General features: G+C 39.3%; 1 protein-coding gene across 2 annotated transcripts; it reads right to left on the reverse strand.

The window, feature by feature from the left end:
- Positions 1-16,802: 16,802 nt before the first annotated feature.
- On the reverse strand, positions 16,803-213,420 carry CA10 (carbonic anhydrase 10). 2 transcript variants are annotated; one of them, XM_030506182.1, is made up of 10 exons: positions 213,185-213,420; positions 212,057-212,554; positions 176,900-176,974; positions 137,067-137,209; positions 60,717-60,902; positions 31,337-31,432; positions 28,890-28,962; positions 21,670-21,824; positions 18,854-19,028; positions 16,803-18,014 (listed from the first exon to the last, which is right to left on the reverse strand). In XM_030506182.1, exons 2-10 carry the CDS (start codon positions 212,115-212,117, stop codon positions 17,992-17,994), a joined length of 987 nt encoding a protein of 328 aa, XP_030362042.1. In that variant the 5' UTR covers positions 212,118-212,554; positions 213,185-213,420; the 3' UTR covers positions 16,803-17,991. The 2 variants fall into 2 exon arrangements, with proteins under 2 accessions (XP_030362042.1, XP_030362041.1); XM_030506181.1 differs by having other exon boundaries at positions 212,057-212,557.
- Between the last annotated feature and the right edge of the window lie 74,938 nt (positions 213,421-288,358).

Raw genomic sequence — 288,358 nt, forward strand, 5'->3', positions numbered from 1 at the left:
GCTCATGAAAGAGATCTGATGTTTTACACTGGGAAAAGTGAAGGTGCTCAGCTCTAACCTGAGTGAGCAAGCACTAGGGAAGCTCTGGGTGGCACTGTGTGTGCAGTAGGATGCCTGATGTTTTACCGTCACATAGGTGCATGCCTGAGTGTGTGCAGAGGGGCATAAAGTAGCTGCTGGGGGTTGCTTGGTACTTCCAGCTTGACTGGGGGTTTCTGGCTGATATAAATGAAGGGATAAACCATGTTGAGCAAGTGATTTATAGCAGGCTGGAGTCCAGCAGGGTGATTATATCTAGCACTTGAGGAAAGCAGAGGGTATGGAAATCAACGTGTCAGAAATATAATTAAATGTTTTGTGCTGCTGCTGCTTGCTGTATAATTACAAACACCAACATCAGGTGCCTGCAGGGAGGGAACAATGAACAAAGCTGCATTTGTGAACTTACTTCTTGCTCTATAGGAATTCCCCAGCTCTTCTCTTACCTTACAATCCTGCTGGCTTTCTTTTTAATTGAAAGGGAATAATAAAAGGTTTTCTCTAGCACAAAGCAGATTTATTCAAATCTATACGGTTTTTTTCTTCCTAAAAGAGAAAACAACAAATGAAAACTCCAATGTGAAAACAAACTGTCAGCTGCGGTGAAGATGTAACTTCACATCTGTTATTTGTTTTGGGATTATTTGCCCTGGCTTTAACCTGAGAGGTGAATTTGGGTACCAAACTTGAAAAGCCATTCTTGCTGAATGCAAATAAGAAGTGATGCTGCCCTTGTGAATACTGAATGAGATGACAAGCTGAACAGTGACTTGAAAGTAACATACCTGGAAGTCCAGTCCTTCAGCTTGCAAATACCTGAATGATCTTATTCCAAGCTCTTTGCTATATTATGGATAAAAACTTGTTTGGTAGTTTAGTGGTTCAGGCAGACACAGACATAGTCAATAAGTGAAGACAAGATTTAGGATTTTAAGGAATGTCTTTTTTTAATGCCTTTCTCTTCACTGTCCATCATCTGTGCTTGTAATTCAGCAGCCACCCAATTCTCCTATATGCACACTTTTTCTGTTCCTGTTCTGAGTTTCCAAACATGCTGGAATGAATGATAGTCCTCTGGAATTCTGGCAAAGGAAAATGCAGCCTTCGTGTAACCTAAGCCTGTCCATACCCAGGATCCATCAGGTTTTAAAAGTCTTTTTGTGACAGTGGACAAGCACAAACACCAGGGTTTGGGAGCAGCCTTTTGATTAATCAAAGTTGAGATCTTGGGTAAATTAGCCATAGCCACCACTCCTCCAGTATTCCATATAACTGGCTGAATCTTCTGTGAATATGCCTTTGCTATTGTCCTTGCAATAAAGATCTGTGATTATATACTGTAAATGTTTGACCAAAATGTATGTTTTACACTCTTTACATCGAGCTGAATGAGGGCTTCAGTAAAACTGGGAGCTGGTCAATGCATATGAAGATTTAGAAAGAAGTAGTATTTTTACTGTTCATAATTGCTGAAGCAGCTACTTTAGGGAAAGCCGGAAAAATCTTTCAATTTAGCTCTGAAATTAAGCAGAAATTCAGTGCACATACCACTGATATTTGAATGGCAACTTAAGCTTCCCAGTGGCATGCCATCTTGAGTTCTGCATGAACAATGATTGACTGTAGTTTAGATTATAATTACTCTAAAGTTAAGGAGATGTGTATGTATAGATTGTATATGTTAAATGTTTAAATGCTATAGAGAGCAGGATTTAAACTGGAGATTGAAGGGTGAGCAGGTCATGAGATCCTGTGCTTAAATTTCTCAGTGTATGAGACATAATAAGCAGGTTTGTATTTCTCTAGCATAGGCATTTTTTTCTGCAAAGTGTTTGCCACGTTGTTCTGTTTTGAAGGAGAGGATTGGGGGATGAATCCAGTGTTTTAGCCAGCAGTACATTGGTCATGATTTTTATGGTTCGTCTACCAGCTTACTCTTAGGACACGTCATTATTTTACTTCTTAAAGAGTGATGCTAAAAAGGTGCCTGGACACCTTAAACTCTTCTCTTTCATCATCTTCCCTATGAAGAGAACAACTAGGTCCTTTCAAACTGTGTTTTATTTTCTCCAGTAATCATCTGTAGCAATACTTAGTGCTTTCAAATATGCTTTTAAGGTGTCAGTTTTGCTACAATACCTTTTGATTCACTTTGCAGCTATACTTACTGAATCCTTCAGCAACAAAAAAACGCTGACTTCAGTATTAATCGTGTTGTTATTACCCTGTATGCTTACTGGTATCTCAAGCATAACTTCAGTATATCACACAGTCAGATAGACTTATTGTACTTATAAAAAAATACATTGAAGTTACGGCCCGCTTCAGATCCTTTAGTCACAAGGAACGTTGCATTCAGAATGTGAAAATTAATATCCAGTCCTCATATCTTACATATAACTGATGTTGTTCAGGTATTACTACTTAATCATTATTATTTACTAGTAGCTAACCATTAGAATTGGTTTATTAGGACATGATATTCCCATTACCTTTCCTATAATAAAAATATTTCTACAATGTGTAAAATACCCTACAGGTTAAATGGGCAAATGGGCCATTGCTACACAGCTTATCTGCCTGATGAGTAGGAATGTAGGATCTGAAATGTTTGGTTTTCTTCCTAACTTCCTGAAATATTAAAACTAGCTGGATTAAATCACTCATTTTTAGCATTCATTAAGTCTGACAGGAATTGTGTAGCTGCTGAATTAAGGCAACACAATTAGCTGCTGCTTAGTGCCCGAGAACTTAACCCTCCTTTAGAAAAGCAAGTTGAAAAACATGTCCCACAGCATGTTTGTGTTTTTAAAAGAGGTAATAGAAATAATCTTCTTTAGTGATTCCCTCCATTTACTCCCTAAGTGTCTTTATGCTTTTGTGGTGCTGGTATTTGTTCCTGTAATGAAAGAGTGATTGTAATTCAGCAATATGAAATTAATGGATAGACTGCTTCTCTGAGAAACTACATGACCCACTCTTTGAGAACAAACAAAACTGAGTAAATGTTTGCCTTGAAACCAACTGAGGAATGCTATTCTTAAGCCTCCAGATTTTTGGCCAGAAAATCAAGGTTTCATCCAATGAGGCTCAAACCGTAACAGTGAAAAGGTCACGGGCATCAAATCTGTGGGGGGAAATTGAGGACATCAACCATTCTGGAAAGGAATATATACAGAATTACAAGGAGAAAAAAGAGATAAGTGCAGAAAGCAAAGAAGATTGAAGGTCAGACTGATCGTGCTTTCAATGTAAAGAAAAAGATATTAGTGCCAGATATTGGAACTTTCTGGAGACATAAGATTTAGAAGCCTTAATTGAAACATCAGTTCTTTACACTGAGAGCATGGAAATCCTCCTCATAGATATCGTAGTGTCATCAAGAAAGGAGAGATTTAGACATCAACAGCTGTAACTTTAAAGGAACCTTTAACTTAGTTTTTAAAGACACATTGGGGTTAGCTTAGAATACAGGGAGTTTTAATCAAAAAGAAGAGATTCAGGCAGATGTTGATCTTAGCAAACTGCCTGGCTTGGACCCTCTTCCCTTCCACAATGGGATCAACTGCTGCTACTTTACCTTAATGTGGTGCACAACATGTGCCAGCTGTGACATACATGGTACGAGATGGGTTTGGGGTTTTGTTGTTGCTTGAGGAAACAATTTTTGTTTTTAAACAATGTGTTCAACAACTTTTGATCAAATGTATGTTTGTTATATTCGGGGCGGGGCGGGGCGCTTTAGCCGTTTTAGCTCTTATTACATCCTGTTAACTGTCTACGTTATTTATGTTAATACACCCAACCTGAAGTCCTTTTCCAGGTAATGCCAGCAAACCCCACATTTTTCAAGCTGAAAAATAAGGCCTTTAAGGGTGTTTCAGAGATGATATTTCAATGTTGGGCTGGGACAGTATGTGAACAGAATAATTCCCTGGAATTTAATGCATTTATTCTAAATGAACTCACAAGAAAGTGTCCACTGTCTTTTCTTCTGAAAAGATGACAAACCCTTGTCACCACGGGGGTATAATGGATTGGAGATTTCTTCATAAATATCAGCAGCTGTTTGTCACAAACACAGCCATCTGTGGTAGGATCTGCCTTGCATATGTGTGCAAGGCTACTGTGGTTGGTTGTTAAATGGTCAGAAATGATCCACAGTATCTCTACAGATTTTCCTTTTAATGGAGAATGATGGTGAGTGCCGCAGTGACCAGGGAATGGTAAATGTTCTTTAGAGCTGTCGTTTCTTCTTGTGGCCACTGAAAATGAAAATTAAGTTCCAAGAAACATTTCTTTTTAGTAGGTTTATTCTCGGCTTGAGAAAAGGTCATTCCAGGGAAATTGCTGCATTTCTGAACAAACTCTACCCCACCCCTTGGTGAATAAATGAGAGGGAAATAAGATTTGATTACTTGTGAAGGCTCATCCCAAGTGAGATTTTGAATATTGCTAAATAATCACTTTGATTAGACATCAAGATTATTAACAAATTATGAGTGGTTTGTGGTTGTCATGATCAGTTTGGTTTCAACTAAAAAGCTGTTTTCTTACTGAATTATTGTTGTTTTTCTTGAGGACTAGTCCACCTTTCCAACTGATCATGTAACACTAGCACCTGCTTCTGCTACACAAACATGACGTGTTTTTCAGCTCTGGTAAATCTGCTATTTAGACTGGTTATTTGTTACAGTGATTCTGAGTCTAAAGAGTTGTTTTGGGGAAGATTGGATAGATTTCTGCTTATTCACAGTTGAAAGGAAAGAGGAATGTATATTTCTTTCTCTAGAAATTCACCCATAATATTTGTCATTATAGTGATATCTGCGATGGGGAATAGTAAACCAAGAGTGCTAAGACAGGGTATTTATAATACACAATTATATTTTTGCTATAGCATGGAACTGAATTGAAAGTTATCTAATAAAGTCATCCATTGCATTCTCATCTTCCAAAGTCCTGGACCAAAAAGTTGAATGGCAATGGGCCATGTAAAAATACAGCTTTGTCAGAAAGGAACAATTAATTGTACTACAACAGAAATAAATGTAAATGCATTTTCTCAATTGAATTTATTTACACCTTCAAGAATAAATTATCTTCCTCCTAATTTGAAAAGCTTTGAATTAACTGAAGGAGAGAAAATAAATGCACAAAAGGCACCTTCTTGACAGTCTTGTCAATACGCGTTTGGAACTGACAACATGAGAAATTATGGTATCAACCTAAAAAATGAAAATCCTCAGGGCTCTGAAAACACGAGATGAAGACAATAACATCTGTATGCCAGAGCTGTGATATATGACTCGCCCAACCGTTATAGAATAATCGCTGACTGCTACACACATGGCACTGTGTGTGTGTGTGGTTAAAACGATATATACATTAAAGTTATAATGTTTTCAGCAGTAGGAGAGAAGAATTGGTATCTGTTTATTAAACTGGTTCCTTAGCAAATGAGCACACAGGTGGGTACAAAAAATGTCAGATTGAAGAGAAATCTGTAGTCAATTTTAACTTGCATAACACTGTGGAGCACAAGATAATGTAACTTGCTTTTTAGACATATTCATCTTGTAGTTTAGAATGGTGCAAATGCAAAATTGTGCAAAGGAAGTTAGTTTAGTTTGATGGAATTAAGAAAGAAATTTGAATATAACAGGAGAAGAAACTTTGGTCTTAAAGAAATGAATAAATATAACTCTGCTGACAGTGTCCAGTTGAACTTTAAGTGTGCTGGCTTGAGGGATTTTAAGCGAAAACACAACATGGATCTGACTCTTTTCTTTAAAAACAGGACTGTCTTTGGGTTTATGTACAATAGTATAGGCATACTCTGTGGGTTTATGCGGGAATGTTCTGTTTCACCAGGTCTCTCTGTGTTCACACAGATTCTGCAAAGTTTGTAGGTGAGAAACTCCTACAAAAGGAGAGTTTCTTGAAATGAGTTTTGGCTGACTCAATGAAGGTGGAGAAAAAAGGTTCTTCTCAAGTGTGGGTGATACATCTTCAACTCAGACTGTATTTCTATCTGATCTCTATTCATTTTTTGTTTCTGACTCTAGGACTTCTGCTCCTCTGCTTCTCATGACCAAGTTTCAGAAAGCTGAAGTGATCCTGCTTCATGTCCAGGCTATAGAAAGTAGAGGATACAAGCCTGATTCAACAGGTTTCAACTCCCTGCAGGTAATGTTGCTTCTCTCAGCAGTTTTGAAATTGGGATTCATGATGCTCTGTGGTCAAATCAGGATCACTGCTGTAACCTTTTGGTGGGAATTGGAGAATTCTCTGTGAAGGGTAATGATTAGGTTATGATGCCTTTGTTCTTGGCCTCTTCTAAAAGAAATCCTTTGCCAGGATTTGACTGTCTTACGGGGATAGACGACAGATATCCCATGAAAATCTGAGGGAAGAAAATGGTATCAGGTTTGAGGCATTTTGGTCTGTAACTCTGCCACCACGTGCATTGGGTAGTCCTACCTCAACATGCTTTCTATATTTTCCTCCCAGTCTCAGCAAGCTCCTTCAGGAACCTGCCCATCCATGATACTTTATAAATGAATATAAGCAATGTGTTGGCTTTGTTTGCTGTCGTTTCAAGAATCAAACAAATGAACTTGAATGAAGGTCTTTCCTGAGTTCTCTCTTGCATTTGATATTACAAGTGAAGATGAGTGCAGTGCTTGTGTGTCCTTTTCCGGGTCTATAAATGTATCGGGTATGTGAATGAAGGCATGGGCAGTGCGATGCCCCATTATCAGCTGGCAAGGTTTCAGTGATACAGGGCATGTCAGTGCCAGTGATAAGGTCCTGGGTTATTTTTCCTTAGTCAACAAGAGTGGCAACAGTGGATGTGATGCACTGATTTTAGCTTGTTGTTTCTTATGCATTTGTAGGTTCACAGTATGTTTGTGTGTGGTGTTTGGGTCCTTGGTGCCAGTTTTTCTCATTACCATACCCAGGTGGGGTGTGAGTGTTCTCCGATAAGCCCCTACATCTTGCGTTTCTGTATCACCTTCTGTTCTTATGATGCACAAAATGGTTTGCCAATTAGAAAGGATTTTTCCCAGTGGAATCAAATGCAGATGCAGTGCCGAAATGCATCTGGGAGAAAGGACTTCATGTATTGTAATGGGAAGAGAAAGCAAAATGCTGTGGCACAGATTTCAGCCTTGAACTGCAACAGTCATTGTGCAGCTGCTGACAGAAAATAGGAACAAAAGCAATTATGACAGTTCATGAGATGAAACCTTCGCAGCCTTGTCTAGGTAAAGGATGCAATAAATAATAAAGAAAATAAAAATAATGCTTAGGGATTAGAGCATTAATGAAGTGATTGTTCACAGTGAGGCATTCTAATGAGTACGGTACTTCATATATTGAATTCTTTAAGTATTGTTCTGTAATTTGTATGTTATTGCACATGCACATTGTGTGGTCCCTGTAAAGTCGCCATTAAAAATCGATCACTTCTGAACTTGGGCCTTTCAATACATAAAAATAAAATTGGCAACGTTTGTCTCATGGCAACAGCTCTTGAGCACAGTGATAGATGATCCAGAGGTCTGAAGAGACTCCTCTGTGTCACAAAACATAGAACATCCCTGTGTACAAGCTTTTGTGTTTCAGTTCGCTCAGGAAAGTGTCCCTCCCTTCCAAAAATTGTGTAGGCATGAATGTTTCTTAAAAGGTATTGCTATTGAACCTGAACCACATCCCTAACACTGGGCTTGTCATTAAGCACTGAATTTGCATGCTGCTTCTATTTGCTGTCAGACATTGTCAGTGTTTTTATTCTCCCCGTATTTTGCCAGAATCAAATAGCCTCGTGAAAGGACAGGATTGAGCTTTAATAGAGGCATTTGTTACCATCTTACTGTAGTTATCCTGAACAACATGACACAAGAATAGTTACTACTGTTTTTGTTTTACATTTGTTGCATTTTGCTATCCTCTTTTTATTCTTAACCTTACATTTTTGCTTTTAAAGTAACATTTCCATTTTCTCCTAATGCTTTGTTTATCTTGCTGTTTGTGGATGTTATGAAAGCCTGTTCTGAGCTTTGAAGAGCAGACTTTGGTATGCTTTGATTTTTATTTTTTTTATATTTTTTTTTACGCTATCTGATCTTGCTCAGCAAGCTTTTCAGTGTGCTTATCTTCATGCTCACTGTGGGGAGTGAGAAGATGCAGAGAAAAATATGCAAGCAGTGAAATGGACTGGAAATGGAAAACAACTATTTGGAGGTGCAGCCTGGGCACAGAACTTGGCGTTTGGGTGGAATTACTTCTTCGAGTAGCCCTGTACTCACCTCTGAAGTCTACGTCTGTTTCCTCATCTAGAAAGGGTGATATGACATTTTCAAGGCATCTGGAAAATTAGCATAATTATCTAAATGCTGAATATTGTTATCTAAACTTTGCTGGCAGTGGTTCGAGAGCTCAATTCCTGCTGGTCAGGCAGACCTAACAATTCCTATGGCACTGGATAGGGACTAGGCTTCTCTCTCTGTATCCCTGGAGGTAGTGATGGGCAATAGTGCACTGTTCTGGCTGTGTCTGCTGTGAATCTATCCAAAACTTTCTAAGGGCTTCTGTTACTGCAGTGTTGGAATTGTTGATGTTGTTGTTCTTATATGAACCCTCCCCTATTGTGCTAAGGTTTTATCCCAGTTTTTTAGGTGTGAACAGGGACATAAGAGAGGGCAGTGATTTGTCACTGGTTGCCACTACAGTCTCTGGTGGAACAACCATCTCACAAGCTCCAGGCTGTGGGGAAGTTCCAGGAAGCTGATTACTTCTTCTCTTGAATGACCATATTTCCTATTGCTGTGCTGTCAGCTTCTCATTCTGCTCAGTTCACATTATAAATAACACTGCAAATGTGGAATATGTTAAAAGAGAGCTTCTCGTGTTGAGCTCTGTTCCCATGAATAATACTGATGGCTACTGAGGCAAGTCAGCCCTTTCAGTTCATTTGTTTGCATGGTATATACCCTGAGTTCTTTTTCCCCCCCTAGATTTTTCTTTCATCAAGATTTCTTTTTCTAAAATATTAATCATATTTGATCTTTCTATAGCTTGTAGGTTACTTTAAAGTTAAAAGGAAAATTATGAATATTTTCATGAGTGAATGTCTTGAATTAATGTTCTCCTCACCATTAAAAAGGGTAACAGAGGCTTATGTTAGTGTATTTATCTGTGACAACCCAGCTCCAGCACTTATTTTGTCTGCTGTGTTTCTAAATATCAATTAGAAAATATATTCAAAGACAACTTGATTTCCAGTGGCTGTGCATAATAAATGGACATATGCTAAACATAATTACATATTTTATGCATTAAAATGCAAGAATGATTTGGGCTATTTCAGCAAAGCTCAGTGAAGAACTATGGTAAATATCTATGCTAATTGCTCCAGATTTAATTGCACCATTAAAGACATGGGTGCTTATATTGTAACAGTGTAATCTGGTTTTGGAAGAACTTGCACAAAGACAGCAAGTAATTGTAAGCTTTCTATAACCAGTGTTATTTCTATATGTATTTGTGTAGCAGCACTGTGATATCCCTGTTCTTGTGCCAAGTGGTGGAGTTCCAGTAAGATATCATTTACGTCTATAAAGATATCATTTATATTTATAACGAACTTATTTTTCTGGAGGTATAACATGTTTGGCATAGAATGGGTTAGACTTTTAGATCTTCACATAAGCAAAATACCTTTGGAGCTTTCGTTAAAATCATATGGGGAATCTGTTCACAGAAGAAAAGCTCTATCTGACAAACAAGTATTGCCAAGTAATCCTTATGTAAAGTTAGTGCTTTCAAAAGGTAAATATAGAGGAAAGGGTTTCTTTTGTTCCCTGAATTAGCCATGTGTAGGGCCTAAATAACAGCGTGAAAAACAGTGTTCTAAATTCTTCAGTCCTTTTTTGCATGGATTGAACTGGGAACGTTCAGAACTGATACAGTGAGGAGAACCTGGTCAGTGTGAGCCTCTGGGTGTGGGGTTATCACAGTGTAGAGAGGAATTTGAGCTTGAGGCTATGTGGGATACGGAGAACTTCAGTGTTAGCCTTCTGAAGAGAGATACTTTCAACCAAAATCCAACCAATGGCTGGTAAAAATATTCCAAAATGTCCTTTTCTATGTACATGGCACACTTAAAGCAGGAATAAACTCTGGAAGTAGATGTTGCCACCACTACTTTTATTAAAATAAGCTTCCATAACGTTTTTAAATGTGGAAAGAACCAGAAAGCAGAACAAACAAAAAGCTGTTTTGATATAATTTTGCATTTCAGTAGCATGCCACTACACCATAAAGTAAGCAAAAGGGGCTTCGTTTCTGTGTTCTTTCTTCTTTTAAAAACCCATTCAAGGTCATGGTTTGAATAGAAAAGTAATTGGATTTGAGACACCATATGTTGTGGGATGCTTCTGACATCCCTAAGGAATGTTACAGGGTGCTATTTTTGCACAAAAGTGTTGATATTAGCATCGGAATGACTGTTGACATGAAAACTTTCATTAAGAGAAACATCTTGAAGTCAATCTTGTCTGACTTCTTTTCTTACTTTCTTTTCATCATGATAAGATGCCCACTCTTGAAATGCAAAGGGGTTGCTTCCCCTGCTAAGCTCCAGCCTGTCACAATCACTCACTAAACTTTACTACCTTTTCACAATACCTTCTGATTCACGGTGACAAATCCTAGCCTAAAAAAGCAATGAACTTCGGTTGCTGGGCGTCTCTTGTTAGTCATTGCACAATATTTATGGAGCTGCTTGCAGAGAATGCTATTCCTGTGCTCTGTTTTGTAAATCAAATAAAGGTAAATTCTCTTAAAAGAAAGTATATCTTTAAGGCTGTAAAGTTTGGGGAAGTTTCTTTGGTTTGTGTTTGTATCTTTCCATTTTTTTTGGCTTTGAGAAGCATGAAGATGATATCAAATATGTTATCTTCTTCCTGTACAGTCGAACTTTGAAGAATCCTTTATGTAAGGAACCTTAATATAATTTTTCATAGGACATATTCTTTTCTTGGATGCCCCAAGCAACTGTCATTAACTTGTGAAAATTTATTATAAAACTGCCAGTAAATAACAAATATGAGGAAATAGGAACTTGATACCATTATTCTGAGGTGTTAAAATTGAAGAAGTAATGAAACTATATAAAAAAAAATCACAGTAGCCATGCAAACAAATATAATAAAGCAAGCTGCTACAGTTTAAACAATATAACCTCATTCTTGTCTCCAAGATAGTTGTTGCCTTTCTCATCCATTTTACATGGGTGGCAAGATCAGTTCTTTCCAAATCTCAGTGCAGCATCAAGTAGATGTAAATAGAGCACAAACAGGTTTGTTGTTGCTGAGTACAGGTTCTCTAAACTTGAACCAGATCCTGGATTTCCCATGTCTTTTGCTTACAGGGTTGTGTGCACTGCTTGTGAATGAAAATCATATATCAAAATTGAATATACAGTCTATACTATTGCAGAAACACTTCTGTGTTGGAAAACAAACTTCATATGTGTATATAAGCACTGACAGAGGTAAGTAAGGCCAAGCTGCTTTGCTTGTCTCTAATACCTGTTTTAGGTGTGTACAGTAGGACAGGCTACTAGTAACTAGCTCATGTATTTTCCTTTCTGATCTAGCTGATATTGAGACTTGTGATGAAAACTAGCATGGATGTATTGAGGCAGGGAAGCAAAAGGCATGCCATGTATTCCTAGTGTTGTGCCCTCATAATAGCAGTGGGTGTGATCTCTGTTTTGCTTGAGCTGTAGAGTAGCAATGTGATGAATCACAGCAGCACATCCATATATCAGCTTCTGGATGTGTTTCTGTGGGCCATGCAGTCAGGCTGCTGGAGACTTGCTCACTTTCAGGCTTGCAGCCTCGGGCACTGCCCTGTGCAGATGAGCCTCCTGTGAAACGTAACTCATACGAAAGCATAACAACCAGCCAGTTGCAAGGGCGGGCTGGTAGCTTGCCATGGAATGATTATCAATCCTTGCTCAGTGAACTGAGCTTGCAATTTGCCTTTAGTGTGAAGGTGGCCACTGTTTGCATGTGCAGTGGAAATCCAGACAGTGCTGTAACTGCTTTATGAGCCAGCCTCTAAAGGCTAAGTACTCTTTAAACAGAGGATGAGAAAACAGGGCTCTAAATGGCTGGTGAGAAAAAATATCCCTGCCCTGGGAATAATTATCTTGCTGTGCATGGAAAGTACATGGGAATAGGAGAATCTGAAAGGCACACTAATAAACTAAAGAGCTGGCTGAGCTGCCAGAGCAAGAGTGACACAAGAGGGGGATGGAGGCAGATGGGCTCTGAGCTGAAAGCCAACACCAGGGTTGTACATCCCCAAATGCCATTGCATTTCATGCATTGCCTGCATGGCACCGTGTGATGAAAAAACAGAGGCAGAGTTGAATGATGCATCTTTAATAGAAAGAACCTGATTATTAGAAGACTGAGTGATTTTCACCTGCTTTATTTAATTCTTTCTCAGCTGTATCAGCCCACCAAAGGGCAGAGCTGCACCGATGTCTCAGTCCAGATCATTTAGAGTCCCTACAGAAATCTTACTTTAGGGTAATAACTACATCCTCTGGTGTTTCCCATGCTTACAGGAAAGTACATCCCCTATGAAGAAGTTCTCTCTATTTGTAAGACAAGCGACATGTCAGGAGGTGGGGGAAAAGTAAATCCCAAAAGTTGGAGGCTGGAATTATTTTGCACCTATTTCATCATCTTTGTTCTGAATTATGCTGGCAGTCAAGACATTTCAGAGCCAAAGTCCTGTTGATCTGTAACTTGGACTAGGTGATTTAAGATCCCCAAAACAGATACTTGCTTTGGTATCTTCTTTAAGGAAGAAGATACATGCTTTAAGGAGAGGCCACGTAGAACAATGTCTTGTCACTGCTTACGGTGTGGCAGAGTTTTGGTGAGTTTAGTTTTTAACACAAGCATTTCAGTTGGACATCTGTGGTGGAGGAATGTGGACAGCATTTGGCTGAAATGTTTGTCAATGAACTTCCATTTCTGTAAGTTTTCTGCAGCTCATAGAACACAGATAAAAATAAATGCTTAATGAATGAGGCCTCCATGGCAAAACTTTGGCATGAATGTCTGAAAATGTCACTATTATTCATATTGCTGTCAAATTTTAAATTATGCCTGAGAGAAGGCAGGAAGCTGAAATAATCATCAGAAAAACAACACTAAGGTGGAACAAAAATAGCAGGAATAAACCTTAAACTATCTAAAATCTGAAGTGTTCTGAATCCTGGCACTTGGGAGAAGTTTGGAGGTGAGGCACTGTCAGCAACCCGTTCTATGTGCCCTTGTAAGACACAACCCTAATGCAGATGAGTCAGGGTGCAACAGTCATATTTACAGTGGATCATAATTAAGCCCTTCATGATTTGTGCTTTGATTGTTCTCTTCTTCCTCAGCTAATCCTACCATCACTGTAATAAAAGTGAGGTCTGCTTTGCCCTTGGGATACTAGCTTTGCATAGATGAAGTTCCAAGTAGCCTCAACTAAAGCATAGGTGTGCAGCAGGACAGTAAGTGATGCAGAACATGAGGTATTTCTGGCACACTGTGATTTCTTTGCAGAGCCCTGGAGTCAGGTTCACAAAATCACCCAGCACAGCATTGAGGAGGCACATCCAGAGTGGTAGCCAAGGAATTGGGAAGGACATTATGAGTGTGACTCAGCACTGATTTCCCTTGATCAAGCAGAACCACTACCCGTGTGCATCTGAATATATGCCCTGGATGCAAATCCCTGGATATCTCAGAAAAGATCTCTTTGCTGGGTGTTGACTGTCCCTTTGTACTGGGAACAGCCACTCAAGGCTGAAGTTCACAGCCTTAACCTTCATTCTGGGGCAACTATTGTATTTAGCAGCTGTAACTTTGCTCCCCTTGGATTTACTTTTGACTCTTTCTTCCCTTCCAGGGTGGGAGCATCTACCTAAATTTATAAACCGTGTCTATTTTTCTGTCTATTTTTCTAATACTTCTAAGGATTTTTTTCTCTATTTAAATACTAAGGGTTATTTTCCTGTCCTTGGAAGATTTATTATCCTGTCCTTCATTTTCTCTTCTGAGTATGTGTTTGACACATCTTTAGTTATTAGAATAGAAGGCTGACACTGTAGGAAACAGAAAATGTTTGCCTGCATTAGTTTCACATTATGAATGGTTCTTGTTCTCTACCATGCAAACAGGCTCCTTGAATAATTTTACGGTATGCTATTGAGAGCTGCAGTCAGCCATTGGCTAATAAATCAGCATTTCTTACAGCAAATTCTCTGGTTTGTCAGCTGCTAGAGCTAGGGAATAAAATCTAATAAAAAAAATCAAAATGTGGAGCAGTTATGGCTGAGCTCCCTGAAAAATGTGTCTTGTTTTGAGTATAGGAACCAAACAGCTGGGAATTTTTGGGTAGCGTCCAGTACTAAAGCTTTGAGATGTACAGCAGAACATGCAAAATGTCTTCCTGCTGCATTTCTGCTATTTGCAATAGAGTATACTGACCTAGAGTCACACTTTTCCATTCAGTTCCTTCTGATTAACTTAAAGGTAAAAATAAGCATATAAAATCCAGCTACTGCACTTTGACTGCTACTTGAAACAGACGTTTTTGCAGTACTTCCAATTTTGATTTTCTCTTGCTTTTTGTCATCAAATGAGCTCGATAAGTTTGGTACCTAATTTGATATCATAGTCTTAACTGTGATAGCAGAAGATCAAATCTGAGCATTTCCTCCCAGTTTTAGGTTCCTATGTCTGTTATCATCATGGCATTGGCAACCTGGACCTGCCTGTGTTGGTGATTGTTCATTGAGGAGCACTGCCAGGTTTATATTCTCTGCTGGGCAGCTCATGCCTGTGCTGAGCCTTATCACAAGCAAAGAATCTCACTCGTGATCTGAATGGCTCAGGCAGGGGGGTGGTATTGAGGCCACAAATTCAGCTCTTACTACAAAGTACTGAGCTCCATGTGCAGCCAGGCTTGTGGTGAGCACTGTAGACACAAAGCACTCAGGTTGGAGGGATTACTCTGTGCACATGTTGCTGTGCTGTGTAGACCCAGAACACAGGAAGATTGTCTGTGCCAGCTGCTTGATACTGAGGCTTTATCTTTTTGCTTCACGGCTTTGCGATAAGGTGTGGCTTGCTTCGGGTGCTCACTGTCTCTTGACACAGATACCTGTGCCTGATCTGAAAAACTGGAGCTAGATGTCTAGATTTGAGCACTACTGACGTGAGGAATCTGCAAGATATTTAATTCTAAGCTTTAGTTTGGTCTATTTCTCCTGCAATCTGTTATTTAAACAACTCCCTAAACAAATCATGGTGAGATGGTGTTTATTACTTCACAAAAAGGAGTCGGAAATATATTTGCAGTGTCTCATGATTGCTCCATTTCTCTGTTTGCAGGGCTTCTCTATTGCAGCCTCACCTAATCCAAAGCTCAGCATGATTCCTTCCTTGGACTAGTCCCTCCTATCATATCTCTCCCTCCTCTTAAACCCCTTCAACCAGTTTTCAGTAAAATAGAAAATAGATTTTATTACTTATTTAAAAGTTTTATAATGGAGGCCTGGCTTATCTTCCCTACCTTCTGTCACTGGCAAACTTGGATCAACAACTGCCAGGTATTTGTCCAAAAATATAGATTGAAACGTTGTGGATTTTACACTCTCAGTAACTTTACATACTTAATCCTAGGAGAAGCTTCAAAAAACCTAAACCACCCAAACAAGCAACGGAAAGAATCCCAACACCATCAGCTTAAAAGTTATAGATTGCTATGGCAACTCAAAAATACTAAACATGTGACTTGTGGTGTTTTTCATTTTTTATCAGTTTGGTAAATCTGTGGTGATGATTCTGCTTTATTTCAGCTGCAGGATTTGACAATATTAATCCATGGTGTAATACTCAGTGTGACATTTCTGTGGTCGTGTGGTGGATTTGTCAGCTCACTGCCCAGCGTTAAGCTGGTATGTGGAAGTCATTTGAAATGCTCAAAGTGAAATAACTCAAGGATCGGGTATTATATGTGCTAACAGGTCCAGGGCCAGGGTCATCAGCCCAGAACCCTGCTACAAATAGTGCAATTGCTGTGTCACAGTCCATCCCGGCCAGCCTCTGCTCTTTCACTAGTGGTTTCTGTGCAGCTTTCACTGAGCAATTGAACTGTTAACGACAACTTCAGGTTCCTGCCAGGTTTCCATCCACATCCATGTACATATTTTGAGATGCCAACCCCTCGATGCCAGCCTGCACATGTTTTCACTGTCCTGATCTCTTTTCCTTTCACGTCACAAATGAGGTCACACAAGTTGCAATCTTCCCAAACTGCTGTCGGCAACATGGACTCAAGAGTTTGCTGTCTGATATCACCTGCACTGCCCTCTTCAGCCAGGCATTAAATGATGTGTGTGTCATGTTGAGGCTGGTTGACCTGCAATCTCTATCACTTCCTTACAGCAGTTCAGTTGCCTTACACTTCTTTTAATGCCTGTTTTTCCATTTGGTATAAACAATTCATTGGTCAGGCATGGTGCTCTGTAGCTTTATCTTATTTTCTGTGAACTCCAACATGTTATGGGTTATAAAGTGAGCATTAGGAATGGAATAGCATGAGGTCTGCCCCTTCTCCAGATTAAAAAAGAAGAAAAGAAATCCCTTAATATGCAAGAAGATCAAACATGCGCAATGTGAACTTGTTAAACACATTTATTGAGTTCTTGACAGTAACCAAACACAGTGAATGACCATTATAAACAAGAAAAAAGGCATTCGCTTTTACTTGGTCAGCTCCTGCTTTATCTGTAAAGAAAAGATATCCCTTTCCACCACCAATTTCCAGGATTGAATTGGTTTGTTCCCGATAATGGATTCAGCAGGGGAAATGGCAATTTTAAACTGAGATAGGTTTCAACTGCTTTCTGCTTCTGAGCCCAGCTCCTGTTAATGAGGGACCATAAAGCGGAGTTAAAGTTATAGTGGCATTGAGTGCATTTCCAATTGCCATTAACTCACTTAAATTGGCTGCAAACAAATAAATCCAGTAAAAAAAATAAAAGCGGGGGGGGGGGGGGAAGAAAAAAATAATACCACAAATAATGCAGCCACAAATAGTAGAGGCTTATTATTTCAGAAAGGAAAAAATAAATCATAGCAAGTTTACTAAATGAATTTGTTAAACACATTTATTGAGTTGTTAATAGTAACCAACACAACGTATGACCTGTTGTAAAACGAGAAACAGAAAATGGATCAATTCTGATTTTGGCAAATCCTACTACAGATATGTGACAGAGGGAAATAGTTCCATTTCCTTTATATTCTGCAGTGATATATTTACAATACTTATCTATGCCCCTTTTGAAATGAAATTAACAGAAAGTTCATAACCCAGAAATAAGTTTCCTCTACAGTCGTCTTGTTCTGTCTTGTCAGTATCCATTAATGATAGTGAAATGAGAGCTTCCAAGGATTACTTGGCACACAGAACACAACTCCACTTTGATGCTGTACCGAGCCACCTTTTTTCTTTCTTTTTTTTTTTTTAATCATTTTTAATTTTTTTTTAATTTGAGGGAGGGGGGGAAAGAGGAAGAATTTCCTATGTACAAAGGCTGAAAAGTCTTTCTTTGTGAAGCTAAATTAGTTCAGGAAAATTGTAATCACATTTACTGTAATACTGTCTTTTTTACTTTTTTATTTGCCACCGATCATATGAATGAATTTTGAGTTGAGTTCCCAGCATGGCAGCTCTTTTCCTACAGCACGTTAGCAGTGCTGTCCAAACCCAAAGAGAGTGAGGTTGGGTGCATTCTAGATTATGTCAATTCACAGTAGTAGCATTCCACTGAGGTTATGGGTTCTGCCTGCTCTGTCTTACTTACTTGAGGAGCCATTCATTTACTGAAAGGAAAGAGAAACAAAACAAAAAATAATTATGCTTTACCAAATAGGAAACTGGTGATTTAACACTGTATTAGGCACTTAAAATGTCTTGAAAAAGCCAGGAGGTTCAGTTTCCCCCTCTTTCTGGTAAAGAATTAACTCTGAGCAATTGTTTCTTTGAAGTATTACAAGTCAGTCATCAACCTTGTTGCTGAAAATGTGCTTTCTTTTCCACCTTTCAGTAGTACTCCTTCATACCTGTAACATTACTGATAAGAAAGCACATTTACACCATTATTGCAGGTAATAGAACTGGGTGGGCATAGGCTAAAAGATGCATAAGCCACATTACAGCTCAGCTGCAAGCCCTGGCTGTGGAGTTTAAGACTCACCAGCAAGTGACTGGGTTTTGGTTTGTTTGCTTAATACCCATTGCATAATACACCACTTTCCAATTTGGGTGTTTGTTATGGTGGTGCATCCCCAAAGTGAAATTTATTCTTTGTTTGAGACCTTCAAGATTAGCTCATCTCCCTTTTTCTTTCCAAGGTAAAACAGTTAAATGCACTTTACAAGGTGAGAAGATTTTAAAATGAGGCTAGAAAACTGAAGGCCTGTCCTATCTCCTTTTAAAAAAACATTAGATATTCCAGACTGTGTTTTGTCATGCTTTTCCTGCACATTTCTGGCCAAGTTTCCTCATCCACTTCAAATATGTAATGTTTGATTCCTACCATTAGTCCCCAGATCTGGAGTTTCATCTGTTTTTATTTGTATGCATTATTATGCACTTGGGTTTCTCAAAGAAAGGAGCTCAGTGTAAGCATAGAAAGGATCATTCTGGAGGCAGAACATACCTCTATACTGTAGTTTCTGTGCTCTATTGTTTGGGCAATCTTTTCCCTGTAAACTAAAGTTGATATTAGTTCGGATACATCGATTGTTGAGAGGCTGGACTGGTCTGAAATTGTCGCTCATGCTCAGAAATATCTGTGATGGCTGATTCTGGCTTAGCAGTCGTAAAGAATGCATCTATACAAAACACAAAACAAGGATTTTTAGTGCTGGGCTTTCCTGCAAGTAAACAACATACAACAATATTAAACAGACTTCATAAATGAAAGTAAAACAGAATTTCAGTGGCTTGTAATCAGAGGTGGGTTGAAAGAGTTAACTTGATGTAAAACCATTCCTTCTGTGGTCCTCTGTTTCTGAGCCCCATTTTAAGCCAAAGTAACTACTTTTGTGTGAAGCAAATGAAAATGGTATGAGGTGTCCTTGGCTGATCAGGAAACAAATGCAATCCCCAGTACTGGATGGCAGCAGCTGGTGCAGAGAAAATGAACTTGATGAATAACAAGAGCTAATTTCCTAAGTTTTGCAGCTATTAGTGCAGCTTTCAGTTGAGAAGACGCAGGTTTGGATGCTGGTACTCAAGAAGCAGGTACGGCCAGTCAGGCTGGAAAGGATGACTGACAGCCATGCTGCTGGAGTCATGAAATTAATGATGTAAAAAGTGAAGTCCTCTCTCCATTGACAGGTCTGTCTTGTATTGTCTGTGCTGTGTCTATAGTGTTCTGATGGTAGGCTCTGGCCTTCTGGTGAGATGGTTTTACAGATCAGCAGAGAGGGAATTGCTGAATCACCCAGGATGTTCAGCGCACCCAGCAGTGGTTGGATGCAAACTACAAGCAGACAGCACTGGTTCTTAAGATGACTATGCAACTGTGCTGAAAGCATGTTAATTGGTTCGAGTCAACCAAAACCTTTCAAACTTTGTATAGGAAACTGGAGAGAGGAAAATAAAAAGCTGCAGTTTGTAAATCAGAAACCTTCAAAATATTTTGGTTAAAAAAGATAAAAAGAACATATTTTCCATATCAATGTACAATTAAAGAGGTTTGGTTGTGGCATTTAATGCTTAAATGGGGAATTCCAGTAGCTGGGATTTACATACTGAAAGTCTTTAACAGCTTCCATGGACAACCTGAGCTGTGCATTACTTTTTCAGTCTGAGCACACAATGTAATTAGTAAGTAATCCACAAAATCAATTTGCAGCAGTAATAATGGAGGATGTACCTAACCCGTAAAGCGTGACAAGGAGTAAGTATCATGAAATTAGAACTCGTAGGTACTAGCACAGACACTGGAAATATTCTAATTTTTGCTTTGTACATTAATGTTGTAACTAAAAATGTAGCTTGTAGGAAAATGTTTGGGTCCCCTGCTTGATAAGTTCAGAATGTACAGCGTGTCTGTGCTCAGCTGTGTCATTCTCCCAAATTACCCATTTAGAAAAGAAAGAAAGTGCTTTTTCTGTGTCAAGACAAAATTGGACAGAAGGAATATCACAAAGATAAAACATCTCTCAGGCTTTTTAAAGTCATCTTATTTACAATGTCAACATGATTTTAAAACCCAAAGTCATATTTAGGGGGGTTTTATCATTCCTTGTTTGATTTCTCAGGCCAGATTGCTTCTGCTGCATGGTTGGGACAGGCAGATGGTGGTTCAAGTATTCCTTTGGGATTCTAGTTCAGCTCACAGCTCTGTAAGCAACTCACTGATGGAAGCTCTGGAGAAGACTGAAGTTGGTGTTAAATCTGTTGTTTTCTGATGTTAGGCCTTGGATCGCAAGGAAGTCACACCGAACTGCAGTCCTTATCACTTTTCCACTGGTGTGTGAAGGACACTGGTGTGTCCTCAACAGCATTAATTTTGACTATGAAATGGATAGTGGTTTCTTTTGCATAATTTATCCTGTTCTTTTCTAATAGAGGCTTCAATCCGTCAAGCTGATTTTTCTGAAGATATCTGCAGTATCTATCCTGTCATCATCTTCTATTCCAGAAAGCACTAGCTGATTTTTTTTTTTTCAAGAAGGCCCCATATGTTGGATCCAACAAATGGGACAGGAATGTCCCATTCCTGTGCTATCCACAGGTATTAAGATGGTTACAAATGTCACTCACAATTTGCCTGTTTCTTTCTGACCTAAAAATGGCCTCTGTCATACTTAATAACCCCAGTTACTTTTGTACAGCACTGCTGTACTTGTTTTAGAATCCCCATATATCTATTCACAGAATCACAGAATCGTTTAGTTTGGAAGAGACTGCTGGTAACCATTTGGTTCAAACCCTCACTGAAAGTAGGGCCCACCTCAAAGTGTGTGTGTGTATACAGATACTTAGGGAGCTCTAAATATTTAATATTTTTATTTCAGCAAAGAGCTCTTCAATGCTTTTGCAAACTATACAAATTGCAGGCAGAGATTTAATAAAAGGTTGAATCTGGTTTTGTATGTAAAGCTATCAATATATATCTTTATTCTTTTGTAGCTGTATGTCGTGGGGGACCAGTTTCTATCCTGGGCATGACGTGCTGTGGGATGGAATACCCCTTTGGCTAGTTTGGGTCAGGTCTCCTGTCTCTGCTTCTTCCCAGCTTCCCGTGCCCCTTCTCACTGGCAGAGCATGAGACTGAAAAAGTTCTTGATCGGGGTAAGCATCACTTAGCAACAACTAAAACCATCGGTGTGTTATCAGCGCTGTTCTCAGACTAAAGTCGAAAACACAGCACTGCACCAGCTACTAAGAAGGAGAAAAATGACTGCCGCAGCTGAATCCAGGGCAATGTACTAGATTGAGTAACTTCGAGATTATTCTTACCTGCATCCTTGTTATGTAGACAGGTTTGTTCATTATTATCCAGCTTGCTGTTTCATAGCAGGGTGGAATTGTCATTGACCCATCATACGTAATGAAACTAGAAGTCTCTGGATAAAGTTCCTCAATATTAAGCCCCTGTAGTAAGTATGCATCATCTGGAGAATGAGTAAGGAAAACAATTGAGATAAAACAGTAGCTTCACAAAAAATATCCCACCCTTATAATGCATGGTCCTTATTCCTGAACACCATTATCAATTTAACTGAAACGTGAGGTGTAATGAATACACATTTCTGAATGCTCCAGCAGTTTGGACAAGAACCACTAACATGAACTCACTAATCCTTGGGTTGAGTTCTACTCTTAGGTGCCTGTACACACCTTCTGTGAGTTTAGCACAAGCATTTGCAGTGAAACTCTGCATCATGTTTAAGAACTGGAGTTAAAAGCTGCTTGAAGTTGCTGTTATTTAGATGCAGCAGTCTTTGGAAAATGTGGACTTACCATATTTTGGAATGATTAACAATTTTTGCTCAACAAAGCCTTGGGAAGGCCAAAAGTGTTAAAACTTAATTGCCCTTCTACCACAGGAGGAACTTAAGGTTAATGCATGATAATAAAGCTGCTCAGTGAAGCTTGCTGGCTTTCACGTGCACAGTGGGGGTGGATGCAGTGCAAGCTCACTCAGAATGCTAAAATCCGGGGGGAAGAGTATGCTGGAAAGCAGCTTACTAGGGTCTCACTTTTGGAATTAATGAGGTATCCCTTTGCACCAGCATTCACTCTGTGGGCATGTGCCAAAATATAATGAGATATAACTATATCTTTCAAATTTCATCAAAGTTCCTCAGCCTCTTCTACTCTTCGTGCACTATTTCCCTAGTGTAATGCTGGCCCTACAATATTTCTGGCAGTGCTTTCAAAACTGGAGCTCAGATTTTCCTGCCAAATCTTAGGCTGTAGGAGTTCCTTAATAGGAAATACTCTGGAATACACACCCTTTACTTCTTACATGCTCCTGCTGTCATGTATCTGAGAGAAAGCTGGGCTATTTGTGAGCTGTAATGTGAAAACTCTTTGCATGCTTTCACTTGCATGTAGTGTGTTCAGTATGGATCATCTGCAGAGTGATTGCTAAAATGTGGGCCAGGAAAAATGTATATTTAGGTGTGTTTCCCCTTTCAATACACAAGACAAACTGGCATTGACTGTAATGGAAGGCAAGGAAGATAGCATGACTAAGCCAGAAGATGTTGCTTGGACTAAAGTAAAATGTTGAAAGTGCATCTTTTATGTCAGTGTCAAGAATTTAGGCATTTCGGTTGGATTCTGTTTTTCATGTACCATTCACTGTAAGTTTAAACAGTTGTGGTTTTTTAATTTCTTTTTTATTCTTTTAAAAGAACACTGGCAAAGCAAATGTGACCTTTTATTTTGACGTAGTGCAGACAGAATGATCTAGGTGTCTCGAGTAGCAATATGAGTGGCTACAGCATCAGTTCAAGTGTCAAGGTGAGAGTGTAACATTCATACCCAGCTGACCAGTGCCTTACAGTTATTTCATATTTTAAATGTTTGTTATTTTACAAAATATAACATAGGCATGTCCTTTCATGTTTGTCAGAAATGCGGCCTTCTGCTATGTTCCTGCACTTTGAGCCAGGGTAACTGCCATGCATATAGCTGGTTCCTCACATAGAGGGGAAAGTACTACTAGTATCTTGTAGGTGGCTGAGTGTGACCTGTTTTAGCATTCTCAGCCTTCACTGGTCCTGGGATACAGAGTCTTTCTAAAGCCAAAATTTTCCAGACAAAGTGCAAAACCATTGCCCTAATATTAGGGTCCAAATGCTGTTAAATTTGAACAGCTAGAGCTCACTGAATACACCTGTGTCCTATTCATTAAAAACATTATTCATAGTGCAGCAGTAATTTTGCTAGGATTACATGAGAAGAGAATGAATGCATTTTTTTTTCAAGCCAGTGCCTGTTTTCAATGACTCATCACACATTTTTTCCCTTTCCCACATGAACATCCTGTTCATTATTTATGAACCATGGAGAGTGGTGTGTTAGCTCCAAATGGCATGGAGTCAGTCAGAATAGACACTTTCAAACTCTAAGGACTGAATCTGCTTTCTCTCATCCATACTGAGTTTGGTTGGCCTAAAATGATTTAAATCAGGTAGAATTTACCCTGAAATGTTTACTAGGAGATGGAAAGCTAACTAAGGATATAGTTAGTTATATATACAGATGAGGGATATTGATGAGATATATATCATATTTTGTGTGTACCACATTTTAGTTGATTAATTTGTATTCAGAACAGTGCACGGATTATTACAATAGGACTGCTTATCAAATGGAAGATAGAGAAACAGATTTACTGCTGGCATGAGTGGAGAAAATCATGGGGGTTTTGGAGTTGCCTCAATTGCTTTAATAGAGAATGTAATTCATTATTCTGACATAGGCTTCTAACTTTTGCCTGTGCATTTATGGTCTTTAGTTATTCCCAGAACATAATAATGCTCCAGGGGTGGAATATGGCATGTAACAGTGCGGGAGCAGTGTGGGGCACAGACATACTCATTCAGGCAAGCCTGATGTATGTCAGTGCTCTTGAGATGCTCTCCTCAGCCTTATTGAGCTTCAGATCAACTGCTTAAGTTACCTTGTTTGCATACTGAAGACCTACAAAATGGGTGATCATCTCCCCCACCAGCACTCATCAGTGAAGTGTTTCCAAACCTGGTTCATTGCCTCTGTCTTCACTTGGAATATGTTTAAGGAGACACAGTGAATTAACTTCTCAGTTGTGATGGGAAACTGGAGGAAAATATCACTTCAAGGAAAGGGGAAGATGGGAGCGAATGAAGTAATGAAATAAAAGAGTTTGGTCAAGCAAAAGCAGTATTTTTTCATGTCTTTATATGGGCTATATTCCCATGGGAAGTCAGATGACTCCATGAGAATGGCCTGAGAAAAGACTACAGAATAAGCATTCAGTTATCAACATTTTTCCCATGAACAGCTCTGCTGTTTCCCTTTCCCCACATCTTGATAAAGGTTTCCCATTCTGGAACTGAAACAGCACTGGTGGGTTTGCACTAATATTAGACTGCAGCACTTTAATGTCTTGTCTTACATTTATTGCAAGTATGTAGTTCAAAATGGTCAAAATCCCCATGTGTGATCTCTTGCCAGTAATAAACTTCCTTTAATAAACCCATTCAGCCTTTACTATATTCTCATCCTCATTCCCTTCTACAGTCCAGATTCTGTTTATCTTGATCCACTGGTGCCTTAGGGTGATTTCTGAACTCATAAACTCTATAAAAATTAGATTTCACATTCATTTAAATAAAGGCTTTGACTCCGAAAATTTTCTTAACAAATGATGGAAATCCTTTTCTTTTATCCCTAGATTTTTAATAGGCGTGTGGGGTCTGCGCTCACAGCAAATTCTATGTATGTTCTCTTTATACCAGAAGTATTTATAGGGAATACATTATTTACTGAATGAAGGAAGGTCTGTTTGATTTTGGAGTTCATATTCTGATAATCCAAAATGGGAAAGCACAGCTCTAACCAGGTTAGATGTGCAGGGTAAGGAATGTAGGATCCTCAGCTTTTTAATCCTGAAACAGAGTTTCTCCATTTTCCAGCCTTCATGAGTTGCTTAGGCTCAGGCTGACAGAGACTCAGTTTGAATACCCGAGGTCAGTCCCTTAGGGCCTGATTTGAGACTGCTGAGCTCTCACTGCTTGTGACAGGAGCAGCAGGAGCTCAGCCCTTCTGAGAGCCCTTCTCACTGAAACATGAACCTTGAGAAATTAATAGTCTCTTATTTCCAGAAATCTGAATCTTAAGCTTTTTCAGGATAATATCCTAAAGTCAGAGTACTTTATTCACTTGTACATTATCTATAAAACAGCTAACGATTGAGGAAATTCAGAATTTTATAGCTCTTCTGCCTAGCTGAACATGTGGCTGTGGAGAACAGCAGGGCCAAATTTTCATATGGAATTTTGGGAATCTAAAATGTTACTTCTTTCCATTGTTAAGCAAACACTGGATGAAAGCTAACATAGCATAACTCTTCTGAAAGAAAGCTAACTTATCCCCTCAAATGTATTACTTAAAGAGGAATATTAAAGCAGTTCTTCTTTAGAGATATTCACATAGCTTCTGACTCAAGCCTGTTTGAAAGAACGCTTGTTTCAACTAGTTCACAGTAGATTCTTTGGGCTGTGATAACAGAATAAAATAAGCATTTAAAATCGGCTTAAAAATTCCTTGGGGTCCACTTTACTTCACTGTAGCCATTAATATCCAAGAGTAAAAATTCCCCTTTTAATGCATTTTGCTCATGGAAATTTCATGCAACAGCATAGATAGCTCTTGGTTTTGTTGCTGTTCTTTAAAGTAAGTACTTTAGTTATGTTACTAACTGTCCTGACTCTAAACCTATGCTCCACTTACGATTTGCTCCATGCTCCTATTGAGCACACTGGGACTGGTTATTTTGTCAGCAGCTTGCTGAGTATTGACTTTGGAGGGGACCCCTAAAGCACAAGCTGAAAGCATCCAGCTGCTAAAGGTAGACTAGAAATCCTCGCAACCTAAGAGGTAGGATTAGTTTTCAGCAATGATGCTATAATCCATCATGTGAGACAACTGCAAAATTACTTTCAATAGCACTTTCACGTTCCCAATTTACACTAACACTTCTCAGTCAATACTTGTTACTACAGTAAGTAACCCAATGCCCTGCGGAATATGATGTGCATTGTATCTACCAAGGATTTCATTTTAACAGATAAACTTGTTGGTGATAATTGTGGTTAAAAATGAAAACAGATCCGTTGATCATTGATTTTTGCAGCCTATGTTATGAATTCGTCTTCATACAAAACTTCATTTAGTAAACCTAAACGTAGGCATGACTGGAATTGCATTTTCCTTCAAGAAGGCAAAACATCCAAGGAAGGGTTGTAGGATGCTGTCAACTCTGGAAGAGGAGTGCCCACTCCTAAGTGCAGTGTACACATAGAATATCCTGTATAGGCAAGGTGTTCTTGTCTGCTGGGGTGGGTGAGGGTTGCATGCGCACTCATACAACAAGGGAAAGATGCTGCCGGTGCCTTTCTGCCCTTTGGAGCTGTGTATCCCTAATCATGGCATCTCCTCTGCTCTTAGCCACCCCAAGTTGTCCTGTCTTTGCTCTGCTGGCCACCAGCCACTGTGGCATGTAGGGCCAAGGAGTACAAAAAAAGGCTGCAACATTCCTGTAAATGCATGAGATAGAGCTGATGTGATGGGAAAATGAGGCAGGACTCCTCTTATTCAGCATGTGAGACCTGACAGGTCTGTGTGTGTGTACGTGGGGAAAAGCAGCTTCCTCAGTGGTACAGTCAGACATCTGGCTGGTCCCTAGACAGAAGCCAGGAATATGCAGTTTGGGAGTGAAAGAGCCTGTAAAAGCACATAGAGCCTTAATGACAGTTTCCTGACCCCAGGATGCCGCAGCAGCACTGGTAGGCAGGAAGCTTATCCAAAACAGTATTACCATGTTTTTGCAAGGAATTGAGTCAGGCAGCTTAAAAACTGGGCTAATCCCTGCTTTTTCCATGCAGAGAACAAGACGTTTCATACAGGTAGAACAATCTGGAGAAAATGTTCTGAGGGGAACCCTCTGCCGCCATCCTTTCTATAGCTATCATGGAGAATAGAGTTTTATCATAATAGAGGCCTCTTATTTGGACCAAAGATGTAACAAGATTTGTTAGCTGTAAGGTAAAATTAGAGAAAAATCAGTGGGAAGAAAGGTGTGTGTTATAAGAGAGCACAAAGAAATATCTGCTTCAGAATGGGGTTGGGTTGGCTCCGTTCAAACTCTGGATTGGAGAAAGACTCAAAATCTTTCTTTCTAGTGCTCTCTTGTTGAAGAATTAGTGCTAAAATTGCCTGCATTCACTTTACATTGGTCTCAAATCTACACTTTCTAGAATCCTGGCTTTGCAGGGACAGGGGAAAAGATGGAGTCCATGGAAAGAAATCAGAGCGTGTACTTTAGGGATGTGTATAGAAATCTCTCCAAACTGTTCTATCCTAAACCTGAAGTTCAGTGACTTCTGTTAAAGTTAACCGGGCATTTGAGATCTCTGGGGTTTCAGATGCAAAGTCTTCCCAATAACACTATGTGGTTGCAGAGTAAGTAGTACAATGTATTTAATTTCCAGAGAGGTAAACTGAGGCAAACCCTAGCAGACTTGTGAACCAAACCCTGGAGTCCTGACAACCGGTCTCATTCCAGTGAGCATGAACAACTCTCTCCCAGCCTTCGTAAGCAAAAGCAAACTCAATGAAGCTTATGAAGAATGTTAAGACATTCGTAACAAGAACAGAGGAAGGCTGAGATTTATGACACTTTCCTTATTTTTCCAGTTTGCTGTGGACTTTCTGAAAGTTAAATTCTGGGGTATCATTTAACTTATTTTATTAACTTAATGGCTGCTTGGAATTCAAATGAATATTTGACAAAGGGAATAAGGTTTTCAGGAGAAGAGGTTTAATTTGTTCCACTGAGAGATATGTATTTTTCATTACTTTCTCTAAACTAGCCTAATTTTCACTGACATTTAAGTTCCCGATTTCCACAAGTTCAATATGCTAACATGGTATTATTGAGCATTATCAGTTAAAGGCTTTCCAAGTGTGAATACAACAAATATACATGCTATGTTAATGACCTCTTTATATATGCATTAAATACAGCAGTAGTTGAATAGAAATGTCATCACTTTTCAGCACAAAAAGCATTAATGAATACTAAATCCACAGTTAACGATGCAGCATCTTGACATAACTTGATTTGATTTAATCCAGGCTGCTCTGCATGTTTTATTGCTAGCAGTAGGCAGTTTCTCTTGAGTATTCTGTGTGAACACAGTATATGTATTTGTTAAGTATAATTTCATTAATTTATTGCTTGTTCAAACAAAATAGACTTTGAAGCTCAAAATTCATTTGCTGAACTGATGACCTTACTAGATTTTTCAGGTTCCCAAGTTTGTCATGCAGAGCTGCTGGCAATGCAAACTTTGTCATTTTTGCCTGTAATAAAGTGCCTCTTGTTTCTGTGGACCACTAAATGTGTTATTTGATACTAAAAGCATACAGCTGTCAGCCCCAGTACATTTAAACCAACTTACTTTTATACGTTATTCTCGTTATGGTGTCTCTGTTAAGCATACGATTTAGAAATGGATTTGATGATTCGGATACCTACAGAAGAGAAAATGTACAATGTCAAAGCCTGCTCACAACCATTTCCCTTCTGGAAGTGTAGCTGTTCCATGTGTGTGCACACACTCATTCTCTTTCTCCTGCCATTCCTCCAAATTGTTTCTGCCTTGTTTTTTCACTGCTGTGGGAAGAGGAAATAATTACTTGGATATTTTTGTAACAAAACTTGTTAGGAAATTGGTACCTAAAAATAAATAAAAAACCCCCTCAGGGATGGGAGAACAGGATGACTATAACTCAATGCCTGAATACAAGTGTGAGTACTTGTACACAGGATGAACGTAACTCAACGCCTGAATACAAGTGCAAGTACTTGTATACAGAATGAATATAACTCAATGCCTGAGTACAAACCTGCGTACAGGTTTCTTCCCCAACAGCTTTGGGATTTGCAGGTGGTTTAATATTATTAGGCAGGATTTTCATAGAGTGTTCTATTATTTTTCTGTTTATTGAAAGAAACTTTTCCTTGCAGCAGACTATTTAAATTGCAAATAAAAGCTGTCTTCCCTTTGTTTTCTATACAGGTATGAAATCCCTAATTTTCACCCACATGCACTTACAAATATGCGTACATACATATATACAGACACAGAAAATGTCCAGTCTACATTAAACATAACATACCTGGAAAGGATTTAGAGGAAAAATGATAGAGGGCTTAGAGGCACTCTTGTTGTATTGTGGCTTTGGGGTTTTTTTGGGAGGCTTGTGGGGTGTATGTACTTTATCAACAATATCATTGTTAATTATTAACAACTTAAGAGATTTTACTGCACTGCAAATGGCAAAATTACTATTGGGTAGAAACAAATCAGTGTCACATGTTGCTATGGAGGCATTTTAGTTACTGTGTACCTTGTACCATCCTACTTATCTTTCAATTATTCTGTTATGTGGTTTTTTTATCAGACACCAGATGCTGCTGTTACACATCCAGCACTTATCTAGAAAGAAATCAGTTTATTTTGAAAATAGAAAACTTCGCAAAAAGTTTAGTTAAGGGGTAGGAAAATCACTGGACTATTGGACAAGCTGTGATCCAGCTCTGTTTGACCGGGAGCCTTCAGGAAAATCGTGTTCAGGTTGCATTTTGTGGAAATTCAGATAGTTACTTCTCCCCTTAGAGGTTTTTTGAACTACTTTGGACACTTAAAATAGAACACATCTTTTCATGCTTAGATGAGAAGGCCTAGAGAAAAATATGGTGAAGCAGATACTAAATTTTGCGGCTTGTTGCAAGAGGTGTGTAACTCAGCAAGCACATGAGCAATGTGTCATTTAGACAGAATTGGCCTGCTGGGCATTTTGAAGCCTTGCTACAATTTTATCCTTTTGTGCAAATTCAAGTGAGATCATTGGGATGGAATACAATACATTTTGGATGAGAAAAGGTATCCTAAATATCTATCTTAAATATTAGATCTGCATGAAAATTGCCCTTTTATATCTAATTATTCAGTATGCTCTGTGAAATGCATATTTTAATTCTGAGGTTAATGCTTTGTCAGGAACTTTATGAAATGGGATTAGGAAGTCCTAAAGGGAACTGAGAGATATCCACTGCATAAGGTCTGATGAAAGCTATTTATTTCAGCATAAAGCACGTATTGAGAAATATGTGCTTTTTTAGACTGATGAAAGATACATAATGGCAGAATATGAGCAACATTTTGGGGGGAAATGCACTCTTCATACAAGAGAAAAAAGATTTCTCCAATGTAATTAAGGAGGTTTGAGCAAACTATGAAGTCGAGTTCAGTGCTAGATCACTGTAATATATAGACCTAACTATGCATCTTGAATGCAACTGGATGGAGACTAAAATACGACAAACTATTCACATGTATTTCTAGCTCTGTGAAATGGAAGATAGTACTTTTAATGTTCTCTCAGTTTTGATAGTTCAAGATGTTTTAAATAACACTGTGAGAAAAAAACTTATTTTGCTCACTTGAAACATCAGCATGTGTCCAAACATGCCCTTTCCCAGGGCCTCAACCTACTAGGAGATATTTACTTTTAATTGAATGAATAACATTTCATGAAGAAATACCAAATCCACAAAAATAGCAGCTTTTATCATAGCCATTAAAGTGTTATAAGTGATGTTTATGATGTAAGGGATTCTCCCCACTCTTTTTCTTATCCCTTTCCATTTTCCTTATATACATTGTAAATGCTTTGGAGTAGAGACTGTGTGTTCAGTTCCTAGGATGATGGTATCTCTGGATTCCAGATCAGAGCCTCTGGGTATTGCTATAGTATATCGAGGAGTTCAAATCCTAGATTTACAGTTCATGGAAAAAGTCCCTTGTCTATATATTAGCTATTGATAATACTGAACACTTACTTTCATAAATATGGAAACTACCACCAACCCATTAGGACTCTTTGCAGCTTCTGTGACATTTGTGTACAGCTCATGGTTATAGTGGATTAGTTGAACCTAGAAAACAGGGAAAGGAAAGATTACAATTAAACAGTAGCAAATCATAGCATACGCTGTTTGCAAATACTCTCTATACACCAATTGGTTTGTATTAGGATCCCATCTACGCTTGGGATATTTTGCAATTTTTCAGAGGTTTGCAGCACGCATGATTTGAATAATTTCAGTCACCATCTGGCTCCAACTGGCACAGCACCAGTGTGTTTTCTTCTAAATTGCCAGTAAGTGAATTTACCCACATCGAGTTATGAATTGCACTGCAGGGGTTGACATCATTTCCCTGTTGCAACAGCACTTGCCACGGGCATCAAGTAATCTGTACTTTTCAGCCTCAAGCCAAACACAGAGGAGTCAGGGGTTGAAATATTTGAAGAAACATATGGGATATGGGTTTGGAACTGTTCAAACCAGCATTCTCAGAATTCAAAATACTAATATTCACCGGCCCCACGTTTTACAAATTCACTTACAAAAGCTCCTACAGTTAGGCACTTACTGTATTATTGTTAACCAGGTTCTCCTTAGCTCCTGCAGCTTTCCTTCTGCTTTTTAGTTTTATGATTTGCTGGAACACTTGAATTATGAAGGCACAGTTCATCTCTCTCCCTGCATGTGTAAATGTCTTGCCCAGAACAGCGGTTACTTGATTTGTCTGGGATCACTGGACACTGTTATCATTTATATGGCAATTCATAGCTCTCTTTTTCGAAGATGAACAACTTTAACAAACTTGTGAGGCAGTTAAACACTTCTAAGCATTTGAAAGGCTAGTAGCTTGCTTTAGCCTGAAGATATCTTAGTTTTCAGATGTCAGTTAGAAAAGTAAGCTCGAAAAGTAAGCTCATTGTTCCGTCATTTTTCACAATTACAGCAGCCTGATGTTTGTATTTAAAAACCAGGAGCGTTTTCCACGTGCTGGCATAAATCTAAAGGCTGTCCACTGAAATTTCTGGACTTGCATACTGTGAAGAAGTTCAGTATTAAGTTGATCTATAGCTGGTAGTCTTTTTAGCTGTACAAATAGCTGAAGACTAACACTGCCAGTAAAGAATTTTCATCACAGCGTGTTTTCCATGTTTATAATCAGGAAAAACCAAACCCACCCCAAAACCCACTGACATAGGGTTCAGTGCCTGCACTGGTGACTTTGTCATTTGGATGAATGCAAAGTCTGGTGCTTTAGTAGCGAAATACAATTGCAAGGATTTCTCTGCAAGCATGACCTCCCTCTATGACCTCCAGCACATGAACAAGTTACAAAGACAAAGCCTTGCTTTGCCATCCAAATATATATATGACCACCAACATGTGCACTAGTAGTGCTCTGAATTATAACAGCATCCCAGTTTGTGTAAGATACATCATTGCTATCTCAGTCTATGAGAAGTTGAGAAATAAATGATGCATCCAAACTCTGGGAGAGTTCAGAGTTCTCTTTCCTACCCTCTGCCCTGACTGTAAAATGGATTCTTCTTGCAAGTACATTACTCGGAATCAGATCTTACGAGCTTTCCTAATACAATAATCCACCAAATATTGGCCTCCCACCACCACCCAAATACCCGAGCAATGCTATTTTACTGCTTGGACATTGATGTAAACAAGGAGTAGTGGAAATTCTGAAAGGAAAGAGACTATTTGCATTAGTAAGATTAGAAGATCTTTGGCACACAGCTTTATTTATAGCTAATGTTCACAGACCAAAATAAATGACTTAAGGGTCAAAATTATTGCTATAATGTGTTAATTTCAGTTACTTTTGGCCTGTCTGGATTGGGAACTACTGGTTGTCCCTTTTACAATTCACACTGTAGGCATTTTTTAAGGCAAGCAAACAAACCAAACTGGAAGGGAAAAGTAAAAATGTCAAAGCAGCCAGTGAAGTCATCTACTAAATTCTGACAGCGAGGAGGCAGGATGAATGCAGCATGTTTTCTAAAGGTCTTGTACAGAATTAATGAGAGCATTTATTTTACAGCACAGAGAGGTTATAGGCTCATTAGTCATTGCTTTGTGGTATTACTGAACTTTGATAACATCGTGGTTCTGGGGACTGTGCACTCGCTGCAATTTTTAGGCTTAGTAACATATTTTTCTTTTTATGTACAACTATTCTCTCTGCAGTCAAACAAACTTGTGAATTATCCAGGAAATAAGAGATGAAATCTGCTTTAGACCAGAATTCCTGTTGTGCAAAGTCCCAGACTAGCAATGAATTCGGTTAATTTAGATTATCTAACAAACCAAAATGTCTAGTGCAGGAATGGGTAAAGATCCCAGTGCTGAATGAAGACAGACATTTTTCCTTCTGAAACCTGTCACTTTCTCTGTGTTGTATCCTTCCTCCCTGCACCCAAATTAATTTTAAAGCTGTTTCCATGGCACCATGGTTAAATTTTTTAGGTTTTTATATTTTTTTTAAAGATTGATCATGTAGGGAGGCATCATATTCAAAGTTTCTCATATGGAACAGACTGATTTAGAAAGGTACAAATGAATAAAGATGTCTTAGATACAGAATATTACATGCAGGATAAAAAATATAAATCCCTATGAAATTCCTTCTTTTGAGAATAATTTCTTTAAAGTTGCCTGAAATACCTGCCATCTTATGGTCTGTATTAAATATTACTAGAGTCTTCATGAAGGTGAAGCCACACACAACTAAAATGGCTCATATCTCACTTTTTCAAACGACGACACTGTATCAAAACCAAAGCAGAACAAGAGCCAACTTGCAATGTTGAAAGTACCCTTTGATTCTAGTTTCAGGGCTCAAACGCAACACAGAATCTTGTTATAAACTATTGATTTTCTTCGGAAGATTCCCCCTTTAAGATTAATTTGCCACAGAACAACTGATAGCTCTTTGTTTTCCTCAAGCTATAGAAGTTCTGTTTTTCAGGGAGAAGAAGAGAATTAAGATTAATTACTCTCTTTTAGCTGATGAAAAACCAGACTGTGCCCTTGTGCCATCACCCAAGAACACGTATTGGACCAGGAGCAGATGCAGCACTTTTTAGACATGTGAGGTTGGTGGTGTTGGGAGTGTCAGCAGGAGCTGATGACAGGACATTGGGGTGGTCTGCTGAGCACAACTCCTCTCAGCTTGGCTGGCTCTGTCTTTGGGGCAACGTAATAGAGATTGGCTGATATTATGGCTCATATTCTGGCCACTGTGTGGAAAGCATCCAATTCCCTTTCCCAGCATATGTGTGTGTGTGTTTATAATGGTAATAACCTGTTCTTTGCCTGTACTTTGGTAATGTTCAGCCCTGTACTCATCTCATTTGTCCTATTTTTCCTCTGCAATGCATTTTGCTGTTTTGCTTGATCCTTCATGCAGGTGAAATGTGCACCTTTGAGCTGAACTAATAGCAGGATGTTTTCTGTGTGGCATTTGACCGAGGCTCTTTGGCTAAGCAAAAAGAGGCAGTTCGCTGTGTTGATATGTTGATAGCTGTGGGTGCCAAACATTCCAGCAATCTTCTAGCAATCTTTTAACTTGGAGAAAGACCCTCTGTGAATTACAGAGTACTGATCTGGTGGGTGGCATAACCCTTCTATGAAAGTTAGATCACTGTGAGATGTTCTGCTGCAGTGAGACACGGAGCAATGTGAAACTGAGGGAATACAGAACACCACAGTACTTTACACACAACTGTTTCCATAGTTCTCTTGGGGGTAATGGAATACCCTTTATTCTCACTTGCAAGTGTTATAATTGAGTGCATAAACATTTTGATTTGTAAATGACAAGGGATCTAAACTACGAAGTGAATGGCAGCAAAGAACAGCTAATCCGTAACTATAATATTTGTATTATGCTGTGCTGCTTGATAAACTGTTGGGATACCTGATTGAGAGCAAGCACAACGCATGTTTCCAGCACAGCAGGGAACAAAAGCAAATGAAATTGCTCAAGACGACAGGTTAGATGTTTGTTTTGATTCACAGTCCTGGTAAAATGCAGCTGAGATCTCATTAAGGGAAAAAATTATACATTTTTGTTTATCCATAGTTTAATAAAAACAGCAAAAGAAATGTAATTTCTGCATGGCAGGTGTCCAGTGAGGAACATAATTTGAATGAGTTAAAACCTATTAACGGCAGTAGTTGATATTCCAGTGTTAAATATAGTTGCTCTTACAGGTCTTGTAAAACCCTCTGTAAAGACAATAATGTCATGTCATCAAAGAGTTATTTATGGTATTAATTTTGTGGACGTGAACAGGAATGAGATCTGAGTCCCTCGCTTTGGGAAAGAAAGGATTTTTTTTAAAGTGTCTCCTGGTTCCAGGATGTGTAATTTGTGTGGCTGACAGAAATGTTTTTGGGCTTGTCTTAAATGAAGTTCAATGTACCTCCTGCTTCATGGGGAGGTATGGCAGCACCTGTGAGAACATGCACCAGGCTCCTCAGGACCTGTGGTCCTGAGTTGTCTTGTTTCGTTAGACCAACACCCACAAGTGATGCAGTGGTAACTTTCCAATCTTTGGCAAATAATAAAGCATTTTTATGGTGTGTTGATTAAAAATAGGCCTAAATATTACATGGTCTTCAAGAAAGAAAAAAGTTAATTGCTGCTTTTTCATAACTGTGAGGATTTGGAGCTGGATCTTAATGTTCTCTTCCCTGAATTCTTATAATGATCAAACTTTCTTTGTCCACACACACACTCACCCATGTGCAAGGATACTCCTGGCCTGCTCAAGGCACAAGTCATTCATTACAAGTCAGGCATGGTAATGACTTTAACTCTCTGGTCCAGTTCTCAGTCCCTTTTTTGCTTTCAGTGAGCCTACTCAAAGTAACAGCTGGAGAACTGGGCTGGTAGTGGGCTCAGAAGATGTTGTTTAAGAAGGTAGATATTAGGATTCACAGTAACTGTCTTTGAAAAATAAACCCACCATTTTCTTATGCACAGGGTCCTCTGCCATGGAATGCTGGGCTCTGCAAGGTGGTATTACCCACATACTTATTAATTAACCCATAGATGTACCTGTCTGTAATTTTCTATGCATAAGCCCACAGCACCGAGGTACCCTCATGTCGTTGGCAAATTGGTAAAATAAATTTTACATGACAATCTACACTTCCAGCAGTTTACTTGGCATTTCAGCAAACTACTATGGTTTCCAGATTAAAATCAGTTCAAAAGATTAACTTAGTTTAATATAACACAGGAGAAATGAAAACCCCATTTGTTTGAAATAATTTTAAATCTTTCTCTTTTTGTTCTCTCTATTAAATCTGATGTTCTTTAGGCTGTTGCTGACAAATGTGGTTTGTTGTTTTTTGGGGTTTTTTTACTGCTGTTGACAGTTATTTTGTGATCAAAGAAATGCCTATAAAATAGTGGTTTAATAGAAAGGCCTATCATCCACATTTATAGCAATATGCCAACAATTGTATCCTAGGTAAATAAAAAAGGTTGCAATTCTTTGTTACTTAAACAAATAAGACTAAGAATGCAAGGAAGGAGCTCAGTTTTCTCCTACTTCTGAGCAGACAGCTGTATAAAAAAACATGCAGAGAAATGCAGTACTGCATCATGCAGTGAAGTGGAAATACAGTCAAGGGTTAACTATGCTTGGCTGCAAAAGCTACTAGAAAGAATGTTAAGCTAGGAATTAGCACTTAAACTGCAAATGGTGTCTAACACATCACTAAATGAGTTGGTGCTAAGAACTAACTTGCAATACCTCTGTTCAACAACTGATGTTCAATAGTCAGCTCTAGACAGGGTTCCCTGGCACATAGTTAACACTCTCTGGTCCTTTTAGCATGTGTTATTGACCCTTTAGGTTTAAAGTAGTTATCTCTAGATGCAGACATATAAACAAAAAAAGGTGAGTAAGAGTCTTAAGCTTTCTAGGGCATCTGTTCTAAGATACTCTGAGTTTTTAATAGTACTTTGAAGAGAGATGGGTGAGGACATCACTGGAAGCAGGACAGAAACAGACATTTTGGCTTCTGACCTGGTATCTTACACTGGTGAGGCTACTAACAGAGGAAAATAGACTCCTTTTTTATATGCAACTGTTACAGCTAGAAAGTATGAAAAATATGATCTGAATGAAGTGCAGATTTTAAAGTATTTCTCCTTAGTATTTTTATATGTTCTCACTTCTTTTGTCTTTAATTCATTTGCAAGTTGGAAAAGGGGTTATTTCAGACAATATTTAAAACTTGATGTTTCTTTCAAGAATCCACAGGACTACAGGAAGACGTACAAATTACGTCAGAGGTCAGATGGACTATGCATGGCTCAGAATTTGCTATTAGGACTTTCCACCTCTGTGCTAACACCAAAAAATAAAGTAAATGATAGGCTGAAGAAATAAATGCGAAGGGTGATGGATTCCTGCCATCCAAATGCTGCGGGAACTGTTGCAAATGTCACAATCATTTGTACTTTCTTGCAGATAGTAGGAAACACAATGAAGGAAAAACCCAAATTGAGCCCCAGAGGTACACAGATGTGCCTGATGCTGGTTGCTGTGTGACTTGAGGAGAATTTTTGATAGGGCAGTCATTGTGGAAGCCTTCCACTGCCAATTACTCTAAACATGGGGTATTTTTGGCTTACCTGCCAGTCAACCACTCTTGTCATTCATTGTTAGCAGATGAGCAAGAGCTGGGTAAACATAAATAAATGGCACTGTTCTGCAATTCACTTTGTGTGAGGATCAAAATGAAGTCTTACACTTAAATGTTTAATGGTGATTATGTCTTGGCTGATGCAAAATTTCATTGAGAGCTGTAATTTGGCACTGACCCAATCCATCATCTACAGAAGTTACCTCTTAAGAGAAAATAGGGCAATGTAGGAAAAAAGGCTATTAGATGAGCCTATCATCATCTCTGGATTCGTGCAGGATTTTCTGACTAAACACTACATTTAAATTGTTTTCTCATTTTAAATACAACAGATGCTCAGACACCACGATGATGAATTCAGTATAAATGCTCCATTTGGGAGATTCAGTTATATAATGGTGCTGTGAATTTCTGGGAGAATTCTGTATTTCTTTAGCAATCAGTCCAGAAAGCAGCAGAAAATGGTTCCTACATGTCAAAAAGTGTGGTGAAGTAGCGATTGATGCTAGTTTTGTTGTTCACTGTCTTACCCCGAGACATTGAGTCAAAAGGACACACGTGCAAGGTCACTGAACAGTGTGACAGGGATGCATTAACAGTTCAAGCCTTCTCTAACAATACGCGATGCCACTACAGCTCTCGGTCTACCTTGCCAAAGTGCCATCTGTAGCTACATTTCTGTTCAAAGGGTGGGCATGTTGGGCAAGAGCAGAGAGACAAATATCACAGACTGATGAATAAAAGAATGGGGGGGAAAAAGCTAATAGAATTTGGGCTAGTGGAAATGTAGTCGTTGATTTAGGCCTCACCCCTTTTGTCCTCATTTTATAATATAGTAGGAAAAAAATGGTCATTGAGAGGAAAGAAGGCGCAGATCTACCCTGCACAAAGAAAATAAGGGGGTGGTTGGTTTGGGAGGTTTTTTTGGTTCAAGAATACCCTGGAAGCTTTTAAAGTGATGGGAAATACAACTGCCTTTTTGTTTATGTAAATTGGGTAAGAGAGAGTCTCACATTTGTAGTTTAAAAGGTAAATTTGAAGTTGAGAAATAATGAGCAGAGACAAAACAAGAGGACTGGAATTATCTAAGAATATGTGATATTACAGCTTAAGGCAGACAACTATAAAATGATCTTGTTTCTAAATGAATTGAATGGCATTATACTCAGTAGGAAAGATAACTGACACTCAGAAGTCATAACTAAGCCAGTTATCTTTTATAAAGGAAGCGTTTCAGCTCTGTCTGCAGATTTGGTGAAATAAAGTTGGATATTGGCAAATGCTGCTCAACAAATGAGTATGGCATAAATTAAAAGGGCATGAAATTACACAGAGAGCATTTGTTTTTATCATAAGGACACATTCTTATGGGTACCTTGTAAAGAGCCCTGAAAAGTGCCACGTGATAAAATCAGTTTACAGCCACACAACTGCTGATTGGAGCCACTTGCAAACAGAGGAAGATTATCACAGAAGCCTTTCCAGTAGCCATAATTACACCACAGTTTGTTGAAGTTCAAGGATTAACAGTGGTTTTCTTTGCTAAAGGTATTTTCTGCAATTTCCTGTTTTGTATCATCCCCCAATTCTGCTTCCCGACACCCACAACAAATAAGTGTCTTGGCTTCATATAGACAAGAAAAGAACTCCTCCTATTCCATTTGCTTCAGAAACTTTCTAATTATATGTTTCAGCACAGTATCATCCTTTTCCTAAGTTACTCGTAATTGTTACACAGACTAGCTAAACACCACTGACCTCTGCTTTACGGTTTGTCCTGTCTGTATAATATGAATGCTTAGAAACAAGAAACCATCTGAAAATCCCATCTAAACATTAGGAAGTAGACCTGAGTTACCTTTGTGAATACACTTTTATTCACAAATTTATGTCAATAAGAGAAGGGCAGTGAAAAATAATGAAAACCAATTGCAACTCCATCAGAAATATAGTACCTGCCATGTCTCTTGTGGGCTGTTTGAATAGTAAGATGTGAAAATTAAACTGACAAAAGGATGAAGAAAATCATCTATGCAGCCTCATTGTAAAAATCAAATAGTGCTTCCATTAGGAATTAGAGAGAGGGATGAAATGACCAGAAGGTGAAGCCATGTTGCATCACCTGTAACATTAGAAGCAGATCTGCCTCATGGGATTTGAGGTTTGTGGAAAGGAGGTTCCTGAGCACAGAGTGCTTTGGAGATCCTCTGTGGGAATGTTCATGTTCATTTGGCTTGATGTGAATCTGGAATCTTTTAACTGGTAATTCAGCTTTTCACTGGAAAGGCTGTTGAGTGAAGCAACAGCAGCTCGGATTGGCAAAACCAGTGTTTTACATGTCTGTCTGTAAAACGCAGATGAGTCCAGAACCCCTTTAGTACTCAAAATATGCCTCTTGGACGTGATGGTGGTGAAAGGGGCAGCAGTGAAGTGACGCAATTTTCATCAGCAGACTTTCTACATCAGGCAATGGAAGTCAAGGCCTTTTTTCCCGTTAGAAAACAAAGTCATCTGCAGGTTAATTTACGTAGTTGGAATGCTGAAAATACTGGCATGGAAATACCTGAAATGCCAAACATATTTTCACATAAAGAAAGAAAACCAGGGAATGTGCCATGTTCTAAAATGCTGAACTCCTGAAGAAATCTTTAGTTTGGACTTTCCACAATTAGAAAAGGTGAATTTGCATGATGATCCAACTACAAGTATTTGAAATCTGTTTTGTCTATGTAGTGAACTCTTTTCTGCTGGCAGAAAGCCTGGCCTCAGCCAGGCTGTGAAAGCAGCTCCTTATTCTCACTAGCAAAGGGTCTGGCCTTCAGAATATTTCTGGCTGCCATGCAAATACCACACACTATTTATTTCTTGCTGCTTCCAGTTCCCACTGGAACTATAGATCCCTGAAACACTAACTGAACGGGGATCTGCAGCATCACTTCCATAGGGATTAACATCTGAATGAAGTGAGGGATTGTGAAAGGTGCAGCTGCAGCTCTGCAACCACTCTTTCAACTTTCTCATCACAGCACCATTTCCTTCAGTGGCATTAGTGACTATAGGTGAGGAGGGGAGGCAGGGAGCCCGTAGTGCCTGCTCCTCTCCTGTCCCCAACAGCAGCCACTCCACCTGCCCAGGCACCCTTGGGAGGATGGTGGTTTTAAGGAACTGTGGGTCCTGCTTTCCCTGTGCGGTTGGGGAGCTGCATGCTCCCAGTGTGACTGCAATGCCGGGCTGTGGTAAATACTGTGGTTACCTTTGAATTCATGCCAGTCTCACAAAATCATGCAAATATTTATGAATGTTGGTGCACAGTGACTGGAATGGTATTGCCCTCTCTTAGAAGTGCAAGAAAAGACCATTTAATACAAGCAAATCCTGTGGGTTTTGTCTTATTTTCCCCCCATGAAATTACTATTTATGAATTTGACCAGCTGTAGTTTCTGCAGTTATCTGTCTTCCTTTATTTAATTTCTATGTACATTATCCTGTGGAATGGCTCTTGCACAGAGAAAGGGAACCTTTCTCTTAGTGCACAGATGAAATGGAGCTGAAAATTACAGCAGATAAAAATCCAGCTCTTTGAACCGTAATGTTAAGCACACTTCAACCAAAGTAGGCACCTAATTGAAGATAATGTTGACTGTGTATATTACTTTATTACTCTGTCAAGCTTACATCATTAAGCATGTATTTGATATCATTATACTGCAGCAAACAATTTGTTGTTGTGGTAAGATCTGCTGGTTTGTGATGTCTGTAGGCAAAGTTGCATTACACTTTAGACGCAGACAGCGCTGTCTGTAGATGTTGAGTTATGGAGCAACACTGTAATTATCCTATTACCTTGCTAGAACATCTAATTATTTGTCAATGATGCGAAAACCTGAGAGCTTAAATGTGAGAAATTATAATACAAATGTAGCTATTATTTGTTTTCATTGACACTTTAACAATACCAATGCGCGAGGCTGTTGTGAGGAAAGGACCCCATATAAAACTATAGCAATGGGGACTGCATATCACTAAAATGACATGTAATAAATGATCGATTCCTGATTTTACCAAGTGTAGTATATATGCAAAGTGTGTGTTTAGCTTTATAGTTCATTTAAATATAGATATGATTAAGTTTTACTGCATAACAAATTACGTGCTACTATTACTCTAGCTTTTGCAACAACAGGTTTGCAAAAGCTGGAGTAATAGCATGTAATTTGCAAACCCATGATTGCAAGTTTAAAAGGAGATACACAGACAAAAGGTAAAGGAAAAAACTAATTCTTCCTACTTTTAAAAAACATGTCATTGAACTGTGAGCCCAGTTCAAAGTCAGAATTCTGTCTCCAGTGTTTCCTGATCTCCTCAAGAAAAGAAGTTCCTGAATTCTATTAAAATTTGCTGGTTTCTCAGAAACAGCATGAAAAGTTTTTCCTGGGAGAAAGGTTTTAATAATTAAAATTAGTCAGTACTAAAGCACAGGATGTTATTTGATCTTATTCAGAAACTGACACTTTCCAGAAGGGGGGAAAAAATGCAATCTCTCTAATAAATCACTTTGTGCAGAACTGGGAGTCAAGTAGAAGAAATCTGCTGCAGAAGAAAAGAGGGCAACTCACCGGGGAAATAGGTTTGCTCAAAATAATTGTGAGTTTGAACATCAAGGTTAAGATTTTTAGGACATTTTCAGGAATACAAAAAATCTGTAGGACCCTCAGGATGAGATGTAAAAATACCTTCATTAGTACTTCAGGGCATTACGTGTCTCAATCACACTATAAAGTTGCTGTTGGCTCTTATGCTCCAGTCCAAATTTCAATTTATCTACTTTCCCCCCTGTAATTTCAACTGAACTCAGCTGGTTTATCAAGCCAGCCTATATTTCTGTGCAGAACTGAGGATACCCACCTTCATTTAATAGACTTAAAGTTTTCTCCAGTAGCCCCTGTCAACTTTGGTTTGCTGCCAGGAGGTGAAAAGATGAAATAAAAGCCATGCTAGTGGATGAATGTGCCCAGCACGGCTCAGATTCCTTTGGAGCCATGCTCCTTTCAGACTGTCCTATGTTGATGCTTGCACTACATAAGTCCATGACATTTTCCTTGCCCATATTCAGACCTATATATTCTCCTGCTTTTATGGACACCAAACCTCTCCCCTGTCCTTTTCTGTGCTGTTTCTTCCTGTCACTTAGAATCTGTCATTCCTCTCATGTTAGCACTGCTATCCAGCTGTGACATTCCTCACTGCACATTTCATGGAGAAGCAAAATGGTCCTTAAATAGACCCTAGCTTCCTTTCGCAGTGGTGTTCAGAGGTTAGTGAATATGTCTGCTGCTTTTTCAGGGGCCATCACAGTGGGAAAGGGCAGCACTGCTGCTCTGCTGTCTACATCATTCTGAGGATGTCACAGGTTGCTCTTGCAAGTGTTTCTGAAGGCACAGAAAAATCAGTTCAGGTGCTCTGGCCTTTTCTTTGTGCTGCCAAACTGTATCTTTGCATTGCTTTTTTTTAACTTTGATGTTCCATAATTAGAATCACTAAATCTTAGAGATGCAAAAGATCCCAAATGTTGCGTTAACTTCAATGTGTTTTGAAAGTATTATTCTATAGCTTTTTATCATACAAAGAGGACAACATTAATGTACAACCTAAATGTACAGAGTGATGCTGCAATTCAGCTGAATTGATGTTGTGGCTGAAAAATACCTTCACATCCTTCTGAATTATTTTCACTTGTTTGATTCACCCTGTTTGATCTCTCCTTGTGGCAGATCAGATGAGAAAGTAGAGAGGGAGGCAAAAAAAGACTGTATGGGCAAGCAAACTCACGGATGCACACCCTGCTTTTCTGTTCCCATTTCTGACCTTTGGAGCACGTTCTGTCATTTTTTAGCAAAGTTTATTCTGTATCATCTGAAGCACTACAAAGGACATACACTGTACGAAAAAGGGCAACACAAGAACTCCTTTAACATAGAACACAGCTGGGAGAACAGACACAGACTAAATCTGCTCATACTCTGAGCAGTGATATGAAAGTAATGTATTTGTACTTCTGTTTCATGAATTGATGTCCTTATTATCTTGGCTACAAGTTCTAAGTTATTAGCAAGGAACAATAGAACAGAACTTATTTTTTAGCATCTTTCATGCTCCTGCTGTATTTTACAAGTGAAATATTCTGTACTCAGCAGTAGAGCAACACCTTGGAGATGAGCCTGGCATCTGGCAACCATCACAAATTCTCCTGATATCAGGGGGAGTTTCGTGGCCACAAATTATGATGCAGGCCTAGAAGATCAGCAGTAGCTTGGTCACAGCTCTCTGCAGTTTTATTTCCTCATCACACTTATACTCTTCTCAGCCAGCTGAAAGTCTGGTGAAAAAACAATTTCACAATGGATAAAAATAGATCTACTTTGACAATGTAATTCCTACTACTTAAAAAGACCCATATAAAATACTGTTGTCACTTTGATTCAATTACAGGTCACTGTTGTAGGGTAGATGAGACAATGTTATGGAGTAATGCTATTGAATTGCTCAATTGATGAAGATTCTGCAGTATCAGCTTGTATTTTCTAGGAATTCTGTTTCAACACAGTACTTTTCACCATACAGGCCCATCTATATTATAAAACCAAGCTCTAATCTCAGTACAGACAAAACTTTAGAGCAAAGGTAAGAATGAGGATGCTGCTGCCATGACACACTCATCTACAGTCAATGAGCCAAAGAGATCAAAGACAGGGGCAACCAGCAGCTCCTCAGACACCCGTTTCCTTCTGCTTCCTCCACTGTTAATAGCAAATGGGGAGAAGGGTAAAACTACTAGGAGCAATAAAAGCCTTTAGCAATTCCACAGTACAATCTACCAAGGCAGGAGCTGCTCACATTGCTTCAGAATAGGAGGAGGAAAATTTCCCATGAATCAAAATGCTGAAGACAGCCTCTTAAGCAAGAAAGTGTTTTTACCTAGCCAACTATTAATAGTTGATCATTCATTCAAAACAGCTCAGCATTCAGTTGCTGCTGCTTTTATCTCATATATCTACACATACAGATACATGTACCTCTAGTGTAGCTCTTGCTGGGCTGACCACTCCAGAATAGCTGGCCCAGAAACTTGAAAGCTGATGCATCGCAGCCGGTCAGACTTCAGCTTCCAAAGGCCCTGCTGTTCTTTCTCAGGTTATTGGCAGCAGTTTTACTGTCTGCAGCTGAAGGTGTTCACACAACCAGAGATGGCTTTCTTATTTTTACACAGTGCCACTGCTGTAAATTAGATTTCCATTACAAATTAAAATGACAAAGGAAGCCTATGGTTGTTTTGCTGTTGTTACCATAGTGCAGTTGTTGAAATTGGTAAGGCTCCGCTTTATACACAGATGAATGGTGTACGTAATGTATACAAATGAAATGTGTGCGCGTTAAGGATAAATTGCTTTATTTGCTTCATTAACAGCAATTTGATAAACAGTTATTCAGCTACAAATCTACTGATTAGAATCAATCAACATCTCAAAGTTTGAGGACTGTCAAAATAATTAAATGGCTCAATAAATCTGAGACTGTAGATCCCAAGAAAAATTGCTTTGTATTTAGAGACATTTAAAGATATTTACCATATCGACATTCCATGAACTTTGAGGATACATCTTGTAAATTATTTTCACTGCTTCATTGACTTTTAATCTTGTCAATGCTTACAGCCCTACTGCAATTTAGAAGAAAGTACTTCCAGATTTATTTAGCTTGGCGTATTTATTATACTACAGTCCTCTCTATTTGGTATTGTTTTTATCTGCCTCTCTGGATATATTTACATTGCAAGTTTGGAACTTTACAAGGCTGCTGGTGAGAGACAGGTTCAAGTATAGATGATAAAAGATTTTCTGGGTGGCAGAATATTGTGTGTGTATGATGGGAAATTCGTGATTGCCCTTTAACACAGTTGGATGTTGCAGCCTGCACAGTGCGGTGTGTATTGGGGTGATTAAATTTCACTTTAGAAAGAACATTGACAAGCCCAGCCTATTTAAGATACCCGTCTGCCCCCATCTGAGAAACTGGGCAGCCAAAATTTCCATGACTTTGAAATCACTACGAAATCTCATGTTCTGGCCTTCACTGGGCCGTGGCCTGTTGTCCTGGTTGACTCAGCCTTTCTCTGTCTCAGTCTACCCATTTGTAAAACCAGCAACATAATTATACTTTGAGGTAATTGATAGTTAATGGGGAACGTGTTAATGACTGTAAAGCATTTGACAAAAAGCATTCCAAGGGCTGTCATTAGTGTCTGTTGTGAGCAGCTATCAGCAGTTTTGAATATCCGAGGGGACCACGATGTGACCGCTTCCAAACACTGGACATGTCTGAATTAGGCTTTTGGTTCAGGCCCAACTCTAAACAAAACAATGATTTAAAAGGAGACAGATGGTCTCTTCCAGCTCTTTATTACACTTTTATTTTCCTTTTCACAACCACTAAAGGGCAGATTTTCAGCTGATGCAGGACAATACAGCTCAGTAATTCTGTTGGGTTTCTAGAATTCCCCATTTTTTTAGTTTTTATTTTAAACGATGTACATCTTTAGATTTAATAATGTCATTCACTTTGAGTTATAAGCTGCCACTTTCGGAGCACAAAATAAGGCATACCATCTAGCAGTACACAGGTAAAATCGATCTACTTCAAGCTGCCCAAAGATTGTCTGATGATCCCAACCAAATATTGATGAGTTTACAAGATCATTGGAAAGATGGATGGCATTACAAACTGATGTGGTGTTAGGTGCTAGTAAAGCAGACTGGGGCTTTTAAAAGGTTCTGTTTTCACTCTAATCACTTAATTCCTACAGTATTAGCAATTTCAAGATACTTTATTATTTGGTAATACCTTATGTACATCAAATAAAAATGAATGTGAAATTCATATGTAAGATCACAGTGGAGCTAAAACATTTTAAATTCAGATGGATTTAAATATTTGAAATCCTAAGGATTGCATCCTCCTTTCCTTGTACTGTGACCCACAGTATTGTGCTCCCAACAGTAACAACTGCACTGTAAACACACATCTGACCTTATTTTACATTTGCAGGCATGCCCATGGTCTCACTTATATCAATGGGGCTGTTAATGTATATGAAGATTTGTGGGGATAGACCCCAAACGTGCTGCCTGAAAGCTCCGAATGCTAACAAAAGATTTCCAACTTTCTTTGAAATATTTATCTCCAGTGTTGAGCATATCGAAAAAGTAGGTTTGTATCTTCAAATAGGCCACAGGAAAAAGGCTTCTGGAACTTCAGATACTGAACCTTTTATTAATTTCTTTTTACCCTGCCATTTTTCCTTTCATCATTTTCCTGGATTTCTAAAAGAAAATCCTATGAGAATGAAACAGACATTCATTAGAATCTGGAATAATAAGGGTGTTTCCCCCCCTCCTGCTAATTAACTGCCCCAGGGACTAGCTCTACCAGTTAGGAGGAGGAACAGTTCCTCTAGTGTGCCTTTTGTGACTTAGGAACAGTAGATAGGGAGGCTCTAAGCTACAAATCAAACAATGAAAATCCTCTTAACTGAATGCACCCTTGGGCTTTACGCAGAACAGGGCCTTACGCTAATCATAAGCAGAACTAGTAGGGATGGGTTTTTTGCTGAACCAGGGTTTTGCTAGGAAAATGCTTACGTATCAAAACCAAAGTACCTCGTGGCAGGAACCTGATTGCAAAGAAATGTTGCTGAAACACAAGCAGAAGTTATCAGAAACCTCCCTGGTTTCCTGCCAGTTTGTCCTGTGATTTAGCCAAGAGTCTGGAGATGTCTCCATCGCTCTAGCTTACCTTACAGTAATCTGTTGGTTTTCCTGTGTGTGTATTTTGTTTGTGGGTACAGGCAGATTGTAAAAGGGACAAAGTGGATACCTAGAGCCCAGGAGCTTTAAGATTCCTACAGAGAGCCTTAAACCACAGCTCCTAGGGTTAGGCTGTGATTTGCAGCCTTGGATGTGCATTGAAATATTCCTGTCTGATGCTTCTTCTGTGGCACTAATGCCTAAACCAGGGATGGTCAGGGATGGATTGTACCGTTTACAACCACAGTAGCATCATTCTCCCAAGCTTGTCTGTTAACCACCTCACTGGAAATATCTCACTGCGACCTCTGATCTGAAGGTAAAGATGGAACAAAATGTGCCAAAATCTAGCTTAACTGGAGCAATGTTGGTGTAGTAATTTGTATTTCAGGTAAAACTGGCTCCATGATACTCTTTAGAAACAATCCACAAACCCCAAAGCCACAAAGTAATGTCACAATACGCAGAATTGGAACCAGAGCTCTAACTATCTCTTTGATTATTAGTTTGTTTTTGAAGTGTAGGCATGTCCTACTAAAGAAATGTGTGGCAAAGAAGGCTTTAGGTTTCACCCATGATGGATTGTTCTGCAAATACTTTTCGTATTTTAAATTATGCTTTTATTGCTAGCAAATTTTAATGATATTTTATTGACCCATCCCTGATTTTTATATGGAGAGAGCAAGTAATGAACACGAACTTATCTTCTCTCAAAACACTTTTCAGTAGCACACTTAGTACTTAAGAAGTCTTTTATCCTTTTCTGAATCAGAATTCCTTATTTCAGACAACTATGCTAATTCTGCCAAAAAAGAAAAAAATAGGATAAAGATTTGTTTCTTGCTGCTTCTGAAGAATCTCAGCAGAACCACAATTTGAAAGCCATACTCCTTCACTGCTTTATATAATGAATTTTAGTGCAGCAAATGTACTTCATTAATAGTTTGATGGATTGGAGCAGGAGCAAGAAACTTCTGTCTATGAAACCTCACCATGGTATTTCACACTTGCATGGTGTGAAGCAAAAAGAAAAAGCAGGAGGTAATGAGAATTGGGTGGCTGAGCTCCAGTAGCCATGGAGGCTGTAAGACTGAGTCCTGTATAAGCACAAAAACTGATGGGCCCCTTGGGATCACACCTGCATGCTGTGTGTTGGACATAGACTTCAAAGTATTGGGCTGGGTTGGAGATACTTCAAAGGATTGATAGCTCAGTTCTTGATCAGTTTGTGCTTAGATTGTCAGAGGAAACAGGGAAGAAATTGCTAAAGGTAAAAGGAGCAAAAATTCACAGAACAAATACGCCAAAGTATACTGTTCACATCGAATATGCCTTGAAAAATAGAAAAATATCTATTTTTTATTCATAGGAATTACACATTTGAGAGAATGTGACAGCTGTTTCTGATCAGTCCTCACTGAAGGTTAAGCAGATAAAGACTGTGTTGCCAAATGGTTCTGTCATAAGCAGAATTTCCAGGGACTAGATGGCAGTAGCATGTTCATATTTTGATAAGAAAGAGTAAATAAAATTTGAGATGATGGAAAGAGATGGACAGTAATGGAATTGGCCTTTCTAGCTCAAATCAGAACTCTCTTTGCCTTTGATAGTGCTTTCAGAGTACTAACTTGTATATGGTGCTTTTCTAATGTGCCGATGGCAAATTGTCAGTTAGGAAATGTTTTCATGGCAGTTAGATTAAAAACCACCATCAAAACTGCTGCAAAATAACTGAATAGAATGAATGAATTTCTACTGAGTTTTAAACCAACCAATCAAGGCAGGTGTGTGCAGTAATGTCCACCTAGTTTATATAGAGATAAGAGTGTAGACAGATGAAGGTGAGATATTACAAAATAAATGGAAATAAAATGGACTTCAAGAAATGTAGTTTAACCTTGTCAATTGTAATTTTCCACAGGTTAACACTGATGCTATTGTGCCTACTGTCAATCACTTGCTCTTTTAAAGGTAGTTATGCTTGAGAAACTGCTCTAATTGTGGTAATTTTAGAAAGACATTCTTATGAAATGATACTGAAACCCTACGTTTGCTTCCCCTTATTGTTTGCGGAATATCCTAATCCATTACCTATCACAATTTTGTCTAAAGAAAACAAGATTTAGAAGTATTCCCTTCTGTGTCTTTACCTAGAGGGTGAAAATAAAATAGCTCAAACTTGAAGTATTTTGCCTTTCTGGAAGGCAATGTATGCCTGCGTCCTTCTAATTAAGGAAAGGTCTGCAGCAGTGGTGGAAGGTCAAACCTGTATGATAAATGAAAACTGTAACTGTGACCTCCCTGAAAATGTGGTAACAAGGCAGCTACAACTGACAATTTAGTTGGCTTTTACTAAGATACTAAAATGTCTCATAAGAAACTATTAAACAGAAGGTAAGGGACAAAGACCTAACAAAGGAGTACCTGAAGCTACAGAAATAACCTTAAGGTCAGAGAGCTACTGGTAAGGGTTTGCAGCTGCCACTGTGTATTAGGAAACAGGGAGGAGGGAGACTTCTGTGCCAGAGCTCCTCCTGGGCTAATTCAGACCTAAGAGGATGTGGTCCCATGCACTGCTCAGGTTCCAAGTCACAGCAACCAGAGTATCCACATAGGATGTGGAAGGACTTTCCTGCTATCCTGGCTGCCTCCTTTGCCCAATTTGGATGTGGGTTTGAGCCAGGAACTCCTGCCTCCCACAGAAGGGCTGTACCAACAAGTTTAGACTGTTCAAAATCAGGGTCACATATGCTGTCTAAAGCTCTTCTATTTGTACAGAGTAACATAAAAATTACTGAAGAAGACAGCTTCCAAAGTGAATCCCCATGCTCTGGGGAGGGCCACGCTTGCTCTCAGGGCTACTTGGGTTTGACTCCACTTAGGCACTAAACAAGTAATGAAGCATGCAAGTGCCCAAGGAACTTCACTGTGTGTGCAGGTGCTGGATCAGTATCTTGAAGGTGCTGTGTCTCATCTGTTATTAAGTCTGGATGCTCCTTTTTATGGTCTGATTGCCAGCGTTCATCCTCCAGCTCACAGGCAGCAACCCAGAGCCCAGAGAGACTGGGCTGAAAGGGTGTTCTGCCTTTTTGCAGTCTGATGTCCCTGGTTAGGATATAAATAACAAATCATCTGGTTTTACCTCAGACAAAAGGCCATTGCCTTCATGAGAGTTTTATCCAGGGTGATGTTTACAGTAATTGCTCATTATTGTTTTGGTACATTGCAAAATAATGAATATTCACATAAGCTGTTTTTTTATTTCCTTTTTTATTTCCATGGTAGCTGCAAGAGCTTTTGTATAAGTAGTTAGTCTGATTCCTCCTTTCCCTGGAATGGTACATTAAATAGATTTGGGAAAAAAGTTAAAATTTACAAGAAGTGTAATGGAGAAATCATTACCAAGTAACACAAAACCCATTCCAAAATGAGCAAGGTTTTTTGGCTGCAGAGGTAAATTACTCTTTAATTAAAGAAGAATCATCCTGTAGCAAGTAAAGTCACCCCACACAAATTATAATAATATGGAATGAGGCAAAGTGAATGCTTCGTAAGTGACACCGGAGGTTTAGTGCTGAATGTTTCAGTGTCCCAGTGGTTTAAAAGAGCAAATCCTACAGCTGCTACTCTAAGCAGAAAAATTCCACCTTATTGCTTTATGATGCTGGATTTTAAAATGGAGGCACCGAAGGGATTTAGATTATAGTCAGTGACAGACTGTGCTCTCAGTACACTGACACTCTTCCATTTCTCCATCCCCCCCCCCCCCAAAACAGAACAGTTGGTAACTGAAAAGTAAACATGTGCAAAAATATATTATTACTAAAGGGATCTGTTTCACTAAGAAATTCAGTATTTATTATTCCTTGCAGCAGCTATTTTGCTGTGTCACATGCTACATTAATATAAGCTGACTTTGGCACAGAGCTTGCCATTTGGTTGGGCAGATCCTACAGTTCTGCTAATGGATGGATAGTTCAGAAGATTCAGGAAAGTAGTTTACCAAGGAGGAAAGTTTTCTGGCGAGGAGCACCCACATATGTGTAGATAATGATAAAGAAGGCAAAAAAACCCAAGCCCCCTAAAAATCTGCCTGTAGTTTCTTAAATTGCAGTCTATAGCGGCCAGTATCTATGGAGCTTGTATCAGTCTCCAGAAGGCAATAAGCAGAAGTATGCTGGGCCCCAGAAATGGAGCTCCTTGTACCAAGCACCTAGAATTTCCTATGCAGAATCTGGGAAGAATAATGTGCTTCAGTAAAGCATTGAGAAATCTAAGGAATTTGGATTCTTTCAGACTTGGGTGATAAATAATGTGCTTATCATTTGTGATTCCTGCTATAACTCACTTGAGAGTAGAAGCCCTATTGCATGTCAGTGGCAGTAATGGAGGAGAACTTCAATGTCATGTAGCAGCTGGTACTCCAACAGCTTTTCATTCACACCCTTAAACATTATATGCAAGATTTTCATTCTTGATAGAACTCAATTAATAATCTACAGAAATCAGGTGATTTCTACATTGTTTGTTGTCTGAAATGTTAATGCATTCAGTTATTCCAGAAAGACTTAATGCTTTTTGTTTCGGGCAATTTTACCAGATCTAAATAATCAGAAGAATTTTATAGTAAATACTTCTGTAAAGGTCCTTCATTTATTTGATGTGACAGGGAACTGTATTTTTTTCACCTGCAATGACTTTACAAATACCTCAGTAACCAGATACAATGAAGAAGTGCAAGCCTGAAACAAAGATCAAAATCCTGCTCTTGGGTACCTGGAATTTAGTCTCAAATTTTAGAAGTGGTTCAACACTTGTTCTAAAGCATCATTCAAATTCCAGATGGTATCTAATGATTGTTTAGGATTATAAAATTAAACGATTGTTCCTTTCAATTATATGTTATTGTTAGGATTTCTGGTAAAAGAAGTAAAGCCGTAATTCTCCTCCCCACAGATCTTTTTCTTAGTTGGAATTCTACAAAGAGACATAGCTCTTTGTATCCAAGTCCAATCCTGATTCCCTGTTGGTGCATTAACTAAACTTCTGTGGCTTGTACACATCCTATTACAATCTGCTTTAAATAAAACCATTAATTTTTTCCCAGTTTTACCTGTGCTATCATAAAATGCACACTCAGACCTACAGTACGGACTTTAAATTCTTCCCCTTGCAAAAAAACAAGTCAAACCCCTCCTTTGTATTTCCACTCCTAATCAAGCTTTAGAAAGGTGGAAAAAATAACGTGAATGGTATTTATGATACGAGAAGCTGATTATACATGAAATAAAATTCTTTATTGCTGCTATAAAGTCTGGACATTATATAACTTGATTTGTGTAATTAAAGTTTTTTCCTAAGGGAAGGATAAAATAGGCTATTTCTAGAATATAATTTTCCTTTAAAAATGGCTGTATGACTACAACAGCACTAAAAGTAAGACTGCGACTGCAAGAGTATGCTGGTGCCACTTAGCGATGCAGCCATTCCCATAAAAATGGTTTTTAGTTGCTGTGTATTTTTTCTATTTATGTATTTATGATCAGTGATTTATAGTTGCTACACCTTCACTTGAATTTATAACTTCTCCTGGCTACCGAGTTTTGGGATTTGTTATTTAACAAGCGTATATTACCCGTGACTTGGAGATGACTGCCTAGCCCAAAAAATACAGGCAGGAACATAAGTTAAAAGTCAACTATTTCCACTTCGAAAGTGTTGAAGATGAAACTGCTTTTGAAGGTCACTAAGGATTAAGATGCATTTTTAGCACGTAGCCCGTGTAGTAAGTTTACTGCATTTTGATGTAAAATATAGCACAAAAATTTCTGTTCCATATTCCTGGAAAGTTAATCTTTCTCGTGGTTTCCAATAGAGCAGTTCAAAAGGAGAGGCTTCCTTGATAAGAAACATGGACTGCATTTTAAATATTGCCCATTTGCTGCTTACAAAATATCTGGATGTCAGCACATTATTCTGACTGGTACTTTAAAACAGTTATTGCTGCCACGTAGCCATGGATGTTAAGACGGTTCAGTTACTGCCTGGCTTTCCCATTTTCAGCTGTTGGTTTCGAGGAATCACTCTGTCATCTCCTCTCTCCATAATTCTGTCCATAATACATATAAGTGCATATAATGCTGAAAATCTTCAGCCCAACCCAACAACCCTACAAAAAGCTGATGGAACATGAAATCAGATAAATGGAATTGGGTACAGCAATTAGTTTGCATTTTTATCTGCAGACCTGTTTCTTACCCATCAATGAAGTAACAGTTAAATATGTCTAACTCAGATGCTTTGAATTGTTTAAGAATTACAAGTACACAAGGGGCAAAACCAAATAATACGAGAAATCTGGGAAATAAACCCTAGCATTCCGATTTTCAGTATTAGATTTTTGGAAATTACTTGCAGTATCTCATGAAACCTGAAGATATTTTATATTTTGCAGCTTGTTCCTTTATATTTTCCTTTGTAGCCACTGGGGGATTATTTGTTCAGTCACTACATGCCCCAAACTTTTCTGTCCCTCATTTCCATTCCAACTACTCAGGCTGAAACAGAAGGCTTGTGCTGAGCTAACCTGCAGGCTGCAGGAGCGTGGCTGCACTGAAGCAACTGCAGTGGTTCTGGAACCATCTGATCCATGTATGACAGAAAAATACACAGTAAATTAAAGCATTACTTTTTCTCTTCCTATGCCATTTATACTGTCCTGTTGTCACCTACTATTTGATTGCTGGTTTTAGGTACAGTAAGTGTATTAGCCTTAGCACCTTCATGACCCTTTAGACAACAAAACTTTGCTTATAATCTTGATTAATCATCTTATTTTTCTCTGGGAAGTATTTTGGGAACATTTAAACATTTTTTAAGTAAGTTTGACTTTATAAAATAACATAACACAGGTTTCCACGTATTCCTCCCTGCAAGCTTTGCTGCTGGATTATTTTAGCAGAGTTCTTCCTTGGACCATGCTTTTAAATCCAAAGATCTCTGCTGCCCAGAGGGAGAGGCAGCCATTTCATCTCCATGTTGTTTTAGAGAGGAGACAGAGCAGGCAGCTGGCTACTAAAACATAGTGCCATTAAAGAGCCTCATTTCCTTATAAAACCAACATCGAGTGGAAAGGAATTTCCCCTGGATGATTCAGAGCTCTTAAATTACCAGATGAGAGTCAGGTGTGAATATCCCTCAGCCTGTGCTAATAAACTGTTCAATCCTATTTTCTGTTATATTAACCAGCAATAAAACCCCATTTAACTTAAAATATAAAATTGATTTTGGTTTAGAAAAACACAATAAGCATGTGCGGATGAGTAAGTGTCTTTTGGACTTTAGCTCTGCTTTCTATGGATATAGATATAAAATTTTGGGTGAAGCCACCTGTAAACTTTCGGGTGGACAGAGGTGCATTCGTGCAACTAATGCACATGTTCATCTCCCACTGATATGGAATTACTTGTGTGAATCGTCTCCTTATGATGACAATACCATTACCTCTTCCTGATTTATATTCTGTTCCTGTAGCAATTTAATTCATTATCCTATTGACTTTCTCCTCTGAAGCTGAACATTAATCTGAAGGTTATAGAGATTTTACTAAACTACCCTTTCATTAGACATGTGTTCCCTCATCTGGTACTTTCCTCAGAGGCTTATTTTTCAGCATTAGTAAGCACCGGAGTACAGTAAACTTATCTTCTGGCTGAAATACTTAAAAACGACCTGCATCATTTCCAACAAAGTCTCCACAATATAATACAGATGGCCTGTGGCAACTGACAGATCTGCATTTCAAACTTCCTTTGGGAAGTTGTTGCAGGAGTGCCAGCATTACAAGGCATAGTATGGGCTGGCTATCAGCTAGCTCCATTGTAACCACCTGTAGGAATGTGGTTATAAAAGAAGCAGGAGGTTCCTGTCCTCTGCTCAGTGGCAGCGCTAGCTGATGTAATGCTCCTTTCCTGAGGAAGAGGAAGGACTATGTGCTAGCGCAATTTGATGAAAAGCCATGTTAGACTCACACATCCTTGTATCTGTAGAGGAAAGAACAAGAAAACCAAACCTGGAAGAGGAATCTAAAGATTTGGTATGTGTAGGGAACTGTGAAGAGAAACCAGGGGGGTTTGTGCAGAACTAGCCCACAGGTTAGCAAAGCAGGTGGAGTGCTGAGCCAAATGTCACCTGCGAGTGGAACTGAAGGTTGTCTTGTTGCTGTGGTTTCTGACATGCTAATTTGCCATGATGTGTTCTGTTTTGCCAACATAACTAAAGTCATAGCACATGCACAGTGCTTCATCCCAGTAAAGGTGGGTTTTGTTTGCTGGTTTGTTTTGGGTTTTTGTACAAATAATACCAACATTAGGATCTGGGGGGAGGCTATGTGGAACCGCACAGGCCAGTCAAAGGCGTACAGAAGGTCTCAGTGACAGAGCCGCTGTTCCTGATTTAACAACTCAGACTAATTCTGCAGCAGGCTGGATTAAATTATTCCAGCTGGCTGAATGCTTCTCATAGGCTGTCTATCTGACAGTCCTGCTTCTAAAAATATCACAAGTTGGATTTGCAACACTGATCCCTCTGATCAGTAATCCTCTACTATCACTAGAAGTTCCCCACTCACAGAGAATATGCCTGCAGTCAAAGAAATTGCAATAATAAAAGAAGGATGGTGTTTCAGACTTTCCAGCTTCCCCCTTTGATTCTCACTTTCTTGTACTTTATTCGGTTTTCTTAGTGGCTTTAAGTAAATCTCAGTTCCAAAATGTGTAGTATAGCTTGTAATATGTATTCATTTATCTAGATATTGTTCTGGTTTTCATTTTACTTCTTCTGTAGCAGATGAAATGATTGTGTGTTTATAATCTCTGTTTTCAAAGATTGAATTGGTGGGCAGAGAAGAAGAAATCTATTTTTTTTCTCGTGCATTGTGGACTATGGTCTCTTGTTTCAAAGTCTTTAACCACTGAGTCTGTGAAAAGTAACCTCAAATAATTAAGCTCCTTGGCTTCCTGCCTTTGCACTGATAAGGCTGCTACAGTGCACAGCTGTAAAGTGGTTGGAGGTCTCCTGCAGCACATTTCTCATTTTTTCTGCTAAGGAAAAGAAGATGGTATGGATTTTTATGGCTTTGCCATGTGGTAAAGTTAAAGGATCCCATTTTCATCATGAACCTTTTGGAGGTTGTTACCCTTTTCTTTTAACAAGGTAGACAGTGCCTGAACAGCAGAACTCTGGTAATTTCTGCTGTATTTTGTAGTGCTGCGTCTGAAAGGAAAGAGAGTCTTTCTCATTAAATGATACGAACTCTGAAGCATTGAAAGCTGTTTTCCATAGAGACATTAGGCAGCAGACATAAATGATTGGTCTTAGTTGGGGACTTTGCTTGAGCAGAGATTTTCCTTTAATCATTATAATACAGTAGGATGCTTATAAACAGGGGAGGGAATTAAACATACTCAAGTATGTATCAGAGGGGCAAAGAAATGCTCAATTTATTTATTTAAGCATTCCAAAGCCTGCCTTTCTTTTAGCAGTGCCAAACATACTGATGATAATCTGATACACAGTTTTAAAGCCTGAACACAAACTATCGAAGCATTAGTTCAGTTATTCTGCCTACCAAAGTGATAATTAGGGGCTGAAAGGTAACCAGATTATTGTGGAGATCTCTCTTGACAGTCTTTAACACCTAGTTAAATGTTAAAACCTGGTGATTAGAAGCCTCTCAGTACCGTTCAGACCACAGTATATTTTGAAACAATTTACTGTTTCTAGATTGTTTTTCATGCCATGATCCCGCTCCAGCACGCTCTCCTGTGCTCCGAGTTCTGCCCTCGCGCAGAGCACCTTCACTAGGCAAAAAAAGTCCCTAAGAACAAACTTCTTGCTTGGTATGGACGTTAGGTGGGATTCCCAGATGTGTAAAGAACATTGCAACAGATTCAAAATATACCAGGGCTGTTTAAAAGCTTCTGCCTTATCTGCGCTTGGATTTAATTTAGGTCTGTTTGAACCGATCTCATAGTTTGCCAGTGTTGTGAAGGACAGGTACTGCTCTCTCCCCTGCCCTCTCCCCAGGTTCCCCTTGTCTCTCTGCAATGTGTTCACTTTAACACGCATTGGAGAGCTCAGTGAAAATGAGGGGACAGAAGTGGAGGGAAGAAGGAGATAGGGATAATCCGATTGTGATCTACTGGAATAGATCACGCTACTTGGGTAACTTCATCCTTGGGAACTGGTTCCACAGCAAAACAGTGAAACCCATAGTGGGTTCGAGCAACACAAAGAGCAGCAGTAACAAGGCAGTGTCATGGGAGTTAGCGTGCCATTAGCAGTCAGACAGTGTAATCCTGCAATGATTTTTCTCTGGCTGCCTACGCTTGCTAAAACCCAAGGCAACATTGCTATTGCTATTCTTACCTGCACTAGCTAAATTAAACTAATGCACTTACGCAGTTATTTTTCTTTATCCCATCTCCTCTGACAGTGTTATCCAATGCAGAAGTGAACAGAAATTAGCAGCAAGAGTCTTGAAAACATACGTGACGTTAGAAAGACATGTATTCTATCATAAAGTCAGCGAGCTTGTTACAGTTTTCTTTCTTACTTACTTTTCTTCTTTTCTTTGTTATAGTAGCTGGAACCTGCAGACATTACATCTTCCAGTGCTGAAAGCTTATTGAAAATCACCTATTTATACAGGCAACATTTGTATAGGCGGGTGAATTAAGAATACACCAGCTGCAGTCCTCCTATTCAGCAGCCATCTATTCAGCATGATTAATTTGAATCTCTGCTTGTATTTTGAAAACAACATGCGTTTTATAAGTAAGACGTACCTGTGCAGATGCAGGTTCAAATTAGTAATTAGTACTTGACCTTACTGGAACTTACCTGTCCAGCTGCCCAAAACAGCTGTCTGAAACTTGGGAAACACATCCTCAAAGGACAGAATCCATCTTGCCACCTGAAAGGCAGGCATCAGTCTAAGCTGCTCGGCCTGTTTGTCTCTGTTGTCAAGGGAGATGCATCTCCACAGAGTGATTTGTCCTGTGCTAAGAGATGCGTCTTTGGCTATCAGGAATGCTCATCCTCTGAAGATGCTAATCTCTTCCTATTCACTGCAGGAGGAATTTGGGTAACTGGATGAACCCTGCGTATACTGCAGATCCAGCTGTGCATGACTGACTGACTGACAGCGGTTCCACTTAGCCAGGTTTTCTGCTTTTATTAAGAAAAATGTGAGGTCTCTGTTAGCAAATACCAAATATTAACAGTACTTCAAAACTCCTTTCAAAACCAGAAGAGCCTAGTTAAGTTTTAATATTAAATATTGCAAACAAGTGCTTTACATTTGTACCTTTTGTTAGTCTATGACTGATGAATCTATCACTTAAAAACTCTTTCAAAAAGATCTGAGACGATGCTGATCCATCATACCAAGTGCAATGGTATGTTTCAGCCAAATTTTTGCTTTTTTGTTCAGTCATCTTTTGTTTGAACATTGCTCTTCTGTAAATCTGAATAGGAAAGCAAACACCCTATTTACTACAGCATCCTTAACTTCCAGCTCTTAAAGGAGTTATACACTGTATGTTCACTTATCATAGAATTTAACAAAGGCAACCAGAAGTCAGTTGTGTAACATGAGTAATTTCATGGAAAACCTGCCATTATTATATATTATATATACATATGTTATATAGCTACGTAGCTTAGAAAACAAAGCAAATGATTACCATCATTTGACAGCTCTGCAATTAATTTCCTACTTTTAAATAACTGTTGCACAGTGCCAAAGAAAATACCATGCATTAACTGACTCATCACCAGAGTCTGTGACAGATAGTACAGATGGTAATTTGATTATTCATCTCCAAGAAAAGAAGTGCTTTATTATGAAAAAGTATTCATTTTGGTCTTCTGAAAGAACGGTAACAGGGATACCTAGAGTGTCTTTAAAAATAATCCCCACAGTAATATACAGCTGTTGTGAAGCATTATTTGATTTGTTAAGATTTGTGGAGTACAGTTGCATGCTAGGTAGTTCACAGATGAGGCACAAGGATGGGTACCACAAACCTCATGCATCTCTTCTATGTAAAAATGCTCCTACATAAGAAGAATGGAAAGGGTCTGCTTTGTTTACCATAAAGTTTGCAAACTTTACTACACATCTTGAAAAAATAATCCATAAATGAGACTAAAATATGTATCCAGCAAGAGTAATGGGCCATCCTGCAATAGCTTTCAGGATCATGAAATTATTTCTCTTTCCTGGAACAGCTGCAGACCTGTATTTAAAATACAAATCAAGTATCAGTTCTACCAGGGTTTACTCGTGAAGTTGACTTTATTTCTTGAGCAGACCAATAAACTTCTGTGGAACCATCTCTAAAATTAAGTATCATCTTATTTTCACATGAATCAAAGGCAGCATGATGCTCAATGTGAAGTGTAACACACCGGTCAGTACCAAAACCAGCTCTTTTATAAGAACTATCAGTATTACTTCCTGGTTAACCTTTTGTGTTTACTATGGATAGAAAGAACCCACCAAAAGATACTTGATTACTTTGTAAGTAGCATATATGAGAATATAGGGTGTCTATGCATACAATAAATACAACAGTTTCATTTTTAGATACGAGTCACACAATTTGCAGTGCATGAGCTAAAAGAAAAAGAGTAATTCCTTAATTTTTCAGAATGGAAAAAGGGAATTATGAATACAAATTAGTTTGCAAATACCTTCAGGCAGAAATGGAAAGCGAGTAATTCATTTGTAACTCCCAAGCAGGTTGACATACCTCCCCAGAGAAAGCCTGTCCATTGAGTAGATGCTCTGATCCTTGGCTGTCTTCACTTCCAAAGTGTAACCGGATTTCCTCTAAGCGGTGGCTGTATGTCATCGGTCCTCCAGAGATGTTGACCAGATGCTCTTTGTCTAATCGTAGAGATACGTGTCTCCCTGTGTTATACATCGTCCCACTGACCTAAACAAAAGCATTTAAAAGAAGTAATTTGTAAATCCTAGAAACTCATCTGATGTGCTTGAAGATTTTGCTCTTTACACCCCTTCATTCAAGTGTAGCAACACGTCTTATTGTTGTGAGATGAAATATACAACCTGAGGTTATACTTCAACTTCTGCTTTGACTCTTATACTGTATATTCAAATATTTAGCTAAATCTGTATGTACATATTTTAGCCAGGGGCACACGGCTACCGCAGTGAATAGGATTATTACACTTCCAAATAAGTAGGCTTTTAGAGTATTTTTTTATGCAAGGTCTGAATAACGGCTTCATTACAGAATTCCTGCACTGAAAATGGGAACATTTCAGCTGACATAAATTATTTAAGTGAGCTTGAACAAATCTGAAATTTAACTTTTTTTTTCCCTCCTTTTAATATTTATAACATTATCCAAAATTGAAGGTGCTGCAAAGAGCACAGATACAATCAATTATTCATAAATAGGGAGCCCTGCTCCTGCTGGAGCTGCAGGTGAAAACTGTCGCTGTCTTCCTCGCCAAGTCTCATCATTTTGTTCTGAATATTTTACGTTTATAATTGCCAGATATTTTAGCTATAGCAGTGCAGGATTAATTCCAATCTGATCATGTATCCCTAGTTCCTACTACACCTCAAATAGCTGTAATGCTCTTCGAGATTCATCTTCTTTTTAAAAAGACTGAATGTTGTGCTTCATTGGCAAACTGATTTACAGCTGCTGGAATGACAAAGAAAATGATGGTGGAGATTTTTCACGTGGAATATAATTCTGTCATGATTTCCACTGTCATAGGAAAAGTTCCTATTGCAAAAGATTCCTTAACTTATGCCGCTGGGAAGTGAAATATGCCACTGAAAGTAGAATTGTGATTTATTTAAAAACATTCTGCAAGGATACAAATGGCACACTTGAATAACATTCATTTACTTTAGGAAGACGACGTGTAGCAATAATATGCTTTGTTGCATTTCAATTTAAAATTAAAGACATGACTATTATGTATTATATCCTATGCTACATCAGTACTATAGTAATTAACATTGCTGCAGTGCCATTTTATCTGTAATACTAATTACTGAGTTGAAATGACCTGTTTTCTTGCACAGTAGGTTGTAAAAAGTTATACTGAGCAGACTGTGCAATAGAACTAAATGGATGAGATTCAACGACTTTTGTGATTGTTGTGCTTTTTAAACTTTGATGCAAATGTTCTATTTTGGTGTTTATTCCCCACTCAAAATAAGCAGTAGTAATTTTCTTATGAAAAGTAATAAACACAAATATTCCTATTCAGTGCACATAAACAACCAGGATCTCATTTATAAATGCTCCTTAGTTTTTCTGCCTGATTTTGCATGTATAATAATTAAATACCAAGTTCAGTTTAACAGGTGGAAGAAGGTCAGTTTATTGAATTCAGTTTCAGCACACTCCATATGAATGCTACAAAATTGCTAATCATAAGCAACAAATGCAGTTTAAAAGCAAATAGGGAAAAATGGTTTAAAGCCTCTTACTCATTCACTTTTGGAAGCTCATGCTTCACTGAACACTCAGTTAAATTTAGCAACCATGCAAAATATTCAGAATTCATTTTCTTACTTAAATTGGTACAAATCTCAAATTAGGTTACCATTATTTTCTCTCTCAAGGTAAAACTGACCCAAATAACACCTAATATGAATCAAGTAACTGTAGAGCAAAGAGGGGAAATGAGAAGAGGCAAATTCATGAACAGGAGTACATTCGTCTTCCTTATTTCCCCCTTCATAAAAATGCAGTGCTTGTAATGAGATTGTCTTGGCTGTTTTGAAACAGAATTTCCCTGCGTAGCTGCAGATGAAGAACACCAGTAACGCAATGAAGTAGCTGACACGCTTCATTTCTGAGCTGCGGGGAGGGATGAACACTTCAAGGGAGACTATAAAAACCTCCTGCTTGGGCACTCAGACTTGTCACCAGGAAGGACAAAATCTAGGATCTTCAATACTAAAAATGCAAGGTCTTGCCCTTTTATCTGCTGCCTTACATTTAAGTGAAGCACTAGTTTTCTTGTAGTGAATGTGTGCCCAAAGGAAGAGCAGACACATATACCAGTCGAGATTCAGGACGTGCCCATGGCCATTTCTTTTCTTGAGAGTGTCAACATATACCACCATTACCAGCAACTTTTATTGGGCATGTCTCTTATGCTTATTTGCTAACTACAAGAGAAATAGAAGCATCTTAAGTTTTCCATCTATTCAGATTAGGCCAGGTTGGAGCAACCTGGTCTAGCGGAAGGTATCCCTGCCTGTGGCAGGGTTTGGAACTAGATGATCCTTAAGGTCCTTTCCAACCCAAACCATTCTATGATTACATCTGAATGAAAGACTTCCTGACTTGCCAAGATTGTGTAGCAGGCTGTGCTTGATTATGGCAATTACCACCATAATGCTATGCAGTTCAGGATATTGTCTGTTTTATGCACAAACCCAGTATATTATCACTTGTAAAAGTGTACCTTTCAGGTATAACCATTTTCACTTGTTAGGACATGTTACCACATAAGTGCAAATGCCTTCTGTTTGCAAACTCGAAGTCCACAGAGGCATTATACTCAGCAGGAAACTGCCATGCAAAAAACACCACAAGAAAAAAAGGTTTGCCTTCCATTGTTTTTGGCAGAAAATGATGTATTGTCTTCTTGCTATGTGCAGTTTGAATTGTTACTGGAGAAAAAGAAGGTTCTTATGCAAACATACTGATATAGGAAGTATTTTCCACATTTTGAGTCTTTAATGTGATGGTGCACTCTCATTTTAGAACATCAAACTGAGTTGGTTTTGTGGAAATTGAATTGCATGTGGTCTTGTAAAAGGTCACAAGCACAGGAGTTAGTGAGGGGGTATTTTGTCCATTTTCCTACAAGATAAACAGTGTGGAGACTGGGGCACCTTGTCGGGAAGATGTTGACTTTGCCTGCTACAGCCACCAATATCTGCTCCTCCATGAAGCATAGTATTTATTTTTTATACCATTCTGTGGACTGGATAAAATGTTATAGGGTAGTTTGAAAGGATAATGTGAAAGATCTGTTAAGATCTATACACCTATTTCTTTAATGTGTCAGACTAATCTTTGGTGCTAAGTCCTTCATAGTGATGGCCTTTGTGTTGCTTCTTGCTCTGCTATTAAGGAACCCTTTTGTTCTTTGTTTCTGTTTGACTTGAAAGTTATATAAAGATGAAAACACAGCAAACAAACTTGGGGAAAAAAGAGCACTAAATCTTGTCCTCCTGTTTTTCAAAAGGATCAATATTCACATTTATCTTATGCACTAGAAATTAGACTCAGTAAACATATATTAAAATGTCAGTAAAAGCCTGTGTGAGCAAAACAGACAAGTCCAACATGGTCAATCATTCCACATTCTTAGTTGATCCCATTCACTTCATACATTGAGAAACTTTTTCCAACAGGTAATTTTACCTGTGGCAAAATCCCCAAGTAGAACAGAGCATGTTGATGGGCTTCAACCTTAATTGTGAAATACTTCAACTTTGGTAGACTTTAATTAAATTATTAACATGTTCCTGATGTAGTTATTTCTATTTAATCTCATTACTTTTAATTCTTGCTTCACAGAGCTTTGTGCATATAATTCCCCAGCAGCATTATTCTTTCCCTTTATCTTGATGCAAGACAGCCACACAGGCACACGCTACTAATATATTCTATGCTACGTTTCTAAGTCAGATCTGAATACTCATGTGGTATCTGTGTGGTCCTGTAATCACAAAGAAGTCCCAATTCTGCTCTTTGAAAGGTGGAACACAAGCAAAGTCGGTAAAAAATGCATACCTAATAACCCCACACTCTTCGATGCAGGTTTATCCTGAAACTCTACAGACCTTTATGACCATTAGTAAAGAAAAAAAACCCAAATCCAAACCCGATCCCAAAACATTTTTTTCTAATGAGGTTCTTAACCCTGCATTTGTGGAAGCATTTATGCTGTGTCCTAGTTAACTCTGTATCTTGTTCTCTTGGTCTTTTCTTCCACAACTAGTACTGAACTAAGTATTTTTCAGAACTTCCTTTGTGGCCTACATCTCTACCTTACAGTCTGTGTTAAAATAGCCTTCAAAACCCTGAGCATTCAAAGTGATAGAAAAGGAAGTCTGTTTCAGGGCAAAGCTGTGCTAGAAATGGAAGCAGGGACTGCAAGAGGAAAGCAGAAGGCGCTGAGATAAATTCTTTGCCTTTCGATCCCATGCTATGTTAGCAGTTCACTGTCGACTTTCTTCAAGGGGTAACGCAGGTTCTTTGCTTCCTAGGGGCCTTTACAAACAGTGAAATAGTGCATTTTGGATTTATTCAACTAAGAGTGATCTGAAGATTAGTTTCAAGAATATTTTTAGGCTTGCATCAGTACCTGCCAGTGGAGCAGCACTGTATGTAAGGAAGCAAGAAAATCAGTTGTGTGTGGCTGCCTGCCTGCGGTGTCCTTGGATCTTATCTGCAACATTAGGTGTTCTTTTCTTTAGGATGAAAATAGATACAGTCCAAAGAAGGCCTAGTGCTGGCAGGGAAGCAAAGATTGAAGAGTGTTTTGAAGGTGTTTTGAAGGTGCCATAGTGCCCCAGTTTTGCGTCCTGCAATAACCAGGTTTCGATCATCCTCCACCTGGCTTCCATGTTTTCCTCCTGGAGTCCCATATTCCAGCAGAACAGGAACACAGGGCAGCTATGTTCCTACTGCTGTAGGCTCAGGGAGGGGGGCTTCCTCACCTGAACTCCTAATGCCACATACTTTGTCACTACCTTTGGTTTCTGCTGCTCAGTATCCATGTGGCAATAGCAGAGGGTGGCCTAGTGAGTCCCTTGGGCAAGTTTCTATCACTTAATGTTTTTTTTGATGGTGGTTCATAGTATCTCAACCAGACCATATTCTGCGATATAAAATGCCGTCCTCATTGGTTTAAGTGGATCATACTATAGTAAGTACCTTATATCTCTCTTGTGCAAAGCAGAGACTGCTTCAGGGTTTGAAAACCAAGTTTGCACAGACTTCAGGGCAAGTTTGCAATTTGAAATCTGACTTTAGGGACTGTGACGGAGCATTGCAGCCAACTAGAATTTCAAATGTAACCTACTACGGCACGCTGCTTGGCTCTCTGCAGCAGAATTACATTCCCTTATTTCAAAGCAGTGGCTATACAAGAACATTTCTTTTCTTAATATTCTGCTTATGGCACCTAGCTAGTTTTAGAAGTAGTTTTATGCTGCTGTCTTAATTTTCTAGCTCTTGTTAGAGGGGACCCAAGCTGGAAATGAAATTATTTTACAGAGTTGTTGTTCTAAGTTATTTAATAGTTGTTTAAAACATATTCTTGGGATTTAAAGTCTTGTTTTGAAGAGGAGACTGATATAATCAAATAGGAGACAGTTGTTCTATAGCTTTTCCAGGCTTCTGAGGGCTCTATCCTCATCCTGAAGTAGTCTCTCTGTGTGTACATATGTAGATAAGAATTCTTAAATGGCTTTTAAACAATTGTTTTCTACAGAGCATTCAGTTTTATCTAAGTGCTTTTGATGACTATTTGTACATTTGAATAGTTATTTTTCATAATACTTTTTCCCTGCTTTTATTTTTATGCTTAATTTTTTATCTTTATGCTTAATCATTGTATGCAACAGCATGTAAAGAATTTGTGGAAGCGCTGCTAGCACATCTTTATCTTGCAAATCACATCTGCAATGCACAGTATGCTTCTTGTCCTTGTAAATCGTGGCCATCTATAGATTTGCCTATAAATGTCTTGAGGCCTTTAACACAGACACATATTCAAAGTATTTCTTGCTTTATTTTGGAAGGTAATCGTAAAGCAAATTTCAGCTATATTCCTGCAAGCTTTTCTTCCTGCCAGCAGAGAGCACTGTTGACCCATCCCATCTGGCTATTACCTCTAGATCACAAGGACTTCCATGGCCAGGAAGAAAATTAATCATTTTCTGTGTGACACAACTGTAATCCATGGCTTTAGCTTCAGAAGTGGTGGTTTCAGCTGTGGGACAGAATTGTGGGGTCTGTTGCATCAGTCAAGCAGGTTTCTAGCCTACAACCAAGCATTTGAGGGATGCAGGCTCAGCAGGTTGCTTGAAAGCCATCAGATAAGGAAAATATCCAAGAGCCTTTTCTGGCAAGAATCCAATAGATCTTATGTTGTGTTTCTAAAACAAAAAAGTGGAGGCCAGGGAAATGAAGATAAGGAAATACCAGAGGTTTGATACAGTGCCACTCACTGGGAGGGAGCCGCAATATAATTGCTGGGCTTTGAAGAACAACAGGCATTATCATCAATATTTGATTAAAAAAGGTCTGTGTGAAGAATGTAAAATGTTAGAGAAGTGTAAAGATTCACATCATCTTTTCATCTTCTTAGTTGAAAAGTTTTAAGAAGGAAATGATGTTAATGAGTCCAATTAACCCATTTACGTGCCTGATGTAATGTGTTATGTACCAGCATATGGCATGATGTGGGGTTTTTTCTTCTTAAAGCACCACTTTCAGTAAGAATGTTTCCCATCCACTACTCTGCAGCTTTGCCTGTTTACTTCCCTTAAGTGACTGACCTGTAAAAAAACTCAGAGCAAAGCTCATAAATGAAATATTCAGGCTTCCTGGCTAATAAGCACAATATGTCAATTTTCAGTGATCAAAATCATGTGCTTCAAAATGTATACACTGTTCTGTACCAAAAATAGACTTTTAATAGAGGACCCGCAAGGTCATGCTTAGTCTGAGATAATTATATGCCACAGGATGTGAACGAATGAAACTGCTCCTAGGACTGGTAATGCCCCCCGCCCCTGAGTCTATGCTACATGTTGCACAATAAAGTGCTTTATTATAGTTCCACTACTCCATGAATGCCATGATTTTTGGTTGTTAGTAACTAGGAAGCCTAATGTAGATGCAGCCGAATTTATTGTGTCTGGCATTAATAACTGCAGTGCATGTTGATGCTAGCTTCACAGAGAAATCATGCTCTCCTTAATCTAGAACATTCCAACTATATTTAGTAGTTGGAATACATTTAGTAGTAGTACATTTAATAGTAGTACATATTGTAGCAGGTGAATTTAATCCTGGAGCTTTCATTGAATTTTTATATTGAGATAGACAAGCAGAAAAACTGGCTTCTGTGACTTGAAAAAGGATCTGCTTCCACCGGTGCTGGCTGAAGGCCTGAAGGACCAGTAAGGAATTTTAAGAGGGGGATATATCCTGATGCTGAGAGCTTTTGCATGGAGGGACCCATTACATGCTGTCTAGGGTAAAATAAAGAATTGAAAATGTTTAGTTGTAGGAAAGCAGAGCGGATCTCAATGTTCACCACTTCTGCTGCATAGTATCTTGAAACCTACAGCCTGAGTATTTGCAGGCAAACTGAAGCGTGCAAAAGGAACGCGTGAGAACCAGTTATGTTGCAGTGTGACCCTAAGGGACTTTATGTACAGCAAGAACTGTGCAGTGTGCAGTTACCCAGCACATAAGGCAGCAACAACCACAGGTATCTTCAGCCAGGTAAAATGGTGAAGAGATTATGTCAGGTTCCAAGTACGCAGAATGGGGCATGGTCTCCGTGCTGAGACCGCTGCCACTTGGTTTCTTTTAATAAATATTATTACTTCTTCAAGCGCAGACATGGCTCAATGAAGACCATAGTCTTCACCATGGTAGGTTCTGGAGTAACTGTGGTTTATCAGCAGAGAACTGAAATTCCTTGTGAAGTGTTACGTGCCTGTGTCATGCTCTGGTGTTTAAAAAGGATGTTCCAGGGCATTCTTGTGCTGCAGGATTGCAGAACTAGACTCAGCAATTCACAATCCTATGTGTCTGTAGCCACCTTTTTACCACTGATGACAAGTCTCATCCTGTGCTGTGACACAGTTATTAGCGTTACATGAAAGACGGAAAAATTGTACTTGCGTGCTTCTTTTAGTTTATTAACCTTAGTTTAGAATTAGGCTAAGCCAATAAGTAATTGAGAGAATAACTGGGACCTGGAGAACTCATTACCCTAATTTAGTCTAGCAGTCTGTAACGAGATTTTAGTTTGAAGAATCTGCATTAGAAACTGTGTTGAGGATAATTTTTGTCTCTGGTAAAGGGATGTCAAAAGAGCTGCCTTTTTAAAATCAGGAGGCTTACATAAATTTTCAAAAGGTTCTAAATGGTACAGAAGGCTACAAACTTGTGAGAAAACCAGACAAATGAAAAATGACTCTTTCTATTTTTGATATGGGGTTAAAATGTAAAATGGAATATGTTAAAATCCCGAGGGTGTAATTGAGTCCTTTTTTAGTGAGTGATATCAAAGTGCACTGACCTTTGGTAGCTGCCTGGATTTCAGAGCTCTTCTTTCAGAGCTCTCTGGTTGAAATGCCAGAGGATTGCCCATGGAGTCCAGATCAGATGGAAATTTATAGGACGTACATTGAAATTAGTGTATTTCACTTTACCTACATCTATGTATCTTTATATGTATATATTTATATATATACAGAAATAAAGTCTTTTTTTACTAACTTTTGTGATAGTATGAAGAAGACAAATGTCTGTCCTCACGCACAGGCCTAAATTAATAAATCAGCACAACCTCTTCCTGTTGTGCATCCAGAGCATCAGGCTGCTGTCTGAATGAGTGAGAAGCATTCAGCTTTCTGAGCAGGGTAAAGGATGTGCAAAGTTCATCTCTCTTATACCGCAACCAAAACATACCATGACTAAGCTAATGATACAAGAGCCAGAAAACCTCATTCGTTGTAGTTCTTTATTGCTCTAACTCCTTTGCTGCCAGGAATTTCTATGCCTACTAAGCTTTCATAAACCTTCCAAAATAATGAAGTGACCACTGCTGCTTTTTGAAATTCCCTGGCCACTCTAGCCATGAAATTCCAAGGCGGCACAATGTACTGAGCCCTGCTCAAGGGAAATCACAGTGCCTGAGTCGTCATGTAACCAGAGAAGCATGGTAATGCTTTACTGAAAGTATATGTCATTGGAAATGAAAAGATGAATCTCTATATCTCAGCTTTTTAGCCTGAAAGGGACAAAAGTTTTATCAGGTTATTTAGCAGAAGTGTAACAAGTTTTTACAGCAGTATGTTGCACAATATCATACTGCTTCCCAAATCACTGCCAAGGAAAAAATGCAGAGTTATTGCAAAATAATTTCCCGAGCCCCGTCTCTCTGGAGGTAAACCAGTATTTAGAGAACTTAAAATTTGACTTCAACAAAATTCATTAGGTGTCACAGCAAATCCTTAGTGGCATGCAAAAATCATGAGCTATTCTGCCTGGTAGCATATTTCACTGTTTTTTTCTGAGCAGCAGCAAAGAGCTGTTCTGTCCTGGCCTCCTTCTTCTAGTTCTTTAAAGGCAGCGAATAAATTAGCCTTTCTTGTTACAGAATATTACTGTTCCTGTTACAGAGGACTGTTTTACTTGTCTCATTTTATCTGCCTCAGAAGCATTTGTGTACTTTTTTATGTTGAGAACACAGTGGAACTGCAGTAGTGGTAGAAATAAAAGAAAAACAAACCATCCCTGTCCTGAACTTCTCTTTGCTTTTCCTGACATTTCACTCTATTTCAAAACTCTTTTCTTTTTTTCCCTGACAATACACTTTAAAATCCCACAAACCTGCATTTCTTTAGAAACAGAGCTCCTTAAAGAATTATCAGTTCTAGCTTAACTAGAAGAATCTTCTTTGTGTTCCGGTATGCCTCTAATTCCAACGTGTCTGAGAACCAGTGTGCAAGTCGGATGGAACACTGGCAACTCTGGGCTATAGCATGAACCTGAGCTCCAGGCTACATGAGAGCCCAAGAGCAGAGCTCACCTCCTCTGATGCTTCCAGATGTGGTGTTCTGTGTGTGCATCGTCAGTCCACTGATGTACACACAAACCCCCTTCAGTCAGATTCCTAAAACCTCACTTCATGAGCACTCTTCTGCTAAAAGCAAGAGATGCTACATTTATTCCCTTGTTGGTTCGCTTCCCATTCCCCTTACCTGCTGTGTTTATGGCTGGGGGGAAAGAGCTGCTTCTTTGTTCACTATTCTAACCTGTTCACTATTCTAACCTTCTGTACAGTTCCATGGATTCTGGACTATATCTTTTGGTTACACTGGACTTGTGTAAATTGGTATTTTTAAAAGCAATCAAAATGACGCAAGGCTCTGAATACCAAGAAGCATTTTTTTCCTTTTACATCATTCCCAAGAGTGTTTTATTCTCTGCAGAGTGAAAGCCACTTTTCCACTAGCTCAAATCATAGAGAAATGGTGAGAAACTCTTCTGGAAAACGTTACTAGAAAACCAATTCTTGTATCATGCCAATTTACCATCAGTTCCCCTTTGTTCTTCTTGTCACTGTGCTTACCAAAACACAGATTTATCTGTATTTGCAGAAGGGTCCAGAAAGAAAAGTGAAAAGGGTTATGGGATAAGCTAGCTAGGAGTTGGCATGTGATGGAATGCTTTTCCAATAGGGATGCAATTAAGACTAGGTAGGATCTTCACTTTCCATGTATATAAGACAAGTTATTTTTTAAGAAGTGTTTTCTCATACATAGTGTAAAGAGTTTCAAGAAAGTGTAATCTGTTGAAACAATAATGTTGACAAATTAATCTTTACTATCTTCCCAGGAAAAATCTTTTAAATTAGTAGTTCATATTCAGTTATGGATCAGCATTCCCATTTAGTAGCAATTGTTTTTCCTCCTGTTTTTTATACCTTTTCCTTCTCTGTAGGATGCAAACGAGAAGCTGGATGCTCCCAAATGCCTGTGAAATGGTATTTTTCCCTACTCTGGGTGTCTGCACATGCATTTCAGTGTTCATGTTCATATTTGTGATAAATTATAGCTGAGAAGTTGAACGGTACCGAGCATCTTATTTACAGGGTAGAGGCAGCCTCGCTCTTGCTTTACCCTAGAGGAAGGTGAGTTTTGGAGTTTGTTCTCATGCTTAGATTTGTTGTTCTCACTTGCAGTATAGGAAAACACTTTAAATGTGCTTATGTTCTTAATAACTAGGTAAGATTTAGGCAGAAATTGAACTGGAGCTTTCAAAAATTAACTCTTGCAGACCAGAATCAGTATTTCTTCCAAGACAGTAACGAAAATTACAGCACACTTGGTATTTTGAACTATTTTAAATGCAGAGAGTGAGTAGCAGGTCTTCCCCTGAGCTACTGAAACCTGTGAGCAGTATCAGTTTTTAATATAGAATTGGTGACTGATGTAGTTTAAAGTAAAGATAGGAAATGCTTCCAGGGCTTCACTTAGAGAAAAATATCCACTCCCTGATGTAATTGAAAGATATGTAAGTCTATTGTGGCTTATGTCTTATTATTTTCATATCAACTATTTCTAAAGTCTAGATGATGCCTAATAAACAAGCCCTTTAATCATCTTTAAAACGACAAACCTGTTGATAAATTGAATTTTCTCCGACAAGATATTGCTGTATTGATTTTAGTACTCCATTTTTAATAAGCAGAGACTGCTCAGAATTGCTTGCTATGACAGTCTTGAAAGTAGGGCATCAACTGACTTGGCAAATGGCTTAATTTATACAGGAAGTTTTTGCTAGAACTCTAATCCATTATTCTTCTACTGTTGACATTCACTTGCAATAAGGACACTGGGCCAAATCTGCTGCATATAAAAACCAGGCAGGCATGGCTACCTAGAAGTTTCTGCAATCGTTTTTCTCTTTTCAGAGGTGGTGTCAGTCACCAAACTGAATCATGCATACGGCTTTAATGACAATGTCCATCCCTACGTATGGGCATGTCCCTGAGCAAAGGGCTGGAGCTGTTTAACTGGGGCTTTGGTTAGAGGTGCTGTGATTGTGCAGGAGGCAACATAAGATAGCAAGTGTGGAGAAATGTAATGCTTTATTTCTTATGTCAGAGATGACCCACCATGGCAAGGGAAGAAGGATTTATGCTGGTTTTCTCAATTGCAAGGAGTTTCCAACAACTGATTTGTTCACATACAGAAGAATAACTTGAGCAACTTCATCATTTAGCAGGCAGATGCATTCTTACCTCTGGTCTAGATCATTTTGCTAGAGAGATACAGCTCACACAACACTTCCAGATAACATGATGGCTAATCCATTATTCAAAGAGGAAGGCGATGGAACCCAGTGGCTAGGTCAACGTGCAGTACTTACAAAGTTGCCTGTAATTGCCAAAATATTTTCATCACTGTTGAAATTTATTTTCCTTTTGTCTGAATGCATGAAAGCTTTGCACGTGTTAAGGAATATCCTGGTGTCTTCAAACACTCAGTCTACCCACTGAAAGAAGCTTTACATGCCTCACTGACTATTGACATTAGTCTTTGGTTAAATGGGCAGAAGGTTTATATGATAATAACATATCTGTTACTAAAGCAAGCAAATAAAATGGAAACACTACAAAATTCTTGCACACATTAGACGATAATGAAATACATGTAGGGTCAAACACCCTCAAATGAGTCAGCTTGAAATAGAAAAACATTTTTGATATTCTAACATCCACCTCAAGAGTGAATGTAGCTCATGTATTAAAACTGTGGTTTTGTATATATACAAATCCATTCTGGGACTAAAAACAGATTCAGAACTACCCAAATACATAGGTATTTGCATGTCTTGTAATGGGGTACATATTCAGGGTGTAATGCAGCTCTTTTACAAAAGCATTCCTTTTCAACCCCCCCTTTTAATTTTTTCCTATCAGCTTATGCTTTCCTAGCACACACACAAAAAAAGACTTGCAACATAAACTTATAGACAATAAAGCACAACAAAACCACCAAGGCATTACTGAACAAAATGTCATATATTCAAGCTGAGAATTGACAACCTAGTAATAGGCATTGAGCAAAAAACTGAATAGAAATGTTATGGCCAAATCACCTTTAAGAGATTCCAGGTTTCCAGTTTAAATACTGTTGCTTGTTGTCTTTTGCATTTGTATATAAAGATAATGCTCCTAAATCCCTGCCTTTCATTCCTCGTACGTCCTGTCACACAAAAGCAAAACAATATCAAACCAACAGCTTCTAAGATAAAAACGTTATACTCTAGGCCAAACAGTGTTCCTCAAATGATGCCGTCACACTGAAATGAGGAGGCACAGGGTGACAAATGTCAGTAATTTAAATCTCTCTAGACTGGCGGGTGCTGCCAGCGACCTTCACCAGCTGGCAGCAGCTGAGTCCCTGCAAGGCAGAGGAGAACACTGCAGGGACGTGCAGACACATGAAGACTGAACCAGGAGTGATCCACACATGCTGGAAGTCTGGAAATGGTCATCTAGGTCAACTTTATCCACATCTAGGCACCTTAGCAAGCATGGCCTCATTCTCACAAGTACTGCATAAATAGAATCTGTAACTCATACCATTTCAATAGACAAGGCTGCTTTTAATAATCCTAGGAAACTCCTAAATATATCCCTTAGGCTATTAGGAAAATGTTAATCCTAATGTTTTCATCTGCGAATTGTTTAAAGTGTGTTTTTTTCCCCTTCATCTTTCAGTGATTTTCTTAGTTTGGTCTCTTTTTTACTGTCCTATCTATATATATGGGTAGTCAGCACAGTTATAATTCTAAGTGCTTTTCTTGTAGTACCCATTCCTGGGTACCTCTGCAGCAAGTTAAACACAAGTGGAAAGGTCCCTAAGGTCTCCTGCTCTTCTGGGTAAAACCTTCATCTGTTCTGCGTCTCTATTCCCTGTGATGTTTGCAGAAGAATTGCTGAATGCTCTCTGTAATTTGCTGTCTGAAAGAAACCTGAATCCTGACAGAAGCGTGTAGCACGGGAATGCGTGTGTTCTACCCAGCTGAAAATGCTCAGTAAATGTTCAGCCTTTCATTTCCACAGCGCAGGGCTTCATCCAAGGAAGTGAACACATTTTTCTCCTGATCAAGGCTGAGGGACAGATTATAAATTCTTATCTAAATGTGGATCTGGCAGTGCAGTAGGAGCACACAGGAACAATTCCAAACACGTTGTCAGCACTGACCTACCTTCGTTTCTGAGTTTGAAAGGATGAATATTCTGTATCTCTGCTGTAGTTACAGCCTCATCTGCTCCTATTGGAAGCAGCAGAAGCAGGATCAGGGGATAGTTGTCCAGATAGCTCTAGATTTGACTAACTCTGTATTAAAAAACCTCCCTATCTCCATGCAAAATTCTTATTTAACTGTAGGGAAATCTAGAAGCTTCTCTAGAAAGGACTGAAAAAACACCATTATGATTCTTGTATAGGATCCTGAAACTATTTTGCCACAGATTTTTATAGGGACAGAATTCTCTAACATACATATTTCATATTCTTTCAATTCTGCTGCAGGAGACAGTTCTTGCATCGATATTTGTTATGTTAGTAGAACAAGCCTATCCATTTAGTTTTTGTACTGACATAAATTAGAAGACGCTATACCATTAACTACTATGGAAAAAAAACACCTTTTGATTATAAAATATCTATCTGCAGTATTTCTGTTCCTATTCCTGAAATGTGCCCCTTGCCCCAACCAGAAGGCACTGGGAAGTCCTCCTGTCACCCACCCAGCACCGCTAAATGCAAAGGCTAATTCTGGGATAAATGCACAAATAAAACAGTGCCAGTAATGGCAAAGTGGTTGAACAAACCCTCGCAAAGCACAGGAAAAGCAGACTAAAATCCTGGATGACTGGACCAACTTCACATACTTTTAATGAATATTTCAGTTGAATATATCAGCCCAGGCAGAATAATCCTGCGCTATTCCAGTAGAAGGCTGCAGTAACAGCTAACCTACCAACATGCTGTTTCTAGCAAATCAGAGACCTAAGACTTAATCTACATCATCTAGAAAGCATGTGTGCAGAAAATGTGTAATGCCAGATCTTACTATGAAAAAGAAGATTAAGGCTGAAAAAGGATTAGAAATTAATTAAGGAGCTTCTTCATGTTTCCTGATATCCTTCTGATCTGTGACCAGCCTATCTTCAGGGTCTTTGCTACTGATGCAGTTGTTAGTGATAGTTCAAATCACAAACACTACAAAGGATTATCATTATGATTTAGGGAGAGCTGTAGCTTGGTGGCTTGGGGTTTATTTTCCAGTTCCACACTTTCAGATCTATTGCAGGGATCAGTGCGAGAGCTGCAGACTAAAAGCTCAACTTTCAGGGCTCACACTACTACGAGCAAGCATTGCTTTGGTGGTGGGCAGGCGTGGGATGCTGCTTTGCTGCAGGACTGCAACATGGAGTCGATAAAGCACCTTTCAGAGCTAGCTGTAGAGCTGTGAAATAGCCCCAGCTAAGGGACAGGGTCAAAACCAGGCACTGACTAATGAAACCATGTGGAGATATGAGCTCTACTCTGATCAATCTGTTCCATTTCCTAAAAGTAAGCAAAATTAATCCTGGGCTCAGTTTTGTGAGCATGACATCTATGGGATGGGATATACAGTACAGGCAGTTAGACACTGACATGAAAAACATTACATCCTAAGAAGTTTCACTCAAGCTTTGCAGCGTGCTCATTCAGTTTGAAACCATCTGTGCTCTACTTTTAGGTTAAGAGTATGCCACAGAGAAGAATTAATTTTGATTGATATGAATTAATTCTAGTTATATTAATGATTTTTAATTACGGTATTTACTATGCAAACAGTTTCTCATTTATGACATGGGGTGTTTCCTTTTCCTAGAACTTGATTATACTCTGAAATTCAACCTTCACCCCAGTGAGGCAGAAGGATTATTATTTTGTTTGGAATTCGCAGCTTAACTTCCACACAAATGGAATTAATACTGCATGACTGCGCGAGATACTCTATAAACAGGGCCCTCAAGCTTGTTTCAGTGAAAATCAAATGTATTTTATCACCTTGGTGAATATACAGCTATAAGCAGGTTCTGAAGTAGAGAGGGTATCATATGCACTGACAGCATTTATGAAAGCAAGTGGTGATAAAAGAGCCATAAACAATTTTTAGAGAAAGATTAGACAGTTTGGTTTCAAATGGAAACTCCAGAAATGAGCAGGGAAGGGCTGACTTGTCAAGCAGAAAGATTTTTACTGATTGTGTATATTCTAGCACAAACAAACAACACTCCCTGTAGCCCCCCTATACTGATGACACTGATAAATCAGACAAAAAAGAAGCCCTGAATATTAAATAGTTGCTTCTAAAAATGTTAATGGTATCTGGAAATGATTATCATTATAATGAGATGCAACATGATTTAACATGAACTGAGGCAAAAATCAAAGCATTCATTTCGCCTTACAAAATGTTAATAGATAAGTAATTCCACAGAGCTGCCATGCTCAGCGGTATTTAGTACATTCCCTTTTCCAGGACAAATTCACTTGAGGAGCCTGTCCTCTCTTGCATACATCTCGGGAGTTGCTTACATTTCCATTTTCAGCTGCAGGTTACCACATTTCCATATTGCTACAGCCTGGTTTAGCAGAGCTTAGAATTTCTTCTATTCTGCCTTCTCTGTTGCAGTGTTTGGGGGATAAAGACGACACTTCTTTGCATCCACAGGACATGTTCCCCAGATCCCACAAGGCCTTCATTCTCTCTTCCCTCTGTTTAACTCACTGTCGCTAAGACAGGCAGATCACTGTCTGCAACTCTGAACCTCAGCACTGAAGCCTTCAGGCTGGGTTTCCATGCGGTGCTGGTACCAGATTCACTCTGCTTCCATTTAAACAGTGGTGTTTCAGTGAAACAAAATAAGATCAAGAGTGAGCACATCCCCACTGCCTGATGTTCCCAACCAGGGAACTTGGAGCTGCTGCTAAAGAGGCAGCCCCAGAGCCAGGAACACCACGAGCCCACTGGCAGCTAATTAGCCCTAGTGAGCTCAGACTAGAAAGCGGTTTAAAAACTGTCTTTGCTGAAACCTGTGCAGCCACGATTCACACTCTCTGACACGCAAGAGGTCTGTTTTCAAACTGCTGCCAAATTGTGTTGCTTTTGCTGAGAGCCCCGACATATAAGGTACCCGCAGTCTGTGCAATATGCTGGATTGAGAACTAGAGAATTCCCTCTTTGCTGTTTTAAAGCAAAATCCTATTTACAGCAAACTCTGTCATTTCACAGAATCCAAATCCTTTTAAAAGGAAATCTTTTTGCTTATTCCTAAAGATATATGGGAAAGGATGGCTTCGGGGAATATTTAACAATACCTGCAAAATACAGGAAGGGATTCAAATCTAGTGTCAGTACCACATTCAAATTCCTATGAACTTTTTTATTATGGAAACTAGAGCTAGCAGCTGTTCCTCTCTGTCTTCTGACATTAAATTAGTAATTATTGTGTGGCATGTGTGTGCAAATATTTATTTATCATTAGTGTTATGATTCTCTTTCTTTTTTTACCACTCCAGCTATTCATCCGCTAAGTCTTGTAACAATTCTGTAAAGATGCCATTTGGGAACCCTAAATTGTACATTTTCTCCATATGTAGCACACCCGACCTCCTGTTCTCACATATACATATAACGACTGCATCAAAGCATCTTGTATTTCATGCAGTAAACCAGTTTCTAAGAATTACCATACAAACATCAGGTGAAATACAACACAGCTTAAAAGAGCCTCATTACAATGCATTTATCAAATATCTTTTGCCAACTGGAAGGAATTCAAGGAAGCTTCTGGCCATTTATTTACATGAAGCCTGATATTCTTTTTATCAATGTCAATGGGAAACTGAGTGATTCTTTGATCACGTTGGATTTACTGTAGTACAAATCCACTGGCTTCAGTGTAGCTTCTGATTTACACTGTTGTAGGAGGAGAACCAGATCTAGAGTTTATAGCTGAGAATTTGTAAGTGACCACTGAGAAGATGAAGCATTCAGTATGCACAGGGAAGGATGCCTTGCAAAGATAAGTAGTCATTCTGTATGTGAATTATACATGATCATTTATAGCAGAGAACATACAAATCAGGCTTATGAGATTGGAAATCAGTTTTAGGGTAAATTTTCAACTAGCTCACATGGCTGAAGAATGATGGTTATATTAACTCCTACAAGTGGCTACTCACCCCATGCCAGTAGACACACACACAAGATAGGAATTTAAGCAAATGCATTCACCTAAAAACTATGGAGGTCACCTGCAATTTGCTCCACTTACCTAGAGTATTATTTGAAATAAAGTACTCCATTGCATCCAAATATTTTGTTTTTCTTTAAGACTCCAAAGTCCTTGGTGATTTTTAGATGAAATGACAAACTGTCTCCTGGCAGTACAGCAGAGCTGAGGATTACTGGCAAAAGGAGAGTTTTGCAGATCGAGGAAATGTTTAAGAATTCACAACAAGCTAATTAATATGTAGGTTATCCTGTGAAAATATCCAGGGTTTGGACTTAAACCCATAGCAAGATCATGGAATTAGGCTGGAATTAGGCTATTTCTACTGCAGAAAGTGGTGCCACCCTATCCCAACTTCTTGTGAAAGTTTTGGCTCTAAGCAAAGCTTAAGTTCTTATTTGCTTTTGACAGAAAGACCTTTTCAGTTAGATTGAAATGACATCATGTTCTCTCAGTAACAAAAGGCCTTAAACAGCAACTAGCCATGATTCTTCTTGTGCCATCCTATTAGTTAGTAATATGAATATCAGCAAAGGTTCTGATAAAGTGCTTGCTATAGGACATCACAAAGCGCACAACTTTGAGAGAGTCAAGGAGGATGACAGGCCTTGAGCTGTTGCCTGGCTGATGGGGTCTTGATGTGAATTATGTTCAAATACTAGAGCTTTATGCTTAGAGTTTCAGAAAGTACTACACATACAAATAAATTTCTGTTCGAGTTAAGATGTAACGCAGCTATTGTTCTTAGCTTGAGATGTGTAATTTTAGGTATGAACAGCACTATACGGTTAAGTTAGCTTCATGTTGGGAGAAATCTGTACCAGGTGGGAAGGGCGCACCAGGTGGGGTAAGGTATTCACAGGACACAGTCAGGCATCATTTAATCACAACTTGTGGCACAGCAATCTTACTCACAGCTTGATTTCCCGTTGCCTAATACTCCTCTGCCTTCTGCGGCCTGCCAAATTAGAGCTCTTAAAAACACTTCTGTTTTGTTTCTTGTGGACTCCCACCATTTTTGTATTCCTAATATATAACATACAAATATATATGTGTGTGTGTGTGTATAAAAGGCTTGGGTTACATTTAGATCAACTTAATTAAATTGATTCAAGTCTTTATCTGGAAACTCTGTAACAGTTTACACAGATTTATTTTTAATTGATAGGGAAACTAAATACAAGGCTGATAGATCGTAGTTTAAGAGGGGCTGTATCTGTGTAACAAAATTGATTTGCTGTTAAATAGACTGGTACAAACTGCAGTGCAGACACGGACCCACAGATTTGGAGTTCTGTTAGCATCAGTGGGAGCTGGGGAAGTTTCAAGCCAGGCCTTTTTCACTCAAATGATGACAGCGGAGTCACATATCATTTATTTTATTTATCAAGGGAGATTTTAAAAGGCTGATCACTTAGAAAATGCAGGCCCTTGTCCTCAGCTGTATGGAATAAAATGAGCCTTCACTGAGCTGGAGTGTCATACTATAGATGGCTGGAGATTCCCCCCAAATGACCACAAACCTTTCAAAAGCTGGCAGCTAACAGCACGCTGCTCTCTAAGGCAGACCATTTGTGTTTGGATTCCCACATGGTCCTTTCCTACCCGTTCTCTTATTCAGAGTATATTTTGAACTGCCAGCAATATTCACAAGACAGCTATCTCTACATCAATAGAGAGAGTGCTACTGGGCTATCTTTTCAAGTCCTGGGAGACATCATAACAGCATCTGTGTCTTGCTTTGTTCTGGGCAGATGAATAGAGGAATGCAGCTAAAAAAACCAGTCAGAGAATCAGAATTTTACCAGCAAAGTGAATGGCATTAGTCATCCAGTGTAGCATAGTGTGTGTTCCCAGAGACCTCAAGGACACTGCTTCTGTTCCTAAACACTCATATGATGTCAGTAACCAGAATATGTAACAAGCTATTGTACCTTCAAACATATTACTAAGCTAAGGTGACATACTTGAAATCTCCCCTCCAGCTAATGTGAGGGCAGAATCCACTAATGATCTGAGCACTTGCAACCCCATGATTTTAATAACGCTAAAAAGGTAAATAAATATATGCTTAGAATAGCCAAGAAGGAATGCATGTATTCCTTCTTGGTGTGGGGCAGAACTGAAGGATTTTAAGGAATCACTGGTTTACCACACGGTGCAGAGGTGAAGCCTGTAAGATCCCCCTGTGCACCAAACAGAGCCCCCTGGGGCACAAGTCCACTGGAGCTTCAGCTGCTGAAGTCCAGCCCCAGTCCCCTGCAGGGAGAAGAAGGGAAGGTGGCTCCTCTTCTGTTTCTGGAGGAATACTTCCCTTCCTGCCCATCTCCAGTCCTTGTGGAACATCCTGCTGGACTGACAGTCACAGACAAGACCATTAATCCTAACAATTATTTGGATCACTTTCTTCCCCCATTGTAAAATGATACTGTATAAGAAAAGACATTTGGCAGCTTACTTAAAATTGTAGCATCCTTGTATGCTACAGAACTTGTACAGAACAGTCAGGTACATCTGACAATTTATAAAGATACCATTTTTTGCTTATGCACTCCCTAGGCAACAAATTACAATAATCTAGAAAATACTCTGGAAGTGTCTAAGCAACAGAAGAGAACTTGCAAACATTTACTATATGACTAACTGCATTAGAATAATTGAATTTCCCTAAATCAAGAGGAAGAATTAAATTAATGGAGCAATAGTTTGACAAGTTTGGCTTTGGTTAGTAGACATAAGCAAAATCATTACTTAAGCATACTGTTAACTATGTTTAAATCAAGAATAAATGGAGTGATAGCTGTTAATTAGGCTTGTGTGCGCAAGAAAATAAGCAGTAATGTTACAGGAGGCTATAAATATGTGTGCGTGCACAATCCTGTTACACGTGAGATGTGGGTGAGGGAATGGGAGCGCACATGGGTGTTTGTGCATGGAGGCTGGGAAGCGGGCACCTCGCCTGCTTTGTTTCAGGTTGAAGTTGTTTTATTGTTTAATACAGATGAATGATCAGAGGTTCTAATTCTGCTGCCAGTTCGCTCTGGGCCACTGATGCCCCCATTTTTCAATTAGGCAGTGAGCATACACAGAAAAGATTCACGATCTTTATGGAGTGCAGTCTTCATGCATGCTGCTACAGCCAGAGCCAAGGGGCTTGGTCCCACTGGAGCTGATGGCCCAGTAACTGGACGGGGGGTGGGTCAAGAGAGGGTGCAATCTGCTAAATGTGTTGGACCTTTAAATATGTTGCAGACTATAGTAAAAGGCCCATGTAGGTGTTCAGATGGCATCGAGGTTCTTGATAAAGGAAACATATTTGAGTCTGAAGAAATCTAGATCAACTCATATGAAGTATCTTTGTATCCCTGGCTGTTGTTCTAACCTATAACTCACTTATGTCCACATACATATATGTTCATAACCAGTCTAGGAGATGAAAGACAAATTTATGTTAACTGATTGATTCTGTGAACCAAGTTGAATCACACTGCTATTTGTGTTTACAGACTTCTTGATTCAGCAGTTTAGCTAAAAGGACAGAACTGTTCATGTGAGGTTGGCGTGCTGTGACATCAGCCTGATCAGGTAGACATGGGCTGACCTAAATCTGCATGTCGGCATTGCTGTACTCACAGCAATGAGAACAGGACAGCTCCGTAGCTAACATCATCTACAAAAAAGGTCTTCAGAATTTTGCATTTCAATTGTTACACTTTCAGCCTGGGCTGACCTGCAGCCTGTGTAACAGGAAATCAGGAAGTTCTATACTTTTGTGCCACCTTATGTCCTTTTACCAAATCTTGCTCAGTGGAATCTCACTCACTGTAAGGGATCACAGTCTTTCCATTGCCAGTTAGAAAAATGCCTTCTGATGCTTCCTGAACAGTATTTCTCCTATTTGGAGAACCCAATTTGACTGCCCAAAATAAAACAGGCTTAAATACACAAATAGGTTGGTATTAGCCTTGGCAATGCACACATGGTAAGAATTACCTCCTTTGATAGAGAGTTCATTCAGCCAGACCACAGCATCAGACCTAAAAATCAAACCCTTCACCACTGTGAACCTCCCTCCTTGTGCAGGGTAGCACAGAAGTGAAAGCTAACTCCTGACCCACTTCTTAGAATTGCACCTTGACTGCCAGCTCCTTCCTATCTGCAAGTTCTCCATGAGACATAACTTAGAATGGGAGACGGGACCAGCAGCACCATTTGGAAAGCATCAATATTTAGTTGATGTAAGCCAATGCTTGAATTTATTTCCAAAGTCACAGGTTCCGGAGACTCTCCAAGCTCAGGCTGTCACATTCAAACAACACATGAAAATTGGACCCAGGGGGAAAAATGAAAGAGTTGCAAGTACTGGGTCCACATTAAAGAATGATTTATTTTTCAAACATGCAAACAGTTTAAGAAAACTAGACTCTAAAGCACTTATTTATACTTGTATTTCAAGTTGATATTTAATCAATTCTGCAGAATATTTTCTGCACTATACTATTAAACAAAGGGACCCAAAAGCCTCTGGTCATCAAACATACTGATTGAAGTGATCCAGGCTGCTTTTCTGTGGACTTAAGAAATCACCACATGCAGATCCTTTTTCTTGTGTGTGGACAGACAAAAGGGGCAAAGGGGCTACTCATGAACAGTTTAGTCTTCTAAAAGGCGGCTCAGAATCTTCAGTTCCCACTGGTCAGTAGGACATTAAAATTCATAATGTTTCTAACACGAAGGTCATCAATCTGGGCTAGAGGAGAACTTACTCTGTACAATAACAAAAATACTAATCATGCACAAAGTAGTGCCAAAGAGCTGTTATTGTAGGCAAACAATGTTGAAAGCCATCACGCATTAAAATTCTCCCATGTTATAGTACATGAATGTGCTTTTTTTACATTCTTCTGATAAAAAGTATTTCTAATGTCTGCAATTTAGTTCTCATTATTTTTGTGGCTTCCCATCACATTATAAGGGTAGAACAAAATTAAAGGTTATCATGAAATTGCACAAGTTACAACTTAAAGAAAATGTCACTCAGTAGTAAAGTAGTTTAAAAACTGAATGGATGTTGATAGCTAAAATATTGTATGGAAACAGTGTATCTGTGGAGAAAAGCCAGTTTCCTCCTCCCTGGTGTCACTAGGCACATGCTCTGCGTTACTGGTGACTTCTCACAGTCTCATTTCTGCCCTTTCTTTGTCATGAGCTCACTGAAGGTGAGGTTTGCATTTATCTACCTACTGAGCTCCCATCTGCTCCTGAAGAAGCTCAGACATACACATCCTCCAGCCACAAAGCTGACAGACGTTGTCAGGTTTTGCGTGCACTCTGTTATTTACTGTAACCAGTGGCAGCCTGGTCAGGAAAAGCGAGCAGATTTGTGCTGCACTGCTCAAACTTTCATGTGATAAGATTTCAGATGCTGGAAGTGTATCTTTGCCTCATCACTCCCATCTCTGTTCAGCTGACAGCACAGCAGGTTCCACTTACTGTTCATGTCTTTTCCAGTGTGTGAACATTACCTGTACTCTGATGAGTTTTGAGAGATACCCAAGAGGGCTGTATTTTCAGGAGTGTTTTAAACCCAAGAACTCAAACTGAACACAACAGAAGGTACTGGCGGTTCAAGAAGAGTGACTGTTCTCATACTTTGTTAAGTGGGAACTGAGCTACTTTGAAAACCTGATCATAACCCAAATGCATCCCAAATATCTGTTATTACCTGTTAAAGTATGACTGCTGAAGATACTAAACACTCAAAAATGTAAAGGGCTCATCTTCACATTAACTTTAGGGAAAACAAGACACATTTAAACAACTATCACTGATTGTATTCGTTATTTTGGCCACTCTAAAGTGTCCAAAACTCCCAAGCAGCACACTGAAATAATGAGAGTGGCTTAAGAAATATATGGAGTGATTAATTTTCTATCATACAACTTTTACAGTTTTCAGATCATACCATCATAGAATGGTTAGGGCTGGAAAGGACCCATATTTTCTTTTTTTTTTTCCCTCACATATCCATTGGGAAGAAGCACTTTTAAAATAGCAAAGGCTTCACTTTGTATTTATTCATTGCTTAGACCAACCTGCAGGACTTGTAGCAATTACATGGAACTAGGAAGCCCTGTCATCAGCATGCATTGAAAATCAGGCTTGTACACTGAGGCAGGGATAAAACCCCAAAATTCCAATTATTACTCCAGATATTACTGGGAAAGTTTCTCCATAAAATAGGAGATAACTTTAAAACAAAAATCTGATGACGAATGTGAACAGTAACCCCTTGTCTTCGAAGCACAACTTCAGTAATTATAACCAGTAAAGCGAGGCAAAAGCATTTAAACCCAAGCATAGCTCTTTTTCTGTGTAAAGAACCAAGCTCAGCGAAACTAAATTAACTACACATGAGAAAAGAAAGTAATATAAAGATTGAAGGAAAAGTGGTAATGAACTATAACACCCATTAAAATTCAATGTGAGGAAACAAAACTTTGGTTTGAAAGTATTCAGTGTAAATGTGAATATCTCAATAAAATCAGAAAGAAAGTAGAATCTTGATTAACTAATGCCAATGGGTAGCTCTCTTCAGGAGGAAAACAACCTACAGTTAAACAGTGAAGTTCAGTGAATAATTGTTAGTCAAGGTTTATAAATATTATGCTGTCTTGGAAATGCAGATTCGTGGATTCTGATCCATGTTACCCTAAGGTAAACACGCAGTAACCGCAGCAAAATGATGTGGACTCAGACAGCCATAACAAAAGTAGAACTTGGCTGTAATCTATTACTGGTAATTCCCGCTGAGTTGATTATGCTATTTCAAGCTCAATCAATGATGTGCTAAAAGGAGAGCCCCTATAAAAATGTCAGTGCAAACAAAAGGGAAGATTGGGATGATTTCCCTGATGCTGATGGAGTTCGTGATGCTCCAGATGCTACTCTGCTAAGCAGCTAAAGACTTTTCTCTGCTACCTATAAAGGGATTTCTGAGGCACAAATATTTTGCTACAGTCTTCACTAAATGGCACAAGATCGAAGGTATTTGGAAGGCACTTCCCAGGGTGGTCTCTCACCCTGGAGAGACATTGCACAACACCTAATAACAGTGTTTGGAGGAATGTTTCCAACAGATGTGCTAAATGCATGCCACTTCTCTGTGCTGCTGAATGCTGCCCACTGGAAGAGCTTACCCCAAGCTCAAAAGGAAAAGTGCTTGAAACAACAGGAGGCGGAAACTGAGGACACATCTCTGCTACAAACCGTAGCATTGTGCTGGGACCTCACAGAAGATGGCAATGAAAACTGTCCATCCACAGGAACAAGTACCTCCACATGAGGGTTAGGTTTTAATTTTGTTTCACTTTGTATTTTATCCATGGGATAAAGTTCAAATCCAAGGAAAGGCACCAACCGAAGCACCCCAGATAAAATGTCAGCAATAAATTTATGATGGATAAAACCGAGAAAACAGGATACTTTCAGAATTATTCTGCTTGCTTTCTCAGTATGCCTCTGAAATTTATCTTTAGCTTTTCCTTAACGGCAAGACCTTGGGTGAGAAGATGCACTGTCCCGAATATCCTAAGTTTTGGACTGCTGGAGAGAGGATCTTACTGTGACAAGTGTTTTCAGATGTCTGAAATCCCTGCATACCCTCGACATCCTCATCCATGCTGCTGCCCCTCCATAGTGATTACAACATTTTTGTATTTGTGCCATCTTCTTGGGTGGTTCCTCATTTCAAAATCTCCAGATGATTTTTATAGGACTGGGCTGTGAAAACACATACATATTTTGGCTGAAACCACTGGCCTGCTGCTTATAGCTATTAGAAAGTCTAGCCAATGCTATCGTGGCAGCTACAGGTGGATATACAGTTTCCAATGGGTTATTAAATCTCCTCGAAATCAATGCTGCATCTCCCAGAAATGGATTGAAAAGGCTGGGAGGTACAGAAACACCCAAGGGAATTAGGCAGAAGCCATCCTATATTTTTTAAAAATCTAATTAACTGTAAAGTAATTTTACTCCACTGAGACCATAATAGCAGAGACATAAGAGAAGAAGCAGTAATTTGCTTTCCTGCCTATTGATTTCTGGAAGGTAACTGGAAGAGGCAGGTATTTTTAGTCCATCTTTAAAAAATAGTTTGTAAGTAAAGCTTTTTTGGTGCTCGGGGAGAAAATCTAAACAACAATTAAATGTCTTGTTTTGCTGCATGCTCTATTCGCTTTCTGGAGTTTCAACAGGTAGTAGGACTAGATAGTAGCTGTAAAAATGGGCTGGTCTGTGCTTTGGAATTTTCTTTCCGATCCATCAGGAATATTGTCTTTACATCTTTCCCAGTATCACACTGCTAGCAGGTGGCTCTGCAGGCCTCCCAGGTCACCTACAGGGGTGTGCAGAATGTGTTTCGCTGTTCATCGCGCTGTCTTTTCTCTTCAGTTAACCTGTCACTGCTTTGCGAGGAACACTGAGAACATCTGCCAGCGTTAGCACCGGTGGGAAGGCCCTTCCACCCTGACCAGCTGCCTGTCTGTTTGACAAGGATGTTACAGCACCCACGCCGCAGCCTGTTAGAGAGGGAATTCCAGGAGCGCTGAGGCACGTCTTGCGCTGGCCACCAGTGCTGCTGATGAGGGTTGACACATCCATTCTTGCAGAGAATGGCTGCCAAGGGGTAGTGGGCTGTACTGAATTTTACATGAACCTGTCAATATAGCACAGAGCGTTACAACTTCGGTGTTCCTCAGAGACTTAAATCAGACAGACCTCACCTCATCATTTACTGCAAGGCTTTGTATTTTGTCTAATATTAACTAAATTCTACTCTTACTTACGCTCTGCTGGTTTTGTTTCAGAATGTTCCATACGCATACAACAGGAACGTTGTTGCTGTACCCCGTTCTGCTCTCAGAGAGCAGCAGCATTGATTTAAACAGTGATGTTCTGGCTTTCTCCATGTCTGGGGACATGTACAAAGGCAGGAAGTTCAAAGAATGGAATCCTAGTCTCAAAATAAATATAAAATCTCTATTGATTTTATTCTGGGATTTTAAAGCTAAAAACAACATGTGATGATTTTTATGATTTAGGGGTTGGAACCAGATGATCTTTAGGACCCCTTCTAACCCAAACCATTCTACGATAAAATGTAACATGAAAAAGGGCTTAATTTTGGCCAGTGCATCTTTTTCAAGCCTTGAACCAGAAACATGTTGTAATTTAGGCTTCTTTGTGAAGACAGTGAAAGAACGGGACAAGGTGCTGAACTATTTAGAAGCTAGGGATGGCTTGACTGGGTTGGCAGGTCAGTTTTCAGATGAAGCCCCTGACATTGTGAGGACTGTGGTGTTTCTGAAACCCCATGTAATGATGCTTCTAAGCAAGTACTTAATTGAAAATGTATTTTGCAGACTAGGAAAGTTCTGATCTTATCTGAATGGGGATTACAAACAATTAAATGTAGGCCCTCTCCAGAAGCTATCAGGAGAACTGGCTACCATGGATTTGGAGAAGGCTGAGGTTCTTAATGACTTCTTTGCCTCAGTCTTCACCAGCAAATGCTCTGACCACACAACCCAAGTCTTGGAAAGCAAATGCAGGGACTGTGAGAACGAAGACCTTAGGCCCACTGTAGGAGAGGATCAGGTTCGAGACCATCTTAAGAACCTGAACGTGCACAAGTCCATGGGACCTGATGAAATCCATCCACGGGTCCTGAAGGAGCTGGCGAATGAAGTTGCTAAGCCACTGTCCATCATATTCGAAAAATCCTGGCAGTCAGGTGAAGTTCCCAATGACTGGAAGAAGGGTAATATAACCCCCATTTTCAAGAAGGGGAAGGTGGAAGACCCGGGGAACTACAGACCAGTCAGTCTCACCTCTGTGCCTGGCAAAATCTTGGAACATTTTCTCCTGGAAAACATGCTAAGGCACATGAAAAACAATGAGGTGGTTGGTGACAGCCAACATGGCTTCACTAAGGGGAAATCCTGCCTGACCAATTTGGTGGCCTTCTATGATGGAGCCACGGAACTGATGGACAGCGGCAGAGCAGTTGATGTCATCTACCTGGACTTGTGCAAAGCATTCGACACTGTCCCACATGACATCCTTGTCTCTAAATTGGAGAGACATCAATTTGATAGATGGACCACTCGGTGGATAAAAAACTGGCTCGATGGCCGCACGCAAAGAGTTGTGGTAAATGGCTCGATGTCCAGTTGGAAACCTGTGACGAGTGGTGTCCCTCAGGGATCGGTGTTGGGACCGGTCCTGTTCAACATCTTTGTCGGTGACATGGACAGTGGGATTGAGTGTGCCCTCAGCAAGTTTGCCGACGACACCAAGCTGTGTGGTTCGGTTGATACACTGGAGGGAAGGGATGCCATCCAGAGGGGCCTTGACACTCTTGTGAGGTGGGCCGATGCCAACCTTATGAAGTTTAACCAAGCCAAGTGCAAGGTCCTACACCTGGGTCGGGGCAACCCCAGGCACTGCTACAGGCTGGGCAGAGAAGAGATTCAGAGCAGCCCTGCAGAAAAGGACTTGGGGGTGTTGGTTGACGAGAAGCTTAACATGAGCTGGCAGTGTGCGCTTGCAGCCCAGAAAGCCAACCGTATCCTGGGCTGCATCAAAAGAAGCGTGACCAGCAGGTCGAAGGAGGTGATCCTGCCCCTCTACTCTGCTCTTGTGAGACCCCACTTGGAGTACTGTGTACAGTTCTGGTGTCCTCAACATAAAAAGGACATGGAGCTGTTGGAGCGAGTCCAGAGGAGGGCCAGGAGGATGATAAGACGGCTGGAGCACCTCCCATATGAAGACAGGCTGAGAAAGTTGGGGCTGTTCAGCCTGGAGAAGAGAAGGCTGCGTGGTGACCTCATAGCAGCCTTCCAGTATCTGAAGGGGGTCTACAAGGATGCTGGGGAGGGACTCTTCCTTAGGGACTGTAGTGGTAGGACAAGGGGTAATGGGTTCAAACTTAAACAGAGGAAGTTTAGATTAGATATAAGGAAGAAGTTCTTTACAGTGAGGGTGGTGAAGCACTGGAATGGGTTGCCCAGGGAGGTTGTGGATGCTCCATCCCTGGCGGTGTTCAAGGCCAGGTTGGACAGAGCCTTGAGCCACATGGTTTAGGGCAAGGTGTCCCTGCCCATGGCAGGGGGGTTGGAACTAGATGATCTTAAGGTCCTTTCCAACCCTTACGATTCTATGATTCTATGATTCTATGATTCTACTATTTCACTGAGGTTTAACCATCTTTCTTTTGGTTGGGCCACATCTAGTAAGGTATCAGGTGAGCATTTTGTCTTTAAATTAAATGAGCTTTCCAACTTGGAGTCACAGTATCCTTGGTTGTGCTGTATCATAACTCCAGAAGAAAAATTCTGGTTTGGTATTTTAAAAGTCACCTTCCCCCTGTTACATTAATCTGCCACAAAGTCCAACTGCTGCAGTTAAACTCACTCCCACAATTTATCACACACAGAAACACAGAGCGAGTGTGTGTGTCTCACTACTCCAGCTGGTTCATTTCTGGCAAGTAATAGGTTTTCCTTCACACTTAAATCTGTGTTTTAATTTTAGTTCACTCTCACATCCAGAAGCCTACAGTCTCCCTAACCCTAATTTTTGTTCCATCCGCATCTAAACCACAGGGAAGATATTTAGTATTATGATAAAGTGAAGCACTTAAGGAAAAATTCATATCAAAAGTCTTGTTTTTAAGAAGTAAAAGCTAATATGCAGTCTTGGGAGAAACATTACAGTTGCAATCCTATGCACATAATGCAACTGTTTATCATTCTTGGGCACTTTTGACTGGATGATTCAAGATTTACTTCATAGTTTCAAGACATTTGCAAGAAGATAAAGGAGAAAACATTCGGTAAAAGATGATCCCATATGTTATAAATAATGACTTCTGTGGTGTCACCATAAAATACCTTATCATAATGAACCAAGGTGAATAATTCACACAATTTTCCATTGGCTTGAAAAATTAGAGCATTTTTTAGGAGCTAAGTGAGCAATAAATTTCAGTTCCAAATGAGCAGCACTGCAGATAGTCTGCAAACCCTTATGCAAATATCCACGAGTAAAGGAAATAACACCGACCAACATGAACATTGCTCTACGCTGCTCATGTGTAGTATGTCAAAGCAATATGACCACATAAGTCACTGGTAGGGTATGCTCCACCAGATTAATGATTTTTAAAGGCTTTTAAAATAATTTTCCCATACCCCTGAAGTGATGTGTCAGTTCTGTCAGAATGATAATTACTATTCTAATGACAACTGAAATATTAGAGCACTGCAATCAACTGCTCATGTGTTCTAAACTCGTGCTTGATTTTTCCATAGAGGGTTATTTCCCTCAGAGAGCTGCTGCTGCCCTAAGTTGTTCAATAAATCTGGAGATTTGTTACTGCATTCAGTAGCAAATACATTCCTGTAAAATACACTGTGGGTGCAACTAAGCAAAGGTGTAAGGGCTAAAACTCTCCTTTTTTATTGTCAGCACAAATGACATGGTATATGGAAAGCTCAGAGGTTAATACACTAATAAAAGTAGAGTCAATCCCAGTGATTTGGTCTGATACATGGTCTACTAGGTCTGTGTAACTCTATCCAGAAATAAATATCCTATTTGTTGGAATAATGAGTGTTCATATCAGTGTTCTTCTGGTGAATTGCTACATAGAGACATGAAACTGCATATGAAAGAGAGACCAAGAACATACAGAAGGAAAATTCCTGTCTATTTAAATAGCCTTTATATTTGCAGGATTAAGACCCAAATATGGAAAAGTAGCCTATTTACAGTATAATGTCAGTCTACAAAATTAAAAGAGTTTTTTTTTTTAAGCAATATCTGTTCATTGTTCAGGAAACTCTTCATTTCAGCCTTGCTACATTCTAGAATTATGAGTTTCAGTCTTTAATACTGGAGAAATCCTAATATTTACTAAGGCTGCATAAAGTATATATTCACTGTGGTTCCCTGTTGTGTACCTTCCACCTCTCGGAGTACCCAGAAGTTTCCAGTGCAGAGGGATGAATGCTTAGTCACTAGAGGGTATTAAACACTACTCATGAGTTAAGCAGATGAAATGCTTTCAAATAGTGAATAGTTGTTTCAGTCACCAAATGCTGAGACACGAGGACTAAATCAATACAGAAAAGCTGATCTGGGAAGATGAGATCTTCTGGTGCCTCCAAAGATCTGGTGTTTTGGTTACTTTTCAGATCTAATGTGCATCTTCCAGTCTGTATTTTAGATATAAATGGTGAAATGATGTCATTTACTACTGAGTGATATGTTTAATACTTTTAATGCAGGCATGCAAAGTGAGGCTGCTTTGGGCATTCTGGGATGGGAAATCCGCGCAATTCTGCTTTATATATGTTGAGCTTTCATCTCTCTTTCAACTGTAGCAGTGATTAGAGCTTGCAAATATCCTCCAGGTAAAGAATCGTACTTCCAGCTTCAGCACTTAACTTCATAGATTATACCCAGCTGCACTGATAGAAACAAAACAACTGTAATTGTAGTGTTTTTCTAAATACAGAACATGTTTCCAAAACACATTAGTGCAAACATGTGCCCTGTTCTATAGGTTTTACATTAAAACTCCTTTGTCTGTGATGTTACTGTCCATCAGGTGCTACTTTGATGGAGTCCATTTATACCACATCACTGTGAAGAATTCAAAAATAGGTATCAAACTATTTATTGTTCTTTTAACCTCTTCAAATTGCAGAGGGATTAATCTGTGCCCAATTGAAATAATTAAAAAATGGAATTATGGAAGGTCACTCAGAGTTTAAACCTGTATGACAGAAAACCCCTTAACATCACTGAGCAAGAGACATGAAAGGTGTTTTTGGCTAAATTACCAGCTCTGGTAGTTTACATGGGTGATACAAAAGCAGGTTGTGGTCACCAAGTCTTCTGTCACTTCCACTTTGACATGTAAAAGGGGCTTTTCCAGCAGGGAGAAAGGGTATTCAATGCCATATTATTTCAAAGGGTCCTTAGGAATGCGATTTTGCCTTGTGGTTTTGGAACATCTCTGCTCTAATGTGGTCGGAGCTGCAGCTGCTCCCAGTGCCAAGGGAGCCAGATGTAAGACTGTCAGCTGCTGCTGGGGGCCAACAGGCTCCTCTGCCTTCTTACCAGCACAGAAAACAGGATTTTATTCTTAATACTTAGCTGTTTTCTATGTTGCTGCAAAATATACCTACCTGCCTCTTCATGTGTGAGGTCTGCTTATCTCTGCATTGCAGATTGGCTGGTAGAAGGATAGAAACAATCAGCATTTCACTTGTGCAACCAAGATGCTCCTTTCAGTGCATGTAAATACAGGGCAGCAGCTGAGCTGAGCACAGCCCAGGAGGTGTAATACCACATGCATGATTGCCTCCAGCAACAGCAAAGCTCTTTAATGACCAGCATGTGAAGCTGCACACTATGAGCTCTCAAATTCTAACGCTGCATCAATAACTCAGTCAGGAAGGAGTTTTTGGGTTAATAATGAGCTTACTGACCCCTGACTTCTCTGAGGTTTCGATGCAAACCCTCCCCGTAGGGCCTGTCTACAGCTCAGCATATACAGCTTTATAAATTGTCCTGCTTCTGAAGCCCTCATGGCTAACATCTTATTTTGACTTATAAAACTGTGTACGTGTTTAGGTTTTCTGCTAAAATAGAAGTCTCATTTCCTTGGCACGAAGCACGAAAAGTTTGCAAGTTTTCTTTGAAAATTCAAAGTAGAAGTGGTTTGCTTGAGATAAATTCTTCAGATCTTGGCTCAGCCACAGAAACAACTCTAGGAGAAACAGCCTCCTCTCCCCCAAATCTAACAACACTTGACAGTAGGAAAACAATTCAGTATAAACAGAAGCTTTGCAACTGCCAGGAATGAAATCCTGGCTTCACTGAAGAAAAAGAGACTTCTGCCATCGATTTCAGTGAAGCCAAATTTTCTTTCCAGGTCATTTGAATCCATGTCTCACAGCTGGTTGCCCAAGTCTAGAAGCATCACAGAATGGTTTTTGGCAGTCAGATGCTACTAGAATACCCAGCGTCCGCCTGCTGCTTTGGCCAGTGAATTTCATCAACTCAGAGCTGGTATCAAGCAGGACCAGGCTGCAGTCTGCCAGTGCAGAGATTCTCTGTTCTGAAGGGGACATAAACCTTTTTCAGGTTTATGTGCATTACCCGTCTGGAGTTGTGGCTGTGTGTGTCTGGAGCCCCAGCACAGGGGCAGCTCATTCTGTCGATGAACACAGCAGCATGTGTGTGATGCACAGCTTCTCTACAGAACTGCCAGCTCCTGTTATTTAAGTAATAGCAAAGGCAAACATTACTCACAACTCCTATTATTTACTGACCCTTGGCATAAAAGAATGTCCTCTGAGAACATGGTAGGAGGTTATAGGAGGCTTTATATTGAATATTTCTATAATTGGGAAGTGATTTTTCATTATTTTTTGGGGGAAGGCAGGTGGTTAGTGACAACCCAATGAAGTCTGTGAGTCTTCTATTGCTTTTAGCTCTTTATCATATTAGAACTACTAACCAGTTTTAGATAGTAAAGCTGAACGTATCAAAGGAGCCTGAGGAAGTCAGATATCATTGAACTTCAGGAGGGATTTGGCACCTAATTTTTTTAAATATCTTGCTAAAACATACGAATTCCTGTGACTTAGATGTCTGGAGAGAGGCATCTGTTTTATCCTAAAAATAGACTTTTACAATAACCTAGAAGCATGAAGTTATGAAGCTTCAGGACAGACATGGTAACTTCAGTGGATATTCTGCAAACTATAAAGAACATTTCCAATATCACTGTTTCTCCTGCAGCGTATTCTCCTTTTGCACTTCTTTACATCTAATTCACAAACCTTTTTTTCATACTGACACATTAACCTTGTTTGCATGAAAAATGATTCTAAACCCCTGCCACGACCTCTGTGCAGTGACCAACACTGGACCTTTCCAATGACTTAGGGATGTTTACTAGTTTTCTTCCCCTTGTCATCTTGCTTGATATTAAAAACACTGTCCTATTGTTCTGCAACAAAAAGCACATTCAGGATACTTATACCCATACAGACACTATATATGAGAACATTCACTCCTGATTTTCCTATATAGAATAGTATGAGGAATAAAAGTAGTTTCAATAGTCTGGAGCCTAAATTTGTAAGAGAGATTTTAGGAGATGTGTGTGGGTGATCAAGCTCCTATCACAAGAGTCTGGAATGACTGTTGTGTTTTGAAATTGTATGGATGTTTTTGTTGCTACCTCTCAAGTTCCGAAGTTGTTTCGCGCTGTAAAGTGTTCTCAATTAAGTTAGGACAGGTTTTGTATTTTTGGAAACCTCTCAGAAAACAAGTGTTTGGAAAGATCTCTTGAGTTTTCATGTTGGGAAGTTTATCACAAGTAATTTTTTCTTTATATTCCATTTTGTTTGGTAAGTTGTTGTGGATGACCTTGCCAAGTCACCTGTTTTCTGCTCCATAGTTCGCAACAGAAATAGCCATTTGTTGTAGAAAGAACGTCATGTTTAACGCAGTTGGATTCAGCGCTGCTCTGGTTGCTTCCCTTCTCATTCACTCTTATGCCTACAGTTTCTCATTAGACCTGAATTAACAAACATAAGGAAAAGAAAATAGAAAAGCACCTTGTCCAAATCTGAAGTTACTGCTCACAGCCTGGCTTTGGCTGCCAGAAACACGAGGTGCTGCTGGAGAGCCCTTGAAATCCATCAGGATTTCTGCTACCATTACGGAGTTTAGATGGTTTAGATGAGTTCAGACACAAGAGTGATAGGTGGCTGCAGAGCTACAAATAGAGTACTGTGCCATGAGAATAGTTTCTGTTCCTTTAGCCATCATTGACTCAAGATTTGCACATCAAGGGAGCAAGTTACTCAGCTGCCATTGAATTTCAATTAGAAAACGGTACCCAGTTCCACCAGGGACTTTTGACCCTAACTCAGCCTAAATTGTTAGGACTAAAGCTAACGAGTGGTCAACTGCATATCAGCCACTCTGGAAGCTCCAAGCACCTCTCTGAATCCTCAAGTACATTTTAATGTGCTCCTTCACATGGGCCTGCAGAGAAGCAGAATCAGCTGCCTTTATTTACTGAGCTCCCTGGAGGAATTTGTGAATGAACTGCATTAAGAAGCTGCTGATGCCTTGTGGGAAATCTCTGAAACACATTTTGTTTGGAATTGATTCTTTATGTGCCCTGTAGCATATTTTCTCTGTCTCTTTTCTTTTGCACTGGAATCCTTATGAGAAAAGTTGTTGCCTTTTTTTGGGGCAAGATTTCCATTATGTCTTATCTCAGACTGAATTTCCATGTTTAAGTATATGCTGTTTGAAGCAACAATTAATGCAAGCTCTATTCCCCAGAAAGAAGAGGAGGTTGGGATTTTTTCTCAGGGAGGATGAACAGAAGATAAGGGAGAGACTTGGGTGTGCTCAAAAAATTCTGATAGCTTGCCTGATGAGGGTGCAAGAGAGACATAAGAGAATGAGGAGAAATCTATTCCATTCCTTGGTGATCCTAGCTAGGAATTCTCTGAACTGGTCTTCCGGTACTTCTCAAGATGATCTGAGAGGGTATGAAAGTAAGGCTGCATACTGCAGTATCGAAGTATGACACTAAAAGTGACATTATTCAATTTATTTTAGCTTTTACAACACTGATAGCATTAGACATTTTGGGATTCTATCATCTTGCATTTCACTGCTGTCATCCGTTTGTCAGCAAAAGAGTATTTTAATTAGAACGAGCCAAGCATGTTGGACACGACCCAGCATCTAACTGAATTTTTGCTCTTCCATGTGACTACAAATGCTACAGATACAGCCAGACAAGCCGTGCCTTCAACTACACATAAGTAAGCGCATTTTCCTTAGATTATATGTTGAATTACTGCCAGAAAATATTAGTCCTCCTCAGTGTTAGGTGGCAGAGGAATCAAGACCACACACCCCATGGCAGTGTTTGTGTTGTCACAACAGAGGAGAAGCTGGGGTGCTGGTTTGGCAGTGGCCTGCCAGCTCTCCAGAAAATACCCAGCTCAGGAGAACTAAATCACTGATGCTGTAATTAAAGCTGGTACAGAATCAGTAAGATACACTTAAATCTGGACTAAACCCTTACCACTTCACATGCATTTCAGAGGTGAAAATTCATAATGAGTGGAGAGTGACACAGGACTATGATTTTATTTTTGTTTTTAAGGGTAATAATGACAACTGAATAAAATGATAGCAATTGCGTTGTTAGACATGTGCATGTATTCCTGAAAATGACAGTTTAAAGCTGAAGAAAAATCTTCCCTTGCATGAAATGCACAAAAGTGTAATGATATCTTTTTAATGATGGAAATAATATTTTAGGATTAAATTCCAGTCTTAAACACAGCTAGATAATGCCAGTGATTTGGGACTGTGTGTAATTAAAAGGAAAAAGATCTTCTTTGCCTTCACTGGTGGTTATTGGAGCAAGTCCCAGGTGGTAGCATGAGTAACAGCATTTGGCTCTTTGTATCTGAGAAGTCTAATAAAGAACTGCTTTACTCTGTATTTACTACAGTTTCATAAAGCTGAACTGAAATCTCTAGTAGCTTTATGTTTGTTCAAAAATACCACATGATATTTAAAGGTGTGCTACCAGGACTAAGCTGTTCCTGTTGCTTAATCCTGCACAACAGCTCCCGTTGGAGCGACTACTGAAATAAGATAATTTTCTAAAATAAATGAAGAAAAAATGCATAAAAACCATTAAAGCATATGAAGCTAAACAGTTCCTGTTGTTGGAGTATTACCTGGGTAGGTGATTGCCCAAGGAGTTAAAAGATTTATGCCTTCGTTTTGAAGTTGCTCAGTACTGTAAGTGTTACTTTGTGTTTCATAATGAAAGCCTAAAGCCACTGGGGGACCTATTTGCAAAGCTACTGCCGCGAGTTTGACCCCATCCTGGTTTCATAAGGAACATCAGTGCTGGATGCACATGCTGTTCAGAGAGACTGAAGACGGCAGTGCTAAGTGCAGAAGCATCTTATTTTCCAAAAGCTACACATGATCCCTTTTTAGGCAGTGATTTCAGTTTCCACTGAGGGCTTATGCTGAAAATATCTACCATTTTCAAACCATTACATCGCAAGAGTGTAAATGATGATTCTGAATCATTACTTTGCAATTAATTGAAGATTTTAATTCTTTTAAAAGGTTAATAGGCTCCAGTGACCATAAACAATATTTATACATATATGTCAGAGCCTTTCCAGAACATGGCAAATGCAAGGACCTCATCACCTATAATCAACACTCAAGAATAACACCAAGCACCCCATGGGTACTGAGAATGCACTAATAATTCAATCTTTTAAAGTTGGGGTTTTTTTTTTCCATTAACGGAGGGGCAGATTGTAGAAGCAAAAATAGGGATGCAAAATTAGTGTAACATTAAAAAAGACTGTAGAAAGGGCAGAGGAAAATTCACCTTTGGTTTAAGTGTGCCAAAAGCACTGCCTAGTTCAGTGGTTCACTGAACGAACTTCGTAATTCTGGACAAGCCCAGTGCAAATTCTGGTGCAAATCTAAACACTATATTACTTTTGATACCTTCCTCCTCTCTCTGGAAGTAGCAGCTAACAAGACAGACCGGTGAAGACCCTTTGCATGAATAGTAGTTGCTTCTTTATATTGCATTTATACATACTCTTTATATTGCACCAGTATCAAGACTTTTGCAGTGCTCTCCTACCATGTGGGCATTTCCTTTTCTCCATTGCCATTACTGCACATTTTCACACAAAACTGAAATTTTAATGACTTTGAAACAAAGCTTCTTTATGAAAATACTTGAGAGGTGCATGCAGCTGGGGCTGGTGGGCTTACCAAAACAGCCAAGTACCTGTTGAGGTTTTTTACTGCTTAGGTATTGCTTCGATAAGCACATCAGACTGTTGTGAAGCTCCAGTATCCTCACTTTCTGGTAGCTCCAAACTGCATGTACAGTGGAACATCTTCAAGAGCAGTAAAAGTGCACTAAACTGAGAAAAATTACACCAGCAATTATCTCTGTCCCTTCAGTCTGTTTTTTACTACCTTCTGATGTGATTCATGCTTTTATTTTGTTTTTGCATCTTCAGGTATATTGTTTTTCATGGCTGATTTAATCTTCTATTTTAGAACAACATATTGGCAACGTGATTTTTAAGGTTATACAAAACTATGCACGTGAGAAGCCAGAAACATGTGGCCAGAAAGAAAACATCTTAAATTACTATCTCACTTCTAGGTCCTGAATATTACCTTCAGTCAGGAGCACTAAGGCAAGAAACTAGTGGCTTGTGTTTTTATAGATAGGCTTCTTGGAGAAGGTCTTCACAGAAGACGAGTTTACAAATGTTTTGCTGATTATTTATGATAAATGTTTGGTGACTCTTATCTCAGCAGGAAACTTGCTCTAACAGTTACTGTGGCACAATGTAAAATAATATTACAGTTTGCTGCCATTAATTTATCTTGATTATTCTAATGATTTTATATTTTTATTGGTACACTGCATTGCAAAAAATGCAGTATAATTTAATTCTTACCATCACATGTGGAGAAATCACTGGAGGCACTAAAATGATGAAAGAAGAGTTATGCTAATACCATAAAACAGGATGCAAAAATGATTTATGTTACTTACTTCTGCTATTTGCAGTTCATTAAGTCACTGTCTTCTTGTAATGACCAAGTGAAAATTAAAGTACTTCAGAGAAGAACTTTAGGTTCAGCATCATTAAAAGAAGAGAAATGGGTTCTTTGATGAACTTGACTGCAGAAATCTATAGAGCACAACTTAATCAGACTGCACATTGATCTTTGATGCTAGAAAGCAGACCTAAGATTGAGCAGATCTTTTTAATGCATACTTTTCCTTTAAATAGTAACATATGATACATGAGAATGATTTATATTTAATATACTTCAAGTTTATAAGGTTTAAGAGTTCTGCACTTTCTTTTTTACTCACTGGAAACTGAAATCTGGAAAAAATAGGTACCTATAAGGTCATGATGTATGTCTTTATACATTTGCTATTACATAGGATCTATGACTCTGGGAAGTGGCATATTGTTTCTTAACTAATGAACTCCCAATTCACTCCAAATGCATAATTTATATTCCTCTGAAACACGAGCCATGAGTTACAGTTAGTAGGTAACTGTAGATGGTAGAAATATCTTCAACCTATTTGCTGTCTCTCCACCAAGAAGATTTTTGAACAACTTACTGAGGTGGTAGATTGAATTCCAGTCAGAGATTTGTAATGCCTCTGATATTGTAAGGTCACTGCAAGGCTGTAATCCCTAGACTTTGGTTCTCTGAAAGAATAGTATTGGGTTCCATGCAACAATGTGGTGGAGTATAGTAATGATTCTGCTCCAACAACTCCTATTAGTGTTCAGGAATAAAATGCCTAACTCCTAAATCCGAAAGGGAATACAGGTGGTTAGAATGTGAATCTAAAAGGTTTAAAGGTTTTCCCTCCCCCTATGAAATGACAAAGATTAATATCCCTTCTCTTTCTGAAATGATCATAAACCTTTTTGTGATAGTAGGTCATGACACATGTCCCATACTTAACACATGGAAGTAACTCACAGGTTTAGATATGCTTTCTTCCAGAAGGATCTATTCATACCTAAAGAAGTGGTATTCTAGGGCCATATTTCACATCTTCCACTTGCTTGTTCCCCTCACAAAAATAAGGAGTGCTAAACCAGAAGTAACAGATTTTAACATGTTTAAATTTCTGGTGTTCAGAGGTTTACCCACTTTGAAAATCTTGTCACTACTTCAGGTCACTTTTATTTTGCACTGGACGTCAGGGTAGATACGGAAGTTGGAGTCAAAGGCACTGATTGCTCCTGTATGTCACTGTGAACCAGCTGTACCAGGGCAGGATGGAGCTTTCTGAGCCTCCAGTAGTTTGTTCTAGTTACGGGTCATTCTCAAGAATCTTCCTTGAGTTGCCAACTCAGAGGAAAAACCCTTCAGTACTTCAAGTAATTTCTAAAGGATATTCTTCCTTTCCTCCTATTATTGCTGGTCAGATACACACAGAGGAAATTAAAGAACCACTTCTAAAATCACCAACTCCTTTTTTGCTTTCAACTTCTCCAATTCCCCCTATTTTATTTGCTGCTGAACATGCCTATTTGACAGAGCGATCCCTTCTCCGCATAAACCAATAGTGTCTCAGCAGCAAAGCTGCTGGGAATTAAGTACAGGATGATGGAGATAATTTTTAATCAGGTTAATGTGCTTTAATTACTATAAATTAGATTTTATTTCTCTCAGCAAGCAAAAGGTATTATTTGAGCAATTTAAAACACAAAACAGCGTAAGTCATTTAGAAAACAGGTATATATTTTCACCAAAAGTACATAATTGTTCTTGATGTACCAGTAGCTTTATGCATTGAGTAGCATTTTTCTGAGAAAATAGGTCTTACAAACCCCATGACACTGAATTTAATGCTCATTGACACCAAGCCTCCAAATTGTAAAGAAACAAAGTTTAAGCCTGAACAAACAGCAAAAGTGACCTACTCATATGGAAAACTCAGTTCTTAAACCAGAAGTACTACCTGGGAACCATCCCTCTTCTGTGTTTTCTGTTCTGTGAGCAGCACACTGCCACCACATCCTGCAATTCAATTCGCCCAGCTGGATCTTTGCACCGATGCAACCTCTTTAATTTCTTCTGAGTTGAGCGAATGCACTCCACAGGACAGGATTTTATACCAGTGAAGACTCATTTAATGAGCAAAGTGGTTTCATCTAGAATAATCTCAACAGCTGCAATTTCAGACAACGTGAAAACACTTTACAAAAGCCATTACTGATCTGCCAGTCTACCCAGAAATATCTTACACTTACTCTTTTTGGTCCAAATTAGATGTTGAAAGTAGATTTTTTTTTTTTTGTTTTCCTCAGTGCTTGCCTAAACTAACTAAGCCTGCCCTTAATTTCAAGCTAAGGGTAACGTAATAGACACAAAAAAACAAATCCCATGTGTGACTGGTCTGTGTGACAGAAGGCAGCACAAACACCTTATCACAGTTTAATACAGAAATTAAATGGAAAGGTTTCATAACTAGATAATGCAAAATCTTGATCTGTGGCAAGCAAGAATTTGCTTTCTAGCTAAAGTAACGATAAGCCTAGGTTTCATGCACTCTATTTTGTATATGAGAACAACAGATAAGCACTCTGAAGGTATAGAAAAAAAGATGCCCAAGCAGCTTTCCTAACTGTTCTGGACTTACATGTGTTTGACATAGAGCACTGCTAACCGAACCCTTGGAATACAGATAGGATGGGAGCAGAGAAGACTAAAGCTCTTCCATCATTTAAAACCAAACGTGTATAAAATAAAAGTGCAGAGATGGACAAAAAGTAATTTATAAACTGAGAAATTACTCTTAAATTGCTTAATTTTTGCCTGGACTCTGATAATCAGTAGTGTCGTCCTTGATTTCCATCCTGTCCCCCACTCCCCTCTTGGCTTTTGCGAATAAAGTAACAGATTATAAGAATTCCCCCCCCTCCTTTCCATTTCCAGTAAGTCTGAGGATGTGAAAACTTCGGAAAACTCCTACTTGCTGTGTAAGCCTCCTCAGATTAAGTGAATTCCCAAGGGGTAGCAGTGGTCAGCAGAGACACAGAGTACAGCAGGTTTGAGCTCTGCTGTTAGGAAATTGTATGGATGGTCTTTGCCTTTGGTGGGTGTTGATATTGTTGGTACTATTGTTAGTAGTAGCTGGACTAGAGCAACTGAGTTCGTTGGCATCACACAGTTACTGGGGTGAATGCAAGAAGCAAATATTCAGGAGGCCAACAAGAAAGTCTGGCAAGCCAAACACAGTTTTGATTTTAATGTTGGTAATGACGCGTGGAGGAGTATCTGGAGTATTTCACATCCAAACAGAAGAGCATGTAAAATCAATAGATAGATTGTTAAGAGTGTATCATGGACCTCTAGTGTGTTCTCTGTCAAGTATATTTAAATATGAAACCCTTCACTAGCTTGGGAGAGCTGTATCTGCCTTACAAGACCTCTCCGTGATCCGATGATTCTATTTCACTGCTGCGAGTGACAATGACAAAGCTTTCCACGATCCTCCTGCCTCCTTCATCATCATAGTCTGTTTGGGTATCTCTGTAACATTTATGCCTACTGTTTTGTTAACAGATTTTCTGAATATGATTCACCATCAACTGAATTCGAAAGAATACAATATTTGTATTGCATAATAAAAGAGAGGATAATTTTTATAGGTTTTATATGTTAGGTAATCAGCTTCACAGATGATCAAAGATTAACTTTAAATGGATGCTGCTAAGAAAGATCTTCAGTCTTAAATCAGCTTTTCTGCTTTAAACCTTTCTCTTTAATCCTCAGCTTCAAGTAATTTTATAAATAGATAAAATTGGAAAATCTTTTAAACTACAGAAGTATAACATAATCAGATGAGCCTCAATGCTATCTTTTCTTTATTTGAGATAACTGTAAGAAAACATTAATAGTTTGTCTTCTTACAAGCTGCACTGTAAATCAGTAATGATATAAAATTATTAATAAGCAAAACCTGGATCATTAAAAAAACCCAACAACTAAATCGTCATAGGTCCTTTTCCCAGTTACATAATATTTCTGAGTTGTTTCTATGTCAGGATTTAAACCCAGGCTGGATAGGAACACCAGCACCCACCAGCACACAGCAGTGGGAGTTATGTCAGCTGAAAGAGCCATATCCCGGGCTGTGCTGATGCTGCGTTGTGCAGTGGGTGCACAAAGGCTGGGAAGTGGCAGAGCAAAGGTAACCAGGGGCAGCAACGACCTTGTAAGCAGTCTAAATGCCTCTGCAGTTACAGAAATACCAGCCAAAGAAGGTGAAAAGGTTTTTTTTGTCTTGTTTGTTTTCTTCAGTTTATTCAGATGTTCGGCGCAGAGTCGCCCTGTCTTACTTTTGCTATTTAATACCTTATTATCTTGTTTTAAACTAATAGTCTTGTCCATCATTATACTTCGGGGAGAGTGACTGACAGGTGCCTAAGAGCACAATTTGTTCTCTTATCTTTTATGACGATGTTAAAATAGGATGGCTTCCTTCTGGAAATGCCCATCTCTCTGCAGTGATTTAGTCCTAGTGAAACTCCGTTACAGGAGATGAATCCCACTTTAGGAATCAGATTATTAACTCAGTTGCACTAGTATAAATCTAAAGTGCTTTGAACTGCGTTGCTTAGCTTATGTTGTGTGACCCAAGCCAATCCAGACCTTGGTATGCTTCAATCAACTTGAAATCTACAATTTCATCAGAAAAGTTTAAAAATAGCTTTGATATGAAAACAGTTCCTGAGATTCTTGCCAATTTGTGCAGTTTCATATTCACATTACTGAAAATAAAAGCAGTATTATTAAAATGTTATCACTACTGCAAAAATAATCCACATAAAATGAGAGAAACTGATTGTAAGAAGTGTTAAACGAACAAAAAATTAACAAGGATTTGGAAAACTATTTGATGCCAATTTTAATCACTTTTAGCTTTGTGACAGCAAGGAGTAAATGGTAAACAGTTTTCAAAATAAAATGCAATCTTTAAACCCACAGTATTCTATTATATGCTAGACCTGATTTTACTTGTATTGAAATTGGGTTTGCAGTGCTATCCATCCACTGCTTTCAACGCAGTTACTCCTGATTTGTACGGCTGTGAGAATACAATCCTACACTCTTCTTTGTTTTGACAGTATGCATATTTTTCCATGCAATTTAAATAATCAAATCCCCTTGTCTCCTCATGCATTGGTCGCATCTCATGAAGTCAGGGAATACTTCACAACTCCAGTAAACAGCAGAAAAGGCATTTAGAAGAAAAACTACACATAATCATTAAAAAGAGCATAAAAAACTACCAGAGCTGCAGGGCAGCAGTAATATTCACAGATAAACTCTACATTTGTATTCAGCAATGAAAATAAAACCAGATAGAATCTGTCACATCCTGTGCTATGTAGGTTAGATCTGTAAAAAACAGACTCAGAAGAAATGCATATAGATGGTTATAAACTGTTTTGGGGATGTCATTAATAAAAACAAAAATTGCTCTGGAAAATGCTATAGAGCCCACTTAAACGTTTTAGGTTAAAATACTGAAGATGAATGTTACAAGGTTTATGTTACTAGGAAGAAGGAATAAAGCAAGGTTGAGAGCAATTTCTGATTGAAAACTGAATGCAGCGTGATGTGTCTAACAGACACCAACATGTACCTGCATGTTTATGAAGACTTCTCCTCTCACAGCAATCATTGTCTGCTATAATGAGAGAGCAGCTGAAGATTTTAACTGAGTATTTTTAACCTCATGTAATAACAAAATTAAGGAGCATCACTGACAACAAAAGCAAAGGAACAGGGGCCTCCTGTCAAGGCCACGATGACTTTCATGTTCTCTCCAAGTGCTTTTGGTACATCAGGAAAAAAGATCAGTTTGCAAGGCTTCTTCAGGCTTGTTCCTTGTAGGACACTTTGTCTAGCTCAAAGACTCTCAAGAAAAGCGCCTACTGTTTTGCATGTCATAGTCAATAGCCCTCACTGTTAGAAAACTTTTCCCGATATTCAGTTTCAATTTTCTATTAATTTCTTCCCATAACTCTAGTTATATGGTACTATGGCCCAGTGGTGTAATCCAGGATCACAGTCTTAGTCTTTCCTTTTACAATTTTACTGCCTTTTTATAATTAACAACCTGCAAGATTCTCTAAAGAGATACTCAAGTTGCCTATTGGAAACAAAAAGACATTCCAGTGCCTTGGGATTGTTACCTGAGGCAAGATAACCTGTTATATATTACTCCTCTGAGGAAGGATATAGTGATAGGCACAGGATCCACTAGCCTGTCTCTATAACTCTGCCCATGAGAGGCATGAATTTTTTGTTATAATAAACATCCAGGGCTAAATTGGACTCTGGTTCCCCTTTTCAGAGCTGTGGGTGAACATCATAGAAATAAAGCCACTAACCAGCAGTATCTGGAGCTATTGGGATGGCTTAGAGCAGACAAGTAACACTTAATTTGACTTAAACGTGAATCAGCATTTGAGTCAAACCCAGGTGCTCAGCAAGTTTTAAATCCCCCCTCATGGCTTTTAACCTGGGCATTTTTCTTTATCTTGTACCATCCATCTAGTGTCAATAGATGCAGTCTGCAGAAACAATAAAGGCAGCTAGTTTAATTTATTACTGGTGTTTGCATCTCATCTTGGTGGTGCAGCATACGTTGGACTATAAGGAAATACAAACAAAAGCAGTAATTATTCATTCTGCTGGCAAGGTATATAAGTCAGGCATTAAAAATGAACAAAGAGCTGTAAAGATTCTTTTTGCAAAACTAATATGTTTTCTGAAGTATGAGGAATACCTTTACACTGCTGGTTTTGTGGTGACTACGCTAGTCTATGCCACATCGCATTTGTCTCACTGACCCTTTGTACAGCACTCCCATTTTTCTCCTTTCCTTGAAAAACAAAGTATTCCTTAATAGAATCCTAGATTAATTATTAATGCTAGTGTTTATATTTGTAGATAAAATGGAAATCTGGTCTCTTCTTTCAGACCTATCATTTTTAGCCTAACACTAAACCTCTGGTACTCTAGCACTTTATTCATTAAAGTTTAATATGGTTCCAGCGCATGTTTCAAGCATTCTTTACTCAGCCATACTAAAAAGCAAGTAAGACAACTAGGTTAAAAGTCCCATAAACCACAGAATCACAAACTGGTTTGGATTGGAAGTGACCTTAAAGATCATCCAGTTCCAACCCTTGCATGGGCAGGGACACCTTCCACTAGAGCAGGTTGCTCCAAGCCCCTGTGTCCAACCTGGCCTTGAACACTGCCAGGGATGGGGCAGCCACAGCTTCACTGTGCCAGTGTCTCACCACCCTCACAGGGAAGAATTTCTTCATAATATCTAATCTAAATCTCCTCTGTCAGTTTAAAGCCATTAAAATCCAGTTCTCGTTAAACTAAAAGCAAAGAAAAATGCCAGTGAAGATAAGCTACACTTTTTGCTTATTAAAGCTAGACAGAGTTTGATTTTAACCCATTTAGACTTTGGCTTGTTTAATTTGGATGATTTGGTCTGGAGCCAATTTCTAACTCATGGTAGAAGCCTGAAACAGAAAAATCTACAGATTCATCCAGACAAACTATTGTCTCTCTGTCTCCCAAACTCGTAACCTGAGTGCTTCATCAGCACTTTATTTCCTACTGAATCTTCGCCACACTGCAGTTATTCTCCACTGTAAAACTTTACTGCCAGGTTGGAGGATGTCAGCCCATCAAGCTGACGCCCCAAGCAGGGCTCTCCTTCCAGCCTGCACACACTCCTGCTGATGCATCTTTTTTCTTCCTCTCCCATTCCCCTCACAGAACAGCACGAGCATCAGGCAGGAATGCTCCTCAGGGCAATAAACAGTATTATTGCTTTGATGCTTGTATTTTACAACTCAGTGGAGCAGGTGCAACCTGGAAACAATGATGCTTTATCTTGGGAAGTTATAGTGCTTGCTGTGTTTCAGTTTTGTTATCTCAACTAATTTGCTTCAGAGATGCAGGATGAAACAGAAGGAGCAGGCAGAGCTGAGAAACATTTGACTCTTTTAACCCTTGTAAGAAGGTAGATTACCCCAGTTTAGGAATTTCTGAGACAGATACAAGAGGAGTATCTCGAAAGGTCTTCCTACTAAAAACCCCAATCATTCATACAGTCTCAAGTTCAAAAGAGATTGAAGACCAGGCCCTGTGTCCATTACTGAATTGTGAGAGGGAACTGGGAAAAACGATGTGAAAAGTTTTGGATAGCATTTTCTCATGCATTTCCCTCTTTCAGCCACGACTCCGAAAGAGACAATGTGACCCTTAAATTTTGTTCAGCCTTCTCAGGATATGTCCCTGAAACTTCTACATGTTCTTCTGCTTTGTCTCAAGAAGTTATGGGAATCAGAATAGGACAAGAAGAAGTGTAGCTAAGGAGCCTGACTGTATTTGCAGAAACTGCCCAAATGTTGGTGTACTTCTGTAAATTCTGTAAATCTCCATTATACAATCCTTGACCTTTTTTTTTTTTCATTTCTGATTAGGTGTTTGTGGTCTCCACAATGCAGCTGTTCACTATTTCTGTTGTGTCTGGGGACCACTAACATAGATTGGGCATCACCGCTGTTGAGCCAGGTGCTATGAAATATGTAAAGCTATTTCCCAAAGAGACTGCTTCCATTATCTATAAACAACTGTTAAAATCCTTCCTGTAGCTGTCTGCCATCTCAGCTCAATCTGGAAATGCATTGCTCAAACTGATGCTTGAGGCTGCTTTAAGGAATGCCAGCAGCATACAGATGAGCACAAAGAGCAGTGCACAAAGGGCACAGAATTGAAAATTGACCTTTAACATCTAGCAGTATAAATCTGGAGTAATCTTAACATCTTTACTGGATGCACTAATGCATACATGATTTGGGCCTCTAGTGCTTTTGGTACTCGGCTCTGTTCCCCTTTCCTTCTTGAACACGTCAGACTGGTATCAGCAATGCTGCTGAGACCATTGTGACTTTACAGCACTGCAAAACCTGAGATGGAGATTAAGTTTGACTGGTTTTGATGTGTTTTTATTTTGGACACTGTGAATATATACAGAAGCTATACCTATAAAAATGGATAGGAGAGCACCCCAATATAAATATATGCTGAAAAATAACCTTGATAAGCACAGACTAGCTTTCTGAGGAAGTAGTGATAAATACATACAAATGATGCTATGGGCAAAATACATAGCTAAGTGTATGTAGCTTTTCAAACCAGCTATTAGAAATGCAGGCTTCCTTTGTAAACACCTGCTTGGGTATTTGAAGAGCATATCACAAAGAGCCTGATACAAGTTTAGATGAAACTGGAAGGGTTACAAGGGAATAAGAGTTCACACAGCAACATCCATCCAGCTCCATTGAGAAAAAAATATTTGCATAGCAAATCAGACTGTTGACATTTTAATGTGCAGAATTCCAATTAATTCTTCTCTTCATGGAGGAAATACTTGCTTTTAAAATGGACAAAAATAAGAGCATTCAGCTGATGCCTATCTGTCATGAGCATGGCAAAATGCGGGATAATACACCCATGGCTTCAGCTCAGCAGCACCCTTCCAGACCAAGGCAGCTGCTATTTTATCATTCTAAGATTTTCCTGAACTGAGTAGTTTTATGGTGAAAATCTTATATAGTGGTGGTCTGTATTTTTCCAACTCAGCTCTGAAAAGTTCCCTATATAAGTATGAGAAACTCTATTGGCTTGGCTGGATTGTAAGGAGCTGATCACACACGTGAAAAGGGATCCTTTCATCAGGACAGCTCTTATAGTTGACTATGACGGGCTCAGCCGCTATGGCAGGATGTCTGAAGAAGTACTTGAGAACCCAGTGGTACTAAGAAACGTATCTTGAATGTCCATCTATTCAGGTGGGAAATGTGCTGTTAGCACTAGACTCTTTTGTACAGCATTATATTCTCAGATGTGAGACTTGGTAATTTCCTATGTGGACAAAGGGACTGAGAACTGGATGGAAGGTTTACAAGTGAGTTATATTCAATAACCTCTTCACCAGGACCTGTGTTCTGGCAGTAGGAAGTTATATTCCCCTTATGTGGCTGAACATGATTACAGATCAGCAGTTGTCTTCCAGTTCTCAAAATGAATGGAGAGAAGGATAAGCCTCTTACTTGTAAAGTGTTGGTGCTGTGTCTGTAAACGTCTCTGGAAATGGATGAAATGAAGGAAAAAAGACAATTGTTTGTCAGATGGGTTTTCCCTTGAGCTTCTCCTGATGTTTCTTCACACAGCAGATAAAGATGCAGCCCCAGTGAAGCCTGAATGATGGCTGAAGGGTGGATAACAGCCCCCTTTTCCCAAATCTATCTGTCTACTGCTCCTTTTCAGTGATTTCCCCTCTATTTTTCATAACACCTCCTTTATGTTTTCCTGCTTTCAGGGCCAGAATTCTAAAAACTGAATTACTGATTAGGGCGTAGTTTGCCTTTTGCAGAGTCGTATTGTGCCTTTAACCTTGATCCAAGACAAAAACAGCAGAAACAGCCCCCGCGGTGAATGTTTCAAGTGCATTTCACTGTGCCTGGCGTCGGGTCTACACTTCCAAAAGTGCTGAAGTGACTTTGGATTACATAATGACAACTTTCTGCGCAGGCTGCACACAAGGGCAGGAAGAGCCGGATACATATATAGAAGCTGTACATAAAACCACTCTGATAGCCAAGCTTCTGCCTTGAGAGGCAGTGTAAATGCTCAGAGTACAGGTCTCCACACAACCAGAAGAACCCTTCCACTAGGCACTCGTCCTTCTGTCAGCGTGGCCACTTCAAACAGCTTTCTCTGTAGTTATGTGAAAGCCCATTCTGTCTTTCCTGTTTGTCTGCATTTCCCTGCGCTCTATCTGTTCTCAACCTTCTCATATGAAATCTAAACACTCCCTTGACATCCTCCTCTTTCTTTTATGGTTCCACTTTCTCTAGCCTGGAACACGTCTCTTCTTGCACATGTTTATTACTGACATAGCTTTCACCATATTTAATACAGAAAGTTCCAAATATGTCTTGTTATGAGATCACAGTAACAGCATGGCTATTTTTAAACAGGATAAAGTGGATATGTGGGAATGTGCATCAGGTTTACTGATTTTAAACTGGAATATTTGGGAAAAGTATAAAAAGGACAGAATATGCTGTTCTACCAACATATGCCTGTCGTTCCAGGAAGGCACCTCTGTAACTACTTCCCTGATTAACTAATCAGTCAATTGTCTACCAAAAAGAAGCTGAGCATAAAACAATCTAGTCAGAAGTAGGATGAACAGAGAAGTGAAACAGGTTCTTATGGGAATACTCTGAAAACACAGATTTCTGGCATTTAAGACAGCTGCGAGAAAATAGGTTTGGTTTGTGAATGTTCAACAAAGCTGAAGTCTGTCAGCTCAGTAATATGACATGTTTAGCTCGAGCACTTCTAAACGTATCTGCACTGGGAATTTTTTAGCATTGTATTAATTCAATGAACAAGGTAAAACTTATGGTGCCAGAGTAAAACTGTAAATGCATATCCCTGGATTTACACCAGTAAATGTCTGGACTTGAGGCATGTCAAGCAGGCTTAATTCATCTTACGGGGTTTTATTTCTTTTCTATTAGTTACGTACAGCCTCTATTTTAAACAGTTCTTTCCTGAATTTTAGAGATGTGAAATGGTTCCAAGTCTTTATGCACCTGAAGCACAGCCAGCATACTTTTAGGTTCTGTATGAAGTATTGGTCAAAAATATCCCACAGTATCTTCTGGAATATTTACATTCTCTTGACAGCACAGCTATTGATTTCTTAATCCTGTTAAAAAGAGGGCAGTGGCACAAAAGGCATTATATGTGCAAACAACTTGTTTCACAAGTCAGCAAAGATGCTTAGTTTGTGTCAAATTATCTGTGGATATATTGCAGGAAGATTTCAGCTCTACTGAAAGTCTGTAATACTGAGCAAAGCATTTGCATGAATTGTATTCTTAGCTAACTAAGCTAACTCTAAAATGTTTCTGGGTCACGTCCTGATATTTCATTGTTCATTTGAAAAAATCATTGAGAAAGATGCAATAATTATACAAGGAAGAAAAAGGTGGTTTAGGCCTTATAGACATCTATTAATCTTCTGCAAATCAAAATATGCTAGATTTAATTGAGTTTATATTAATTTTGGACCCACCATTTCAAAATCTATTCTTGTAATACATATTACCAGTGATGCCAAGTGTGTGGGGGAAGCATAAGCAAACCAAAATAGAATATGCATGTATTTTCCAGAAATTTCAAGAGCACACAGGAGTTGTTGCCCTGACCATCAAAAGCTGCTGTTCCTTTTATTTCCCAGACATGTGAAGAAATGACCATTTTGAAAAGTGTTTCCATTTCAGCAACCTTCATCGTTCTGAAGTCACAGGTGTTTAAAAATGAGTATTTACCAGTCATTTTCCAATTGCAGGGACCAATCCTGCATAAAAAACACTTGTGCAAGAGGAAAGGCTTGTGGGATGATTTATCACACATGCAAATGTAAAGCAACGAGCCTCTTCTCTGTTGTCCAACTAATTATTTTTCATAGCATGAAACAAGTGCATTTTGATAGGTGTAAAAGTCCACCTCGCCCAGGTGGAAGATAAGGCCCATCAGAGAAAAGCTACTTTATAGGGCATCTCTAATAACCATATTTGAGAGTAATCTGCCTCTCTCCTGAGAGAATAGGGAATGACAAGATTTCCTTGCAGAACTTCCACCAGTCATTTCTAATGCAGTAATGTAAGAAATAGTTTCTGCCAGTTACCTTCTGCAGGATGCAAATTAACTCGAAATCCACTGCAGGTATTTAGACTGTGAAGCGAAGAAAGGAAGGAAGATAAAACAAAGGGGAAGAGCAGCCTTGACTCCCACAGTGAAGCATAAACCCTCCTCCAATTAAGCTCTACACTCTGAATTTCTGTAACAATCCATAAAGCTGCTTTGGGCTTCAGACGACTTTCTCTGCATTCTCTCAGAATCCAGGCTGTGTGCTTCATAAGCACCTGGCAGTCCCTAGCACTTAGCTATGAATATGCATGTAAAGAAGATGAAATAAGGACAGTATTTTCTCTGAAGTATGACAATCCCATCCATCTTAAACCGTTGCTGTGGGTTCTGTTTGTGTGTATGGGCCCCTCTTGCCTACTGCTCTATCCGTGGTGCAGGTTTCATCCCTCTGACAACACCCTGCGGCGCAGGGACATTTCAGGCCAGATAACCCTACAGCTAAGTCTCTTTTAGTTCAAGTCCCCACTCAGATCCAGGCACGCTGCCTGCAATGTCAGCTGTCACACCAGCATTTGGCAACATTTTGATGGTGACAATTGTTCTGCTAAGATGGGGTCTGACATTTATCCGTGGAGGAGGCTTCACGGGAAAGCTGTAAAGCCCTCTGGTGAGTTTTAAAATCTATTCACCTACACTGCGAGCAATTAATACTTAATCATCATAATCTGCTTGTACAATAGGTAAGTACTGTCATTTGCACTTCCCAAAATCCAGCCTAAATCACTTCCAGGGCTTTTAGGTGCCAACTAAGCAGCTCTGAAAAAGCTGTGCTAAGTGTGGGAGGCAGAATCCCCTCCTAGGTGAGCAGACAGGTCTCTCTTCACCTTCACATTGCTGGCTTCAAACCACTCTGAAATGCATGCTCTCAGGTCAGGTGACAGCTGCTGTGCTTGTTCCTTCTGTTTTCCAGACACGGCCTAGGAAAATCTGGGTCAAACTAGATGTAAAATGCACTTTTCCCCATTACACCCCACACAAACAAGTGAAACTCCCAACTTGCATCGAAAAGAGTTACGTTCACCTAGGCAAAGTGTAACTTGGTTCCTCCATTCCCAGTTAGTCACCTCTTAAGCAGCATCTTTAGCTTGCAAAATACTAAAACTGTAAACTGCATGGGGAACTCACAATACCAAACATATCTGAAAGTATTCATTTCTCTCTAGTTCACAATCAGGCAGTTTATTGACCTAAAAAGTGTAAAATGAGCAATGGACAAATACGGGTTAAATAAAAACCAGAATAAACCCCAATTTAAACCATACAGCATATTCCTAACCACTTCAAAATCATATAAAGTAGAACGGTATAATGAATGAGCACAAAATTCCCATTTAGAAGAATGGATTTTTCCCCTATCTTCCCATGAAACTCTGACTTTATTCCTCTGAAAGTGCATTAATGAACTCTATAAACTATTTGCTTGGCAGAAAACTATAAAAAAATGAATCAGTGATAGAAAAAGGGGAAAAGAATATTGTAACATATGCAAAAGACCAAAATGAATAGACTTGCTGCTGCTCAAGTAGAATATATGCAAAGGGACCAGGGCTGGTGGTACCACCCCACCTCTGAGGGGCTGGTGGCTCTGGGAGCTTTACAAGTACACTCCTATGGTGTCACCAACCTGTCTTAAAGGAGGACAGGGCAGCTCTGGTGATATTGTAATACACTTCTGAGAGAAATGACTTGAACAATGAGCTATTGGGAATATCATATCACTTGTTACAATTAACATGGAAAAGCAGTAATGGTGTGACCAAAGAAGCACAGTGAATGGAAATAAAATCAAAACCCCCCAAGTGCTATACTGAGCAAAATACGTTGTTTTAAAGGAATTTATCCTAAGAGGCAAGTTTTTGAGAAAGTGTCAAATATTAATGGGAAAAAGGCTTGCTTCCCATCGATGACCTTGAATGTCACTGCTGGTTACCCCTGGCAACAGCCAAAGAACAGCTGGGTTTCAATAAAAGCAAAATGCAAGGGAGAGCAAGGACCAACGTTGCCAATGAGTTTAATTATCCACTTTCATGTTTGTATTAGTAATTGGTTTCTGGAGTTTTTAATGTTTAATCCATATGGATGGTAATACCCCGTGTCTCTGCTCTTCCTTACACATGGGTAAGTGCCTTTTTTCAGCACAAACATGGAACTCTGCAGGCACAGTGATAGGTATTGGCAGGACCTGCCCCTGTGCGAGGCGGGTGTCCCTCTCCCCATGTGCTGCACGTCACCCCTATGTGAGCTGCTGGTCCCACCGTGCTGCCATTTGCCTTGTCTCAGATGGCCGTTGTTGGCCAGTGCACTTAAGAACATAGGAAACCATCTTCCTCTTCAGGGAATACATGCCTGTACACCAGGAAACCCAGACAGGGACTGATACCTGGCTTGGTAAGCATAGTGGATGTTTCAGTGTCACCGTAATTACCTATTGTGCTTTCCTTTTTTGCCCTCAAGAAGTAATCAAATTAATGATCACATTTCCTGGCAAACTCAGAAACTCCATTAATTTTACTGATTAATCCTAATACAGCGATCACTGCCAAGAATTTATTTCAGTGTTTGGTGTGCAGCGAAGCCAATGTAATTTGAAAATCATAACGTTGCAAGATATGTAGTGACACAGGATTGATTAAAAATGCAATTTAAATGAATCACATGCTTACTACCCTGGGAAGATTAGTTATGGCCAGTAGAAAAGAAAGAGCTAAGACTGGAAACAAAAGGGGTGTGGGTTTGAAACAATTCAGCTTCTCCATGTTGGCTTGTCACTGCTAATCCAGCCTGTAGTACGTAATGGGATGCCTTTAAATCATAGTGTGTGTTTGGGTGAAGGCATTTCACTTGGATATGAGCAGAATAACATCTAAAGAAGGTGTTCAACCAATTTGTAACAAAATCTAACTATTCCCATCACTAATTCTCCATCGTTACAAGCCCACAAACATCTTGATGATCTGCAATCTTAAAATTAATCAGCTTTAAGGAAAGCTGGAATTGTTTGTCCCGAACAATTCAGTCATGTGATTAAAAGGAAACAGGTGTAAGATGCAAGAGGCAGGGAAAGGATTCTGCTCGGGGTTTTTGTTTGATCTGAAAAGCCAGCCATCTCATCTGTTGCATTCATTCTCCTTTAGGAAACATTAATCTGCACAGATGGTGAAACCCAGTAATCTCTGTGACCAGCTGCAGAGTGGAATTTTTAATGAAATGGGAATTTGAAGGTTTTCACAGAAAGCACTAGAATCACTCTGACTATTTCCCGTGATGCCCAAATTACTCTGACTGTTATTTGACATCTACTGTACTGTAAATATAACAGCCACGTAGCTTCAGTCAGAGCCCAAATACAATCGATTCGGAACAGCCTTTGTTGTTTGCAAAAGCCAGATGCTAAAAGCATTTCAGTCAAAGAGAAGTAAGTTACCCATCCTCAGCACTTCTACTACAAAATGGTTGAGAAGTTATAACCTGTTATTTGGAAACTTTATTTTCCCTTTTTCTGAGATTTAAAGTAGTCTTGGCACCTTTGTAAACTAACGTGAAACAAGCGATTAAACATAAAGTATGATTTGTAAAGAAAGATAACACCTACCAAACACACGGTCACCATCAGGTTTTACCTTGTGATGTAAAGATTTGGGCTGAAGGATGTACTCCAGCACTTAGATTTCCAGAAAAAAATAAAGGGAAAACAAAAGAAGCCTGATCCAGAAAGAGAATTATAACACACCAGTTTGGAGCAGCAATCCTAATCAGTGCTAACTAACTCAACCTAGAACTAAGTACGTGAATTAACAGTTTAAAAGTCATAACAACACAGGGAGATGAATTTTATCTTGAAATTAAGGTTAGGTATGTGATTTATTTATAAGATTATGATACCTTTGAAAATAGCAGTAATTTGTGTTAAAGAATTCCTCTAGTACTTAATTTCAGCATACCCTAACACTAAAGTGCAATTAATCAGACACATTGAGTGAATTTGTAGGTAGGCTCCATTTCTGAGTAGCTTCATAAGGGTTTCTAAATGATCGGTGCATGTTTGAAGTACAGTAGTTCTAAATTGTTTCATCTTGAGTAAGGATAATGCAGGATGTCTGCTTGTGGGAGCAGAGATCCAGGCTCTGCTTCTGCCTCACCACCACAGTTACTTCAGATATTGCAGACAAACCACCAAGATTGGGGGAATAAAAACTTATCTTGCCTTTTGGTGTCACAAAATGGGCCAATTCAGACGCATTAGAGTCAGGGTTCCTCATTTGACTTCAGTGGGGATGAAACCATTTATGCCACAGCTGATTTAATCTTAGCAGTTCAGACAGAGAAAAACAAGCACCAAGAGGTGCTTTGGATATAAGACAGATTCAGGTCTAATCTCAGAAGGCTTTGCTATGTTGGTATGAATACAATTGTATTGTACAGCCCTGTAAATGTGACGATGTAAGTTAGCAAATAAGGCATTGACCCCTGGGGACTGGAGACCTGTGTTTTACCTGCTTTTGCCTGGTTAATCTGGCCAGAACCAAAAGGCCAGAAGGTCACAAAATAACCCAAGGGTAAGGTAAATAGTTTTGAAATGAATCAAGTAAATGATCTGTGTTACATGTGTGCAGCCTCCATGGAAAAGGTGCCATCAATGTGTTGGGTCAAATCAAATCAATCAGTTAAAGTGCTATAAAATATGAATGTGGAGGGAATAGAGGAGATCTTGATGTGAATAATAAAATAGCCTATAAACTACATGAAACAAATCAATCTTCCTTTCAAGCAGCAAATACAAAATATAGTATATTTCATATTAACTGTGGCTGAAGTGAAAATCTATTCAGATGAAGATACAATATTAGAAGTCTCTTTAATCTAGTGGAGGACAACACTGGTTTAAGTGATCATTTACTTCACAGAAGTCTGGGAGTCTGAGTTTTAAAACTAATTCATTTTTTAGGATGAAAATAGACACTTGAATGTCTTTGAAAGACACAGACTCATTCTGGCACTAAGTTCTGTTGATGAAAATGGGGTTCAGAACATTTGTAAATCTTCATCAGGTTTGTAACTACGTTAAAAATATGGTCCCAGAACTCTTACAAAGTTTCCTCTGAAAATTCTGTAATAATGGCTTTATGTTTCAGAAAAAATTGTTAATGGAACAGCTTTGCCTCTCTTGAAACCTTCTTCACTGTGATATTTATCCCTATAGTGCAGAAAATAATAGAATTAATGTTTTTAATTAAAATGAGCAACAAACATTTTGATGGAAAGCGCAATAGGGGGGAAAAAGCCCTACCAAAGCGATTTCAACCAAAGAACTCCCACTAAGAGCATCTGGGTTTTCTGACTACTCATCAGGAAAGCATTCTTTCCGTTATGTATACCCAATAGTCAAATTCATGCATGGAAATTGTTACATCTCTGGCAAAAAGAGAAAATCCATTTACAAAATCAGTCTTGGTTAACGCAAAACAATTTAAAAATTACAAAAGACAAATGGCCTATTATATTTCCTTCAAACCATTTCTTGATGTTATTCTGAGTATATTCAAAGGTATACAATACATAACGCTCCCTGAGTATGTTTACTTCATATTCATTACAGCTATTGACAGGACACCAGTAAATGGAGAACAGAGTTTGAGGATTTCCTTGTGAGAAACAATGCAAATCAGTCTGAGTGAACTTCTTTCCCAACCTAAAATGGGAACAAACAGCTCATTTTCCTTTTAGGGGAAAGGAGATTTCTCAAAGAATGTCAATATGTTTACTGTCATTAGCCTTCATTCCTGTTCCAAATGCGACAGTTGAAATCCTCATCACATCTCAAATGACACCTGTCTTCCCCCAAAATCCACATGGATACTGTCAGTTGTACTTTTCCACATTCAGAGACTGACATCTCTTTCTGCAATTCATCTTTTCTGCCCTGTGCAGACACAACATGTGCCTGTTTTCCCAAAATGGTACAGCACAATCTGTGGATGAGCAGTTACCTTTGAATGGATTCCAGCGACTGTAGATGAAACACATCTTCCCTATGTGTGTCTTTCCTTACCATACTAGTGTCTGCTCCAAGTTTGCCTTCCCAAGGACTCACACAATACAAAGTATTCATCTGCACCCAGGTTTTACAAATTCCCCAAGGGGCTGCCATGATGTGGATGCTCTTGGTAGGTCTCAGTGAGGCTAAAGAATGCCACCTCTCCCTATTTAGCCATGGTTTTAGTGATTTGGGATTTGGCCTTGATAAACTTCACAGGGCACAATGGATAAAGATATTCAAGGATAGATTTGTGTTTCAGTAATACTGGTGCAAATCCAGAATTATACTGGATTTATATTTATCCGAGACGAGAATATAATGTACACAGGGATTTTTTTACAACACTACTGGACTGTTTCTGTATGCACAAATGAGTAAATATTAGTTTCTCTAAAACACATTGCTCTTGTAGAGATGATTAAAGGATGAGACGAAAGAAAAAAACCCTCAGTCAACTACTAATTGGAGCTGCCAACCAGATTTTTTCCTGACTAGTGCTTTTTCTGATGAATTCTGTTTTACAGCATATGGTTTCAGTCCAAGCTAGTTACCAAACTTCTATTATTCCTTTCATATCTTCATGGAAGATACTGCCTCAAGGTCTAATTTATAAATGAGAAAGACTACGCTGTAATTGTTAGCAATAAACTGCAAAAATGTTGTCTTTATGAACCACTGCAAAATATTTTCTCCTTAGACTATGAGTTTCCTTCATTCACATTAATAGAAAATTACAGTCTCCCATGAGGGTTATGGAGCTATGACTTATTTTCCTATCATCACAGTTTGTGCCAGCAGTTAACTGTAGTATCACTTAAGTGTCTAACTTGCACGAATAGCCGTGGTGAAACCTAACTACTACTGTGTGTGCCAGAAAGTTGGGGCTGAAAAATTGCAAGTGCAGTTTTATTCATTGCATCTGATAGGAAGCCCCCCAGAAAGCTGCAGAAGCTTATCAAATGGGCACTGGGCCAAATACCTCTCCTTGTATTTAATCAAATGGCCCTCTGCTAGAATTAAAAAAGGATTTATCACATTTATAAAAAAAATGCTCTTGATGATTGTATGGTTTAGTAAACTATAATTACTAAAAAAGGCTGTTCAGTTTTAGATAACTCATCATTACAAAAGCGGTACTATTTGTGTAACAGAGATTCCCCAGCATTAAAAATGGTGTGACTCATACTCCTGCTTCTAACCTCCTCCTTAAAGTGGCTAAATGTTTCAGCATCAAGCATTCTTGTTAGGAAAACTATGAAGTGCTGAGGAAATAGAGAGGAGCATACCACTGAAAGGAAGGAAAACAACCAAAAAAATCATGTAACGTAGACAAAGGGAGTAGTAGTAAGAGCAAGAAAAGGAGTTGGGAATAAAGAGGGCCTCTTGTGGGGTGGGGAGAGGAGGAAAGAACTATCATCAAGAACCTCCACAGCGATTTGAAGAAAGACATTTTGCTACTTTTATCCCAAGCAATTACACTGGCGCTATCTCCTGTTACAGCTAATGTGACACAATGAAAGCCACCCACACTATTAAAAATGAGAAGGAAGGATCTATTCGGTGACATGAAGGCAGCACTACGAAACTCTCAGTCCTTGCAAGACAAGGCAAAAGCTTTTATTTAACGTTGTGGCTTGTTGAGCGTGGCTTCTCTTTGTGACGTGTCCCCCTGCTTACAATAAACAGCTTTTGGGGTTTTCAAAGGCATCAGCTTTGCTTCAGTGTGTTTAATCACCTGCGAAAGCTGTTTATTGCCTTGTATACTTCCCCCATCATGAACATTATCCTTTAAGTATAAGGCTTTATGGTGAGTCTAAGCAGGCCAAATGATGCAAGGGGACACGGCACTATCAAAGCTGTGTGCAAGCACAGATGAAATAAATCTATATGAGGACTACAGAGCATGAAAGTGGGAAAGATAAGCTATAGTAACGCAGTGCAATGATTTCACAGGCACTCAGCTTATCCTTTAAAATACACCCTTGTTTGTTGAGAGCCACACTGGCAATCTCCTACACAACTATCAAAGAAAGATGTATGCATTCAAAGAAAATTATGAAGGGATCATGATAGACAAAGCCAGAAAGGTTAATAAAGGGCATTTGTGTGTACTTTACTTCTGAAGGCTTCAGCTAAGGTGCTTTAAAGCAGCTGCAAACATAAAAAAAGCAGAACACTGAGAAAGTAAATGAGAAAATGCGGTATTATACAGAGCACTTCCTTTACCAATAGAGAAGGACTATGTACACTTGTAAAGAACCCTTTCTAACAGGATATCGAGACCAGGAACAAACAATCAAAGGCTTTTCAATATAACAGAGTAGGTTTTCCTCCTGCGACAGGCAGAGATAGAACGATGGATGAATTCAGTTCAGGGATCTTTAAATATTTCCTTGCAGGTATTTTTACTTTGCCTAAGAAGATCATCATATCAAGGTGTGTTGCTACCAAGTTTGGTAACAAAGATATAAAATGGTGACCAGCATAACATCAAACAGAAAGTAATAGTGATACATCTCCCTATTTCAAAAGAAGTCTAGTCTCACTGGAACCCCTGACTTCTGTGTGGCCATCTTTTACAGAGGAAATGGAAACCCCTCCCCAGGGTATTAAAAAATGGAAAGATAAAGCTGACATAAATTGTATGTTGGAGGCAAAAGCACTGGGCCAAATACCTCTCCTTGTCTTTAATGTCCTGAAATATTTCCACCCAGAAGGCATTTTACAGCTGTTGACAAGAAGTTTGCCAATTCCTACTCAGTAGAAATTCCGAATTTACTACTCCCCTGTGTGGGTTTTAAAAATTCTATTTTCCTTTTATTTAGAACTTTGGCTGTTAAAAGACTTTTCCATGCCAGGAGAATTCTCACTTCTATCTTATTTTTTATCTAGGCTTTTGTTACATTGTGTATTTCTCAATTTTCCCCCCTCATTTATTAAATTACTGTATTCAACTCTAATAATTTTTTAACTTCCAGTCATATCTCAAACCTACACTCAATGAGTTCTACTGCAAATATATAAATTCAATAGTTAAAAACAATAGTTTGTTAAGCACTGTTTTATGCAAGAAGCTATTTTTTATACCAAATGTGTTTGGCAAAATCAGGTTTTTCTGCTCCATAGCAGTATTTATAGTACTTAAAATATCCACCGATTCCTCAACTAGAGCCAAGTATTACTTGCTATCCCCTTCCAAATAGTTCCCTTTGATTACCAAAAGCAACTCCATTGAATGCAACAAGATGCTATGTTAAAGTAAATTAAACAAAATTTGGTTAATGAAAAAAGACTAACATGTAGGCCACTGTTGAATCCTCAACTTCAAAAGGTTGTAAAGAAACTCAAACCCATACAAAGGAGACTTTCAAAGTTCTGAATTAAAGTTGCTTGCAAACACCAATAGGCCAGAATAACAATCCTACTGGTTTCTGCAGGTAGGGCTCCTTAAGAAAACATGATTTGGACAACTGTGGCACAAAAGACATAATCAATTCAATGTGTTATTGACTTCAGGGATGTGGCATAAATGTGTCTAATTCTGGTACTTACATGAAGTGACTTGGACTTTAAATACTGCTAGCTCAGCCAGTTGGAGTCAAAGCCATAAACCTTGTAATACATGTTTATGTTGTGCAAAGTTGCAAAAATAATTAAATCTTGGGGTTTGGGTTTTTTTTTTTAAACCAGGATATTCAACACTATTTCACTGTGCTTATAAGAGGATCAGTTGAATTAGTAAGCTAAAAATGATGACATTTGAAGCAAGTAGTGTTGCAGATGCTAAATAACTGGTGTAATTGCAAAGTCAGTATAGGTTTCTATAAATTCCAATCTATTATGAAAAAATACCTTTCCAGTGAATCTTTCCCCTTTCATCTCATCAGCTTCACTGAAAATTTGTCTAGCTACCTTGAATTTACAACACATTTACTCTGAGGTGTCAAATAGTCTGAACGGCTTTATATTCAAGAAATAATGGGAAAATTAATGTCATTAAACTGCAAGCATCTACAAGATAGATTTTCCTTACCAAGAAAAACAGCCATTTCCTTAGGCTGTTCTTAGATACCTGTATTACAGCAGATGAATACCAGTTAATGTTTCTGGAGAGAAGTCAGGATTAAAGCAGCTAGAATCTGTTCAACAGGCAGACTCAAAGCGGTGTTGGTTGACAGAGCTTTCTGGAAGCTTCTAGCCCAGTCTCCTGCTCCAAGCAGCACTATTGTCACTCCTGCCTAAAGCAATCCATGGCTTTATTCGGCTGAGTCTTTCTCATGGCTTTTGTGTTGAAAAGAAAGGTTCAGACATCTCTCACTGACTTCAGTTTACCAAAGGATAGTTCTTACCTTTTCCCTGTGCCTTTTGCATGCATTTGTGAAAGTGTGGCACAAGATGCAAACACACCTACATGAAGCATGATGCTAAATTTTCAGATGTGGTTACTGAAATCCCATAAGCAGCCACAAGCCCTTTCCCCAGTCAATGACCCACCTGTGTCCTGAAGCCACCAAAAAGCAGCAGCAGCAGCAATTCCATTCTACCAAAACTAACTAATGTACCCACAAGACTCAACTTATATATTACAGTGACAACCGTCAGTCACAACTGCTCTACATTAGATGGAAAAGTTTTTTCCTGTGCTTTTAAATCAGCACAAAATGCTGAAAACCTACCCAGCAAGTGCTTAGATAATTTGTACTTGTTGGCTAGCTACACAGAACTTCCTCTCCCTTCTTAGAAGTACTACTGGTAATGTCATATTTGTTACCGTTTGTTGCTAGCAAATGAATTAAATTTATGACTTAACCAAGCATGAAATTATGTTTTCAATAATAATCAATAAAAGCTGCATAAGCTGGGAACAATTACATATCTCACTGAAGAATCCAGTTTCACCAAAGGTGTCCATTTCAGTCGTTAAATAAAGTGTGATTCCCTATCTATAGTGCATCAAGACAGAAAGCTGATAGCCCAGTTAGCTTCAATGAGCCAACAGAGGATGCAGGTCGTAAAGCTTATTGATTGTGCTCAAAATACCATAAAAAGCTAATGAAATGTAACTTTCATTTTGCAAAGAATTGCAAAATACATATCTCTAATGCTTTGTGGTCTCTTGCTACCATGGCAGATCTTGAGAACTATCCTTCTCACTCTGGAATTGCAGTTCCAGTTTCCTTCTTGTTTGCAGCCAGTTTCTGTCTGCTCTAATTGGGTGCTGGTCCTCATGCTCTCTGCAGTAGTATCATTCTTTTTCATGGCTTTTGATGTGCAAAACTCTTCTTTCTTTCTGTCTTCTCATGCCATTAAAAAATTATTGCAGTCAGACTAACAGTAATATTTATAAAGTTTGTTGTAATAGTTTGACATACTCAATATTTCATCTAGCACAGCTGCTTTATTCTCCCATTACATACACCAGATGCTGTAATATCGCTCCTAATTTATGCGTGGAGTGATCGGCTAAAGGCTGCGGCGCACATCACGCCGTGCAGCACCAGCTTTCGGCTCAGCAGCACAGCTCTTCAGTAATCACCTCTCTGCTGCTCACAGGAAATCAGCAGTCCCAAACCTTCTAAAGATATAACAGATGGTATCTGGCAGAGGCAGGAAGAAAAGTTAAAGTGCTGGCATGCATTTCACTCCTCCCAGTAGCTGCTCTTTTTAGGAATCTCTTCAGTATATAGCTCACTGCACATCCCTTTATTTCTATGATAAGTTATGCAGGGCACAATGGTGCACTAAAAAAGGACAAACATTACTAGACAAAGGATTTTAGATGTTGAAACGGGTACGTGGTTTCATAGCTGAAGGGCTTTCAGGAAAAGACTAGTCTAAGTGGAAGAGGATATGAACAAAATCCATTGGCCAAAATAATACTTAATCCTTTCAATGAGATAATCAGAGAGCCCAGAACTAGCTGAGGCAAGAGACTGGACTCAGAATACCTCATTATTAACAGCATTATCAGAGATCTGGAAAGGAAACAGGTTTTTATCCAAAGAATGATGGAGATGCAAGTGAAATACTCCCTGACTTGTGATGATTCCTGGGTTATCTAGTGCCTTGTAGAGGTTTTCATTAGCACAGCCTTCAATGAACAAACATATCTGGAGTTTGCCGTGAAGAATATATTCATAACTGCGCTTCTGATTTTATGGTTTTTGCTTGTGTTGGAGGGTATGACAGGCAATTGGTAGCAGTCCAGGCAGCAATACATACAACATGATAGTCATTGAGAACGAAGAATGGGACCTTTCATGAAGATATTATGCCTTCACTTGCAGAGGTGAGCGTTCATTATGAAACTGCTCTAAGGCTTCTTCCTGCTAAATAATTTCTCCTCTTCTCCTGCACTGTTTTGGGAGAGTAGGAACAGGAGGTGATAAAGCAGCTGGACACATATAAACATCTTGGTGATATTTGCAGTGATATTCTAAGGGGAACTGAGTAAACCTTCAACTTCAAACAGCATTTAAAGAACATGACATTTGGAAAAATATCAGTCCATTCAAATATCCTGAGCTCTTCAGGCAGAAGTTTCACCCAAACCGTGGAGAGGAATGCAGAGATGCCCACCATGGCCAGTTGAGCTCCACATCAGCTGTGCAGTGCCAACTGAGATACCCTGGTTTCATAATTCAAGCCAATAACCTCTGCTTGTTCTCCTCTAAGCTACCCTTGGTACTTCTGAGCAGATTCTCTTCTAGTGCAGTTTGGCTTGTGAGACTTACAACATTGCTGGAAGGGGATTTTAGCTCTGACGTTGCTCAGTATAAATGCAGTAGTACTTAAATGAGTCCTTGCATTGCATTTTGCATTAGTTCTCAGAAGGTTTTGTGATGCTTAGCTCCCTAACTTGAATTCACCACAATAGTAAGAAAACAGTGTACTAGTTATGTTCAGATACTGCTGGATCTTCTACATTTTTTAAAAGAATGAAAACTCCTTGGGTGAGACACTCTTTGGGTACATTCAGATTTTTATTCAAGCTCTGTTATATTCTTATTAGATTATTAATTATGATGTTGAGTTTTCAGTGCTGTACTCCCTGACAGTTATTGAAAATGATGCATTTCTGCTTGAGAAAATAGCAGTCAAGCACTGACGTGCAAACAGTGATGTTAACAGTGGCAGTCTACAGGATATGCAATTTCTTTCTTTAAATGTACAACTATCCACAAAATTCCCTGTTACATAAGCTTTGATAGCTGCTGCCTTTACAGACACACGCTGCTTGCAATAAGATGCCTATGACAAAAGATATTGCAAATAATTCACTATAGTAGTAACAAACTGGTAGTTCCCTGCTTTCCATGCACTAACTCCAGTTTCATCCAACTTTGACAATGACGCAGATATCTCCGTGTTTTGTGAAAATTGGGTAGAAGAAAGGACCAAACCAATTTTCCACCGAGGAACAGGCAGGTAAAACTCAGGTATTACAGACTGCTGTTAGCAGCAGCCAGCTGGACAATCAGAAGGTGCATTTGCAGGGCACAAAGAAACTTGGAAATAGCTACAGCATTTTCTGCCTTTGTCTTCTAATGGAGGGGATCTGTGGAGTAGCGGAGAAGTGATAATGGGGGACAGAAGCTATAAAGAAGCTAAAATGAGATTCTGTAGGAAACCAGGCTGCACTATTTCTTCTGTTTATGGAACACTGTGTTAACAGAAGATTGCCACAGAGGCCTCCCCAAAGGTCAAAAAAGATACAAAAATAATTTACAACCAATATGTAGCTACTTCAAGGACTGAAGATATTTGGGTGGTGACAAATGGTTAAGTAGATAGCACAAAATTTTGCACAAGAATAAGGACCACTCCATCTGAAATTTGATCACAGATGCTGGCGTACATCCCTGTGCTTCTAAACAATATCCTTCTGTAAATACATACATATATAAAAGGAATGAAGTGTAAGTTCTATAAAAAGCCTGGATGCAACATCCATCTGGTGATGGGTAGACAGTGGGCTTACTTGCATTGAGAAGGTTTCAAATAGAAAAGATAAAATGCTAAAGCCTAAAGTTGAGATTTAGAGGCACGGATTTACTGTTGGGTGGTTGATGAATCTGAGAATCTCTCCAATATCAATGCCTCTGTCCCTGCCAAATCCACCTGGGTAGTGAGGTTCTGGGTGCAGAGTTTCTCTCTCCAGTGTTCAAATTTGTCCCTGGGCAATATCAAACAAGGAGACCTGTTTTAACGGTGTTTCTGTGCTTCTAATTGAGCAATACCTAGTAAATAGACCCATATGTGTCAAACAGGGCTCCGCATCCCAATCCATCTTCAGGCTATTGAAACCATGGCAGCCTGTCGTTTTTAATAAAAGACTGAAAGAAAAGATCAGGAACGTACATTTGCATTAAAAGCTTAAGTCACTCAAAAGTAGCTATTAATGTCCATCATATAAATAATATGCTGTACAAAACTAAACACAAAAGTACATGTATTTGGAAGGGCTGTGATGATATCAAAAGTACATTAGTGTGATTAAAAATAATTCACATTTTAATCCTTTTTTTTCCCCAAAGGCTTTTTTGCTTAGTCCATTTGAACACTATTTTGGGTAGAGGTCTTAAATAGTTCTCGATAAAATAGGACTAGATAAAATACTTAGTTAAGGCTAAATACTTAGTTAAGGCAAAGTATCTTCAAAGGAGCTTTTAAGTGCCACCTCAGCACAGCCGTGTTGCCCTTGGCATCGCCCTGGAAGATGCTGTGATTTAAAGCCACATCTGTGATATATTTCTTTGCACTGTTTGGTGGCAGGGAATGGAGGACTGCAGAATGTGAACACAGGGATTTCATACTATCAGGAGCAAATTATGATGTCGATACACTGCCTCCAGCTGCTGGCTGGCACAAAAGAAAGGGAGTAAAGGGTATACTCGTTCCTTTTTGCTACACATCCAAAGAAAGGAAAGACATATAATTAATCCTTATTAACTGTTGCCCTATTAACCTTCTCTTCTTCTTCCCCTTCCTTCTCATCCTCATATATACCTCAAATATATCTACATGGCAAGATGTCATATAAGTTAGTGCATTCTACGCAGCACCCTCTTCTGCTGAATAGCTTCCCTGAGGCAGGTGGCACCGAGTTGTTAAAATAACTAGAGTGCAGCCTGCAGTATATTTTTTTCTTGAGCAGGATGTCACAGGTTAGAGATTAGCACTACTTTTACATGTATCTGTTGTACATTTTCACCTTGATTCCAAAAGCAGCTTTGAGATAGTCAGACCTTGTGCATTCCTAACATCTTTCCTGAAAAACAGAATTAGCTCTTAATAGTCACTTCAGATGCTCCAACTGCCTGTGAAACAATCCCCTCAGGGTGCATCAGCACCGTATGAAATTCCTTCAGATGGTTTTAAGTTCTGATGCAAGTTACACAGATTTAAGTTCAAGATAACTTTACAGAAGCCAGCCCTTTACCTGCTCACAGCACTATCTAGAGCTGGAGCTGATGCAATGGAGACAAAACAGAAATTCAGAAAATCAACAGTGCGTTGACTTCCCTTCCACATGGTGCTGTTTATTCAGACTGATGCTTTAATCAATGTCTTACATTTACTGATGAGGGGATCGCGTGCACCTTCCGTAAGGCTGGAGACAACACCAAGTTGGACAGAAGTGTGATCTGCTTGAGGGTAGGAAGGCTCTACAGAGGGATCTGGACAGGCTGGATAACGGGCTAAGGCCAATTGTATGAGGTTCAACAAGGCTCAGTGCCAGGTCCTTTAGGTGGTTCACAGCAATCCCATGCTCACAACAGGCTTAGGGAAGAGTGGCTGGAAAGCTGCCTGGCAGAGAAGGACCTGACGGTGTTGATCAACAGTAGCTGAACATGAGCCAGCTTGTGCCCAGGTGGCCAAGAAAGCCAAGAGCATCCTGGCTTGTATCTGCACTAATGTGGCAGCAGGACCAGGGCAGTGACCATCCCCCTTGTACTGGGCACTGGTGAGACCACACCTTGAATCCTGTCTTCAGTTCTGGGCCCCTCACTGCAAGAGAGACATTGAGGTGCTGGAGCGGGGCCAGAGAAGGGCAGCGGAGCTGGTGCGGGGCCTGGAGCACAAGTGTGATGAGGAACGGCTGAGGGACCTGGGGGGTTTAGTCTGGAGAAGAGAAGGCTCAGGGGGGACCTTATCACTCTCTGCAACTGCCTGACAGGACGTTGTAGTGAGGTGCGGTTGGTCTCTTCTCCCAAGTAACAAGTGACAGGACAAGAAGAAACAGCCTCAAGTTGCACCAGGGGACGTTTAGATTGGGTATTAGAAAAATGTCTTCACTGAAAGGGTTGTCAAGCACTGGAACAGGCTGCCCAGAGCAGTGGGTGAATTACCATCCTTGGAGAGATTCAAAAGATGTGTCAATATGGCACTTAGGGACATGGTTTAAAGGTGGACTTGATAATCTTAAAGGTCTTTTCTAACCTAAACAATTCTATGATTCTACAGTGAATTTTCAGCTGCTGAAAAATTCTGGATAATAGACTGCAGAACAAACCTCATGTATTAATTCGCCTTTATTTGACTGCTGAAATGATGAAGGATAGGATACAGATTTAGAAAAAGAAGGTAAGCTAAGAGTGTCATACACATACACACAAAAGCAAACATACAAACGCACTCATTTTTCCTGTAAGAAAATTGTTGTAAATTGAGACAGGAAAGATGAACTGGATCTTAGAGAAGGCTGTTACATATTTGTCATTTTCTACTGATGTATCAAGATTCTGCGTTTTATTTCTGTTCTCTTCTATGCAAGTTTACAAAAGGAAATGTTTCTTTATTTTAATCATCCTCACATTTGCTAGTTAAAACAAACTCCCCAATGATTTTTGATGGTCAAGTTTAACTGCCTTATTTTTCAGTTTAGAAGCTAAAATTTCCATTGTCAGACCTACATTGAAAGTTTGGGTCTGTTCCTTGTTCAAGGACACAAGCAATAGCTTCATAAAGAAGCTGGAGGTAAAACTGTTCAGTAATAATTGCTTTCAGTTCAAAGTTACATAAACCAAACAAGAGCTAAAGATTCAAACGCTCACCCAAATGACACAGGGGCTACTGCACATCTAACCAATACTACTATGAGCTGCGATTTTCTGTCACTTTGTACAGGAACAACATATCCCAAATAAAAAAGGGTACACACATAAGGTATATTTTCTCTTTCCAGTTTTATTGCAAGGCCTGCAACCACCTGTAATATACACTGTCCATTACAGTAAGAACAGTTTCTTACCCCTAGTTTATGTATATTTTCCTCCTCTGATCCAGAACCATCTACTGATGGTTTTCCTCAGCCTGTTAAGTGACACGCAGCTTAAATCCCCCCACTGCTGTACCATCAGATCCCAGTTTGATGAGGAGATGCTGTCTTTGACTGTTAGATACAGTTCACTGACCACTGCTTCAGTTTTCTCCCCTTAAACTCCTTTCTACCATCTAATCCTAAAATAGCTATAAGCAAGCTTCAGTCTTCAACAACCAGTTGAATAGTACCAGGAGGAGAAACAATGAACTTAGACTTCTCCCTAGCACCAAACTGCTACTCAGTATTCTGAATGGCATTTTTGACTGCCACAGCAATGTGTATTTCACCCTGGCAGCAGTGTTACTCATCCCCATCTTTTCTAGCTTCCATCAGAATTGACATGCATCTGTTATAAAGTACCTCCTCCAGCTGCAAGAAATCCCTGCCAAATGTGTGGTGATTTCTTGATTACATGCAGTGTAAAACAATAGAGGGACACGTGACCAAGAGAACTGTTATCTGCTGTGCCTTTTCCCCAGATATCTTGATTTTGATAGTATGAGTCCACTTCTCTGTACAAAATGACAGGGAACATCCCCCCCCATTCCAGCAGGCTCTCAGTTCAAAACATTCCTTTGATATTGTGCCAAAAATACCCGCTTTCAAGAAAATATTATTATAAAATATTATGTTTCAAAATATTGAAACATATTTTACTATGTTTCAATATGTGATACATTTATTATTTTATGTTTGTAACAAAAAAAAAAGCAAAGATTGAATCATCCTTCTGAGACCAGGAAATGTGTTTTAACAATGTTAGAATACAAAATTATATTCCATTTAAAGCATATGGTGTCAGGAAACTTGCACACTTTTACTATGACAGGAGGATCAGTGTGAGAGAAAAGAAAATCTTCAGCCTCTTTATATCAGTGGTTATAGCCCCAAGTGCAGAATCAAGTACAAAGACAAGATACATGTTACTTTTACTTCTGCAAGGCTTGAAATAAATATCTAGGTTTATAAACTGACTTGAGTGAAAGATGAAATAAATCCAAATAAGATACCATCAAAACAATGCACAATGTATATTAGAAGATAGAAAAAGAGCATTAAAAGCAATGTTGGTACTTTTGAAAATCCCTTTGAATATATCAAACTATTCAGTATTTGGAGGGCAGCTACTGCTCCAATCTTTTTTTGAAGTTCAACCTTTTTTCGAAGCTACATTATTAGAAACTGAAAACAGGAAAGCAACTTATTGAAATAAACAGTTGAGGAGGTAAAGAAGCAAGCAATGGACAAGACCTTTGGCTAGTATCAGTTAGCCCAGCTTCAATAACATCACAGACCCTTTAACCTTCTAATTGATCTACTCCCCAGTGTCTGTAACAGCAGTCCCCCTTGACATTTCAGATAACATCCCACTGAATGCATTTCCAGGGTTTGCACACCCACCTTTGCAAGGGTACCATGGGTTGCTTTTAATTACTACACAGCTGCAGCTGAGATACGGTTTATATATAATAGTAGCATATAATTGGAAAGGTACTGCTGCCAAAATGAGAGCCTACCCTGAGCTCCAAACCAGGGCACACCAAAGCTTGTGGTGTAAACCTGCTGAGTCACTTCTTGCCCAACTTCGGATCTGCTTGGAAGTTTCCCTCGGCAGACAAGTGAGCTTGTTTTATGACACTAGACGAGATTAAATGTCAAGCACAGTAGTTATACTGGAGCAAGAAAACCTTGATGCTGTGAAAAGCTGTAAAAATACATCCTTGTGCCCACTCAGGACTCCTTGATGATTTCGCTGGTGCTCCACTATCACAGACAACCAGAAAATTTGAACACATCAAGACACACATCTGAGTCCCCACATATTGATTCAACCTCAAGATTATCACTGAAGTGGTAAGGAAACAGAAAGCATAGAGCCAGATCTAGACCCTGAATATATGTTTTCCCCTAAATACGGTCTAACAGCAAAGTTTGCAAGTACTTCAGAAATAACAAGCATTTTTTCCTGTTCTGAATCAGTGATGAGGACAAAAAACCAAGATACTTTAACCTGCTGGTTTCATTTTATGTTCACACATCTGAGAACATGCAATACTGTACCAGTATTAGAAATGGCAAACAATTATTTAAGCTGCAATATTATATTTCATTTTTTATTCATTAAAGTTTTTGTTGTTTGCATCCGACTTTTGACTTTCTGAAGCCGCTCTAAATCAAACCATCATATTATTAAGCTCTCCCAAAATTCATCACAAGTCAGTTTACAGATGACATTGATGTCTTATTGGTATCCATTCCTCTCAGACCATTTCTAACAATTCATTTTTTATACTCCTGCAGTGCTGAAATATGGTTCACACCAATAGCTGTCCTTTTAGTAATCACCAAAGCAAAGCTTGGCAGTTGTCATATATTGCACTCTTGAGAAAAATGCTAGTAATACTCTGAATTGATTGAACAGCATGGAATCAGAACTAGCTGGCAGAGAAACCATTTAACTGATTTCAATTCATAAATCTCTTTTCTCCCATCTTATTTTACTTTGGAAACTGCTAAATATTGCCATTATCTTGTGATGCCTAGAATGAACCAATTATTTATAAAGATATTAATTTAAATAATACGTGACTGCACTCATTAATACCCATATGAGGAGGCAGGCTTATGGATCTTACTGAGTAACTTTCATTTATGCATACTGAGCTAGAGAATGTATGTAACAGTCTTTGGCGAGCAGACATCGATTTGTTATTTCCCCAGAGGTCAACATCAGATACAATGTCCTTCCCTGTCTTAAAAATAAAGGGATTTTAAACAGAACTTCACCTGCTTTAAACAACAATTTAAGTCCTTGAGCATGACCTAAAATGATTAGTAAGACAATTGCGTATGTGACAGGGTTTAATTGTCAGGGATGCACTTAGCGTCTAAAGCAAATACTGTTACTTAACATGTTTTTAGGAGAAGAAAAAAGAAGTATGGCTAAGAACTGTAGTTCAGTCTTAAAGAATTTTGGAAACATAGCTCTTGAATTTAAGTCCAAAGAGAATCAGAATATCAAAGGCAGATGGATGACTTTTGGGGGAGTGAAGGCAGAGCTTTTGGAGTAGAGAGACTGCCAGCACTGGTGAATGGAAGAAATCCCAGCAGAGAACTAGCTCAGTGGGAAGTGAGGTGGTTTGTTCACCCTCTACTATCATCCATGACAGTCTGGAAATCATAGAGTGGTTTGGGTTGGAAAGGACCTTAAAGCTCATCCAGTTCCAACCCCCTGCCACGGGCAGGGACACCTTCCACTAGAGCAAGTTGCTCAAAGCCTCACTGAAACCCATAGTGCTTGCTGCCTAAATGTCACTTGACTACACTGGTCTGTCAGTAGAGTCATTCTGTTGTCCTGTTGCTGATTGTCTTGGTGCTTATTTGAATCCAAAGAAAAAACCCAGAGGAAGTACAATGTGTTTTCCTGTGTGCCAGAGTGGAGGAGTGTGATTTGCATATTAGTAAGGGTTTGTATTGTTTATTAAGAAGGACTGTTTATCTGAAATGGGCTGCATGTTAAATTCACTAGAATTGGTAATCAAGAGACAAAGCTGGGCCTGAGAGAGAACTGAAACTTGGGGAGTTTCCTCAAAAGCCGCATTTCTTCTGGGGAATTTATCTGTGGGTAAACTCATTAAACCTCTTGTGCTGAGATTCTGGATCTTGAAATCCAATTATCTGTATCAATGATATTCAGCCTTCAGGACCTGAGAAGCCACTTTCTCAGGAAATGGAGAAGCACAAACATACAAAATAACAGCACAATTTAGAATAACGTCTGATGGTGTTGGAATTGTAAATCGCATGACCCGATACCACCCTGCAATCTTTGGACAGCACATAAAGCAATGTATTACTGCTCACTGCATCATTATTGTGAAGAATTGGATCAAAGAAGTATAAGTGTTTGGCAGATTGCGCTGCCATCCCTTTTGCACCTAAATGGAATGGGGAGAATTTTCTTCTCAGCCTCAGATCAGAAGAAACTATTAAGTCACCAGGCCCCAGACTACTTTTCTCCCCTTGTAGGCTGCAGTGTGGGAAGACAGTGATGTTGTCCTTTAGACTTTCCTTTCAGACCACTCCTTTTCTTTAGGAACAAGAAAATTATTATTCCCAATTGGTCTAAAAAAATGTAGGATAGTCTCAGTCTGGTTTACTATAATGCTTTCCATTACTAATATTGAAATAAAATAAACTGTTATTACGGAATCAGAAAGGTATGTACTTACTAAGGTGGAATCTTTGGTCTTAAATTCTGTAATGGAATGGTTTGGAACAGTTTTGGTCTACTGAGGTGGAAGCTGAGAACTAAACAGATAACTGGCTTACAGAAATTAAGCAATGCTTCCCCCCCCCCCAACAATAATGAAGGCTGAAGAGAAATGAGTGGTAAGGAATGCAAGAGTCAGGAGGAAGTATTAAGGCAGTGATTGTATCACCCAGATATGCGTTATCTCTCCAGACTGGTCTATGATTCTGTTCCTGTGGGTGAACCCCTTGTGTTCCTTCTTAAGTTAATTTCAAAAGTGAAGCATGCAAAGCAGAAATGTTGTTTTCAAAAATTACTATTTGAGTTTTGAAGCTAAAATAAACCTGAGTTCTACTTCAATAGCAAAACATTTTGTTAAAAATCTGAAGTTACTGTGCCAAGAGTAACTGTACTGTTTCCTTCCATCAAGCTGTCTCTTAAGGCTTGACTCTCCTCCCAGCTCCCTTTTCAAGAGAAGTGTGTAATTTTGACTCTGTGTGCAAGTAGCTGTCTCTCTTGTTCACTGTGCATGGAAGCTAGCTTATTATAACTTCGATTTGAAACTGTATCAAATCCTTTTCTTTATTTATTCACCATTTTTCTTAGGATCAGTTCCATAAAATCCTTTCATGTGCAGCATAATCACAGTTCAGTCTTGTCTAAGAAATTCCCTGGCTGCTATATCAATTGGTTCATTGCCCTGAAAACTGAAGTGCTTCAGCCCATATGAAACATACCTCCATTTTTAACATATAAAAAAACATTACTAAAAAAGTGAACACAAATACAGCACCTGCCAAATCAAATCCTCCCTGAAGTCTCAGCTATGAGCAAAGAATTTGTTTAAGGCATTAAAACTGCAATCTTCTCAAAGGAGAATTTTGATTCAATCATTTCAGAAACCTCTCTAAAACAGACGAAGCACAACTAGAACAAATCCTGTTCTTGTAACATGATAGAAGCAGGATAACATTTGTGAGTGTGGTAAGAACACCTCATCACTGATAGAGCATCTTCCAGGTTATCAATGCCTCCGATATTTGATTAATAATCAGACATTTGCTTCAGCCTCAGCTGTACAAGAAACAGTTGAATTCTTAGAATTGCTAAAGACATTAAATATTCTGAAACACCTGGCTTTGACTCACTGACAACTTCCATTTACTTTTGTTCCTGACTGTCATATTATGTCATATTGTGTCATACTGTAATTTATAAATAATGGGAAATATTTCAATCATTACATAAATAGCAGAGTCAATAAAACTCTTTTTTGTATCAAAATGAGAAACCTCAATGCACATCAGTTTAAAAACCAAAATGTACACATTACCCTGAAATTTAGGCCACTGTTGGACGCATTACTGTCCTTCAGTAAGTAATACCACCATTTCATCATTTCCATCGATAATGATGATTGTGCACATTTACCACCAGAATCTCAATGGGCAGTACAGAGCAAATTCCTAACATCTCATGCTGTTGCCAGCAGAAATCTCATTTGTCAAGACAACAGGAAAAGAGAAATCATTTTGGAATAACCTTTTGTTAGAGTCTTTTGCTTTTTCCAGTGTTGTAAGCCACACTGCCTTTCCATCTGCATTGTTGTGTATTACAGGTTTAATAAAAGAGAACTGCCTGCATGGAATAAGCAACAGAATATTTAAAATCCCCTTTTAAGCAACCCCCACATAAGGGAAACACCACAAAACCACAATGATCTAATGGCTATTTCCAAGAGCACCAACAGCTTCAAGATGGTTTTTATGTCATAAAGTAATTTTAGAATTGAAAAGTATCAACCCTTCAGTTGGATAAACAGAATTGATGACTTAGTTTTTTGGGGACTGTCCTAGCCTAGAAGTTGATGTTCCCAAACCACAAGCAGACACATTATCTAATGCAGAATGACTCTGTTTTCATACCTCGGTTTATCAAGATATACTTTCCAAATCTGGGTAACAAGGTTTCTATATACATGATTTAAAAATATTATTGGTCAGAAATAGTGGTTAATAAACTAGTCAGGAGCAGCAGCCACTTTTCAACAAGAAATTACCATGCTGATTTTCGATGAGCAAGACAGTCTTTGCTAACCCAACATTTCCATCTGATGTGATATCCTTGAAGATTTACATATGACCTATTAAAATAAATGTTGCCATTTGGTTTTCTAATTAATATGTGAGATGCCCAATAAAAACATTCTTATAATGAGTGCTAATATGCTCTAAATAACACAGATACTAGATTACATTTTGAACATATCTGTCTGCCTATCCCATGCTGAGATAAGTATCTCATAGTTCCTTTTATTTCATAACATAAAGAGGCTCATTCATCCCTTCCTACCCCTTAATGTTATGGCACTGTGATGCCATCCTGATTTAGATGACTGAAAGAAGGTCTCAGCCATCTTAAATAACCTGGTCCCTTCCAAACTGGTATTCTTATGATTTTGGAATAGCCCCTTTAAAACGCTACTCAGGATGAACATCAATTTTAATTATAAACATTGAGTTTCTAAGTGAGACGCTATTCTTCCAGACAGCAGAGTTTCCAGTAATGGTTAATATGAAAATATGAATACATGCTAGAAGACAGCTAAAAATGTGCCATTGCTCCAGCAGTGATGAAATCGTGTGATTTGCAAAACACTACGTTGTTATTCTGCCTTGCAGCTGACTGAGATAAAAGTGTAAATGCTTTAGAAACATAAAATATAGCAAATGTTTGTAAGTCTTGTAACTTGTTGGTTTTATACCAGAGCATGGTAGAACACATACCTTTCTTCCCCCTGTGTTTATGCGAAGTGGAGTTAGGAAGGGATCAAAAATCATATGGCTGGTTTCAATATTGACAGGAGACTGTCTTTTCCCAACAGAGCAAAGATTCCAAGCTGAGTTCACCAAACCCCAAAAGGAGGGAACTGCAAAATATAAAGAAGTGCAGGTGTAAGAAAAGTCTGGAAAGACAAGAGAAATACATGCAGGGCAGATGGCCAGATGATTAAACTTGTCATATTGTCTGCACACATCCACTGAAACCGAAAACCGGCAAATTCATCTAGTACTTGAAATGTAAAACTTCATACACAAAGACCAAAACATATTATTTCATATAGTTTTTTATCAGTATAGAAAGGTGTTTGGTTTTAGCTTTTTCTTTCTCTTTTGAAAGTACCTAGATATAATCCCACATTCAATTATAAGTAGCTCCTTTCCTGTTAGTATTAGAGGATATTTACTAAGCAATAGGAATGTGACTCATTAGTCCTTTTGCTGATTTTGCACACATTCAATGTGTCCTTGGACATCCCATTCTACTCAACTTTTTGAAAAGTCTTCATATTTACAAGAAATCATTAAAACCCTCAGCATTATTATGAGAGAAACTCGCACATTGTGTTCCCAGAGAACAGGCCTGCTCCCTAGACAGGTTTTACTGATTTCTGTTCCACTCCCCCAAACCTTTCTTTAGTCAAAGTTTTGGTCTAAAAAAATCATAGAAATCTTGTTGGAAAAGCCATACTCCGGTGATGAAGGATAGTTCCTCCCCTGCACGTGCTTGGAACATGGAACTCAGTTACTTTCTGTACCCCTAGCTGGAAAAAAAAAAGTGATGTAACTCTGTACTACTTCTTATCAGGTACCTGCAGGCTGAAAGTTATATTGCATCTGACCCGCAATTTACAGAGCAGTACAACCTGAACTTCTCTTTGGGTGCTGAAAAAAATTCTTACTAAATGAGTAAAGAGCGACTAACAAGACACATAAAGGACACATTTAGATTTGTGTCTGTACACTCTGTCCTTTTCTAAAGTGTATAAGGCAACTTTGACTTTATCAGAATTATTTTGCAGTTTTGTGTGGCAGGTGGAAACTTCAATGATGCAAATGTTGATGCCTTTTTTGGCTTTACGTTATTCTTTTTACATGCTGCTAGAGGTTTTCATAATCTTTATCCTCAAAGCATTCTTCTGCTTTACAAACTGTGTGACAAAGTCTGAAGATCCATGCTGGGGAAGGGGCTGTACCTGAGTTCCCTGGGCAGGGGCTCAGGTGTTTTGCCCAAAGGGCGGAGCTGAAAACAACCCATCAGCTGCTCATTAAAAGCTTTTTGGTTGCTGTAGCTGGTTGCGTGCAGGGTTCTGTGGTGTGGGTGGTTCTGCTTGTAGTGTTTTGCTGCTTTAGTGAGAGCCACATAGAGTTTGGGCTGGATTTGAACCTTTGGGCTGTAGACTTAACCCATTGGGAAGATGTTCCTTGAAGGAGAGACAGGTGGAAATGGATGTTCTTGGTGTTTTCTTATTGTATTTTACAGAACAATTTAGTTCTTTTTGCCTTCACAGTTTGAGTGTAGTCAGGTGTAAAACTTTGGTTGGGTTAATGTATAGCTTTATGTAAGCTTTGATAAACTTTAGGGCTCTGCTTAGGCTATTGCTTGCATGACAAAACTTCAGCATATGTCTACACAGAAGCGATGGAAGTGTTTTCCAGTTGTTGGGTATCTGCCTGTACCAAAGGTTATAAGCTGTTGTCCACAGATGCTACTTTTATTACTAAACATCTGAAAACTCAGTTTTTGGCTGAAGCTTTTTCTTTCTGTGCTGGCTTGTCTGTGCATCTACAGGTCTGCATGTGCAGGTGAACACAAGCAGCCCTGCAGGGATCCAAGCAGCACAGCCATAACTGACATGTTACAGCTAGCAAGCTTAGTTTCCTTGCATACAATTTTGAAGTGAACATGTGTTACTAATACCTTTAATTCACCAGTGAAATATCTCTTCTTAACACCTGACATGGACAATCAAATCAGCTCACATGCAAAGCCCCAAATGGGTAACTACTCTTTGTAGGAAATCTGTGAGGAGGGATCATAGTGTAATGTTCTATGGCTCTGGGAAAGCAATGACCAGGGAGTAGCACCCCAAATAGCTAGAATTGCAGATGCCCCCATCAAATTATTTAGTAATCTTTTATGTGAATAACAAACCCTGTGTGCATCCACCCTATAGAAGGTCAGATGGAAGGCCTTTAAAGTAAGCAAAGCTTTGTGTGATAAGGAAAATGAGCAAATGGTCTTAAAAATTTATTTGGCTCCTCTGTTTACCCTACCAGTGAATTCCCACTTCCATGGAGAATTGCAAAACTATACAAGTTCCCAGAGTGTGCTAAATAATCGTGCTAATGCTTTGAAATGGGGAAAAAAAGAAATGTTTGTGCAATTAAAAATAAAGCAGAGCATGCTTAATTATTTGTGCTTTTTCTTCAGAGAAATACCACAGGATCTTCAGTTTCTGTCAGAGAAAATCCCTGTTTATGCAGAAGCCTAAAATAAAAGTCTAGGTTAATTGAGACAGCCCGCTTTCCCTGGATAAATCCCCCTGTGTTGTTATTAAAAACAGATAAATTAATGATAAAAATAAATGAATTATGAAACTGTAGAGTTGTAGGTTCAAGAGGGAAGACATTAAAAGGGAAATCTGTGGCTCGAATGGCTTCCAGTATTATTAAAAAAATCTTCTGAGCAGAAATACGCTTCATATTGGTAAAACAATTCTTTAGCAAGCTTTTTAAAAATAAATAAACCAACTAGATCTGGTAAGTGCAATAAAATGGCAAGTCAAACAGGTCAGTCCTTTATCTTTAAGTTCCTATTAGTTAAAGAATTTATATTGTAAATGGGATTGTCCCAGGAAAGCTGCACTGGAAAATAGCCGCTGTGAGCGGATCACAGAATCTTAGAATGGTTTGGCCTGGGAGGGACCTTAAAGCTCATCCAGTTCCAACCCCCTGCCACGGGCAGGGGCTCCTCACACTAGGTCATATCACCCAAGGCTCTGTCCAACCTGGCCTTGAACACTGCCAGGGATGGAGCATTTACCACTGCTCTGGGCAACCTGTGCCACTGCCTCACCACCCTCACAGTAAAGAACTTCTTCCTTATGGAAGGTATATCCCTTGTGAGATATACCTATAGAATCCCTTCCTGTTATCTTTGACATCCTTGGCAGGACTCAATCCTAACTGAGCCTTACCTTTCCTGACCTGATCCCTAGCTTCCTGGACAATGTCCCTGTATTCTTCCCAGGCCATCTATCCTTGCTTCCACGTTCTATAAGCTTCCTTTTTCCTTCTGAGTTTTCTCAGCAGCTCCTTATCCATCCATGGAGGCCTCCTGGCCTTTTTGCCCCATTTCCTTCTTGTCGGGATGTTTTACAATGGTATTTCTGGTTTTGACAGGGAGCCCTTGCATTCTGTGCAGCGCCTGTCACACCAGCCAAGCGCCTGGAAGTCAAGAAGGAGGAGCTCCAATACTGCAATGCTGCGCTGCAAAGGTTACACTTGTCACCCAGGCACGTAAGTCTGTGTTGCAATCTTTGATTCCTTATACACCTTATGCTAAGAATGTCTCCAGTATGTGCTTGTTGCTGGCTCTGTTATGTCTGGTTAGACAAAAAGGAGGTGTAGAAACGGAAAACTTATCCCAGTGATCGGAATGACTTTGCTTATGCTTCAGCTGAAGGTTAATTAAGGATGACTGACCTCTGACTACACACCTAAGTTAACTAGTGGATGGGGATATTATGCAATATTAATATCTGATTACATTTAATTAAAGTAATTAGGGCTGCTGCTTAGATGCTCAAAGTAATAGAAAAGTATTCAGAACCATAATGGAAAAATCCAAGGAGGCTTCATGTAGGAAACCAAGGCTTAAATTAAACACACGGACTTAGTTAACTCTTTAGTCTAAAGAAATTAGTGCACTGAACGTAGGAAAACGTATTAAAATACACATTATGATTCCAGCTTATCTAACAGACATGAGTGTACTACGGGTCAAGTCATTCATGAAACAGTACCTCATTACCCACGATTATGTTGTGTTTCCATTAAAATCTAGTTATGTATAAATGGGAATACACTGCATCTTTGTGTGTGGACCTCTGAAGCATTTTAGGCAGAAGCCTGGCTCCTGAACTGTGCAGGAACTAGTTGGCATGCAGCTCACACACTAGCTTACAATCTCATTTAACAAGGTTCTCTAGCTACTGGTTATACTACAAAAAGTTTCTCTATACTGATCATGTCATCTCTGCCTTCGTCTATAAATCCCCCTAAATTTATACTGCTTGAGAGCCGATTTGTTGCAAACATGTTACATAGAAATAAGGTGATAAGTTTTTGGCTGATCACTGTCGTGCCTGCCACCATCTCATAACAGAAAGAAAATTGGATAAATCCAAACTTTATTTCGTCTATATGTTGGCACATGACAGACAAGAGACTTTGTGTGATACGATGAGGGGGATTGCTTATATTTTATATCTATACAAAAATCTCCGATGTCCTTATTCAGCCTCTATCTTATTGCAGCTGCTCTTTTTTTTTTTTTTCAATTTACTGGAAACAATTTATATTGAGATATATGAAGATGCTCTAGTATCAGCATGACACAATAGAGTGAGGGATTCTGATGGCTTTTACCAAACCTATGCATAACAACAGTGAAATAATAGCAGCTAGAAGAATAAAGCGAAGATTGAATGCTATTCTCCTAGCGATGAGTACCAAGGATTTGCCAAAATAAACACAGGCTTCCCCTCTCCGGAGAAAAGCAAGGAGTGAACACTGTCCCTTAAGGATGTCCTTCTGTGGGTATAGCAAACTTGCACTTAAGCATTATTATACTGTCTGTAGCGTGTGCTGATGGACATGTAACAGTCTGCATCCATGCTGGGAGAGGAGGCTGTAGTTTTCCCAGTATGGGATCAGAGGTGCATGCTGTGCACATCTTAACGACTTCATCTTAGAAATAAAATGGTGCTGGACTCAAAGGTCCAGGTCATGAAAGGGTTGTGGATGGTTATGTGGTGTCTCCTAATAACTCATCTGGCTGTTGAGGGCTTATTTATATAAAAAGCTTCTTGGAGTTTTACCCCATGCTCTGTTTCTGCATCTTGCTCTTAGCAAAGCCATAAAGAGTTTGTAGCTAGAATCCAATTTTTATGGTGCTTATTTCTATAGGTGCTTATTTTTCCCAAGGTATCTGCTGCTGGCCACTGTCAATAATATCAGATGGAGTCTAGTCGAGGCAGTAAAGTTATTGGTGCTGCTCTGCACTGAGATTGTAACTTCCTCTTTGAAGTTGGCTCAACTTTCCAGAGCACAGATTTTTCTGAATTCAAGTTACTCTAGAGTTCATGTTAAATAAAAGGAGTTGGTTTGTTCATGCAGCAGATCCTTGTTTTTATATTTAAGCTTTAGCATCAGCCCTGGCAATAGCATAAAACACAATCAGATTGTATTTGTGCAGCAATTATTCTTGCCCTGTGTAATTACTGGTCCCTCAGATAAAATCTCAAGCTACTTTATTGAAGCTGGGAATTGAAACCACAGAGAGAATCAGCTATCTATGTACATCAATAAAGCAGTCCATTAATTATTTCCACCTACTCAACTTGAACAAAATTACCATACTAATGCCTCTGGATAACCACATGACCTGCTCTGCTTCTACATAAAAGCCAAATGGAAAGTCATAGCAGCTTTGAGAGATAAACCAGGAACACCAAAGAAATAACAGAGTACAGAATGGCATTCATGTAAGTAATTGGTCACAGAAATCTCCAGACTGCAGTAATATTAGATAGTATCACAATGGTTTCAAATTTGAGAACTGAAAGTATTCTGATTTCTTTCTAAGAAGCAGAAAGTTGATACCTGGAGTATATCCTCCAGAGTAAGACAGCATTACCATTAGTCAAAAAATACTAAAAACTATTAAAATAGATCTTGAAACATATCAAAAAATGAAAATTGTGAAAAACTTGAACAGCATCCTATTCCATACTGCTCATTCCATACTGTTCAAATGTCTTCTTCCCTCTGTGTGAAGGATTCTCAATGACAGGATAAGTTCAACAACTGCACTGGCTAAACAAGAAAGAACAGAAAACCAAAAGGGGGAAATAGGGAGTTAAGATTCTGGAGAGAGATTTTCTTTCAAAAAGTGTTAATTTCCTGCTATGCCTTTAATAGAAACATCCTGCAATACCCTCTTCAATTTACCTTTGAAATTATAGATGCTTATTTCTGCCTAATTAAACATTTTCTTCAATTAAGAGTATTACGTGGAAAAAAGTATTTAGCAATCACCATTAGTGACCTCTAACCTTGCAAAGCTTTTGCTTATTTTCATCTACACATTTGGATACCAGTGCAGAAAACACTACCACTTTTTTCATTACACTGATTCCACCAGACTCATTCACTGCTATAAATTATGTTAATCTTAGGGTAAAGAGCAGTTATACAACAGTATGTAATTAGATTTTTCTCTCCCACACTGTGGTGAAATAATGCATATAGTACTACAATCAAATACTACTTTAATGCTTCCCCAAAATGCAGGTCAGCTGCTTTAAAGATACTTGCAGATGCTTTTCATATCAACTCTTAATTTTGCATCATTCATATGGCAGGAGTAGGAAGGGGTGTATCTATAGGCAGAGGTATAGTCAGGTCTAAAACTAAGCAATTTCAGTAAGGATCTTCTAGGGCCATTGTTATTACTGTTCTGAAAATATAATGTACTACTTTCTCCCTGTATATCCTTTTGATTGGAATGAGCTTGGGGGAAAACTGTCTTCCTGTGTAACGTTAGTAACATTCCTGCTGCTGAAAAGTTTAGCGTAACTGTATGTCAAGAAATGGAAATGAAAGCAGATTAAAGGACATCTGGTTTAAGGGTTAAAAAGAAAATGGGATGTTTAGTGGAACTGGTGCAGATTGTTCATTGCAATGTTGGCCCTGGGTAAAGGAAATCCCCCTTGGTAAAAGAGCTAAAGATGAAAAAGGGGAGGGGATGAAGGCACAAGCTTCTCCCTCTTTTCTCAACGCAAGGCACTGAGCATACACGTGGACTGGATTAGTGCCTGTATCTGCCATTCAGTCATATGCTGGGCTCCCTTATTATGTCTGCCACTGCCCGGGATGCTTGTATGAGTAACAGGCTGCATCAATTACTTGCCACTCAGCTGGCAGTTTCTAATCAAGTCTGGTCAGTCCCTCAGTCATCAATCACTGCCAGGGTTCAAGAGAATCCCCTTGAAGCAGGCAAAGAACATGTTGGCAATCTCAACTGCATAAGTTTGCCTGACACTCATTGTAATTTGTGGGGTGGAAAAGAGGGAGAGTTTGGCCTGGATTTAAATGTAGACTGAAAGGGAGAAAGATGAAATGCAAAAGAGCTGCGATGGTTGTTCTGCCCTTTAAGTACAGCTTTGCACTGACTTGCAGGAAACCCAGATTTGAGCTATTGTATGATCCCTGAAAGTAACCTTTCCTCTTAATATTTCTTCGTCTTTCTTTCTTCTGTTTGTGCTGTGGTTCAGGATGTGAAAGTGGGCACTATGGCTATCACTATTAAACTGTTCTGAGGCAGGGTGAGTGAGATCTAAGGTTTTAAAGAAGATGCAGAAGAACAGTGAAGAAAGCTTCGCAGAGATGAAACGGAACACTGGAGAAAGTTGTTCAGAGAAAAGTAATTTGGAACTTACTATTTTAAGGAAAGGAGAAAGACTGCTTATCCAGCAGATAATCTGAGCTCTGTTCTGTAGATTCAGCTTTATTTTAATGTCTTTGGGATACTATCGATCCTTTTGCTGAAAAGTATAAATGAAAGAAGGAAAATAAAAAAAAACCTACAAAAGACAGCATATTTATTTTAGCAAAAGTGCTCTTTCTGGCTATCCCAGTGCCTCACAGCACGCTGTTACTAAACCAAACATAACTGAGGTGGTAAGTTGGAATTTAACTATTTCTTGCCAAAGTCAGTGTAGGTCTGCATATGGTTAGCACTTCCTTTGTTAGGATAAATATAACGTGCATCACATTCTGAAACTACAAGGTGTTAAGGGATTCAGTTTGGAGAAGGCAGGCACTGAAGCATGAGAGTTAAGTGTACGGAGCACCCAGAAAGGGTTAACCAGTCCCATTCTCCAAAACATTTGTGTGTGTGACAGCAGCCTCTTGAGAGTTTCTTGTAGCTATGTACTACATTGGCTTCCCACAAGACTCTTACAGCTAATGACAGCAAATAATGCAGAAATGTCCTGACTGCTGACTTGCAAAGACAAGTGAGGAGCAATCATAGAGTTCACCACTGCGCACTGCAGTTCGTATCTGTAGTGACAGTCCAAGACAGAAACACTGATGTTCTGTGCTCTAGTATTTTGTAGAGTAATCAGATTTCCCTGACCTCATTCCACTGGGTTCTGCCCCTGCCTGGGGATGCTGTTTCCACAGTGAGATTACCAAAACTCTGTAACTTTGATTGTTCTTAGAAAGGCCAAGAAGTCCTTAGGACAGCTGAGTAGATGCACTTACTCACAGGCTGGAAAGAAGGTTGTTTGGGCAATACTGATCTCTTGGAAGTCCAACACAGTGCTGCCAAGCCACAACTCTAAACAGAGGCATTGCTATGAAGTATTTTGGTATGGAAAGAAACCATGGCCTCTCCTCAGCTCTTGCATCAAATTATTCAGCTAATTGCTGTCCAGTGATTGATCTTTCACTGAGTGATCTACTGCTTTTCCTGATAGCAGTTACACTCTGACAAGCTGGTGTTTCTGTTGGGAAAGAATCTAGTCACTGCATCCTTGCTAACAGGTTGTACATGTAGCATGTGGCACACAGCCTCTGCAGATGGGCTGCTGCTAAGCACAGAAACCCACTTCATCGTTACCTAGGAGGGAGAATCTGGCTCTCAAGTAGCAAAAGATTAGTTTGAAATACTTCCGGGATGCTTCTGCTACCCTGTGTGTGCAACAGGCACAAGCAGAAAAGGTTTACTGGTCCCTCTGACTCAGGATGGACCTGGCCACATGGGAGCCCCAGCAACTAAAGATCTTCTAGAGGACTCTCTCACTTGCTCTCTTCTCCCTTCCTCCTGATTAAGTGTTTGTATCTTACTGTTGTCTACAAAATTTGGCAAACTCTTTGCACCAGAATCACTGTCTGAGTTGCAAGGGGATAGCTGGGTGCCAAGGTATTCTTTTAGTTGATGCCTCATGATGTGATTTCTGTATGCTGTGTGCACACCACGGGACAAATACCCTGCACGGGAAATGTGATGGTTTCCTACCTAACAAATTCCTGCATTATGAATTAGCTGAATGCCAGGTGGTACCTGAAATGATGAGTGTAAGGCTAGGTGGTATTATGGTTTTCAGAAATGCTGAAATGCATTCTCCGGATTCTCTGAAATTGGGTAAAAATAAAGAGAGATGGGAAAGGATTTGCTGCTTCTTGAAAAACTGGGCCACTTATGTAATGTGAAAATTCTGTCAGTGTGGTGTCTGGTCCAGAAAAATCCCATACAAACAACAGAAATACTGAATAAATTCTTAAAGAGGAAAGAAACTGCACTGGTGCAGGGCTATCTGTAAATCCCCTACAAACCAGAGAAGAAATTAAATTCTTCATCTTCACCAAATGGCTGGGGAGACATCTCATGTTATACACATCCTCCCTCTTCCAACTCCAAACCTGCTTCTGCTTGTTAGAGATAGTCAGGTGGGTTTGTCCACAGTCCCATTGGCTTTTGTGGCAAATACAAGGCAGATACTATATGCTTACTCAGGTTTGTGCACACTTATTATTCAAACGAGCTTTCTGGTTTTAATATCTTTTATGAACTTGCCATTATTAGGAACTCCTCTACCATTGGATTAATTGCCATATCTGTTGCTCAAATATACTGAATTCTATCTAATGGCAAGGTCATGTTTCAAACCCTTTGGTCCATTAATGCATTCAGTTATGCATTCAGTTTTGCATTCTGCTGTGAATCTGAGCTTCCAAACAACCTTGCTGATCTTGCTGAGGCTGCTTTTGGAGAGAGAGACAGCAAATGAAACTGCTGAGTTCTGCTGTCAGTGAGGAAACATTTTGCAAATATATTGGTTTTCACAAGGCTGTGAAGGTTCTTAAATACTCACGTAAATGTGTGTTTAATGATACCAGTAAGTGTTTTCTCATCTACTTTGAAGTTTGTGCATTTGCAGTCAAATACAGAGAACTGTTCTGCAGCATCCCATCAGACAGGCTAACTGGGAAGGTTCTCAAGCTGGTTTTGTCTGCAAACAACCCCTCCTGAAACTCTTCCAACCCCCCAAAAAAACAGAAGGGGGGGGAAACGAAGCAAATAAATACTCTGTAAATAAATAAATACTGTAGGGGCTGAAATTTATGTTGAAGTTAGCACAGAAAACAGATTTTGATCTCTACTCTCTATCATTCTGCTGTCTGCAAACCAACTCGCTGCAAAAAAAAAAAGATAAATATACATATATATATCTTATTTAGTTACATTAGTGGTGCTAGATCTTTAGTGTGAAGAAATCAAAGTATTTTAAGACCAGGACATGTATGATTGGATTTTTTTTTTTTAATGCTTGAGTTTGTTTAAGAAAAGGCTTTCACAAGTGCTACACTATATTATTAAATCAGAAGTGGTGAGTTAAACCATGCCAAGGTATTGCCATCATTATCGCCATCATTATTCCATCTAAAATTAGCCACCAGAGGGCGGATCATGTGTTCTAACAGGCTTCGCATGTTGTGCCAGGGATCTGAGATGGGCAGGACCTGTTAGTGCTTCCCCTGGGCTCAGTGTCTTCAATCTCCTAGTAAACAGCACTTGGGATGGATGCGGGAGAACGGGCCAAGGGTTACAGAAACAAGGAGCCAGAGAAGGATGTGTTTATTGCATGGAGGCTGCGCAGTAAAGCAGGACTCTGCGTCGCGGCAGTCTCCCAGCTGCTGGCAGGAAGCCAGTAGCTACAGGGTTGAGCATCAGGTCAGAGAGCAGACCCACAGGACAGGCTGGTCAGAGAGGTTATTTGGAAACAGCTCAAGGAGACTACCAGTAAAAGCTGAAGTACCAAAACAGTATGGGATGCTCTAAAGATGGAGGCTAGAGGAACTATCTCCTCTTGGTGTTGTAGCGTGGCACTATCACACTCTTGCGTGACTGGCGTACTGCTAGTGCTGTTCCTAATCTGATCATGCCTGATCTCACTATTAACACATACCTGTAGTGTTAATAAAGAGCTTCCAAATTCCTTTGGAAGCTTCTGACTGCAGGCAAATACACAACTCAATCTGACAACTGAATCGTAAGATCGAATTTGCTCTGAATGCAACCAGCAAGAATTGATGCAGGTAATGGGCAAGGGGTGGACTCTCCCTCTTGATGTAAGATAGGGTTTGGAAATGTGCTGCTCTGCTGCCATCAATGCATGAAAATGGAAGTGCATTGCCTTGACATGGAAAGCCAACAGGAATAACCGAGTTGTGAATGTCAGGCGTGTACTCAAGGTTAGATCAAACAGCCACTGCAAGGAGAACCCTTTATTATTTCCAACTAGCTACTCCACAAACTATGACTGAAAAGGCGTTTAGCACAGCAGTAATCTTTCCAGAACCCCTCCTTAGCTAGCTGTTTTCTTAAGCTATGGGTGTGCATGCATGTCTCATACTAGTGTCAATCACAGAGCACAAAAAATGTGCTCATCTGACCACTGCTGGCAGGTGGCATAAGTTTGTAAGGCAAAAACCATGTGACATTTTCTTTCTGTGGCTTGTAATGACTTTTTTCAGCTTGTGAAAAATGACAGTAGCAAGCACACCATTTATGAGAGAAATACAGCAGTGCATGAGCATCATCCAACATGCAAGGCTCCACCCTGAAGCCCACTGCAGCAGCACCCACTGTTTTAGCAAGGCAGTTAGAGGCCAGCCAGAGATGAAATGCACAGAATGCAGAATCATAAAAGCTATCAGAGGCACAAGACCATAATCTGCTTCCCAGTGTGTCTGGGGAAGAACAGACGGCCCGTAGCTCTAGAACGCTTCCGACAGCTTATTTCTCTCTGCCGGAGATTCTAACAGCTCAGAAGGAATGAACATCAATTGCTTCCAAGGGAAACGTGTAAAAGATAATGTATGTTGCCTTTTTGGCAGCAAAGATTCACTGGAAGATAGTGCCTTGGAGGCTTTATTACTTGTGACCTTCACACAGAGCCGAATACATCTTATTTTCAGAATAATTTCAGCCTCTGGATACAGCATTTGATGGTCTTTCTAGCAGTAGAAGAATAAAATCACACCTTCCTTGAGAAAGAGGTTTAGGAAGAAAAGTATTAAATGGTTACATCCAAATGGAGTAGGAAATTTATGGCCATGCACGTGGAAAAAGCTGCAAAGATGACTAAAAGTACCCTCTCACAGATACCAGCTCCTAAATTCTAACATTTATTACAAATATGATTATCAAATACTCCTGGTAATAAAAAAAAAAAAACCTCCATTGCCTAGAAGCAAAATCTGTAGCCTCATTATAACTGAGAATATAAGTTGAAGTTGACCTCTGTGGTACAGGCTTGATCATACTTTTAGAAATCCAGATAAGAACAGAGTAATCCTGGAAATAGGACTAAGTGAACTAGCCCATGGTAATTCCTTGGGCTTTGGAACTACCAGTTCTTCACCTTTTCTACCTGTTCTTTATTTTTAAGAAAACAATTCTTCTGACTTAAATTCCCCTGTGATATTTCAGTTTTAATTTGAATTAGTTGGATAAACATACTGAGGTAGACATTCTTTCTGACCCAAAAGAGAAACTGTACCTGTCAAAAGGTCATTTAGAACTATAACCAACTGGTTCCACATATTGGCCAGTGTCTTCCATCAGTGCAGCAGGCTGGCTTTAACACTAGCAAAAACCAAAGTACTCCTTTTTAAACACAAATTATAGTAGTTTATCTGAATACATTCAATGTCAGTTGACAGGATTTCAGTTTGTGCTCTTACTGAAAAAGTGAACACAAACTGTGCTAGTCATGAACACATTGCTTTTCTGTAACAGCCTTATGTGTTTCAGGTATATGGCAATGTGCTTTAGCATTATTTATGCACTTCTGGTAGAAATAATATCCAGAAGGCTTAGTAAGTACAGAGTAGCTATCTTCAGTGTTCTTGCTTCTGTTTAAATATCCTCTAACACAAAGCTACCAAAGCTAAGTCAGTAACTATAAATCCTATTAAAATTGCCATGTACAAATACCCACTCACTGTAGATGAAGCTTATTCTCAACAGGCTTTTCCAGTATGACCTGGCCAAATAAAGAAAAGTAAACACCAGGCTTACAATCAAAATTGTCTTTCTTTCCAGTTTACTTAACTGAGGATCTACACTGTCCTAACCCGACAGGAAATGGAATGATTTTTTTGAGACTTGATGGGAGAAAGAGGATTTTGTTTTTCTTTTAAGCAAAGCTTTCTATCTTGATCTCTCACAACAATACATACAATGACCTTTCTGTACGAGCTTTAAGAAAGGTATTTCACGATTCAAACCAATTCAGCTCCTAGCCTGCATTTCAAGCAGCTGTATAAATTTTACTGAACTGTAGAGGTCCACTCTGAAATAAAAATCCCTCTTGGTTTGCGTTCATCTTATCAGAAGAGCAACAGTGGTTTAACAACTACAAGCTATGTGCAGTGACTAAACTTATTCCAGTCTGTGTGCCTAGCTTCTTTAAGAGAAAAGACTGAATATGGAAAGTGCTTATTACGGATATACTTGTAAAGTAAAAAGCTGAACAGGAACCACAAGACCTTAGCAAAACAAAACAACACTTCTTGTGGCTAGTATTAGCAACACTGTCTTCCTAATTCCTATTACCTTCCTAATAGCTATTTAATTGTGGTGCAAAAGAAAGAGGGTGAAGACTGAGTCCCGCAGTTAGGTGACTGTCACCGGAAGCCTCACCTACATCAATACTGATGCTTTTCCTTTGTTCTGCACTATTAGCTGTTGTCAGCCAGGGTAACAGATACATCCATTATGCTGCCAAAGGAGACCAGCAGAGCAATATAATGACAATTCCTGGACCACTTATAACCAGCCTACTACATAATGTACAAGAGGACTATTAATTTATTTTCTGTAGCATTAACTGTGGCCAATTTAATAACAAAATGGTCTCTATACCATTTATATGGGACTTGGCCCAGTGATTTGCTCCTCAGCCGCAGGATGTGAAGTAATGTTTTTCACTATATTTGCATGTGAGATATTTCAGCACCATAACAGTGCCTGGTGTTCTTGTTACTCCACTGACTTGCTACGATTGCCATAGAATCATATTGCAGTTAGGGCTGGAAAGGACCTTAAGATCATCTAGTTCCAACCCCTGCCATGGGCAGGGACACCTCACACCAGACCCTGTTGCCATTGTCGTTTCTCGTAATAATCACTCTTCTGAAACCTCAGTGTGATGATTTCAGTAGCAACACATCCTAAGTTTGAAAATCTTAACAGCTTCAAAAGGAAACAATTTGAACACTGACTATTTCCTAACAAGAAAGAAGTAGCCAACAACAGTATATTATCTGGCTTTGCAGAAAGGAGTTTACTCTTGGTTATTCAGAATGGATGTCTTGCAGGTTGTTTTTTTTTGGTGGAAAAACATCCAGTTTTAGATTATCTGAAGTTCTCTCCTGTTTTTTGTGTGTTTCAAAAAAGTTCTCTTCATTTCTTCAGTAAAACATTCTTTGACATTTTGTTTCCCCAGCAAAGCCATACCTATCAAGTTATCCCTTTCTTTTCTGGCCAAAACATTTATATTAAAGTACAATTAGTGCTTGCAGTTAAGTGCTTCCCTGAATTAGGTACAGTCTGAATACACAACACTTGCTAAAAAATGCGTTATACACATCTAATTCCAAATTTATGCTTCATGTCTTTTAAACCCCCTGAAGTTCCCCCAGAAGTAACTTCTACTTTTTGGCATGTTTCATGCATGTTCAGTTTTTGCTATGTAGCATATAAAATCAAAGTGGACATGGAGGGGATATTTGCAGGTGGCTGAGAAAGAATCAGTACTTTTGCTCACACAATTGAGTTTGCCCATTTTCAGTTTTTCTTCCTTCAAAACACACACTCCGATTTGCAGGATGAAAACCTCTATAAACTGTAACCTTTGGGAAATTCCATCTGAAATTTCTTGCTGCCGTCATTGCTGGAAGGATTTTGTGATGCATTTTAAATCAAAGGTTCTTATGAAACGTTGTCTGGATAAAACAGTTCAGATGGACTGCCTAATGTACAAGTCCACAGCAGTCACTGCAGACCTGCCTGGGTCTCTCCAAGGATGCCAGTGATTATGAAGTCTCCAGTTCTAGAATCTTCTTTGAAAAAGTAGGAAGCACAGTTTCTGCAGCCTAGTGAGGTTTCTTTAAGATCTCTTTTCCCTGAAGTAACACTTAAAACTCCTTAAAAGTCTGAAAATACTCTATAACTCACTAAGCAGATGAACCTGATTTTCTGCATAACTTCAAGGCAACTGCTGCTTTCCATAGGCTGAAGGCTCACATTTAAAACAGGTGTTAACAGTATTAAAACCCCAATACATGTTGATGGAGTCAATCTTTCTCCTGGGAGCTATTAATTATGTGCATTTTAGAGATGGCTTTTCAACACAGCCATTACCTGTCTCCTTCTAACTGCTCATGAGTTGCACTTCCTGGTAAAATCATGCTTGGTCCCTCCGTAACAGAGGAGAAGATGCTTCTGCTCAGATCTTCACACTCCTGTAAAACCAGCTGCACATTAAACCCTAGATCTTGAAAACTCACTTGGGTATTGCAAAGCAAATGGACTCCCATCCAATGAGAGAACTGCCTAATGAGGACACCCAAACCTAGGAGAAGATAATTTCCATTTCAGAGATCTGATATGAACTCCCACTAGATCCCTGTCACAATTTGCTTGCAACATGTAAGATTTTGGATGAGTTCTGAAACTTGCTAGCCAATATACAAAAGAAAACCACCTTAATATGAGATATACAGGATGTTCTTATTTAGTTTCTTTTTAAGTCGAATATTATATATTTAACTTATTTTTGTAGCCTAAAGTGCATGAGAATTTGATTGTAAAAAGCCATCTATTAGGCAAGTTTTGGTGCAATACTTTGACAGATGAATGCAGATAGCTTGTGTAATTCTGTCTGCTCTCATACTTACATACTCATCTCTTCCTTATCTCAGCTGTGAGAAGCAGTATCTGATAGGATGCTCTGCAGTTAACATTTAGTAACACTCTCACAAGGAAAAAAAGTCTCAAGATGGAAGTGTGGAAACTCATAAATCCATTTAGCTTCTCAATCTGCACATACAGCTCCCTATTTTGTCATTAATGAGGTTTTATGAAAAAATATTAAATTCCTGAGTTTGTCAAAAGAGGTTTTAAATTCTTCTTTTCCTAGTTCTTACTATCCCCCGTACATCAGCACTGCATAAATTGTAAAGAAATCCTATTAAGTTTTGCATGAGAAAACAAATTCCACAGATCCTGAATTTGGCGATGACTGTTCTGGCCACTGACTGTACAGGAGCAGGTGGCACTGGGCACAATACATAAATGAAGCAAGCTTCCTTTCACTCCTTAAATAAGATGATGTCAACATTTTGGGTTTAGGCTCAACATTAAAAGGCGGCATAAAATCAAAATCCCTGAAATTCTGTTGGAAGAGAACAGCACCTTAGAGCCTAATAGCTGCTACAGCTTTTAAGAAAGCAGAATACACAAACCTTCACAGGCATGTTTCTGATTGCCAATTTTACCCGTTATCTTGAGTTTTCCAGAAGGAAAAGTAATTGTGATTTCAAATTCCCCTACTTTGGATCTCTGAATCTGGGTGACTGTATTTGGGAAACTAGGCAGGCTTCTTCAGATGTTTTCTTCATTACCAGAACGATCATCCCTTCTTATACGCTGACAGAATCTGTCATTTTCATCTGCCCATTATTCACTGTATACATCATGCTAGTTAAAATTAACACCAACGCTTGCTTGCAGCTTGTCCTTTAACACTTACACGCAAGCCTGTCAGTTCTTCACATTAAGATACATTTACTGTTTTCAAAATACATTCAAGCTGACTACTAATTCTACAGTCCTTGACTTCATAGGCAGTATAAACTTTCAAATGGTAATTGAGTCATCTTTCGATGAGCTGAAAGGGAGAGCAAAGTATGGTGCTGCCAACAGCGTGCTGTTTGCTCAGCAGTAAAGTTTATGGAGTACTGCTTTATTCACACAAATTATTAGGTTCAGTACAGGTGGTAGGGAGATGACACACAGTTGTGATGTACAGAAAATCCATACCCATTATCCAGCAGCATCTCCTAGCCTTGAGATCTGTGAATTTACAGCTGATTTTGGAGCTGTAGGCCACAGTGACATTCAGCATGGAGCCTATGTCACTCCCCCTGTGCAGGGCATAAAGCTCACAAGTAGGAAAGGTCAGCAGGAGGATCTGTTTCTCACTTTTTGGATAACTATTAAAACTTCTGACACACCAGGGGTTTTCTGCCAATGTTACTATTAGGAGTACAGATGGGGAATGAGACAGCTTTCTACATGTCTACTCACTGCAAGTGCCCTGTTCTCTCGTGCTACAGTGAACTGCGTGAACTACTTATTCTTTTGTTTTTAAGTTGAGTATACCCAGATCATTCATAAGTCAAGAGTGTTGTATTTGCTGTCAGCTTTTCATATCACTGACAAACACAGTCACTGCTGAAAACCGTCCTGGTGCAGTCCATTCGTAACCAAGTCCTCCATTTCCATTTTGAAACACTTCTTGCATTAGCACTTTTCACGTCATGTATTGTCTGCTGATTTTTCTGATCCATCTTTTATTTTGAATGTCACCAACAGCATCTGAGATAGTGAATTACAAAGTGGTTCTCCTCTCTCTGTTGACTTTAGTGCTTAAAATGGCTGAAAGCCTGAGTGCCTCTTTGTTCTTATAAACCAGATTTTATGCAGACACTCTACCCTTCCCTTCAGATCATCTTTATTTATTCTATTTTAAATAGAAGGCAAAAGGATAAAGTATGATTTAAACTTTATCAGCAGGTTTCAACTATTTTTTTTCAACGTGGATGTAGCTCATTTTATGCTCCATCAAGAGATGAACTTTTACCACCTGCGAGGCATTTGCACGGTGCTGAACCCCTGAAAACCTGCCACCCTTGTACCAGTTCTGATAATTAATTATATTGTGCTATCTTCTGCTGTTAGAACTCCTATCAAAAAGATGGTAAGGAAGAAATGCTAACTGTAAGGAAAAGACTCCAAACTGGGGAGGCTCTGTTTGAATGAACAGAGTTGTGCTGACTTAATTAAAAAGTGAGGGGTTCCTTCTGCACTATTTACTGCTTTTAAAGTCCAACTTAGCCTTAACTATCTAATATTTTTCTTGCTAAATCCTCAGATGGCACTATTTGGTGAACACACAGCATAAATATCATTCCTCCTTACATAGTGCTTGATAGACCCAGATTCTCTCTTGTTCTCAGAACTTCTGATTGATGTCTCTTGCTTTTATGTATTGTGCTGCACTTTACAATCCTCACTTGTCCTCAAGAGACTTGATGTCAAATTCAGTGCTAGAGCTCCCCAACACAATGACACCACTCTGAATTCAGCCTTGGCTGGCTTCATCCTGTGAATCAAGGCACTGAATGGTTATGACACCTTTTATTTCCTTGGATTTCACATACTCCAGATAACAGGAATAATTTTCAAAAGGCAAAGTCAAGAATAGAATCTATTCAGGTAGAGTCCAGTGTGATTTGCACGTGCCCTTCTGTCCCCCAGTACCTGTTTCTGAATCATCTACAGTTCTAAATACCTTTTAAACAAAATGTGTTTGGACTCCTGAAACTATCAGGCCCTTGCTGTATAAAAACTGTATTCCTCTGATGTCTTAATTCCTTTTCTTCTGTTAAGATTAAAAAGAAATACATAAAAACATGTAAAAAATATATATATATATATATAAAAAAGCATGCACTTCTGATTTCTCTATAACATCATTTATCTTATTCTGATTCTTCTGACAGCTTGTAATGCTTCCAGAACTTTCAGAGAATTTTTCAGCAGCTCAATCTCCTCCTAAGTGTCACAGTCTGGCCTCAATTCACCCAGCTGAAACATGGCCAAGTGTCTGGAGGAGCAGCAGAGATTTATTTCAGAGGAGTTAAAGGTGGAATAAGCAGCACTAGGCTGCCTCCCCCTTCAGCAGTTGTGTAAGGTTGGGCTTGGCTCTTCTGAAGTTTCCTAGGTGAGGTTGGCCACATTCACTGAATGTGATATAATACCAACCATCATTTTCTCAGCTTCTGCTGAGGCAGCCTCATCAGCTTCTGAGAATGAAATCCCTCAGTGGCAGAAAGGAAAATATTTTGGAAACCTTTGTTGTCCCTTCTCTCTTTCTGGAGTAAGAGAAAGCACAAGGAGCGCTAGCAGCAGCAAATGGCATGATCAAGGTTGTTCATTGTAACTGAGGGTGAAATCCTTGCTACGCCAAGAAAAGCACAGACCACAACAGGAAAATGTTCTTCAAAACCAAAGTGAAAATGAATTTAGCATCCTTATTTTTCTGACTAATGGCAATCTATACATCTGATTAAAGTTAGAAAGTAAGCAAAAATGTGTCTGAAAACACATGGATACACCATTTATAGTTATTGGTCAACAACTTGATTGATCCTAAAGACATCATCAAGAAAGTGATAGGAAATATAACTTGTTTCTACCACTGTACACTAATTAAACTGTTTAGTGCAGAGATCAGCATAAATAAGGAATTAGCAAACAATGATGTGTGCAGAGGATGATTTGTAATATCAGCACATTGATGCGCTGGGCTCAGATCTGGTAATTTGATTGGCAGCGCTTTATTAAGTTTTGGCAGCATTTAAGTAGACTGGGAGTGCTGTTCTGAAGCTCAACCGCATTAATCCAAGCTCCAGCTCTCATTAATACTGATGAGTGAAGGCAGTTAATTGAATTATGTATGAAGTACTGCTGATTAAATATTTCACTCCTTGCTATAGAATTAACTCTGCTTTATTAACAGCCACTGTTGTCTCTAATAGCGAATGTCAGAGGGACCTTTTCTCAGCATCCACTTCCTTTTTTTTTTTTTGACCATCTGTTCAGGTTGCTTCTGTATGTACCTATCAATTCCTGCTTGTATTGGCCTTTGAAAGTAATACTTTGGCTTTTCCCAAAATTTGGTGTGATACCATAAAACTTACATTCCCTTCTAGAAAAGGCTTCAATTAAATTTTTCAGTTAACTTTTCTCTTTGACAATAGGAAAAGATTCCCCATAACACATACTTTTGACTGATGCCATCTTATGAAAGACTATTTTCATTTTACTCTGTTGCCGATTTATACGTTCTACCTTTTTCTACTGTTTCAAATTATTGCACAGAAAACCAGAGACACACTATTAATGAGGAAGAGAAAGGAAAAACCCAGACACAGGATCCCAGGTTACAAGAAATTGTAAAGCCAGGCTTTAGAAAATACACTAATATCCTTTCAGGAACTTTACTGAACAGCTACAAGAATTACTGTCCTCAGGCTGGCAGATGTTTACAGTTAATCTCAATGACAAGACTCCTGAAGACATCTCAGTTATTTAGCTGTTCAAAGACAACATGACAAAAGCTAATTAGGAGAGTGGCAATGGTTTAAAAACAACGACTAAAGCCTCAACATTGACAAGACACAAGAGTTACTCCTGGACCATGTAGTCAGAAGGCCAGAACTCAGAGTTCTTCCATCCTTTGCTAAGACATACTATGAGTGGGCAAACACTGAAATTATGTTCACTCAAGTTTGGTACTGACATACATATTAAAGAATATGGGATACAGTATGTAAAGTGTATACAGTCACAAGCTTCTATAGTTAAAAATAACAATAAGTAGTTTTAAAATATACAGTGTTGGAGGTCTGACAAAGAACTGTTATTTTCAGTGCAGAGGATGCACAGCCCTTTCCTGATCAGCCTTGTAATGTTCTAAAAAGCTCACTGGTGATGGTCCTATTCCTGCCCATATGTAGCATGTTTTCAGTGAAATGAAATGAAACACTGGAGTGCACAAGTGACAGTGTCAGAATACAGAAAATCTATTTGAATAGTAGCAGAGCTCAAGAATGGCAAATTCTAATACATATCTAAACACAGAAATGCAACATCTTCACTATTACATATTGCTTCATAATCCATTGATTTCATAAAGACAGCTGAGGAACAGTGTTTTTAAAGTGTCTTTGGAGAATAGAAAGCCCAAAGCAAGTACCTTTGTATTGATGTATTATGACTTTATGTTTTATTTCCATGGCTTACGCTTGTGTGCCCCATGAAAATACTGTTTTATAATTAAGTTGATGGTATAACCAGAAACAGTGAAGGAAATGCTTCTAAAACATAACTTAATGAAAGTGAATCAGACATTTCTTAATTCAAACTGCAAGAACACGATCAGTTAGGATCAGAGGGTACAGCATGGCCTCTAATTAAGGTTATTCATTGCTTTGACATGATTTTTCCCTTGGTATTCTTTTAATTATGATGTTCTAAAACAAAATTTCAAGAATGCCATTACTGTATTTGAAACCCTGTTTCATGATACAAGTTTACATTTTGATATTGAGCTGTGTTTCCCAAAAGAACTAGAATGGTAACAGTGGTCTGCACATACAGTTATGAATAATGGAAATGATCTGTGGATGGAGCACTGAACTTCCGGAACCACAACATTTGAATTCTTTCCTAATTACCTATGAAGTTTTGCAACATTTGTATCATAGATGCACAGAACTGATATGCTGGTTTGAAGCGAGTCCTTTCTCATGTGGGGGATAAGACAGCCTTGTGTTAGGAAAGATTTGGGGAGGGAGGGATGTAAAAACAGTTGAATCTGATCTGAGCTAGGGGTAAACTCAGCTCACAGTAAAACCCAGAAGGTTTCCCAGTGAAGAACCAGGAGGGTGTCCAAACACTAGCTAGTTACAAGATGGGATTAACCTTGATTTTTATTCTACTCAAATATGATGGTGCCATAGCCAGACATGAAAATACAGCTTTCACAGCATGAAGTATTGTAATCAACAAGGAACAGGAGATCTCTCTCTGAAACCATTGATTCTTTCTGTGTTTTGAAGGATGTGTTCAAGGAACTCAGAACAAGGACCAAAGGCAAACATACAGAAACTAGAGCTAGGAAATTATTTGTTCTTTGAGGTAGAATCTGAGTCACTTTGCCATTGCAAAGTTAGTTTCTTTACTCTGGTAAATATTATGAGGAGAGCTGAGTTCCCTGAAGAGGAAAGAGACTGAATGGTGCAGCTACTTCACCTTGGAAAGTGCAATCCCTGTTGCCTGGGGGTAAAGATTTTTAACACCAAAAGCTATTGGCTAAGCCCATGTAAAAATGGAAGAAATGGTTACCAGTAGAGGCTGGAGGAGTGCATGTCCACAGAAGGTCCAGCTGGAATTTTGGACTGCCTATGAAAATATTGATTTCAGAGTCACAGACTGAGGAACGGATGAGGAGGAGGCTGATAGCCATCTGTGGAGGAAGCTTTGCTTGTTTCTCATGGGTTCCAGAGATCATGAAGTGCTGTGGAGGATGCCAGCTGGCCTGCTGCCATGAGGCTTCTCTGTTCTGTCAAACAATCTCTGGGAAGCTTGCCCGTGAAATCATAGCATATATCCCAAAACAAGTACCACTTGATACTGAAAGCTGATGAGAAGTGGGTTTTCTTTCCAAAGCTCAGACTTCTAGGGCTTCTCTTGACTGTTGTGTTGGGGGCATGGCGGGATGCTGTCGTCAGGAATGCTGTTGACAAACACTAGAAGTGTTTACTTAGCGCTTGGGGCCTTTTCTCCCCCCTTTTTGGCTTGCCTATGTGAACACTTCTTCGTGACCTATTCTATAGACTATGGCTGAAGAACACCTACTGATTCACATTGTCTTCCAGATCCTTGAATCTCTTCAGTACTGTGAGGACAGGTGATGGTTTCTCATGTTGACTGTTATCTTTCCATTCTCTCTACCAAATAGGACTGTTTCTCCAGGAGAAGTAAACAGAACCCTCTTCTTTCTTGCAGAGAACTGAATCTTGAGGCTCACTATCTATTGTTTACTCTTACATTTAACTCTGCTGAACTCTCACTGAACTAACCAGATACGAACTTGCCCATAACTAAGCTGAAGGCGGTTTTTCTCCTTTCTCTACTTTGAGAAAAGTTGCTGGAAAAGTCTTGTCAGTGTAACGGAGCAGAGCGCCCTGGTGTAGGCAGTAGGCTTTAATCAGTTGATTAGGTGCAATATCTACAAATTAGTTTCAACAAAACCAAGTGGCAAGAAACCACACATTAAGAACTGTATCTTGTGATGAGGCCATGACAGTGCAAAAACACTACCGAGATTATGATTACAGTGACATGAAATACACACAGGCTTCCATTACCGATGCCTTTAAATAGCTCAACACTCTTTAAGTACTTCCAGTACTGTGTCTTGTTACTTTGTGCACTGAATGGCAACACCATGCAGAGCTGAGAAACAAGAAGGTATCTATCTAAAAACCTCAAAGACACAAGATGCTAGTTAGTGCTTTTGGATAGAGATGCTTTGGGATGCTTTTACAACACAGAATTCTTATTTCATTTTATTTAAATATTTATAATCAGCTTGAAAATAGAGATTAGAATGGGAGTTACAGACCAGTCTTACATAATTATACATAATATGCACCTACAAACAAAAAGGGTAGTAATTTTCAGTGATAATTTTTTATTCGTATACCTCATATTACTATCATCTTGGTTGTGGTAGAATCCAAAAGCAATTCCCCACATCCACATTATTCCCCCACACCCTTTGTATTAGGGCAAGGCTGATATAAAAATTGTAAGATGAGATTTAGCCCCACAGACTCTAAATTTAGAATGAGAAATACCTACAGCACACGGTGAACTCAGTAGGTGATTCATTTCCTGTTGAAGATGAATCCTAAAAGCTCAAGTATCTCCAGAAGGTCACTCCCACCTTCAGAAAACATACACAACAGTTTATTTTTAGAGTTCTGTAGAAATGCCTTGCCCACACAGTGCATTGGACATATGTTCTTGCATTGAGCTGCCAGTTTGGTGAAAGTTAAAAAATTCTGGGCTTACTGTTTTTACTAAATAAAATTTTCCATTTATTTCAGTCAAAGCAAAAACCAATTCTGCATAAAACTATTGCTCATGGACCCAGCCATCAGAGCTAAGTCTGCTGTTGACATTCTGATGCTTCGTTGTGGGTTGCTGGTCCTCCTACAAGTACATTCCTAACTTTAGATACAACAGCTGGATAGGACGTCGGATTAAGCACATGCTAACTTGCATTGCTAAACCAGAGTGAAAATGGTAACTCTCTTCCTTTCTGTTGCGATCCTCTGCACAACATGGATATGCTGTTCCTCTATCCAAAACATCCTGTTTCTTTCTTTGCTGTTTATCCCCAGCAGCTCTCTATCCTCTCTACACAGGAAGTACCGTGATGCTCATCAGATTAGAACTGAGCGAATCAAATACCTAAACTCCTATGATCTTATATCAAATTAATTACTTGCAGTAGATTCAATACTAGAAATATGTTCAAAATTTCTCATAGTGCACAACCTGAATATTGGGATGTATTTTTGTAGATGAAAGGAGAATCAGGAATGGTTTGTTTAAAGGTTCAGTGATTCATGTTGTGAATTTCACGTGATTCATGAAATTTAAAATCAGCTTAAATCCCCAATATTCAGCTGTCAGTGAACACATGGTTTGGATAAAATACTCCAGATTATTTGCAAATAGCAATGTACAAGGTATTTTACAATAGTAGTAATAGTATGGTGAAGGTATATGAAGATAATCAGAGCTGTGCATCACATGCAGCCTGGTACCCAGGCGTGAGGAAACTACAGAAAATAACAGAGTAAGAATTCTTTAGAAATAATCAGAAATGGGGTAAAAGTGCCAGAGAGACATTACAAGTTTCCAAGATGATCCATCTTTTTGCATCTAAAAATAAGACAATAGGCTTTTGCCAATATTGCTTGGCTGATATGAATGTAGATTTATATACTAACATCCTGATTTCCTGTGGCTTATTTCTAGAAACCTGATTTTTAAAAGCCCAAGTCCTTTTAGGAAGATTATTCACATAAGACTGTAAAATGTTAAAAGCCATAAAATAATGCCTAAATAAGGGGACTGCCCCTTGCCAAGACAGTGCTGGATAAAAAGGCTGTGCATCCCAATGGTTGTTTCAGCTCTTAAAAGCAATAATAAAACTTAAAAACCCAACAACCTGTAATTCTTTGTGTGTCTTCATGCACAGATCTTAGTTAGCATTCAAGGAGCACTTTATCCATCTCCACACATCATAAAAATCCACTGAATTAAGCTTAGTCTTATAGTATAATTTACATCTGCTGTTCTTCAACTACCAGATGAATTTCTACCATAGATATATTATTTCCTGCTATTGTTACACAACTTGTTTAAGCAATGCTGTAGATAGACATTTTGTATATCAAACATTTGAGTGCTAAATGTTAAAAACGTTAAAACTCTATAGATATAGGTGCACATACACACATGCATGTGGCTCTGCACCCCAACTGGAGAGCCATGTAGTAAAGAAGATGGTTCTGAAAAACCTGCTTGAAAAAAGAAGTAGAAACCTATTATCAGTATGACTAGAACAATTAAAGATGTTAGAAGCTAGTGAAATTTAATAGTGATGTTCTCTGGTCTTTGGCATTTTGGTTTGCACTACACAGTAGCTGGGTCTGCCTGGAAGTTTTGGTTGTTCTAGAGGAAGAAAATAGAAGAAGCAGAATTTGATCACTTACTATAGCGCTATCTAAAGATACAGCTAGTTCTGCTTAGTCTTTTTGAGTAAGTAGGTTTGTGGAGCTCTGCCAGGTGGATGAATGTCCCTGCTGAAGTTGTGGAGCTCTCAGGATGAAAAACCCAACTGAACTGATGAAAAGGCTGAAGTTTGGTCATTTCTGTTAAGCTTATAGTGAATTCAGACACTGACCGGAGAACAAATTTGGGCATTAGCTCAGACAGCCAATGAGGAAGGTACTTCACTAAAATATGAATTTGTCTGCATGTTTAACACTACATTATGGACCCCTCTGCAGTTCAAGACAGTTTTAAAAGTCACATCAGTAAACTTTATCTCATAATCATAGAAGAATACGTACAGGGCTAGACTGCTCAATGCACTGTTTCTGACAGCAGATTCTGGCTGTAAGAGCAAATCTATCAAGCCACAGAACAGGCTTTCCTTGACCAACACAAAACAAGACAGCAGTTCTTGTGCCATTCCTTTTACCTTTGGTACAGAAAAACATGACAAAAGTGCTCACTCTATCCAGGAATAGCAAAAGGTCGGGATTTTCACAACTACTGTGTCTATAACAGTGGATAGAGTCATATAGAATGCAAAGAACCATGTTGTTATCCCCCTCCTACAGCCCAATCCCACATAGCATTTGCAGACAAGGCACGTTCCAAGATTTAGTACACTGTTTATCTAGAGAGGCAGATATTACACAGAGGATGGTAGTCTGTGGTTTAATAGAGTTTAGGAAGTGTGACTGTAGGTGTGTGATTGGTAAGCAAAATCACATCTTTAAAACACTTGTGAAAATATTTTCTTGTTAAAGCCAGCTGATGTTATTCCAACAGCTTTGTATTTAAGACCCTGCAACTAAGAATCCCCTTTTCTCCAATTATGAACAGCATGCTCCACAAAATTCTTGCTGTAAGTATATGGCCCCGCAACAGCATTATGTACTAAGTAGTTGAAGGTGTCTTTATATACATTATGCATGAAAACCAATGCAAACTCACACTGCAGAACAAGGTTAAGCAGGAAATTGAAAATTAAATGTCAGTATCTCAGTAACAGCCTCCTGAAGCAGGCAAGAAGAAAGAACATATTTCACCTGAACCCATTTCTTCTGCCTATACTGCTTTGATGTCATTTAACTTTCTCTGAATTTCCATCTAATAAGTGATAGTGTTTGGGAGGTGGGGGATTAATTTATACATCAGTTATTTACTCCACTTTTAAGCCATAAGAGAATAGAGAACACTCTTTCAGGCACTAAAGTTCTTATTTAAAGATGATTTAGATACTTTGGAACTTTACAGTCAGAATTATGATGGTCTTCAGGCACTAAATGACACGAGAGGTGCCTGCTGGGATCTTCTTATTTTTTTGCCTAAGCAAGTTGGATGCCCAATTCCCAGAGCCTTTTAGGAAAAACTCTGTCTTAGGTACTTGGTTCCTTTTCTTTGGCCAGTTGTTTGCATTTTAAAGCACTTAAATAGAGTTTGTAGATCTGGCCATCAATCTTAAAAAGCCACTGGGACTTATACTGCTAAATCAGTTCCGAAAGTGAAAACTGTTAGAAAAAAATAGTCTATTTCAAATTGGACTTTCTAAAACAGAGTATCTGGGGTTTTTTTCTTCAGTTATTTTATATTGTTAATGTTGTGGAGCTCCTTCCTGTCTTTATCTTTACAATCTAATGGTGTTTTAGGTAGCGTTTTGATGCAAAAGCTACACAACTGTAAAGTGCTTGTTAATTAATAGATACAAATAAACATTCTTAGGACTTGATGTAACGAGCTGGGAGATCTTCTATGTGATCTTCTACAAATATTACTTGGAGCTCTATACCCTTCTGTAAGTGTGTATTTGTGCCTGCCCAAGTGTGCTATTAATTCAAAGAAGACTGTGAAAAGAGTAGTTGCAGAATTTGCAAGAAAGGTAAACCTTGGTAAACCAGACCTTCTCCAACCTTCTTCTGTCTGGTAAACCAGACAGAAACCTAAGTATCATTACCAACATTTATCATAAAGAAGAGCTTCATGTCTTTCAATTCAATGCATATTTGCCACTTCAATTAGTATTTTTCCTTTGGCCCTCCCCAGAATTCTGTTGTGGTTATACTGAGTTAGAGGTGTAGGAAGAAAGTCATTATCTCTGTGCACAACTCATCTCATTTCATATCTCAACAAACACATAATTTTAATTTTCATCTTTTTTTCCTTTGGGAATCTAAGTCCAATGAGTTGACAGTGAGAATAATGTGACTAGGGCCCTAACACAGGGACAGATTTCTACTGATTTCACCTGGCTCTGAGTAAGGCACCATCTTCTTACTACTATACTCGCTAGAACTAAAAAGCCACAAGTCCTGCCACAAAGCAATAAGCCCATAAACATGGAATTACAATGAGCAATAAAGTTTTGAGACTCTAGTTTCTCTATTACTTTAATTTATACTCCTGTTAACCAATTTTAAATGCACATTAAAATACCAGATAATTCTAAAGATGTCAGTATGTGGATAATAGAGCCTGCCAAGGCTGTGCAATGCATTTCAGCCATATCCTATTATACTTCAGTCATTTATTTCTTCTTTATTTTAAGAAACACTAATTAAGACCAGGAAGAAAAGCCATTTGAAAATGCCCAACTGCTGGATAAGAAAAGCAAAATGAATCAGAACTCACTCCTTGGAAATGGCCTGACATGCAATAGTGAATGAGTAGTAGCCATGCCTATGCAGCCTAGTTTGAAAGTACAGAAAAGTTGACTATGTTATCTAAGATGCTTTCTCCTATGTTATATGCCATGTTCTCTGAGTCACACAGAACAGCTAAATTCTGCCATTCTAAATTGGGATTAAAGCTGGGAATTAGCCGTCATTCCTGTCTGCATGTTGTTGAAGGGCAGCTTGAGCTGCATCTGACTGAGATTGGAAGGAGCAGCACCTCTCTGAGCTGAGCATCCTATTCATCCCATAGCTGTAGTGCTGTGGTACCGCCACCACTATACAAAGTTTTATTCCTTCCATTCAGCCCCTCCACTCCATGAGATGCAAAGGATACAGTGTTAAAACATGATATCCTCAAAAAGCACATTATTAATGCAATCGCAGTGCAAACACTCTGGAAGATAAGAGATGGTGTCTACACAGCTGTGTAAGTAATTTCTCTCCTGTTGAAGTTGGAAAGAGATGGTTTTAAATAAAACCATTGTAAAAGGAATACACTCTTGTAAATATTGATTTATTTATCAGCTTCTGCTGTCCTTATTTAAGGGATGCAGCACTTGTCTCGGCAAGCAAATCCTGCTGTTTTCAGTGGGACCTATTTTCAGACAAAAGCAATAACCTAGGATTTTCAGAACTGGCAGAGTCTGGCTTTTGTGGGGACTACTTCAGCCAGACTTGCTTTGTAATTATTCTAGTGTAGGAACAAAGTAACGCCTGGATTGCAGAGACACTGCTAAACCCAATGTGACCAAAGTATTTCTTGTAAGCAAGGAAGAAAAAAATTCCATCTCCTCACCATCTGATTGAAATGTCACTGTTTAAATGCTAGTGCTTTTAAACCTTTGGGTTTGTCTCTAAACTGAAATACAGTGGCTGTGCAATTGGCTATTACTTGGCCTGCATACATCCACCCTTCTTCCCTCCTCACTTCTGAAGTTATAACATAGTATGAGCTAATGGCAAAATTTCACTGCAAATAATCATATAACATTGTTCAGCTCTATTAAAACTAACTTTTGAAATGGAAAATCTGCAATGCACATGAAGGAGGCATGCCAAATCCACAGTGCCCATCCTGTTGCCTACTGTTGCTTCTCTGTAGGGGCAGCTGTACCACTTCATTTTAGTCAGCCAAAAGACATGGCTATCTCCAAAGAATCAGCAGGAACACCTTTTTTCTAATCAACAGCATAGGGATATTAGGCAGACTGGCCTGATGACAGAGGTATCTAAACTGGTGCTTTATTTCTCTCAGCCTCCACACTGTCGTCCTGAACTTACCTTATATATCTTTACCTAAATCTCATCTCATATTTGTAAAATGACCTCTCTGTGTAAAGACCTTCATTCTTCACTTAAGCCCCCATAACTGATGCTAAAGATGCAAAAAAATAAATTAAGGGGAGGTCATAAAAAGGTCCAAAAGACCCCTCTCAGTGTTGGGGTGAAACACCTGTAAGCTCTGTGCTCCTGAGTCAGTGAACAATCCCAGTGTGACCTGGTTATTTTGTGCTGTATACTTCAGTATTTTTCAAGCAGATACTGAAAGGCTGTAGGCTGTGATGTTGTCTACATGCACTTGTGAGTTATAGCAGTGCCATTTGCACAGCTGTAGTTAACGACCTGTCAGGTTTCCCATTATGATGTTATGCTGTTGTTTTCAGGGTTTATGTCCTGCCTATAAAGTTGGTGACTGCTTGGTCTGGACACATTAATGCATTTTTGTACATTTCATAAATATGAAATGAAAAAGTGCCCTAATATAAACCCACACGCTATTCAGAAAGGGAAAAGTGACAATTTTAAGTAGTATTTTCAGTAGTAAAACAATCCCCAATCAATAACATTCAGGAAGCTTCTTCCTTTGGCCAGAGCCATTAACTATAATGCGATTTACAGCTCTGAGCAGGGTCAGCAGGTAGCCGGAAATGCATTAAGTAGGTGACTGTATTTTATGGTGAGTTCCTTTGTAAGAGAGAGTTACTCTTTCAATGACCACAAATAGCATGTGCCCAGAAACACCATCGTGGGATTATGTTATACAGTAGTTGTATTTTAATGTGTGTAAGTAACAGCAGTAAAACTACTCCAAATAATAATTCCACATACTCATAGGCAGGCAGACATGGTAAATGATGAGCATGGATTCTGTGCCTGAGTGTGTTCAATGGATTCATGGTTCAGTGAATTCACAACTGACCTTTTTAGAGAGGTGTTACAAGAGGAGGAAATTTTCACTGAGTACAGATGAGTGGTTTCAGACTATTAGGTCACTAGCAAGCCCCTAATTGAAGAGCGAAAGTAATCCTACACACGCACACATGGTACTTTCAGAAATGAAGTTCTCCCAGACTACTGAATAAATATTATGATAAAACAATCTTCTGATTCTGTATTTACAATTTGAATCATAACAGCCTATGAGGAAAATACTTGCATGCTATGTAACGTATCTGTAGCCCCATTTCCTTTTCTTTTTGACCTCTTTCTCCATTAGACAGGGTTTGACAGGGAAGTTCTTTGTGAGTAACAGTAAAGCTTTCAATGACCATAAACAACGAGCAGATTTACTCTGTGTAACCATACATGGAGTAGTGGTGTGATCTTAGTTCACGGGAGCGTATTTTAAGCGCAGATAAGGGTGTAGCTGCAGTGACCATATTTTCCTCTGTATGAAGTGTCAAATTCTATCCTAGACATAAAATTGTACTAATGAGATGTAGGAATTGAAAACTGCATGCTGTATTCATATAAAATCTTCAGTGGTGCTGGGTGGGTTCCTCACCATGTAATAGTTAGGAATAATCTCCCTCAAGACACTGTAGTATCCTGATGTAAATAGTCTCAGTGAACTGAGAGGTGGATTCCTAACTGGTAATTGTAAACTGTAATTGTAGTACCCTTAAAATGTGATTCTCTTCATCAAAGCACTTCCCAAGAGTATTTTTTGTAAGTGGGATAATGACAGGAAGAACAGTGAGGCAACCTCATAGTATCACTCGTTACCTCTATTTCCACACTGTACTGTGATTCCTGCCAATTCTATCTCTTCCCATACAGATTTATGGGAGAAGTAACTAAGGCAACATAAGCTGAACCATTGTAACCCTTCTCTGATTAAGCCCAACTACATACCACTACAGAAGAACATTATCAGCACAGAAAAATCTTACCCCTTGTTATTCTCAGTGACTTCTTTCTCCACAGGATGCTAACTTATTTTACGCTATACAACAAAAAACTATAAAGAAAGGGTTTGGGGTTTTTTTAATGTAGGGAGTGATGACTGCTACTATCAGTCTTGTATAAAAACACATGCACACAAAAAGACTACTACTACAAGGTAATTAATAGCCAAAGCTCCAAGTCCTGTCCTTACATAATCAACCACGGCAGATGTCATTCCTCACTTTCAGTTTGGATTAGAAAAGTTCCGTAGATCTCTGAGCAGCCACAAATTCTTCTATCAGATTTCTCTGTGCTTCGATTCTACTCCTCTAAGACATGGATACCATCAAAATGTTTACTGCCGAAGGGTGACAAGAACAACTAAGATATTGTGTGAAGATTAGCCTGTCAAGGGGTAAGATAAGATAAACTTCTCCAATATACCAGTACATACACTCAGCAGCACCAACACACAGGAGCCTTGCTGTCTGGCACTCAGAACTATCCTGAATAATCTTTCATTGTAAGGATTTACAAGCTTTCAGATATTAGTCATGGACCGTTGTTTCAACTGTTTTTATACTTAGCTTGTCAAGAACATGATAAATCCTTTCCTGTATATACCAGTACCTATACTTAGAATTCATTCCTTTGCTTTTAGTTCATAGGGAAGAACCTGAGAAAAGATTCCTAATATTAGCCTTACCTTTCAATTCCAACCCCCAAACTTTTGATGATACATCTAAGGTCCTGCACAGGAATGATCCTTCTTTTGAGCAGAAGCTTAAGGGGATGTGGTCATCATGGAATGATGAATCCTTGAAAGATCACAGAGGTGGGCTTGCTGGGTTCTTCACTTGTAACAAGCTCAAAGTGGACTGGGATAATATTTAAAAAAGATAAATTGCATTAAATCTGAAGAAAGAGCAGTTATTTAGCCAACAGTAACTGTAGGTCTTCAAGATTCTATAATGACTGTAGACTCCACAGTGTGTAGGACAGCAGATGTTATAGATACTGCTCCCTGTTCTCCTGTTTGAGGATATAAATGCCCAAGTATTAACCACCATCTCTTAAGCTTCCTCCCAGCTAGAAGCCATCATCCGTGCAGTTTGTGGTAGCCCTACCAGTTACAGTTGTCTCAAAGAATTAGTTGTACTTAATTACTCTTTCTTCTTATAACCCATATTAGTGTCACCACAAGGTAACCAGCATCCACTTCAGGGTAGTGGGAAAGAGGATTTTCAACTTCATCAAAAAGTAATCAGAGTACTGCTATCCCTAAAACTGGTATCTAACCTAAGAGCAAAGAGTCAGGTACAAAGACTGACAAGGATCTGCAGATTACTGCCTTGAGGATCTTCCATATTAGCACATTCCTGAAGTAGAAGAGTGATACGGCTTGGTCCTGGCAGGAGGAACCTGCAGTTCAGCAGGAGGGGTACTAGGCAGCTGGTAACACAGCAAGGTACAACACGCTATCCAATGTGGAATTTGTTATAAAGGGAAGGCTTGACCTTTTCAGTGCCTGGCTGTGGCTAGAAATAGACAGGAAGACAACTTGAATCATTTGGTCTAGTCAGTGTAATAAAGCAAAGTCCGAGATACATCTGTTACATGCAGTTTTTCTTCTGTGGATATTAAACACACCCAAGAAAGGTAATAGGCTGTTAAGGGAAAGGGGATCTGAGGCCACGTTAGCAGAGAACTGTGGCCAACCAGAAGTCTGGCAAGGCTTAAAATCTTAGACTTTAAGAGTTCTTTACTGTGGTCAGTTCACATTGCTTGCCCTCTAAAATATATTTGTTTTGGTGAAGGAGTGAAGGAAACTTAGGGGGAAAAACAGTATTCAGAGATCTGTTTGCAAAACGGTTGCAACTACAGGACGTTTCATCTCCCACTAGCATATGAGCATCCACATAACAGCAGTTTTTTTCAGGAAAACCCAACCCATGAAATCATTAATCTGGAAAACCCAGCTTTAATTCAGACACAGCACCCACAAAACTCCTTTAATAAGACTAATTGTTGGCTAAGCCTGGACACCAAGTTGTATCACATGGAACTGTACATCCTTGTGAAAGTACAATGTTACACAGAACCCTACTCAGATCCTAATATGCTAAATTCCACTTTTTTTCATATTTAAGTTCAGGGATAAATCAAACCTTTGAGGTGTGAGTCACTCTCTGAGCAGCCTCTTTACATTTTTATGGAAGATTCAGAATTACAGACTCACTCCAATAGTCTCATTAGTTCAGCACTACTACTAATGTGAATGTCTCTCAAACTTAGTGCTGTAATTTGGTTACAATTCATATGAAGACAAGCAAATGTTGCCATATTTGTATTATAACTAAGGCCATCAAACGTCTCCCCTCAACAGTGTTCATTTCTTCTTCCAAATTAAAAGCAATCAACTCATCTGTCCCTTGCTATTTTAAAATAATGAATTGTATCAACAATTCACTGGAAAGCGAGACAGTGGTTTCTACATTTAATTATATTTAACTCCCATGCAAAAATACACAAAAATCTAGTTTCCTTTCTAGTTACATGATTTGTAAACAGTCAGATTTTGCAGAATCACCAAAAGAAGTGAGAAACCAAGAAAATATTTGGTACAAAATACATCTCCTTCAAGCTATCTTTAAGTGACAACCAAAATTGAAATATTATATACACTAACCTAAGTTTGACTCAGTAAGTGAATGATTTCCAGAATCTATGCTCTATCACCGTGAAGAAATGAAGTGTTCCAATGTATTGCTTTCTAAAAGAAAACCTGCTATTATTGTTTCCATAAATAATTATATATGGCTGGTTAACTCTTCAGAATCTGCACAAGACTGAATGGTTTTAAAGAGTGTCTGTGCACAGACTGTTTAAAACACTGCTGTAGCTCAGACAGCACCACTGTTTGCACTGACAAGCAAAATGCACCAGATGGTGAGTGATGCTGCATCCTCCTGAAGTCCCAAAATAAGACTAGAAGAAATTTTATAGTTAGTATAAGAGCAATGCAGGAGGAGCAATCAGCAGGTTTATGTTTTGTATTATTCAGGCAGCCACATGAAGTGATCATCAGTCTCAGTGTATGAAATAGGCCCCTGTGTATTGGAGGGTAGCATAATACATGAGCCTCTCAGAAAGTTTAAGATGTGTTTGGGTTTGAAGTTTCCTATCTCTCAGCTTCAGGCCATGGACAAACAGATCATGGTTATTACCCTGACAGTCAAAGGTTACTTTTGGACATGTGCATAAAGAAATTTGTACTTCAAAAGAAATCTTAAAGCTGTAATAAAAAGAAATCTTAAAGCCCATAGAGGAGAAACTAGGGACATTTGAACTGCCTGTGTGGGCCATAATAAAAGCACATGGTAATAGCAGGAAGTTTAAAAGCAGGTCTTGGCACCCATGACCAAGATTGTCAATTGTTTCAGGATTCTTTTTCCTTGAAAATCATTACTGAATTCATGCGTTTCCTCCTTGGAGGGAGTTGCTCAGTGCATCACAAATACTGCCCATGTTCCTTTTGAGTCAATGCAGTTTTGCCAGCTGGTCTATGTTAGGGCATAATCTCATCAACGTGATCCTTGCAAAAGGCAGGAGCAGCATTATCAATCTCTAGCAGTCTTTTCTCATTTATAGTTAAATGAGTTGTGAAAGGAACTGTTAACAGGGGACTTCTCAGAATCTCAGGGAAATGGGTAGCCTTTGATTTGGTGATCTATAGCAAATAATCACAGCAGATGTAGATCTTTATCTGGAATTAAAGTTATTTTACAACCTTTAGATAAGGAAGGAAAAGAACATTATCTGCTCCTTCAGCAAAGTTCACTCATTATCTGGTAGAGATGGACTTCCCCTTCTTACCTATGATTAGCACTATCACCTTGTAAAGTAACTTTACAGTTGGTATAATTCAGTAAGGGTCATGAAGACTGTGTCTTCCCTGGGCAAGAAACACTTCTGCCTTTGCATTAACATGTAGCCCAAAGTTTTAGTAACAGGATGGAGTTTTGGTAAGTGAATTCCATGATTACAAATCAGATTTAACCACCTTTATATTTTATGTTTACCAAACCCTCTTTTATGATGCTATGAAAAAATCAGGAGCAGCACAAAGAGCATCAATTCAACCAGACACACGAGAGTATCAAAGGTTATGTGCATCTATTTGAAGTAAAAGAAATGGCACAGAATAGTTTGAGATATTATTGCCTTTGCCACCCTGAAAACGCTTGCACTACTTCAGTGATACAGATTCATAGTCACAGCAAATCAAAAGATATGAAAAAGATTATTAACATGTATTTTAACCCATCGTCAACTACTTTGACATTCCATACCAGGAAAAGTCTATGTAGTGAAAGTGTGTAAAATACTTTCACTATAGATTATTTAGTTGTTTTGCAAATCAACATGCATTAAAAAAAAGTATTCATTCTTCATCTTTGAGCATTTCCTGAAGTTTAATTTGGAACCTAATTTGCATTCAGTTAACATTTTAAAGCACTACTTACTTTCTGTTTTGTTTGCCTCCATGATTTCAATCATAGGAGCAATTCTTTGCTTTTAGAAAAGGTGAGAGATGGGAGAGTGTTTGCTGCATCAGGAGCATACACACAGATCAAGCCACTGATGCACCTTTCTTCCTGCACTTCTTCCTGCACACTCTTCACCCTCACTTGCAAGGCTCAGCACTAAGAAAGACCTGAGCCACAGTTACTATAGTGAGAGAACTCGTCAGTCACTGTTGCTCCCTTCTCTGTTGAGCAGTGCAAAAAGGGAAGTTGGGAAAGACAGTGTGAGGAGGCGCTGGCACAGGTTGCCCAAAGTGGTAAATGCTCATCCCTGGCAGTGTTCAAGGCCAGGCTGGACAGAGCCTTGGGTGACACGGTCTAGTGTGAGGTGTCCCTGCCCACGGCAGGGGGCTTGGAACTGGATGATCTTAAGCTCCTTTCCAACCCAAACCATCCTGTGATTCTATGGGTTTTGTTCCTCTTCTCTGTATCCTCTCCTAGCTGGTCTGCAGTGGAAAAAAAGTGTGTCCAGGTGAACATACTACATTAGAAGGGGATTTGTTAGGACTTGACTTATATGCATCCAAAACAGGATATTAAGCAAAAAAATTATGAATGGCATATTCTAACCTAGGCACGTTGTGATACCCTCCTGAATGCAGTCTTACACAACTAAACATGAAAGAAGTGATAGTTCAAAGAAAGACAGTGACTTTGCTTTGAACTAGGAGAAAAGTATTCACACAGCCAAAGCTGTGACAGACAAACTCCAGCAACTCATCCTGGAGTGTTTTACAATGCTATTACCCCCAATTAGTCATCTCTATGCTTGTGCTTGCTCCCCCAAGCAACTAAGGAGCTGTATTCATGTCAATCATATTAGCTTAGATGTCAGTTTTGAACTGCAGTGACAGAGTCTTGGACAAATATTCCTTTCTAACATCTTTGGGGCCGGTAACTTCTAGCCCTGAGACAGGACAAACAGCTGGGGAAAGGAAATATCTCAGCAGATGGCTATAGCTGTTTGCTTCAGTGCACATCAGTCAGCAACTTCAGCTCTAGCTCGTCAGACTGCCTCACAGCCATCACCTCTCAGGTGCTAATTAGCATCTCATGTGAGATCTGATATGTGACTGCTAACATTGCGGATAAACTTAATACGCACTAACATATCCTTTGTGATGTGTTAGTCTGAGATCATAACCATAAAGTGCATCCTTGAAATGCTTTAAATGCTTTCAAAGACTCCAAAATCTAGGTGCTGCTGAAAAAAATTAGTTGTTTGTTCTATAAAAATTCATGGGATTTCTCTCTTCTGCTGCGGATTACAGGTTGCAGTTGAATTTGAAAGAAACGTGACAGTCTGCAAGAAAGATGTCCCCAAATTCCCCTTGCTTGCTTCATGGCTGCTTGAGTGAGCAGTGTCCTTCTGGAGCCATTCCTGAGGATGTGTGCTAGGTTAGTTCGATATTCAACATGGATGAGTAACTCAGGGTTCTCTCAGAACAGAGGTTTATCTCCACACTAAGAGGTCTTCCTTCTTGGATGTTTGAGTCATGACTGTTTCCCCCTTAATCTTCTAATGATGTTCCCAAGCCCAAATTTCTCACTGTATTGACTAGAATACCACAATCATTACCTGATCACGTATGTTTCTTTACATGCTGACAATTAAATTATTTCCCTCAATAACTTTAAGCTGAAATAATGAGAAGGTCTGTTCAGCAAATATTTTTTTCACTCAGCTTCTACTGGGCATCTGCCTGGGTTGTGCAGATCAAGAAGGTGACATTTCTCGAAAGCAGGTGATTATGTTCTCCAGGCTTCTTCCCCCGTTATCAACATTAGGAACTGAACAGGCGTAACAATACACTGCAGTGCCTCTGACAGCCCAAACCATTGTCAAGTAAATCTGAAAAGCTACTTTATGCTACATCAATATGCAGTTAAGCTCCAGGCTTGTAGATGTTGATTTTCTTATGTGCTTTTCATGAGAATTTCAGTGCCAGAAACTTGTGGGTTGAAATATTTCATCTCATTTGCAGTAGTAGTCCTATCAAGATAATCAGCATTTTGGGTATTTCAAATGACTGTCAGATTGTAACTGTTGTCACAACAATGAAAATACTGATGATAGATCAGATCTACAGATTCTTAGGAACAGCTCACACAATGGTTTAGTATTTTCTAGTACTTGGAGGAAACAAAGATCGTAGCAATTTTCATGGTGCTTTCATGAAGCACTATTTCAGCTTATAATACATAGCTAGAATACATGAATTAATGCATATTCATCTCGGTTGCACTGAAAACATACTGAACAATATACTCAGTGAATGTTTCTGGGTTTACTGAATGAGGAATGTGCTGTCAAATCTGCTCAACAACTGAACAGAAAATGGAGGTTGCTAAAGTTTCCTGACTCCTCTCCTAAATGGAAACCTACAGTCAAATGGAACAGTGAAGACCCAACTAAGTAATTCTGCTTGAAAGAAAGAATAAAATAATTTAGAGAAAGGGAGAACAAAAAGATCAGGTGTGAAATGTAGGTGAAAACCAAAAAGTTTATCAGTCTGAGAACTACAAGTGTCTCGGGCAGCTTGAATCTGAAATGTGTTAGAGACATCCAAAGCTAAAAATAACAAGATAAGGCCTACTCGGGCCAGCTGAAACTCAAGGGGTATATAGCATTAGGACAAGCAATACAAGTTCTGGAGGAGTTGTACCAATACAGAGCAATGTCAGGCTATTGCTAGCCTGAATTTCACTTTTGCCTATCAAATTCTGCTGCTGTTGCTTATTTAGATCCTTTTAGCTACCTAATGATTATTTACCATTCACTAAATCTTATCGAAGCCAGGTTAGGATTTCGTTTTTCAGTTAGTTTCCTGTTTCCAAACCAAAAATGAATGAAACTTGCACGTTAGGTTGATGTTTCAATTAGGTTCCTTTCCTAATACACTCTTAAATTTGTATACATTATTTAGAAGTGCTGCATCACATAAGTAAATACATCCAGGTAAGAACACTGCTTTTCAGTTCTTCTGTTCATATTTCTATACACAGAACACACATACACAAAGTAGCATCACGTTAATTTTACTGAGTGAAACCAGAAATGTCCTCAAAGGGATTTCTTTCCTAGAAAACAGCCATGGTCTTTGGATGATGTATTGACAAAAACCTTCCCAGGCTTCTCTACAATATGAAGTTGGGTAGTTGTATACTTCAAATCACTGCAATGGACAAAATCACAAAACCAAAAAAAATCTCCCCCAAACCCAACTATATTAATTCCCATGAAAAACTATTTGATAAAAAGTAAGATTTTAAAATTACACTTACCTGGAACAAAGCTTCCCTGCACCACCTCCTTGTAAGCCCACCAGCCTTCATGGATTTTTGGTGAATTTTGTTGAGCTAGAAAGAAATAATCAAAGAAATCATAAACTTAAGGCAGGGCATAGGGAATATTTAATTACATGAACTTTGGAAACTCTCATCAGGGTATCAACTTCCACAGTAGAGCCACTCCTCAAGTTCCCAAGTGATGTTTATTCAATGTATTGAATTACGCTAACACATCTGTATCTTAGGGAACCTTGTTCCTCTTCCTCATACAGTAAAACTGTCACTAAACTTTAAATTAGGTAGAAAATTAGGATCTCCAGGGAGACCTTAAAGCAGCTTCCAGTGCCTAAAGGAGGCTGAGAAGAAAGCTGGAGAGGGGCTCTTACAAGAGCATGTATGGACAGGACAAGGGGGAATGGCTTTAAACTGACAGAGGGGGGATTTAGATTATATACTGGGAAGAAGTTCTTCCCTGTGAGGGTGCTGAGGCGCTGGCACAGGGTGCCCAGAGAAGCTGTGGCTGCCCCATCCCTGGCAGTGTTCAAGGCCAGGTTGGACACAGGGGCTTGGAGCAACCTGCTCTAGTGGAAGGTGTCCCTGCCCATGGCAGGGGTTGGAACTGGATGAGCTTTAAGCTCCCTTCCAACCCAAACAAACCACTCTAGGATTCTATAACTGCAGATCAGAGCTCATATGCAAACATGTTCTGCCTTCACTTGTATTTTGCTTGATATATTCATACTTAGAGCAACTCTCTTCCACTGAGCTACAGAAAGCTCAGCTGCCTTGTGTATCATTAACTGAAATTCCCAGTTGTCTTGCACTAGGTCCAAGAATTTTTTAACATAACTATGCAGCTATAGAAGACGCTGGATTTAGCAGCTTTCTGTTGCAGTTTCATTTCTAGATCACATATTATATGCAAAAGACACAATTACCCTGGGCAAAGTTCCAGCAATATAATAAAAATTGTTGTCATTAGGAATTACAAAGAGGATCTGACATTCAGACTAAAAAGGATACACGATGAGGTCCATTACATACTGTTCTATCAGTCACAAAACAATATTTATGATTTAACTGACTGTAAATTACAGAAACAAAAGTAAAGCTGAAGTTAATTAAACAGACTGGCAGAAGGACCAACACTCTGCTTAACAGAAATCCAGACACACTAGTGGAATGAGGTATGTGTGGATGCAGATTTCTCCTTGCAGTACTGATGCTCATTCCATTAACTGAATGGTGACATGTTAAACTGAAAGGAGTATTCCACTGTGCACTCTTTACAGTTTGCAGATGAGATTGTCTTCATTATTTTAGCTTTTATATCATTGCCTAGAGAACTCCAACTGTGTATGGCTGTATGGTGCTGGACTGTACTATACAAACATTTGGAAAATGGCAAATCCCAACCCACAGTCGAAATATCTGAGCGGCAAACTATTCACATCCAGTCTGAACTGCAGGGGTTTTGGATCTGAGCACTGGTTTATGCAGGTTGCTTTTACAATCTATGCTCTGTAACTGCAATCCTTGAAGATTTCAGGATGCTTTAGCAATAGGAGAGGATACTAGGAAGTGAGTCACAACAAAGCACAGCAACCATTCTTCTAGTTAAAATTTCCCAGAAAATTACAGTGCATTAAAGTGCATCTTGTAGTTATACACACAGCTAAAGCTGGGTCAGCCAACCAGGGACAAGTGCATTTTAAAAGTGGGTGGAAAAAAGTAGGTATGTAGATAGAGGCAAGTTAGGAAGGCTTCAAGGAGGATGGGTATTTTCATGTATTTGAACTGCTTACTCTCAGCATTCACAGAAACATACATAATCAAAACATGTATTGCTTTTGCCCACTATGGAGCCAATGTAAATGATACATGCCAGGGCCAAAAGAAAAACGGAATCCATTCTTCAGAGTTTAAATTAAAAACCAAAATCAAAAGACATTGGCTCTGCAGCTCTACCTCAGCCCCAACATGTAGTAAAGCTAATTCCAAAAGGATTATCAGGAAAACTAAGATTTTTGTCATATTTTTTTCAAATCTGGTGCGTTAGTATGGAACAGACTGCAGGAGATGAGGAAGAAAATTAGATTATCAAAGCTTCGTAATAAATAATTGGATGCCTGTGCAACTGCTTCAGCTATCAGAGAAGAGCATGATCTGGCATCACTGTGCACATTCCACAGATACCAGAGCCTTATCTCTTCAATCCATATAAAAATGAAACAGACAAAAAGGAGTTCAATAAGCAAAATAAGATGTTGTACCACAGCCATGTGAAATATCTAAGATGGGGCAAGAGCAAAGCTGGGAGTGTTGATGGTTTACAGAAAACTGAGACCAGGGAGGAAATCAAGAGTAAAGGCAGGTGGTTGCTGTGAGAGAGCACCTAGGGAGACAATCCCCAGCATCGCACTCTTTCTTGAACCCTGAAACCTCAATGTTTTATACCAGTTCAGGCAAAACATCCTGTAAAATAGTGCAGAGAGTGACTGAACAGAGATTTCCACTCTGCTGTGCATGTGAAATGTAGCTTGGTGCCAAAGATTTACTACATTTACTCTGATGGATCCTACAGGGACTTTGCTTAGAAAGGAAAAGATTTATAAAGCTCCCATTTCTCTGAATGCAGGAGGAGAGGGTCTGGTAAGGCCAGAGAGGAAAGTTTGTCTTCCAAAAACAACTCCTAGAGCATTACTCCAATCTGTAACACAAGTGGGCAAGAGGTCTTATTACAGGAGAAAAAAGCCGTTCTCTGTTTTTGAAACATCATCAGACCTATACCTGGATTCGTAATGGAACAAGAGAATATAAAATTAGAATGAACAGACATATGGACAATCCTTGCTGGGAATCCTATCTGGGACACTTACACCTGATGCATGTACAACACAGGGTCTCTACAATTGGTGTGTCAATGCCCATCTGACAGAATGGCACTGTGCCTGGGTAAACAGGTTCAGCCTTATGGCTCAGGAATTGTTGCCAAGGAAAAGGGTTCTTCATATGTGCCACCTCATGACACTGAAAATAGCAAAATTCTCTCAGCATCCTTCTTATTTCCTGCTTGAGGACCATGAAAACGACATGTGTGCTTGCTGTGTGGATTCTGATTATCCCGTGTTCCTACCAGAACACTGCAGCTCCTCCATGGCAGCTCCTTTTTCTGGCAAAACTTGTCACATAAGATACCATGGAGATAGAAGGTCTAGAAAGCAATTCTCTCTTCCCAAACAGGGTTAAACATCTAAAAAACCCCTCATTTCTGTATACCTCAGACACTTCTTTTACCACTAAAACCTAAAGCATGGCTTTAGCTTCCAAGAAAAATAGTCGCTTCTGCAAAGCATCAAAATAAACAGGCCCATCTGAACAGACACTTTGCTGTTAGGAGCAGATTACCTGCACAAGTGGCTCTGCAACAGCAATTTTTAGCATCAGCACTGTATTCTGCCATTAGTAGGGATAGTCCAAAATGCCATGCTTGTCCAAAGTGCTAGAGGATATTGAATGACCTCCATTTGCTACAGCATCCTCTCCCTCGGTACTGAAACCACTGGTATCTGAGATTAGTAGCTCTGCTGATATAACACCATTATGTCAGATCTCTTTCAATGCAGCTGCTGTAGAGAAGACAGGATATTTATTTGGAGCTGATATGACATGTGTTGCTTTCATTTTGTCAGATTAGTGTAGGTATGTGTCATTGTGGAGCACAAAATTACAGGCTAAATTCTGCAAGATGTTGTGCATTTTTGTTTCCTAGTGACTTCCACGTATAGGGAAATGACACTGGACAGGACCATAAACATGTACAGCAAATGCAACCAGCAAAAGATGCCATTGCTCTGTTAAGTCAGCAGTTAACTGTATCTAGCTTAGAGGTTAAAATGAATAGGTTTGTATTTCTAAGAGAAGCTGTTGCTCAGGCAGTAAAACTACTTAAAAATCATCAGATAACGTTATATCAGATACCAGGTACCATGGTGCAGATGCTGAAATACCTGCATACAATTTGCAGTGCAGAGTCTTCATCTCGTTGGAATGCTGACATAATACAAAATGGTGTAATTAATACAAAATACCCCTCAGTAAATATGCTTATTTGTAATATATAAACAAGTCATTCTAAAATTACTTACTTTCTACACTTAAATAAAAGATAAAAAGGCTTTTATCTGATGCCATCAATTATGGCATTCACATCTGAGCATGAGCCAAGAGTAGAATCCTGCCAGCTCAGACTTCTCCATTCACTTTACTGCCATTTCACACTGATGAAAATGCTAGACTGGAGAACCAGGCTTACAGCAGTTAGGGAAAACAATCTTTTTTCATCTTAATGTTATTGATCTGAGCTCTTCTGATCGCTTTGTTAATCATTCTGCATGCTTATCCCTACTTAACTTACATCCTACGAGTCTTGCTTGGGATAACCTGGCTAGCATGATAGTTATCATTAAACACGTGATAACACTTTTATCACTGTTACCCCTTCTGCATAGTTATGAGATAAAAAAGAAAACCAGCTGCAACTATGAGCCATTAGTTTCATAAGAAACTTAGTGTACAGCATCATTTCTAATACGTTGATATGAAACTCTCAGCAAACTGCCGTAGTGTCTATTACACGAAAATTAAACCCTCAAATCTGGTATTACAGTGGTGAACACTGAAAATGAAAGATTTATTTATAAGGTATTAGTTGCTGGTGTGATCTTCACTTATATCCACTCCTTGTGTCCCACAGACTATTGGCTTTATTGGCCTTATCCTGGTTCTCTCCCAGCCAGCATAAGTAATACTATTTGATTTCCCATTCTGAGTTCTACAGTTCAGTCTGGGTAGCTTCATCACTCTCAAGGTATCTTCTTCAGCCATTGACAAGTAATCCCAGACAGCCGTGCCTGGTGGCAGAAATGAAAGTTAGAAGAATTTTCCTGTAGTGTTCCAGGAGATCATGTGTTCTAATGGAAAATCAGCCCTACAGAAAACAGTGCAGGATGGGTTAAGAAAATAAAACCAAAAACCTGTAAGAAACAGTTTAATCTGTTTTGCTAAATCCATTTCCAGAATCTCAGGTAATGTACATACATGCTTTGTAATTATTTTAAATAGTTTTAGTTACTACACTTTACATGGATATTGCGCACTCTGTTAAACCCAATGGTGGGTTGCCTAAACTGTGGAGGGAACACAGACTTACTCCATCTAAAACATCACTTTCAACATCTTCAATCATGCAAGTACAAGCTTTTGGCTCACACCAACAAATGCCTCTTTACAGCAAAGGGAATACACATGTACAAAGTGGACCTGACAGCAGGGGAATTAAGCAGATGCAATGGCTGAAGATTCAGCCCTCTCTAATGAATATTCAGTTTGTTTAAAACAAGTCTGCCTAATTGCAGTTATTATTTCAGATGGTTTTATGCAGCCTTTTTATATTAAAAGAACCTATCAACACACACTTCAGGCACTATATAAACCATCATTTATAAGTGAATAGTTACAGGAAAAGAAAAGTTAGTCTGCTTAGGAATACTACAGCCTACATTGCATGCATCCCCATATGATGAGGGAGAAAAAAGAAAACAAAGGATTATAAAGGGATCAATAAATAAAATGCTTTCATCAGCTATGCCAGATTTTTTTTTTCTAACATTTTGCTCAGAAAACATGCAAATGCTCTTTCATTAAGTTAATACTTTCCAGTTCCATAAATCCTTCTTCCATCATCCCCATGTGTAAAAGCCCTCACTGCTGCTGTGAATTCCAAACAGTATTCAACACAAGCAAAACAGATGTACCTGGTTTTGTCACATCCGAGGGCAAAAGTAAGGCACTATCATGGGAACCCTGCTATGGCACAGAGACTTGACTGTTCTGTGTATTTTCTATTTATTATCATTTTGTCTTTGGATAAGATTCCAATTAAAAATCTAGGCCAAAGGGTGAGACTTCCTATAAGCAGACTCATATGTATGCAAGTAGTAGTGACAAAGAATGTGGCATAACATTAAGACATAACTCACTGCTGCATCTACTGCCCCTGTGCAGGTGGCTTTTGATGAGAGCCCCCAAGTGTCCAGAGTCACTGAATGCTGCTTGAAGAACCATAAATTGAGATGTTTACAAGTCCTTAAGCCCATATTAGGATACACATTCTGCTTACAGTACTCTCTCACCAGAACTTTGCAAGACTTTGGTAGTATCTAGCAACAGCTCGGTTTGCAGAAGTAAGAAGTATGTGTAAGGCTCAGATCTGTTCAGCAGAGAGAAGCATCTGGTGCAGATACTTTTCTCATCCCTTCCAGTCACATACATTTGTGAACCTTTTCACCAAAGAATTTCAAATCTTAAAAGGTGAGGAAAGGGGAAAAGGCAGGGGATGGCCAGTCTAAAGGCTGCTGCCCAGAACTGGCAGACAGGAGTCCAGAACATCGTTCCTTCCTCTGCTATCAATCTTGCAGGTGGCTGTTGCACTTTCATTTATGTACCTCTACAAACGGGCTTGTAATACAGTTATCATTCCAGTTTTCAAGAAAGGGTAATATAATTATTATTCAAGAATAGTAATAATTATTATTCAAGAAAGGTTTCATGAAAGGGAAATATAATCAGTTAACAACTTCTGTGCTTTCTGACCTCTGAATACTATCGAAATCATGTAAAGAAGCTTATGTGTAAGTGGGAATCATTCCCAATAACGTTTATGAAGAGCATGAGATGCATGCTCTATCACGCTGTTAAAGGAAGCTGTATAAATGTATATTTCTGGGTGGTGGGTCCCAACTTGTAATAAGCCCTCTTCCATAAAGCATATATGCCAAATCACACAACTGTTATTTAAGTTCTAATATAAATGAACAAAACCACGGGTTGCATCAAAAGCTTTTAGTCAGAAGAAGTTAAAACCATTTTGACTCACTGTTCCCTAAGCACTTAAGTACACCAATGTAAATGATGGACTGCACTGCAGGGTGAATTACTTTGTCACTGCACCCAATTTAACGTGAAACTCTTGAGTACTATTCCTAATTCAATTTGTAGAACATCAAATGTCCCTATAAAGCTGCTGTTCTTTTAATGTGACTAACACACATGTACAGGAGTTAAACCACATAATGTATAAGACGGTACATTCGCCCTCTCTAAGTACTTTTTGGCTAACATGGCTGGAATACTAAACACTAAAGCAGTGTTACCCATCATGTTATTTGCTTCGATTTTTAAAACAATTACTTCCTTGTAATTTCTTCTGCAAAATTTCATTTCTGAAATCATTGAGAGACAGGGAACTTCAAGACAGCTCTCTCTGCTGTCTGGGAAAGCTGAGCAGCTTTGTTTGATATGAAAGAATGCTGAAGGTTCTAACTACAAATTACTTCAAGTAGGGATGTGAGCCTCTGCTTCCTCAAACCCCTGAGATATCTATGGGACTCATGTAACTTCTGAACAAGGTTCTCTTCCTTCTCTGGCAAGAGTCAAAACTGCAGCAAAGCTGAACTACTGCAAGAAATCAAAGCGATTAAATTAACGCAGGAGAAAACTATATAGTTGTATTGCAGCAATTATAACATAGTACTGATTGCAAGCAGTGTGGAAATTCAAAAGGAAATGCCAGAGATTCAGCATCTTTCATTCCAGCCACTGATGGCATGCTTAAGGTTCCATGGGTCCGAAACCACACTAACACAATTTGGCTGTCTCAGTGTTTTAGAGGGTCTCTGATAGGAGTGTCAGCATGCGCAACAGCCAACTCTCTATTGTGTTAAACAGCGTAGTTCCTCTGCAATGAGTTGTATAATCATGTCTAGATATAAGGTCTGAAGAACTCTAAAATAATGCAGTAAGAAGCAGCAAGGTATCTTGTGATATTAACTTCAGAATAGCTCTTACTTTTCATCACGCTGCCTGTCCTCCACTCCCATTAATTTCAATGCGGTTTGGGGACACTCAGCAACTTCCAAGAAATTGCCTCAATATCTTTGAGCCTTTACAGTTCAATACATTATTAATGCGAAATTAATAGGGCTTCCTTTAAAAGGAAACCACTAAGTTCCTTCCTCAGAAGCACATGTGATATTAACATCTCATCGGGTTTCTGACCCTAGTTGTTCTCTGAACAGAAAGTTACACATCAGTTACAAACAGTTGGGGACTGTCCTGTTAGTTGCTCCAGGCAGATCTCTTCCTTCATTTTCCCAAATCTTTCACTCCAGGAAAGAGAAATTACTTCTTCAGCAGTCTTCCCATGAGGGAGCAGCGCCCAGAATTTAAGTATTCATCACTGCTTAGGCAAACTCAAGGGGAAAAGATCAAGGTCTTCCAATTAACCTCAAGACTAATAGCATCAATATTAGGTGCTTGATCTCACAATGTTATGAGCATTCTCCACAATCTTAACAAAGGGATATACCTGAAAGAGAGGACAGAAGGTTTCCGTTTCCCTTGAAAACTCAGAACTGAGTGGCAATCTGTAGGACTTGTATATATATTACTCTAACTTCAGTCAGCACAAAACGATGCATGGTCTTGAGACAGGAAGAGTCATTTTCTCCTGGCTAACAGAGCTACATAGAAACAAATCCAGTTGAAACAAACAAAACAATGTCATTCAAAAGCCAAGGGGAGGCAAAATTATTTTGATTATACTGAATTAGATTCAGAGACCCAGATTTCTGGTCATCCTGAGGTTGACGGTCAGGGCACTAATCCAGATCATCTCAGAGCTTACTGGACTACCTAAATCCTCAGCACTTAAACTTTATGTCCTGGAGCTTTCTGACATCAGAGAGTCAAAAAAATGTTTTTCTGGCCATGTAATAACAGCTTTGCTAACATCAAGAAGAAATCTACTGTCAGAGGATAAACCAAGATATGGATCCACTTCAGGCAGTGGCATCATGACAGAAAATAGAAGCCATCGTAATGTGGCTTTATTATACTGGCTCTTCCCCCTCGCCAACTGCAGTTTAGCTGTTTCTTAGCAATTGCTGGTTCTTGGTTACGAGACATTTCTGAACAGAACAGGGGAAAATAAACCAACTTTGTAGCTAATTTTCTGAATTGGTAAGTGACAGCCTTTCTTCCAGTTAGTAGCAGTACTTTCAGTGGTCTTAACAAGATTGGGATGTATTTTTCAACATAAAGACGACAGCAGATCTGACTTGCTCAAAATAATGTTTCTAACATCATGCAGATTTTCACAAGAGCCCACTTTATGCATATTCCCACTAGGATACATGGCAAGTATAGAAGAATCTTAAAAAGCAATGAACTCATTAAATTCCCTTTAAACTGTCAGAAAGGGTTAGGCTCATCGAGTTTGTTTCAGTGTGCACCAAAAAATGAGATGCCATGGGCTATCAAAAACTCCAAGCTCCACGTTAACAATACAGGGGGTTTATATATGTTTCCTTCACTCACACTCCTGGAAAACTGGAAAACAAATGTGTATTACTGGAGACAAGAAGAAGGACTAAAGGCGGCTATTTGCTTCTAAAATATTTGGGGCACGTTAGAGCAATTCCCAACAAGAAATGATTCTTAAGAGTCCTCCAAAAGCAAGCAGACACTGGCCCTGCAATCACAAAAAGCTATCCAAGGCTGCAGAGTGCCTCTACACTTACCCACTATGTCACTAATGAACCCCAAATCATTTAGTAAAACAGTGGCCAGCTCAGAACCCCATTAGTATTAAACTGGCCACAAGACAAACAGGAATATTGTGTATCACCAGCATTAACTTTGCATAAATTTAATTTACAACACAAGAAGCAGCTTAGGAGAGAAGAAACTAAAGTAGTCTTAACTGACACCTCAATGCACTTATGTCCCAAATGAAGAAGAGTAAATGAATAAAATGGAGTATATATATTTCACTATTACTTGTTTACCCTAAGTAACCATCAATGTCAAGGTGCAAGATTATGCAAACATGGAAAAAGCGAAGAAAAGCAGGTTTTTTTTCAGACTTTTAAATTCAGAGTTGGGAAATAATTGTGCAAAATGGAGGAATTGAGGAGCAGCTGCAGGAAAAAAACGTTCCAGTCAGATTAGCTGCCAGGATAAGACAAGACAGATGAGAAAACAACATGTCTCATTGATCTCAGTTGCCAGCCATGTTGTATTCTATCGACATGCCAATTCATTAATTACTGCTTAGATATCACAGTGACGACAGCCATCCAAATACCTGGATATAGAGCTTTTACTGGCTTATTTTAGACTATTTTCAAAAGACATCCCTAAAAATTTTACTAGTTTGGAACCATTGATTGTTTATCCCACTTGTCAGGTGAAGATGGGTGAGATTATTGGGTTTTTCCCCTCTTTGTTATGCTCCCAATCTTGACAAGAGACAACTCACTCTCCATACCTTCCCCCACCATCTTTGCTTCCCTGCAGCTCTGTGGAATATCCCTCAGAGAATACTTCTATCATCCATCTGTCCATAGGTGTGTTTAGCCACTGATCCTGGAAGAAGTCTCTGGACTGGTTCCTGAGGCAGCACTGCTATTCTGGGACTCTGCTGCTCTTCTGTAATTCCTACCCGCACCACCAATATTCTTGGCTAGAAGTGACGCAGCGCTGTCTACCCTGGGTCACTGCAGAGAGCAGCTTATCCTTCTGAACTCCAGCACAGTTCTTGGCTTCTTGGTCCTTGGAAAGGTGTCCCCTATTCATCCTTCTCAGACACTTCTTTAGCCATGAGTCAGAAGCAGTGATATGGATATGCCTCTTTCCTCTCTCTCCTTTCGTTCTGAAGTTAGATGGACGGTATTTCATGCTGGCTGTGATGCATGTACCGGCTTCATTTTCCTCTTCTAGAATTTTAATCATTTCTAAATTATTGATGCAGCAATCCCACGTATCTGTTGTTCAGAGCTGGCTCTCCCTGTCTTTTGAAAGGTAAGACTTTGGACACAGATAAAAGACAAAATATAAAAACACCTAAGGTAAGAATTTAAAGGGAACTGTATGGAGAAATAAGCCATTGCCAAGATTTCATCAGGGATTTCCTCGCTTTCCTTCTTTTCATGTGGTCCTGTTTCTTCCAAGTCAAAATCCACAGAACTTTCAGACAATCATTTATTCTTGAAGGAAAGATTATTTTTGTTAGTGAGGGTAAAACCAGCTCAGGACTGGAGTTCACTATTGTGTCAGCTACTGAACATGACAGCAGTACAAAACCCCCATCCATCAGCAATACTCACTGCCTGCATCATTTAATCTATAAAAATGCCGTTGTCATAATTTAACTTATTAAAATGCAGTTGTCCATCTACTGATATGTACAGATACTCAACTTCAAAAACCACAACCACAGTGCAATAGTACAAAGTAATACACTCCAGCAGCAGTAAGTCCAAGAGTCCCAGTAGACCAGCTTTCAAAATATCATAAATATCAGAAATATTCACTCCAATGGAGAGAAGCTTTGTTTCTTTCAGGTAAGATTCTTACTGTATTCAGTTTTGATCAGTGAATGCTTCAAAGAATGATTCAGGATAACTTTGGCAAATTCACTGCTGTGCAGCTGCCTAAAGAACACACTACTTACCCTGGAGACACAGACATCCCATACCTGATTATCCACAAATAAATGCCTGCTGAGTCTTCTACATATGCTGAGCATTGTCGATGGGAACAGAGAACAGTGGAATATGCAGAAGTATAGATCTATTCCATAAACATGGTATCTAACAAAAATCATGTCCTTGTGTCCTGTACCTGCCTCCTTTCCTGTATTTCAGCCTTTGCCACTTAAACCTTTGATTTTGGTATACACAAAGGCTTGCAGGTACAGATGAAAAGACACAGCCAACCAGACTGCCCCCTCCACAGTATCGGCAGTCCTGAAAAGAAAGTACCAGCCCCATTCTGCTGACAACCAACTTGTCATCTCCTTGACTACAAATTGCCTGAAGTCACCCATGGCATATATATCAAAGCAGATAGAGACTGCTTTGTCTCTCAGCAGGTCATCCTAGCTACAGCACACAGTACCAGGCTAACTTGGCTCCATGGCTGCAGCATCAGATCTGGTTTGTGTCTGGGTGGTGAGGAGCCAAGTAGGTAAGGACTGAGTGGAAAGGCATGCAGAAGTCAGTGATAACACTGCTGGGAGAAGTCCCACTCTATAGGAAGTAAGTCACTTTCAGTCCTTTGATCTTCCCACTGGAACACAATGAATTTCATGCATAACAGCTCAGCTATTCTATAAACTCTTAAGTTCACCTGAAATAACCCCTCCTGAACACTAGGCAAACTAGCCAGGAAATTAGCAGGGGTTTAAAAAAAAACAACCACCCAACGTTTAGGATACTGAAATTAATCTAAAGCAAACAAACTTGTGTCCAAAAATTTAAGGAAGTCTGACATTAGTCTCAGAGACAGTAAAATTGTCACAGTAGTAGCCAGGAAAAACTGACTGAATTCTGCAGATTTTAATTCTTCCCTTCCCCTCGATGCCTGCCTTAGCTGCTCATGAAACGCTGCACTAACCACCAGGGAAACCCAGTGAGGGCTGATGAATAATGCACACAAGTCAAAGTCCACCATCTCCGGCTGGTGACCATACAATTATGCAATGAACAGTACTACTGGCTCTGCAAATGTGATTTTGAGCCCTGTTAGACAGATGCATAGGGTCAAAATTGGATGACCAAACTGGATGCATGGAAGGGATCTTACACAAGGGTCTGTATCCAGCTTTGAACTTCATACTAGGCCAGGTTCACTGCAGCTGGCATGCTGCAATGCCAGGTTTTTGCTCAGCTACACAGGAAACTAAGCTCAGTACCAGAAGATGCCAACTTATTTCACTGTAGTCAGACTGATCCCCACCCTTCCACACGTTTGGAGTTGATACAGCCACACATCTAAAATCATGTTTTCTTAAATCCTTACAGTACCATGTATGTGGCATCTGTTTGTTTTTTCCCCAGCACAACTTTGTGCAGCAATATGTTGGTAAGACTGCTCTTAGTTATTTTTGTTTTCTACTTTTTGCAGCACCAAAAAAAAAATTGTAGAGCTCATACGGTAGAAACAGTACAAAATACAGAAGATAATCTCCATTTGAGAACTTGAGAGACCCCTCTATTTAGCTGGAGAACAAACAGTTTAACCATAGCACCTGCTTCAAACTCTTCTACTGACCTTCAGACTTTAGGCCAAACCATTTATGTGTCTCCATTCTGCAATGTTTGACCATGTCCTGACTTTATCTCCTGGTTCTTAAATTCATGCATGTTTATGGACATCTTATTGGTACATCACCAATATATTAAGAAGCTTGAGTCTATAACTCTTAGTAATGCAAGCAGTCCGTGTAACTCAAAGAGTTTTCTTATAGACTGAAGATTAATAAGATGTAACAAGACTGATGCAGCACTCTGCAGAACCCAGCATTTTGATAAATGGTGCTTTCATAGCAGAGATGCCAGGCACATTCTAACCTGATAGGAATTATTCTCATGACTTCATATATGCACTGAATATGGTTCCAGAACAAACACACATTTGTTTTGTGACCCATCTGTATCACAATCTTTCTTTCTAGGTATGGGTTTCTTTAACTGTGATTTCCCCAACTGCAGCCCAAGGTAGATATGAAGAATGGGCAGTGGACTTGTCCTGCTGCCACACAGCTGAGCTGGTTAGGTCTGGGCTATGCCATCAGCAGGTTCACCCAGTGGTGATATTTACTTTACAAACACTCACTATTTCTTCTCATAATTTTCTGCCATTAGAAAGCAGCCTGAGTGTGAGGGAGATGTCAGGATAATAAACAAAACAACAATCTCTGATATTAAGAAGTAAGGTCTGTTTACTCCCCAAAACCCCAGAAGACTACTCAAACAAAAATCATCAATTCTGGGTTCATGCTTTCTTAAAATATGCTTTTCTTCAAAGACAATGCAGTAATTCCCAATATTTTTCCTAGCAGTCATAGGGCAATATTTAGCTATATCTTTACCACAATAGAACATCAACATTGTCTTTAATTCTTTTGGTCACTAGTCAATGTCTAAGAGTAGAAAAACCCAACATGTAAGGTTTTGTGGACTGTCAAACTACATTATTGAGTATTTAAAAACCCCAAACCCCCAAAGACTCGGCGTTCCATTTTGGAAATTAAATCAATAATCTCAAAATGATCACTAATCACTTTTCATCATACATCTTTAAAGAATCTTCAATACACAATTAGAGACTTGTCACAGATCAGGGGCTAAGCACACATGAAAACGTTAGGCATTAACTATTCTGTTGCTATTAAACACAGCAGTACTCCACAGATAACATCGCTGTAATCTGAGGAAGTGTCAAGTGATCCGGAAGCTCAGCACATTTTAACTGTCTCAAAAAGCACAATTCTCAAACCGTGTCACCTCCGATCTCAAGTGCCAATTTTTCTCTTTTCCCCTGAACAACTTTTCACTCATTCCAAGTTTAAAAAGAATTGCTAAAGAAATGCTAAAGACAGACTAAGTAAGTAAAATATTAAACCCTAAACTCCAAATGGCTGCTTAAACAAAGCACCACTTTCCTTCCATCTGCATTCAGTGACGTTCTTGAATTTAGTGTGGCATCATGTGCACAAGTGCTGTGGTGAAGCTGGGTTGACAGAACTAAGTAACATACGAGACCTACACTGGCCTATTTCTTTAGGGCAGTTACCATCCTGAACAGGCATTTTGTATTAAAACTGCTGCTTCATCATTTAACACCCCCTGCCTTCTCCCTGCCAGTGCTTCCCAAAGAAGTCAAAGCTTGTCTGCAAACCCAGAGGCTCCATCAATTCATGTGAAGTCAGCCAACAGAAACTAGTACAGTACTAGTTAGGTTAGCTTCATAACTGTACAGACAATTTCAACCATGAATCAACATCAGTGAGGTCAGAATTCACATAAAATTCTAACACAGACGTGTGCATTGGGTTTGACTAACATAAACTGGCATCATTTGCACTATTTTGAGTTTTAACCAGCTGTAAGCTGCCCTGCCTCACATAAATCTGCATTAGAATGATACAAGATTTGGACCTGGGAGCCTCAAGATCCTCAAGGCAGCTCTTCATTGCTTTATAGTTTGTCTGGGCAATTATCTGTGCAATGCAGCGCAAAGCCCTACTACTACAATTTGGCAGTGAGCTATGAGTCAACAGTCTTTGACCTACCCAAAGAGGGTTCTACACGCTGAGCAGCAGCATATTTTACTTCTGTGTAACAACTAGTGGGAAGTATTTTGAGATATTTGAGTAAAAGGTTCTATAGAAATAGAAAGTACTGTTTAAATAAATTATATTTCTCTAGGCTTTGAATTAAGAACCACAGTCACTCCTAATGGATTAAAACATGACATGTTTTACCTCCTACACATGCTTGTATCCTTTTATAAAAGGCTAATATAGAGATTCTTTAGTAGTCTTCCATGCATTAGAAGAGCTAGATGGTCTATGATCATGAATACACACATTAAGAAGCACTTTAGGAACTGGATAAAGCCAGCCACTTCATTACCTATGGCCCATAGTCACATTGGTCCTATAGTAACAAGAGAAAAATAGGATTAATTTTAATGTTTGCTCTTTCTCCTCAAAAAGATATTAAAAATACCTGTCTGGACCTTAGGAAGGAAAAGATTTCCAAACTCCGGTCTAAGCTACAGCAGACAAGAGGACTGCTGTCATTACAAAGCTATGTTTTCTCTGGGCGTTGCTTCCTTCCACACAGATAGCAAAAGCTGTCTTTTCAAGGGTCTAATCTTCCTTCTCCTCCACTGCAGTCCAATCAAATTGCACAATGACTTCAACAGAACAGGATCTGAACCCAGACCTGCACGCAGCAGTTACACAGGAACCTAATGGTTCTTAGGTTAGATAGGTTACTAGAAATTCAGGTGGGGCCAGCACCTGGAAGCAGAAAGCAGAGTAAAAGGAGAGGACTGGCTCTGCCTTATGCTTTCCTTAAGATGACTACTTGAGGGTTTTTTTTTTCCCTTCAGTCTAACCCTTGGGACCGAGAGAAAGGGCTGCTTAAATCCTCAGTGCAGAAGAAAGCCCTCAAAGGCTCACTAACCGAAGCCAAGCAGGCAGTGCTGTGAAAGGCCGCTTCAGCCAGTCTTCCTAGCACTCCAAGGGAAAAGTCTCATGCATTTTTAGCACATGATTCAAACTCCCAAAATGTCTGGCATTCCTGAGCGTTCCTGAAGAGGTGGTCTAAATTTCTACAAATGTGTAAATGAATGTCAGTCAGAGTAAGATACTCACTCCCTTTTATTAGCCAATTTGTAGCCCCAGTATACAATTTTAACAGTCTTTAGACTTGCAGAGCATCTGATACACACAGAACATTTCTCCTATTGACCTGTTTTAGCTGTAGCTGCTCAGCGCTTCTGCAAATCAGGCCTTGGGGGAAACAAGGAACATACAATTAGTGACCACCCCTGAAAAGTTTGACTGAAGTCTGTTGCCAAGCAACACAAATTCTAGCAGAGATAGTGATGAAATTCTACTCTCTAGAGAAGTCTTTAATTCTTCTGTGACTATCTTTTCCTCTTCCTGCAATCCCTCCTTTATTCCCTCTGTCCCACAACCTCTGCAATAAAATGAGAGTGTGCTAAATTAATGTCTTTTCCCACACAACCCTCATAGAAGCAATCATTCTTCTGGTATTTCTGAAGTGTTAAGATAACTTTAGATTGTGAGTGTATATGAACACTTGCCTCTCCCAACTCTTTATTTTTTAAAACTAAAAATAACTCTACTAAATGACACCATTCTTGTACCTGCCAAAGTGATCACAATGTTAGGTCTCTCCTCTCTTTCTTGCCATACCTCACTGGCTCTCAGACCTCATTTTCTCCTGGTTTTCTCTCTCTACCTCCACCCCTCCTCAGCACCTCCTTCGGGCGTCATCTCCTCCGCACCAAATGCCTGCCTGTCCTCCCACTCCAGCACCTACCACCGCTGTCTTCACCCAGCCAGTGAGTCCCAGTTAGAGCAGATAGCAAAATCCAGCCCAAAGCACTTCACTTGACAGAGATGTAGGCTTTGTAACTTATTTCAGGCTATGAAGGAAATCTGTTTCCCTCAGATGCTGACTCCATTTTTATCATGCTTATATATGCAAATATATGTGTGTGTGATGTCATATACATCTGTGTACAAATGTGCATAATATTTGCAACCATAATGAACGTGAATGCGATTTATATGAAAGAGCAACAGCAGATGAGCTCAACCAACCTGGGAAGAACCCAGTAGGAGAGATGTGAGTGCTTCCTTTAGGAGTGGGTTATTGAAGAGCTTCTGAGAGTAGAACAGGGGATATGCCTGGGGAAGTGAGGGCCTGCAGCAGTAAAAAGAAACTTGAGGAAAGGGGCTGGCACTGCACTCAGCAAGGACAGAACCAGGGCCCACAGGTATTGAGCTCAGCCCCTGCTTTTTAGCAAAAGTCTCAAAAGAAAGTAATCCCAATGGGGGAAGACTGGGAAGCAGTGGTTAAGCTCTAAGCTCCTAACACCCATGGACGCTTCTTGTTCCAGATCTTTCACACTCTTCTCTCTTCTCTGGCAAAGGATTCTCAGAGCTGCTCTATCCCCCATTATCCCACACCCTGCATGCAGGGGCAAACAAGTTTGGGAACTGTTGTTTCTGCAGCAATAGTCAGCAGCAAAAGTGCTGGAAAAAAGAACACAAAAGTAGGCAGCAAAGAGAGATCCCTAATCTAAAACCTTCCAGTCATTACAGCTGGAGGTTTAGGAATCTCCTGAGCCAAAGGTTCCACTTTATTAACCTGGGAATAACTGAGCATAATAATATCTTCTCACACTTGCTTCAAGTTCCGTTACTACCTGCGGAGCAAAATAAGGCTCACAGTGCTCAGCTCTAGGAAGAGACAGCCTACAGTTAGTACAAGTCTGATGTGTATTTAGTGAGATCAGTGGAGCTGTGCTCACTTACTGTGCACAGCATCATTTAGGCTGGAGGAACATCCAAAACTCCAATTAGGAGAGCTCCATTCTGCCAGGCACTAGATGAATACCTACAGTCATGCATGCCCTATCCCACGGAGACAGGCCAGGCTGCCTTCATATGCTTCTAATTGGGCTCTCCTTGAAACCGATCCCAAATCTGCATCATTTGCAGGATGCAGCTGTTTGCTTACTCCACTGAACTGGAACATGAGAATTACTTTAGCCTATCTCTTTCTTTATTCTATTGCAAGTCTATCCCTTGGCTGTGAAATGCAGCCTTTGCCAATATAGCACAGGATAGAACTCAAACTCTAATCACAAGGTATAAACCATACCTTCCTCCTCCAGGCTCTAAGCGTTTGACAGGCTCATCAAATCCCTCTATCATTAAAAGTCTGATCTCAGCCCTGTAGGCTCAGTAAATAGGACATTCATAGTTCAGAGAGCTTTAACTGCCTACAGAAAGTTGCTAGCTCCATCCAGCTTTTTCAGGTCATATTTTGACCTTCCTCTCCTTTTGGGGAGGAAATTAGGGGAAGAAGAGAAAAAAGAAGAGATGGAGTACATCCCTCTTTCTCCTTTTTTATCCTGCAACAGAAGGAAATCGACATTTTCCTGTGGCCACTGATAGTTGATCTACTTTTGAGTCAGCCCTTTCTGATACAGCCTCTCCTTATGCTTTTTTCACTGTGGTATTTACATGTTATTTTAGACAGCTTGTATAAGCATCTTCAACAACGCAGAAATGCCAAGCACCTAAATATGAGCTAAGAGCCATACTGTCTCTTGCATCATAACTTATCAACTTTATGACAGGGATCATTAAGCTCATCATAAATATCTTTTAAAACATTCTTTGAGGCTGATAAAAGAATGAAAGTCAAGTCCAAGTTCCAAGCTCAAATGATGCATAAATTCCATCCTGTAAATAACAAGTAGAACATTCTCTAGGGGGCAGTGGGAACTAAAACTAACTGTTGCCCTTCTTTAGAAACAGCTATGTTAGGTAAGACACAGGGGAAAGGAGGCTACATAAAACACTTGTAATATTTCAGCATCACCAGAGTTTAACCTGGGAAGGTTTTTATTGGAAAGCTTCCAACTCTGCCAGCTCTTTGTTACATAGTGGGGTTTATTCCACAGATGAAGACCTTCAAAATAACAAAATCATGCAAAGACAAAGCAGATTGACTTTTTGGCAAGAAGTCAATGTGCAAATACTAATGAAATAGTCTCAGTAAGCAGTCAGACTCCTCAAAGGTCAACAGCTACATAGTGAAGAACTTCAGTGTTTAAGTTACTAACAATTTTGTCTTCAAGGATTCTGACAGTTTCTGTGCTCTTAGTTAAAGTTTTTAAATCAATAATCAAGATTTGATGATGGAACAGTCAGGCGCTCGCTCTCTCTATATCTCTGTGGGTCTTCAGACAAAAAGATTGTCTACTTCCTATGGAAGCTACCCACCTGATTGCTATCTGTTTAGGACCAGATCAAAAGCAATTAGGAAAGTGGACTCTCCTCAGTGCTCTTTCTCGTTTGTTTCTGTCAAAGTGCACTCTGAAACACGCAATCTCAGTGCTATCTTCCATTGCCAGCATCCTCCCTGTTCGTCTATATCCTCATTCTTTTATCTGTTCCTCCATCCTTCTTTTATTCCACACCTCACAACCAAATACTCTTTATTCCCCTCACTGGTCTACCACTGTCCTTCTCTCCTAACTCTGAACTAAGGAATGGATGCAAGCAATGACAGAGGGTGAGGAGAAGAAGAAAATTAGTCAGGAAATAAAGGAAATTACCTCAGACTGCCTAAGCTTTGAAATACCTCAGGTGCAAGTCACTTGCTGTCCCTTCAGTCCAGTTTTGGTAGAGTGAAAGTTAGTGGTGAAACCTTCAGTCATTTTAATGGGATCAGAAGCAAGACTCCTAGAAGAACTAAGCACAGTTTAAGTTTTCCAGTGAAGCTGCTTCAGTTCTCATTTGTAGCAGTTTAAATTATGGAGCACTGATAAATTTACTTTCTTGCACCTTTATGGATCAGAATCAGTCCTACTGTGCCACTGACAAATACAGTACTACTGGCATGGTGATAGTTAACATAATGACATCCTGTCATGCTTAGGGACACCACTTCCATCAATAGGAGATGACAGATCAATTCGTCCCACTCTTGACTGTCTCGCTCTTTTAATTTTCTTAAGTTAGGAACTAAAGCAAATCTCTTATTTCCTCAGTGCTACTTTAGATGGCCCCTTCAGTTTGCAAATCTCCATAAGCATAATATTTCCCTCTTGTAAATCACAGGGATGAAATGTGCACGTGAGGTAGGCAAGCTTCCTGCCTATGCTCAGAAATTGTATTGGATAAATTTAAACTGTGTTTCCTAGGCTCACTTTAGCCTCTTCAAATAAACAATCTAAATGAATACAAACCAGGTTAATCTCATCTTAGGAGCACCTGTACAGCTTTTTGTGCCCTTTCTTGAAACTGATTTATTTAAAAACACTTTGTATTTAGACTTCGCTTTTAGAACATGACATGAAATATCCCAAGTCAATAGAAAATCATAAATACAAATAGAAAATACTAGGAAAGATTACAGAATGTCCACTCCTCGCTGTGCCCATTTAGACCAGCTCAAACACGGATGGGTTGAAGTGTTTCTGTAAAAATCTCATTTCTACTTACTGTACTATCCACTTTTAGCTTCCTTAGCCCTAACGTATCAGAAATGTGAACTAAATCCTAACCTTCCATGAACCATGGAATCAGCAATGACTTAACCGTTCTGATCCAACACTTTACTAAGAAAATAAAAGCTTAAGAGAAACAAGATGGGAGAACCCTATTTCTGGCTATATTGATGTCTTTGGGATTGCTAGTCAGATCCCATCAGTTCCAAATCAGAGTAATAAAGAAGCCAAAATGAGAATTCTTATCTGCTAGCTGGATTTCTGCATCTCTCATACAGAAAGTGAATTCCACTCTGGCATAATGCCCTTCCGATTCGCACATCAAAGTGCTGCCTCTTCAGACAAAGATACATTCAAGTTGAGAAAGCCTATACGTAACATCTATATATCTACGCTATTTAAAGAGTGTCATCGCTGCAGACAGGGCAAAAAGAAGAGCTAAGCATTACAGAGAAAGTGATCTCAAGGAAAAACAAACATACCTCAGGTGACACATGTAAATGGAGGTGGGAAATTAAGTGTTACAGATACGTAGGTTTAATGTCCAGCATTAAGATGTTTATACAAAAGGGAAGAGATGTCGACTGTGACACTACCAAAGCACAAATATGGCAACAAACACAGACATTTCACCCAGTCTGTGAGAAAATGGCACGTACTGGACCAGTGTATTTGTGACACTACTGCTACAGCACTCAAAACACACACAGACTGAAAACTGCTCTTGAATAGCACAGTTAAGTTCCAAGCTTCTAAGGGCTTACTGATAGTGAAAACTGCTCATGAATAGCACAGTAAGTTCCAAGCTTCTAAGGGCTTACTGCAGTAGCATGGTCTGTTTCCCAACATTTTTGCAGTCCTTGGAGAGGCGTAGATGCAGATTTAATGAGCAATGCATGCCATCTGTTAATATTGCCTTTAAGAGCAACTGAGAAGAAAAAACAGCAATACCAAGAGTGCAAGAGATGGCAGAGGCTTTAAAAAAATGGACCATGGATAATAGGGTTCTCTGTGTATGATTGCTGTAAAACCAAATCCCCCCCTAAATGAGCAAACTACATGTTTGTTTTGCAACTGTTAAAATATTTACATCCATCTGGATCTAAACCTGGATTACAACCATGCAATAAGCATTGAAGTTAACAGAGCTAGTGGGCATATTACTTCTGATCAAAAGCCAAACTCAGCAAAACGACACGTGCCAGGACCTGCTCCTGCACACTCATGCTGTGGGCTAGCTGCTGTCTCTAACAAACTAGAATAGATCTTTTAGTTATGCTGATTTATGTAAATACAGTATCTGGCTGCTTATTAGTTGCACTCAGGCCAAGCAGGTAAAAACTGCTATCATTTGAATAGAGTAGTATTTCTCACTCAGTGGGTTTATAACTACTTCAGATGCTAGACAGTGGACAGTCAAGCCCGTGGTCACTGAAGTCTCTGAAAAGAGAAAGCTAAGTCTGACAGCACAGTACATTTTCAGCCACTAGTTAGGGCAATCCAACGTAACGTCGTGAAGCCATTCAGTAGGCAGTCACAAATTCATTACAGGCATACAGAGAAACTAGCTGAGGTCTCTCTTCTCAACAGATGCTTCATCTGTTCACAGTGTGAACCTGATTAGGTAGGAAGAACTGCTCAGTGGCTGGCCTAAGTGCTAGCTAAAGGTCAAGGTATTGTTTTCCATCCTACCGTGGACCTTTAATTTAGACCCAGATCTAAATCACCTTCAAAGCCTGTCTGTGAAGCTGCAAACATTAACTCCCTTATGTTTCCAGTTTAATTAGTGTCTAGTTCTCACAAATTAGTCTTCTGTAGAACATGACCCAAGGACAGGACTCGTGTTTATCTGGTATCAGGTATCTCTATCATAAATAAGAAAGATGCAACTCTTTCCTTCCAGTTTCACAGTAACTATTCTCATTGATCTATTCACCTCAGTAAGTGTTATTTTCACTTAGATGGTAAACTCTGATTTACTATAGGATAAGGACTGTATTTCCTGATAGCTGGCAGGACTATAGCTTCATCTTTTTCATCCAGTCATATACATTTCAGTCTTACATTAATATTTTCTTCTTCCTCAAGAGAGCTTTGAGAAATCACCAAAAATCCACTTAAATGCTTTGGTTTACTTCCATAGTCCCAGTTTTATTTGAATACAATATTAAATCCGGAGGGAAAGAAAGAACTGGAGGTCCATAGTTTGCATGGTGAGTTATCTTTGGCCTACTTTACCCTACATAGCTTTGTGACAAGAACAGATGTAAAAGCTCCTTGCAGTCCTTAATCAAGACATACTATTACTGAGATAACAGAAGGCAAAAGAATAAGCCAAGTCTCCAGGATGCAGAAACAGAGATGGCGGCATGAAATAAAGGGTTTATTTGAATCACTGGAATTCCCTGACAGGGTTTAAGTCAATTATAAAGTTAAAGCCACGTTACCTTGCTGTATGTTAGTATAAACATGTAGAATACATTTGTAGTAATATAATAATAATAAAATTTTATGACATAGTGACCCTTTAAATCAGAAATGCATTGTTTTTTCAATGCTTGTAAGGGGTTATTAATTTATACAAATTATAAATACAGCTTACTGCCCCTTCCCAAGCAGATTAATGCAAGCGCAGTTAAAATATGTAAATGTACTCTCCTTTGACTCTTCCGTATCTGTGATGAACACAAAAGCAAAAAAATTCTGCTTGTTTTCAGCATATAATGACAGGAATCAAAACCAACTCAGAGCAAGACATAATTAGGTGATAATTCAAGCATGCTTTCTATTAAAGAGGTAGTCACACTGCACTTTAAACAAACACCAAAACCTAGTTGTTCAGAGCTAGCCTGTTGTCATTCTTTATTTAATCAAACTCATTTCTTCTTCTGTAAGTCATGTAGACATTGCCTATGTCCACACCAATCAAGCAGGCACCAGGCACTCAACTCCTTTCATCAAAGGAAATAATTTTTTAAAGGACTGTTCTACATTCTTCTAGAACTCAAAATCAAACTCTTGTCTTTTTAATTTCTCTAGTTTTAGAATGCATTATTTCACAAAATTACAAACATCTGAAAGCCAAAATAATTCCAATTTGCAACCTTAACACAGATGTGGTAAATAGGGCCCAAAACACACGCGTGAGGAGCTCCATCCCTCTTCTCACCTAATGTAAAGCTATCCACTCGGATTAAATGCCCCCCAGAACCCTCCCAGCCATAACCACATTCTGATTAATTTCTTAACTCCCTTTCTCTTAACTCCCATCTCTCCCATACTGTACTGATGGAGACCTGTTAAAATTCTCTTCATATATCTTGTTTACAGATCCCTGTTGAAACCCAAACCACTACACTGTTGTGCTCAAAGTCTCCTCATGTCTCAGTAGATGGATGAACTGTTTCTTCATTTCTTTCCTCCTTTTTTTTTTCATAGATTGATTTTTTCTACCTGGGGAAAACTTCTTGCACCTGCACAGAAATTAAGTACAGAAATTACGTCTAACTGTGTTAAATCTCTAGGAATAGCTCAAGCCCTGATACACCAAATACTGCACCAGTTTAGAAAACATAATTTCTCAAAAGCTTGAATAGCCATTTTGCTTTGGACCACATCTTCAAATGTCAGTAAAACCCACTTGAGGGGACAACCAACACTGTTAATGGCAGACAGACTAAAGGGAGTTAGTGCCTGGTTTTTGACTGTTAGGGACAGTGGCCTCCGCTTGTAACAACAATTTAAAAACCAGATTTAATGTCTATTGTTCATATTTGAGTTTCTACTAATGCCAGCTCTATTTAAACATAGTAAAGCTTTCTTCATCCACATTCATTTAAAATAATACACACTTTTACTGTGCTATAGAATAGTATAAATAAAAAGTATGAAGTTCACTTCCATTCAAGAACAGCCAAGATCACCATCTGAAAGAGAAGTAATGGGATACTGCTAACACCAAACATCAAGACACACAGTTAAAACCATTACAAATCCATATCTCTCAGTAACTTACCAATCTACAGGTTCACTCAATTTAAAAGATCTAGGAACAGAGGTTTAGTGGATTAGTAACAACAGACCATTAATCTCTACAGCCTCAATTTTAATCCAGCAATAACCAAAGTGATTGAAAATCATTCTGACCACATGACTAGTAAAGCTCCTAAGCACGGTTCTCTCACATACCTGAATGCCAGCAGCAGAGGTCACAGTGTGCTTCTAATGGGACTATTTACCAAGAGACCTCTGCTCAATACTTAATGCCAACATTTTTGGCAGAGTAATTCCACTGTACACTACCCCTGTGAACTAAGAGCCGATTTGAAGATTTTATTTTACACTTTATTTCAGCCTATATTAGAAAAGTTCGGGGTTTTTTTCCTGGCAAAATATCCAAAATAAACTTGTGTAAAACAAATACTTTTGTGTTTCCACATAAGATCTTAAATAAACATGTGGGAATTGATGACTGTCATTCCAAGCAAATGCCAGGGAATTATTTCTGTACAGTTTATATAATACCAGTGAAAGTTATATCCAAACCACTTAAGAGTTTTAAAAATAATGCGGTAGCATTATGTCATATACTCTGTTTTTATATATAAGTATGCTCTATTTCAAAGACTTTAAGTTCTGGAGTATTCAGAGACTAGAATCAATTCATAGCTGCCCAGTAACGTGACGATATTACGTGATTGAGCCACACTTCATCATTCAGTCCTCCACAACAGTTATCAGGGTATCAGTAAAGAAGCCATTGAAAAGGAGACCTTTCAAAAAGGATTTAAATTCATCTGTTGTTTGCTGTGGTCTGAATCTAAGTCATATGTTCTTTTTAAGAGCATTAAAAGGAAGATGATGATTACCTTGTCAGATATGCTCTTTTATGACTGCAAAGTAAATAAGTATTTAAAAACATAGTAGGCACAGAAGGTCCCAGTTACACAGAGTAACAAACTAAATATGGGTGAGTTACAAGCATGAGTTATTAGAGTTACTTGCTGCTGGTTTTGAAGCACCAAGTAGAGCCCAAGAAGGACAACAGCTGGAGGAGAGAAAAGAGGAAGTTTGCAGGCTCTGTGTCCTTTGGTAGATGCAGCCCAAATATATAAATATGATGTAAATGTATTGTAGAACTTTGTCCAGCCATTTTTATAAATAGTACAGGAGTGGAACAGAAATTCACATCTGTAAAGCATTATGTATTACCACTCACCTCTTGCTATTTCACTTTCTTTCTCTTTTGTTTTGTTTACCTTAGTCCAGGGGAAATGTGTTTACTGTTGGGACAAATGGTGTCTGTTTCATTCAGGCCATCCAAAAAGTGAGAATTAAGAAATAACAATCCAACCCAAACCATTCTGTGAGCCTATGAAACATGAGGCAGGCTAAGTACTGCATTTTGAGGAACTTATTTGTTCCTCATAGTCACAATAAATCCATAAAGAGGCCAAGTGAATGTCAATAACTTAAGCAGAATTTAAATAACACACATTTATGGAGGAACCTTGTGTAGGTCTGAATTGAAACTTAATTTCACACTAACTCCTGGAAACCAATTTAAGTTAAACTCTAATTGATAGAATTCTTAAATATACCATAACTATACCTCATGATAACTTTACTCTTATGACTGTGAAGAGAAAAAATACCTTGTAATACACAGGCAGAGAGAGAAGGAGGGATCCAGCCTCTGAGAGGATACACCAGACCCCTCTGTGATCCTTCACTTCCGCAGAAGCCAAACAAGTTTAAACACAGGATAGATCTAGCAGAAGCAAACTGCATGAAGACAAGAGGCAAGGGAGCAGAAATGACCACGAACTCACTGCTCAGCTGGGCTTCAAGTTCTAGAGGTTTAAAAACAGTTGGTTTATGTTTCTTGGGGCCAGACTGCCAGGTTTCATCATCCACTGAAGCTGCCGACTGCCCCCAGCTGCAGCCGTGCCCCCTCCAGTCACAAATTGAAAGGCAGCATTAGCACATAGCTCACAGAAACCATTGTCAGATGATCTGAGGAGTTTGTGAGGGCAGGCAGTACCACAAGGGCCATCACCTTCCTGTGGGACACAGCCCCAGAACCACCCACATGAGGAGCCGGTGCAGGTCAGCCACTTTCCCGCCATCGCCAGGCACGGCTGTGGTGAGGAAACATGTCCTCAGCGAGGAGCCAGGTCCGCGGTCGAGCTGGTTAGTCAGTGTTACCTCCAGTCAGTGAGGTAAGGAGCAGCAGGGCTCTTGGCAGAGGGCGGGCAAGGGGCTGAAGTTAAAGGCAGATTAAAGCTGCTGAGATGGCTCCTCACAGTTCTCTCCACAACCTGACCCAAGGCTACTCAGGTGTGCAGGACCAGAGCTGAGACGGATGAAGCAGGCAGACCCTGGGGGTAGAGGATGAAGCTGCAGAGGCTGCAGGCTCATCCCACAGTCTGTCACTGCCTTCCCGCCATGGCGGGAAGCCTGTCACCAGCCCTGTGGTGGCCTCGCGCTCGTTCATTTCAGTGAGGTGATTCAGTGTCATATGCTGACCAGAAACAAGGTTTAAGAGTAATCCTAGTGTTGCAAGGCAGAAATGAGAGTAAAATTAGACTGTAACTACTTAAATTGCTGCTCGGTGACTTTTCACATGACTTTTTACCTCAGTTTCTCCATTTGTGAAAGTGTGGCCAACAGTGTATGTTCCCTGCAAACTGTTCCAAGTTCTGCCCCTGAAATTCATCTTTTTTCTTTTTTTTTAACTTTCTGACTGAAACATAACAAAAAGCTCTTCTTGTTCATACCTTTCATTCTTAGAAACATCCAGACCACACAATCCCATTCAGAGAAATCTCCTGCCAGAAGCTGTTCACACTGCCCCAAGCAGGAAGAGGACCAGCGTAAGGTAAATCAAACACCTTTTCTTTCCAGCAGCAGCAGCCCTTCCCTTCCATAACTGCAGCTTCCCACATGGGAAATAAATGGTATGGTGTTCCACCTATATATGAGGAAATAGCTCATTCTCCATAAAGATTTGCTTTCAGGGGACACTACTAAAATATTGTTATTTTTTTCTGCCAGCAAGTACAAATCTTCAGCACTTTTTCCCCAAAGAAAGTTTCTTTTTTTCTGCCATGATGGCAAACACAAATGAATGCTCTTTCTAAGAGCCCAAGTATGTCACCTTGCCAACTAAACTTAGCTGTGGCAGTAGCAATCCTTCCTGACCTGCTCCTTCAGTGACCCAACCACCATCCCACCAGGAGTACAGTTATCAGGCAGGGTTTGCTGGAGGACACAGTCATTCCAACATCACTTCAAACAGTGCAGTTTTCCATTGTCACGCATAGCGGAAGACCTTTCCTATTACTCATTATCTTTTTATTTTAGCATTAATAAGGTAAATGCTGTAGCAGTCCTGCTGTGCTAGTCTTTCTATCCATGGCAGAACAGAAAAGCTCCATTCTGATGACGATTCTTGAAGCAGAACAGGGCACTATAGTAGTTAACAGTAGGAAAGAACTTAAATTGGAAACAACCCACAAAACTGACAAGATTATTTTTCAAACCCTATGTTTCCCTTTAAATCCATCTATTCAAACACTACTTCCAAAGCTAGAGATCTCACACATTTAGAGGGGGAAAAAAGGATAACGTTGCTTAGCTTCCTCCTCCCTCCATTTGCTTAGAAACCACTTTGGACCAGTCAGTGCAGAACTCTGTTCCACACTTAAAAGCCAGATGACAAACATACAGTGTTCTGAGCTTGACCAAATTAAGCACTAATGATAAAAGGAGGAAGAATGAATGTCAAAATGAACAGAAAAGTGCATTCTAATTAGTTATTTGTGAATTTCCTGCTGTGATATTTTTCTGGTAATAGTATTACAAAAGATAAAACTGTGGGGCATTAAAGTTTAATACTAATTTTACTACAGAAATATAAACGTTGCATATCCATGAATTTAGACCAGAAATGTTTTCATATGGAAAAATACATCAAACAATGAAAGCATTTACTTTCTTTAGTTCTGACCATTGCTTTCCAGCATGATATATATGTGTGAACTGACCACCTTCCATTTTTCAAGATGAATAACAGAAAACTAAGTATTTTTGGGCTGTAATCCTAGCTGGGCTGTACCTGGCACTCCACAGGAGCAGAGACACCTGCTATCTAAAGCTTTTCTCATTGTCAAGCTTTAATTTTTTGCAATTTGTAAAGCCCAAACCTCACTGACACTAAAGCCATTTATAACATTCTCGGAGTTCCAAGGTCTTTTAAGGTGGGTGTAAATATAGGTTCCCTTATGCTTTCTTACCTAAACTAACACTGCATGAAAATGTTTCCCATAGTGACAAATAAGAAGTTTAGACTTATGGCCACCCATGTGCCTACGAGGCACCCAGTACTTGTCTATATCACCAGAAGGCTACAGTATCACACAGAATATAGGTCTAAAATGTTTCAGTCCTCTATTTTTATGACAATAATAACTTTCTATTTCATCTTCCAGAAATTCCATTAAAAGACCTTTGACATCCTCTTAACCATCACTGATTAAACCAGTAGTAAAATACTACTTTGAATTCAACTGTAAACAGGTTGGGCTCCTAAATGCCAGATTATTATCCTTTAAAAAATGTATTTCCTATTTATTTACCATTAATGTTTCAATTTATCACAATGAATTTTTTTTTGCTAACTGATATTCTCCACTGCATGGACAGACGCTTTTGCACCTTCTGATGGCATTGCAATGGAAATACAGTGACACTACAGAGTGTTGCTTCTAAACAAGTAATTTAAAAGTTTATTCCATTTTCTATTCCTTCCAGCATGATGTATAGTTCAGATAAACAAGACAGAAGCAAAATAACACTTAGCACAGTATGCCAGTGCTGCCCATAACTGTCATCTAGTTTTGTCTGATGCTTGAGCTGGTAATGAGATAATGATAAAACAGTTTTATATAGTCTTCTATTAACAGTCCAGATGGGCCAATCATCCACTTCAGTCTTTGCCATGTTAAGTTTAGCCACAAACAATCAGTAACGACGAACACAGCAGCTCCCTCCTCAGCTAAATTACAACCTTTCAACCAAGAAAGAAAGCGATACTTAGACCAATAGCAATGAATAAGCAAAACAGCCTCTAGGGTAAGCAGGAATTCCTTGTTCATTGCTGTACAAGGAATATTGATAATGCCCATGGAAAGCCATTTAAATCCTTGCTGGACTTAAAATCTAGCTGTTGTAGATTTAAAAACGGAGACCTTCACAAGAATATCAAGGGCAAAACTTCTCTATGACATCAGTGGTATCTGGAAGATTTAAAGACTACCCTTAAATTGAGAAGTTTATTTGATTTGGGGGTTTATTCCTGGTTTTAATAATTTTCTTTTGGATGCTTGGAATCTAGTTGCAAGTGCATTAACAAGGAGGCAACACAACAAGGCAAAAAGGTCCCTTTGAAAACTGAGTATCTTCATCACTGAGATCTGGAAAAGAATAGCAGTGATTACCAGTTTCTTTCCATCAGTTTATTGGATGGAAAATAACTCAGCATAATATGTGCTAAACTATTCATAAATGTTCCCTTCTACTACCTTTATATAAGCTAAAAATGTGTGTTGTCTTGGTATGTTAGCGCCTATCTGGTCATACTGTAGCTGTAAAACTAACAACAAAAATAGAATGATGAAAAATACAGGACACAAAAAAAAAGTAAAGCAGACTTTTATAGGAGACTGCAAGGCTATTTCCATAGAATTTATTCTAAAGCAGAAACATTTCACACCTTTTGAGAAGGCAGGAACATATCTGAAGTGAAAAAACATTCAAGTGCTAAGGCACTGAGCCTGGATCCAACCTATTGGCTCCATCCTGAGTATGAATGTGAGCAGGAGGATTGAATCCACGTGGATTTTCGGTAACATCAATAAACTCCACGCAGGCATGAAGGTTTGCCCACACACATGAAGCTGTGAAGATGGGAAAGAGCAGGCAAGAATACTGTAATGGATTGGATGCCAAAAGCTCTCAGTTACCACGTGCACTAGGCTGCATGTTATAACTTCCTACATGCCCAGTGATCACTTTCTCTCATATATATATATCTGTACTATGAACAATTCCTTCCCCTAGAATGTTACATTTCTTTCTTACAAGTGCCAGAAAAAGCTATTTATGTGACATTATTTGAGAATAACTTGGTTTCAACAGTTTTGTCCATTCACTGTTAGTTACTAATGGACATTAGAGCCTTGATACTCTTCTCTACTGCAACACTGCTTTAGCTTGAATTATCTCAGGTTGTACAATGCTAAGAGCAGAAGAGTTATCAGACCTTACAAACCACCATTCAACATATAATTCAAGTCCTGGCATAATTTAGAGTTCCTATAGGACAAGTCTGTGTTATGCCAGGTAATAAGAGCTCAGGGACTATAGAAGCAGCAAGACAGAAAATGAAGTGCAATTGTGCTCCAAATACACTCCTAGTCCTTAGTGCCAGGAGATGCTACATCAGATGCTCAATACACAGTGGAATTCCTTGATAGAATATTTTTTATACTATCTTCATTGTTCATGATGCATGATTTATGACCCCTGTATGCTGCCAAACAGGCCAAAGAAGTCACATCATAACAGGGATCTGCCCCTACGTGACTTGAGTACAACGGCAAAGGATGAAAATAGTTCCAAATAAAGAGAGAGCTGTAGGATTGCATGAATTTCATCCGTATTAGTTCCCGCAAGCCAAAACAGTAAGAGCTAATATATCAATTCATAGAAAGCCACTAAGACGTTGAACATGCAGGTTTTATAAATCAATGTGTTGACAGATTAACAGAAAATGTACATAGAAACCTTCTTCATCAGCGCCCATGACAGTAGCATTTTGTTATTTAAATGAAGTATCCTGCAAGGTTTTGAAAACAGCATCCTGATTTTTTTTTTCCTGAAATTGACTGTTAAAATCTAGAATCACAAAAGAAATTGTTCATGGTTTATAGAAATGACTGTGCAAGCAAAGGTGGCAGCCATTATGGGATCAACCACATCCCACCTGAGAACACTCACACTAATTAATCTTTGCTGGTATTATTACCCAGGAAAGAAATTAGGGACACCATACCATCAACTGTTATAATTTCTACCTAAACAGTATGATCCCAGTGCCATGATTATCTGCATCTTCAAATGAACAACAACCAGAGAGGTCTTATTTCAGCATTCTATCTATAGGACATCTTCACGTCCACTACCCTGTGTTCCCTCTACGCTGTAGTATCATTAAAAGGAACAAAACCTCAAATGTCATACCACAAATCATTACTATTTTTCCTCAGAGTCTACAACTTAAAGGAATATATATACATCATGACTTTGAAGGAAAGAGGGGGTTTTCATTTCTTTCTAAAGGATAGAAATTGGTTTTGTGGTCCTTCAATCTGTTATTTCTCATTTGCAGCTGCACAAAGAAACTAGATTCTTCTTTTAAACAAGCAATTTCAAGTAGCAGAAGCTTTAATTCAGTATGCCAAGAAAACAAAAATACTTTACAAAGTTCACGGATAAATTATTTCCCAAGCACAAGGACCACTATTTAAAAACATACATATTCCTAAATCTCAGTATCATTTCTTCCAAACCAAGCCATCCATCATACACCCAGGTAACTGACTGATAAAAAATCTGTTGGGTATTAAATATTTTGAAACTATATATATGTCTCTTTTTAATAGATGAAATTACTCTCCATATACAGTCTCACAAAAATTAATGCACGGGAGAGACACCAAAAAGCCAATTGTACAACTTCATTATTTATTTTAAATAAGAAACACAGCACGAGTGTTGCATTCAGCATAATTTATATTTAAACGGCATGTAAATACATAGCAAAAGACAGGTGACGCAACACTGAACATATGTTTAATAAATAAGTTTACTATTAATAATAAACTAACTGAATAGTCTATTCAGTTCAGTGACTGACATCATCCCTTTGAACAGCAGACCTTAATAGACCCTAATCCAAATAACCCCTGGAATTAGTAGGATGGTCATCACAGTTTTAAACAGGCACTGAATCAAGCGGTTGCTGATGTTCAGGAAAGATCCATGCTCAGACCAGTCTTGTCGCTTCATAGCTGAAACTGGCTTAATAAGAAAGGAAAAAAAAAAAGCTACCACACTCTTTAATTCACCTTCCTGTAATTTGCAGCAGTGTGCTCAACTTGGTGGGGGTTTTAAGTTACATGTTGAATGAATGACCAGTGCTGAAGTGCTAAAAATACAGAGTTTTTGGAATCCAGTGTTGAGGCAAACCTTAACAAGCTTCATTACACCTTCTCTTACTTACACCATTATCCACACACCCCAGCTAGATAATATGCTACAAAGCACAGTGTGAAAAGGATGACAGAGGAAAGATACAAGGCATTAGTGCCAGTCAGATATCTACAGATCTTAATCCTTTTTACCAAGATGACAAATACTGATTCCTAGTAAAAATCCCTAGGAAGAAAAAGAAGGCTAAAGCCTGCAAATATCCTTTCTGTGGTTAAAATTATTTGAAACCACAGCTTCACCCATGCAGCAAAAGCATCCCACTTAATCACTTTATTCCCCCCAAAAACAACAAAAAAAAAAAGAGAAAAAGAAAACGGAGATGAGTATCAGTCTGTTCTTAGTGCTAGAGGGAGACGGAGAGCGAGGAGAGCCCCTGCAGGACTGATCCCACCATCGGTTTCAGAAGCCTGGGTTCCCATGTCTGCAGATGAGGGAAGGAGGGGAGAGAGAAGGAAGCACTGCCAGCTAAGTGTGTGGCATAAGGACCTGCACAGAATGGGACAGATTCTTTCTGTCTCCGGATATTACTGTCAGAATGGCCAAGAGAGCGATGAGCTTCATTTTGCCATTCTCGCTGTGGTACTTTAAGAAGTGCCTGTTTTGAAGGGAACTGGACAGGTGGCATGTCATGCTGAGCTAAATAGGTAAGTGTGAGATTTAAATGACAAGAGGCAGCAGGTTTCACTGTTCTAAAGAGTGAGAGAGTGAATTATTCTGGTGGTACCGATGGGCACAAGTGGAAGGTCAGCCTGGGGTGCTGCCAGTGTCAGCCGGGTGCCTGGTACCAGATGGTGCCAGTCTGTAGGGATAGAAGAAGGGCTGGCATACCCTGCAGGCCGATAGCAATGCTATTTGCTCTGGAGTAAGAAAGTTTGGGGGCAGGTGCAGGCATCACAAATTAACATAGATGCTGCCACCCCAAATGTTAGTGTACGTGCTGCCAGCCCAAGGGCTGCGAGGGCAGCTCAGCCGGGAAGCTGCAGAAAGCGCAGTGGGGGCAGGCGCTGCCAGGGTGAGATGCTGCCGGTGCCACTGGCTGGGGGCTGCGGCAGGGAGATGGCCCAGGCCAATCTCCACATGGTCCCAAGGGAGCTATGGAGCTCTCTCTCCCTAAGCACCTCCAGGCTGGACACTGAGATGCCCTCCGGGACCTCTTGCCTCCCCCCGGCATTACCATGCCTGCATTGCTTGTGTTCCCATTTCCAGACTTATGCAATGGCTTGAGGGCAGAGCAGCCTGCAGAGCAGCAGAGCAGCAGGAGACGAAGGCAGCCTGGATCCCCACGGGGCTCCCTGAAGTGTCCCAAACTAGAAAACTGGCCACCTCCCCACTCCTGCCTCCTGCAACATAATTATTCCAGCATGACCGACATGACAAATTAACAAGGCAGCCAGGGCTTTTGCAGTAGAAGGCAGTGTTTTCCCCAAGAATAAATTGTTCCAATCCTTTACGCTAGACGCCCAGCCGTGCCTATTCATTAATTGGACAAGCTCTGGCAACAACTGAAATTATCCGACTTCTACATACAGGAGGAGAGGGAGATCTCTGCAAGTTAAAATAAGAAGCCTAAAGCTGGCATCCCAGCCACCAAGGAGTTCTTTGAATGGGGCTATTTATGTTTTTTAAATTCATTTTCAGAGCACGGCCACAGTAAAGCTCCTTTTAAAAGCAGAGGCATGTTCTTCAGTGTTATTCCTCCCCTTGCAGACCCTGAACCGTGGCACCAGAACATGACAGCTCCTCCAGGGAACCGCAAACCTTTTAAGATCTGCAGATCAGCTGAGTTTAAGAACTTCAGGAGCTACAAAATTCTGGGATTGCTGCAATGTTGCAATTAACTATCACAAGTAGGTACATTAGGAATTATACGCATCTCCTTAATCACTACACTATGGTTATTTACTGCAACCCATGTATCACAATGACCACACAGGTATTGGAATGGGGGGGAATTGATGTTTGTTGATTTCTGTCACGACCCACTCACATCGTTCACGTATTTTTCAACTCCTGTTTTGATCTGGGTTTACCTGTACCTCTTGCCCCTAGGAAGGGGAAGCCTGGGAAGCTCATGGTATTTCCCCCTCAGCCCCCCCCGCCCTTTCTGGGCTAGCTGCGTACCTGAAATGCAGACGATGAAATTCGCTTGCAGAAGAAAAAGCACCTCCCAAACAATTTCCATCCTCCGATTCTCATGCCAAGTGCATCCCTCAGCGAAAAAAAATAACAAAGATCAATATCGCAGTTTGAACGATCCCAGCAAATTTCCTTTCGGACTTGCAGACTGTATTCCCCAGATGTGCTGACAACACATGTCCGAGCTCTCTCTCTGCACGGCTCAGGCGAGATCCCTTCCCTTCCTTTGCCCTCCAAAAAACACCACGAAGCCAACTGCCAGCACCGGGCTCTTCCTCCACAAGCGAGAAAAAAATCCACCAGATTTCCCAACACGACATAGACCACAAACCCCAACCGATCCGGTCCGGAGAGTCTCTATTCCAGGGCGGCCAGGTCCAAGTTACCCCCGAACTCCGCACGTCTCAGCGGGGCAGTGCCAGCAGGGCAGGGGAAGCGGAGGGCGGGATGGATGGACGGATAGAAGGGGGGGCTCCTCTCCTGCTGCTATAGAATGAGCGGAAAGAGATTAATGCCCGCGCTGCACCGCACCGCACCGCACCCCGCCCGCCCCCGCGGCGCGGCGCACGCAGCACCGGCTCCCCCCAGCCCCGCCGGGGGCTCTGCCGCCCCGCCAGCCGCGGCGGTTTCCGGTACGCGACTGCAGGGGTCGTGCTTGCCCCGCGCACGGAGCCGCCCTGCCCCGGCCGGGATGGCCCCGCAGCGCCGCGGGCACGGCTCCGCGGAAACAGCCCCGCCAGCGGCGCCGCGGGCTGCGGTACATCGGTACATCAGCGGTACAACGGCGGCCGCGTCCCCTAGCATCCCAAGTGCCGGAGCCCGCAAGCAGCGGGGGATCGCGTGCGTGGCCGGCTCCGCTGAGAATGCCAGTGGTTAAAAAAAAAACTTGTTTAAACAAGAAGAAGAAAAACAGCCCCAAAGTTCTCGCGGGGGCGGTGGTGTGAAGGGCAGCGAGGGGATAAAGCGCGGAGTTGGCGAAGTACTTGCGCTGCAATGCCAGCTACTGGCATTCCCCAATTCACAGCACTTCTGCAGAGACACCCCCAAGAAACGAAAGAAAAAAAAAAAGAAAAAGCCGTGTCGGTGCCAGTTTTGGGGCAATCTCTTACTCACCCCAAATCCTCCTGCTCTGGATTTTTCTCAGCTCATCGGATCTACCCGCAGTCCCAAACCAATCGAGGTCACGCTCCGAGCCGCTCAGCTGTGAGGAGGTGCCATAGCTCCCGGCGCTGCCCCCTCCTCCCCAATCCCGGCTACTTCGCCATTTCCCGACCAGGGGTCGGTGCTGCGGGCGGCAGCGCGGGGCTCGGCGCGGCGGCGCGCACGGACGCGGGATCGCGCGCGAGGGCGGGTCCTGGGCGGGCGGCGGCGGGGCCGCACCGCGGCGGGGGAGCTGCGGCTGGGACCGGGCGGAGGGAGCCGGGAGAGGGGGGAGAGGAAAACCCACCCGGGCGTCTCGGCTATGTCTGTTCAGGCACACTCCGGAGCTGGGTTCACTTTGTTTAAAATGTGGGTCCAATTTTATCATTCTTTTCCCCCAAAAAAAGCGGGCACCGGGCGCGGGAGAGGCTGGGATGCCCTTTCCACGGAAAGGGAAACGGGGCGCAGAAGGGCAGCGCGGGCGTACCGAGGGGCTGCCCCGGCCGTAGCACCCTGCGGGGTGACTCGGTGTGCCACGAAGGAAGGAAGGAAAGGGGCAGGGGCTTCGGGCTGCGGACAGAAATCCCTGCTCAGGGCAGGTGTGAAAAGGTGATCCTGCAACTGCGGATGCCTTCATTGATCACCGTGAGGCAGAGGGAAGGGGGAGGGAGGGAGATGCTCAGGGTTCCAAAAGGATACCCAGCTCTTGGCAAGTATGCAGAGGTCGTATTACAAATACTTCAGCGGGGGATGCATGCATAATAGATTGAACATAGGTTGGTTTATAAGCAGTTCTCCCGCCCAGGGCGTACTTCTAACACGGACCTTAGTCTGAATTCTAGCAAAAAGAGAACTCCTGGATCTTTGAATTGGGAAGGAGGGCATCTTTAAGAGAAGAAACGACAGGCTAGGTTGTTATTTTCATCAGCTTGGAGAAATGTGTAAGAGCCATAGGTTTCCAGTCATCCTGATGGTATTTAATTGCGGTAGATCAGATTTCTTGAGTGCTTCAAAGCAACTGGACAGGGCAAAAATCATCACTATTTGAAAGGAAGAACTGGGCTGCAGGCACTTAGTCAATGTGATTCTTGTATTCATTTTGCTAGTTCTCAGGGTAGCGTAAGTGCTCTTTGCACTGCAGCAGTCTCTACTGATGTTTAACTGCATCTCTTCTCATGGCTTATAAAGACACTCAGGATTTTAACAAACTAATTGCCATCATCTGCCTAGCGAGAACAGGGAGGCTGGACATGAGGCACAGCTATAAAAGGCTTTAGGGACAAATGACTTAACTTAAAGAATTCTGCTTTTTTTTTTTTTTTTTTCTGATGGATTTTCATTAAACAGAGGGGCTGTGCAGCAGGAGGGATTTCTTTCCTTGATGGGATTGCAGAATGCTTAGTGTCATTTGAATGCTTAGGCAATTGAGAATTATCCCTCTTGGGCAAAATGAAATGCATAGAATGTAGGGAACTAGGGCAGCCTGGGGGTGTGCAGGCATTTCTCAGGTATATGATATATATGCCATCATATAGATGTGTCTTTGGGCACTGAATGAGTTGTCCAGAAGCACCAAACTAGTATAGGTGTTTAAAGATGCTGAAATACAATTTGCATCTGGTTCTTAAGAAGTTAATGAAATAAGGACTGCAAGGAGTCCTTCTAAGTCATTCCTTTAAGATCATGTTATCAAATGAAGACTCAGATCAGCATAAGAAACAATTATTGTTGAACCCAAGACATTGTTTGTTGAGTGTTCTGTGTTCTCATTCACGCAAAATAACATATGCAATTCTCATTCCTTTTTTAAATCCATGTTAATATCCCTTACTCTGATATTATAAAAGCCATAAGTGGCATCATCTGTCTGTATTCTAGATTTATTTAAGCACGCTTTAGCAAATGCATTTCAGCAAATGTTTCCGTTGATATTTGTTAAATTCCCTTCCTCAAACAGGTAAATGTTTTCCATGGGTTTGACTGTAAATTCTCTTTTGGGCTTTCCCAACTGATTTCTTACAATAACATCCCAATCCAGAACATAAACGCTTAAGGACACCTTATCTTTTATATTTACACAGACATCCCTGTTCCTAAACTAGTCTCCTTGAAATTGTGGCATTACATGTGGGAAAATAAATGTCTCAAGCAAGGGAGATGACCTGTCATAAATGGATATGTTGTCCATTACATCAGCAAAGAATTGGTGACAAGAGAGAATGCTAAACGCTGAGCAGCAAGCTCATGTTTAATTCTTATTGATGTCAGTGGAACCTTAATATGAGAGTAATGGCAGGAAAAGAAATCAGGTAGTTGATGTTGGTTGCTGGCAGATAGGCAAAAGTAACAAATATATTAATTTTCTGCATCTTTTAGTGTGGTATGTTTATCATCTTCATGCAAAACTTAAACTTATTTCAGTGGTAAATAAGTAGTTTGTGACTCAGACTGAAAAATCTTTGAAGCAAACTAAGTTTTCTTCACCTGGAAAATACAGTACTCAGAAACTGGGCTCAGAAACATGCATTTGTTTAAACCTAGATAAATAATAATGAGTTCATTCTGCTGTCATTTACTTGCTGAGATGTTATTTGACTGGCAGTGGCCCTAAAGTTTGGTTTTGAAGTCATTATGGCCATATTGGCTGCTGCAGCTCCACAGGAAAGCTTAGGTCAATAAAGTTGAATGGATGTCAATATGGCCTATTCCAAAGCCCATGGAAATCAATTGGAATATTTCTGCAGACTTCAGTTAGTTTTAGGTCAGGCTTTTACTGTAGAATTACTGTAGAATTTGGCACCGTATATTTGATCCCAAGAGAAATGGTTTAATATAGCAGGGTGTATTTTGGGGTAGCAGCAGAACATAACTTTCCTGTACTTGTTGGTATGTTCTATCCAGGCAAAAATGCTGGCTTGCAGCTTCAGGTTCTTATTGTATGAGTTTCCATTCAAAACTCCATCTGTAACTCACTAAAACGAAAGGGTTTGATATTTGCTGCAGTTATTTGAGTTCCATTCATATTTATACAGTTGGCTAAACTTAAATTTAATCTTGCCAACCTTTAAGCTGTTCTGAAGTCATTGGACTACTCATGTGCCTGGAGCTAAAAAGGACTGCAAAGTGGTTTTAGACAGGTCTCTGAAGCATGTTTATATATTTTAATTGTGAGGATTTTACAATCTAGACACTATGGCTGGGATTTCTGACAGAGTTTAAGAGTACCTAATGTATTCATTACAAGCTGGACACCTAGTTTCTTCAGGCCAGATTTTCAGAGAAAAACTTTTTGGTTTAGTTATGAGAAGAGAGTTCAAAAATACTCACAAAATTCACATGCTTCACAGTTTTTATAACCAACAGAACACATTCCAATTTAGTAAAGCAGAATTAAGGTTTGTACCTTCTCAGAGAAGGAGCCAGCCTTTTGACTCATTTGACTCAAAATTAGCTTGGATAAGAAAAGATCAGCTTGTCTTGAACTGAGCAACTTCTGAGCAGAACGGGTTGAACTGTGGCTTACCCTGTGTCGATGGAAGAGGTTGCTGCTGCCATTCGTCACCACTACATTGCAGAAGGTTCACAGTAACCTGGTAGAGCAGCTTCCCCGTGCACTCCCTAGCTCATTTCTGTTAAAGTCAGATCAGCAGAGGCCTGCTATTGAAGTTGTCTGAAGCTTCTGACATGTTTCCATCAATTAAGCTGGCAGAGCGGGAACAGTTCCTGCTCTTGCTTGTTCACCTCGTGTCCCAGGGGCTGCTAGCCCCATGGCAGGGATGATGGAAGAACTGGTGAGTCAGCTTTGGAATTGCCGCTGGGAGCAGCCTAGGATGTAAGCATGAACCAAAATCAATGTTATATCAAAATCAAAGAAAGGGCCAATGCTGCAGTTCACTCAGGTAGAAGAAAACTCAAGGGTCTCCAAATCCAAATGGGGATTTGAAGATCATTCAAAACCAGCAGCCTATTAGTGTTCAGCACAGGGAACTTAATCAGTCTGTTTACCAGAACTGGACTTGAACCGCTAATGAAATGAAAGTTGCTTGGAATAATTATCACAGTGACAGCATTGAACCTTGCTGTTGTTTAACCACATAAACTTGAAACTGTTACTCCTTGTCTCAAGTTTATTCCGTATTTACACTTATACTCCAGATGGAACTTGCACTAGTAGTTCTTTAGTGCAATTAACTGAATTGTCAGTAGAAGACAGAAAGGGCTTTTGTGATTAGGCTGTACATTTGAATGTCTTTCTATGCAAGTTCCAAGTAACTTCATATGAGGCAGTAAAATGTCATAACAAATTGCAAAAACCTACCAGAGAAACATTGTGCATTCCATGCAAACAATTGAAGCTGTGATAAAGAATTACATACATAATTCTTTTTTATAAAGAAATAATATAAAATTTATTTTAAAATAAGTAATGAAAATTTGTCTACTCAAACCTTTGGTATGTATTTATTTCCTGTATGAGGACCTATAATCTCAGGGAATAAGTGTGGATTAGGGAAGAATTTATAGTTGTGATTGTGCCGACATTGACTATGTGGCTTCTGGTAAGCCACATATCTCAGTATCTTGCGTTTATAAAATGGTTTACAATTCCACAAGGAATTCAGTAAGACCAGATTAATAATTTGCAGTAAGAAAGGCAGTGTTGACTTTTGCCACTTTGAGAGTAAGAATAGCTCACAGGTGCCCCAGCTCTTTTGGGGCTATGTAACACCACTGGCCAGCAAGTGGGGAGCAAGTGGCAGGACTTAGGCAGCTTCTGTCCTCCCTTGCTCAGCTCTGTTGGTGCTTGGGACATGCTGCACTGGTGGTACAGGTCAACTAAGGAGGACAGGACAAAGGCTCTGCTTTAGTGTTTTTGGGTTGTCATCGTTGTCAGCAATCTGCTGCCCACAACAACTCCTATTTGTCTACTCCTGAACTCAGTCCTCATAGTCATGTGTCTCATTTTAAGCTTTTAAGCACCTCTTGGTTCAGAGGTTAAGCAAGTTAATATTAGAAAGCCACAGGTGAGTTGCTGAGAATATAACTATAAATACTAAGCGATAATATCGCCACTTAATTTCTAGCACTCCTGTTGCTTATATTGTTACTGCCATGCTTTCTTGTGTTTTCTGAGAATACCTTCAGTGCTTATAAATAGTGCTGACCTCACTAAGGAAGCTGATAAAAAATTTAACTCATAGTTGTAAAACTATAGCCTCTAAGAATCCATCAGTGCAACAGACATTAAGGTAATTCTTTTCTATTGATGATCTTTATCAAAACTGAGATGGAATTTACATTTTACTGGTAGAGATAATGATGCAATTTATTTGAAGTTAAAAAACACTCCCAACAAAGGAACAAGGAAAATGACTGGCAGTTAACTATTAAGTCAATCAATGTGTCTTTCCTGTGAGTCAGTCTGTTCATTATCATAAAGACTTATTTTCAGTCCAAATCCCTTTTTCATGTCTGAACTCCAGCAAACAGTGTTAAGACATCAAGTATTTGGGAAATAACATTCTTCTAATTCAAAAAGACATATGTAAACAGCAGTGATTTAGTTTTTCTGGAAGTGAGAAATTAGTCACCAAAGTGTTTAAACCATCATGTGATCTTGCAGTTCCTCAGTAAACCTCAGTAGGTTCTCTGGGAATCTTGGCAGTTTTGCGCCCACAGAATGAGGTTTTTCTGAGTAGGCATGTAGAGTGTCAAAGTCATCAGATAAAATTGACTTCAGGCGCTGCAGTGATTACAGTCCTTGTAAGATTCTTACTTCCCACAGCCAGGCAGTGTATTAGTGAGCTTGCCTGTTAAAAATAATTCAGAAGATAAAAGGACAGGATTTGTAGGGGAGTTGTTTTTGTAAAAACTGACTGCAGTGTAGTCCAAGAGTGGTGGATGATAAGAAGGGACATTCTTTTAATCCAGCTTTTGGCTTTGACTCAATTCAGAGACTCTATGGACTGATGTAAGTTGTGCCAAACTCCTGATGTTCCAGCAGGTTCATTCTGGCAACAAGGGATGTTTGGTCTCTGTTGACACCTCCTCTGTGTCCCCTTTCATTTATCTGCGCACTTGGCCTAACAACCACAGATGGGCTGCTTAGCACGCTGCTTGCAATTGGACTTCACCCCAGAATCCATGCAAGACCATTTCTTCCACATTCAAGGCCACTTCACTAGGTATAAGGGAGAGAAAGTTACTGTCATGTACCTCAGCAATGTCACCCTCTGTTTCTGGCTATTTCTAAAGCCACCTGCAATAGCTTGAAAGCAGGAAAGAACTTCCCGCTTTCTGGTTTTCTGCCTCCGTCCTTCTCTCTTGCAAGGCAATGTGTATTTTTTAATACTGAAGATTCTTTGTCATCTCAATCTAAAAAGAACATGCATCTTGAAGATTATTTTGATATGGATCTTAGTGGTTCCTCATTACAGATTTTGACAGCTAGTTGTCATCTGGTGCCTGTTTAATATAACTCCTCATGCCACATAGAGTAATGGTGATTGCAGTATCATGTTAACTTTCTGTATGCGTGACTCACATTTATGCTGTAAATTTTCAGTCTATGCTGTTCTCAGAGTAGACTGAATTGGGAAGTCAAGTTCCCGCTAGGATGTAGTAGGTATCTGCTTGCAGAGCACTTTTCCTATGGTGCTGATTTGCCACCATGGCATTTGGTAGGAAAGAGGTGAACTCTGAGCATATGTTGTTTCCGTGTGACTACCCAGTGAGAAGCACATGAACTCATTAGAAGTTGTTCTCTCCAGAGCTTTGTGCTTGAACCTAAAGGAAGTATGTCCAGGAAAAAAATCAGATTCCTTGGCTTCTTTGCATGTGGGTATTGTTTAGTTTTGAGCATATGTAGACAACAAGGCACAATCTTGTTAAAATTGTTTCCTGCTTCTATTCACTTTTTTTCTGTACTAATGCATGAACCATTTTGCTTTTTCTTGGAAATACATTGCTGTGGTTTTGTACAATTATGAGTAGCAATTAAGAAAGAAGAGGAAGCACACTTAGTAAGTAGTATCATTCTTGTCTCTCTCTAGATTTTTTACATTTTTTAATCAAGGTTTTCTTTAAACAGATCTTTATTCTGCAAGAAAATACCCCACTTCTCCACTATTTCTTTTTAGGCGAAATCAGTTAATATGAGTATTCTGAAACCAGAGATTAATACGCTTTTCTTAGCATTAGATGTTGTTCCCTGCAACTTTTCACATGTTGCAAATGTCCATAAAGTATCAATTACGGGCCTGAGCTTGTTCCCATTAAAGTGAATGGGAGTTTCACCCGTTGATTTTTAACACATTTCCTTTGGAATGAAGTCTCAATTCAGCCTTTCGCCAGCTGGATAACTTTCCTCACAAAAGTAATTGAGCAAATGGAATTATTCATGTGCTTAAAAGAGACCATGCACTCAGGTTTTTTTGGAAGAGTCTTCCAGAGGCACCATTACAGCACAACTGCAGTTTACAGCCAACAGATTGGAATAGCTGCTGTCTGAACAGCACTTCTTCAGCTACAGTGTGAACTGAACTTTTGTGTTCATTTGCAACAGTTCAGGAGAAAATAGACCTCTCCTAATGCCTCTAAGTCTTCCAAGTTCCAGGACAAATTACTTGAACTGATGCCTGTCTCTAAATTGGTTTCATCTCCCTCTCTTTACCTTGGTAAAATGGGATACTCCACACAAGGATGCAAAAATATAACAGTCAATGCGTGCAGGAAGCTCTGAAGATAAATATCATGTAAGAAGGGCTGTTACTCATAAAACCATCCATGATGGCTGATCTGCAAGTGCTATCAGTAGGTTTATGTTACCTGTGAAACTTATGAAAACTTCAGTGAAACTTATGAAACTTAAACGAGAAAAAACCCTCAAAAAGAAAATAAGGCTCTTCTGACTTTTAGAAATCTTTATAAACGCCATTTAGTGTCATTTTCAAATACCTTGAAGGGATCATAAAACTTTGCCTTTCTCTGATCATTGTACCACTTAGAAGAGAAAAGGTATGAACAGCCATAACCCTGGCACATTTTTAACAATACTCAGGACCAAAGGGGATTGTAAGATGGAAGCTTTGATAACAAAAACATAAAGATGTCATTGTCAACTATCTCAAAATATACATGGTGGTTGTAAATGTCACATAAGCCTACAGCTAAGCGATGGATCAGAATTTCCTGTGTTTTCAAAGTGCTCCTCTTGATGAATACTTTAACTCCTTCGTGAATAAGTGATTTTTGTGTCCCACAAGTTGCTTTCTGTCCTTGTGCTTTGTATCACTAGAACAAAACCCCTCATTTAATATAAGATGCATATACAGGTTAGAATTTCAGTTCTATTCTACATAAAGGAAAAACAAAATACTTGGAAAGTGTTCGGAAAAACATGCATGATATTGTAAATCACTTCATTAGGAATAGTGTGAAATTTTTCCTCTTCATTAATGTAATTAAAGTGATAAAATAAACTAAGCATTGGAGCTGTAAGGACTAACTTGTGCCCCAGTAGAAGTCTTCATTCAGCAGAGTATTTAAGCACACAATTAAAATTAAGCATTTGATTAGAAGCTGCTTGGTTCAGCTCAGCATGCAGCAGAGCACTTTGCTGAAAAAACCAAGAGCCACCAATCCACTACTCTTGTATAGTTTGCTCAGATAAATGTGCATATATTTTGGCAGAACCATTGGACTTTTATTGGGATTTAGAGATATTTTTACTATTTTAGTGCCATGCTACTGAATAGAATCAAGATAATAATTTCTCAGTAGAGCTGCAGATGCAAAATACGTGAACCGTCTACTGCCAAAATTTGTTTAAGTGTATTAGGTGTTTGGAAAGAAACTTCATCACATTTTTAAATCTATAATCCCAGTAAATTAAAAGATAATTTGAAAATCACAGGCTGCTGGGGAGCCCAACTCAACTGTTAAAAACCTGTTCTACAAATTGGAAGCCATTAATAATTAGTATTACAAAACCTATTACATCTTTGATTGGGGGGAAATGGACTGAGGCTAGTATTACATTATTCAATTATATTGGATTCCATTTGGTTTGTGTTTTACTTTAAGTGCAGTCTGTAAAAGGATCATGGTAGCAACTATCCAAAATGTTAATTAATTTGTGTATAGAGCAAATAGCACACATAATAATTTCATATAGTGCAGCTCTGTTGACTGACAGTGGAAGTGCTGTTAGACTCACTATGGTTAATTAGATTCCTTTATGCATTGTACCGTAGCACTACAGACAATCACTTAGAAATGAGTTTATTAAAATTCCTACATTCATATAGTGAAAAAAAGTTCAACTCTGTTTCTGGAATGTTTATGATGCCACCATTGCATACTTTGCCTCTCCATTAAGTACATGGAAAATGTCACTAGGAGAATGTAAACCGAAGTAAAATCCTAAATCAAAGCAGTCTGTGAGTTAGCAGATCGAGTCAAAAGACCTCAGGGATCAGAGTGGCCTGCTAACTGGTGAAGAGCTTGCTAAAAGACCTGATCTTTTCTAGGATTTCATTTTCTGCTAGCTAACTCGAATTACATACATTTCCAATTTATAACTATTAGTCATATCTATCTGAGCAGCTGAGAAGTTCAATATTTATTTCCCAATTTGTTGCATTTTCCACCACATTTCATTCAATCTGCTAGCACTGCAATAAATCTATCTTCGCATTTATTTCCCAGTTTTTCTCCTCTGTTTCTTCTGTTTTCTGTACGCTCATTAAGAATGCCTTGACATTACGATCTTGCCACTGTGAGGATTTCTTTCTCTTGCCACTATGAAGAAAACAGCTTCATAATGTGTATTTATATGGCAGTATTGCTATATGAAATACCATATAAAACATATTCTGCATTACTTGCATGTTACACCGCAATAATCCATTTTAAAGCCTTGATCACAAGTCCCTTTATCAATATAAATGTCAATGCAAAAGTAAACGCCGAGGTTAGGAGGGATATCTTGAAGATGTTGAACAGAGAGTTCTCCTTGAAAATTCTGCCTGCAGCTGCTGCCCTGTCTGAGCTGAACAGTTCAGACACATAAAACAAAAAGGAATTGACCAGCAAGTTTAAGTTGCATCTATTTGTTTCAGTCATTTTCCCTTGTGCAAAGGGTTGTTATGTAAACTCAGTGGTTAGTTCCCCCCAGAGATCCAAGAGCTTGTGTAGTGGTTGTAATTTATGGTCGTAGTCAGGAATTACTTTGAAATCACAATATTATGGGGAAAGCTCTGTAACAATTGAACTGAGCTGTAGTGACAAGAATTGGTAAAGAAGGGGACAACTGGAAGACCAAGGCAAGGAGGTAGCTTGTTATTCTAGCCACGTTGTATTAATAGTGCCAGAGTAAGTGAAACATTTCTATATTCAGTCTGTTTGGAGAAAAAAAAACAGGTAATAGAGAATTTATTAACCATAATAGAAACATTTTTTTCAGTATGATTCGTGCCTCCAAATCCTTTGGCTCCTGTTCAGCAGTCCTGTCTTTTTTTTTGTCTCACATATTAAATGTGTTGTGCATGGCGAGGTTCAGCAAACTGCAAAGTCATCCAAAGGAGAATTGGAAACATATTTTTATTACTAAATTTGTTTTAAAGAGTTGAAACATGTAGGAAATCTTTTGAACTAAGTCCTCTCTTAGTTCTTCTCTTAGTTCCTCTCTTAGTTTCCTCTCTTAGAATTCTAAACAGTGGCCTTTCAACAATCTGTTTCTGTTAAAGTCCTCTCTTCTGCTTGCTGATAGATATCTACAGTAGTATAGCACAGTAGAGCACGAGAGCCTTGACACTAGAGATTATTCAAGATCTCCTAAATGGAATAGGAAATCCTAGAATTAACATGCTAATTCCTTACAAATTCCTATTAGCCTAAAAAGGAATGACCAGAGTTCAAACTCCTGTTGAAATGTCTACAATCAAAGCCATTGTTATTGATTTTTCTGCACTGAGGAACAGTTTAGATGTGAGAACAGTGTTCATGACACACCACAAACCAGACATTTAGGCACTTAAATCTTCCTGGGTAATGGAGCTGGCTTGCTGTGACTACTAAACTCACACCCGTTTTTCACTTAGTATCAAACCCCAGATTTCCAGAAATACAACTCTAAATCAGATGTACCATCTTCCTGCCTTCAGCCAGCTGGGCTAAAAAACTTCTGTTATAGCAGAAGTACATAGGTGGGTCCTTTCTTTTTTTGCAGATACAAATGCAGCCTTACACACACAAAACGCACATGAAAAAGAGGGTATTTTTTACTACCTAAGATATAGCTATAAAATATATATAGTATGTGTAGAAGTTATATTCACTAAACCAGAAATAAATCTGAATAGAATTTTTTGCTTTTCTTGTTTTTTTAATTACCACTTCCTCACTGGATTACTCTATGGATGTGCTTTCAGGAATTGTGGAGTATTAAAAGATGTACCTATAAAGTCATAGAGCATTTGCACACTTTAATGAACTGTGACCTAAGGCCAACCAGAATAAGAAACTACCAACACGTGAAAAACAGATTCCTGTACATTCCATGAGCCCACATCTGACTGAATATATATATGTGTGTATATATATTATCAGAAATCTTCCTCTAAAAGTATTGTGTCCTCTTAATTCTAGCTACATGGACAGCTATCATGTGGAGGAGATTTGTTCCCAGAATGCAGCTAGCAAGCTTTGGAAAAGAGAACCCATAATGAATTGGGACACAGGAAAAAGAGGTTTATTTCTTCATACAGCATGAGGTAACCTTAATACTTCATTTTAGCCTGAAATCTCTTCTAAACAGTGGCCTTTCAACACTATATTTCTGTTCCAGTTTTATTTAATCTGAAATATTCATTTATATTTGGGAGGCCACCTTCAAAAAGTCAAATATTGTACAGGGACAAGTGGAACAACTGGAGTGGAACTGCCCACCTACAGGAGCTGCAGAAGGGGAGCACCACTGCAATATTTTCTGGCATGATAATTAATTTCCTTGTTCGTTAGCAGAATTGTCAGATATGAGCCCTTAGATGCTGCAGGGAGCCAAGCTTTCATATGCGTTATATATGCATCACAAAAAGATGTTTTTATGAATATGCCTTGTAGAATTCATGCCCTTTGTTCGTGAATCTGAATCCTGTTTCCTACAGATATTTAAATTACAGTTGCTACTAATAGGCTTCTAGCACAGGGTCTTATTCTTCTTTAGAAAGCAATGGCAAACAGGAAGCAAAAGAACTCTGGTTTTATTTTTTAACAAATAACCCCGCTTTGCAGAACCAACCTGCATTTTGCTACCATGGCATCTTTGCTCTGCTCATTTGAGGCAGTCCTTTCACCTGTGCTTTATTTCATCTGCCTGTGTGGAGGTCTGTCTGCGTGATAGGCTCTGATGTCCACAGTCCAGCACAGCTGACCCTGCTATCATTTGCCACTACTTTAAGAATTATTGCTCCATGCTCCTTTGTCTCTCTTTGCTGTATGACTTTCCCCTTTTCCTTAAAGATGCATAACCCAGATGTGGTTTTGTGTGGTGCTTACAGAAGATACAGAAAAGATTAATTCCCTGCTACTTTTTTTTTTTTTTTTTTGGTTTCCTACTGGGGTTTTTTTCAGGAATTTCTTACTGTAGATCCTTTCTGGGAATCCCCCGTGTGTTCTAGGATTTTCCTAGTACAAAACCTTCCTAGAATTTCCCCAGAGCTTTCTACTAATTCCTAGCTGTAGACCTTTTCTAGGATTTCACTGATCTAGAATTTTTCTAAGAATTTTTGAAGAGCTTTTCAGATATTTCCCAATGGCTTTCCAAGAACTTATGGATCTGGTATTGCTGCCATGTTTACCTAGAATCCCTGCTATGTTACCTAAAACCCCAAGGAGACTTAGAGCTCTCCTTGAGATAGCTGCCTAGACCCTGTCCCTTGATATCTCGATCCCTAGATATGATTGCCTACAGCCTTGTCCCAGCACACCTACATATTCTCTTACAGTTCTAGGGATCTTTCCCAAATACAATATGGTGGAATGAAATGCTAAAGAAAGTCCAAAAGATTTCCCAGACAAGGCTGATTGCTGTAACTGGTTTATGGGAGAAAGATTTGTTTTTCTTAGTTTGCTTGTTACTAAAACTGGGGAGGACAAAAAGCAAGGAGTATTGCTAGAAAGGAGAATCAAATCAGTTCAAAACTATGAGATGTCACAGGAGCTGACTTCAGAACATCACACAGTGATGGAGCAACTCCATACTCATCATGCAGTGGGTATGGAGTTGCTGTTGATAAGTGAAGTACTGAGAACAGACCTGTAGTCAGAGCAGAACCACAAGCACATCTGAAAGGATGAAAATGGCAGAAGTTCAAAACACATAGGCTTTCCTTCCCCTGTCACTCAGTATGTGATTTGAATGAAGCGCTTGCTCTTCACCCCTAATGTTCTCATATTTTATTGAAGGTGCAATACTCCAAGAAGACTGAGTATAGTATCAAGCAATAGAAATAACACACAAAAGCACAGGAGAGGACTGAGATACACAGACAGAATTGAAGATAAAACACAACCATATTAAAGTCACTGTATTAAAAAATAAGTAGACCTGATTTTCTTCTGCATCAGAGCTTCCTTATGCCACTTTGTCAGAATAATAGGGCTATGAAGTGTGCATAACTGTAATTACTCCTACTCCAAAGGTCCTTTAAGCTGACAGACTGGTATAAATGGAGCATTGTATAAATGGGAATGAGTTCAGTGTGGAGTAGATTGCACGTTCCTCTGAATTCCGAATGCGTTCTAAAATTTTAAGTAAGGAAAATGTCAGGGATATCTCCCTGTATGGAAACTATGAGTATTTCAGGGTTACTCTACATCTTTACCCCTCATAGAGGTATGGCACAGAGGTGGTGAAAGTGCTGCAAAATTGTACTGTTAAAATTTTGCACCAGCTTAGTTCAGCTGTGATTGCAAAAGAGACTCAAACTGTGATATCTTGCATGGTATAGATCGGTTCAGAGGAGTGTCCCAAGATTCTAGAGGAAACTGAGCAAAGAAAGGAGAAACACAGTCCCAAAATAGTTAACCCTTTTTGTCTTGCAAAGGGTCTATGGCTAGCATTCCAATTGATTCACCCAACAGTTGTACTGAGACCAAAGGATGCTTTAATGAGAGATTCTCTGCAATTCCTTCCTAGACTGAAAGGCTGGCCTTCTGTGGCAGCAACTCTTAGGTGTCAGAAGGATCAAATGCCATGTGGAGTATGTTCTCTACTTACATAATAAATAGATGGCCAGCCTAGAAAGAAGCTTTTAAAATCATAAGATTTCTCTAGGGTAGGATGAGGTCAGAGGAGCTGGGGATGTAATATAAGTTTCTAACAAGGAAATTGAAAGGCAGGTGAGAGAAACTGCCTTTCAAGATTCTCCTTTATTATCTTCCCTTTCTTCACTGAAATTCATATCAGGACAAGACTCACACAACACTTTGACAATCTTGTAAGTCTGCTACAGTATAAAACGTACTGCTCTGCTCAGGTGAATTGTACCTACTGTGTCTGTATAGGTTAATGAAATCTAATCCCCCACTCCTGATAAAACCCATTAAGGGGTGGCCAGCTGCTTCATTTGGAATTCCAGCTCTGCTGTATCTCCCCTTCTCTCCCATCTGTCAGTCAACAGGATTTCTCAGGGAAAGTTTTCCATTTATCATATTGACTTCTGCAGCCTTGCTGGTTTTGGATCACTTTGAAAAAGAATTGCTGTAAAGTGCAATAATTAGGAATATCTCTGGTTTGGAATAAGGAGTCGTCTGGTTTGGATTGGTTTATTCTGGGAGCAGGCTCTCTAGAATGTATTTGATACATTTAAATAAGATTATACCAATTTTATACTATGTTGTTGGGAAACATTTCCTGGCTAGCTAGACCTTTTGTACCCCTACTGTCTTTTCAGTCAAAATAGATGAATGGCTGCCCTGGGAGTCTTTAACTGCAAACTTCACTGGGTAAATTATCATGATGAAAATATACCTGGGGATTTGGGATATCCCGAGACCTTTGGCCAAATACAACCTTTTGTGAGAAGAGTTAACTGGCTCTGATTAGTGTTTATGGAATTTTAGCTTGTGGAATGACTGCTGAGCCAAGATGCACCCACAAAATCCTGGTTCTGCAAAGCACTTAGTCATTATCCTAAGTTCTTTACTGAAGTGGAGCCTGAGGCTAAACAAGTTTTAAGTGGAAACATAACCTTAACTGCCACGTATAAATTGGTAACTTATATGGAGAAACTTTCATTATTATATTTTCATTCAGAAAACTCAGTGGAATTAGTCAAGAGCCATAAACCTGCCATCATTGACAAGCCTAGAGGATAATCCCTGATTAGAAACGTCCTCCAAAGCACATCTTTTGGTATTAGCCTAATTTTAAAAAAGAAGGGTTTGTGCTATAGAGAAATGCATGTTCTTAGCAACAAAAGTGAAATTGAATCACATCCTGCAATGAAGTCTGAAATCCGTGCATCCCAATTCTACAGTAGTCTTACCTAGTTAGAAATATATTATGCAGTTGTGCTGTCTCAAAAAGCAGTGCTCATCAGCAAAACAGAGACAGTAGGGACAAGAACAGATACTTGAGAGTACTTTAGTGAGGAGGGATAAAAAAGAAAGGAAGTGATAAAGAAAATCCAGTCACTGCTGCTCTTTCTGCTGGAGAAATGGGAGAAACAGTGATGCTCTGATCTCTGACCTTTTATTAACAAGCTAGTCACTTCCAGAGGACAGTGATTCATTGCAGGGCACCTTATCTGCATTTGAACAGACTCACCCCCAAGGCATTCCTTTGTCATATACTGTAACTACAGATGGCAATAGATTCCTTGTGCTAGCGGAAATAGATTTATAAAGTTTAAAGTGCTACTTTATCCTATCTTCAATATGAAAGAACCTTTAATGAGATTTAGAAAATTATGGATAAAGTCTAGTTAGACTTTTGTAATAAAACATACATTGACATCTCTAACTAATGTGTATTGTTGCAGCGTAAGCCTATAGAGAAGAAAGGGTGCCTTATTTGAATTACAAATTGGTAAAAGGAATGTGATACTGTATTTGAAGGTGGTACAAAGGCTGAAAGTTTCCACAGGAAAAGAAAGAATAAAATGTCTTTCTTGATCTTGCCAACTGTATTTTGCAAATCAAATTGAGGAAGAATTCCAGCTTTAAATCAACCATTGGACAGTTGATGAGAGGTAAGGAACATTCTTTTAACACAATGGGTAAATGCTTCCACTCTGATTACCCTTTCAGACAAAGTTTGGTAAGCCCTTACTAACCATGATTCTCTGAATTGTCCCAGTGAGAAGTAATCAAGAGGTTGAGACACCATTCATTTAAAAATCTTCTCAGGACATGCTCAGTATCAATACACAATCCTTTCAAAGATAACCGAAACAAATAATTGTGTCTGGGTGGTTACAGTTGGAAGGGGAGCTTTGAATCTTGCAAATATAAGGTTGCTTGCTTTTGTGACATTCATCTTATTCCTCAAATTCTGGATGACTTTCAGTCCCACCTATGCTGGTTTATATTGCTTCAGAATGAAGTGTTGGATATAAGCACAACTGCCCAGTGACCCTATCTGGAGCTAATAGCTTTGCTATTTCCCAGTCCTGATTTACAAATAATCAGAATGTATGTAAATTATGTAAATGCCATTGTTGTTTCTTCCTTAGTACAGGCTATTTTCCCTTTGTTCCTAGTCACAGCTGGTTAATTGTCACTATGCAATCTGGACGGTTCACTTTAAGCTATCCACATGTCATTAGGGTTTCTAGTACAGTCACATTAAAGATTTTACCAGATATGTTATATATGCATTCTTTTAATGCTTGTGACTTGTGATGCATCGTCATTAGCTGCACCTTATCTGAATATCTCATAACTTTAAAGCCCAGGTACGCTTCCACACTCTTTCACTTTCTTTCCACTCCATGACCTTGTTTTCATCAGGGGAAAATCCAGATACAAAAGTAAAGCAAGAGCCATGACTTTGCTCAGAAGTTTTCCAGTTTGGCTATGAGAAGACTATTCTCATTGTGAAAGTGTGCCTCTTTTGTCATGAAGATGTGCTGCCTAGAGAGTAGATGTGACATATTATCAGCCTGGATGACAGACCAGCAGCATGCCACTTTACATAGTCCTCTCTCACACTTCACTTTCTTGTAGCTTCTTAACTAGTCAATGCTCAGATTCAAGGGAGCTTTGTAATGAGTGAAAATCTGTAAAAAGTATTTTGTGATCATTATATCTCAGAGACAGTACCTGTTCCAGTAATCCAGCTACAAGGTCAGTTTGTAGACTTTTACTTTCAACAGAACTGTGAATGCAGCTACCCTAACTCTTTTCTTATTCTAATCCCCTTTCCAATAGTCAAAAAATATCCTCTTAGACATCACATTTCCAACATCTGCAGGGCTTATTTTCTGTGAATTTTGCCATGTCACGTAGACTAATGTCATATCTGCAGACCCGTTTGATTTGACAAGCCTTGATTTTAGTCTTCTATACCGTAAGGCTTTTTAGCACTCCATTTTGATGATTCTTTTAATAACACAACACCAAATTCTTAAATTTACTAGGTAAATTTATTTCATGCAAGTGGCAATCCCAGAGTGCAAAGTCTGTTTAAAGCGATCTAAGAAGTATACTGGGAAATTCTCCTATTAAGAGAAAATCTGCCATCATAAAGCTGCTGAAAGTAGCTCTTTGCACCCACCCTTCGCCTACCTCTAACATGCATGTGAAGAGATAGCTTGTGTCTGGAGGACTTCTGCAGCAGACAAGGCATGAGAGCATGAGACAGTCCTCATAGGGCAATAAGCTGACTCTTTTATCAGTAACAGGTAAAGCTGATTCCCTGTAGACAGCTGAGAATGTGGGAGGTGCAATTTACCCTCTGTTACCTCTTTTCTCCAGCTCCAAATATCTGCCTTGTTTACTTTTCTCCTGTTCTCCTCATGGGTTTGGGTTTGAGTCTATGTTTTGATTTAGTGGTCTCCTTGGGCACCTCCTGCTCTTGCGAGTAATCCTTATTGATAAAGAGCTCAGTTAGAGGCAATAGGGCCTTAAATCTAATTTTTTGGCATCTCTACTTGTATTTATGAAGAACTATTCTTGTGAATAAAGTTTTAGCTTGTGGTAAACAATGGTAAATAATGCCAACAGCCACAGTCTGGTTCCAGCTATACCAGCTCAAATGAGTCAAAAACTCTAATGTGTAAAACTGACAAATTCCATGTTATTTTGGAAAATTTCTCCCCTAAGCAGATTAGGAATTTTCATACTGATGTAAATTAGTCATTTTATTTGTTAAGGAACTGTGGAAAGATATCATGGAACTGCTGAAAAAGGATAAACCTGGATATGAGACTATCTGGTAGCTGGGAAGCAGATAAAACAAAACCTTCCTGCTTTCACAGAATCATAGAATAGTCAGGGTTGGAAAGGACCTTCAGATCATCTAGTTCCAACTTTGTACGACAAAATGCTTTCACCCTATTTCCGCTGCACACCCAACATCAATGTAGCACTATTCAGGTAACAGGGGACAGTGCAGCCAACAAAGAACGTGACTGGAAGATCATAAGGAATACACTTATTCCTTGTCATTTGAAAAATACTGATTTAAACTGGTGGTTATGGTAACTTTTGATGTAAAATAATAACAGAAGCCTATTGTCATTAGTCTGTACCCTTTTCTTTAACTCAATATATAGATAGATTTGGTAAGTTGTGTTTGCTACTTCTACTAGGAAGATAGTGGGGTTGGATCTGGTAATTACTGGCTGTCTGCTCTCTGGTTTTGGCCTTCTGAAGTCTGCCAAGCTCAGGTGACAAGCAATTGAAGAATGGAACAAGCTCTGTCATTATATTAACAATATAGATCATGAAGCTGTCTAGGAGAGAGGAAATAAAACAGACAGGTGTTGGGTTTTTCTTTTTCCCTTTTGGTGTAGATTGTTCTCCCATTTCCAAGAAATAGACACAAGAATGAAGCTCCCAAATCTGCCATTTCCTCCTAACTTCCACTGACCCTTCACTGCTCTGTGGCCATTAATACCACATTTAAGAAAGGAGCCTCAGTAGCAGAATGGTGTGACAGAAAATGAATGCAGTCCCGAATTCTTTTGTTTGAAGGATTACTGGGTGCTGTGATATATTGTATTTTAGCACACTCATTTTCCTCTGACCTATCCTTCTTTCCATGCATATCTTCTGGGCCAGGGCAAATGCTCAGTTAGGTGCAAGAGAGGGATGGTGCAGCACTGTTGGAAAAGTGCTAGAACACTTCCCCTTCTCCTTACCTCTGCACCCCACTTCAGGAGATCATCACATTTAAATGGAGGGTCTTCTCTTTGGAATGATTTCAGAGATATTCACAGACTGCACATAAGCACTTACAGGGCTTTATCATTTCAGGGGAGCAGCATTACTTCAGCAGTATTTTTAAAAGTTGTGGATGGGTGTCTTGCAAAGGAGAACTGATTCATTCCCAACTCTGGTATAGCCTGGCTCTGTGACCTTGGGCAAGGCACTTTACACCTGCTGTGTAAAATATTGCTGATGCTTATCTAGATTAAAGAAGAGCAGTGAGGCGATGTTCATTAATTATTGTTGGAGAGTGGTCTGAGATCCAATCCAATAAAAGTGTAGGATACAGTGCCTTGCCCTTCTAGAATACATTCATTTGAGGAAGGTAAAGCATTACATCTTCCACTTTTATGTGAAAAGGAAGAAAACTAAAACACCACCTGGAAGCCTTATTTTAATTGGCTTTGTCTTTTGTTTTTTTCTGCACTGTAACCAAGGCTAAATTCACCGAGGTGTTTTTAAAACACGAAAAGATGCAGATAGGCACCTTATGCAATTTGCTTAAAAAGTCTGGGAATCTGATCCCAGTAGAGTCAGGCACCTAACATGGTTGGGTGGATTCATCAGTCCCAAGGGAATGCCCATCCAGGTCCTTAGGAGGGTCATTTTCCCTGGCAGGTTAAACTGCAATTCCCTACTTGCAATGCTTAAAGATACAAATCAAATATTCCAAAAGCATCATGAAGTCATTTTACAATAGAGCCCTCCCTGTCAAGTAAGATTTTGGAAATATTCTGCAATACAAAGCTTTGGAGTGAGCCATTATTAAAATGTTGCCCTTATTTCTTTCTGCATGTTAGTCCCATTTAATTTCTGAACTAAGTTACTATTAAAAGGGGAATGCTGTAACTGGCTACTGTTAGAAGTTTCCAGTTTAGATGTGTGTTTAAAACTCAGCTGTTTATAAATGCATATACAATCAACAGCCAGAAATTCAGATTTGATTTTCTGTGTACTTTTTGGACCTGTCATAAGCTCTGTAACCATTCTTCTTACCATGAATCCCTCAGCTGATGTTTTCTCCTGGAAAATGGAATTTTTCTCAATCTTATGAGGCATAAGGACAGAGACCTGGCCATTAAGTTTGTCATTGTTTCATTACTTCTGTGAAAACCACTCCAAAAATGGATCAGAACAGTACAATCTCTATATTTCGGAAGAAAATATCAATCCTTGATTTATTCTTCATGAAATAGGTAGGTGCCTCCTTTGAATGTGCTGAGAGGAAATTTGGACTTTAAACTTTAAGGCGATAGTTTGAGAATTACTTTTGTATTTGGGAAAGAGAGTGTGTCAATTGCACCAAGTCCTTTTTTTACTGTTCAGCAACACCGTTAAGTTAAAAATACAGATTAATGTCACAGCCTGTGAAATGTAAATCGCTCCTTCCAAAGCAGACCAAGGAGAGTGGAACCATCAGTCCTACATGATCTTCTGCACAGTGGGAAATGGGGCAGCTTTTCATAGCACAAAAGGTTTTACCAAAAGCTGGTGCCACGTTTCTCAGTAGTGTGGCAGTTACAGCGTTAATGTTCTGGACCAGTATTTCCCCAGGTGCAAACCCATCACAGAGAGCTCAGAGAAAAGGCATTGGGCAGCTGCTAATGGCTTTGATTGGGCTCAGGTGGGTCCCCAGTGCCACACTGAGCCGGTGGGTGAAGCAGAAAGTGGAAGCCAGGAGAGATTTGGGTCTGTATTTTGTTTTTTAACTCTATTGAACATTCTCTGTACTGCATATATGATATTGCTGTTTAAGTTTTTGCCTTTTGGTGTCCTGGCATGGATTTCTACTTTTCTGCTTTTGAATTGCTCGATGGGTAACCAGAAATAATAGGTGAATCAATGGTCAAAGAATGCAAGCTGTTAAGCAGGATGTTTTTGTGGGTGAGGCAGGGAGGAAGCAGTGTTATCTAATGTATGGTCTTCTTAACACTTTATTGTTAGAGGTATTTCAAAGCCTCCTATTTAGGAGGCAATGCTTCTTTGTAAATAATCTGTCTTAATAGTTGTGGTGTCCCATTAAATGTGGTTTTCTCTGTAAATGTGTAATTTCACATTTAAAAAATGGTAACAGAAATCTGAGCATGTGTGATTCAAATGGAGAACACTGAATTGTGGTGCAGCATGTCAGAGAGCTGTTTTCTTTGCATACAGCTGCATGCTACCATATGGTTGGTTCTGTGGGAAAGGCCCTGTTGGTTCTTGTGGAGGCTGTGTGAAGTGTGCAGTTCCCTGTGATGCTCTCTGCTTGTTCTACTCGGAGCTTGTTCTACTTGAAACACAAAAATAAAAGGAGGAAGATGTTGGGGAGGAGGCAGGGACAGTTACATTACGAGGGCTGCAAAGACTTGTATGGAAGAGTAAGTGAGCTTTTATAGCTGTGCGCACATGTACATGCACATGTATAAAGAGCCTTTTGTGTCTTCTGATCTCATGAAGGTAAGAAGAGCTTAACAGTAGCTGTGCTGCTACTTTACATCCATCTTTGCTTTGATGATTATGGCTTCCTGCCCTGATGTTACATTTTGGCAGCCAGTATGTGCATTTTCTCCCCCCCACCACAACATACACGCTTTTTTTCTTTCTCTTTGCAAGATGTGCTGGGAGTACAGTGATTGTTATCATCCTGAATACTTAGTACCAAATTAGATGCTTTTATTCCAGTCGCTGCTCTGAGCAGCAGCTGTCTTGCTTGGATAATAGCTTACTTTGTTTGATAAAGTTGGAAGAAAATGAAACAAACTGAGGAAAAATCAATAATTCTCCCTGTAATGGAAGGGACGTGTGTCTAGCATAGTTTTTGTCAATATGCATACTGAATCATCTTAAGTACAACCAAACATTAGGTAAGTTCTTTCTATTCTTACTCAGAGGTGTAGCTCCAGATAAGCAGGAAGTGTACTTAGAAAAGAGCATTTATTTTTCCTTCATGTGCTAGAGCTCCCAAGATAGGCACTGCTCAGGTGTTTTAAGTGACTGCAGATATTTGGATAGTTGGTCTGAAAGAGGCTTTAATCTTTCTGAAAGTAGTACCACTCAAAATGGCATGGTCTGCACACCTCTAAGTTCACTGTGGAAATGTTAGGTGGTAAAAGATGAGGGTTGTGTCTTACACTGATTCCCAAAGAAATTGTTGGATACCCTGGGGGGTGTGTTGTTTGGTTGGGTTTTGTCTGTTTGTTTAATTCATGGTTTTATATTTGCAGTTCTTTCCTTGCCTGGGATATAGTCAAGATCCTTTGGGAAGGTGTGGGAGAGAATCTTTCTGAAGGAAAAAGTTGTCACAAAATGTTAACTTATCTGTCATTCCCTTATTCCACAGAAAGGGAACAAAGTTTCCTTAGTGTTTTGATTTGCTTCATTTGAGGCTGACTAAGTAAGATCAGCAGAGAGGTCAGCATGGTTCGCTGCTGAACTAATGCTATGGCCCTGCAGGAGATGTCTGATGTGTGAACCCAGTGGGTCACCATGAGTGAACTTATGAATTCTAAACTCTTTCAAAAGAGGCAATAGAAATAATAAAAATATCTGGGCAAACACCAGGGAGGAAAAAGGTAATTTAAAAATACACATGAATGCAAGAAAGGCTTGATAATTGCATTAGGTATATTAAGCTATGGTGTTGCTTTTCTTTTCTGGAAGAGGCATCCTGATTAGCCTGGACAAGATACAGTGCATTGAACCATCATGCCCTGACAAGTAGATGGCTCAGATGGGCTGATGTAAAGAGTCCAATGAAATTTTTCCTTTGAGTAGTGACTTTGTCTTAAATAATATGTAGGATCTTTACCTCAAGTGAAACTTAGTTCTTCTGGAATATTCAGTGTTGCTGCCTTCCTTCATCTATGTAAGGACCATTCCCTGCAATAGCTTTCTACCTTTTCCAGCTTGTTTTATTTAAAATCTGTTTAAAAACCTGCTGAAGCATCAACTTGTGTAACAAATCCTAGAGGCACAGCACTTTGACGGAATCTGGTGCCCACACAATGATGTGGAATAAGGACATTTCCTTTGTTCCTGGGGCTTTTTAAACTGGGCCAAAAATAAAAATGCTCCAAGATTAATAAGAGACCTGAAAAGACAAGTGTGAAATCTTGCTTTTGTCCTTTAGTTTTCCTCCTCCATGCTCAGGCTAAACTAATCAAGAGGACCAATATGATGAGTGGCCACCAAGTCACTAAGGATAGTATGTGGGTTTTTTTGAAGTCCTTTTCTCTGTATTTCTGTTTTAATAGTACAATTTTTAAGGATGGCTGTTTGTGAGAACTGAAGGTGCCTTTCTTCTTTGTTTGTTTTTTTTCCCCTCATTTTTTCCTTTTAGAAATCCATTGCAGAGTGCCACCTTTAAATCATGCTTAGAGGTTCCTGATCTCCGCAGTATACGCACTACAGTGGTTTGTGACACTGCTTTCTATTGTAATATAGTAAGTCATTTAACACATGATAGTTCCTCCAGTGAGCTGGTGGAAAGTCGTCTTTAGCTAACGGTGTTTGGGAGCTCGAGGTCTTGACTCTAAACGCAGGGATGATTTTAGTATGCAGAAAGCAATTACCAGCCTTGGAACCTCTCCAGAACAGTGAGGCTAATGATGCTCCTCTTCTCAATAGGGCCCTGGTAATACTAATAACCAAAAGCTCACTGTTAATATATGTGCTGTGAGACATGCATTCTAATAGGCAGTCATGGTCATATACTTCCTTTTCTCAGTTTTCATTTGAATATGTATGAATGCATTTAACATCAGACAGAGCAGGTTGAGCAGTGAATTTGCAAATAGACATGCAGTATGGAGACTTATAGAATGCTAGCCTTGGTAAAATTGTAGCAGGTAAATTATGGGTGCTGTAGTGTATAATCTGCACTATTATCATAATTGCTATCTGCTTTATCTTTTGACTGGAGATGAAAATATTTTATATAACAGAATTAAATTCCAGTGTTTGTTGTACTACACTTAATGCTTTGATACCTTTTTAAGTATGTTATGCTGTAAAGAATAACTCAAGTGGAATTTAGATCAGCGATTGCTTGTAAAATGTCTGAGGTGAAACGCCTGAAGATTGAGTGTAGCTGAGGCTTCTAGAATACTTTGTGGTTGTAAGACCTTGAAATTGAATACAAGTTCATTAAAGAACATTGCTAATTAAATAATAGGATTATTCTTGCTACCTTTTGCAAAATTGCTCCAAACTATGACTCTCGTTTGCTCTCCAGGTGGTTTTTGTGATTAAATGATTTATGGCCAATGAGCTCCTAAGACTCTGTGTGCCACCCTGCTACAAACCATTGCCTTGTTGATGCTCTGGCGTGGTTTTCAGCGCTGTTGCGCTTAGCAGTAGTCAAAGGAGGTGTCTTTCAGCTTTCTGCTTGCGACAACCTCTGTGCCTTCACCTTCACAACAGGCAGTTGGTGTTGACGCTTATGGGCTCTAAAATGAAGTGTAGTGGGAGATGCAGCTACATGTGTGGGATTTGCAGCTGCAGATAAACAGGTCCTGCTGCATTTATCAGGCAATTTTTAGAAAGCCTTCTCTTGCAGTTAGATTTCACTTCTCTATCAAAATTCATTAACATTTGGGTTGGATATTAGAAAGGGCTTGATAACACCTCAATGACCATATCTAGGGTTGTGGCCTTTCTGTATGGACAGACTCAGCCTCCTTTACTGGTGTGTTTTCCCTGGAGTTTTCACAAGGTGTGTTAACAGCACAGGGGTTCTTGGTGGGTGTGGAAGACCAAGGCAGGATAAAAATGGAGGTAAACCATGATGGAAGCTTAAATGTTTTTCCATGCTCTGGAATACCTGGGGATGAGTTCTGTCATTTGCCTTTGTTATCAAGGATCTCGCATTCATTTTGCATTGACTGCAAAAAAAAAAAATTGAGAGGTTAAGCATTTCACTAGCTACAACTGTCAGGAGTTGTCAGGTCAAGTTCTGATGTCCTATATGCTTCCTCTGACACCATAAATGTCACTGCCATGGGTTTTACTCATTCATTTGATGCTGTTCAGATGAACACATCTCAAACTGGTCAGGAGATATGGGAGAGAAGTGTCTTGCCTTCCATGTAACCATCCAATAAAGGTAAGAAAAATTAAGATTGATTCATGGAAACAGATGATAGTGTTGAGATAATGTAGAAGAGCAGCACAAACTGTCCTTTGTTCACAGCCAATGTGCCAGTGCAATCCTGACAGCAAAAGCCAGAGGAGAGAGTTTCTTGTGGAGTATTAAGTACATCTTGTAGTCTAAAATCAGACTGGAAATTATCCAGGTACATGTGAAACCTGTTTACATTTTATGGACATAACTTACTATGCTTCTGTGGCTTGCAGGGTTAACTAAACTCATACATTAAGGTCATGAACCAAGCAAGAATAATCTCATGCTTTGTTATTATCTCACTTGTGCAATGTACAGACCCAGCTATCCCGATCCCACTGAAATGGTGAATGGTGCTCTTTGGTTATAGCCATTGAGTGGTGAAGGAAGGGGAAAAGTTGGCTAGAACACCTACCCCTAGCCCTTGGGTACTTCTGGTTTCATCTCTGGTTATGGAGACAGGGAAGTGGGAAAAGGCCTAGAGGGCCAAAAGCAGAATCGATGTTATGAACAACAGAAAAGGGACATCCTACTGCTATGGTCATCCCTTTTCTTTCATACACTATGACTCCTTAGTACATGCTGCCCACTGCCTGGAGCTCCTGAAGACAAAGAGGTTTGTCTGTCTCACTGCAGTTGTCTGTAGTTGCTGGTGTGTGCTTGTGATAAAGCTCTTTGTAAGCAAACAAAAAGCATGTTACACTTTGATTCACAGGATATTAAATCTTGTGTGGAGTAGAAGAAACAATTTGCTGTGTGGCACAGAATGACCTGTCCAACTGTAGCTAGTGACCTTTATCCAAATGAAAAACCTTCTTACAAACATCTGCCTTATATGAGAAAGATTTCTTGGAAAACGTAAGCTGAATACTTAAGTCTTGGGAACCGTAATGCATTTTGATTAAGTAAGAACAGTTCTTGTGAAGCTTTGGGAACATTTCATTACTGTATGATAAGCCACAGTAGAAGGCGATAGGAGTTGTCTGGCTTTTGTCACTTTTGGTTTTCCTTCCCAGTTATGAGAACATGGATGTGGCACATGTTGGAATGCTGCTGCTTAGGCCTCTGAGGACTTACCTGGTTACTTACTAAAGGTAACAGGTATATAAATGTTACACAATTGGATTTCTGAGAGCAAGTAAAAAGCTTCAACAGGATATAAACAGCTTCTCTTAAGGCTGGATCCAAAGCTCGGTTGTCTAATTGAGCTTTGATAAGCACTACTTCTTGGCACCTAATAACTTGGAAATGTGTATGTGTTTGGTTTTTTTTGTCTGGATAATGTATGTTACACTAAAGACACTGGGCTGTACCTGTGTGTTTTTAGTGCAAGGAGAACTAATCCATAAAACTTAATTGCCTAATATGGAAAACTTAGGATCCTACCTATTTCTCTATATTATCTGTTGAAAAATACACTTAAATAGGTGATTTAGAACAAAAAATAAAACTTAAAAACATCATGATTTCTTTTAAAATCTCATTAAGTGGTAAAAATCTACCAGTTAATCTTAGTAATATAAATGTATATGGGAGTAAATTAACTTGAAGATCTGGAGGACTTACATTATTCAGATGTGCACTTAAGGGTTTAATTTTTATCTGTAGCTTGTTAGGCTATAGTTACATGTGAACTTTTTTGCTAGGCTAAAGAGTTCCTGCCTTTTCCTTCCTTCCCTGAGGTGTTCATCTTGCTTTTCCTGGTGGTGCTGCATGGATTAATGTACAGAGCCTTGGAGAATTGGGTGGGTAGGGCAGCTGCTGCTCAAGCTGTTGTAAGCGGCGCTGATGGTGAACATCCAAGTGTGGTCTCATTCTCTTTGGATCACTGTTTTCCAAAGTCATTATGAAATGGGTAATCTAATTCTCATCCTTTACACTTCCTCCAAAGCGATCACTGCAAACATAGCAGGATGCTTTTGGAATGCTTCACACGCTCTTTGTTTAGTGTGCCTTTTTCCTTAGGCTTCTTAAGCAAGATGAATTGTTGAATATATTTGCATGCTGTTCTGCTTCAAATTATGTATTCACAGATTTTTTGTGTCTGCATACAACTGGTTGGGCGTAGATACTCATTTTTAATAAGAAAGTGGCAAGATTCCAAGCCATTGTTTCCTGCTTTTTTGTTTTTTGAAAAAAAAAAGTGTCATTCTCCCCAAGGAATTACAAACCAAGATGAGGCAGATTGAGGGCAAGCGTGTGGTTACGAACAACTCCTGAATAATTTCATAGAAGATGCTCAGTGATGACTTTGAAAACTTTGCAGGTAAAACACAAACTTTTCATGTAAAACAGAATCCATCACATCAACAATTCCCTGTGCGTGCATCTTCATTTTGTTTCTTTCCCTTTTTATTCTGTCTACTGCAAGGAAATTCTAAAATGATTCTGATATTCCATTCATGCAGAAAACTTTGTAAAAATTCAATATGTTTGAATTCTTAAACTTTGCTTATTTTCTTAATTAAATCTCAGCTCTTGTGCAGTGATCTCCAGGAGGGTGGCATTTGGAAAGAACACATAAAAACATGGGATGAGCCCTAGCACAAGAAGTGTTTTGTTTTCCCACCTGGCTTTGAAAGGCACTTTGGCAACATGTCTTTCTATCTCTGACCTATAGACCAGTGGTGTAAAGGGTCCCCAGTTTAAATTCCATTTGTGCCTGATTTGGAGTAGGGATTTGGACTGAGCTCTTTTGAATGAGCCATCCATAAACAAAAATCTCTGTGCCTCCAGTGGACCTCTTCCACTGTTGGTAATGTAGTTAAATCTGCCAGCTACAGAGAGATGCTGGTTCAGAAAAATATGTGATGTTGGTTTTGCCCATTACAGTTTCCTGATCTACCCTATCCTTAGACTAGAACATCGTGTATCTTCTGTGGAAAAACTGGCTTAAATAAACATTGTATTGCAATCTTTGTCCAGAGATAGTCAGCTGGGTCCTGCCACTGCTACAGCAACAGTCCTCTGGCTGTTCAATAGCTCTTCCCCAGTGTTCGGGGTTTGTAGATGTAATATGTTATGTGACCTCTCTGTCCTAGAGATAATGCAGTTCTCTTGATCTCATTTTATACTGCACACTTCAGCAGAGTGTAACTTGTTGCTAAACTGGCAAATCTTTAGCTCAAGTCTTCTTCAAAGACATGCAGAACTCAGCCATTTCTACCAGTTCCACTGTTGCTCTCACCGTTCTTGTCCCACAGCTCCTTCAGGCCAGTATGTCAGATGGTAAGATACTCTGCTGCTTAATGTTGACTTCCCAGTCCTAAAGCAGGTAGTATTTCTTCCTCTCGACACATCATGCTCCTCTCCCAGATAGTGGAGTTAAAGCAGTATTCATAACTCATCTCATTGCTTCAAAGAACCAGGCGTGATCACAGTGGAATCAAAAAATTAATGCTAAAACAGAGGCAAAAGAGTGAAATATATTACACTGATGACATTATGGCAACATAATGAAGAAATTGAAAGGCACAAAATGAGATCTTACATTTTCCTTAAGTTTAGTATACCCATTCTTTTGAGCTTTATGGATGTGGTGAACATCAATAAGATTGATTAAAAAAGGCTGCAGAATGTTCAAATTATGCCATGTTGCTTGCAGCTTCAGTATTATTCATGCTTACAATGGGCCATTACCTCGGCCCTGTTCTTTACAGGGAGAAAATAATAAATTAATTGCTTTCTTCTGTCTGTTTTTACCTTGCCTAAAGCTTGTCAACAACTTCTTTTTAAAGATTGCTGCACTTGCCGTTTGCATAGTAAAATCTGCTTCTTCAGCTTGGCAGAAGCTTTGCCATAAGCCTTGTTTCTTCTGAACAATTGGCTTCGCTTACTTACAGCATGCAGCCTGCTGCTGTTTGATAGGAGCAGTGGGAAAGCGAGGACAGCAAGTGGCCAGATGTGCAAGGGACAGATGTCTCGGGGTGGCAGTAGCTTGGCAGGAGCAAGGGCAGTGGAAGAAGTTGCTAGAAGCCTGTTAGCACTATAACCAAAACCAAATCAAAGCCTGTGGCTGCTGTAGGTAACGAGGCATGTTTGCTTTTTGGTGGATGTATGATAATTTAAGCCTTAAACTCCTGTTTACGAGCTGCAAAGAGCTTTCATAGAGAATGATTTCACCTTGACTACATACCAGAAAAAGGAAATCTGATTTACCTCAAACACATTTGTTCATCCAAAAGAGGAGAAAGACTAGAGATGCTACAGGGTTGATCCGAAGCGAAGTAAAGCTGAGGAAGAATGGTCAGGCTGTGTTTGTGGTTATTTACCTTAACGATAGAGTTGTGCTTCTGGGAGGAAAATATTCACATGGGGGAAACATAAGGGGATTAAAAAGGAAATTTAATCTTTCATCAATTTCTCTGTGGAGCTGACAATGTTTGGGTAATTAAACTGTTTACCTACATTTTGTGTGCCTGCTGCTACAGCTGGATGCTGTCACCCTCGTTTTTCCCACTGTATAATTTACTGCTTTAGCAAGCGGCTGAGGCTTCACCTGCCTGCAAATGCATCCACCCTTGGAATGGTGAGAGGGTTTTGCACTCGGTGTACAGGTGTTTTAGGGATCCACTGAGGGACATGGATCTATTTCATTCATATAATATGTATATTTTCTTAAATTATTTGTTTTGAATCATGCCTGGCAAAGTAGGAGGAATTCTTTTTCCTTTTGAATGAAGGAATACTTGGGCAATTGCAGTTCTGCAGGGAAGCCAGCCAAGCTGTTTCTTTAAAATCTGCTCCTACTACTCAGAATCTCTGACTAGGATAGATAGCTTATAAACCAGAAGAGGACCATATGTGATATTTTCATCATGTATACACTTTATGATGTCCTAAGGCTAACTTGGGTAATATCCTTTCTGCAGAGGAGCTTGTGTTGTGCCCCTTTTGTTGCTTTATTTACTTTTGTTGCTCAGAGGAAAGCCAGCTGGCCCCCAGCAGGGAGGAGCGGCAGCAGGAGCAGCCAGGCAGGCCCTCCTGCAGCTCAGACAGGACTTCACCCTGTTCCTGGCTGTGTACTTGAGTATTTCCTTAATATTTTTCTTACTGCAGCTCTTCCTTCAGTTCTATTTCACTTCACCTCTTCTGTTGTTTGTTTTCTCCATTGTTGTACCTGATCTTTACTAACTCCTCCCCGCACCTCAGAAAAAGAGATGATTTTTGTCAGAGTCAGTTCATGTACTTCTATTTTTCCTCTTTACAGAACATCTTCAGGGCAGGAATACTTCCCTATCCTGTATACATGGCACAATGATATCTATTCATGACTGGCCCTTAAGTGCACCTCATAAGTTTCATTAACAATATTTCTACCATTGTCTTCATCCCCAGTACATGAAGCAGTCAGTTTGACTTGAGAAATCAATAGAAAAATTAACCCTTATTGCTCTGAAAACTCAGACATTAATTTCAAACCTGCTCTTTTCAAAGGAGTCCTCTGCTTTCAGTTGAAGAAAGGGCCCTTTGAAAATACCAGTCTGAGAGGTGGGCACTGTTTCTCCTTTCTCTTTTCTCTAGTAGAAACAGAAGCACTCCCTCAGCATGGGCGTACCACAGGAAACATTGACTTTTCTGTTGGCATTTTAATGGCTTTCACAAAAGCTATTCATAGAAGCAAATTCACCATACCACTCTTAGTTGCTCCTGATTCTTTATGGGAAATTGTGCCAGTGAAATTGAAGTTTCAGAAGCAGGCATAAAGAAATGAGATTTTTAGTTAGCTCTGAAACCAGACTTGTGAACGTCTGTGGCATCTTTATGAATGAAAGAGCATCTAGAAAGCTAGCGAAGCAGAGGGATGCAAAACAGACCAATATTTTTACTGGTGCAATAAGAAATGTGTTAAATTTATGTGAATATTTACTGTGTGGTAAACTCCTTGAATAATCCCAGAGGAACACTAGTGCTGAGACATTGTACCAGCACCTGCCCCAGGCTAAGGAAAGAGTGAAAGGAGCACAGGGCATGGAAGAGTTTATCCAAACCTTGAAACCAGACAAAAATAACCTGTTGGATTCACAGTGAACGTCCTGGGCAAGGCAAGCCTCAGCCACCCAAATTCTTTTTATCTCCATATGATGAGATACTTGCTAGGTGGCTTTTCAGGTATGTGTCTGGATGCTCTTCCCAGCGGGACTGCTGATGTGATATCAGTCATGAGAAATGCAGTTCAGTAGCTCACAGGAGCCCTAGAATGCTTGAAATGTGCACTAGGAGGTGCAGGTGCTGTCTGATACATTGAAATGGGATCAATTCTCTTTTTGGCATTATCTTTATACTACATAAACAGGGGAATCTGAGTTCTTTTCTATTAGAAACTCACATGTATTTTTCATGCTGTAGCAGACTTGATTTCAATGCTTGTTTACCAAACTCAGTGTATTTTTCTGCTCTGTTTCTACCTAACTGTTTGTGTTGTTCTACATTATTTTTTCCCTACTGAAAATCTTACTGAAAACAGTTCAATTATTCATTTCAACACTCTGCAAAGCAAGAAACAAAAAGGAAGGAAAAGTTCTATGGAGTAAACCGTTATAAAATAAATAAATATATATACTTTCAAATTGCTCTTGACAAAACAAAACCAAAACCTACCAAACGCTCAAACAGTGTCTGAAACTTGAAGCTGAATCTGTTCTTATTGTTAAGCTAAAAAATATACTCTAATAACTCCTAGAACTTGTGAGAAAAGCTGTCTTTTCAACAAGATCCAGGTTTAAGCCATCTGTGATTCAACATGGGCAACGCCATGCTGATTTTATTCCTCATATTTTGGATGGAAGAAGTCAATGATATATGTAGTTCTTCAATAACACTATGTGGTAGCATTGTACAGAAGGTACTAATTAAGGTAAAATGATGCTGGTAGAGATTGTGCAGGCATGTAAAAGGGAGTAATCCTGGGGAAACAGAATTCTTTATGAATGCTTATTTGGATTTATTACAACCACAAAACACATTAAAGCTCAAACTCACCATACCTATAAAATCAAATGAGCAAACAGAAACTGTATACAAAGGTACTTAAGGATGCTAAGAGCCACCTTCCACCCATTTGAAGGAGAGGAAATGTGAGCAAAGAATTGTATATTCTTTCATGCCGTAGTGGTGCTGACACTCATTTGTTTCAGTCTCAGGGAAGGCTTTTATTCCTTCTCGAGCACTGTATCAGTATTCATTTAAGCTTCTGCAGCTCTACCTTCAGTACAGATACCCTGTTGCAGCAGATTTGATTTGGGTTTTTGGGTTGTTAGTGGTTGGGTTTTTATACTTCGGGGAAGCTATTTTGCCTTTACATTGATGAGGACATTGCTGGGGGGTGTTCAGCAACCGATCTGTACGAAAGCTCAAAAGTTCAATTATTTCACCTCCCTTTTGAGAGAGATGATCAAAGCAGTTGATGGGGAATGTGGAGAGCAGGGAGTGCTCCAGGCTGAGGAGGAAATGAATGAGTGTGGGCAGAAGCACAAGAAAACTTCCTTTTCTACCTTCATTCTGTTCAGAGGATAGGGCAGAATGGGCTTGGAAAGTAGCTCGTTTGTAATCACTACGTGATGGGAAACTCTGGCTGGTTGCTCTGACATGGCCTCAGAACCAGAGGGCCTGACCTGGGCTCTCTTATGTCCACATACACCTGAAAACTTCTGTACTGGCATCACAAAGGAAAGGAAAATCTTGCCTTTTGAGCCTGGTTTGTAAACAGCGTTGGTATCATACAGAAATATAATCCCCTATTATCAGCCCTGTTTTCAGTTGTCAGTATGTGGGCCTGCTTCACAGAGGTGCAAGCGTAGGCTGTGTTACGGTCTCATGTCAGGGTAAAATCTGAACTACTAGCTTTTGCCATTTCCATCTGCTCATGGTCAGCAAGGACCAAGGGGACCACTATGATTATCTTGTCTCACCTCCTGCATAACACAGGCCATAGATTTCACATAGTAATTCTTGAAACCAGCCTATAACTTCCACGACAACTACAGCATAAACAATATAACAAATTTCACAGCCTCTGCAAGAGCTAGTGCCAGATTTTAACTACAGTGTCTTACGGATGAAAGATAAACCTCTCCTTCACAAGGCAATTTTTATCTAATTGTACAAAATCTTTCAAAAAGAAACTACACATGCAATTGAATTATTGCAAAAAATAAAAAGCTACACTATTTCTTTTAGAAATACCTGTTTTTTGGGTAAGCTTAGCCTAATCAATGTGTTTTGTTTGGTTCTGGTAACCCACCCAATCAATTTGTTGTTGTTGTTAAATGGCAGCTCCATCTATGTAGTTGATTCTGTCAGTTCTGGTGACATCAAAGCTTTGAGTGTTTCTCCATGTGATGGACCACTCTAGAAAGCAAGTTTGGCAAATCTCATGGACTCTTGGCATTTCTGGTCCTCAGCAGTCTTATTTTCTCAGTAGTGTGTTTTGGGTTTCCTCCTGTTTTGTTTCAGATTTCACTTCAATTCCACACATCTGATGTGGGTTTGGATCTGGTTTGTAGGTGGCAGCTATTTAATGTAGGAGGAGACTGACTTCATCTGACTGCTCTGGAATTTTACAGCTCAGCTGATTACTAGTTATTTCTAATAACAGAGCCAATTACTATTTTTTCTAATAACAGAGTTATATAGACTTTAATAACCACTGCTTTCTGTAATGGCTTTACAATTTCAATTGCATGTAATTTACTTTCACTTTATTATGAAAAATATTACCTTTCCCTCACTCCAAATTGTATTTTAATACTCAAACCTCAACTTTCTCTTATTAAATACTGGAGTGTTTCAGATGTTTCATATATTGTCCTCCTGAATAAATGAGTCCTCTGTAGACTCAGTGTTCCCTCTACCATTCAAATAGTTTACCATATTTTATAGTAACTTTGAAGTATTTTGCTTAAATTAATTCTTTTGCATAAACTGCAATCCATGAATATTTCACCATGAGGAAAATAGGCAAGTGGATCTTTAAAGAGGGAATATGAAAATAGGCTTGGAACTAGGATGAGTAATAAAAAGCCTTTCTGTCTAATGAACATCTGAGCTTTTAGGAAAATAGTTCTTTTTCTCAGAGGAGGCACATAAGGTTCAAACCTTTGAATGGTTTGTGAACTGAATCTAAAAAAGTATGTACTAGGTTAGTCAAGACATTTCATTGAGATACTGACCTCTTCCTTTTAGAACAAAGACTAAATAATTCCAAAGTCTAAATGAAGAACTCTGTTCTAAAATGTCAGAACTTGACTTTTCAGCAACTTAAAGGTTGTGTTGTGGTTTTTTTTGTTTGGTTGGGTTTTTTCCCTGCCAGAACAGAAAATTCATCAGAACAATGACAAAAGATACAACAAAAATCTCAGAACTGTTTCCACAAAATGATTTGCAAATCAATAGTTATTAAGAATTATTTAAAAATTAATGAGCAGATGTGGTTGAGATGCTTCAGCAAATGACTCAGACAAGACCCTTGAGCATTAACTTAGAACTTGTGGTCTAGCCTCTCCTTTGATAGTCTGGAAAGAACTCCCTGTATACCTTAATCCTGGGTATTTTTGTACAGTTTTCATATTGTCTGCTACAACGGATGTGTAGCTTTAGTTCTTTCTCTAACCAAACAATTTATATAGTCAGTCACTTAAATATTTTAAAAGGCCAGATGATATCTTTACAGAATCAGTATAATGTTGCATGGGGGAATTGTTTCAGCCAGAAAGAATTTCTCTGGAGGAGTGAACGCTGCTAGAGGAGTTTCCGATGCCTTTTCTTCTTCTGCAACAGTATATGGCGCTCAATTTAGCATAGGAATCAGCTCATCAAATCACTTAGTAAGGCAGGTGCGTATGTGCTGCCATGTAGAACCTCTTCTCATTCTTTTCTTCGTTCATCCTCTTGTAGAGAAGCAGAAAAGAATGTCTGGGTTTCCCAGGAGTGTTGCAGCTGATGCCAATGCAACAAGCCTTGTTATTAGGGCTAATGCTCATCATGTTCTCTTTGTCTCTCTCACACACACAGAGAAATCACAACAATCTGACATGAACTATTTAGAACATCTAGTCTCTGGTATGCAGTTATTGATTTTTACACTGCATTCCTACCGTGCATTTCGATCATGCTCCAATATTTGACTGGTTCTGAGGTAATGTGTGTCTGAAGAGCTGAAAGCTATAAATTTTATGTTAATTGACAATGTAACATCTGAATTCAGAAATACCTGGCATGAATAAAATGTAAACCAGGATGATTATGTGTGATTAAATAGTTGACTTTTATATTGTATATTAGTCATGCCATCATCCAATTAAAAGGATAATGGAAACAATAGTGATTTTTAATTTTTGAACCAGTGTGGGCTGCATTAAGGGGATTATGCAGCTTTATGAAGTAGTTTGCATAATGTAATGATCAAGAATAGAGTCTGAGTCAAGGCTAAGCTACACATAGTAAATGAGGCAACTTTTAATTTCTCCTTGAGATAAATTTGGGCTATAAATTTTGATTATGAAATTTAATGGAAGTGTCTCCAAGTTATGAAGAGGTTTGCAGAACAAGGTTGTCATTTGTGCTCTTTTTCAAGAATCCTTTTCAGGCCAGACTTTGATTTGGCATGTGAGCATTGAGGTCACGATGGCTGTCTCTGCATTATGTGCTTTGTTAGACCAGACTTTATTCTTTCTTCAACTGAGGCTGATTTCAATAATTGTGGATGCTCCGTGCCAATAGCTGCCGCTATATTTTATCCACTGAAGCCTGCTTTGTGCAATCTGTTGCTTATTACCATTAGGGAGCCTTGTTCTCCTTATTAACCTAATGATCCTCTTCATTTCATCTGATTAACTGCAACATGGGTGAAAATATAGTAATGTAGCCTCTGGTACCATTGACAGAGGTCAAAGGAGTTGAATGTGGCTGTTTGCCTACATGACCAAATTGCACAGGGCACAATCCAGTGAAATATGAAACATCGTGAGAAAGGTGTTGCTTTTCCCTCCCATTTCATTCAAAACTGGCAACAGTTCATTCAGTATCTTCAATTTATTTCTATTCTTGCTAAAGAATAGATTATTTCAGGTATTTGGTTGTTCCTGCAGTGCAGGTGACATGTTTATAGGAAGGCTTTTTGGTGGTGTTTGTACAAAAGTCTCAGCCCTTGCATTAATCTTGTCAAAGGCAAAATGTTTTATATGTGACATAAAATAGCTGCACATCTGCTGTCTTTAAGAATGTTTGCACATTCAGAACTCCTTTGAAAAAGAATAATTTTCTAATTCAGCACTGTTATTGTTCTGCAATACTTTAACGTTTGTTTGTTTGTTTGAACGGACTGACAGTTTCATTCTGAAATTTCCTGGTCATCATATTGTGTCTCAGGGATCTAGAGTGAAACTCACTGGCAAAAAATAGGTTTATACTGGTACGTTAATCATCTAGACTAAAGGATCCCAGTGCTCAGTTGTATCACAAGAGAGAAACAAGCCTCTTCTTTTCTAAGAGGAAATCCCTTAATGCAACAACAGATTTATAGCTTAGCTGCTCTAAATTCATCACACAGAGTTTCCGTGGTTTAATGCAAAGATGGTAGCACCAGGGATTCCTGGCTGTAGGAATGTCTGAATTACTACTCTTACAAGGTGGATGGTTTACATGGTTTCCTGAAGTTGCGAGAGGCATTTGCAAAGCAGTCCTAATGACATGTAAAAGCAATTGGAATGAAAAGCTGGCTTTCCTGATTGCATTTCCTTTTTTGTCCTTCATTATTCCATGTGAATATAAGGAAGGAAAAGAAGAGAATGCGGTACCAGTCTGTGTGAATTTTGCCTGAACTGAGACTCCATATCCAGTTAGAAATGCTAGTGCTATGAAGAAGATGGAATCTGCCTGAGCTTATCTGTACAAGCACACACAAAAATAGACTCCTGCCCTTTTCCCACAAAGCTCTGTTGCACGGCAGGGTGTGTTTTACACAACCCTGCCTTGTGGAGCAGCACCACCACCTTCCCTGAACTTCCCTGGCCTCATCAGTAGGGGATTGCTGTAACCTAGAGATAGCAGTGGACAGAGACATGAGGATCCATGTCCTGGCTGGTTTGTTCACAGCTCAGACTGGAAAACTTGAAGTAGCCCACAGTATTTTAAAGCATAAGTGAACTATTCAGTGTTATGGGGAAGAAATCAAACGTGTGGCCTATTCTGGCTGTAGAAAGCAGGTGATGAATGAATTGCAGTCTAAAAATAAAGGGTTGCCTGAAGATGGTAAGAGCCACATTAGAGAAAGAAATTTGCAGAACAAACTACAGATTAATTTGGTGCACCAAGATCTCAAATCTGACTGCAGCAGCTCTGGCAAAGCAGCAAGTTGCTGCAGTCAGTTGGCAGCATGAGCTAGTGTGGAATAATTGGGGAAAACCCAATTATTTGGTAAAATGAATGCAGTCTTAAGGAGAAGGGAAGAAGTCTGTCATGCTTTTGCAGCACGACATTGTAAGTTTGTCTCAGAGTAGTGGTATAGTGGTTGGTTCACAGCTCACTAAATAAGTATACTTTGGAGACAGTGCAGCTGGCAGAGAGAGAAAATACATTTGCTTTGTCCTGTTGGCTTGAGCTCTGTGTCGCCCTGGGGAAGGAGAGAAGGGAAGATCTGGGAAAGGGAAAGGAGGGGGGTTGGAGGGGAACTGATGTTACGCAGGAGCTTGCTGGAAGGAGAGACTAAGATCCCCAAGAGGAACTTGGGTGTCAGCTCAGGTTACAAAGCCAACCTAAAGCAAACCCTGCAGGGAAGCTGTGCTGTGAAGCAAGACAGGAGGAACTTGACATCCCCCTGATGCTGTTGGAGGGGGTTGTTTCTGAGCCTTGTATTTACTTTGTTTCCCTCAGCAGACCTGAGACTCCTTTATATTTAAGGACTTATCTTCTACTTTATTATTTTTGTATTTTGTAATAAAATGTGGCTTTAGAGACTGGGAACTTTTTCCTGTCTTTGGTTTGTCTGTTTAAAGGAAAGAAGGATGGGAAGAATAGTCCACTTAAAAAGTTTTAGCTGCATTATACCATCAGTCAGGAATGAACCTCTGTGTTGCTGTGATGGAAAAGAACCTGATATCTGAACTGATATTCCAATATTCATCATTTTTGAAAATACATTTGTTTGAAGAGGCTGCTTTAGAGCAGCAACAAAGAGTTTGGTTTCCAAAATGGCATTGCCTGGGGGTTTCTTTTCCTAGACAGTGGATGCATTAACTGCCTTTCGAGTGATGGGAATCCTGGGAAGTTTATTTCATTACTGCTGTGATTTGCACTCCTTTGCGTCTTAGCCAGGCACAGGCTGTAGTTCTACGCTTTGGGTTTAACCTGGTTCCAGTCTGGTGTCACTTGATGAGTGAAGGATCAGGGACACTAGGGCTTCTAGAGAATTCTGAGTTCCTGTTGACCTGATTCACCTCCTGCTGGAGAAAAAATCAGAAATTACCCAGGGCAGCAAGGATTTCTTCAAATCAGTCATTTCAAAGTCACGCCAACTTCTAGTGACTTCAAAGTAAATGGGATTTGACCACTCATGCTCTCATATAGTCCTGAAAACTGTAGTTATAGGATTTCCCACACCATTCTGTTCTGTTCCCATAGCTGATAGAGCAGTGGTCACCTGCAGCACTCCCCTTCATACCACATAGCCCCATAGCAGGGCAGCAGGTAGTATGTGAGCTGTAGGGGGATCAAGTGGGGCAGGATCATGTTGGATGGCAGAGCAATCCAGTCGTGTTGGAGGCACAGCAAATGGCTGACTTCCCACAATGAAACATTTGGGCAATCCATTGCCATCTGTCTTTATTTTGCAAACCCACTCAATTGGCCAACACATTCAAAATATCACTGCAACTTATTTCTCCAAGAGAATCTTTTTTTCTTTTTTTTAAAGCCTGATAAAATTACCTGCACAGTTTTTCCTGTTCAAATTGTAAAAGATTTCTTTACATTCATGTTATCATAAAGATTTGTAAAACAGCCTTCTCTTGGACCAAAAATGTACTTCCATGAGAAGTGTAGACACATGGTACCTTTCCTAAATGCTATAATTCTATTAGGTACTCTAATAAACTATGATAATGAACCAGTTCAGCCAAGTAGGCTGTAAGGCAATGACTCAAGACTGTGCCATATTTGTCTGGGTATGGGTGGTCTAGCACTTAGAGGCAGCAATACTAGTGCTTGTGCTCAGCTGTTTTGTTCCTTCCCTTGCCTACAACATGCAATAAATGCTTGTACCTACATTTACATCACTGGAACAGCTGTTCCTCATTTGTGTGTTGTTTGTGGGGCAAATCCAGAGTGGATGGTAGTAGCAAGTCATTTACTCACACAATAGAGCCGTCTGTCAATTTCTGGCTCACTTGACAACCTTCAGTTTTGATGCTTTTGAAGAATTAACAAGGGCAAGGATGATAAAGGAATATGATATTGGAGAATTTATCACTCTTACAGTTTCTTGAAAGATGGGCAATTAAACAAGTCACTCCAAAGTAAGCATCTTTCCCTTATTCTTGCTTAACACTGCTCTTCCTTACAGCTTGAGTGGCTGCTTTGCATCTCGGTGCATCAATGCTTTTAAACAAAAGTTAACAGTTCTTTTTATCTTGGTTCTTTTGCTGGAATTCCTTTTGAATGAGAGAGCATTCACTAAAACAAGTGTAAGACGTGGCAATATAAATATCTCTGCTGATTTATGTCCTAGAAAATTCTCAGTCTTGTGTTGTTCTGTGTTCTCTGCTGTCTATACTGGGCACTGTTTCTACTCCAATCTCCTGATAAGCTGAGCTCTAACCCTCCTACTTTTCTGATTTATTGATTTTGGTTTTTTTTTTTTTTTTTTTTTTTTTTTTTAATTTTTATACCTCATTTGACAATTTTGAGAGTAAATATTCCAGAGAAAGCTGAACTAACATATAAAGAAAAAACTGGTTTGGGGAGTTTGCTGAAAACTATCATATTATCTGTTAGTTTTCATAGTCTCTTGTTCTCCTATGTCAGTTATGTATCTAGAATAAAGCTGTTGTTTTCTTCACTGGAGTGCTGGCAGCTACATTTAAATGAGTCTCTGATTATTCTCACGTTCCTTCCAGCCGTATCCTATTAGTTCAGTTACACTTAGTATATGCTCAGATTTAACACTTTTGAATGTCAATTAAGTTACTTCTATGAATAGTGAATTTAACTTTCTTCATGCTCTATTACCATGTACAAATTGGGCATGTCCAGCAGCCTTTCTCAGGCAACACTCTCTCCAATATCAATGTTGGGTCCATTTTAAACTCCATGTTGGCTTATATTCTAATGCTTCAAGTGAATTTGTCTAAGTTGCATTGCAAATGAACTTAACTTTACATTTCTAAGAAGGAGGGGAAGATAATTGATAGCAACCTTAAAAATGTGCTGTTCCTTGCCTAATGGCGGTACAGTGTTAAGATGTAATGCCATGAAACATTCTAGGAATAAGGTGAAATGCTGAGCAAGCCTCCCGAAAAGCAAGGTAATCCTGCCGTTTCAGTGGTGTCTGGGTACTATGTCTATATCATTAGAATTTGCAAACTACTGGATATTTAAACCTCCAACAGCTTTGAATCCTGCCTTTCTTGAGTCTCAGTGGAATATCATTAGGAAAGATGCTGGAGCAGCAAACTATGGAAGTGAACTTAAAAACTTTTTGCAGGTAGGTTTGTTACTGCAACTTAAATGAAAGGAAAGCAGAAGTGTCTCCATGTAGCAATTTTCCTATACCACACTCATGAGGAACAGCTTTATGAAGAGTGTAGAACAGCAGGCACTGCTTGCCAGAGACGTGTGCTTGCGATAATGTGCAGTCCCATGGCTATGAAACACTATGTATGCTTTTATAGGCCTCCTGTATGTAGCTAGGAAGAGCAGTACATTTTGCACTTCTGTTCAGTGAATTCTGAGCTTGATTATTTTGAACAGCAACACAAAGTTATGCCCTTTGTCAGACCTGCATAAGGCTGTCTTGGAATGCAGGGCATATTCCAGGAGGTAAAAACAGGTAGACCATTAAAAAATAAAACCAAAACCACCCCAAACCTCCCTCCAAGCCAAAACTCCAAGTCACAGGCCTGGTGCACACTCTAACACCATTCAAGTATGCAGTGAAAAGCTTATTTTGTATATCTCTCACTTTTAGACAGCTAGGGAAATTAATGCCCTAGCCTGAGGCCTGTGTGTTTATGACCCCTAGCTATGCAGTGATGAAAGATTTTGTACATCAGCTTGTTCCCTACTGCTGAAATTCTTTGTGGAGCTACATCCTTTTATGCTGGACTCTTTAAAACTTAAATTTATAAATGTTTCAAACAGGGGCATTCTCCTTTTTCATTCCTCTCTGTTTGCCTTGAAATGTGATCATATTAGATTAGATGTTTACCAGGGAGACAGTCTCCTTTTCAGAATGATGTTTATGGAGTCTTAATTGGTCTGGCTAGCGTTCTCTGAAGATTAGGCTACTCCCCATAGATACAGAATTATAAAGCCGACTTAAAAGAAGTGATTTTTCCAGCTGCCTTTTTATTCAGGAAATGTCTTCCTCATCCCCCTGCTTTGCAGCTGTCATGGATCCATAGGAAAAACCTGCCTGCCCCTGACCAATATTTCTAAGGCGGCACTAACTTTACTACAAAGACCCAAGCTCGTTTGTTTTTCCAGTGCAAAACCATTGTTTTGACACAAGTGTCTGGCTTCAGAATGGCTGTTCTGCTTTCTCTGGCTGCTTCTATCCTTTCAATGTTATGGCATTATCTTAACAATCCCAGGCCTGGCCCAAGAACAGTGGGATTGCTGGGTTTACAAGGAATGCTAATCAAAGCATTAGTGTTAATTCAATTAGGCATCTAAAGACACTTATGCTCCATTTGATTGAAGGAGGCAAGCATGTCCTGTGGATCTCTGACAGTGTCTTAGTGTTTGCTTGGAGAAAATAGCCTTGGCATAGATAATTAAGCATCTTGGGCTACATAAATTCAAATCATGTGGACTCTTACAGATAAAGATGCTTCAGACCTTATCCTGTGCACTGTATCCATTTATCAATGTCATCATCGACACAATAAAAATCTATTTACAAGCAAACTTGAATATAGGCCAGAGGAAACTGAATCGAAGCATGAGAAAATTTATAGATCCTAAGGCCAAGAAAGACCATTTGGATTTGCTGGTCTGACCTATTTTAAATAGAGTAGTTCATGTTTATTTTGACCTCATCTTGTTTTCCCAGTAAGAATGACAGTTCGCTCTGTCATTTTTATCAGATGTAGAAGAGCTATTAACCTCTAGCTACTATTATATGTAAGTTACTGGACTATTTTACTATAGGTTAGAGTGCTGTGGAAGGCTGTATGTAACCTTGAGATATGCTCAAAGTATCTCTCATTATATCAGAGCAGCATTGTAGCTACAGAAGGTATCTGGTGAGTGAGATTTCAGGGCATTTCTAATAAACTTGTACTGAATTAGCTCATTGGTTTGAATGCATCGTGGCGCTGGTACCAGTACACATCTTACAAATGCGAAGTTATCTTCTTTAATTTACAATCCTTAACCAAGGTATGAAGGCGGATTTAATTCTGAACCAGATTATGATTGTTCTTAACACCTTTTTAATTGCAATCGTTCCTGTTGGAATGGGCACTGGTGATTTTAAATGTAAAGTGCTCCACTTATTGCGTATCAACACAGCTCAATTGATTTTTAAGAGTGTTTGTGGGATGCTTTCTAAAGCACTGGAGGAACATTAATTCATTTCTGATTATCAAAGTTGTGCTTTTGAACACCATTTCCTTTGTCTGATCAACCTACAAGTATATTTGTTTTATTTGTGGGCAAGCATAACAGCAAGAGGATGGCACTTGTGCTACTTAAACGGAATTACTGATCACCTGCCTTGTTTAGTAGGATCCTAACCAAGTGAGCAATGCTAAAACTGGACCTTATAAAGGGCTTTTTCATATCTTTAATTGATAGTCTGCTTTAGTAGCTTTTTTACACTTAGTTTGCTTGCATGAGAATCACATGATACTATTCAGACTCCTTGGTCCTAGAAAATACAATATATTGATTTACCTACTGAAGTTAGAGACTCAAAAACATGCTTTAATAAGGCTAGATGTTTTTGCATGTTAACAAAGTGAACAGGATAGGGAAAACAATCAGCAGCTAATCACTGATAATTCCTCTGCCATTCAGACAGGAAGCATTAATAGATGTGGTTGGAATAGAGCTCATGTTGTCAAGAATTTAATATTAATTCAGAAATCATTTTAGAATTAAAGCCTAATGCTACAGGACTAAATTTTAGCATATCTGTATTCAAGCTGCAGTACCATGACTGACTTGATTGCTCTTTGCTTTAATGTTTTTCGTAGAATAATGAGTGACGGGGGGGTTATATCTGAAAAATTGCCTGATTATTGCAGTCTTATGGTATGGGACTGTATGTGAGAGCTAGTGAATGGCTGGACAAAACAGCATCTAACACTGTCCTGTGCACATAGTCAGCAGTGTGTATTTGTACCTGTGGCTTTGGCTGCCTGTATGTCACCTTTGTCCTGAATTGCTCATTATCTCTATGGCAATTAGCTGTGGGGGTTTGAATACCATCAAGCTCTACCCACCTGTGACAGCAGACAAGACTCCTGTTTTGATATTTCTTCTCTTCTTCATCTACTGGGAATCAAATAATGCTTTTCTTTAAATCTGTGTCTTCTCGACAGCTTTAAAATTATATATATATCTCTTTATGATGGATATGTGAATTTATATCTCAGCAGCCTGAAACAGCTGGCAGACTCAAGTAGTAATCAGCTGATATTTTGACAAGAATGTGCAGATAGTAGATATTCTATGAAACTTGTACTAACTTACAGCTTCTGGAGAACAAGCTACCAGCAACTTCAGACCATTTCAGCTGCTGACTGCTAGTTCTCCACTGGTTGCTCTGATTACTATGGCAGCAGCATCCTTAAGGAGCCTGTGGAGGATGCATTGTGTTTGGGGTGTCTCTCATGCATTGCTTCCTGCTTCAACTCTCAGGAGTTTATGCTGTTGGTTTAAGTTTAAATAAATAGTTATCATTTTAATCACGAGTGCATTCAGGCATCTATGGAGAGGTGGTTCTGACATTTTTCACATCTCAATGTTTAATTAAAAGACACTTGAGAACAAATAAAGAATTGGGGATGACATTTTACATGAGGTTTTACCTGGGGTCTGTAATTCCTGGTGAGCAGGATTAGAAAGCAGACTTCATGAAGCTGCTGTGTGGGATGTGATACTATTTTATGGCTCTAAGGCACCTGTAAGAATAAGTCATAGCAGAAACTAACAGAATAATGGATATTATGAGCAACAACTCTGGACAGTACAATGTAAGTTTAAAAAGTGACAGGTATTGCTAAAATATTTTGGATGGATTTCATTTTCAAAGCTAACCCTTACACACCCCAGTGCTCTGCATGATCAATACCATAAATTAATATGCAAAACTGCCATTAAAATGACAGATTAATCTATAACAGCTGTGAGCTGATGGTGTTGCAGCCTAAAAGAAGTGTGAGCTTTTCTGGCAGTTCTATATGGACATCTCTGTCAGTTTTAGGGTAATTTTACTCCTAGGATAAGTACTATGTAATTTGTGACACCATGGATTCCAATTAGGCTCCATCAACATTAAGGTGGTATTTGATGAAAATGAAGGGTTTTAATGTTGTCCATAGATTTCATATAAAGTGAATCTATCAGACTGTAATTGAAAGAGAAAAGGAGTCTTAAATAATTCTATGTGGCATCTTCAATTATTTTTAATAGAGGATTTTTTTTTTCCAGGCTAATTCATTTGAGAAAATAAAGTGGGCTTGATTTTTCAAATCTTTTAATATAGACTTTCTGTGAAGTTGCAAAGGGTTACAAGAGGAGCACAAACCCTCACAGCTGCTCATCCCTCAGCATATGCCAAAGGATGTTTTGCTTATAAGTGGTATAAAATGAGAGGCTGCCATGTGACGATGGCAGTGGTTTAAAGTAGTGTGTCTAGATAGAGCATAACTTTTGACACCTCTGAAGCAAGAGAGGCAGTTTTGCTCATTACAGTTTGCTAGGGTTGACCATGCCTATAGCATGTTTTCAATTTGCTATATTATCCCCTTTTGCCCCAAATGATGGACTGTGAGGAAAATGCGGCTGGGGCCAATATGTACTTACTAAAATCATGACAGAATTACTGCAACATTGACATGATGTACCACAGCCCACATCACGTTCTTTTTATTAAGGAGTGTTTTGTAGTAAGAGATGCTTCATTTGGGCTCCGTTCCCCTTCCTGTGCTCTATGCAGGTGTGATGATGTGAATCTTTGTTCAGTATAGTACTGGGTGATCTTGGGGAACTGCTGCTTTTTTTTAGGTGGCTGCAAAATGACTTTCTAAAAACTCTTTGAAAAGTTACAATTAAGCCCACATTCACTGGGATTTTCACACTCCAGTGCTGGTTGTTCTGCAGAAAAGTGTTTTATTTGAGCATTTTGGGAGTACCTCTTCTGCATTTATTGGTTCAACCACTAAATAAAAAATAATTTTTGTATGATTTTTGTAGAAGTACATGTACACTAAATCACTTCCTTGCGGAAAACCAGGTTTGAAAGCACATAAGTGGGCTTCTCCCATGCCCTTTTATTCATGAGGGTTAAAAACTGGCAACCCACAATCGCATTCAAAAGCAATCCAGCTCAGTTGTCATGGAGACAGCCGGGCTGTTAGCGATCTGGATTAATATTTAAAAAGCAAACCACTTCCTTATGTGCTTCCTCCTTCCTCTTTCCTGATCCTGAGATCCCATCAAGCTCTCAAAGTGCAACATACTCTTGAAAGTGAATTGCCTTTTTTAGTATTTCTTCCCATCGAAGGATTTTTCAGTCATGGAGCACATGGTGCCTTAGCTCGGAGCCTTACCTTCTGTGACCTGAGGAGTTCATTCTCTGGAGTGCGCTTAACCTACACATTCTGTAGGGTGATCTTAACCTACCCATGCATCAGCAGTAGTCTAGGGTGCTCAGCACTTTGGCCTTTTAGGTTGACTCATATTTCTACATGATCCTTCTAGATGCAAAGATGCAGGTTTATGCACTTGTAGGCTGTATCAGTGGTAGAGCTTGACTTATGTTTGCACAAACCCCTATTTCTTTTGGGATATATTGAGCTTTATGCTCAAGGAGTGTATTTTTTCTCCTGGCTGACTGTTGCCAGCTGAACTGAAGAATGTGGGATGGGCTTTACTTAATGTGATAAGGTTAAATGTTTAATCACATCTGTAATTAAGTTGTCATTAGCTCTTATTTGGTACCCTTAGGCAAACTTAATTTAAAGCTTGAATTATCAAGACTGCTTATGGTTGACAACAAAATTCAATCTTATATTAAAAAAACCCTGAATGAATGATTAGTCCCAAAGTATGACAGATGTTTTCCATGTATAATAGTGCATGAGGTGTTGACAAGTTTCAAAAAGAAAATAATAAAAAGCTAAAAACTGGGAGGGGAGGGAAAAACAAGACGAAAATAAACAACCCCCAGAACTTTATTTGTAGTTCTTGTCCTTGAAGCTACAATGTCATCTTTCCTTATTTAGTCATTCCACTCCACTTTGCCCTCTCTGCCATTATGCAGGCATCAACAAAGAAGGTGACCCCTAAGTATTCAAAACAAGGCTGGAGTAATACACTAATAAAAATTCATGTGGTGTTTAAAAAAATAAAAAACTAAAAAAGGAAAGCTCAAATCTTTGTTCAAGGTCCATTAAAATGTACAGATCATTCTGCAGCGCTTTCATTAGCCAGCTCCTTACTCCAAAAAGGCCTGCCTATTGTGTGATGAATCCCCCACAGGATTATTGACTGTCTTGTCCTCTCCAAAGGTAGAAGATAAAAATGATTAAAAATAAAATAGTAGTATGGTGCAAGAATGATAGCAGTTCAGTTTCCTCTGCAGTCTAGCATATGATATGCATTAGCTTTTGGCAAACTCTCTTTGACCTCATATTATTTGGCCATTCAATATCATTGAAGAGGTCCATAACTCACACTGCGAGTAAATGAAAATGCTAGCAAAGGTCTACATTAGTTTACAATATAACACTGGAACTCTTCTAAGGGTACCATGAAGAAGTAAAATGCAACCCAAAAAAATAAATAGAGGTAAATACGAACTTAAGGACTGGAATAATTTATCATGCCTGAAAACCCTTGTGGAATAAATGATCATTTCAAAGGGGACGCTTGCATTTTAGCAGGTCTTTTCTCAGCTTTAGGGACTAAGGGACTAATGTTGCTTAGGAACAGCCTGCATATTTAAACGTTTTAGTTTTAAATTAAGTACCACAATTCAGTTAATGAATGCCAAGCTCTGAAACTCTAATTTCTGGACTACTACCTTGTCTAAAGGCTGTCTTGGCTTGCAAGTGTATGAAAACATACAAGAGTTCTCAGTTGCTCAGGCAATCTGTAAGTTTATTCCTGTTTTGTCATCTTCCAGTGAAAACTTTCCAACTGGTGTTAAATTCTGTGTGTTTCAAGTACCATGCATTCTTTCAAGGGTAAACTGAACTGCCACAATTTGGTTCTGTGTCTTTACTACTCAAGTGTCTCTGGAGCTGTAGATGGTAAGCATTCCTGCCTTTGAATCCAACAATCCTGGGGTTTATTTTTCACATATTTCAAGGTCGGTGATGAAGAGCTGCAGTGTGCTCAGTGAACTGCTGTGACCTACTAGAGCCGAGAAATTGCTGCTTGGTCTGGATGGATGATGGACGGTGAGGGCACATGTAGCCATGGCTGTACCTTTGTAGCACCCTGATCCATAGGGCTGAGATCTCCTAAGTTATGTAAAACCTGCTCAACAGCTAAACTGTAAGTATTCTGCTAAGGTTTGTGATCATTTTCCCAGTGAATCCTGCAGAGGTCTGCTCCTACCTCACAGTAATGTGGGTCTCTATGGGTGCTGCTGCTCAAAAGATAGCAAGATGGAATGCTATAGATGATGCGACTACTTAGTCCATAATATCATGCTCCTCAAACTAACTATGCCTCATGTTGTATTACAGCTATCACTGAATAAAGTGTCTTCTCAGGGCTAAGTAGTAGGTCTGTGGCAGGTCTTTCCTATCTATTCAGTTCTGTTCCATATCAGAGCTGCAAAGGATCATTGTATCCATGAGGAGGGGTTTCAATTTTCAGCTGGATTTGCACAAGTACTTTACCAACTCACCTCTTTTCTGTGTTCTATTGAAGGTTTTCTAATTATTCAATAAACATATTAAAAGAGAAAGGAAGAAGGGAAATCTGAAAGATAAAGGGCTTAGAATCAGTTCAAAGAAAATCAGTCAATTATGATAAATGTAAGGTAGTTTGCAAATGATCATGCTATTGAAGAATTTTACCTCCATTAGCTCTATGGTCTCCTATTACATGCTTTCCCACTGTAAGTAAAACTAGATCCGTAAATAAGATCAATCAGAGCTCCTTTAAAGATTACTGTGATGATGAAGACATTTTTCCCAAGTATTGCTCTGCAGCTCTACCCATACATTTTGCTGGGAAGCTAAGTCTCTCCATTTTTGCAATAACACTGAGGGGAAAAACAGACTTTTTGGCTTCACTTTATGTAAAGGAAGTGCACAGTAGAATTTGATGAGCTGTGTCTTGAGGTGAACACAAGCAAACCTTGTAGAAGATGAAGTTTGAGATCTGTCCAGGCTTTGGTAAGTCCCTGAATATCAGATCAGTATCAAAGGACACAATTCACCTAAAAGGCAGACTGAAGTTTACTGTTTTATTACAATTTTTAATGTGTAGCTTTCTGCATTTGTCTATGAAAGGGATGAGTTTTCCTTTTTCTATTCTTGCCTTTGTGGTTGCATTTATGCTTCCTGCTTAGGGGTGAGTACAGGTTTCAAACATCATACTTAGTGCTTATTGCTATTATCCATCAGTACAGTGGCACACAGTTCCACTGATTTTAATGTAATTGAAGCAAATTAATTTTAATAAGTAAAATCTGAACATTAGCATTACTTGAAATGGGAATAAAATTACTCCCATCTCAGGTTTAAATCACTGCTGCTTTTCATAAATTTTCAAACAGCTGACTCCAAATTCCTACCTGCATTTTGGGGGAGAAAATTTATTACCACTATTTTTTAACAGGGACTCATGCAGAATTCTATCAGGGGCTGTAGTTATGCTAAAGATAAAGTGCAACAAAAAGGCTGACTGCTGCACCAGAAGCATACAGTAGGGAACATTACAGCATAATTTCCTAATACATAACTGTGCATCCCTGAAGGGTGGAACACAGATTTGTATTATCAAACAGTGTGACTGGATTGAACTGGAAAGAAAAATCAAAGCTCTGACTAGTTGACATAAGTAAACTTTATGTCAGGTTTTGAGGAGTTTGTTATTTTATTGTTCTTGCACAAAGCATCAAGCTGTTCGATGCTGGAAGTACGCAGACCTTTGTTCCAACTTCTCCTAGTGGACTGGGGGGCACATCTTCCTGATTTTTGTAATGGAAAATAATAACTGAAACACTAAAAATGCTCTTCTTTTGGTCTGATCCTTGCTGAGTCTCCTAGCAGCCTGATGGTCATGTAGTCAGCAGTGATCTACAATTCTGAGGCTCATACCATATAAACAAAAAAGGCTGTTCTCAGTTCGTCTCCTAATTCCATTCTAAAGAAAAAATGATAACATTTTTAAACTATCTTTAGATTTCATTGTCCCAATTCTGTGTTGATGTAGGAACCACAGAGGATTTCAAAGCTTTGGGGAACCCCCATTGCACTGCTGATCTGTGAAGGGGTTGGGGTTGCCATCGGTCCATGTTTACAGATTTGGAAACTGAAGGCAAGTTGTGGTTTAATTGAATCTGGTTTTTCTTGCTCAGGCAAACCGGCTTCTCTGCCTGGGTCAAAGTGTATAGAACTTGTTCATATTCAACAAGAAAAATGTTCCTGCACAACTCTCCTTCTCTTCTGCTGTTTGGTATTTCACTTCAGTGCCACATTTGTGGCTCTGATCTGGAAGGTAAGTCTCTATCTGCCACAAAAAGCTCTATGTCTGGCTGCTTGTATTGATTTTGAAAGTTCCAATGGATGAGCATATTAGCAGAACTGCCCTTCTAGAAAAATGCATTTGGTGGATTTACTCTCATCCTACCATGACCTGGTTGATTAAGCAGGTGATACTTCAGACTTTTATCTGCAGTAAGGAGTTGTATAGTCCTTTGAGAGTTGTGTTCTGACTGAAAGAAGATCCTGCTCTGGCAGCACACTTTTACATGGGCAGTACTTGTAGCCCAAGTGTGAGGGACCCTGAATTTTACATTGCAGTCTTGTGGTTTGGAGAGATGCTTTCTTGGTTCTGTCCTTCAGTATCTTTTCTATAAGTAACTTCATCTCTCTACTTATGATACTGTTTCCAGAAAGCAAGAAATGCAAATCAGCGTTGTTGATGCAGACTGGCTCCTAATTTGAATTAATGTTTGAAAATAATGGTGTGTTTTAGCTCTGCTCAACTGAACTGAACCATGTTAAATTTATTTTTTTCCCTTACTTGCTTTCCTCAAGTGTAAAGGGTACACAAACTTTACTGAATGGTGGTAGAGGGGATCATGTTGAGGCAGATGATTCTTGGAGTGAGGATTGAGTCTTCGTGTATGAGAACTGCTAGCACTGCATTAACATTAAAATTTAATGGTTGATATGCGTATGTGCATGAAGGGAGAAGACTGACTTCTTAATTTGGGGTAGTGAATGCTGTTAACTTTCTTCATGTTTATGAAAATTAAACTTTAATTATGAGGCATTTATTTTGAAGTTAATTTCTTTCTCTTTGCTTTGCCTTTGTGCTCAGGTTGAGAACTGGAAAGTGAGATTACGTAAATTGTTTAATTTAATTAGCAGTCTCATGGTAAATGTTCTGCAGAGCACTAGTGACTGACCTGTGCCCTGACATTATTGAACTATAAAGCAAATACCCATGAGAAGGAAGTATGGTGAATTAGCAAATTTTCTACTAAGAGCTGAAAATTAAACTCTCCTCATATAATTGTGTCTATGCAAATCCTTGTACTAATATAACTCTGAGAATCTGTTACTCGAGGAGGTGAAAACAGGTTTATTTCAAACTCCTCGTTGAACTGACAGGATGCTAGTTCACCCTTTTTTCTTTTCCTTCCTCTCCCCCCAATTCTTTCCATCCTTTTGCATGGCAGAGATGCACTTCTGAGCTCCTGAGATGAGTAGAGGTGGTTTTGCATTTTGTTATTTCAGCATCAGGTAAATGAAAAGGAGAAGTGGCTACAGCTGCTGCCCCATCTGCAGTAGCAGCAGTTGACTTTAGAGGAGTGTTTTTGTAAGTGAGGATTTGCCAGATTGCTGGGGCACAGATTGCTGGGGCTGTGTCCTCTTCTAGTGTTAGGATTCAGATTTAAAAAACTGCAGTTCAAAACTGCATCCACTTTATACACACTGAGTATCTTGAGGGTAGTCTTGAGGAACTGTGTTTCAGAGTTTAATTGTTTGGGTTTTGCCCTAACAGGATGGGAAATGGCCTGTGGAGCTGGAGTCTGAGACCTTCTCCTGAGGTTTAACTTAGCTCGATTTCGAACTTGGTTATTCCAAAGGGTACATAAGAAAACACCTCTTAAGACTCCGGGAATATAATTTAACATATAGGGAATATTTTGTGGGTGGTGATGAGAATTTAAGCTAATTCAATGTACTGTCAATTCCTTAAACAATCATTATTTCTTATTTTTTAATTATAAACTCTGTATGTGGAGCCTAAGAGAAATCAACACCAAGATGGAAGTTTTAATGTGGATCAAAGTGGAATTACAGTTACTTTAGGTAATTTACCTTTAGAGATCTGATGATTATAATTAATTTCTTTGATTTTTATGAGAAGTTGTTAGCAGCTTGTAAAAGAAATGTGAACTTTTTTAAGATAAAGGCTCCTAGAGCTTTGTGTGAATATATGACTCCCTGAAAATGTTTTGAATGCTGTCATCTCTCTAGGAAAACCAAGCCATCTGCCACATTGATTATGACAGAAACCTGTGATAATTTAGTTTCCTAAAAAGATTAGACTCTAATGAATTTTCATCCATATTGAAAGCTGAATGCTGAAGAGCAGAAAGTGTCCCTGCTTACCAGCATTTCATGAGCTGGAGCTCTTAAACCCAGACTTGTTTTACTTCTCTGATGCTAGCTATTGTCTGGCATTTTGGTTTTGGTGGGGTTTTTTGTTTGCTTGTGTGTCTTTGAGGACTTCTGGTACCTCAGAACTATGTTGCTCTTTCTTTCAAGGCTCCTGCCATGCTGGAGATAACAGTGCTGACGGGTAGACGAAGAAAGAATATTATATGTCTTAATGACACATTAAATGAGAGTAAAAAGCACAGTGACATTGCTGCATAATCTCTCACAAACATTTTTACAAATCTAATTGCATCTTTTTTTTTAAACTTTGAAACCTTAATCTCTGACTCTTTCTATATCTTCAATTGCTTTATGAAAGTGTGCCATGATAGAGTTTAAAGACTTTTCAGCTTCCTACAAAGTAATCTTAGAGTTCCCCCTTCTCTAAAAGCATGATTTCTAAGACATCACCTTTTACTTATTTACATCAGCTTCTTCATTGCATCATCAAAAAGCAAAATGTGTATTACAGCTTGAAAGCAGCATACAATCCACTGATCAGAGAGGGGAGTGAAACAGGGCTTTTGAACAGCTTTGCCAAGAAGGTGCAATGAGGCTTCTTAGAATTATCATTAGGTGCCAGCTTCATCTTGCTCCGAATTCTTCAAAGCAGCAGGGCTGTTGTTTCATTAAAAGATTATATCTGCTTTTAAAGTAAGAGATTGTTAATTAAATGAATTTTGCTGCCAAATATTGATAATATTTGAGTGCAAAGTCAGGGATTGTCAAACAGCTTGCTGTGCTATTTCTGAATCCTGAAGGCCTTCCACCAAGCTGGACAGACCATGGAAGTGCCCACTTCAGGCAGGCTGACAGGTGAAAGGTAAATCCTTAAGTCCATTGAGCCCAGCATGCATCTGCTGGGACTGCTGATGCTGGAGAGGGAGGGATAGCAGCTGGCTCCATGACCGCAAGTAAGTTAATTTCACATCAGTGTTTCCCTGGGTTGGAAATGGAAATGGCGATGATTACCTACAGGAGCTCCTACGCCATTAGAACACAACTGTCATATAAAAATGGTAGGACGGCCTTTGTTTGGTTTTGTTGGTTTTTTTTGTAGTGGCAAACCTTCAGTCAGCGGATGGACAGATGTGGTACAACACAGTGGTGGTTTTTTCTGAGGCTGACAGTACATATATAGCCTAAAAGTTGAACTTGAAGAGAAAAAGATGTCCAATCTTCAGTACCTGAAGCTCCAAAACTTGAATAATCCTGTCTTATGTATGGGAATCACCCAGCAGCAGACAAGGGGATCAGCTTGGCCCTCTCAGCTAGATTAGAAAGCCGGAGTTAACAAACTTCCCCAGAAGCAAACAGCTGTAAATCACAATTTACAATCAGGATTCTTATGACTTCAGGGAAAAACAGGACACAAGGGGGGAAATATGTCTGAGGGCAGGAGCTGGCAGTTGTCTAGGCAAGCTTTTGACTTCGTATGGCTTATCCAATTAATCCCTGTGACTCCTTGGCTCTTCTGCAGTACCTAGCAGGAGGGCTTGATGTACTAAACAGCCCATAAGCAAAGCAGAGAGAGCTTGTGGTACTAACAGCGTAAAACAGCTCCCAGCAGAGTAGGGAATTGGAGACAATATCATCTCCTCAACATGATGCAGTTGTATCGCCTCAAACAGTACACTTCTGGAGCACGCTGCACAGTAACTGAACTAAAGCCCTTAAGCAAACCAGGCAGAAAATATAAATTAGCTGGGAAGGCACATATATCTGGAAAAATCAATTTAAATCCTACAAGGCCCTTGCCAGCAGGACCAGTCGCAGATTTTTCAGATCCAACAGAAATGTTCAACACAAATGTATTTTTGAGTATTAGTAGTAAATAACAGACCTCTGAACCAGTGATCTAGAGACTACTACGTTATCCTCTATCTCAATAAGGCACAGTGGAAATGTTCATAACTGGACAATGTAGATAGATGCGAGTTCATTACTGTCTCAGCCCCTTTGGAAATCAAGTTCTGCTAGTCTTCCCTTAGTACGGCAAGATAAAATTACATCTTTGTTAGCGTTTTGCGTTAGCTGCTATCTGCACTGTTGCTGAAAGCATTTGTGCCTTTTGAGTAGGGTATAATTCAAGGCATAAGGGAGAGGGATGCCGGCAGTTACAGGACATCACTTGCCTTATACACAGTGCAGTGAGGAGCATTTGCTCCCTCATCTCTTGGCAAATGCTGAACTATAGAAATCACTGCAATCGTTATTAATCACTGAAAACCAGGCATAGCCCAAGCAAGAGTTTAACCGAATGCAGAGCTCACTTTATCAGTTTTAAATCCTGATGCCTGTGTTTTCAGAGTTCCAGTAAATCGTTCTTTAAGATGGCATTTATACGCACACATAGCAAGAGCTAATAACCAGAGGGGCATGGGTTGGAAGGAAGGGATTTCCTTCCAGGGATAGCAGGGGGGGAGCTATTCACACCCCTCAGGCTTGTGCTCTGTACACTGAGCTCCCAGCATACAGCCTCTGTAAGAGTACATACACTGCATGTTCAGTCCTTATTCAACCACAGGCCAATTAGGACCTGACCTTTCTTGTTACTTCTGCACACTTCTGGGGGAGTTTGGTTATTAGGTTTAGCTTCCCAAGCTCATCAGCATGCAGGGAGAAAAACTGACACCTGAGAGAAGAGGTATCTGAAGCTGATACTGCACAAGTCTTCCATTATGAAGGCAAATGGAGTAATGGAAGAAAATATACTGAGGTGACAGTTCTCATTACTACATATTGTGTGAACTAACTTCTAGCCATAAAATTAAGGGTTTTCTTTACATGCATGTCGGCACAAGTACCATTTTTGCTCAGCCTCCTTACTCCTGGTAAAGGAGCCTAGTCTTTCTGTATGCAGCATCCTCTTTCACATGACAGCCATGTGAAAGATTACTAGGTGACACAAATGCTTATGGAAGCCAAGTGATCAGCAGAGGATGACACCTTGCAATTCTGTGGGTAGAAAGTCCTCACCCACATTAATAACAAAAAAAGAGGAAAAAATCTACACGTTTCTAACAGTAAGATTGTGGGGATTCTGGGGATAAAAGGAAAATAATTTAGAACTGATTTAATATTGAGCTTTTCATTGGGTAAAGATGGAAAGTGAAAATACAATGAACTTAAGCAATCCACCAGGAATACTATGAAATAATACAAGTACCGATTTGCACTTTTCCGTTTGGAATAATATTTTGATTTCCCACTTGCCTTTCACAGCCACTGCCATATTAATTGCTAATATTTACTGACCCAGATCCCTCAGAAAATATCTTACAAATGTGTTACAAAACTCCTACTCCTTGTAGTGATTTGTTGGGCTTGACGGCTGTTCTCTGTGAATTAAAGTGAATAGCTGCTTATGTGAACTCTCAATCCAAATACAGATGATCAGAACTTTCCATACATAGAATTAGCCACTCCAGTGGCTACCCAAAGTGAGAATGCAGTGAGCCTGTCAGCAACAGGAAGTCGTTGGTGTCTGGAACTATCAAATCATATAATCTTTGAAAAAGCTATTGAAAATAAAACAATTCTGGAAATAAAACATTGGCCAGAATAAAACATCTGTTTTATTCTGTTTCTGAACAAGTTGGCTTTGAGGACATTAGAAGACTTTGGATATAATTATTTTTAGTAAGAAAGAAAATACAGACATTTATGGAAACAGTGTTTTTCGAACTTTCTTTACTGGTTCATCCTTTCTTTTAGATCTTGGGTCAATTTCAAATTTGAGGTTCTAAAAGCAAAGGAAATGCAGTTATGGGAATGGTGAACAGAGACATGATAATGATGTAGTAATCACACTGCAAGAAAGGTGCCTAGTCCTGGAAGTGTTTCACTGCAGCCTAGTAAACAGTTTTAAATTACGAACTATTGCAACGTGAAGATCCTACATATAGGAAAGCCTTGTCTATTTCTATTTCAGATGTTCAGGGGGATGGATGGATGGATGGTGTTGGAGTGAGACAGCCTTTCCCTAGACTTTGATGGTCATTTAATAAGGGTCTTAAAACAAAGACTCAAATTTTTGTTTTCTTACACCGGTCTCTTTGATCTTCTTTTTAATAACCACCCAACATTTGAATTTTATGCACAACAGTACATGCCAGCAACAAACAGCTGTAAAAGTGTCATTACATGATATTATCAACTCTCTTTGGAAAAGCTGTTTTATTTCTCATAGAATTACAGAATGGCTTGGGTTGGAAGGGACCTTAATGCTCATCCAGTTCCAACCCCCTGCCATGGGCAGGGACACCTTCCACTGGATCAGGTTGCTCCAAGCCCCATCCAACCTGGCCTTGAACACTGCCAGGGATGGGGCAGCCAGCACCTCACCACCCTCACAGGGAAGAATGGCATGCTATAAACCATTACTTCAAGAGAATGGCAGTAATTCTCCAATAGGATTGTCTAATCTGTACAGTCTCCCTGTCATGGTAGTGAAGGAGACAGGCTTTCACTCTGCCTCCCCGTTTCCTTTTAATGCTGAGTAATGCCATGCAGGATGGTGCTGTGAGGGCAGCAGCACCATTCCCCAGGCACCCTCCTCCAGTTCTGAGGCCGCAGCAGAGCACTACCTGCAGTCTTTATATGTGGCGCTCTCAACATGTTTATTTTTAGCTTTACATCATCATTTTATGCCAACTGAACAAATAAACAAATCTTTTTAAAAAGACTTCACTGTTCCCTGCTGCCAGCCTGGAATGATGCCAGGATCGATTTGAAGAATTGCCTCAACCTCCTGCTGTGCATTAAATTGAGGGTACAGCATGTGCTCTTCTGAGGGAGCAAGCTGGAGAGGTGAGCAAGGAATGGAGATGAAAGGTGGGGGAGGATCCCTCTTGCTCCGCTGAGTAACCCAGTCTCTCCCCTTATATCTTGCTCAGTTCATAGTGCCTCCTCTCTTGTCCCACCTTGAACAGTCCTGTTCAAGGGGTAGGAGTGTTCTAATTGTCTGTATTCCTCTAGAAAAATAGGGCATGCGTTCTTCATAAATCCAAGTAGGTGAACACAAATCATGTTCACCAATTCATCTTAAATTATCTTTTATTCCCATATTTTTAATGGGCAGAGAAATCTCTTATGTTGGGTGAATTTTCAAGAAATAGTCACTGATCCAATTCAGTATTATCTGGATTTGGTGATTCTGTCTGGCTGCTTTAATCTAAAATCCAAATCTTATGTCTTATTCAACCTTGCGGGAACACACATTACTTACTGAAGATTAACAAGCATAAAAATGTAGTGCCCTCACCTTATTTCTCCCAATTAATATGTGACACGCCTGGAATTACTAATGTCATTCCTGAAATAATACCTGATGCTGCAAGGATATTTGCAAAAAAACTGTGTCCTGGTTAGACACTGTTTCTTGGGATACATGGAGGATGGTAAAAAGCATTCCTGGTTTAACACTTAAAAAATGGATGTAATTGTAGTGATGCTTTGCTGTCCAATCTGGTAAGATCATAGAAACACAGAATGGTTTGGGTTGGAAGGGACCTTAAAGCTCATCCAGTTCCAACCCCCTGCCACAGGCAGGGACACCTTCCACTAGAGCAGGTTGCTCCAAGCCCCTGTGTCCAACCTGGCCTTGAACACTGCCAGGGATGGGGCAGCCACAGCTTCTCTGGGCACCCTGTGCCAGCGCCTCAGCACCCTCACAGGGAAGAACTTCTGCCTGAGATCTAATCTGAATAGCAGTTCTCTCCATCTGTGCTTTGCTGACAGGGGAGAGTTGCAGGTGCTAGTTGCAAAGGCTGGCACTTGAGCGGAGGTGATCTGAACATCCACAGCCTCATCCTAGGTACTGAGCTGTGAGCTCTAACCAGTGCTTCTCCTGAGCCTCACAGAGCATTAGCCAGTGTTAAGGGTAGAGGCTTTATATGGGAAGACAGAATTTGAACAGTCTTATGATTCCCTATTTTTGTCTAAATAGAATGAAGGTGAGGGATTTGATATCTTTTTTCAGGTAACTGTACTTGAGGGAATTTTGACTGTTCTTTGGAATTTGGCAAAGTGTCTATTCCTCACGTAAAATAATTAAAAACCTGAACATTCTCCTTTTTACTAAAAAGAAAACTAGTCCCTCCTATGGGAATAGCCCTTTTTCTTTTTTGTTTATGCATAAATAGGCAAAACACTGTGAACAGTGGCTGAGCATGATATATTTTGTTTCAAGAGATCTGGAGTGCTCACAGCTATACTTGACTTCAGCAGAAGTTCTGTGTGTTCACTTCTTCTGAAAATTAGACCCTTTGTTCTTTTCCTCGAGCAATGACAATCTGTGTCTCAAAGGTAAAATCACACCGTACCATAAACTGTGATTGTAACAACATGCTTGTGGTTTTGCAAAGGAGTTTGCAAGTTAAAAGAAAAATAATGGAAGAATTGAATTTTTAAAAGCTGGTTTTGATTTAACACCTCCTTCAAGATTTTTAAATCTCAAGCTCTTTTCCAGTCAGTTTTCCTAAGGGGACTTTTCTTGTGTTCTTCTGTCTAATAGAGCTGAAGTAAAAAATACATTGCTGTTGTGTTTTAATTGTGATCAGAAAGCATGCTAGCTGTTTCATGGAGCAAAGCTGCAGAAAATGGACAGTTCCTTTCTTTCTCAGGTACTTTTCCTTGTTCTTACTTGTTACTGTTTAAGAATTTAAGAACAGGAATAAAAACCCTAAATCATCAAGACTGATGCCAGATCCTCACAAATGTAAATTTAGACACTGAAATAAATGTTTTGATTTTTCAGATGTTCCACACAGTTTTCTCCAAAGGTTCTCAACTTCTCTAAAAGCAAGTTGCATTTGTTTGTGTCTAACGTTTGGAGGGGAAGATTTTCCTCAGAGATGGTATGGGGTGTATTTACGGTTTCATTTTTGCAGTTAACAGTCTGTCCTCTGTGCATACGTAGGGCAAACACATCTGTACACAAGGAATTATTTCTTGGAAAGCAAAATTCATCCTCTGAGTCTTGGTTACCTCTAAATCTTCCTCCAGGTATCATTCTCTGGAACATGTTGGATGGCAAAAATGCCTCTCTTAAGCTATCATTTTGTGCTAAAGAAGGTTGTGTTTGTATCACATGTTAATTGGGAAAGGGTGAGAGGTCCAAATCAATGTGTGTTTCAAACTATCTCTTAGTTTATCTACAAGACTGACACATAGGTTTCAGCTTCTTATCTTCTCTGGCAATTTATGTCTTTAGTATTGACTGGGGTTTCCTGATTTGTGTGTGTCTAAAGTAGGAATACCTGTTAATTAACTGGTAATTGCATACCTAGCTCACTTAGATTTGTTGTCAGTCTAAAATGATAGTATAGGAGATTGCGATGTTTCTTTTATTCATTCAAGTCTTAGAAACTGCCAATTTCAAGATTGGAAACGGAGCACAGGCTGAAACCCATGCTAAGGACAGACCACAGAGTCAGGGAAGAACTAGATGTTGGCAAGATTTATGGGACTGGGGAGGTCACCAAAATAGGTAGTTCTGTAAGTGCCCACGTATGATACTGGACCCCCTGGCTGTGTGTGGTGTCTTGATGGCTGTGTTGCAATTACTCCTAAAATAGAATTCAATAATTTTACGAAACCCTTCACGTTGCTTACAAATAGTAATTACTATTGCTAAAATAATTAGAGGCATTTAGTTGAACTCTAATGGTATTCTCAGTATAAGACTTGGTCTCAGTCTTTTCTATGGTAAATTTAATGGCTTTTTAATGATAATCTGTAAAGTAAATTAATCAAACGTTTCAGCAGAGGTCTGGTAGAATGAATGAAAACTTCAGAATAATCCGAGTGGTATGTTAATTGCTTGATAGCTACATTAAACTGAATGGCAAAGTGGATGGGATTCAAAAGCATAAGCTGAATATATTCTTCCGACTCCATGATGGCATGTCAAGTTAAGTCTTAATGGCTAATTTAAATAATTATCTGTGTTAAATTTTACTGTCTGTCATCTTACAGAACCAAAGGAATGAACTTAGCAGAGAACATATTTGAAAACATCTTTGTTGGAGCTGGCTGAAAATTTTAACAACTGTTTTTGATCGCAAATGGCAATTTCATTAAATTAAAAATGTTTTCTGAAAGAACATTGATTTTTTTTTTTTTTTTTCCAGCAGTATACAGTCATAATAGTACTTCTGAATTTCTTGCTTCCATTTTATGCTTTTTGAGATTAAGCACGAAATTGTTCTTAATTCCAGTTCGGGTTTTTCATACTGATTTGATACTTTGAAATGACTGGATTGCCTATGGAATACAAATCTCATTTTATGACTATGTCTAATCTTATTAATCAAAGTAGTTCAATGTTTTGTTTTGCTCTTTGGTGAAATAACCAGTCTGATTGAGTAGAACTGAAGAGAACAGTTCAATCCTACTTAGTTCAGAAAACTTAGCAGTGTTTTCTGATTATTTCTTAAATATGGTAAGTGAAAGAGATTGAATTTCATTAACTTTCTTTAAAGAAAGAAAAAGATATAATTTTTTCATACCTGTTACAGTAAATTGGTTTATGAGCAAAATTACGAAGAAGCAGAGAACTTAAAGCAAATATTTGCCGTTTTATGGGGAGAGAAACGTTAATTGTGGAAGTAGAATTATACCAGAAACCTGTTTGAAGTGTTCTATTTCTGCAATCATGATAGAGCTCATAATTGTGATTGCGCACTGCATCACATGGGATAAATAAAAGCACCAGAGGCTTTGTTGAATTGTGTAAAATATTACAAAAAGAGAAATCATTAAGAACTAAAGTGAGATAAAGCTGTTCTCTGAGCCAAAGTGGAAGCACTTTCATTGTTCTTTACGAATGATTTGCAGAGAGATGACTTTACAAGTTGATCCAGGCTGCTCTCTAAAGCTTCACTGATGCAGTTGATAAGCAGTAAATTTAAGTAATTAGAGGTCTTGAGATCTGCAGGAGTTGCTGTCTTACAGATAACAGAGATACAACCATTGCATAAGGTTACTTTGTTATTTCAGGACAGCCCAGCTGCATTATCATGACTGGTCATGTCGCTACCGTGCTTTGTAGTTTGGGGACCTGGTATATTGTTCATAGCAGAGATGCCCATTAAATTTTGTCTCCAACATTTATTCTGTTTGTAGAATTAGTTTCTGTGCTGCTACTGATCAGGTTTTTGAGGAGTCCCTTTTCCCTAGACAAACTAACCTCAAAATCTTGTCTTTCACAAGTGGCCATAACACCCTAGAACAATTAGAAAGTACTTTAACTTGCATTTTGCTCCAGTGATGCTGTTTACAACAGTCCCAGATGCTGCAGAAAGATTTTTTTTGAAGGTACATACTGGATAATATACTCAACCCTACAGAATCACTAATATGGCAAATAACGTGGCAGTATCTCTACTCGTGCTCTACTCATCTACTTATTCATTAGTATAAACGAAGTGCTTTGTTAGCCCAGCAGGTAAGCTGCACAATTCTCTTTAATGTCCAACCAGACCCAAATCCTAGATGAAAGGCAGTGTCTTTCCTCTTCTGAGTCTCTCTGTACATCTTCTGTCTATGCTTTGAACTTCTGTATCTTACCTGTGCCCAGTGCCTTGGAAGGAGAGGCAAGGAGGGAGGGAACGGCACATAGGAGCTTTGTTAATCTCTCTAACGAACAATCCTGGAGGTTGCTGCAGGCTGTTTGGGACTGTGTAGCCTGATAAGATTTGCATCTGACCCCAAAGTTACATGTATCCATCCGTAGTTTTAAATCAGTAAGTTATGGGATTTCTTCTTCCTTCCTACCTGACATTTAATTACTACCATTCAAATTAAGCCAATAAACCCATTAATTATGTCCAGTTTCTTGCTTTCAGTCTGTGAAGGCATACATGTAATATGGTTTTGGCACAGAAGAAAGTTCAGAGTGCAGCCCTTTGGTCGGGCCATCGCCATTATTAGTTGATGCAACTTCAGCTGATGTTTTTACCAGCATCTTCCTGGAGTAGATGATTTTTTCTAGACTGCATTAATACCAAAATCAATGGGTATCCCAAAGTGATGAGGATGGAGTACCCTAAGTGGTAGGCAGATGTTTCACCAGCATCTCCTTTGTTGTCATTGTCTTTTCCTTTTCTTTCTTTGTTTCTTTCCTTCCATTTTGCTGTTGTTTGAAGCAACTTGTGAAGTTCCGTTCTGTCACTTCACATGACATTTCTTGAACTTTTCAGATCATTTCAGGTCTGTGGAGCTTGTGCCTAGTGAGATTTGTATGGAGTTTGGGGCTCATCTAGTCTTTGCAGAGCAAATCCGGTATTAAAACAAAGCTGCCAGGCTTTATTCAGTTGTACTGTTTCATTGTGAACTTCAGTTGGGCAACTGTGAAAGATGATGCTTGTGAAGGGAAAAGATGGCACTCAAACAGCAAAAGAAAACCTGGCATCAAAACCGCAAGTATGTTGTGACAATCATAAATGTCACTTGGAAATTCTTTGTAGAGGCTTGAAACCAAATTTCCTTCCATTTATTTTATTTACTTATCCTCTTTCACTGTGCCTCATCAGCACAGCATCAAACACAGAACAAAGTGAAGCAGCAAGAGATTTGCTTTTTTTTATTAATGAAAATGGAATCTTAGTAGATTTCTCCTAATTGTGATAATTAGAATCTAAAAACACATTAAAGCACAGCTCTGACACTGAAAGCTGTCGCTAAATTGTGCTTCTAGTCTCAAAGTGATTTCCACCCCCCCCCATCCTTCACCCCCCATTATTCTTTCAGTCCAGATTTCCATGTCCAAGTACATTCAGCTTTGCGAAGTTTAGGTTTGGACTTTGGCTGAACAAAGCTTTTTAAATGTTTCTAGGTTCTTTTTGGTAGCTGGATGATCCAAAACCTAAGTGACAGGTTTTGCATACTACTGTTCTTAACGGATCCAGACTGGGCAGACGTGCAAGATGATTTCTCTGATTTTAATCTGTAAGAAAAACAAATTGCTCTTGATACTAATGATCAACTAATGATCATTGGTATTTCAGGATCATTAGAATTATCTTATTTGTTGTTTTAATGGGATTGCCTGTGTTACAGTATGTTCTGGTTTTCTTGCTGGCCTGAAGAATTTAAATCTAGAAACTCAGTAACCCAAGGCATCAAAATTGCACTTACTGTGTTGTGAATGAGCTGGACTTGGTGCTGCTGCAGTGAGGTAGATTTGGCCTCATTGGGAGTGACTGTTGATGCACCCCCCTAAGTAAGCAATCGATAGTATTGATCTTGCTCGGTGAATTGTGTGCTGCTCGCCAGTCATGGCACATGCTGCAGACTAATAGGAGAATGAGACAGCTCACCAACCTGATGCTGCCTTGAATTACGAGAATTAGAAGTGACTGATGTTGAGAAAGCTAAAGAATTAGCTACTACCCAGGTTGGTGCAGTCTAATGAGTGACTAAAGATGATGCACATACTTGCCTCTGCGGGAGCTGTCCTATTTCTACCTGTGTGCTTCATGAGGACCTGCAGCTTCTGAGATGACTGGTATCTTTTAAGCTATTGTCCCCCAGCTGTTGCAGCATGAGTTGAGTTGCTCTGTGACAGTTGCAGTCTTGTACAAATAAAAGGGATAATAGAAGTTGACAAACTTTCCTTATAAACTGAATTTTCTAATAGCTTTTAGTTGCTTTAATTACTTTCCATGGGTACAAGAAGAGCTTTAGTATAAATATTAATGTTATGAATGAAACATGAGATCCTTTTATCTTAATAGTGCCTTCAGATTCACTTAGAGTTTCCTTCTGGTAGAATGATTGATGGAATGTCTTGTTCAGAACTGGACAAAAATGATAGTTAAGAAATAACATCATTTTTAAAAGCATTTAGCTTTCGTGATGTTGATAGCAAGAGTTGAGCACATTTTAAATGTCTTTCAAATCATCTCTGGTAACAGTTGACACACAGTCTCACTTGCAGACATTAGGAAAACTTCACACATTGGCAAATATTTCCTCCTCTATTTCCTCATCCCACTCCAGAATCCATTTTCCTTTCCACAAAACTGTGCTATATATTGCAAAGCTTTTGCTGAAACAATTTCCTGATGAGAAACTTCTAACCACCTCTCATTCCTATACAAGAACGAGGAAGAAATCCTTACACTTAAATACATTTTTTATAATTCTCTAGAACAGCTGACATTTTTTCTTACTCACCCATGCATGCAGTTTATACCTGACAGTGTCCAGCTGCTTTCACAGCTCAGATAATACAGGATGCTGACCAGGGCTGGAAACATTTGCCAAGCTGATGCGAACATTTTCTCTAAAAGCCTGTTGATAGGCAGACATTGACCTTGGCAGAAAGAGACTTATCCCATAAGTGCCTCTTATATCCTGTCCACTGGAGCAGGAATACTCTGGGATTGAAATATCTAAGTAACATCAATAGTTTGAGCAGAAGACAAATGTATGGGAGGTTTTCTTCTGAAGTGGCTAAGGGTTAGAGCTGCAATTCCTAAAGTTCTCTGCTGTGAAATCTTAGGAGGCTGTTTCTAGAGAGTATGTGTAGCTCATACAGAAGAGTATCTCAGTATTCAACATTCAAAGGTCCTGGTCATGGGTTAGATCCTTGAAATATGTCACCATAACCCTGGAGACAATTCATCTGCTGAAACCTACTGTAGTGAAGCATGGTCTTCTCGAATGGATGGGAGATCCTATGGAGCAGCATTCTATGGGATTTGGTGGAGAGGTTCTTTATGGCCAACCAGCTACTACATCCCTCTGCCACTGATGAGGTCTTTTTGACAATTGTTTATTTTCTATGGAAAGTATTTTTCTTCCTAGGAAGAAATTTTATTCCAGCAGCACCCAGCTCCCAAAATCTAAATCTTAGATGATCCCTTCATTCGTATTTGACCAGGAATCATAAAAGCTGCATGCACACATTTTTCCACTGAAAGTAAGAAGTGTGACAATGGGATAATTATGTTTTCAAACACTTCTGCATATTTATTGTCATCCATAAGTTTACTTCAAGTTTAAATACTGATATGCATATTTCCGTCTGTAAGTGAATGTCCCTGACTGCTCGTTGTTTGTGAACAGATTTCTCTTCTATGCTAATGCAAAGCTTTGAAAAATCAATTCTTTTGAGTTAAAGCAGTATTGCTAGGAAGAATTATCATCACTGGCTTTAATGTACTCGGGAACCAAATATAGCATCCTTAATCAGTCACAGCAGTAAGCCTTAAACAGGGTGGGAGATACTTTATTTCACATTAACTATTTTTTAAGTGAAAATCAGCAGCTATTCAGTAGAGTACATGAACTTTATGGGATAGGTCATGGGTCTTTTTACTTGTCAGACAATTTCATGTACCATATGGAGTCTTATTTGACAATTTAAGTAACAGTATGGCATCATGTCTGCTACTTTTTACTAAACATGATGAATCTGCTTTAACTTAGGTTTCATGGTCACATTCTGTAGCCTTTACACAGACATTATGTATGCTTATATGTTTAAAGCCCTAACAAAAGTTTTAAAAACCCATTTATTCAGGCTCCTGAATATTTTACTGTTACAAGTTACTATTACAAGTACTAGAGTGTTTTGAATTTTTATGATTATGTATTGCTACACCTACATGTAGACTCTTTTTTATAAAAGCTATTTGATATTAAAATGCAGAATAATTCAATATTGTTTCCTAAAGATGTGAAGTGGAAACCAATTTATACAGATGACAGTTGAGTAGAGGTACCTGAAGGTGCAGGAGCAGCCTTTTTGCCTTCTACGGAGGGTGGTACTGCCAGGATAATCACCAACAGAATCCCTCCTGCTATCGCACTGATGAAAATGAGAAATGTAAAGGTAGGACTTAGTATTGTGTTCCTTTTGAAAAGGTGTCTGCACTTCTCCCTTGATTCTGCATTTTCCTTACAACTTCCAGGTTTTCATTTAAAAATAACTTTCTGCTCCTTCCCTGCCAGGAAGTTATCAGCTGTCCTTGTGTAAATCTGTGCTGACACATGTTAATTCAACCTTGCTGAGGACCGTCTGCTTTTAAATTGCAGTGGCAGCAAATCCATAAACGGTAGAATTTACTGAGGGTCACATCAGTATTAAGATGCATCACCACAGCAATCCCAAGCCCTGATCCTGCAAATGGGCACACTCACAAGCAGCCAGCTGAAGCTCTGGAGAAGGTATGAGGTGCTTCTAAGGACAGGGATTAAGCACTAGTCCTATAATATGAGCATATTTATTCAGTGAGAATAAAGACCTGGCAAGAGCTGAGCTCACTGGAGTTTAATTAATCTGTTAGGTCATATATGAACAACATTAAAAGGTTTAGGGTCAATTTTGGAAGTGTGTAATGTGTTATTCAGGACCTTGTGCAAGCATTGGTGTCTTTGGTCCTGTGCACAGTGCCTTTGGCCATGTACAAGTTCACAAATAAACCCATGTTAGGGTTAGAAATACCCATTAGAGGCATGTAGATGAGCATATAGATGAGCATAGATGATCACGCAGATGAAAAAATCCCTCAAGTTGACCTGTCAGCTACCCATGGGTGCAAAGAAAACAGATTTTAAAAGCTAGCTAATGAAGCTTCTAACCTAAGAAAGAACCCTATTTTTCATCATAGAATCAGAGAATGCTTTGGGTTGGAAAGGACCTTAAGATCATCTATTTCCACCCCCCTGCCATGGGCAGGCATGCCTCACTCTAGATCGTGTTGCCCAAGGCTCTGTTCAACCTGGCCTTGAACACTGCCTTTTTATTGTACACTGGCTATAAAGATAATCTTTCTTGCATAGTATTTCCTTATACAACAGTGGTCCCTTATCAAGCAGAAATAGAAACAGAATTCTTTTCCTCCTTTATCCCTTAGCCTCAGATGAGCTTTTTCATATTTTAAGCGTCTGTCACAGATTTTCACCAGTGATGCTGAAATAAAGACTAAACATTTATAGCAAGTAACACTTGAATTTGTCCTTCAACCTTTCGGGAGGAGGAGGGAGGGAATATTCACCTAATGCCCTCATTTACTAGCCCCTGAGGAAGAAAGAATATTTTTCTCTCAGTGGTAATGGTCCAGCCAGGGGAATGTCATTTAGCACCAAGGGGTGTCAACATCACAGAGCATTTGCTAATTTCATCAAGATTAATATAATCCTTGGCACTCGGTCCTAAATCATTGGTGACAGCTCATGGCAAAATGGGAAATATCACAGGGACCAATGACACTTGTTACGGCTTTCCCTTCAGCAATAGCACTTCTGACGTATTTATCTTAATTAGCAGCAGCAGGAGGAGAAGAAAGCAATAGAGACAGAGAGAAATTCAATTGAGTTTGAGCAAGATCATAATTAAGAGAGCGTTCACTGTACAATTCCAAGTGTAGGTTTCTGACAGAGAAAAAGAAACACAATTCACTTAAATGAAAGGCAAAAAATAAAGTAATAATGTTTAATGGAATATTTTTCATCATTTTTCCTTTTTTAAGCATCAGCTCTAATTTCCATCACTGTGTTGCTCATTCAGAAAGGCTTTCATTCCTTCATAGTGAAATCTTCCTAGCAATGGCAGAAACAACAAAAGTAGTCCCATGGCTGAGAGATTAAAGCTGAATCATTCAAGTTAAGCTTGAAATGCCTTTAAAAATAAAAATTGGTGGAACAAAATATAAAATATCCTTTTTCTAGATTATTTTTTATCCAATTGTTTTCTGGGTTGTTGAATTGTCTTTATCTCCAGTAAATACTAGAGCAGTGCATGGAATAACTGAGCAACACCTCTGTGTATCCCCACTTTCACTGATATATGCTTGTGAAAGTGAAACACTCAAATATTACTTCTTTTATTAGTAATACACCTAACTACAGGTTATCACTAATGGTTTATAAACATCTATAATTTTAAATTATTTAAATTAAACCCAGAAATCCTCATGCTTCCAAGTCTTATTTTGCTTTTCAAAATACCATGTGAATGTTGCTCATGAACAAATTAGTGTTCTAGAATGAGTGAGTTTGGGGGAGGTCGTCCTGTTAAAGAAATGAAACAGCGCAAAAACTGTTGGAAGGAGTGAGGAAGGTATTGGAAAAGAGAGACTAATAAAGGGCTGGTTAAATAGTTATGGAGGAGGAGGTTCTGCATCAAATTACTGGAAAAAGTATGTTTTGAGCCTTTATAGAGACAAGAGTGGGCAACATCCAGTAGCTCAAGAGGTATAAGATAAAATGGTTGTGAAGAGCTCCACAATAATAAAGGCCTTGTAAAATCCCCTTTCATGTTCAAGCTTTTGAATTGCTTATTTTCACAAATGCCTGTGCAAAATTAGGTACAACTTCTTTAAATAGGGATTGTTTCATGGAACTATATGTACAAAAAGCATATTTATGTGTGTTACAGATTGTTGCTTGTATCATTGTTGCATGTATCACATGATAATTATGTGCCTGAAGTATGAAAACAGTCTGCACTCTATAGGAAACTGAAAGTTGAAGGCAAAATTAGTGCGTAGCGTTGCTGCTCATGCCAATATTTCTGCTCCCAGCCTAACTGGATTGCTTCTGGGAGGTGAGCAATATTAAAGTCATCTTTTTTCCCTGCTGTCAACTGCATGAGGTGCATTTCCCCTTTATTGACAAGTATCTAATAAGCTCAGATCTGCTCACTTTCATCTTTTGGAGATACTGTACTTATATCAAGGCTGTTTGGTCTTGCAGATAGATTTCCTCTTCTGTTACACACTTGGGAAGCGTAACACCTTGACCAGCTTTACTTGGTAATCGTTATTACAATTCACCTGACAGAAGAGCAGCTGCTCCTGCAGAACCTATCTCAATATTATGCATGTGGCAATAATCTTTATGAAAACCAGACTTTTCCTGGGGCGGAGGGGGAAAAGAGTGCATTTGAGAATTAAGTGTTTAACAATGTAAGTTAACTGTTACTGAGTGAACTGTGAATATTAAAAACCCCCAAAACACAAAAAATCCAGGAAAAAAACCTCAAAGCTTGCAGAAATACTTGCTTGCAGTTCTCTTTACTGACCACTGCTTTTCAGCATTTACAGTTTCTGTGAGCAATGGGGAAACTTCTGGCTTAACCTGTTTGAATTTTGCATGAATTGAGTAGATTATTTTCAGTATTAGATTCGAGCTGTTAGTAGTTTGTAACACCTGAACTGGCAGGTTCACTTGTGGGTGTGATCAGACAAGCATTGTGAGTAAGCAGCTCTGTCCCCCTTGGGGAAGTAAATTTGAATTTAGCTACCTTGTTGAGAACATGTTTGTGGATAATCCAGGCAGACTGTATCAAGACTCATTCTTAATCCCTCCTGAGGAAGCACAGCAGTGGAAAGCATGACACAGCCATGACTGAAGCCACACTGCTCCTCCAACCCCAGAGGCAGCTGATCTGTTCTAAAGAATGCTCATCTTTCGCTAGTGAAGGTGTAAATAGGTGGTTGGATGCCATGAACATTAATTCAAAATCTGGGTTTCAACCATTCCTGGAGCTTCAGTCCCTTCCGACTTGAGTTGTTCTGTGAACTGGCCCACTTAAATTACACAGCTTCAATCCAGCAAAATATATGGTTTAATTATGAGAAAATAGTGAGCAGACTGGTGTTTTCCTCAGGGCTGAATGTACGTCAGTGCAGTGAGTGAACTCTATGGATTGCGGCATGTGGACAGGCAATGTGCTGCCCTCCTGCTTCACTTCGTGTGCTAGACCCGCTCTGCAGGTTGGGAGTGTGGTTTGGTACCTGCACAGTGATGCAAAGTCAGGGTGCCTTTCCCCTGCTCCTTTGAATGCAGTAGAATTAAATATCTAGAAAATTATCTCCCTTCACTTTGGTGTATAACTGTTGTTAGAAATACTGGATAAATGTGACGGGAAAGGATTGATGTTCATGTACGTTCTTCCTGAAATATTTTCGTTTCTTCAATTTGGCATTTCTTTGGCATTTCATTAGTTTTTCCTTTTTCATTACACTCAAGACTAATGTTCACCTGCCACCTACTGAAGTGACTTTATTTTGATACGTGTCAGTTTGAGATTAACATACAAAAAGATGCCTGCCATCTAGCAATTAGTCTCTTGAAAAAATTAAAGCCTTCAAGACATATAACAGGATTGGAATTTTTCAGTAGCTTTATCTAAATCTTAAACTAGAATAAACGTACATAACCTAATAGCTGTGATTAAAATCTATTTCTTTACTAGAATGCGCTCCTATTAATCACCACAATTTTCTTTGTCCTGTTTCTTAATTTGGGCTCTTTTTCTCCCCCAGCCCCCATTCTTGTTGTGTGAGATCTGATTTCAGTTAAACGCTTGTTCTGGACTTTATCAGTAAAATTAGTTTTTCTACAAAACGGTAATAAGGTTTTTAAGCCAATTTCTGCCAATATCTAAAAGAGGTCAATTATTTGTGTGTGTGTTTGTCTTCAGTGACCTATGCAGTAAAATATTTGCTCTTTTTTTTGAGTAATTTTGCTTTCAAATTTGAACAAGTTGTATTTTGGTTTCCTGTATTTGATACAGTGAGTGACACAATTTAGATTTGATTGCATGAGGATACTTACACACGCACACTCTAATCCAGAAGTAGTTACAGAACATGAGGAGTATAAGATAACCTATGTGCCACCAAATTAATTTGAAATTATTGCAGTGTTTCAAGGAGAACAAGAAATTGATACCATATTTCAGTATGATTTACTGTGAGATCTAATTGGAAACTCAAGTGCTTTCCCACTTACTTAGACTCTAAATTAGGAAAATACAGGAAAGATTGTAGAACTACATGACATAGTTCTTGACACTTGTGGGCCTGCTAACTAATCCTGACCCCACTTAAAACACTTGGGTTTCTGTTTCCCTTCAAGATGGACACACTGAGGATTTCTTCTGTAAAGCACTTCTGGCTCTGAACTGGAATTGCTATGGAGGAGTAGCAGCTCTGTACCACAATAATATTTTGAATTAGGGACTTGCAATGAAAGTAGTTAAACTCTGGAGAATGTGAGATATGGAATGTAATGTACCCTCTATGGTCACAAATAAATATGGACAAGTTGTTTCTAATAGGTACCTGTAATCTGCTGGGGGCTCCACACTATAGCTTTGTCTCTCTGGGATAAAGCTGTGCTCTTACAGGGGGTGGATAACTTTTGGGTGTACCTAAGTATAGAGAACATTGCTCTCTATCCCATCTGGTGGCTCTGCCCTGGATAAGTCAATTCATACTACTTGATGATTCTGTATTTTTCCAGAAAAAAAGAACACTGATTTTAGGGAGAGAAGGAAAGGGAGAAATTATCCTGGCTTTAGTAAATGTGGGTTGTGTGCTCATGGAGGAGGGACATGGGGCAAACTGTCAGGCTCCTGCCTCCAGGATGCCCCTTGAGGTGGAAATTCAATGTGCCATGAGTCCCGTGCTGGTCCTTTGCACAGGGGAGAATTTTTCCTCTGGCATGGCAAGGGGCTGCAATAGCTGCCACAAACATTTCTTATTCAGCTTCTGGTCTCTTCATGCCTCACAGGTACTCCACGGGGAGCTTCCCATGCTGTCTGCTCTGAGAAGTGGAAAGTTCTGTGCATACATTCAGTTAACGCCGAAATCTCAAATGTCATCTCCTCAGCCCGTTTCCAGAATTATTTATGTGAAACCACATTGTGCAGCCATGATGGAAGTGGAAAAAAGGTAAGAGTTAAAAAAAAAAAAAAAAAGAAAAGAAAAGAAAAAACATTTTTAAAAACCCCCATATAGTTGCTGCCTTCCCAGCCTGAGGGGCTGATCCCCTGCCTGAGGGACTGATCTCCTGCCTGTGGAAACCTGTGCAAAGCTCTTGGTTCTGTGTCTTTTTAGACTCATTTCAGGAGTCATGATTTCAACTTGTATGAGATAGAGTATTGTGTTTTCCAGCATACTCTAATTAGCTGAGGTCTTCACAGCATTCTTAGCTTACTTATCCGTAGCTCTGAGAAGCTACTGACCCTCCCTCAATCCATTTACTGGATGTATGTGGGTTTTATTATTTGTAAGAGATGCTTTCTTGGGTTTTAATGTTTAAATAGTCATTCTCAGCTCTCTGATATTGTTCCACTTCTTGCCCCCTCCCAGTTCATTTTTCCTTTTCATGAAACTCTTGAGATCTCTTGTGATTTGTGGCAAATTTCCCATGAAGCTCTGTGACTAATCCCAGTCTTACCAGTGTGTTTATTGCTTTGGTGTCTGGTGGCAACTGTAGAGCAGATACGTGATTTTCAAAGGGAATGTACTGGGCAATATCTGCTGCAGCACCCTCTCCTCTCTTTCAGGATGCTTTGGGGGTTTGTTTTCATTCAGGAGGTAGTGATTAACCATAGTCCTGTCCTATTGCTTTGAGAACCAAACTGTTTTTTTCTGGTTGATGGGCTGAGAAGTACACAGCAAGTATCTTATTTTTAGTGTCTCTTTCAAGTCATTAAAGTTACAGAAATTAATTATCATATGTGCATAAAATTCCCTTAACCAAATTGCATTTCTTCCTGGGAAGATTACTGAGCAGATATCATTCTATTACTGTCATTGCACTGTAAGGGCAAGCATTTGTATTGTGTTATCTCACCTAAACTTAGGAGCCCGTAGTCTTGTTTTATTAAGTATCTCACACACACATCTATAGTTTCCTCCAGCTCTGGCTTCCTTCATATCAAGCAGTTCTCTGCAGGGAGTGAAGAAAATACTTCTAAGCCTGTATGTTCATCTTTCTCTGACATGCCTGGTTGTGATATATTATTTTAAAATAACATTCATTAAAACTATGCTTGTCCTTTCAAGATTTTAAAATCAATGTCAGAGAAAATGAAAGCGTTTGTTTCAAATTCTCTTTCTGATTATCTTCTCTCTAATTGACTTTTGCTCCTTTCCAGTCAAGTTTTAATTTCCTCATGTGGCTATATGAGGCTGTCTGTTTCTATTTCTCTTTTTTTCTGTCTGGTTTTGCATTTCTGGCCCACTGTTGTGTAACTGATTAATTTTCATTGCCTAGTAAAGACTGTGCACAATGACACCCCTAAGGTGTGCCTGTGGAAGAGTCATAGTCAGGGTGTGCTTTGCTTTTCGAGAGGTGCTCAGTACCTCCCCGGACAGGGGCAGGTCGGGATTTATTCTCAAGGTTCACAGAGCCACCAGCTGATGCACTGGTTGTAGTCTGTGCAGAGAAAGTCTCCCCATTTTTGAGCAATCTTTATGACAGAGCATTTTTAATTTTATGTTCTTCTGAATTATATATGGAATTCTAATTTTTTAATTATCTATATATATAATCATTCAGCCTGGGGATAGGGATAGGACAAGGGAGAATGGCTTTAAACTGAAAGAGGGTAGATTAGATGTTGGGAAAAAAGACTTAGATTAGATATTAGGAAGAGGGTGCTGAGGCGCTGGCACAGGGTGCCCAGAGAAGCTGTGGCTGCCCCATCCCTGGCAGTGTTCAAGGCCAGGTTGGACAACAGGGGCTTGGAGCAACCTGCTCTAGTGGAAGGTGTCTCTGCCCATGGCAGGGGGTTGGAAGTGCGTGAGCTTTAAGGTCCCTTCCAACCCAAACCAGTCTGGGATTCTATGATTCTAGATGGTTTTACTTGTTTCAGCTATAAAACTCAGAAACAATTCAGCTCCCCATTGAAGTGGAGTATGTGAATGAAACCGTTTAGTTACCTGTGAAGATACCACGTCATAGTTTAGGTATATTAAAACTTTATCATGTCTGTACTGACAAAAAATTTGATCATAAAGTGCCATTTACAGACTATCTCACAATATTTTTTCCTGCTATATGGGTTACGTTAATAGTCTGACAGACATTCAGAATTACTGCATGTTTTGATGGCAAAAACAAAGAAAACAAAAAACTCCCCCCCCCAATTACAAACCAAAACTATAATATGCAAATGAATACTTCATCAGTATATTGTAAAAACAAGCTTCATAGATACATCTGACAAGTTTAACTATTTTAATTAACTTATTGTCGTGCTTTGTATTACTGTAAGGGAAGAATAATAGGACCACCTGCAGACTTTTGCAGTGCTGTGTCTCAGGTAAATCATCTTTCTTCAAAAAGAAGCTTGCACTTAACTCAGTGTCTTCTACTCCTGGCTGTTAGATCATGGTAGGCACCCCTGCTAATGCTGACCTCCCTGAAAACACCCATCTGAAGTTCCTTAGCTAATAGCATGAAAGCAGACCAAGGCACAGTTTGATTATAAAGCTGGCAGAGAACTGAACTGGGCACTTTCATCCCTTTGCCATCTGGTAGTAGTGAACTTAT

The sequence above is a fragment of the Strigops habroptila genome, chromosome 14 (assembly GCF_004027225.2).
Source record: "Strigops habroptila isolate Jane chromosome 14, bStrHab1.2.pri, whole genome shotgun sequence".
Lineage (NCBI taxonomy): Eukaryota > Metazoa > Chordata > Aves > Psittaciformes > Psittacidae > Strigops > Strigops habroptila.

Coding starts and splice junctions, on each gene's coding strand:
- CA10 (XM_030506182.1), bottom strand. CDS start 212,117: ATGGAAATTGTTTGGGAGGTGCTTTTTCTTCTGCAAGCGAATTTCATC. Junction 137,210..176,899: donor GCAGGGAAGCTTTGTTCCAG/GTAAGTGTAATT, acceptor TATATTTTGCAG/TTCCCTCCTTTTGGGGTTTG. Junction 21,825..28,889: donor AACGAGAATAACGTATAAAA/GTAAGTTGGTTT, acceptor CTCATTCTCCAG/ATGATGCATACTTACTACAG.